We start from the raw sequence: 261,258 nt of genomic DNA, 5'->3' as shown, positions 1-261,258 counted from the left end.
TAAACGAAGAAGAAGAGATCCAGATTGAGATGATATCCAATTGCATTGCTGAAATCCAATCCTCGAATCAAAGACGCACAGAGCTTCTGGAATCTACGAACATTGACGTCGGGATTATTGAAAACCTCCTAATGTCCGCTGAGACTGTCAGACACCGCCGAGACTTGGACCGAGAAAACGACCAAAGAGATGATCTAACCGATAGTCTACGACGCATCTATCGCACTGTTGTATGCACTATCCCGGTTGGTCTGTCAGAAGACGACGCGGTCGTACAACCTAAACAAAGTTTTAAGATACAATACAAAGGCGGTCCCTTCAATCCCTACGTACTTCCAGACCCTCCAGAGATCTTCAGTCATGTCTCTACCGATACCAGAGTTACGACCCAAGGTTACACTGGAGTACCGCTCAGTGAGCAACGAGCATCGCTAAGCGACGAATATTTTCACGGAATGCATGAAGAGATGTTCCAAGTGATTGCCGCACAGAGTCAAGACTCTGCAGGGACAGCAAAGCTTGCGAAGAACGCGAATTGTATGGACCGGGATTGGAGAAGAGTCTACGATCCACTTTTTGGGGAGGGCATGCGCAGATATGAAGGAGCCGCAAGTCGAAGGATCGAGGAAGAGGAGCATGAGGCCAAGCGGCAGGACAGGAAGCGAGATGCTACAGAAGAGGTAAAGAAATCTAGTACAGGAGAAGAAATAACGACTGGGACAACATTTTTCCAGTCTTCCCCTGCGTTCAGCGACTACACGTGCTTCACGGACACTTCTGTCGAGATTACTCTGCCTTTCCAGGATGACAGCAAGCCTGCTAGCTCCAAGATGAAATTTTGTCTTGATATCAACAAACCGGGGGGGTGCGCCAACCGAGACGCATGCCCACATGATCACAGCAACAAAGGCGTTTTCTGCAATAAGAATCCATGTGCTTTTGCAAATGCAGGAACTTGCGCCTTTCTCCATACCGGTACCCGTACCGCTCGTCCGAGCCAGTCTTCACCCGAAGTTTGCGACCCGAATCTGATAGATCTGAGACCCATCTTGAGTCAAGTCTTGGCCACCCCCAGAAGATACAAGGCATGTACATTTGTCAACAAATCTCGAGGGTGCAAAACCGAGAACGAAGGCAAAGTGTGTGGATTCAATCACACTTTGAGAGGTGTATCGTGTCCGGATCTCGGACGGGACAGAAGCTGCCCACGAGGGGATCGTTACTGTCCATTGATGCATATCTCTAGCAACAATGAAAACACTGGTTCTACCGCTGCAGACCCTTCGTGGGCTGTATCGATTCCATCAAGAGTCCATGATCCTGTATTTCAACGAAACTCGAAAGCACTACCTTCCCCTGTCACATACCTTACACAATCGAATGATCAAGGCCTTGGGATAGCACTAGGAGAACAGCAGCAACCTTTCCAAACATCACATACAACTCTACCGTCATACCCTCTGATTCAACCACAGCAACAATTGAGCAACAACCCTATTCTGAAGCCTAGCGTTCCTACAGGTCCGCGAAACCAGCCACAGTCATTAGCTCTAACAACTTCCAGGACGGTGTCTCAAGCTCGACGACCCTCAAGCGACGTTATCTCCAACCAGTTAGAACGGGGCCTACGCATTCGTGGTGCAACCGGACGAGGCACAAGTCCACATTTTTCGGCACAATATCGGACAGAGGCCAATGTGATTGCGACATCGAGACAACCGCAGCAGTATGGCTTCCAGGATCTATCAGGCGAAAACCAGTCAAGCAACTATTATGATGCGTCAGGAACCCACAAGCGCAAGCACGGTGAACAGCAGAACCGGAATCAGGGCGCAGTGACTCGGGATAGGCTTAACAGCTCGTTTGGTCCTGGAAATCTGATTCGAAATCAAGACTACAAAGAGGCGATCTACGATGATGGATATGGCTATACTGACAGACATGAGCTTGACGAGGAGAAAGCAGATCTAGCTGAAGGTAGTCGCTCCTCCAAAAAGAGGCATAAGAACGACCAATATAATATCGGGTATCCGGGCATGGGTCGCAGATCTTGAGGACGTCTATATTGTAGAGCGAGTGCAATGATATTTTTTTAACTATGCAGCAGTGACCAACGATTTTTTTTGAACTCGCTTTTCACAGTAGCTCATTCCTTTACGTGACCGAGGTCTTGGAACGGACGACTTCCTGTTCGTAACGTTATTTCGCATCTCTCTCACTCGATACAGTAGCCGTAAGCGTCAACCCAGCTCCGCTGGCCTCTACACTACTAGTCCGTGAACGGCCAGCAGAAGTGGCCAAAGCTACTTCCACACAAGTTGGGGAAGAAAAATGCAGTTCTACTTTGAGACAGCCCGTCTAGTCTTTGGTATCACTGTTATCACTGTAACCATATGCTCGAAAACGCCATACTCATCCTTGAGAACGCCCTATCCATGCAACTACAGTCTGCTTACCTGCCCCCACCAGTCAATCCGCGCAAGGCACCTCGCCATCACAAGCCTCCGCTTCCCGTCGACGCCGCATATGCAACCTGAACACCGCCACCGCGAATACTAGTACCGCCACCCTGAACATTCCCGCGATCGCTGTTGTTGTGTTGGTTCAAGTTACGCTGGAAGGTGGTGTTGACTCACTGAATTCCCGCCTGACCCCCGCGCCCGCCACGATAGCCACCGCGGCTGCTGTTGATGCGGCCGTTGGTAAATCCATTGTGACCACCACGGCTGTATCCGTTCCCAGATCTCTGGTCGCCAGCATGCTGAATGCCGCTGGCGTTTCCACGGTTGCTCCCGCGAGCGTTGTTCCCACGGCCTGTATTCCCGCGCGTGCGATTGCTCGGCTGGTTGCTTTGCAGAGGCAGCGGGACATTGGGAGGCGCGCTGTTGAGCAGGAATTGTTCGAGTCGAGCTCGTGCGTCTGCTGGGGTCTGCGTTTGGGGGAGCTGCTGGAACGTCAGGGGCTGTTGCGGGTTGTATGCAAAGTCCTTCCCGTGGGGGCCGCCTCTTCCACGACCGCCCCTCCCACGGCTGGTGTTTAGTTGCGCGCGGTTTGAGAGTGGCTGCTGTGGCTGGCCCATTTCGTCGCCGGCTGCGTAGCCGTCGGTGTCTGCGTAGGCTGCGGATTCTGGGTTCACGTGCATGAACCAACAGGTTGGTTTGGAGCAGAGGCGCCCGTTCTTCTCGTTTCTGCATGGCATCTCGGATCGAGGCGGCCGGCTGGTTTTGATCGGGTTCGTATTGTCACCATTGGATGCTGCGGCTCCCATCGTAGCATCTCCGAGTGGTTGCTGTAGGGGTTGGGGTAATACCATGCCGTGACTCGCAAAAACCGCAGGATCGTGGCTATACTTGCACAAGTCGTCAGGGTACCTGCAAGAGCCCCTCGCAAGGTGTCGACATGGACTTTTTGTTTCTAGTACTTGTGGAATTGCAGACTGAGCCCCAAGCCTGCCATTTTGGAAATAGTTCTCAGCTGTGAAGTTGGACTGAGGATGAAGCGGTCCTACGGGCACCTGCGCGGCGTTCTGATAGAGGAGTCCATGTGGTGATATGTCATGCAGCCAGGAGCAGTGATCACCTTTTCGACAGTGGCCTTTCTGGTGAGCCCGACAATAGCTACCCTCCAGTGCAGGATCCCGTTGCTTACCGTTTGGAGCCGTTCCGCCAGGTATCGTCGTGTTGGCGAGTGCGACTGCTCCAACGTTGGCAAAAGGCTGAGCCTGAGGTTGTGGAATATTGACATGATTCCCATGAAGCCCGTTATGTCTGTATCGACACCCCTCGTCTCCAAATTGACATGGAGAACCTTGCATCAGGGTTGGGCAAAAGACTTCGTACTTCATACTCTCGGGATGGTCGTATTTACATGGTCGGCGTGCGTCGCCCACTTTCGTACAGCCTCTGTCCTGGAAGAACGGGCAGATTTGGGAGGTCTGGTCAATTTTCATCACTTCGTGTTCAGCAGTGTCTGCATAGTGTGGAAGGGGGTTTGTGGTAGGAGCTTGGTGATTGGTGTAGCCGACTGGAGGTTGCACACAGGGCACAGCAACGGGTACTTGCCGCGGATAGTATACTGGTTGAACGATAGATGGCTGTTGTACGACTTGACCAAGATGTTGCTCTATTTCAGCCAGTACCTCTGGCTCCTGAGATGACCCAATCGCTGCCGCGAAACGAGGCGGCTGTGAACCTGTCGACAGCGCTTGCTCGTTATATGCGGCCTGCAAAGCCGTACAGATTGCGTCCACGTCTGGCTTCGACCATATGAAAGGTTCTTCATGAGCAAAATCCACCAGTTCAGACTGCAAGCGGCGCATGCCAACCAGATCCCACCCAGTTTCGACCAACTGCGAGACGTCGTACCCATAATAGTGCAGCACTCGTAGGAGACAATGAGCCTCACGCATACAGATGGCGAAGGCGTAGAATAAGTCAATGTTGGCCCGCAGATGTTCAACACTACGGTCATTGATCGCTTGCAGTACTCTGTTCCACAGACTCTCAAGTCTGTAGTAGCAGGCTTCCGCATCTGGCATCTGGAGGTCTTCGACGAATGTGGGGGTGGGACCACCATTCTGTGCGTCTTTCAATTGGCCGATAACGATGCTATAAGCCTGACCATATGCCTGGAGCTTGGATAGAGTGGCTGTTTTCTGTTTCAGCTCTTCTGCAGCGCGAACATCAGCCATCTGTTGCGGTACAGATCGAGCTAATACCATGGCCGTGTTCTGGTTTGATCCCCACTGTGTCTCAGGGCCAGCAGTCTGGATGTTTGCAGGGAGAGCAGACTCTTGTCCTTGGTGCTCGACGAAACTTTCGATCGCATTGGGAAGTTCAGGGCATGTCTGATCAGCCTTTGTAGTGCTGGCTTTAGCATTGCCCGTCGACGAACTTTGTGCAAGTAAATCTTTGAAGTGAGCGTCACTGAGGGCGTACAGGACGATAGAGTTAGATACTGGCTGCTGCTGCTGCTGCTGTGCATGATCATTATGCAAACTCGATACCTGGCCCTTTGCACTTCGCAGGTTACCAGCTTGGTCACCATGCATTCGAAGCGTGGCGAGATCTGCTTTCCGTTGCGTCCTTTGCTCGTCGAGTTGAGTTTCCACAACGATCTTGTCGTTGTTTCGTGTCGAGGTGTTGCTGTAGCTGGTAGACGATGGGACAGAGGTATGAACCTCGCACGGAGTGAGCCATGCAAGAAGATCGGAAACCTCGGACTTTAGTTGCCGTTCGATGTCGTTCTTCTGAAATCTCAGGTTGGCGTCAAGGTTTCTGAGACCAGTGAGTGGCAGTGCAAGGCCACGCAGAAGCGCTTGCCACCGTCCATTGCCTTTGAGCAGTGCATGTAATCTGAGGAGACCATTGCGGTCGAAGAAGTTGAGGACTGCTTTTCGGACTTCTTGCTGAGCGGCGTCGAGTTCAGTTTGGCCGATTTTACTGTTGCTTGTGTGGTTTATCTTTCTAGCTTTCAAATCTGCCAATGAAACGCATGCAGCGTCGAGGTGCTGAATATGTGCAGTGTAGCCTTCTTCATTGACACTTTTGAGCTTGTAAAATATGTTCTTAAGATCATTTGTCATGATGTCGCGGGCTGATTTGGTTAGTTGAGCTCGGCTTTGTTCTGTCTGCTCAATCTTCTTCAGACAAATGTCGACCATCAGCTGCGAGGCGTTAGCTGACTCTTGAAAAAGGGTTCCCAGCGACAACTTACAGATTCGAGCTCGCTCTCTCTATCGATTCGAGCTTTCTTACGAGCACTTTCCTTCGAATCGACCTTGTGTCCTGAAGAAGACTTTGGAAGAGATGTCCCAGACTGATTACACGTGAGCGACATATAGAGTGGAGTGTGATCTGCTCACCGATTTTGGAGAGGGGTCATTTTCACGAGGCCTTTTCCTAGCTCCTGTATCATGAGTAGGCTGGCCTACTATTAGGGTTGTGTCCAGAGGAGCGGCAGAAGGAGCGTTTCCTCCAAGATCGTCTACCACCGTCGGAGCTAGAGGTTCAATCGGTCTAGTCAGAGTTGTAACTTTGTGTGTGGCGCTCATGATGGCTTTGGCCAAGGCAGGTAGGAAGCTCATCGGCTGCCGTGTCACAAATATTTTGCCTGGCTGATGATGGGATTGAAACGATATAAGCGTGTTGCGTGCGAAGTATGCTATCTAGCTAAGTTGGTGGAGCGGCTGTGTGACCGTCGAAACTGACCTCTTCTGGGCGCAGGTGTGCGATACGTATAGGAAATGGCCGGAATGTCAAAGAGAACTGGCGAAAGCGCAGGGGGTCATTGTGCCATTGTCCAAACTTGAAGACAATGGAGGTTTGCTCAATGTTTGGGTTACACGATGTCTTTGGAGGTAAAACGAGGCTAAGGATGAAATTGCGCGGGAAGTATCAAAGAAGTACTGTGAAGACGGTCATCGTTTCATTCCATAGCGTAAAGATAGAGAGTGAGGGGAGTACTAGCTGGTGGTCAGTAGACAGAAGCGAGAGTGGTACGGAGTAGTCGAGCAGACACAGAAATGAAGAACACCGTGGTCATCCGGGTAAACAAAAAAGAATCGCAACCAAGACAGTCGGTTCTGAAGAAGCGTGGAGATGGAGAGAAGGCCGAGGTACGATCGTGGTGATAAAAAACAAACGACAGCAGGTGTGCATCCAGTTCATCAGTCTGTTTTATCAGCGGCGCCATCTTCATCAAAAGTCCATCTCCCTCTCCCTCTCTTCCCACTTCTTGAGCCTTTCCAGTCCTCTCGTCTTCTGCCCCTCGTCCACAGGCAGCGGCAGCAGACTACGACCTGGATGCCACGGCTGCTCCTGGGTCGGATACTTGATGGACTGTCGGAGTTGCTGTCGAGGTTGTTGAACTCAAACATACTGAAGCCCGCTTTGAGATTGGAGGCCGAAGTCTCACGTGAGCTGCTCAGACCTCACACTTGTGCCAAGTGCCAATCAGACCTGTACAGCCCACGATGTAAGGCGGCCTGTTGGCAAGCTTCAGAGTGGGGCGTGCTCTACTCAGGCTGTGGCGTGGGTTGACGCACTGGATCGGGAGCGCTTGGACATGAGCGCCTGTCGCCACAGTCGTCGCACGCAGCTCCGAATCCAGCTCTTGTTTGTTGCATGGGCATGTGGTGGCCAAGGTGCGAGGCACAAGGCTCGGCGACGCGTTCAGGTGATGGGCGGATTCTGGCGGGGCGCGCGTTCAGCTAGCTGCTCAGCCACAGCATTCTGTCATCGCACGCACCTCGCGACTCCGCTGCTTAACAGTCGACGGCTGTCCGTTCTTCTTTCCCCGCAAACCCAGCTCCCACACAGTCCAGACGCACAAGATCCACGATGGGTTTCAGTCTCAACAACCCGCTGCCCTCGTCCATGAGGAGTGAGTCCTGTCTCTTATCGCGATTGGCTAGTCTGGCCGCACTGTGACGTCGCTGACAGCTTTGCTCCGCAGGCGAGTGCAGGAAAACGGGCAAGATTCTGGCGTCGTTTGTCGACCCGCGACAGTCGTTCGGACCGGACAAGATCATCCCGCCGTCTGTCCTTGCCAATGCAAAGGTGAGTTTGTGCTTTCCCTGCGCTTCCACGCTGCAACGCTTCCACGCTGCAATGCGCCCACGCTGCAATGCGCCCACGCCTGATGCACGACGTGTACTGACGTCCGCGCGCCTCAGGGCCTCGCCATCCTTACGGTTTTCAAAGCCGGCTTCCTCGGCACCGCGCGATTCGGCTCCGGTGTCGTCGTTGCACGCCTCGCGGACGGATCATGGTCGGCGCCCTCGGCCATCGGCACAATTGGCGGCGGCTTCGGCGGACAGATTGGCTTCGAGCTGACCGACTTTGTCTTTATCTTGAACGACGCCTCAGCAGTGCGCACGTTCGCCCAGGCCGGTTCGCTGACGCTGGGCGGCAACGTCTCCATTGCCGCAGGTCCCGTCGGTCGCAATGCGGAAGCCGCCGGAGTCGCGAGTCTGAAGGGCGTGGCAGGCGTCTTCAGCTACAGCAAGACGAAGGGGCTGTTCGCGGGTGTCAGTCTGGAAGGCAGTGGTCTGATCGAGAGGCGAGACGCAAATGAGAAGCTGTACGGGCGGAGATGGACCGCCCGAGAGCTTCTGAGCGGCCAGGTTCCCCCACCACCGGCCGCCGAACCGCTTCTGCGCGTGCTCAACTCGCGAATCTTCTCTGGCGTCGGCGGCGCGGCGGCAGCAGACGACAGAATGTACAATGACATTCCCGTCTACGACGACTCGCACGACAATGTCGTCTGGCAGGGCCGCCGCGGCTCCGCCATGGGCGAGGGCGTGCGACGGGACCGCACCGGCTCGCTTGGTCAGGGCAGCCAAGCTGGTGCCGACGAGTACGAATACCGCGACCGCCCTCAGCGCTCGTCGACGTGGGCGGATGATGTGTACGACCGGCAGCCCAACACCGGAGGCGGCCTCGACCGCTCCTTCTCCACGCGCGCGAATCCCACCGAGACGTTTGACACCATGCAGAGCCGCAGCCGTTCGTCGACGTTCGGCGATGACTATGCGTACAGCGACCGCGCGAAGCCTGGGAGACCGTCGGCACCGAAGCCCGTGTTTGGACAGAAGAAGGCCACCCTAGGCGCTGACCAGGCAATTGCAAAGTTCACATTCGACCCAGACCAGCCTGGTGATCTCGGCTTCAAGAAGGGCGAAGTCATCACGATCCTGAAAAGAACAGACAACGAGACAGATTGGTGGACTGGACGAGTGGGTGACAGGGAGGGCATTTTCCCAAGGTATGTTGCTTTCTTGAGATCAATGTCCAACACTGACCGGTGCAGCAACTACGTCGAGACGGTATAAGTCGATACATGCAGCACGTTTTTTTTTTCGCTTTCCGTTCGAAACGATACCTTCTCCTCTACTCACAGCCCGTGGCAACTTCACAGCCACAACAGAGCGTCTGGGACTGTAACACTCCAAGTCAGATACTATCAAGCCTCCAGATACCTATGTAGACCGCCAACAAATTCTCGTTCCTTCATCGCTGCAGCTGCTTTCGTATACACGGTTTTCGTTCGCTGACGCTGACGTCGGCGCTTCGGCATTTACGGCGCTACCCCACAGTTGCTGGCTCCGACGAGCCGGTCCGATCAGAGTGGCAGGTTGCAATGGCAAGTGCTCAAGCTACCCCACACCTCCACTGATAGCTGTCATAGCTGTCACAGCTGTCAACACCCCTGTTTATCTTCAAATTGGTTTCCAATCGCTCTTATCTCCATCCAGTATCTATCATTTTGCTTGTTGTTCTTCCTCTCATCCCAAGCTTTTCCTCTTCCATTCACCACAACCATGACGACATCCTGGGAAGATGCCGCGACGAAGAAGCGTGAAGCCGTTCTCGCGCTGATACCTGCCGAGTGGCGTGTCGACAACTTGCCGTCTGTGAAACAGCAGGTCGATGTCACGGAATACATCAACCAGTACTTGTCCGAGGAAGAGCTGGTGATCACTGAGAGCGATGCAGAGCAGATTGTCGAGAAAACCACATCAGGCTCGTGGACAGCCGAAAAAGTCACGAGAGCCTTCTGCCACAGAGCGGCATTGGCGCACCAGTTGGTACCTATCGACAAGCTGACGTGGTGGCTGACAGTACTGACAAACGTAGCTTCACTGCATCCACGAGATTTTCTTCGAGGCAGCTATTGCAGATGCGAAGAAGCTTGACGCCTATTTCGCAGAGCACAAGCAACCTGTTGGCGCGCTCCATGGTCTCCCCGTCTCGCTGAAGGATCAGTTCCATGTGAAGGATGTTGAGACAACCATGGGCTACGTAGGCTGGATCGACACGTTCGAAGGCAAAAAGGGGACTGGCAAAGAAAAGGTCTTCGAGAGTGAGATGGTGCGCGAGCTGAGGGCAAGTGGAGCGGTGCTGTACTGCAAGTCGAGCGTTCCGCACACGCTCATGTCTGGTGAAACGGTCAATAACATCATCGGATGGACGCAGAACCCCAAGAATCGCAACCTGAGCAGTGGAGGCAGCTCGGGTGGTGAAGGCGCACTGATCGGAATTCGAGGATGTACGTCAACAGGTACCACGATCGAAGCTTGAGTGCTGACCTTCCACAGCGCCAGTGGGACTTGGCACCGACATAGGCGGCTCGATCCGCATCCCCGCCGGCTTCAACGGGCTGTACGGCCTACGTCCCTCAAGTGGCCGTCTACCGTACGAAGGCATGGCCAACTCAATGGACGGGCAAAACACCGTACTCTCAGTCGTCGGCCCCATCGGCCCAACCGCCTCATCCCTCCGCCTCGTCACCAAAGCCCTGCTCTCCCAGCAACCATGGCTCCACGACCCCCTCGTCCACGAAATCCCCTGGCGCAGCGAGCACGAGCACTCGATCCAGAAACTCCTGCAGACCATCAGCTCCCCCGTCCCCGCGGAGCAAAGACTAACATTCGGCATCCTCGCCACCGACGGCGTCGTAACCCCAACAACCCCCGTCCGCCGCGCCCTCGGCCTAGTAACGCGCGCCCTCGAAGCCGCCGGGCACTCGACCATCCCATGGACGCCACCCTCGCACGAGACCCTCAACAATACAAGCTTCAAAACCTGGCTCTTCGACGGCGGCGCCGACGTCCGCGCCGCCTTCGCGCTATCCGGCGAACCCATGTCAGCCCAGGTCTCGCTCTACAGCGCCCCGCACCCAGAGTACACGGCTACATCCATCGCAGCGACCAACGTCGCTTTGCGGGGCCTGAGAAAGGAGCACCTGGACTACTGGCTCAGCACTGCGTCGCAGACGAGCACGGGGCGGCCCGTCGACGCGGTCATTAGTCCGCTGGCGCCGTGGCCCGCCGCGAGGGAGCAGAGATACAAGTACTACGGGTACACGACGTGGGTCAACGCGCTGGACTACACGGCCGTGGCGTTCCCAGTCACGAGGGTCGATGCAGCTGTGGACACCAAGACGCCGAAGGAAGGGTTCGAGGCGCTAAATGCGCAGGATCGGGAGGTGCAGGATGATTGTAAGTTTTGCGAGAGAGAATGTGCGTGTGTGTGTGTGCGAGGTGCGATGCTAATCAACAACAGATGATCCTGACATTTACCACGGCGCACATGTCGGTCTGCAGGTCGTGGGGCGCAGATTACAGGAGGAGAAGATGTTGGCTATAGCCGAATATATTGGGAAATTGATCGGGGCGTAGAGCTTCTGACTGTGAATACATGGTATACGCTCACCCTTGCTGCAATACTACCTTCTCCGCATTCCGTTTCATTCTCGTAGACTGGTCGTTGAGGAGTACGGAAGTAAGAGTGCTTTACTAGTACCAGCTACCTGAACGACGTCATCCCGCACGGCCAATCAGAATCGCTTACTTCGACTCATTGTGAGCGCGCTTGGCTCCACTCGACTCATGCGGACGATTCGGCTAGCTGCCGGACGTGCATGTGGCTGTGGTGTGCAGCGGGTATAGATATGTGAACAAGGCGATGTTGCTGTTGCAAGTAGTTAGTATATCGATCCAAGGTGTTAGAGATTCTGAAATGGTGCGCAAAGCAAAAGACAGCACGCCGGCAGTAAAAGAACATCCAGGCGATGGCCACATCACGGTGACGGCGCAACAGTCGCGATATGCACTGGACGCCGTCGATGCACCTGCGTCTAAAGAGGTCCGGCCACTTCCTTTCAGACCACAACAACTGCTGACGCCACTAGATCTTGATCAAAGACCTGTCCGTCTCCGTCGCCAATCGCGAGCTGCTCAATCGCACGACGCTGCATCTCGTCGAGTCGCGGCACTACGTCCTAGTCGGGCGCAACGGCACGGGGAAGTCGACGCTGCTCAAGGCCATTGGCGACGGGCTTGTGCCTGGTATTCCGTGGAGTACAAGGATTCTGCTGCTGGGTCAGACGCGGGAAGTAGATGTCGAAGAGGGGGTTGGAAGTTTGGGACTGCAGGAGGAGACGGTCTTGCAGCATGTCGTCAGGAGTGATCACGTGAGGGAGCGGTATGCGAGGGAGGCCAAGATCCTGAGCGACGCGGTTGAGAACTCCAAGGATGCAATGGCGCCCGTGCGGGCGTACCGACGGATTCAGACAGAGAGGCTGGCGCTGCGGCTGAAAGAAGCGCATCGAATTGCGGAGCGGAGGAGTGGCGCGAGAGGAAAGCAAGCGAGAAAGGAGCTGATTAGACTGGAAGAACGATATGTGGAGTCGAAGCACGCTGTTGAAGAGAAGGAGAATGATGTAGACCCCACACGATTGAGTGAGGATACGCAGGCCGCTGCAGACATGTTGTCCAGTGTCGAGGCCTCGCTCGAGCTCATGAACGCCGCAGCAGCAGAGGTGAAAGCTCGAAGAGTGTTGCTTGGACTCGGATTTAAAGAAGATGGCATCGACAGGCCAAAATCGCAACTCTCAGGAGGGTGGCAGACGCGCTGCGATCTCGCTTGCACGCTGACGCAGTATGCGGACGTACTCCTACTCGATGAGCCGACCAACTTTCTGGACCTACCGTCGATCATCTGGTTGCAAGACTACATCAACAGCATGACGAACACAACCGTTCTGATCACGACGCACGACCGCGACTTTGGCGACGCAGTGGCCGAGGAGCTCATCCTCCTGCGCAATCAAGTGCTGGAGACGTTTCGCGGCAACTTGAGCGTCTACGAGCGCGAGAAGTGGAAGAAGATCCAGCACCTGACCAAGATGAAAGACGCAAAGGACAGGCAGAAGAAGCATATTGAAAAGTCGATCGCCGGCAACATCAAGGCGGCGAAGGACAAGGGAGACGACAAAAAGCTGAAGCAGGCCGCATCGAGGCAGAAGAAGCTCGACGAGCGGTGGGGCGTGGAAGTGGGTCTGAAGGGTGGACGCTTCAAGCTTAACCGCGACCTCGGAGGCTACCATACGACCCAGCGAGCAGAGATTGAGATACCGGACTTGGATCCGCCCGTCCAACTGAGCTTCCCGCGACAGCCCCCTGAGCTGAGATTTCCGGGCGCTTTGGTGAGCATGGAGAAGGTGACGTTCGCGTATCCAGGCAGGAAGATGGCGCCCACGTTGGTGGATGTGTCCTTGACCCTACACCCTGGCACACGAACTGGGCTGGCAGGATTGAATGGCTCAGGCAAGACGACGCTTGCTTCGCTGATCATGGGGGGTGGCGATGCTGGCGGTCTGACACCAAGCTCAGGATCGATAACGCGGCATGCAAGAGCCAAGTTCGGTCGATTCTCTCAGCAGTCGGTTGAGGAGATTACGACGATTGCCTCAGACAGCCCGCAGTTGACGGCTCTGCGACACGTGATGGAGGCTGACGGTGCCGCGCTGGAGGAGAAGGAAGCACGGGAGGCACTGGGCAGTTTGGGGCTGCACGGCCAGAGCGTGTCTGATGTGCCTCTCGCTCTGCTGTCAGGCGGCCAGAAGGTCAGAGTGGCGCTGGCGAAGCTGTTGTGGGCGCCGCCCCAGCTGCTGATCTTGGACGAGGTAACGACGCATCTCGACGCTGACACGATCCTGAGCCTCGTGCTCGCGCTGAAGGCGTACGAGGGAGCGCTGCTGGTCGTCACGCACGACAGGTTCTTCATGAGGTTCGTCCCCCCCCCCCTCCTGCAGCGATTCGTGCCGCGACGCTCGAGCACGCGCAAGGCCGCCGTCGGAAAGGGGCCTAGTGCAGTTGGACTAACAGGCGGACAGAAGCGTGGTTGAGGGGGCGTCGCCCTACAAGCTAGCGCCAGGGGCTCGCGGCGAAGACGAGGGTGACGAGAGCGATGCAGAGGCTGAGGAGCCGGGGAGAGTGTACCGGCTATCGAGGGGGCAATTGAAGACGGTCGAGGGCGGTATGGAGCAGTACGCTGAGCTGGCAGCACGCGCGGCAGCAAGGCTGGCGAGGCGGAGGTAACAAATGATAGGCGACGCTGCGTTGGTGTGCGAGGGTCGTGCTGCAGCGTCGGCTTCTCTAGCGCTCCCGCGGGCTGCACAGACGGGGGGGCGGCGCGAGCGTGCACATCGCAGGGGAGGCAGCTCTGCACGGCGGGACAGCGAGAGAAGAAGTTAGGGGGCTGCAATTTCGAGCCAAGCGAGCGAACCAAGCGGTCCAACGCGTCGCTCCTTTCGCGCGGTGGACGGCCTGCCTGACTTGTTCTCTGCATACACGCACACGCAAACGCAAACGCACACGCACACGCACACGCACACGCACACGCACACAATTGTTGCTCCCCACGTCTGTCCTGGTTGTTTGTTTGCTTGTTTGCTTGTTTGCTTGTTTGCTTGTTTGCTTGTTTGCTTGTTTGCTTGTTTGCTTGTTTGCTTGTTTGCTTGTTTGCTTGTTTGCTTGTTTGCTTGTTTGCTTGTTTGCTTGTTTGCTTGTTTGCTTGTTTGCTTGTTTGTTTGTTTGTTTGTTTGTTTGTTTGTTTTCGCCGTCGAGGATGCGGTAGGGCTGTGAGCACAGCATATGCAGGGCGCGCTTGAAACGGAACCGGCAACGGCAACGGCAACGGCAACGGCAACGGCAACGGAGGCACAAGCTCCCACTGAAGCGTGGGACCCTGGATGCGTCTGGGGCTGGCATCATGGGCGAAGCTGACAGTGGCACCCCGCGCTCGACCACCGACCCGCCGCTGCTGAAGGCGCCCAAGGACAAAAACTGCCCCTTCTGCGGCCAGGCCTTCACCTCGAGCTCCCTGGGCCGCCACCTCGACCTGTACATCCGGCCCAAGAACCCAAAGGCCGCCGACGGCATCCACCTCGTCGACGAGATCCGCAAGCTGCGCGGCGGCATCACGAGGCGGCAGGCCAAGGGCAGCATCTCGAAGAAAGATGATGGCGCCGCCTGCACGCCGCTGCACGCAAAGCACGCAAAGCACACAAAGCACGCCAAGCACAGCGTCGCCAGCGAGGGCTCGTCGACGCTGGTGCAGAGCCCAGACGACGAAGACGATGACCACCACCACCACCACCAAGACCAAGACCACGACCACGACAACGACAACGATGGGGGGCTGGGCATCGACCTGGGCAAGACGCGCGGCCAGTTCAAGGACGTGAGCTGGGGCACCAGCAACCGCCAGCTGTCGCGCGCCCTGGGCACAAAGGCTCCCGAGATGCGGCGAGAGGCGTCGCGGCAGATGCGCAAGCAAGAGCTGGACCAGCGACAGCGCCACGGTAGCGATGTCGAGACGGCGAGAGCAGCCGAGATGGCGCTGAGGGAGCTGTTGAAGAGCGTGCGCGAGGCCAAGTACGTCCCTTGCTTCTTCTCTCCTTATTCATTCTCCCCTCTTGACATTCACTGCTTATTCTCTCCTTCCTCTTCCCTTCTCCCCTCCCTCCCTCCCTCCCTCCTCCTTAGTCGTTCTCCCCTCTCCTTATTCGTTCTCCCCTCCTCATCCGTCCTTGACTGCTTCTTTACTTTCTTTACTGACCCCCGCAGCGTCAAGGCTACCGGCTGCGGCCTCTTCGACCTCGACCCATACACGCTCAACTTCCCCTCGCTGTGCCTGCACATCCTGCCCGCCCCCTCGACCCTCTTCTCGCCCACCCCCTTCCCCACCCCCGACTCGTGGTCCATCACACCCCCCGCCCAGAAGCAGCTCGACGCCCTCAACCGCTGCGTCCGCGAGCGCCTGCTGGCCCTCCAGCGCCAGCGCCAGATCGACCAGGTCTACCCGCCCGCCGGCCACTCGAACCCCGCCTCGGCCGCCACCTCGCCCCTGCCCACGCCGCCGCTGTTCGATCCAGATCCCCAGAAGCTCTTCAGCCACATCGCAGACGCCTACAACCACTGGATGCACCAGTCGGAAAAGACGCGTCAGGAATACTGGCAGATCGAGATCCTCCGCTGCTATGCCCGCGCCAACGAGTCGCGCAGAGAGACCGAGGTGCAGCTGGACAACGCCCGCCGCGAGATCGAGTACCTCAAGGCCAACAGATGGACATCGGGCGCCCCTGATGTCTCGCCCGTGAGCATCACCCTGGGCGCAGAGACAGCGAAGGAGCTGGGCAAGCAAGGCATGGACTTCCGCAACTGGGACTTTGACCGCCTCATCGACAAGTGGAGAGCCGTGGTGCGCGAGGACCGGTCTGTATCCTCCGGCATGGCTGCCCAGAAGCAGCTCCCAGACTCGAGAAGCTGTTCCATGGCCAGTCTGCCTCCCCAGTCCTTCGCCGCCGTGAATAGACCCGCCCAAGGCAGCCCCACCAAGATGGACACAGCCATGCCCTTCTCTGCACCAGCAACGGTAAACGGCGAAAGCGACCAGGTCGACGCCGAGGGCGATGACGACGACGAGCACCTCGATCTCGACTCCAGCGCGCTTCCAGACGACGACTCGATGCACCAGCACCCTCCTCCCCACTCCATGCAACAGCACCACAGCCTGCCACTCCAGCCAACACCCATCCACCCTTCACAGCAACACCACCCACACATGCAGGCCCCCATGCATGTCACACAAGCCCAGGCCCAAGCTTCGATACAGGCCCACGCACACGCCCAAGTCCACGCCCAGGCCCAGGCCCAGGCTCAAGCATGGGCTGCAGCTCGCCAGCACATGAACCAGTCGCGCAACCAGAACTACAGCCCCCACCAGCACCAGCAGATATCGCCTCACCCCCAGCATACGCAGCACATGGGCTCCGCCGCCAACAGTCGACGTCCATCGGTGGTCATGATGGATCCGCACGTCATGAACTCCGGCGGCATGGCCGGTTCCATGGGCATCCCAGGCATGGAGGGGATCGAAGGCCACCAAGATCAGTATCTCCGAATGGACCTTGGATCCATGGCTGGCTTCGTCGGCTCCAATGACGGCGGCGTCTCGATGGGCACATAGCCCTTTCAACGGCCATCCCGAACGCGGCTCTGGCGCAGTTACCACCTCACGGCTTTCGTCTTATCGCACCAATCTACTTTCTTTGTATACCCATATACCCAGATCTGCTACCAGCATCACACCGCTTCGGCATACTACACCTAATTTTTATTATCTCCTAGTTGTTCCTCCACTTCTCCACTATACCCAAGCCACGTCGGCTGCTTTCGTAGACGTCTCGGACCTTCGTTGGACACTTGCATATGGGAGGCCTTTTGCTCGCTTTGTTGTTCGCCCACCGTTGGCATTGTGTGTTTCCTTTGTTATTGGCAGCGCATTACCATGCACCTTCATATTGTATCGAATTAGTACCAGCATCCCCATCTTACCGGTTTTATGCAGTGTAATATCAGCGCCTGATATGTGAAATTGACGTCATCGTGGGTTGGGAAATGATGTGGTTCTGGCAGGGTTACCGATGTCACCCTCTCCAGCTTTTCCAGCATTCCCCGTCTGGACACTTGCATGTATTACCGACCGTTCCTTTGCGTCATCGCATTCGACGTCGCCATGATATCCCTGCAGACAAAGTCTCGAACCGTGCGAGGCCATTCACTTGGCGCGACGAGGTGTACCGTCGCGCAGCTCCAAGACAGAATGCTGTAGTCGCGTGTACGCCCAAGCCACGCATGCACTGTCTCAAACGCAGCAAGAGCGGTCAGCAACTCAGTCGGCGTACCACAGTGTGTGTCTCATCGATTGTGTCGCACGCACCACATCTTACCTCGACTTCTCAGCATCTCTCGAGTGTTATTCGCGGTGTGGAGTGCGTTGCAGCTCAATTTCAGCATTCTTAGGGATTGCGTCCAGAATATCCTCTCAAATCTGTTGCATGAATTGATAGGTAGAAGACCATGCAATCACTCACTAGCGCCGAGTAAGACTGCCGGAACCTTACTTTACCACCACGACAATCGACGGTTCTCTCAACTTGCCGAATTGGGCATGTACGCATTCCATCTCGAATTGCGCTCGTTTATCGCAACAACAACAACAACAACAACAATAACAGAGTCCAGTGCATGGATCCTTCCCAGCCAGCGTGCAGGTGCTGTCGAGTGCGTGCTTCTCTCCCATTCCAACAACCGCTTGTTCCGCTACGAGTAGCGTCCTCGTAAAGGGTGCGTGTTGTGCTGTGCGCTGCGAAACCGGTACACACAATACAGCACAGCAGCATCCGCACCGAGTCTTGCACAACGCTGCTCTACTGTTGAACAGCACTGCCGATATCTACCATGCATACCAGCCCATCCATCCAATCCTGTCCTATCCTATCCAGTGCACCTCCCAGACAATCCCCGTACATCCATCCGTACCCGGCCACTGCCGACACCTGTGGAGAAGCGCTGGGATCCTTCTCACAGCGCAAACACCTCTTGCTTGCTATGCTCTTACCACGTACCCACTCGAAACCCGCCCACTCGAAACCCCCGCACAGGAGAGCGCAAAGGGTGCTGCGCGGTCTGGACACGTTCATCCAAGCAGGCAGTCAGGCAGGCAGGCAGGCAGTCACTCAGTCGGTCAGTCGGTTAGTCAGTCGGTTAGTCAGTCGGTCGGTCAGTTAGTTAGTTAGTCAGTCAGGCTAGTGGCCTTAGTCAACGCACTACATACGATTAATTAAGCTGTGGTCTGTGGTCTGCGGTTTGTGGTCTGTGAGGAGAAGAAAAGAAAAGGGAAGGGATTTGCGTGCGTGCGTGATTGCGCTTTGGGCGCGTGCTGAGCTCTGAGGAGGGCACATGGTGGATGACAGCCTTGCGGTGTGGGAAATGAGACGAGTGGATTAGGAAGGTGGGTTGGGGTGTGGGAACCATCGTGAGTTATATGTGGTTTATTGACTGGGGAACAGTTTTGAATTTTCTCTCCCGAAGCTAGATGGCCGTATACCAGGGGGGGATTGTCTCGCACGCTCATGTGGGTGTAGCAGCGTGACGGGTTGCAATTATCCATCTTCACTTCCATTCCACGCCTCTGTCCATTCTCCAAAGTGTCCACCGAAATGTCATCTCATTCAAAAAGAAGTACCAAGCGTAATCCAGATAGGCTGGAGAACATGAACAAGAATGCAAAAGGGGGAATTCCGTCCATCCGTCCAAGAAAAAGGGGGGGTATCACCAAACTCCAGCTCCATCAGAAAAAAAGGCGCGGTCACGGCCCAGTGCGTCGCCGACTGCGAAGTGAGGAACGACTGCCTGCATGCAGGCGCTTGTTTCGAGCCTCCTATTGTTCGAAAAAAGAGTGTGGGCGCCGCGTCTTGGATGCGTGCAAACAGTAAAAGGGGGCAGTGTTGTCAAAGGAAAGTATATATAGACGCAGACAAAAAAAAAACGCCGGCAATCGCATTCGTCAATCGTTTCAAACAATTAAGAGTGGGATTACAATGGCGGTAGAGCGTGTCGGTCCAAGTTGGAAGCGTATGCAGCGAGAAGGGAAGGTATTGAAGGAAGAAGCAGAAGGGGTATTGGTACTCGTAAATCGTGAAGCACACTCAGCATTGCCCGGGCCAGCACTTGGAGTGGAGACTGAGCCAAGTGACAGGTCTAGCAAGGCGGGAATGCGTCTCACAGCACAAGGTAGCCAACACCAGCGGCGAGCGCAGCGACAAGCGCGTTCGCATGGAAGCTGGATGCCGCGCCTGTGAACTCGGCTGAGGTGGGCTTGGTCGCGCTGCCGGTGGGCTTGATGCTGGTGCTGTTGGTGCCGTAGGAAACAATGGGTGCGACGTAGGTGGCAGTGGGTGCGACGTAGGTGGCAGTGGATGCGACGTAGGTGGCAGATGCAGACGGGGCGTAGATAGTGCTGGTCTGGTTGACGACTGCGCTCGAAGGTGAGCCAGACATGGTGACGGTGTTGACTCGGTAGACAGTCGACGTGAGGTACACAGTCGTGTCGTAGGACTCAGTGGTAGCGACGACACAGGCGACGAGCGCGAACAGGAAAACAATGACGTTCTGGAAGGAGCGCATGGTGATTGATGTTGTTGATGTTGGTTGTCGTAGTGACTGGAATATCTTGAGATGAAAGTGTTGTTGTTGTTGTTGTTGTTGTTGTTGTTGTTGTTGTTGTTGTGGTGGTGGTGGTGGTGGTGGTGGTGTTGTAGTGTTGAGGGTGAGGCGCGGTATATGTAGTCGTGAATGACAGTGGTGTTGCGAGCAAAGAGCGTGAGTGCACAGCACAGCCTGATGGCAAAGTGTAATACGTTTGAGAGAGTGGATGCGTTCGGGGTAAAACAAAGGTGCGAGGAAGCCAGGCGCAAGTTAAGGGAAATTGCGACCCGCCCGCGCCAAAATGCTCATTTCACACAGCGGCGTACGCTAACGCAGACCAGGTTGGTCAGAGCCGGCCAAGCAAACACCGGCTGTGCCTGACCAGAGACGAACATGACCCCGGCCTAGCCCCGATCTACGGCAAATCCTCTGCACGCTGCACGCTGCACGCTGCTCTTGCGTCGCTGTGCATACGGGAGTGTGACCTCATTCTCACTGTATCCAGGTCAACGTTAGAATGCACAATCATCTCCTCACCAACCCAACGAGCAACAACCCGGTTCAGTGCCAGTTCCAGTTCCAGTTCCATCCTATCCCCAGCTCTCACCCCAGCCGTTGCACCAGCACAGTTGTGCTCAGGCACTGAAACATGGATTCACGAATGGCAACCATACCGGCCTCAGACACGGCCGCGGCCACGGCGTCGTCAGAATCGTGGGACTGCGACTCAAGCCTGAGATTCTCGCTCGACGTGGCATCGTGGAACGCTGTCCGTCTGGACACCTTCGCAGGCGCAGGTACAGCCGCGGCCACGACAGGGTGTGTAGCCAATGAAACGGCGGTGCCTGAGGTCCAGCGGCAGCCAACGTGGTCTCGCGCTTGGTGTCGTGCTCTTTGTCTCAGCCACTCAGCGCGCATGGCTGGACTTCCAACGTTACGAGCACCCAGCGTTTAGCACAGAGAGTCTGTTTTCTCGGTCTTGCAGCAGCCACGGATCTCGCAGACAAAGAACGGTGAGGCAAGTCTTGCAGGCCTCGGTAGAGATGGCCATCGTCATCGAGACTCCGCACCAGGCTATGCTAGGCTCACGGTAAGCCTGCCGAGCCCACTCACCCACCCACTGTGCTTTTCGTCGGCTGGACGGCCAGACCCCGGATGCGCAGGGCAGCACTCCACGGCTATCGATTGAGCCCTGGTGACGCTGCTTTTCCAACCAGACGAAGGTGCTCTGACAGTTTCGCAGGTACACCAGGGTCTTCCATCTCAACGATTGCGTCTCAACATTGCGCAGCCGTCACCGAGATCAGATTGCTCAGCCAAAATCTGCAAAGACTCGGAGCGGCTAACCATGTGGAGGTGCAAAGGCCCTTGCCGTGTTGTCTCTGCAGTAGTGCACCCGTCCCGGCAACGTGCGCAGTCGTGGCAAGGCCTTACAGCAGTGAGTCGCCAGCAAGGAAGAGTTGGTTGCGCGAGACAGGATTTGCAAAGGCTTTGCGCTCGATCGCTGATTGGCCAGGCGCATTCAGGTGTGAAGGCCCTTGCTGGTACGCTTCCGAAGTTACTGTAGCTCGCCGACAACCACGCGCTGACGAGAACGCACAAGCAGTGGCAAGCAAGGTGCAAAGAACTGTCGCATGCGCAAGCAGAACTTGCAAAGAATTTGCGCTTGACTGTGGGTAAGTGTGGAAAGCCTCAACAGGCACTGCAGTAGGACTTGCCTGGAGGTGATCTTCTGTGCAGTAGCGTGTCCTTCAGGGCCGCCATTGGGCTTACATATCGTCTACCGAATCCGTCGGATGACAGCTCATGCGTTCAAGAAGGCATCTGAAGACACTTGCTGTAGGAGCCGTTTGGCCATGATTCTCCCTACACTTGGTCGCTAGCGTATGCTGTCGGCGACTCGACACCGGCAGTGAGCCTGTGCAGGGCGTGTCGAGGAACATGCTTCGAGCCGCTAATGTCTCAGTCGCGCCCGTCGAGACGAGCAATCGACTGGGAAGGCAGGACTGCCCGAGCACGTCGACGACGTGATTGGTGGCACTCGCCAAATTTCATCTCTGCTCTCATCTCCGTTATGGCTTCGAAGTTCACCCTGCTACCTTATTGTCCACTCTGAGTATCGTGAGGCTCGTATGCATGTATTGTTTAAGCTCGTAATGCTGCGAATGCTTGAGCTTGTTACATCATCGAAGCGCCGTTTCTTAACATTCCAGAAGGCTCTGCCCATATCGTCTGATGAGCCTGGCTTCGATGACAGAACGAGTTGAAGGACTGTGATTGGATGACCAAGCGAAAGCTGCATTAGCGGCTGCATGCCAGACCTCACTTCTGTCGTCTCCGAATCGATGTGTAGGAGCACCCATTGCACTACTTCTCGAGTAACTGCTCTCCATGGCATCTGATTGACTCGCTGTCCCTCCCCGTTGATGAGTTCCTACCGTGACTGCTACTGTATGAACGTCGAGGCTGCTCGATCGATGTACTCGAGAGAGTCGACTGCACGGCATGATGTGGGTATTCTGGATGCAGAATGAGACGAGGATGCTGCTGCTTGAGGGAGAAGTGATCTGTATGTCGATGCTGGTGACCAACGTGTGACTGACGAGCCGTGCTGGATGTAGACGACTAGATGTATCAGATCCCATGCTTCCATGGTAGCGCGTCGCAAGGCTCTGCAGAAAGGTCAGTGGTACTGAAGATGTGCAGCAATAGCGAAAACGAGGCTTTGGCTAGGTATAGCGGCGGCAGGCCAAGGTTTCGGCGGGGGTGACAAGGCAGTAGTTTGTGAGTTAGTCTGTGTAGATGGAAAGAGCGCTTTCCCAAGCAACAGGAGAAGGAGCACGTCACTGGTGATTTTCCACCGCTAGCACCCACACCCTACCCTTCACGTCCAACAAGCAACAAGCCGCCCCAGTTGATCCACGGCCATTGACTAAAGTACTGGAGGGGAAGATGTCGGCCATCGTTAACAGCCCTCCAATTGTTGTGTCGAAGTTCACAATCATGGGGACCAGGTCAGAGGGGAAGGCCGTCATTCACAGCTTCTGATCGCCTCTCGAGCATCGATATTACATTCGGGTGTTTGTAAGTGTCCGACCAGCGATTGTCTAGCTAGCGACCTACCACATTCCATCTACAAGCACCAGATGCACGCCCGCGTAGAAACCGACCGCCTACAAAAGCGGTTTTGGTCACTAGCGTACGGTCTTCTGCACGTGAAGTTGGCTCGTTGCGAATCTCTCACTTCACTATCCAGCCCGCCGCCGTATTCAAAGTCTTCTAGAAATGTTTCTCCAGCCCTGCAACACGAACAAATCCCACCAACAACGATGAGAAAATCACACGGACCTGACAAAGGAGATATTGACTCCGGACAGAAGACATCCCAGCCAGTAAGTCCAGCACTGCAGATCCTCGCGGGAATCCCGACGACAGTACTGGAGCACATGATCAACGGCACCCCGTTCCAGGCCGTCGGAGGCGGGGTAGACGAAGATCTTCACGAGCTTTACGCTCCCATCTCGGCTTGGATGAAGTGCGCCAAGCGAAAAAATTGTCCCGGCCTTTACATTCGAGCCATTGTAGACAAAGGTGGAAACGCACCAGCACCGGCGCAGTGGGAAGAGGAGATCAGGGTACTGCGAACGTACGTATCGAGCACCACTGGCCTGGCTGCCCGTCAGCTGGCTGCAGAAGTAGACAACATGCAGAACACGATCAAGGTCAGCGAATCGGATATGAAGACTGTCGCGACCAAAAAGAGCAGTTATACCAGTACAACAGTACTACAATCTAGTACGATAATATAGGCAATATCTGCTGCAACAAAGACTGGATCCTATCATTACCTCGATGGATCCCAGGATCGAGTGATGAAGGTCCTGACATTTTGCAAGGCCTTGGAAGACAGACTTGCAGACACACCCGAAGATGAGATGGCAAAGCCACTGTCCTGGGCGCATACGTGCGTGAGATACAACATCGAGGTAGCGCAACGCCAAAAGGCACACAGCGCCGGCAAGAGCAGCTGGCTATAACACCTGGTGCTCTCAGCGCTTCGCACGCAACACGACGTGTCCTTTAGGCTTGAATATCTTCCAGTGTGCTTCTTGTGGCACGAAGATCAGGCTAGGATTGCAGAGTTGCTGCTGACAGTCATCACTGACAGCATGTTTGTTACAGGAGGCGGGCTGTCAATCTGTCAAGCCGGGATCCAGACAAGCAGCTCTTTGATCCCAAACAAGACTGAGGCTGAGTGGAACCTGGTATGGGCAGAATTCCGGTCTTTCCGAGACAATCACACACCCTTCAGCCATAACAAAGATGCAGAATACCAGCTACTGCAGAAAGGGCCGGCGAGGGCCAGCGAGGAGTTTCTCTAGGCCGGACCTACACACGCGAGCAGAGCTCCTCAACGACAAGATAATCCGGGATGCCATGAAAGGGGGCGGCGTCCATGAACACCGATTCATCACTGGATGGCAGCCGGTCCAGAAGAGCAATCTCGCAATTGTAAGGCGAGACCCCGCTGATCACAAGCTGCCTGTGGGGATCCGGGGTGTTGTAGATCGGTTGCACGATACCAACAAGAGCGAAGGTCGGGCGTGGAACAGCGCAGTAAGAAGATAATGGGAGTGGAACCACTCACTGAAGATCAGCTTGCAGAAGGAAAGACGTTCGTGGAGGTACAAGCGAAAGATGCCAAGTATATCGCCGCGTGTGACCGGCTGAGAACGGTAGGGTTGGAAGCATATCACATTGTTGGCGTTCGTTTTCGACCTAGCAGGAAGCGCCCGCTACAGTCTTGTATAGCAGGCCCCATTCCGCAAGACAGTGGACGCAACAAAGAAGCAGTGGCTGACCAGGGCAACTACGAAGAAGAGGATAAGGGCGATAACGACGAAAAGGGCTCCGAGCCTGAGGACAACAACCGTTACTCGTCGAGGGTAAGCCGGCAGAAGAACGCCTGGGCGAAGCGCGAGTTCGATAGGATGTTCACAGGGCCGGAATAGCAGAATGCACGCCAATTCAGGAAGACATGCTCGAATGCCCAGTCGAAGCGCGAGTTCGACAAGATGTTCAAAGGGCTACATTAGCGGGATCTCTATAGCAGAATACACGCAAAGACATGCTTTATAGTTCAGTTTCAGCACGTGAGCATTATTCACACTTTCCCGGCTTCAAAAGAGAAAAACTAGTGAATACAAATAGACAGTCACGTACGCTGGTATTGAACCGGGCGTGGGCAAACGCTCACTGTCACCTGACGCTGCCACTTCGCCTTGCCATCTTGCGCGACCCATCCACTTGACTTCTCACAGCACACTCGCGCCAGACATTCACGATGTCAGACAGACAATTCCGCCGTGGTAGGTCTTGTTGCCGAAGTCTTTTGTTACTAGCTAACTTGTACAGACGCATTAAACGCTTAACTCAGAAAGCCGCAGAAGTGGTTAAGCTGGATGTCCGAACATCTTCCTGGTATCATGTCTGAGTGAGCTTCTCGGCTCTTGTATTTCGACGAGGTTCCGCTCACTGTGCGGGGGGATGGCCAAAAGGCTATAGCAACTACCGGCCTTATGTGAATCCAAAAAATACCACCTTAACCAACAGCACTTCAAGCCCCGACTATGCTCAACAGAGCTCTAGCGGCGATTCAACGCCAGGTCGAAGATTTTCCGTGTTGGCGGATGTAAAGGTAGGCTGTGTCTCCATCGCCACACGCCCCCAGATGCTCTGATTTCATGCAGTGATCAAGAAGCAGGAACAAGTGCATTGACCTAATAAGGCCGCCGAGAGACTATGTGCATCAGTCCTTGAAGCGATAAAACACTTAGGCAAATCGTAAGCCCCGTATAAATACAGGATGTATCTACGGCGTAACCGAAGGGTATCGAATCTTATACAGCCAGCTTGTATCATCTCTGACCCAACGTACCAGTCCTGCTTATCATCAAGATGTCTTTGTTCTCCACACTCGGTTTGTTGAGCATGTTATGGAAAGCATTGGTGTCGCTGTTTGAGACGTTGGACGAACTTGGAGCATAAGGGTGGACATTGGTCGAAGGACTGGAGCATGGTGCTGGATGCATAGAAAAGGAAGCATTCGACGGCGGCCTAAGCAAAGTAGGTTCAGTGTGTAGGATACACAACCTTATGTGAACGCTTATTGGAAAGGTCTATGGTGTGTTCAACGCTGAATGGGCTTCATACCTCGTTTACTTCTCAATGGCAATGTCTGTGTTGTGTCTGTCTACGCTGGTCAGGCTATCAGCGCCATCCAAGGTGCCAGAGCGTGACATGTGTCGCACAAGCGCTCTTCCGCGTGCTGTACTGAGTCAAGGAGCAAGAATATAACACATGCCATTTCTCTGTAAGCGAGGCAAACGCCTTCTGCATCCTTACTGCTATCATTCCTTGTATCAGGGGTATCGAGACTCAGTGAAGAAGAGGACGACGACGATTTGGATGCATTCTTGGAATTGATTGATTCCACGCTCGAAGATATGGACCGGCTCGACAACTAGGGAGTGTAGTAGGATATCCTCCTTAGACATGGCTAGCTAGAAGAATGACACGTGCAGAATTCGAGTCTCAATACACTGCTAAACTGCACCTCTCGAATACACGATCTTCAGTGCATACCAGATCCTTTGTTTCTAACGCTCTCATTCTGTTCACGAAATGAATTCCTATCCGCCATCTTATCTGTTGTTCGTACACCGACCCATTGTAGCCATCCTTTGCCGTCGCCTCGCCGTTTCTCCACTGCCGCTGAGTATACCCTTCTTACTGTCTGACCAGGTAGACAAGCTGATGGACTGTGATGAAAGAAATACATAAGCCGGCTGTTACAGTGGCTGCAAGTCAAATGCTGACCAAGCTATCGGAAGCTTTTATTGATTTGATATTCTCACCTTTACTCTTATAGAAGCATACGCCATGCTAGTTGCATCTATATATTCTGTGACGCCATGTGCATAGCACGATGGCAGCTACCTACGTGCGACTGGCGGCATGTGTTCACCAAAACCGAGAACCCAAGCGCAACGCCCTCAAGACATGGGTCGTGCGGAACGTGGTAGGAGTGCACGGCTCTCCCATCCCCAACACCAATGCAGATGTAGCTGGGCCCTTCGACGTGATACTGGCCATACTACTTGACCATACGAGAGTTCATGCACTTCCTGGCCAGGGACTCTGGCTATGGCGCCCACGGGCTAGTTGCTGAGCCTGTCGTGTGCGATTGTGCTGTCATGGACACATGGTGGCAAGAAGGTTCTCAGTTGAGGTGTTGATCACTGCCTACGATGAACAAGATCGGATTGAGTGTACTTTGGCCTCAAGTTTGATAGAACAATTGGAGAAGAGGATAGGTGTACACGACCGTCTCTTGCTCTCCCGCTATGTGGACGAATCCGTACACTCGATGGAACTGCACTGCAAATCATTCGGAAGAGAGTCTGCTATGCACGTACTCACTTGCCTTCTTATGCAGTTGAAGTACAGTCACTGGCAACCATGAATGGACGGCTGGAGAGCAGGAAACGAGTGTCTGACTCCTGGTCATTGCAAGTGCAGACAAGAGGAAATCCAGGCATGGGGCTCGGGTATGTATCCATGGGCCGGATGCGAAGCATTGACCCACTATTTTGCCTCCTTCACCGGAGTCTTCAATTAGTTCGAGAAGCTCAGATAGGCGTCACATGGCTGTAGAAGAAAAAGATGTGGTTTGCGAATCGCATACGAAGAAAGACAAGAGCGGAGAGCGGGTGCGAGCTCATAGGTTCCAGCGTATTGAGCTTATTCGTTGTGACAAAATCATATTGCACCAAGAGGAATAAAGGCTTACCTTAAACACAATGTACTTTGCCACCCTACTGCTCCAGGGCTCGAGTAACAGGTCTGTATCCCTGCCGAGCTGAGGGGACATCAAACTGCCTTGCTATTCTCTTCGTCCGATCGATTTGAAAGCGATAGCAATGGTGTGTTCTTGGGAAAATATGCGCACCTGTCTCTTCTACATCTTCTGGTCCATCGTCGATGCTTTCTACCGCAATACAACGTGACTCACAGCTCCAATTGTTCACCGCTGGTCATGAGTGGTCGAACATAATAATTCGTACAGAATCTTGACAACAGAGTAATACTCGAAAGCGATATAGGGACAATTTCTTCGGGGGAACCATACGTGCTGGCTGCTTCCATGCTACGACTTCACGGATACCAAGAAATGAAATAGTGCTCTCCTTCTTCTGACTTGGTAAGTCGAAGGCAGAGATGATTTTAAACGCAGAGAACGCATGCGTGTTTGTCGTTCGTAGCGTTCTGCCACTTGCAAGGGACAGTTGATGCAGAGACCTGACCACCCAGACAGATACCCTTGCTGTCCACAGCGTATGTCTGATGATTTGTAGGAGCCTGGCCCATGCCTTTCTCTTCACTAGGGTGCTCAGAAGAGCCGTCTTCAAACAGTCCACTAGTGAAACAAGAGGGGCGCTTGCAAAGGTGCTGTAACACATCCATTGGCCTTCTTCTGGTGAGAGCGGCAGCCTTCGCAGCGTTCTGCCTCAGTTGCTCATTCGACACAAAGACAGCAGTTCCAGGCCAAACTTGTGACGACTAAGATAGGGATGGCCAGCAATTGAATGTAGCGGGGATTCAGCACTCCTTACCACATCGAGGACTGCCTGCCTCTGTTCAGATGATGCGAAGTAAGGCGGTACCTGCAGACTTGTTAGTAACATTTGACGACAAGAGTGGGGCGGCGGACACGAGTCAACGTATGGCCAAACCGGGCACCCACTGAATCCCGCGTCGTGTGCGACAGCGTTGGAAGCTGTCTGTGTGACATTTAGCAGACAGGGTAGAAGCTGATCGTATGATTGAAGTCGAACTTGGTGACATTGTGTGGTGTAGGAAAGACCAGGGCGGGCGGCGAAAACTTCACGTACCTTTGCCGCTAGCTTGCTAGAGGTGAAGGTGGGTTCCAAAGTGGCATGCAGCAAAGCAGAGTAGCGTTATTATCGACCAAAACGCGTGCTTACTGCCTACAGCTTTATCTGCCGCGGTATTAAGTCAGTGTCTTCGAGCTGTGGAGGTGAAGGTGAGTGGACTGTGAAGTTATTCCACTATTTGGACAGCGGCAGCCACTGTGCTCTTCCACTCTCGCTTTGTAGAATCACCACCTACATCAAATCCACCTCCACAACCATGCCTTTCAACGAAGACTGCGCCATGTGTGTCGTCCAGCAGAGACCGAGGATGCAGAAGATACGTCGATGCCTGTGAACGTCTGGTACGTGCACCGCAGTGCAGTAGAATAACATATCTGTTTCTTTGTGACACCGCCCTTGTGATGCCTTTTGCACGTGGTACCTGCACTGTCATCTTACCTGCGCCTTGACACTCACCTATGGCATAGTGGTCGGCGAAGGCACCCAGGGAAAGAATATGCCATCAGTCCTCGAGAGTTTGAAGCAGAGCTGGGGCTGATAGTGACAGGCGACGCGACTGAAAGTCCCAAAGCCATATACACACTCGCCGGTCCCACGGTCGGCGTCGAGCGAGAGTAAAACAACCTGTATCGACAATCAGAGCGCGGAAACCATCGTGAGGGTCGAGGAGGCGGCTAGGAGAGCGACGCGGTAACGGAGACGTGAGCTCTCGACGCCTGCGAACACCAGCCGCGATGTAGCGCCGTACATGATGCGACTGACAGCGCTTTCTCTGCGTCCTGGGACGATACCAACACACACCCCGTTCAGACGTATTGTACGGTGTTGTCTCCAGGCGATACGGTATATACGTACAGCTCTTGCACATACATCTGTCAATGCGGGTTATCGACATTCCTGGCTGCGATCGTGGGACAAAAGCATGCATCCCCGTAACATCATGGTGACAAGCCTGGAGGTCCGTTCAACCGAGTTGACGTCTACGAGGTGGGCCGAAAGCCCCCTGGGGGTGGAACAGCTCTCCAGACTACCCGTCTCATCGATTTTTCCACATGCAGGCGTGCGGAGTGCTGCTCGATGGACCCACGTTTAACATCGGGAGCTAGCGCTTTACAAGGTCATGCACGTGATGTGTGAATAGTGGCAGCGAGTCAGCACGCTGGACTTGGCGGTGTTGTTGTCGTCTGAGCGCGAGATATGACGTAGGTGATGGATCATTCCGCATGCGGCCGTCTCCTGACAATACACATTCAGACGCATGACGATGTGCGCGATGGAATATACGTGCGTCAGATACGCGCGAGCCTCGCACTGCGACGCTTGTGGATACGGTGCGTTGGTATCAGACGCGTGTCTCGTCGAGGCGTTGAGAGAAGCGTGCTGCTGTTTTTAGCTCGTCGCAATGCCATCACAGCACGGCCGGCATCCCTCGCAGTCCAACCACCAAAAACATGTGATGGAAGCGCCGAAACAGCCGTCGCACAAGTCGGCCTGCGTTCAACTGTTGGGATCTGCATGCTGCAGGGAAGCACGGCATGCACGGCTTTGGCCCGGCTAGGCGGGTGACTGAATAAGCTTTGCCGGTTCCCAGGGTTTTCAGCCTCCTGTTCGCCACCAGGCGAACCACCACGGCTTCAATGCGGCTGTCATTAGCAAGGAATGATGGATGCGTGAGTCTGTCAGCCTACAAGACGCCCGACTTGCCGCTGCCCGCCGCGTATCGCTGCTGTCGAGCGACGCAGTCATGACAGAAGATGCGGCGCTGGAGGTTCTCGATCACGTCGTACCGCTCCACTGAGCTATCACGGCACCTCATTCCCACGATGGCCCTTGGTGTGCGACCATTGGAGGACGCGCATTGCGAGGCTTGCAGACCCAGTTATACCCACAGTGTCCTTATCGCAGTCTCTCTCAACCAGTGCACCAAGCGTTTGGCACAACCTGTCCACTTTTCCAACGCATCGGCTGCCATACTTGGAATGGGCGAATGCAAATCCTCACCAGTAACGGCAGTGAAGCTCCTGCGACCGTCGTCAGTCCAAGAGCTCCCTCGTAAGTCGACTGCCATGAGGTGATGGTGTGTTCTTTGACGTTGCTTGTCTCGCAACTGTGATTCTCCTCACTCTCTGCAGACATTTCAACGTTGGCCGGCTGCGGCAACCCTAAGCCCACGGAAGCTTCGGTACACTTGCGGTGTATCTACGTCAACACCGCATTCTGCGACAGAGATAGCTCTAAGAATACTCGGCGTCGGCGTCTGCAGCCACACCCGCAGCGTCCAGAAGTTCGGCGCGCACTTGGTGCGGCTGTCGTGATTTTGGCGTTCCCTCCCAACTACATTCCCTGCAACCGTACTCCACCGGGTCTCTCCTTTGAGCTGACCAAGTTCGCATCGAACCTTCTGGCCGTCCAGATTCGCAAACGAAAACTGGGTCTTCTAACGCCACGGCAAAACCAGTGAGGGTTCTGCTTGCTCGCTTGTCGCCCGGAAGCGCGTGCAGACACACCCGCCTCAGTAGGCCCTTATCAATACCACGCAACCCTGCGAAGAAAGTGCTACACTACCACCTCCTATTTCCAACAAAAGTCGACTCCGTCATCGCGTCCGAACAACCACAACGTCTTTGTGCCTCCTTGAAATTACAGTCGTTACTGCCACCCCATTCCCAAAACATCATCTTACTGGCGTACCGGAGATTCTCGACTGTATCGCGCCCAAAGGACCCATATATACCCGAACGTAGAGCACTGATTGCTCCTTGCATCTGACACCACCCACCGGAGATCTGCCGCTAGGTGCAGCAGACGGCTACGGTTCCAAACCTTCCTGAGACTATCAGCCGCTTTCGGTTGCGAACTATTACCCCCACGTGCAGTTTTCCATATCTTGATTCAAGGGGGTCAACGTTCTAGAGGCGCGTATTGAGGACGTACCGGGTTTCCGTGGCTGCCAAGAGGGCACTCTCCCACACTCATTGTCCCCCGGACATAATCCGGTAGTATAATATCATCATGGACCCCTTTCAGGATCCAGGGCCATCTCACTCTCACAACAACTCCCAAGACCACATGGCTTCAACCCCAGGGCGCAAGCGCGTCGTCTGGTGCTCTGATACTGCCGCCGAACGTCCTACGTCAACGGCTACGCCTGAGGAGGCCAACACAGGTTCAGCCGGTTACAACACGCCCCTCCAGAGGGCGGATCTCTCGCAGGATGATCTCAGAAAGATGCGAGAGTCTATCAAGATTGCTCTCTCAGAAGAGTATCCACAGGAAGCTAGTACAACACCCCCCACTCGTGAAGTGCAGCGACCACGCCCAGCCATACGAAAAGCTCCTCGCACACCACCAGAGTTCTACCTTAATGATGAGCCCAACCCCTTTGAGGATGAACTCGATCGCCAGAACCCAGTCAATAAGGCCAAAGAACGATCAGGACTGGAGGCCCACCGACGAGCCGCCAAGCTCTCTCAATCAATGGGCACTTACTCTGCTCCAGTTTCTCGTCGCAACTCGCAGGGCCAGATGACACCACCCTCGGTGGAACTCCAAAGCATGCCCGCCTCGTATGAACACACCGCTGAGAACAGCGAAGACGAAGATGGCGGTGAAGACCCTCAGTTCATGAAGCGAGCATCGATGTTGCTACGCAACCACACTATTCGAAACGGCAGCGTAGACCCCGCATTCAGCATAGAAGATCTCTATCATTCCGAGCCTCCCCTCCAGTCTGGGCAAGTCAGTCCCACAAACGCTGTCGAGATTGAGGACGAGCATGTTGCACGCCCACAAAAGTATCGAACTGGTGTTCTTGGAACGCTGCTGCAGGCCTCGACCGCTGCTGCACAAGCTCCTGTTACCGCGGGCCGCTCTGGCAAATCCTCTCATTTGAGAAACCTTAGCGCAGGCTACACTTTCAGTGGGGCTTCGACCGCAGCCAACTCCCCCAACTCATCCCCACCTCGGTCAGGGGCTACGACGCCTCGTAGCAAGCCCTGGTACAGCCGTCACCACAACCAATCCACGAACTCCATTTCTCAGCTTGTCGGCACATCTGCTCGGAGCTTTGCCGCGCCTTCTCAGCAGGACTTGGGCAATGAGTTCGACGAGCGAGTCAAGAAGACACGTCCTGGTATGGGCAAGCGTTCGAAGTCTGACGAATCAGTCAAGAGGTCCAACAAGCGTCGCGACCGTGACTTGAAGATCAAGATTCACATTGCTGGCACTCTAGCACGTCAAAGCTACCTTCGCAAGCTCTGCAAAGCCCTGATGATGTATGGTGCGCCCACTCATCGCTTGGAAGAGTACCTCAACATGTCAGCGCGTGTTCTGGAGATCGAAGCCCAGTTCTTGTACATGCCTGGTTGCATGATCTGCGCCTTCGACGACACATCGATCCACACCTCTGAAGTCAAGCTTGTGAGGACAACACAAGGTGTTGATCTCGGCAAGCTACGCGACGTTCACGAGATCTACAAGGATGTTGTTCACGATCGCATGGGTGTTGATGAAGCAACCCCTCGCCTGGAAGCCATCATGGGACGTAAGAACAAGTTTGGCCGCTGGCCCAGAGTGCCTGTGTACGGTCTGGCTTCCGCCACTGTCGCTCCCTATGCCTTTAACGCTCGACCCATCGATCTTCCGTTCTGCTTTGTATTGGGTTGCATAATTGGCTGGCTGCAGCTGATCGTCGCACCTGGCAACGAGCTCATCAGCAACGTCTTCGAGATTGGTGCTGCCGTCATCACGAGCTTCATTGCTCGCGCCCTTGGCTCCATTCGTGGCAGCGATGGCAAGGAAATCTTCTGCTTCAGTGCTATGGCACAATCTAGTATCGCCCTCATTCTGCCTGGTTTCATGGTTCTCTGCGCTTCTCTCGAACTCCAGAGTAAACATATCGTAGCGGGGTCCGTACGCATGGTGTACGCTATCATCTACTCCCTCTTTCTCGGTTTCGGCATCACCATCGGCACTGTTCTTTATGGAATGATGGACAAGAATGCTACCTCGGCGACAACCTGCCGCAACCCCATGTCCTCGCACTACTACTACCTCTTCGTTCTTGCTTTTGCGCTCTGCCTTATGGTTGTCAACCAGGCAAAGTACAAGCAAATGCCCTCTATGGCCATTATTGCGCTCATCGGCTACGTTGTCAACTTCCACAGCTCGCAGTACTTCAAGGCCAACGCACAAGTTTCCAACACCCTCGGCGCGCTGGCTATTGGTATCGCCGCCAATGTACACGCTCGTTTCGGACGCTACGTGGACAACTGGAGTCTGGATACCTGGGAGAACAAGCTACGTCCGCGTGTCATGGCGCTGCGCAAGAAGTATCTGCGCAACCGCCACGGCGCGATTCGATCCTTGCCCAAAATCGAGCGCTCAGAGTACAACGCCACCCACAACGACAGCACAACGCACTCCCGCGCGAGCTCTGTCAGCGACTTCGTGCCGCACACGCGCAAGATTGGATACGGCCTTGCTGCCGCTGCCATGTTGCCCGCCATCTTCGTGCAGGTCCCCTCTGGTCTGAGTGTGCAGGGCTCGCTTGTGTCTGGCCTCAACTCCGCGGATCAGATAACGAGGAACACGACCACTGCTGCGACTGTCAGTGCCGCGGATGTGACAGCTAGCAGCACGCTCAACAGTATTGCACTCAACGTTGGTTTCTCGGTCGTGCAGATTGCCATTGGTATTACAGTTGGTCTGTTCTTGGCAGCGCTCATTGTGTATCCGCTTGGCAAGAGGAGGTCTGGTCTTTTCAGTTTCTAGCTGCTTCTTTTATCTTCCTGCACATTTTCCTGTGTTTGCAGTCTCTCATTAGCCATCGATTGGGTTGGAGCGTAAGTAGTGATAGATTTGCATTAGCGGTGTTGGTATGGACATGCATTTCCCGGCGTTGGAGAGCTCATGTAGCTACGATTTGCTAGATTCAGTGCTGGTGTGTTAATGTCATTGCAGGCCCTGGGTGGCTGCGAGTGTCATTGTATGTTGTCTCAGATGCTCATAGATTGGTGAACAAATCGTGCGTTTATCTAACATGACTTCGTACAACCGCTGCTTGCAGATCGAACTGTATGAACAGAATGACCTTCAGTAGCGCTGCATCTTCTTCCATACAGCAGTCGCGTTAGCGCTGGGTGTGCTCGTGGGCGGTAACGCTACGTAAGGCTCTGTAGAACCGTTAGCTTCTCATCAACAGCAGAAACACATCACCCTACCTGTGTGCGTAGCCTTGGCGGTTCCGTTCGTGCTGTAATCGTCCGTCACGACCTTGCTGCCATCTGCAATGATAACGTGGTCCAGGACACGCTTGAAGTGCTCCAGGCTGGCGACAGGCTGGTAGTATGGCACTTCGTGACCCGCTTCGTAGATCCGAGTGAAGCTGAAGTTGCCGTACTCGCGCACCTCGCCGTACTCGACTCCATCGACCAAAAACGGCGTGTAGCCGGCGGCGTTGAAGGCGGCTTTGTCGGTATGGTTGACAGCGAGGGATATAGCTTCGCCTCCAAACCAGTTGCAAATGTAGTCCGCATCGCCGTACAGCAGTGCTACGCGTACGCCGTAGCCGATGATCTCAGAGAGGTCGTCGATGAAGGAGTAGACAAAGTCGCCGGTGGATGAAAAGCCCGAGAAGACCTGAGACGAGCTAGTGGAGGTATAGTTGATGTTGACACCGAGAGCTTCTTGAGTAGAGGCGAGATTCAGGAAGTCCGCGAAGTAGCCGGGTGGTGTTGGGTCGTCTATCGTGGTGTCAGTGAATGATCAAAACTTTTGGAATCTTGGGTCCCACAACGTACGGTAAGCATGGCGGATGTCGTAGACGCCGCGACCACCAAATTCGTAGAAGGGCTGTTCTACAAGGGAGCGGCACAAGTTCATGGCTTGAGAGCAAGTGAGTTGACCGTCTTCGGTGCTGCGATCGGACTGTTTGCAGTACTCGATCTGGTCGTTACAGCCTCCTGGGATGTAAAACGCCTGCTTCATGAAGGTACTGATGGTCGTTAGCGCCCCTGAGACGGTAAGAGGTAGGTTGACCTACTAGATCGTGTCGTTGATTGCCTTGATGCCTAATCTTTTGTTAGAAATCGTCTCACTCCCCAAATACGCCTTTCACATGCCATAGGTGTTGTTGACAGCGAACTCGGGATAGTACGGTGCCTGGACTGCATTGTGTTAGCACAAATATTCGTTGTTACGAACAGAAGTTCCTACTTTGTTCGTCGATGATACCGTTGATGATACCAAGAGTGTCCATGTGCAACTCAACGCCCTTGGTAGAGCCGTTTCGAATAGCCTCATTCTGCTTGTAGAAGTAGTTGTAGAAGCCTACAATAGATGGTCAACACACTGCCTAGCGAACCTTGGATACAGGCAAGGTTACCTGGGCCGTAGTGTCCTCCGTAACTGGTCAAGTTAGCGTTGAGTTGCTGGCAGATAGCATCGCATTACCTCTCAGTCCACAGGTTGAATGTCAAGTTCTTGATGTCGGCGTCGAGCTGGGGCGAGAGCTCCAAGAACGCCTGCAGGATGTGCCAGGCACCGATGGCTGCAGCTTCGGTGGTGTTGGCCTTGTCAGGATCAACGAGCGAGTATCTGCCCTTATCGTCCACCTCTGTAGTCTCGTAGGAGAAGCCTACGCCAACAGGCTGGCTTAGATATAGCATGTTGCTGTGCTCGTTCCAAGAGTACGGATTCAGCTGAGTCTTGAGGTCTTCAGTGACATTACAAGGTCCATGCTCTTGGAAAAGACCAATCAAGGAGTCAGATCCCGGTCCGCCGTTGAGCCATAACGTGAGCGGCTTCTCTGAGGGGTTCTCGCGGGCTTCAAAGAACCAGAAGAACATGTTTGTCTTTTCGTTCAAGCTAATGTATCCAGAATAGTCGTCGACACCCGGTGTGGTCTCGCAGATGCCATGCTTACCGGGCTGCTTGTACCGTATCTGTGCACCCTGCGGCGAGGTAATGGTCGTGACACCCGTAGCATTGGCGGGTACCTGTCGCTTAACAAAAGAGGCAGCGCGAGCATTTCTGAGCGAAGCTGCCGCCAAAAGGATGGCAAGCTGTGTAAAGCGTGCCATATTCGTGGACTGAAACAACAAACGTATTGACAGTCAGTCAACTCCCAAGGACCGGCGTTAACTTATACCTGGATTTTCAGTGTCACAAGGTCCAGTTCACATCATTGCTTCCCTGGTTGTCTCGTACTGTTGGGATAGCAAGTCCGTGGAGCAGATGCATAGTTCCCGTGTCTTACAATGATTAGACTCAAAGGGGAAACTACTCCTCGTGCAGATTGTCGCCATTGGATGGATGGCCACGGGTAGCTTTGAACGCAGTGAAGATCGCTGGGCAGCCCGGGACAGGTACTACGGTAGGTATTGTCCTTTGGATCAGTGCGGCTCTGCGCGGGTTTCCGGTTGGTCGCTTGGTGAAGGGGAACTGGGACACCGTAGTTTCATGTTGTGGTCATTGCTTTGGTGCTTGCTACCGGTTTCCATGTCCAAGGCTGGAGCAGAGCTTCACGAATCTCTAACATCGTTGACGGGCTGCTCTAGCCGGCTAAGCCTCGAAGCTACTTGCTGCAATAGGAAGGTAAGATATGTAGCAGCGAAATAAGACCCAATGCCAAGTAAAAGTGAGCTTATCATCTCGGCTTGAGCACGTCATGAACATCTACGACAGCCAAGCATTACCGGCGATATTAATAAAGCTTTCGATAATCTTCATGTATTAGCGATGGAGGAGAAAGAGGGGAACGGCATCGCCGGATCGCTATTAGACGCTAGCGCGGCATTAGGGCTAGCTCCTGACGGAAGGTCGTAAGCCTGATGCTCAAAATTACAACGATTGCGGCTCTTCTCTTGCAGCAACGTGTTGAAAACTCTGTCGAAAACGATGCAATAGAGCTAGGTACCATGTTGGCCGTGCCCGGCATGCAGTACCCTGGTGGTTTCACTCCCACAAAAACTTCCACTCGAACTTCTCCTCACCTCTTGGCGCGAATCTGACATCGATGTCCTGGTCAGGCTTAGGCATCGCATTCCACATATCCGCACGACGCTTTGTAGGCTGCCTCCACTCCCCATTCATGGGTACAACATCGAATCTGAGCAAGATGATTACCGCCAAACTCAGTGTGACATTGGTCGAGAAGTGTCGTCCAGGACACATTGTTGTACCAGCACCGAAAGGACGAAAAGCTGAAGTACTTGAGACATTCCTCCTCGAGTCGGGAGAGAGAAATCGGTGATGGTCGAACGCATCAGCGGAAGGACCCCAGATATCTTTGTTGTGGTGTACGCTTCTGCCCGGGATCATGACAATGCCATTCTTCTTGAGGAGATACTGCCCAGCCAGAGTGGTGTCATGCTGGACCTGTTTGATATTGATGACGGTGCTGTGATAACGAAGAGTCTCGTTCAGCATAGCAACGAGTGTGGGACAGCTGTCTTTGACACCTCCAAGGTTAACGGCCCTGACGAGATCGGGGGTGGAACTGCCAATGACTGATTCCAGCTCTTCGCGGATGCTTGCGGTCACTTTTTCATCTGATAGAATGTGATACATCAGCCAGAAGGAAGTGACCGCGCCACTGCTGAGCATTGCCAGTGATGTAGCCATCTCCATCTTGGCAGCCTCTTCTGTAGTGAGACCATGACTCTTGTTGAGTTCGTGCATTTCCGCAACCATGGGGAAAGCTTGAAGATGGCCGCTTGTCTCGAAATACTTCTTGAACGCACAAACAATCCGATCCCGAGCACGAAGAGCTTTGCGTGCCGTCAGGGCCGGGAACAGACTGTACAGCAGGTGATTGATGCCTGGAACAAAGTCTCTGGTGAACAAGTTAACTACAAATCCCTTGGATTCCAGTATCATATGGTGAACCTACCTCCAGCTGGCTTCGATCGCCGGGTCATCGTAAGGATTCTCCGGTCCGTAGATGGCGCCAGTCAATGCCAGTGTGAGCTCGTGACGAATCATCTCTTGCAATCCACCCCTATTGTTCCTAGTGAAACTGTTCGGTACACTGGCCGTCAACCTGTCAACTGCAGCCTTGGTCGCGGTCTTGAGTGAAGGGCCGGACAGAAGGTATTTGTGTACGCTCATTGTAAAGCCATTGCCCTTCAACCCAAAAGCGCTGCGAAGGATGTTCTGAGATTCGGTGTTAAGCCCACTGAAGAGCATACCAAAGTCCAGGAGGTTTGGCACGAACGTTTGAGCATTGGCTTTGCTTTGTATGACTTGAATCAAGTTCGGGGCGTGGACGACGTAGAGACGCTGGAAAGGCATTCGCAGAGTCAGGACTGGCAAGCGAAAACGCGTACTGTACACATGTCAGACTGTTCATCTCACAATTGCCTGTAAGCACGTACCCGAGGTTGGCCAGATAGTCCGCTCGTTGCCTTGCTATACCAATGACTGAGTCGAGAAATGGCAACCGGCTTTCCACGAGTCGAGGCTCCCGCACACTTTGTGTGGCGTGTAGAAGGAATCGTAAGGCAGTGTACGCAATAACAGCTATCGCAGCGCCTATTGCAAGAATGGCAGACATAGTTTGACTTGTTTGAATCGAAGGTTGATCCTAGCTATTACGACTTCCTCAAGGGTATCATGCATGCTTATATACGACATCAGCTCGAGCTTCTCGAGACGTTGTTGCATACAGTGCTCCGCGTCTTCATGGCTTAGGTTTGGTCGGCGACTGGCGACGGACGAGTTACCAAGAGCATCATACTGCGTCAAAGTTGTAAGCATCACAGGTGACGAACGTTGTTGGTGGTGCCGCATGCGTGAACATGAACGTTAAAGCGAGGCCAGAGCATGGTACATAGTACCCATGCTTCGCCTCGTTGGGTATTCCAACAACCAAAAATAGCCTGCATACAAAGATACACAACGATCAAAGGACGCATCGCTTAAACCTAGGGGGTTAGCCAGGTCCCGCTCGCCTGGTTCAACAGCATGGGAGTGGATCGCATAGGGAACGTGACGGTGTAGTTCTTGAGTCAGACAGCGTGACAGTGAAAAAGGTAAGTACATTAGACAACTGAACGTCGCCGACTTCCTTGCGCCAAGCTCTCGGTGGTTGGTAGATCCGAATGCCGGATTGGTGGTTTTGCGTTAGACCCGTGTCGGTAGCGCAGACAAAGGGATGCAACAGGTCGCCATCCCTAGAGAACGTTGAGAGAACAAGAAGAACAGCAACACATGCCAGAGTGTCGGCTCATTCTAAGTTAGACGTGTCTCATTGGGCCCGCTATGGAGTCCTCTTGCCGATATCAGTCACAGCTACGAATCTTCCTGACGTCAAACAGGGGCGACCGAACTTCGTTAATAGCGAAACACAAACGACGCGAGTTGGTATACGCGCATACCGTATAGATCTTGAACTAGGTCTCCCTTGCATGAAGGGTCGAAAAAATTGCCGTTGTTGGCAAGGAGGAAGAGGATTGGCTCGAAAGGGCAGGGCTGCTGTCGATGCTGCTGCCAATATTGCCACGGGATCATTTCGAGTCGACTGGGCCAGTGCTCGCGCAGCTCAAATTCCCAATCATGCAATACTGCAGCAGCAAAACAGCAGTGTCCCGTAAGAATGGCTTGAGGGCCAACGTGGGCCGTAATGCATCAAGAGCTGCTGGAAGGTCCAGTACGTCAAGATCCTATTCCTTTAGGCCTGAAATAGGCCCTGTTCAAGAAGGGAGAAACGGTTGGTAGGGGTACATTCTTATCTTCGCTCTCAAGCACCAACGTGTCGTCAACAAAGCTGTCATCGACAAACTCGCTTTCACTGTCTGTGTCGTGAACTATCCTCTCCTTGTTTTTGCGGTGTTGTATCGAACAATTCTTGCAAACATTGTGGGTAGCATCTGGTTCGTGGAGACTGGCATGATAGTCTTCCTTGACGGCGCTGCTTTCTTTAGTGGCGCTCCTTCTTTCGGTGGCATCGTTCTCGTCGATGGCGGGGCTGCCACTGACGTTTCTATGGCCCCAGAACGACCCAGTCGCACTGACGGCGGAGTATCGAGGCAAATCGACTGCACTGACGGTGGGGGGTCGAAACAACATAATTGGCCTGACGATGCTGATGCTGATGAATTCAGTATCGTCGTCAATGCGAAGGTTGCCTTTGCCACCATGCTATCTTGATCTAATCGGTTTGACGCCAGCGAGGCGATGGTGCCACCTCGAGCACCTCGAACCGGTTGGGTCGATGGCGCAGTCCAGGTCATTGACTGTGTATGACTGACCCTGTATGACTGACCGGCACGAGGAGCGGCAGCGTTCTTGACGTTCATGGTGTTGGTGATCTGAGGAGCAATTTCTAGAGCACGCGTCGAGACTTGCGTGGGACTCATCGTGGCTTTCGCCGTTGATCGTCGAGCTTCAAGAAGAGCAACTCCTCTTATCTCAAACTTCAGTCCTAGCAACGCATCTGTACTTGAGCTTTCTGCCCTCATCCTGCCTCCTATCAGCGACAGTCGCAGTGTTAATTCCGAAACGATAGCACACCTTCCAAAATCTCTCGACAAAGCCTTCAGGCGAAAAGTGGGCATTGTTGGGCGTGATGAGGTTGTTCAGCTCGCAGCGCCAGATCTGCTGTCCGTCAAGGAACCGTACATTCGAACCAGGATCAACGGCGACAGCTATTTCGTAGCCAGCTTGATGCAAACGTATCAGCGCCGGGAAAATAATATTCAGAACTTGAGTAAGGAAGCCAGCTTGTCGCTCTTGAAGGTTTTTCGACCCTGAGAACCACGGCAATGGTGACTCAAGTACGACGTAGATCTTGGCGCCATGCCGTAACGAGAACAACTTCTCCACGTTCTTCAGTAGCAGGCTCCGTGGCGAAGGGATACCGTTCGCATCTGCTGCGGGCCATACGTCCAAGTCACATTGTAGGATCTTGAAGCTCGCCTTTGCAATCAACTCCTGGCGTGTGCAGCACAGCGTGGCATCGACCTGGGCTAGCAAATGTGGCAGGAAGTCAAGGCTCCGGTCGAAATCGAAGCGAACCAAGCGATACCAGGATTCAGTCAGCTCACGGAGGGTTGCTTCTCCAGTGAACTCCTTGTTCCAGTAGTGCCTTGGGGCTTTCGGGTCGAGTGTGTTATAGTAGTGGAATAGTCGAGCGTGCACGCCATCTTCGAGCAACAAATACCCCAGTATCATATCCCTAATCTCCCTTGGAAGACGATGCTGAACAGCTTCGCAAACGCTCAGACATGCTCTCCTTGTCTCTTGCTCTTCATCTTTTTGGAGGAGAGTATTTTGGCAGACCATCGAAAAATAGAGGCTATATTGCACGAAAACAGGATGTCGTGAAAACTTGGAATTGTTATTGTCTTTACGCGACTCAAGCCAGGCATTGCCGGGTAAGCTCGGTTGTGCAAAGTTGCTCAAACGTTTCCGCCGATAGCGACAATCCCGAATGTAGCCTGTCATGATGTTGTAGAAGTCTCCAACGGCAAGTCGAGCGAGGCGGTGTAGCCGCAATTGAGCGCGATTGTTGTTCTTCAAAGCGGCGCGGGAGCAGAACCATCTTGAATCAGACGGAATGCTGTACTATGTATGCAACCAACAGGGCTAGGCATTAGTGACTTGCTGATTGTTTGTGTTGAGTTCGTGTCGAGGTCATGTCGATGCTTTGGTTGGCGGCATGTAGAAGCCTCCGCATTTCAGTGTCCATACCACACGAATAAAGAAAAGCACAACCAAACGCCGAAAACCTTCTCCTCATCTCATGCAGTCCATACTGGGGATATCTGGAGCCGGAAGCGTGTCCAACCAACCCATCTTGTGAAGACGAACCGAGGTTGTGGATACGAATACATCAACATGGCGCAACAGGCAGAACCGAGATGGCCAGATGCCTGAACAAGCTGAGGCAGCGTCGATACGATATGATGGATGACGGATGGTCGATTGAGGGGACGAGGAAAGTGGAGGTTCGCGTGAGGGGGTCTACTAGCGCGACTTCACGAAGAGGGCTTTCATGTTTCAGAATAAACCGGATGTAAGCCCGTGCGCCGCCCAGCATCAACACCACGCCGAATTATCACCAAATCACTCAATTTTGGAGCCAGATTGATCAGAAAAAATGCTAGAATTTCGTAGCACGTCCTTGAACAACATCTCGACATTCTATCAGCCTGCCAGGGTAGCCTGTGATGGTTTTGTTGATCTTTTTAGGGTTAAGACCCGCCCACACCTGGTAGAAACGTGAAATCCCTTCAGTTTTTGAGCGACAAGTACGCCTATAAAACCTCTCCTTTAGTGGAGATACCTAAGTCTCCATAATTAATAGATCTGGAGACTTTAAGCATCCCAAAATGTAGTCCTAGCCATGCTGGTACATGTAATTGAGTGTCTTTTTAGATGTGTGAGCACTATCTAAGTCCATGTACAATAACCACTCTCCACCATAGTGAAGTAACTTAGTGTGTAACGCTGGTAAAATCTTCTTAATAAACACCTTGCTTGTTATTTTGCTATTGCTGTGAGACGTCTTATATGGCATACACTATGCAAAGTTGTATCTAAGCATACAGAAGAGATGGAACTTTCTCTCCTTTGCTACCTCTTCTGGCTCTTGCTTCTGGTGCTTATCATACTGCACGTTCTCTGGCTTATTTCTTTCACCCTTGCCTCTTCTCCTCTTGATCTTACGCTTGTGTCGTGGGCCAGTTTTCTAATGTAACTCATCACACCATAAGACACTCTTCCAGTGTTTACCACGAGGACGCACTTGAAGCTGGGTATTACACCACTCACGACGCTCACGCTGACGATGAGGAGGATAATCATCCTCCTGAGCTGCAATATGCTTAGTAATAGGAGCAATCTCCTGCACTCTACGCTATATTGTAATGCGTGAATAGGCCTCTTTCCCACCTTGTGGAATAACCCCAGCCTCAACCTGTATGTCCTGCCAAGTCTCTGCTTTCTTTTCAAACTGGCAGTGATCTAGATAGTCGACTATTGCGTGTGCGTTGGCTCCGGTGAGCTGTCGTGGTGCACCCTGTGCATCTGAGTGGTTGCTGTGATGGAGTGTACGTGGCTCCTTAGACTGAGCAACCTCATAAGCAGTTAAGTGAGGGATATTAAGGGCAGCTTTAATATCTTTAAAAGAGCAAGGTATGTGGTGTACGTCGCAGAAGTGTAGAATACCCAGGATTGCACTGCGCTGAGGTGTGTGGAGGTGCTGTTGGGACGCCTCATCAGACACGTACACCGGCGGCGGGGTGTTAAAGTGCTGATGAAAACGTCTCCCAGCCCTCTTAACTATCTCAGGCATTTAGGGCAAGAAAATTAGGAACAAAACGCGTTGATTTAGGCCTGTAGAGGCCTTGTGGATTCATTAATTTCGTGGTGTTGATGCCGGGCGGCGCACGGGCTTACATCCGGTTTATTCGGAAACATGAAAGGAGGGGCACTTCTCCATTCTTCTGACCGCATCTTTATGGCTTGAACGACTTCCGTCAAGCTTTCCAATCCCCGCATCAACAACCTCCCGTTGCACTCCCACCGACACAGACCGGTCCCGTACACTCCCATCCCTTGTTACCCACTACGTTCCCGCAAAGATAGTTATCCAATGTGGTTCCGTTGCCAGCAAACCTCACATCGACATCGCTCAAAGCAATGTTCGTACACGGTGCTACAGCACTGCACTGCAGGCTTACGACTCTACGGTCTTTGGTTGTTCCCTTCAAGCCTTGGATGTTGACATCTCTCACCTGGAATTGACTGTTGGTGCAATTGCCGACTCCGGGTGCACCACTGAACCTTGTGCACTGACTGACCGTGAATAAGCCTCCGCGGGCGTTCTTCACGGTCAAGTTCCTCATTTGCATGTTTCGAGCGAAACCAAGCCCTCCACCACCGCCGTTGGGAGGATAACCGACTCGGTCGTCAGTCCAGGTCTTGATGTAGAACGCGTGCAGCGTGTCTTCAAAGTAGATGTTCTCGGCGTGGAAGCTTTCGACCGTCTCGAACTGGTCATTGTACTGTCCAATTGAGCCGATGGCGATACCAAGTCCATGATAGAAGTGCGAATCGAGTAGTGTGATGTTGGTACTGTTTGCTTTAGCGGAAAATGAGTCATCGCCATTGTAGACGGTCAAGTTCTTGAACACGAGGTTCGACGAGAAGAAGGTATCAGCGCCATCGGTGTTCGCTGCCAACATCGTAAGTCTGATGTCATGGGATATTTCATTACCCAGGCGACTTACAGCTTGACACTACATTGCCAGTGTTGTTGATGAAAATGTCCTCCCAGACGCTGTCGTAGCTATGGATGATGGACACTGTCCACATCTGGCTTCTCAAAAAATTCAGTCCCTTCACGACGGAGTTTGTAAGCCCGTTGAAAGTGAGCTGGTGTGGGCGACCAGGATAGTTTGATGTGTTAGGCTGCTTTTTGATCCACTGATACCAGTAGTCTCCGTTGCCATTCAGTGTACCAACGCCGTGGCCGTCGATTCGAACGTTGTTCCCACCAAGGACGAAGGCTGTGGACTGGTTTTGATAACCAACGGGAAGAGACGCATTCAGCCAGTACTGGATGTTGGTGCTCCACTGCACTCACTTCAGACATGGTCTTTGCAAGTACACATGATGATCCTACTCACAAGCAGATGGCCTTGCACATCTACGTCAACATCCTCGAGGTCGGTAATGTTGAGCACTGAGTTGACATAGTAAGTCGTGGGTCTGAAGACGATCTTGCCATGTCGGCCGCACTCCTGGAAAGCTGCTCTGATCGCAGGTGCATCGTCGGTTTGATTAGTGCCGCTGGCTTTGATGGTACACGTCTTGCGACTGCTTGTAGGTTTTGCGTAGCCTGGCAAGCACAATAGCGTGACTAAAAAGAGTATTTCAAGCTTCATTATGATGATGTGATGCAAGCTCTGGAGCATGATGCGACGTGATCAGCTTCCACATCAAGCTTATGTTTGAACCTGCATTGGAGAAGAAGGTGGCTGCAACAACGGCCTGTCCTGTTTTCAGTTTGATCCCATCGACCAGTCGGATGTTTTGCCCTTTGAAGCTGCGAACGACGATTGACATGCGCAAGAACGGGAAGGAAAGTGCGGGGAGGCGTTTTGTCCCACGAATCCTGAGATGTTGCACGAATTGGAAGCGTCTTTGTGGTTAGTCCAGCCGTTGGTCGTGCAGATCATGGAGTAAAGCTCGCATGGCTCGGTGCTCATTGTCCCGAGCATGCACCATTGAAGATATGAGGAACCCTGTTAAAGAAACAGGCCAACACTTTCCGCTTATACTGAGGAGAAGATATACCATAGTAAATAGGATGAGCAATGAGCATTTCTTCTGCATGGAAAGACACTTATGACATGGCAAAAGGGACGTTCACTGGAAAGGCCGACGAAGACGAATATGCAAATCCAGGAAAGAGCTCATCAGCAAGAAGTCAAAACGAGGAAAGAGCAGTTCAATACAGAACATGACATAATTTTACACCGACCCCAACCCCAACCCCAACATCATGCCCTTCTAATCTACGAATCAGTGCCGGGTCTACACACCTGGTCTACACCCATGGAGTAGACGTCTTGGCTGCCAATGCAGTAAGTCGCGTGAGCAGTAGATCGTGCCAAGACTTTGCAAAATGACCGAGTGAACATACTGTCGCGCCGTGTATTCTGACCTTTGGTATTTATGGCGTACGTCTAGTGTACATCCAAGGTATCGTGGGCTATGCCAAGTCGGTTTGGTGTTGATCACTTTCGCGCCAACCGGTGACGTCACCGCAATGACGAGCTTGGTAGACTCCCACCTCTGAGCTCGACTGGTTGCAAAGCTCTTCCCATCCACTCGAACTCTTCGAGAAACACATTACACCAGCTCAATTGTTCTCTCCAAACCCTTATCAATCTCCCACTACCTCTACAACACCACCACCATGGCACCCCGCGCGCTTGTCTCCGCTTTCCGGCCCATCATCTCCTTCTCTCCCATCACACGCCGCGCACTCTCCACAACACCGCGCATGCTGCTGAAGGAGGACGGGAACCGCTCACCCGAAGAGCTCGAGCAGAAAAAGCAGGAGCAGCTGAAGGAGCAGAAGGAGGGCAAGGGCCGATGGCGCGAGGACCTTGCCAGCTCAGGCGAGAGCAACATTGCTGCGGACAAGCAGAAGATCAACGACCACGACAGCCATATCAAGGAGCTGCAGCAGGAGGGTGCGAAGAAGGGCGCGAAGGGCGAGTTGTAGAACAGCACAGATTACGCAGAGGAAGAAGCGGTTGTTGGCGACGAGCATGCATCAATCAGCATTGTTGAATATCTTAGCGCGCTGTCAAAACCCAATCCAGTCTATCAACTTTTCAAACAGCGTTCTGACACCCTTCCTTGCTCCCCTGTTCGGTTGACCCTGCAGGCTACATGCAGCCGGAACCTCGGCCAAGCTCGTGTTGGTGATCTGCGACACCTGCATGGCAGCAAACCTCCCCAACTCCACCCAAAAGCCACCGTTCACGCCATCGCAGGTCTCGTGACAGCTTCTCCGTGTGTGAGCCTTGCATTCGACGGTTTCACAACCTGGTTAAAGTACTTCAGCCAGTTCTGGAGCAGTCGGGGCGTTGCCAGCAGACTATCCCCACCCCCGTTAGAGCGCGGCAGCTAGCGGGCGCTGTGATGACACCTGCATTCAACACCGTCGGCCCATCCGCGTCGCTGGAATTCCCTCTTTCATTCCTCGCTCCACCGTTTCCACGTGCAGTGACACATTGCCAACAACTCACTCATGCCCAAAGCTCAACGGAGCAGAGCGTGCACCCAATGCCGTGAGCGTCGTGTCAAGGTAACGCCACAAGCCCTGCGGAGATCGACCGGGAGCTAAAAGCAATACGATAGTGCGATGAGACGCCAGAGTTCTGTAACCAATGTCGACGCTTGGGGCTGCAATGCTCCGGTCCCATCATAGGCTCGGTCATCATTGACATGACCGATCGAGTCACCAAGCCAAGAGCAAAGAAGAAGAAAACCGTGACCAAACCCGCCCTTGTGGTACCCGTACGCGAAGACGATGCGCAGGCACAGACGCCGTCTACGAGGAGGCGCTCAGCCTTGACGACCAAACCAGAGCCTTCTGGTTCAGAAACATCGCTTCACAATTTCCCCTTGTCATCAGCGCCCAGAGAGGGCGACGCACTGCCCTCAGAAGCAGAGAAAGCCATTGCGACAATACGATACCAGTACAGAGCACCCCAACTATATCAGCCGTCTAAGATCCAAGGTGACGCGCTGGACATAGCCTTCCTTCTTCATTTTGTTGAAATGAACCAGAACACTCGGTCCCACACACCCGAGATACCATGGCTTACCCACCTGCCGGTAATACATAGCAAAGCAGCTAAGCCTGCTGTGAAGCTGTCCATACGCGCAGCTTCCATGGCCTTTTTCGCCAAGCTACACCATGATCCCACCATTCTGGTGGACTCGTACCGATGGTATACAGTCTCCCTCAACGCACAGAGGATGTCGCTGTCCCGACTGGGTGTTCAGAATCGAATGCCAGACGATGAGGAGATCTTAGTGCCTATCATACTAGGGCTGTACGAAGTGTATGCCGGTACAACCTCCGACAGTGTGCTGCATCACGTAGCTGCAGCTTGCGAGATCATCAAGATGCGAGGGCCTGAGAACTGCAAGTCTGGCGTCGTGTGGCCGATGTTCAAGGCTATGCGTGTTTCTGATGTGAGTCGACACCTGAACATGATAGTAAACCCACTTATATCGCCAGGCACAAAAGGCACTCATCTTGAACAAACCCTCTGTCTTCGCCTCCCCGGACTGGATGACAATCCCCTTTATCGATATGCCCCGCAATGCGCACCATGATCTGGCAGACATCATGCTTATGATCCCCGAGTGCATCAGCTTGTGTCAGATCAAAGGCAGTCTACAAACTTTCTTCAACTCGCCCTTCTCGCCAAACGTCGATCTGGACCCCTGCCGGAGACGAACTAGGGAGCTTATCAAAGACCTAGACGAGTGGGCTTCAGCATACCCCTACCTCACCACCCTGTCATCAGGTCTGCATACAGTCGCAACCGACATGGCAAGTCTTTCTGTGAGCGGCGTGAAACCTGCCTTCGAGGGAACATCGACGGATGTCGTGCTACCAGACAGCTTTGTCGCTCTCACAGTCGTAACCTTCGAAGCCGTCCAGTTGACGCTCACGCTCCTCCTCCACAAGCTCAATACCCAAGACCTCGATCGCAGCCCGTCGACACTACTAGCCTCTTCACCAGTATCGAGCGCTTCCCTTGCCAGTCTCCTCCATCAGGCGGAGCGGTCGGCAGATCTGATACTGCGGACAGCGGGGCATCTAGAGGGCACAAAGACTGTAGGGTTCGATTTCATCAGAAGTGTGACGCCGGTTGTGGTTGTCGCCATACTCGGACCGACGGAAGAATTGACGAGCAACGCGATGGCGATGCTGAAGAGATGGGGCGAGAAGAGGGGAATGAACGGATTGGTCAGAGCGTGGATGCATTTGTGAGCTCTGCAACGACCGAGCATTTTCACAGAGCCACGAGTAGTTGGAATTCCTGGCCTTGCCATCTTGGCTGGACCGGGATCGCATCGCGGCCTTGAGCGCAGCCCCGGCCTGGTCTGCTTGCTGTGGTGGGTGGCTGGGATAGACGTGTTCTGGCCCGTACCCAACGCAACAGAAAGAACAGCCAACGGGGTCCTGTAAGCACTTAATCAAGGCACACTACATCACCCAACAGATGACATCGCACTGCGGAACAAGCCAGCATTAATATATGAAACCCCTCACACAACAGCTCATCTAACACGCCTTCCTGAGACCAGTCGCGCAGTGCCACCTCCCCTCGCACCGTGAGAATCGCACATGCTACCCACCCCAAGCCCCAAGAGAATCGTGCAACACCGGGTACCCTACCCGCGACCCTTGCACACGAGGCTGACGGCGCACCCCCTTCGGGCAGGTCCTGCATTCCATCGATTGCAGCGCGGATACGGTACCCGCACGCATCCACGACCAGCGCAGCGCAGATGAGGGACGTGGAAGCCCGCATCATCGAATCCCGCATCATCGAATCCCGCACCATCTCTGTTCTTCAGAGCTAGCTAGCTAGCTAATCGAATGCGTCCGTTACGCACGCTCGCAGCACGCCCATCCACCCCCGTCTGTCGACTCACGAATATGCTATGCTACGTGCCCCCCCCCGGGGGAACCGCCTTCGATGCTGCACCTCTACGCGGATCTGACGAGGCGGCGCTCAAAGGCAAGGAAGCGGAAACCCGGTGATAGCGGGGCAGCGCTAGCGGGGCAGCCAAGGCAAGATACTCGCACGATACGCATTGGAAGAGGCAAGTTCGGAGCGGTGTTGAACATAGGCGTTCCCGCGTCTGTCGGCGTGTCCAATGGGCGAGTGAGAAAGGGAAGGGGTTCGAGTCAGAAAGGGTTGGGGAGAGACTGGGATGCACGCAGGGCTGGGGGGGTTGAGGTTGCAAGATAAGGGAGTGCGGAGCCGCTTGGGGCTGGCCGGACTTTGTTTGACGGTGGACCGAGGGAGAGACGCCATCTGTTTTGGTAAGGATTGCGGCGGGCGTTGGGTGCGGCCGAGACTGGCAAGCGAGCTTGGCGGGCTGTGGAAACCGACTTGTCGAGATTGTGCATGTGATGGAGGGAGACGGTGCTGCGTGGGAAGGATGGAGAGGATGAGGTGGGAGGAAGGAGTGTACGGGAATAATAACATTTCGATATCCAAAAACTCACACGACCCCCCATCTCGCTGCTCCACACATGGGGTATCAAGACAAGAAAGCACAAGAACGAACTACAGTACCACCCTCTGCTTAATCCATCCATCGCGACAGCAGTCGATCATGTCACTGAAGCAACGCTCAGTCTTTCGCTCGAAGCAACCGCGCACCCGCTGCTACCACGCCTCATCTACGATGCATGTTGCTGCTGCAGCTCACTCTTCTGCGCCAGATGCTGCGTCAGCACCTGTATGTTCTCTCTTGCCTCGGGAACCTGGTCGAAGATGTCTCTGAGACTGCTCATCTGCCTTTGCGCAACCTGTTCGTTCTGCGAGAAGCTGTTGAGCATCTGGATGACTACAGGAGAGTCAATGTACGGGCCTAGGAGCTCAAGCGCTTTAGGAATACGGTGGTGCGCTGGGGCGTTCGCGGCGGGCTGGGGCTGTGGAGGTGGAGCGGTAGCCATAGGCGGTGTAGCGTACGGGTTGCCGTAGGGTGCAGGCGGAAAGTTTCCGGCCATGGGTGAGTATTGGGGTGCGTGAGGGTTGGTCATGGTGACTGGCGACGGACTGGGGCCGTTTGGCACACCATTTTGGGCCACCATTGGTGGTGCAGGCTGAGCAATCTGATTGATGGCGACGTCCTGAGCCGGGTAGCGCTCGAAGTGTTCGGTGGAAGGAAGCTGGGGCTTGACTTCAGGGAGTTTGGCGATGAGGGTCAGCAGCAGCATGTGTTCTTTGCGCGGCGTCTCGATGGTGCAGTGCTCGAGCATGTCGATAAACGGTGGTAGGTTGCTGCCGCCTGCTTCAATCGGGATGATGTAGAGGTCTCGCATGATCTCGTTGCCTGCATCGATGGGTACAACGCCCCAGCGTTGTCTGGAGTGGAAGTACTCGTAAAGGTGGTCGAACACCGATCGTCCTTCCGAGGTGACAGGACTAACAGCGAGGATGGCCACCTCGTGACTCTCAGACCTCGCAATGCCGCGAATGTAGTCATCACCCTTGGCGTTTTCTATGCGGCCTTGAATGGAGACTTGCTTGGTGAGCAGCTTCTCCCAAGGCACGACTTGGCCGAAGTCGCCACCCGCCACAAATCGAGCAACGGCATCGAACGGCTCCATGGACTGCATGGTAACGGAGCCCTGCCAGCATACCGTGGGATCGGTCGAGTATCCAGACATGTCCACGTCGTTGTCTTCATCCTTGAGCAGTCGATCCACGTCTGCGTCGTCGACTGACTGTTGAGGCTTCTCCTGCATGGAACTCTGCCTGCGAGGGATGAATGCTTGCTGCTTGTTCTGTGGCGATCGGACCTTGTCGAAGACGGAGTTGATGTCGAAGTTGGTCGAGGGTCGTCGGGCACTGTCTGTGTCGACGGGAAGTGGATGGGCTGCATCGACTGGCGTTTGAGAGGGACCATCACGGCCAGAAGAACGTGGGCGCGTGCTTTGGTCCTCGTCCTCGGTTTCTCGCTCCCTCAGTTGCGGTGCGTGGAAATCGGTGTTGTCGTTTGCGTTCTCGTCATCTACCAGCTCGTCTCCCTTGTGTGTCTTGCGCATTCGGGGCGCAGTCTCGTCGGTCAAGATGAGCTGCTTCTCGGCAGCTTCCCTCATGGCAGCATACTCCCGCTGCTTGTCTTCGCTCGCCATCTCCTCCGTGGCCATGGTGGCTAGCTCGTCCGCTTTCAGACTGCCTGACAGGAGGCGATCGACGAGGAAGGCGTTCTTCTTGACGTTGAACATGATGGCGCGTAGGCGAAGGGCAAACGGCGAGTCTGGGCCGGACGGCTCGCCATGGTGGTCGACGGCAGCGCGGCAGATTTGCAGGACGAAGCGTGTAGCGAGCGACTGCGCCGTCTCGGCGTCGGGGATGCTGTAGCCTCTGGCGTTCGAGGCCTCGGTAATCAAAGGCACCATGGTCTCTTGCAGCTTCTCGGCAATGGCCCTTTGCTTATCCGGCAGAGAGGCGACGTCTGCGGACTTGGCGGCGGACTTGTCCTGGTGCTGGCTCGACTTGCGTCTTTTCTTAGTCTTGGAGTCCTTGTCCGCAATCGACTCGCGGCGGCGCTTCTCGCCCAGTGGAGACTGGGGCTGGCTCTTCGGCGTCTCTTCCGGCTGGTGGCGGTGGTGGTTAGCATGGAAGTGGATGGCAGGCAGGGCGAGGGGATGACATGCCTTTGGTGGAGCGGTGCCGTTGGAGCTCTCCTTGGGGGTGGGGGTGGGGGTGGGGGTGGCGTCGACAGCCGGCTTGGAGGCAGCTGGCTTGGGAGCGCTGCTGGGCTGTGGTGTGTGGGATTCGGGCTTGACGTCGCTGGCTCGCGGCTTGCTCTTGGCGCCCTTCTTGCGCGCCCACGGCTTCTCTCCACGCTCGATGGCGGCGAGAAGGTCGGAGTGGTCCTGGGGCTTGCACTGCTCGCAGTAGTACGGCTTGTCGCCCCAGATGTCACTTGGCGGCAGGTTCAGGCAGATGTTGTGCTGCCAGGCGTCGCAGTTGTCGCAGCAGATCATGTCGCGGCCGCCAATCTCGCGCTGGACGCCGCAGACGCAGCGGTAGATGGTCTCTTCCTCCTCCTCTTCCTCTCCCTCGTCCTCTGCTTCCTCTGCTTCGGGCTCGACGGACTGTGTCGGGGTCTCGGCCGGGGTCGCTGTCTTCCGGCCGGGCTTTGCCGCCTTGCCCTTTGGCTTCTGGGCGGTGGCAGGCTCGTCGAGCGCATCTCTTGTCCTGTGGTGGCCCTTGTTGGCACGGCCAGAGCGGCGCGTCTCGTCTGTGCAGGGCAGGTTAGCTTCCGGGTCAGGCGTGGGAGCTGCTGTGCGCGCTGGGAGGGCGTGAGGGGTGCGCAACCGCCTCCTCGGCGTGTCGCGTGTCGCTGCATCTTGCTTACCGGCCATGGTGTCTGACGCGGATGGAGCGGGCTTAATGGGGACGCGACGACAGGTGCAGCAGCGTAAAGAATGGGCTCAAGCAGGTTCACAATCTCTCTATGGAGGGCCCCGGGCCGTCGCGCAAGCAGATGCGCAGGCAAACGGAGCTCTGGGCTGAGCGTCTAGCTAGGGAGACGAGCGCAAACAAGTGCTCCCGCCCTTCTGGGGAAACTGGAGGCGCGACGGGGTGAGCGCCTGCCGGGCTCAAGGTCGTGCTGTCCGTGCTGTCCGTGCTGTCCGTGCTGTCCGTGCAGTCCGTGCAAGACCTCCACCAGGCTCGAAGCCGTCGTCGCGCGGTACCTGGACGCGTCGCGCCAAGTGAGGGGGCGCAGAGGGGGGGTCAGTGAGGGGGCGCTGCAGCGGGCGCGGAGGGGAGAGGCAATGGAGGGTGGTGGCGGGGGGAGGGGATGAGGGGATGAGGGGATGAGGGGATGAGGGTCGCGAGGGTCGCGCGGGTCGTGTGGTGGAGAGCGTGAGCCTGTGAGGAGATGCTTGAGCGTTGACTAACGTTAGCCCGAGCTTCGGCCGGCAGCGTCATTTCCGCGCATTGGCCTTGGACAGCGAGCACGCGCAATAGTCACGCAGACGACAAAGACATTCACCAAATCACGCAGACGACGACAGACAACAGACAACAGACAACAGACAACAGACAACAGACAACAGACAACAGACAACAAAGACAACAGACAACAACAAACCCATACCAGACAGCACCGAACAGCACGAAACAGGCCTGGACAATAGCAAACATCTGCGACGCGGCCAACCCAGGCTCATGGCGGACGCACGAACACTGCTGCGACAGCAGAGAGCTGCACGAGAACAGGCCAGGAAGCCCCCGAAGCAGGCGCCAGCACCCGCACCCGCGCCCGTCTCGAGAAAGAGAAAGGCTGCAGAGGACGGCTCAGAGGACGGCCCAGAGGACAAGAAGAGGTCTCGCACCGAGCAGGCTGCCGGTGTGCCTGCTGGCTTCTTCGATGCCCGCGCTGAGCCTGACGAGGTCACAGAAGCGCTCGAGCAGACCCCGCCAGCACCAGCAGCACAGCTGCAGGAATCCTCCCAATCCGCCCCTCCGCCACTCGACCCCTCGGCTGAGGCCGAGCTGGATGCCTTCCTTACCGAGATGAACAAGGAGCCAACACCACCACCACGACACACGTTCGCATCAGGCGCCGTGATAGAAGCCGCGCCAATGACCGCAGCCGAGCTCGCCGCACAAGCCCGAGAAGAGCAGATGGCACAGCGCGCAAGGACAGAGGAAGACATGGAAGCTGACAAGGAAGAGGCGGCCAGAGCACTCGAAGACGAGTTTGAAGAAATGGAAGGACTTGACGAGAGAGTCAAGAAGCTGCGCGATCAACGAGAGGCGCTGCGAAGTCAATCTGCACAGCTCCCAGCCCCAGCCGAAACATCACCGGTGCAAATGCAGGCCGACGACGACGACGACGACGACGACGACGACGACGACGACGACGACGACGACGAAGACTGGGACGACTGGCGGTTTCGTCCCGCGTGAATGACTTGTAGACGGCGCGATGATTGGTCTGTAACATGTATACTTGTACAACACAACCGTTAGGATAGGACAGGATAGGACAGGACAGGATAGGACAGGACAGGATAGGATAGGATAGGATAGGGCAGGATAGAATAGGATAGGATACCCAGGGTGGTCGTCGCAAGACCATGCCCTTGATTAGACGTCATGTAGATCCCTGCACCAACACGAAGCACACTCCCACCGGCCGACTTTTGCCTAGCATGATGAAGTGTTTGCGTATAGTGGAAGCTGCAAGCTGCCCCGTTGCACAAGTGTCAAGTGAACCACATCGAACATGGCCAATCATAGCGAGATGTCACCGACCACCTCGCCAAGGCCAGGAAACGTCAATGGTTTCGGGCACGAACAGGCAGATGCCAAGGTCCGCAACAGCATCCCTCTCACCACCTGTCCCTCGGCACAAACTCTTGCGCCAGCGGTACAGTTAGCTGCAAAGGCCAGCCAGTGGCAAGCCCACGCATCCAGACTCGGCACGCTCACCACGCACACCCACACCCACACCCACACGACCTCGACCCCCCGCCATGTCGCGGCGGCCCAATCCCGCCGCTGATCGCGCTGAGCAGAACCGCGCAACACTCAAGAACCTCGTCAAGCTCCAAGGCAACAAGACATGCTCCGACTGCAAGAGGAACAAGCGTATGCCCTCCGGCCTTGTGCAGCCTCCCGCCTCCCGCCTCCCGCCTCCCACACACAGACTGACGACTGCACAGACCCACGATGGGCCAGCTGGAACCTCGGTGTCTTCATATGCATCCGCTGCTCAGGCATTCACCGCGGCATGGGCACCCACATCTCCAAGGTCAAGTCGGTCGACCTCGACACCTGGACGGATGAGCAGCTGCAGAGCGTGCTGAGGTGGGGCAACGCCCGGGCGAACAAGTACTGGGAAGCCAAGCTGGCACCCGGCCATGTGCCTTCGGAGGCCAAGATCGAGAACTTCATCCGCACAAAGTACGAGTCCAAGCGCTGGGTCATGGACGGGCCCATGCCAGATCCATCGCAATTGGGCGACGACGACGACGACGACGATCTGGTCCGTACAGACCAAGTACAACAAAGCGCAACTACTGACGACCCTCTCTAGCCGCTGTCCAAGGTGCAGGAGAAGATCCAGGTTGAACGATCGGCCTCGCAACGTCTGGCTGGCAACGCCGCAGCCTCGCGACCACCGCCTCCTCCGCACGCGAAGCCGGCCCCGGCGATCGACCTCTTCGGCGACGCCACACCGGCCCCTCCACGATCGAGCACTGGGCCGCCAGCGGCAACAAGGGCACCACCACCAAAGGCAGAGGCCGCCCCTCCCAAACAAACCAAGGCTGGCGACTCGCTGCTGGGCTTGGACTTTCTGGGAGGCAGCTCGGCACCGCCAGCGAGGCCATCCAGCACCGGTCCAGCAGGTGCCTCCGCTGCCCCGTCGAGACCAGACCTCAAGCAGTCGATCCTGTCTCTGTACGCCTCGACACCCAAGCCCGCAGCACAGCCACAGCCACAGCCACATCAACAGCAACAGCCACATCAACAGCAACAGCAACAGCAACAGCAACAGCAACAGCCACATCAACAGCAACAGCAACAGCAACAGCAACACGCACGGCAAGAGTCGCTCGGTGGTCTTGCATCGCCTCCATCTCAGTCAGCCTTTGGCGGCATCAACGACGCTTTTGGCAGCCTGTCCTTCAACGCCGCGCCGGCGCCCAAGCCCTCGCCCTTCTCCGGACTCGACGCCTTCTCCAGCACAAGGCCGCCCGCGTCCACATCGTCCTCGAACATGTTTGGTGGCGGCGGCAACTTCTTCGACGCAAAGCCCACCTCCCCCCCTGTCCAGAAGCGCACCACAAGCCCCTCAAGCGGCCTCGCCAACTACTCGTCGTTCAACACGCCCGCACCCTCCAAGCCCGCAGCCTCGTCCTCTGGCATGGGCGACCTCGTCGACCTCTCGATGCCTTCCGCGCCTGCGCCCGCGCCCGCGTCCGCTCCGCAGCGAACGTTCTCGCCCGTCTCCTCACCACCGCCCGCATCTTCTGCCTTCCACCTGTCTCAGCCTGCTGCACCAGCAGCGCCGAAGCCCAGCCAGCCGGCTGTGAACTACGGCAACATGGATGCGTGGGGCAGCAACGACGTCTGGTCGTCCAACGCACCCGGCCAGCCCGCTGCACCCGCTGCACCCGCTGCCACCACATCGCACGTGCCGGCCAAGAGTCCTGGGTGGGGCGGCGACGACGACTTTGGCGGCTGGAGCAGCGCCGCGCCCACAACGACAACCACGACAAACACCGCGACGAGCTCGAGCAAGCCTGCAGGAGGATTTGGGGGCGGAAGCGATGACCTGTTCTCCAACGTCTGGGAGTAGAGCAGGCGTGGATCGGGGGCGGAAACGATGACCTGTTCTCCAACGTCTGGGAGTAGAGCAGGCGTGGATCGGGGGCGGAAGCGATGACCTGTTCTCCAACGTCTGGGAGTAGAGCAGGTGTGGATCGGGGGCGGAAACGATGACCTGTTCTCCAACGTCTGGGAGTAGAGCAGGTGTGGATCGGGGTCGGGTGGCATCTTGGAGTATTCGCATAGATTGACGAACGATTCAAAGTACATGAAAGGAGTAGCTGGGCCGCTGTATAGGTGCAGAGATGAAAATGAAAAGGATGAGAACCAAACCCCGCCGAAGCCCAAGATGCCCATGTGTCCAAGCTGGCGACCATGCGCAAAAACGCCGTATCTTCCAAGTGCCCAACGCCTACAATGCCGCTAAGCAGAGCCCCTCCTCCTCTTCCCCTCTCTGCAGTTCCGCCGCCCCTTCCCTGGCCCCCGTGGCTGGCACAGTCCCCCGTCCCCCCCCCAAAGCACCCCAGCGTCTAGAAAGCCAGGTGATACAGAAAGTACAGCACGAGCACGGCGCCGATGAGAAGCCCGCTCAGCTTCAGCACCGCGACCTTGTTGCCCGAGGCCGCCATGCGCGTCAGCCGCGACGCAGAGCCTTTGAGGGAAGACGAAAAGGCAGAGAAGGAATCGCTCTGTCCGTGTCATCAGGTGAGTGTCCAGCAAGAAACTCGCAGCACGGCATGTGTACAGGGGAGAAGCGATGCTAAGGACATCGAGTCCGGGAATGTGTAGGTGGGGGGCTGCTGGGTTCAAGGCGTGTGTATGTGTGTGTGTGTGTGTGTGTGTGTGTGTGCGGGGAGGAGAGGGAGGAGCTGCCGGTACCGTTGAGTCGAGGACGTCTTGGTCCCGCGCGTTATCGTAAATGTCAATGGTCACGCCGCGAAGCGCGGATACCTTCGCGGACAGCTCGTCCAGTCGCGAGTTGTTCTGCCGCTCGCGCTCGTACGCGTCCGACATGGCTGTCGTTGTTCGAGCGGCAGGTGGGTGAGCTCGCGGGTTGGAGGGGGGCTAGTGATGGAGCGCGATGTCGGTGGCGGTTGGGAGAGTGGCGGAAAGTGGAACGGGGGGTGGTCGTCGGGTGGGCGGCGAATGGAGGCGTGAGGCTCTGGGTGGATCCGTGTAGTGTATCGTGTGGAAGTGACGTTCGCGCCAAGAGACCTTGATTGTTTTGGGCTAGGTAGACCTGGGGAAGGGTGATCCACTTGTTCCTGCTTCACTTACTCACTGTGCATCATGTCTTGTGACTCGGAAGGCGATGATACAACTGATATACAACACTACTTGCATAAGGAGCTACTCGCACAATGGATCAAATCCACACGGTCGAATGTTTGGCAGTGCCGATATACCAGATATCCGTACCTCTACCGTGACAGTGCGTCTGAAATCATTCCGACCATGCTCGTCCTACAGACCCAATATTATCCTTCCCACTCCCCGACTGACGCACGCCAACATGCTCTTATCCTTTTCTTCGTCTAACAGACCTGTTCCCTTGTGTTCGATCCTCCCATCCAGCACGTCGACCCTGCACGTCCCACAGTTGCCCACTTCACATGAACTGTCGATAGCCATGCCAACCTCCTTCAGCACATCGAGCAGGGTCTGCGTAGCGCCAACCTCGATGGTCTTGTTGCTGCTTTGAAGCTCAGCAGTGAAAGGGTCTCCGGAGGTGGTCACTGTGAAAGCCTCCTTGTGCACCAGCGACTCTGGGATGGAGAGGTGATTGGCGGCGGCGGATACAGCGTCCATGAGCCGCTCCGGACCGCAAGTGTAGATGTGCGTGCGGTTGTCGGCCTGGGAGAGGAGGTCCGTCAGGTCCATGCGTGTACCTTCTGCGCTGTTGTAGACGGTCGCGTTGGGGCCGAAAGCCGTGAGAAGCTCTTTGAAGGGTACTTCGGTCGACACAGCGTAATGGAGTTGGAAGTCCTGCTTCGTGTTGTGGAGGTGCGCAAGAGCGGCAAGGAAGGCGGTGATGCCGATGCCGCCGGCTATGAGGATGTGCTTGTCTGCGTCGAGAGCTAGAGGGAAGGAGGGCGTGATACGTCCCGCCGTGATGACATCTCCAATCTGAACTTGCTCGTGCAAGTACTTTGAGCCACCTCGGCCGTTGGCATCAAGGGCAATGCCGAGTTCGAAGCGTTTCGTGGTGCCGCTGATGACCGAGTATGCTCGAACCAGCTTGCCGCCCAGCTTAAGTCGAACGTGGCTGCCAGGCTCAATCGGAGTCGGATCTTTGATGTCCTCGATGGTCTCGAGTATGATTGCTGTGATCTTGCTGGTCTCCCTGCGCTTCTCCGCGACGCGACATTCATTCCACGCATCCATCTTGTCATCGTCGCTTCCATACATCCGACCGTCCTGGTCCTCGCTGACACCCTTGGCCAATCGAGTGCGGAACTTGCCCTTGATGTCTTCGCCAAGTTGTGGAAGCTCAAGCATCTCCTTCATCTTGTCTTTGTTCCCGGTTTCGATGAATAGATAGTACATCACTCTGGCCACAGTCCACTCTGGGTGCGGTCGTTCGAGTAGATGTATCATGTCGCCGGCCTCGATAGTACCTGGCTTGACAACGCGGTACAGCCATCCAGTACGGAAAAGCGTCTGGGTACGCTGGGCCATGTCCTTGACCTCAAACCGGTGGTTCAACTTGTAGCAGGGGGCTCGGGGCTCGCTGACCTCGACGATGATGTCGCCAATGGCAATGCGGTCTCCGATACACACATTGCCCTCGTTCACTTGCGTGCTGAAAATGTTCTCCCCGAAAGCACCAGGCTTGAAGTGCGCCTCTGAAGTAGGGATCTCGCGTTTCCAATCATCGTAGTGGGAGGTGCAGTAGTGGAGAAGTGCCTTATCTGGGCTGCGGTGCGCTTCGTAAGCGTGCTCGTCACCCACAATGCCGTTCCCAGTGATCTCGACTGGACCAGAAATGGCTGACTTGAATATTGCGGTTTCGATGCGGCCATTCCCGAGAGACTTCTTGATCTTGCCATTGCGCACCTGAACAAGGGGGAACGGCTCAAATGGCGGAGGATTCTGAAGCGTGTTCGGATCTGGGGGCGGAGGTGGAACCCAACTGGAGATTGCCATAGCCGAGTGTCTTGGAGTTGATATTCGGGTCGATGTGGCTGTAAGGGTTGGAGCTGAGGGAGCTTCTCACCGGTCGGACCCGCCCGAAAGCCAGAAGCAAAGCGGTCTGTTGTGGGAAGCCTGGTAAAGCGAAGCGGTATGAGCACATCCACTTGAAACTGGATTGAAGTTTTCAGAGAAAGAAGTGGCTTACCATGGGGTCCCCTTGATAGGCCGGGTTCTGGCAGGCTTAGCCTACAACGCGAGGGTTGTCAAGACGTGCAAGGAGAACCGATTGTTGAAGACTGAAACAACTCGAGGGGGCCGCCACGGTGTACGAAGGGCTGTATGTACGAGCTGGCCAGAACCAGAACAACGCGATCCGGAAATATGCTCTGTGAGATCATCCCTTGGGAATCAGCTTCTTGTATTGTTAGATTTATAGTGCAGAAATTTGTGCTTTTCCATGTTCAGTTCGTCTGGACACGTGCACAGGAGGTTTGTTTGGCGACGGCGGTGGTGCCTGGAATTTGAGGGGTCTAACCTGGAGTAGCTCGATGCTCGAAGCCATGTCCGAGCTGGACTCGGAGACGAAGCTTCCTCCCCGAGAATTTGCACAAACCATAGATCACAGCGTCAAGACAGTGCAGCTTGTGCGAGACTTGTATGTTGTGGTCCCCGTAGCGCCTTAGAGGTATTGTCGTACAGGCTATCCAATTGATGTGTGTGCGGGTCACGTTCGTGCATGGGTGTTGTGACGTCACATGGTCGTGATAACATGGGCTTAGCTACACAAGCTTATAGACGTCAACTCTCGCTGCGACCAAGACCACAGTTGTTCTCACCAATCGACGAATTTTCAATCAAACGTGCGGCAATTCAACCCGTACACTTCCGGCCTACTGCTGACCTGTTCAGCTCTACCTACCTGCACAACACACGACGAGACATCTCCAGCATCATGTTCCGCCTCCAACCCACCCGCTCGCTGGCATGCGTCGCCCGCACCCAATTCACTGCGCCCCGCTTCATGAGCACCTCGCGCTCTCTGTTCGCGCAAAAGGAGACGCAGGACAAGGACTCGATAAAGACGACCTCCAACGAGTACTCCAAGTCCGGCTCGGACGATGCAGCAGCACACACCGATGCTGCTTTCAACCCCAACCAGACTACTCCCGAGGCGGCTGAGGCCTCTGCTGAGAAAGAGGCCGGAGGCCAGGACAACTCGCTCAACGTGAGCCCCGGAAACCCCGAAGTCAGCCAGCCCAACGACCCTGAGATTGGCGGTGCGAGCCAGGGAACAAATAATAAGGCGAGCGGCGCGGGAAGCCCAAACAAGCAGGGTGGTGGATCAAGTGGCTCAGGAAGTCACAACTAGGTCTGCAAGGAAAGAAGTGTGGCACAACGACCAGCCGGCGTACAGCAACAGGGTGCATGCATTTGGTGGGCGTGTTTTGATATTTGAATGAAACTCCACATACAAAGCGAACATTCTCTGCTAATGCTGGTGCTATCAATCTCGAACTCAATATGCTAACGCGAAAAGTGGTTTGTAAACAACGTCGAAGCCTCCAGAGCAAGTCATTTTGAGCATCATACTAAGCTACCTGCAATTCGACGACATGGAAGACACTAAACTGGACCATGTAATACGTCTTCCAACAAGACAAAGCTGGGCCAGTCCGCCATCTTCATCAGCTCTCAAATCAACTCACCCCTCTACCATGGGCCGATTCATCATCCACCAAAGAGCCGTTCAAAGCGAATCACCCAGCGAAGATATCAACAAGAACACCAACACCCAGCAAAAGCCGACAAAAAGGCAAAGGAAATAATATTGTCTGGTATCTACAGGAATCAAAACGCCGCCCAACGCCGTTCCATGCTATGCAGATGCAATGCAATGCAATGCCACGCAACTAATCATCCCATCTCATATTGAGTATCAGCTCCTTGACCTCCGCGGCATGCAAGTCGCGAATGACCTCTCTCTTCCTCTCAACAGGCACGGACCGCTCGCCCTCAGCGAGGAAAAGTCACATGCGCCCGTTGAAGGCCCACTCGGCGGCGACGGGCCAGCCGAGCACGGTTGCGTACCAGGGGAAGAAACTGTCCGAACGTTAGCACGTGTGTGGTGGGTGGAGGCGCAGAGGTGGTGCATCGTACACTGCAGATGTTCTCAGGAGCTTCCTGCCCATGACGCGGTACTGCGCTGGGTACGGCTTGGCCGTTACTGGGTTGCGGGCGAATGGGTGGGGCTCGGTCATCTGGCGGGCCCAGGAGCGGATCATGGTGCGGGCTGCTGTGGCTGAAGGCATAATGCTTGGTGTTTGGGAGAGTCGGAGGACGGGAATGTGAGACGAAAGTAGTCGAATGCTCGATGGTTGGTTGGCTGAGATGGATGGTGGAGTTGAAAAGAGCGATGTCGTTGACTTTTGTCTATTATCTGGAGGTGTAGATGTTGCTGTTGCTGTTGCTGTTGCTGTTGCTTGTATGACTGACTGATGATGATGCTCTCTATTCAACGGATGAAAGCGATGTATTTATCAATCCTACAACCCAACTCCCCCATGGCTTCGCATCCTGCTTCTCCCGCTGTGCGTCAACTGCTCGATGGCACCACCAGCATCAGCTGAGATCCTGTAGCTCCCACGGCCTGCGGCGTCGCGGGAATGCCTCGGGCTGCTGCCGAGCAAAACAGCCAGCCTTACAAGGCCGGCCTACGAGCTTAACCCCCTGGGGCGTGCCGACATCGATTTCCATTTCGGGAGGCTCGCACATCAAGCTCGGCGAATGTCAAGCAGAAATAGAGAGCTCTGACCAGTCACAGACGAGACAAATCAGCTTGTCTGGCATTTGTCGCGTGGCGTGGGCTTTGTGTCGCGAGACTGTGGTGTGATCATTGCACCAAAATCCTTCGGCTGAGCTGCGGCCTGGAGCGAGCGGCACCCACCGACGGCAGAGTCAGCACCTACGTTGTTACCTGTTTGAGCAGATCGCGTGAGATGGGTGGTGTGACGGGATGACGAGTGGAGGATTGGGGAGTAGAGTGCGAGTTTCGAGAGTCTGAAGGAGTTGGAACTGTGCGCAGCACGACATGGTAGAACTGATGGTGTTTGGCAAGGTGGTTGGTCGCGCGGCGCAAATGTACAGAGAGGAATGCGCTTCCATTGGCTCCCTTTGCAAGCAGTTTGAGAAGGACTGGCCTCATTGGCCGCGAGCCACGTGGTTTTCTGGTACGGGTACACAACAGCGCGCATCTGCCTTCCCAGGAACCTGGTGGCTGGACACTCGATCATTACACCCGGTACTAGTATATGAGAGATCGATTGAAGGGTATCGCACAGTACAAGACAGACACTACAGTCCACACACAGCCTCACAAGCACATTTGAAAGCGTTCCTTCATCGTGCAGCCATTGACGTTTCTTACGCCTTACCCAGGGCGTTGATCTCCGCTTGACCCAGCACCCACTCCCCCTCCTGCCTCTTGCCCTCGAGACACTGTACCCCGGCGTTGATCGCCGCCCTCGCGATAGTTGCCGCATCCTGCGCCCAGAAATCTGTTAGCTTAGGCGTCACGCTCCTGAAGAGCTTGGCCACGCTCTGTACCGCAAACTCTGCAGGCCGGCTGTCATCTCGTCCGCCCAGTATAAGCCCTGGGCGCACAATGACCGTGTGCTTGAACCCCAGCGCCTTGACATCATCCTCAAGCTGCCCCTTCATCTTCACGTACGCAAAGTTGCTCTGCGCGTTCGCCGACCCAGCGCTGATGAGCACGTATGTGTCTACGCCGGCCTCCTTGGCGGCTTTCGCAAGGTCGAGGTTCAGGTCGTAGTCGATCTTACGCTGCGCTTCAACGCTGCCTGCCTGTGCCTTTGTGGTACCCAGACCCGAGAAAAAGATCTTGGGCTTCGACTCGCGCGGGAAGAGGCTGACCCATGTCGAGGTGTCAGTCGATGTGAGGGGGTTGAGCTTGCTGGTGGCGGTCGGGTTGGGTAGGTCGCGGCGCGCGTATGCGTAGACGGAGGAGAAGGAGGAGTGAGCGAGGAGTTGGCTGAGGATGTTGGAACCCTGTCATCGTAAGTATGACGAACGTTCGTATGCATTTGTAGTGTCGCGACTTACCACCAGGCCGGTACTTCCTGCAAGTGCTGCTGTCGCCATTGTGGCTGCAGTGGGCGCTTGATAACAGGCTACAGGCTATCTGAGTCCAAGTGCGGTTGAGCGTGCGTTGGTCTGTTCTTACAAAACCTAAGTCGGTTCTTTGGTCAGTCTTTGTCTCGAGAGTCGATGATCTTTCGGCCGGTTGGCGATTCACGGATCCGTCCGTCACGGAGGATCCATCTTGGAACGTCATAACTCCGCGACCTTGCGACATTACGACCAATAGTAACAGACACGCCCCTATTACAACGCATTTCGAAAGATTGTCGATGTCTGCAAGCATGCTAAGCAACGAGTGTGCTTGCGCATGTCAACAGTCAGACAGAGGTTGACAATGCAGAGCCAATCAGCAGTCCGCACGGCCAGCATGCGTCCCAACTACTCACCAATCGACGGAATTCCCCAAGAGGTCTATCTCATGCTCTATGGCTGGAAGCCTACGCGTTCGTTCCATGTATAGGCAAGTTGCCGAGCATATCGGCTATCAAATCCCAGTGGGGAGGATAGAAGTCCAGCGGACACACCCCACCGCCGCACCCCGCAATGCGTCAGTCTAGTACCACCTTCAACCTCCACTTGCAACTACTTTGCAGACGTCGAATCACCATCGGCGGCTGCCACTCCCGCCTGAACGCAAGTGGTTCTCTCAATTCGACCATTTGTATTGACGGTTGACTCTGTTCCGTGCATGGCTTGAAATGGGGTCGACCATGAAAGTTCCATCGTCAAGAAATACATAGCCGACTTTTGATACGACCGTGATACTACCGCTTTTACTTGTTTTTGGCGCCAACACCAATCACGATCCATTGAGGAATCACATCGGGCTATCACAATGTCGGTACAAACACTGAGCATGAACGGTCGAGACGTCAAATTCAATGCAGGCCTTTTCGTTGGCGGCCAAATGTCGACAAAACGTTTCCTGTCGAAGATCGCTGGAGAACTACACGGAGACGGAGGCTGTCTTCTTCACTATGGATTACGATGTGATTGACGATGCGATGCGCCACAGTAGGGTCCTGTAACAAAACAAAAGATTGAGGTATTCTGATTGATGCGGTGCCGCCCACCAATAGCTGGTGCTGAAGGAGAATTTATGTGACCTCCTCGCATTGACGTCCCTCTGTTTGCGAAGTTGAAAGGCTCAGAGGTCTGAATGTCCCCTCGTGCTGTGACTGGTCAAAACAGGCTTTGCGAGCTGCAGATTAGATTCCTGGGTAGTGGAGATATGGGGCTGCTCTCGAGGACGTGCAAGGGCTACACAAATTGTGGGTAGAAAAAATGCATTGTTAGATTGACTCGGTGCACACTCGAGCTTTCCCAAAAGAATGTCAGTCGATCATCATCATCAGCACAGCCACACGAGAAAATCTAGTCAGAATTCGGAGGCACTCATGTTTGGTTTTCGGACGCTTTCAATTGAACGACGAAGGCAATCGCCAAATATGGGTATCCTTCAATCAAGACTGCTGTCTTCGTGCTCTTCGCTTGGATTCCTCCGGTCCTTGTCGCTGTAGAGAAAGCCAATTGCTGTGTCTATCAGACTTTTGGTTGGACGAATTGCTGGACTCGGAATCTCTTTTATACCGAGCTGGCTCTTGACACTCTTCTGCACGAGGCGCTTGCCGACTAACACGTGGTATCTTGTTGACATGGGGGTTGCCACTCCTACTGTTGGGACCCTTGATGAGGACGGTCCTGCCACAGAGGAGCCTGTTGCCGCCGTAGGGAAGTGCCTAATGGTGAAGTCCGACCGACCTGTAAAGGGCTGTACTGGAGGCAGTGGCTGGATGGGAAACGTGCGATCTTGTGTGCCCGGATGCGCATATCGCGCTGGCTGGCGTTCCGGTGATTCTGTTCTGAGCACTCCCCAAGGCGTGCCGCTCGTTGCCCGATCGCTGCGGTCTTGCAGTCGCTCTAGACTTGGCGTGCGCGAGCGAATGATTGCCGAAGCCTTGGACTGGTGTGCTTTTTGATCAGTCGACGAGTCTTCGATCGCGCAGTCGTCATCAGACGCAGGTCCGTCTGTCTGTGCCCCGACATTCTCTGGCGCATCCTCTGCCGATACGGCCTTGCCCTTGCCTTTGCCTTTGTGTGTTGGCTTGGCTATGATTGCTGGCGTGTCCTCAAAGACTGACGTCCATTGTGACTGGCTACCATCGGCGACCTCAGGCCCGCTAACTTTATTCTCGGTTTTGCTCTCTCCCTTGGAGACCGGCGTGCTCTTGGGTGCAGGCCCAACCCCAGGGCTCAATGGCCCTTGAGGTGGACTGCCATCCTGAATCTTAGGGCGAGGAATGGTTGCGACCTTGACTTCGCCTCCTACGTCAAAACTATCGTTGGAACTGTTGTTGGGTAAGACATGCTCATCAGGCACAGCTTTCTCTTTGCCCTTCAAGGCAGGTTTGAGTGGAAGTCCGCTTTTGAACGTAAGTTTGCGCACGAATGTAGAGTACATCTTTTGGAGAACGCCTTGCTCGTCTTCGAAACGAATTGATCTGGTAGAGGCACGCCTGATTCTCTCTTTCTCGCTCGCATTTTCGCTGGTCTGGGATAAGAAGGACGACGACTCGTCACTTCCCGGGCCAGATGTATCGACGGGGAAGTATTGGTGCACGTTTCTGTGGTTTGTTTTGGCCGTCAAAGGCCGTGACGGGAAGTATTCGTCTGGAGGTAGTCGCATGTCTGCCATTTGGGAAGCCAGGATGAAGCCGCTCACATTCTGCTTCTTCCGCCTAGGTACATCCTCGCTCTCATGAGCACGCTCAAGCTGTTCCTTGCAAGCATTTCCGCCTTGCTCTCCATACACAGACCCACCCTTACTCAACGCCGGCCCAATTCTGGTGGGAGAGATGTCCTCGGACCTACGTGATCGGTGCCGCTGAGTCTCGTTAGGCCTGGGAAATGAGATAGTATTGCCGAACAAGATCTCAGACGGGAAGTTCGAGTCTGTCCAAGGCTACTGGAGCGCCCAATCTGCTGGCATGACAAAGCCGCTGTCCTTGAAGTCACGCTGTATGTACTCGGTCAAGGCGTCGAGTCTCTTGCGTTGAATGTGCAGAATGCCAAGATTGATGTCTTTTTCTCGCTGGCTCATTGAGCTGAGTACCGAGGGAGCTTTGAGCTTACCAGCAGCATTCTGTGGGACTGTTGGCGTTTTGGGTCGCGTGTCAGATCCCTCCAGCGCGGGATACCGTGCATCACCATTGCCCTCGGCGGTAATCTTGAACTGCTGTGATTTATTTGGTGGCAGCTCACCGATCAAGACAAACAGAAGTTCCGGCTGTAGTGATCGAATGAGTATATTGCAGTATTCTGCCTCGATAGTGAGTGTCTCAAGGGCGGGCTTCAAGCCGCTCTGGTGTGCTGCCTCTGCATCGTCTCTTGCGGAGTCTTTGCGCGGATCTGGTGTAGAATGCGTTTGTCGACCAAGGCACTGCTCCTTCCACGCCGCTGAGATTAGTGCTGCTTGGTCGCGAAGTTCCTTGATGTTAACTGGGGTTGAGTAGGCGAGCAGGTTGCCATTGGGTGACATCAAGCTGCATCTATCAGTAAGAACCTTGGATCACAATATCATGGCACTTACAGTAACCGTGGGTAGAGCTTCTCGTTGACATTTTTGGTGAGCCACTCGCTCACCTTGATGATGTCTATCATCGGGCCGTCGCGCTGTGTCTGCATAGTTAGAAGCTGCAGACGCGCGGATACACGCATTCCAGAAATTTGCTGTTCGGACATTGCGAAAACGAATGAGAAATACGATACGAAATGTATAGCGATAGAAATGTCTCGGAGGCAGTGCGGCGCCCCTCGTGTGGTGCATGTAGCTTGGATGTTGTGGTAACAAATCAGGTCACGTACCTGATTAGAAAGTGCTGCCTCTCAACCACGGTTATCGACGCGCACGCGGCAACTTCTTTCGGGTGAGTCGAGACTGAAGGGAAACGCAGTAGCAAGCAGGTGAGTGAAAGCAACTGCGGCAGGAGTTCATATCACAACGAAAGGCATGATGTCCAAGATGCAGCGACCAGCCACAATCTTGGTTGGAAGGAGCTGGGGCCAAGCTGCTAATTTGCCAGGTCACGTGCAAGGGACATTGATTGGAACATCGCCTCGAGGCCTCGGCTACTTGCTCTGCACAGGGCGTTGCATATTGTCGATGATGCAGCGTGCAATTGCGATGCTTAGGCTTGATACCACACGCCTCGTTTAATGATATTACGATGAACGACTGTTCGGGCTAATGCGCAATGCGGTCATGGCAGGATCCGAGGGAAGGCCGACTTGGTGGGGTAGTCTGCACTTACTGATTGGATGAGGACGTCATAACTTTTCGGACATCTGAAGCGCATAACGCCCCTCCGCTTGCTACTCTGTGCAATTAATGCTGTTCTTACGACAAACACTTCTGAGATCGCATAAAGTATCTGTACCTTTTGCAGCACAGAGTTTTCGAATCAACAGCAAGCCGCACCATATTTTCCGAACCCTAGCAACCATGGCTACCGATCCAACAAGCTACAAGCTCAACCACTCGATGTGAGCACCTCCATGGCTGCCCTCTGCATCAGCCATTGGCTGCGGAGATATCGACTTACCCACTTTACAGGCTTCGCATCAAAGATCCTAAGCGTAGCGTCGAATTTTACGAGTTTCTGGGCATGAAGCTGATAAACAAGCTGCCAAATCCTGACAATAAGTTCGACCTTTACTTCCTCGCATACGACAGCCCGAAGGCTGTTTCTCACGGCAACCATTGGACCGACCGTGAGGGCATCGTCGAGCTTACACACAACTACGGTACCGAGGACGATCCGAACTACAAGATCACCAACGGCAACACAGATCCATACAAGGGTTTCGGTCATCTTTGTGTATCAGTCGACAATCTCCAGGCTGCCTGCCAGCGTCTCGAGGATGCCGGCTACAAGTTCCAGAAGAAGCTCACAGACGGGCGTATGAGGCACATCGCTTTCGTACTGGACCCTGATGGCTACTGGGTTGAGGTGATTGGACAGAAGCCCTTGGAGGAGACTGAGAACGTCAAGCACACCGACACTGCCACATACCGCATGGCATGTACACTTCCGTTTATTACAGGATGTTGCTAACAATTCCCAGAACCACACCATGCTGCGTGTCAAAGATAAGGATGTCTCGCTCAACTTCTACAAGGACATCATGGGTATGAAGCTGAAGCGTACCTCAGAAAGCCCCAACGCAGGCTTCAATCTGTACTTCCTCGGTTACGGTGCAGACGCTCCGGAACAGACCGCGAACGGTGTCAACCCGGTAGCAGACAGCGAGGGCTTGCTCGAGCTGACGTGGAACTATGGTACCGAGAAAGACGCCGACTTCAAGTATCACAATGGCAACGACGAGCCTCAGGGCTTCGGGCACATCTGCATTACAGTCGATGACCTCGATGCTGCATGCGCGCGCTTCGAGGAAAAGGGCGTGAACTGGAAGAAGAGGCTCACCGACGGCAGAATGAAGAACATTGCCTTCGTGTTAGGTGAGTAATTCCTCAGCTGTTTACACGGAGCGAAACTAATGTCGTGCACAGATCCCGACAACTACTGGATCGAGGTTGTGCAGAATGAGAAGCTGAAGACACGAAGCAATTGGTAAACAGCAATGTCACATATCCGCGCGTGCAGCACACAACAAGCGATCGACACTCAATTAGTGCAGGCCACATTGTGTACGGCCTGACGCTCTGGATGAGATGCGTGTATCGACAATACGGACAAGTCTGTCGAAGATAGACCCTTACGAACACATCGTTCTCCAAATATCAGCAATAACTCTTAAGACATTTGAGCCCCATTCAATGTGCTGCTTGTCGAACACTGACCCTCGTTGCTACCCCCCAACCCCCTGCATCTGGTTGTGGCGCATTCGTGCGGGGGCGGGGTAGGCTCGTTAGCTGCATTGGGCTACATCTTGTTTACAGCGCAGCTGATGCAGTGCACAACAAACTCGAACAGAAGCTGTCCGGTAGCGGTGCGTCAATCTTCCGTGTAGCTTGACGTGCAGCTAAAAAGACGAATGTCCCCTGGTACACTCCAGAGTTGACCCCTCTTCTTAACACCAACACTTTTCTACAAAAGCCCCACAATCACTATGGCAATCCTGGCCGTTCACACAAAGCCTAAAGTTCTCATACCAGAGAAAGTATCAGCTGACGGCCTAGCACTGTTGCAAGATCAGTTCGAGGTACATGAGAAGAAGGGCTTGAGTCCTGATGAGCTAAAGAATATCATTGGCGGCTATGAAGCTCTCATTGTCCGTTCTGAGACTCAAGTGACAGCCGATCTTCTCAATGCAGCCAAAAACCTCAAGGTTGTTGCTCGTGCCGGTGTCGGTGTGGACAATGTCGATGTCCAGAGCGCCACAACCCATGGCATCATTGTCGTGAACTCCCCATCCGGCAATATCAATGCCGCAGCCGAGCATACCATCGCGCGTGGGTTTTTATAAGAACCAAGTCTCTGCATCCACTGACTTGAATAGTACTCATGGCTGTGGCTCGCAACATTGGTGATGCATCGCAGAGTATCAAGAAGGGCAAATGGGAACGCAGTCGCTTGACCGGTGTCGAAGCAAAGGGCAAGACGCTCGCTATCGTCGGCTTGGGCAAAGGTAATATCGACACAACCTACGAACATATTCGAAACTAACTGAAAATAGTCGGTCTGACTGTAGCTCGAATCGCCAACGGTCTCGGCATGCGACTGATAGCCTACGATCCATACGTAAACCCAAATCTGGCAGCAGCGGCTTCAGTTACCTTAAGATCCAGCTTGGCTGAGCTGCTTCAAGAAGCTGATTTCCTGACATTGCATACTCCGCTCATTGCCTCTACTAAGGGCATGATCGGCAAAGCTGAACTAGCTACAATGAAGCCTACAGCTCGCATCTTGAACGTTGCTCGGGGCGGCATGATCGATGAAGACGCCCTCGTAGAAGCGTTGGACGGCGGGATCATTGCAGGCGCAGGCATCGACGTCTTCACCTCGGAGCCACCCAAACCTGACTCGTCAGCAAGCAAACTGATTGCGCACCCAAAGGTTGTTGCGACCCCCCACCTCGGCGCCTCAACCAAGGAAGCCCAGGAAAATGTCTCGATTGATGTTTGCGAACAAGTCGTACTCATTCTCAGCGGTGAACTACCCCGCTCAGCCGTCAATGCACCGTTGATCATGCCAGACGAATACCGCACGCTGCAACCTTTCGTCAGCCTAGTCGAGAAGATGGGCTCTTTGTACACCCAGCACTATTCTTCCACTAACATTAAATCTTTCCGTACGACCTTCGACCTAACATACGAAGGCAAACTCGCAAGCCTTAACACGACCAAGCCCCTCTTTGCCGCGCTGGTCAAAGGTCTCCTTACCCCAATCACCAGCAGTGATGGTCTGAACATCAACATCGTGAATGCCGAGCACCTCGCCAAAGAGAGAGGTATCCTTATCAACGAGCAGCGCAGCAGAGAAAATGTAGACGATAAACCATACTCGTCGTTCATCACCCTACGTGCCCGTGCAAGTCGGTCCACATCCGCTGCAAGATCCGGAAGTCGCGCTACGAGTCCATCAGCGAGCCGCACTCTGAATCTCACGAGGGTGGACACCCATCAGTCCACTTCCCAGCCTTTACTGGAGCAGGACCAAGTCATCCAGGGATTTGTGAGCGGTAATAAACCGTTCATCTCGCGCTTGGATAGGTTTAAAGGCGAGTTTGTGCCCAGAGGCACGCTGCTGATATGTCGCAATTTCGATAGTTGCGGGAAGATTGGGTTTGTGGGAAACTTGCTGGGGAAGGCGGGGGTGAATATCAACTTCATGAACGTCGCACCGCTAGATGATGAGTTTGACGAGGAAGGCGTAGAAGGGGCTGAGGGCGGGAAGAAGAGTAATGAGGCGCTTATGATTCTGGGTGTTGATAGGCCGGTGGGCGAGGATGTTGCGAGGGCGCTAATTGGGCCTGAAGGAGTGCTTGAAGCAAGTGTTGTTACTCTTTGAAGTCGTGGAGAGACGCATATTAGATGAAGAATTGAGATGCAGATATGCTGGTGTATAATTACGTTGGTGCGGAGTGATGACAGTTTACAAGCTTGAGTGGTGGAGCACTGACAATATTCCGAGACAACGACAGTATTCTCCAGTTATGACAAAACCCATTGCTCCAACAAACGAAATAGTACCCTCTGAAAAGAACAAAAGACTCCGTCTACGGAACGGTAGTCTTGTGGGTTACATTTTGGTTGTGGCTGGTATCGGAAGGAGTGCTTTTCTCCTCCTCAGGGACGTTTGCGTCGCCATCATTGGTGATCAAGCCAGTGGCGTCTCCATGATCAGGGGCGCGACTAGCATCGTTAAATCTGTGCATGTCTTTGTCCTCCTCATCCTCGTCAACAGGAAACGAGCCTGGGATGTCAGGTTCCTTGTAGGACAACCGGGGTACCTTAGTTGGTATGTCTTTGGGGTCCATTGGAACGATGCTGGCCAATAGTACCTGGAACGCAGCTCGTTCGACTTCTGCTGACAGGCGTACTCCGATAAAGAGTTCGTCGCGACTTTCGACACCGTTCCAATATACCTCTCGATACCCAATGGTCATCAGCAGACCCCCGATTCTCGCCTCTTTCAGGATCTGCCTTGTTCACAAACAACCTCATCGCAGTCCTTGAACGCTTTCATTCGGCTTGAATACTCTACAGGCCTTCGACAACTCTTATTTTGACGCATCCAGGCGACAGGCACATCCTCGAAGGCCGCCAGAAGGTTGTGAACCAGAACTAGATTGTTGTTGCTGGACGTTGCAGGTCATTGGCGGAGGCAAGGATGCGATTTTCTCCAGAGCTGACATGTGTGTCAGCTTCTTGTACGCAGATAAACCACATGATAATGCTGTTGCTGGATGGCGAGATGCGTACAGACGTCAAGCGTTTTGCGGCTCCACCATTCGTTATCAGATCTCCGAGACCCGTGCCTTCCCCGCAATTACCGAAGTCTTGGCGAAGGAGCGGCGGAGGCGTGCGAGCACGCCATATGCACTAAAGTATTTTTTGGTTGCGACAACGCGACAGGCCGCGCTTGAAGGTCTATCGCCCGAGAGACGCTCACAAAGCCGCCAATCATGCTGCCAGCAATCAATTACACGTTCATAGATCCCCTCGGTTGGACATCTGCCGATGTCGCTGGATGTCGGCGCGTTCGCGATATAGAGGCGTGGGTTCAGCATTCCTCCTTCACCCACATCTCGCCCCGTTGAAACGTCGAGGAGAGATTGCGCCGGCTTCTCTCATACCTTCAGAGGGAGTCTCACAGATCTTTTAATAGATCATTCCGTTGAGGCACACATACACCCTCACGATGCATTTCCAGCAGACACAGTCCGCTGGCCCTGGCGCCGAGCAGAAAGAGTCACCGAAGGTCTTCACCAAGAAGTCTTCCAGCTTGCCTTTTGGAGAGGAATTGTCCCTTGGATCGATCAGCGGGCCTACCTACTTGACTGCTCAGACACTCGTTCAGCAGGTTGCTTACGCCTTGTCTGACAAGATCTTCGCATACTCTGCTGAGTCGTTCGACCTGGATGTGGCGATCAAGAACTGGCAGAAGCAGGGCGAGAAGAATGCCTTTGGATACCAGACAGGCGTCTCCTCGCTGGAGACAAGAACCGGTGCTGGCGCAATCGCGCTTGGATACCTATTCTCCAAGGACTTCGACCTCGCGAAGCGCCACATCCCTCAATCGATAGTCGCCTCTTCCTCGACCTTGAACTATCTCCGCCCAGCACTCGACCAGCTGTCGCTCCTTTACTCGGTCGCTAACCCCGTCACTGCTCACATCGCCGCCGTCGACTACTCCGCCAACTCCAACGCCGGCCTTGTTACCGACTATGTCTCCTCTCTCACCCTTGCTGAGGATCTTGGCCTCGGTCTTGTCTGCAGCCCCTCCGTCTTCGAGACTCAGCATATGGCTCTCTTTGCCACCCTCCTCTCGAGCGTCATTCCTACTATCCACACATACGATGGAATCAGCGTTGGTCGCGAGACCGCCAGGCTGGTAGACACCCTAGACCAGAGCAGGCTGCACAACAGCTACCAGGCTGTTCTGAAGGCCGTTTCTGAAGTCGACAAGAAGCACTCGGATAACGCCGGTCGCCTTGTTCGCCTGCTCCAGGCTTTCAACGACGAGTTCGGTGAGGACTACAGGCTGTTCGACTACTACGGCCATGAGGAGCCCGAGAGTGTCCTTGTTGTCTTCGGTACCGTCGAGGCCTCTTTGTCTGCTCAGGTCGCCAACGCTCTGTCCAAGGATGGCGACAAGGTTGGTGTTATCAACGTCCGTGTCTACAGGCCCTTCGTTGAGGAGGCTTTCCTCGAGGTGCTCCCCAAGAGCGCCCAGCGCGTTGCCGTCCTCGGCCAGGTCAAGGACGAGGCTGCCGTCTTCGATGCTGCAGAATACTCTCGACTCTACTCAGATGTTCTGGCCGCCACCCAGTTTGCCTTCGACAGGAATGTTGAGGTTTCTGACATCAAGTACTCCCGCGAGCAGGTCTGGACACCCAGCAACGTTCTCGACGTTTTCCGCCAGATCTACAGTGAGAAGAGGGAAGGCGAGGAGTCGCGCTCGTATGTCGACATCCTCAACACTGCCGACGTCAAGCAGTACACCTTCTGGGATCTCGACGAGTCCCCTGCTGCCACCGCACCTGCTGTCGTTGGCAAGCTCCTGTCTTCTGACTCTTCCAAAAACGTCTTTGTCCGCGAGGGCCACGACAACCTCGTCTGCGGCGGCGTCACTCGTGTCGACATCCGCAACGCCGACTACACTATTGAGGCGCCCTACGCCGTCGAGCAAGCCGATGTTGCTGCCATCGGCGATGTTTCCATTCTCGGTGCATTCGATGTTCTTAACGGCGTCAAGGCTGACGGTTCCATCATCGTCCAGCTTCCTGGCGTCAAGGATGAAGATATTGAGAAGAAGCTTTCTCCCGCTTTCCGCAAGGCACTGGTTGAGAAGGACATTTCGCTGTTCATCATGGATCCTACACAATCGGAGGCTGTTGCCGAAGAGTCTACACTGACTACCTGCCTTTGCCAGTTGGGTTTCTTGAAGGTTGCTCGTCCAGATCTGCTCACATCGCATATCTCTAAGCTGGCGGCCATTAACGGCACCAACGAGATTTGCGAAAAGATCGTTCAGCAATTGGAGAGCGCTCTCCGGGAGGTGGAGGTTCCTGCTGCCTGGGCCACCGTCGAAGAGGATGTTCAGCCCATCCGCCTGCCCGCGGATATCAACATCAACAGCTTCGCGCCGTTTGACCGTACAGAGTCTGAGCCACCCACGCTACTCAAGAACTGGCAGATCGCCGCTAAGGGCCTTGCTTTTAAGGAAGCGTTTGGCACCCAGACTGTGCTCCGTCCTGAGCTGGGTGTCAAGACGTCTGTCGTCACCGTCAAGGAGAAGCGTCGTCTCACACCCCAGAACTACGACCGTAACATCTTCCACATCGAGTTCGACCTTGGTGACACTGGTGTCACTTACGCTATCGGTGAGGCTCTCGGCATTCACGCTGAGAACGACAAGGTTGAGGTCGAAGAGTTCATCAAGTGGTACGGTCTCGATCCTGATGAGGTTGTCGAGGTACCTTCCCGTGAGGATCCCAACGTCCTTGTCAACCGCACTGTATACCAGTCACTGCTCCAGAACGTTGACATCTTTGGTCGTCCTGGCAAGAAGTTTTACGAGGACCTCGGTGACTTTGCCAGCGATGAGCAGGAGAAGCTGGCTCTCCAGACTCTGTGCACTGGTGACGGTGCTTCCGAGTTCAAGCGCCGTGCTGAGGTCGACACCCTCACTTACGCGGATCTTCTGCTTGAATTCTCGTCTGCTCACCCATCTTTCCACGACATTGTTCGCATTGTCGCCCCTATGAAGCGTCGCGAGTACTCGATCGCCTCCTCGCAGCACGTCACTCCCAACTCCGTTACCCTGTGCATTGTCACCGTCAACTGGGTCGACCCCAAGGGCCGCGACCGCTTCGGTCAGGCTACCCGCTACCTCAACAACCTTCGTGTCGGTAGCCCTGTTACCGTCTCCGTCAAGCCTTCCGTCATGAAGCTCCCGCCCAAGACCACCGCGCCCATCATCATGGCTGGTCTCGGAACCGGTCTCGCGCCCTTCCGCGCCTTCGTCCAGGAGCGTGCCTACCAGAAGCAGCGTGGCGAGGAGATTGGCGAGGTTCTTCTGTACATGGGCTCTCGTCACCAGCGTGAAGAGTACCTGTACGGTGAGGAGTGGGAGGCGTACCAGGATGCCGGCATCATCACGCTGCTCGGTCGCGCTTTTTCGCGTGATCAGCCTCAGAAGATCTACATCCAGGACCGCATGAGGCAAACCCTCACTGACATCCGTCGCTCGTACCTTGAGAAGGAGGGTAGCTTCTACCTTTGCGGACCTACATGGCCTGTGCCCGACGTTACCGAGGTGCTTCAGGAGGCCGTCGAGGTGGACCACAAGATGAAGAACCCTGATGCTAAGAAGATTGATAGCAGGCGCGCGATTGAGACGCTCAAGGATGAGGGCCGTTACGTACTTGAGGTTTACTAGATGTCATATTAGCGTGCTATAGACCGTGTCATTTGAGCAGATAGCGACATAGATTTCTATTTCTTCACTTGAGGTCCTTTGCTTTGAGATGTGCGCTGAGTCGTGTTTGATCTTCTTGGGTGCTAGCCAGCCCGACCTGTTTTGGGTATTTTTGATCTTGACTCTTGGCAGCGTCTGCACGTCGCCGTTCTTATACTCAACAACCCCTACTTCGATCCTGAAACTAGACCGCTTCCGCTCGAAACTGACCCAGCATTGCATGTTCTGTACGTCTATGGAGACTATAACGTCAAGCCGTCATGGGCGTATCCTGCTTGTACTTTATAGACTACGAGACAGCTACGCGCACTGCAGTGAACGAAACATACTTGTGTTGAACGAATTCAGATCGTGTTCATTTCAGGAATATAGAAGTACGCGAATTTTTTGGTCGCTGATGGAAATTGGAGATATCTGACGATATGGAGTCCATTGAATAACCTGATCGATATAGGCCACGAAATCCTTGACTTCGCACTATCCAGGGGTCCCAGCCAATGTGCAGCGTAGCCAGTCTAAACGCACGTCAGGAACAAATCATATCGTGCCCAGTCGCGAAACCCACACTTATTTGGCCTTTGACTGCTGGTTCATGGCAGCTCGCCTGGCCTGAAGTCGAGCGACCTTCAGCTCAAGCTCGGTAGCCCGCAGCTCTGCCTCTACGGCGGCAGCGTTATCGTCTTCGCCAACATCGTCAGTAGGGTCTTCAATCTCGTCCGTAGACATCTCACGCCTCTCGAACTCGGTCGATTCTTGCTTGACCTCAGGCTCACTACCTTGAATGTTCTGCGGGTAGCGGTAGGGCATGAATCCAGGGCGACTCATGTTGAAAGAAGACTGCTCGATGCCTCCTTGCGTGCGTCTGTGGCCACTGAACGGGGAAGCTTCCACGCGCCTACCGTCGGCGCGGTCGTTGCCTGGCTGGCCAGGGGCAGGGGTGATCGCATGGCCGAAAGGTGGATACTGATTCATCTCAGGGAAGCCTGGCGGCTGAGAAGGATGGCGTGCATTATGTTCTTGGGGCGGTCCGTAGTCACCGTAGCCACCGTACATGCCGTAACCGCCATACCCACCATATCCAGCATATGGCATGGGTTGGCCCCACTGATTCACAGGCGGGCCATAAGGGTAAGGCTGACCATACCCCTGCTGGTTCCCCTTGTTGACAGAAGGCGGTTGTGGTCGTGACGGCAGTTCAGGCATACGGCCAGGGCTCTTATCTTGTTTGGTCTTTTGGTGTTTCGGTAGCGGTCCAGGTGCGAAGTAAGGGAGTGAGTTTTGCGGCCCGTTGGTGTAGCCGCTTGCGTGGAGATACCGACTTGTCAGACCGCCTCGGCCCTTCTCGTCGTCAGACTCATCCACATCTTCAACATCATCATCGTTATCGTCGTTGCTATGATCACTCTCGATGTCGTTTTCGTTATTGCTAACATCTTCCTGGCCAGAGTCTACTGCAAGGATGTGATCAATATCTTCGTCAGTCTCTTGCTGGCCCTGACGGTTTACGAGCAGATGCTTGTAACGAATCTCAAAGCTGTACGCAACATCCCAGTCCTTGACGAGCAAGTCCTCGATGACATCAAAATCAGTGGTCACCAGCTGAGGCTTTCGGTTGCCTATACGTCGACATCAGCAAGCATTCTGCGCATCGAAGTGGGCAAACCCCAACACCTACCTGTGTTTTTGATACGGTACCGAACGACATCATTCATCGCCTTCTTCAGCCAGGCCTTTTTGTTGGTAAGTCTGGCGATCATGAGAACGGCCTTCAGCACAGAAGGCAGCCACTTTTTCGGATCGCTCTCATGGTCACGGTACATGACGCGCTTACCGCGCTTACCACGCTTGACAAGCGGTCGATGGCATTTTGGGATGTATGCCTTGATGAAGCCCTTGCCCCAGTAGACCTCGATCTCACGGATCACCTCCTTCTTAGCCGCCATGTCATTTTTCATGATCGGCTTGCTTGCCCATGGACGCGGCCCGGGCTTCTTCAATACCTTACCGCATGACTTTGGCGCTGCCTTAGCGGGGCTGCGAAGTGTGGCTTTATGTTCCGCGCGCCGCTCTTCAAGCAGGGAGGTATTGTTCGAGTCGTGTACGTGGCTTTGGAGTCGGAGGTGGCCTTGGAGATCGGTGCTGTCTTTGCGCTCTCGCGTCGGTGCTCGACGAGGGCGCTGTTGGCGGAGTGGCACATCACTGCTGCTTGATTCACGATCTATTTGGTCTTCTTGGGACTGCACAACGGGTGTGCGCTCGTCGCTCTCAGTCTTAGGAGAACTGTACTCCTGAGTGGGTGAAGCTGGTCTGTTTTCCATGTTGGTCTGTTGCAGTCTGTCGGTGGGCAAGAGCAGATTGAAAGTCATAGGTGAACCTGTTGAGGATGATCACACTTAGTGAACCTCAGGCTGTAGCCGAAGAACGAATAGGTTTCGGCGGGGGTGTGCGATGGACTGAGCTAATGGTCTATGTGGTTTGATGCTGGCTCCGCCTTGCCGACAGTCAGAGTTGCGTATCTGGGTGCAGCTAAAAGAAATACGTCGTCCGAGTCACACAGGTCAGGACTACAGAAGCGCTCAAGGCGCTCTGGAGAGTGAGAGACGATGTCCAGAAGGCTATGTATGAACCTAACAGGCTCGCAGGATTGGTTGCTTACCGTCGCAGTACTTGTGGAGAGTAGAAAGTGACCCTGCATGGAGCGCAGGCCCACTCGCTGAAGTTGAGAAGATTGTTGTTAGTGATCAGGGAGTTGAGAAGACAGCGACCGCTGGTGCCATGTTTATATAGGCTACGGCACCACTCACATTCACTGCTTATTGGTTGCCGCCAGACGAGGGAAGCTTATCACAGGGTAAAGGCAGACAGCTAGCGCCTGGCGCGCCAATGGGGCATAGGTTCAGATATCAGGACTGAAACTATGACCGAGCAGCTACCAGGTGACACTGACCTTCACTGAGCGTTCTACGGTAGCGCTACAACCAGTCTCAAACGGGGCATCGCCCGCAAGGAGATCACTCGCCATGAGCAGCTTCACCTGTAGGTTGCTCAACATTCATCAATAGCTATTCCATGCTACTAGCAGCAAATTCGTTGAACATGTCGAGTCTAGAGCGTTGACAATGACAAGATGTCTATAGGGTGATATACTTAGGCAGCTACTAATATGGGTCACATAGCAGTGGTTGCTGTTTTGTATTGAAGAGGGGATGCGCTTTCATCCTTCACTCACACCGCTCAGACTAGCAATGCATGGAACAATCACCATGTCATGCCTCTCTATGTCAAGTCTCAGCCATTGTATAACATCACATGCAGAGTGTCATGATGCCTTTACGGCGTGGATGATTCGATTAGATTGGCAATTTAGAGCAACAAAGCCATAATTTGCAAAATTATGATCTGGTATTGAACATATCAACCATGCAGCTCAAACTCCTAGTGCTTCGTTGGCCACTGCGTCCTCGCCTTTAGGATACCAGTGTCGCACAATTCTAAGCAGCGCCCATGCATTAGCGCGGCAACTGTCTGACTCGTATCAATTGCCTAGGATCGATCCAAGCAGCATAAGCGTCTTCATGCGATCATACCGTGGTATAGCGTCATCGTCCAGAAGCTTATTAAACTTCTGCTTGGCACTCCACGAGCTGATTCTAGTTAAGCATTCTGTAGGCGTGGTTGAGACCATCGGTGAAAGTCTTGTCGACAGTGCTAGTGCTGTTTATTATGGGGTGTAAGTGGCTGGAGAACTGGGTGTGGTTGTAGACCCGAGATATGCGGGCAATGGAGATGATTTGCTTGATCGAAATTGTAGAGCCAAACAGTGGAAGGAAGGAGAACGAGCACAATGGCTTGCTGCAGAAATATAGCGAAGGCGCTGCGCTAGAACGCTTTGAGCACAGGAAAGAAACGCGCAACACATGTCTTCGTCGCTCTTCACTTCCATAGCTTTCAATCTCTCTATACTTGTGTGTGATCTATCCGCTTCACCAATTCACCTCTTTTCCGCTCGACTTCGCAGTCAGTCGACCACTGTTCAATATGACAGGCCCTGATGGGGCGGGCCTTCAAGCGCGAAGACGAAGAGCAAGCAAAGATAATTAAGGCTCGTAACGACGACTGCGATTATGCAGACGACAGCGAGCACGTAGATGATGGTGGAGAGACAGAGCATGGCTAGTCCGTCGAAAAATAGGAGATGCACGATATATACAAGGACGATACGGCTTCGGACTACAAGCAGGTAAAGGTAAAGCTCTAGCGAATTTCAAAGGTAAGAAATTTATCGGTTCTGAGATCATGAGCAGTCAATGAATTAAGCAAAAGACTGCCAGTGAAAACATCAGTTTGAAAATCTTACGATCCGCCAACCATGACACTCTCCACGGTTTCAGCCTGAGTGAGCCAGCCGTCAAATTCACCGATTCCTCAACTCCCATCTTAGACAACTCCATCCAGTCTGTTCAGGTCCACAACATCCACTGCGATATCACGCCCAGATACACCCCGGGCCTGGATGCGCTGCTACACATCCTCCACTTGCCTCATAATGACAATCGCCGGTGGAGGCTACTGGTGGGCAGAATATGATTTTACGATCACGAGCAGGCTGATGGTGTCGTGATTCGGGCATGGCGAGTACAGGCTGTCAACGATTCCAACCGCAGGCAGAGCCCGCCAATGCGTTCACTATGCATACGTACGTACAATCCAACGACTACAACCAGCCATGCAAGGAGACCGCCAAAAAGAAACGCGACGTGAAACCCGGTACACTTTGCACAGGATGTTGGTCCCAGGGAACCGCTGCAGAGTGCGTTCGGAGATACACCATTGCAATCATCACTCATGCTGTCTGCACATAGTCGGAAAACAACAAAGGTGATCAGCTCGGCCAGATCAAGGTTGTTATCATGAGTCGGGCAACTTTCGATATGAACACAGACGCCTGGAAGAAAGTTTACGTCACAGGCGGAGCACCTGGTGGTGCCAATGACAACCTCAGGTTCATCGATGTGGCTAGCCTTCTCCATCCAAAAGCAAGAGTTAACAACACGCTCCACCTTGGAACACTCGGCTCATTATAAAAAGACATGTGACTCAATTCTAGCTGTATATATACCACACGTTTGATGAGCTTCTTTCTACTGTATTAACAGTGCGCTTTACTTAGCTAGTGTTTATAGGTAGCGGCTCATTTCTATGCTTTTCTGTTCGTCCCACAAGAAGACCGTGTTGATTCCAAAAAGAAAAGTGGCCAATGGTACAGGATACTTGTCCTGAGCAGCTCGCTAATAGAGCAGACAACCACTGTGATGTAGAGATGTTGATTATCCGCTACCTTACTCGCATTACCTACAGTTCCTCGTATTGAAAGCTGCTAACAGGAAGCACGCATCTGACAGTCGACCATTCGCGCAAATGAGTTGGGGGACAGTTGCAACAAAGATCGACACCCTGGAACTTCCACATGTAGGCATATTGGCTACGAATACCCCACACGGACGGCCATGGCGTTTTGGTTCGGCGATACAGCCGAGCCACCTACCATCGCTCGGTCTTCCTTGCGCCGCTTCCCGACCACCTGTTGCCCCCGGCTTCCCGCTTGGGTAAGTCCTGATGACGTCGTGGCTTCGTTGCCGCTCTCCCGCCTCCACAGATTTTCCCCAGACGGGTTTATTTCCGCCGAACCAAGCAGCCAAGGCGTGTGGATTCTTTGGATGGGGTGCACTAGTGAGGTTTCGCGGCAAGGGGTGAAAGCGTGATCCTGGGGTGATGTCCAAAGCCCAGTTTGCTGTGCTGAATGTTTGGTGGGTGCGTATTTGGCCTGGTTGCATTGTATGGTCGACACGGGATGGTAGTTTGTGTAAACCGTCGCCTTGGATGACGGTTTCTTGGATTCTTCATATAGCCAATGTAGATCCCTGTTGAGATTGCTGTTTCTTACTTCTCTCTCTCTCTCTCTCTTCCGACCCTTGGTTTCTCCTTGTGGCCTCATCATCGTCCTACTGTGTTGGCTTTTCCACCGACTCTCCCGTGCGCGCTTTGAGTCGCGCCAATTACCACAACCGCCACAACCACCACCATCATGATCAGAACACCGTACCTCAAGTGGTACGGACGGGGCTTTCGCCTCCGCGCCGCCATTACGATTGCGTGCCAGATGGCGTTTGTCCTTTTTGGCTACGATCAGGGCGTGTTCAGTGGAATCGTGGGGAATGCGCATTTCTTGGAGACGTTCAACCACCCGAGTCCCGCGCTCGAAGGCATCATCGTGTCGATTTATAACTTGGGATGCTTTTCGGGGTGTATACTTACTTTTATGTTTGCGGAGCAGACGGGAAGGAAGCTGGCCATGTGGATTGCTATGGTGTGGATCATTGTGAGCAGCCGCTTTATCTCTCTCTACTTAATACAGTTGTTTGGGATACTAATGTGCGTGTGGATTTGTAGGTCGGCGCTGCCTTGCAAACATCGGCCTTCTCGGTTCCTCATATCATGGTCGCGCGCTTCCTCACGGGTATTGGAACCGGGATTGAAACTTCGACTGTGCCCATGTACCAATCCGAGCTGTGCGAAGCCAACAAGCGCGGCCGCCTCGTGGCGTCGGAGCCGCTGTTCGTTGGCGTAGGCATCGTGATCGCGTACTGGTTCGACTACGGCATGTCTTTCGTCCCCGGATCCATTGCCTGGCGGCTGCCAATCGCGTGTCAGGTGATCTTCGCAGTGGTTCGTATTCTCTCTTGATGCCGCTCCCAAGAAACACACCTCATACATGTTCAGGTCGTCATCATTCTCGTCTTCGGACTCCCCGAGTCCCCCCGCTACCTGTACAAGCACGGCAGCCACGCCGAAGCCCTGCAGATCCTGTGCGACGTGTACGACGGCTCGCCCGAGGATCCCAAGATCGCAAAGGAAAATCGCGAGGTCCTCGAGGCGCTGAAGGCTGAAGAAGAGACGGGTGAATACAAATGGTCCCAACTCCTCAAGAAAGACCGCGTACAGACCGGCCGCCGCGTACTGCTGGCCTACGGCGCGCAGTTCATGAATCAAATGGGGGGGATTAATTTATGTTGAACTGATGTGTTGATTCTTCTATCTAGGATTTGAGCAGGTATATATACCTGCTCAGAGAGATATGCTAAGAATAGCACAGATAGTCTAAAAGACTGCAAATAGGTTTAAAACCTAAGGCTTAAAACGCCAAGAGTGAGGTGTGAAAGAGACCTTTGTTAACACCCTCCCTAGCTCTAAACACCTTACTACTCCCCCTTAAGCTAAACTAGGACAGAGCTGCTTGTTAATAAGGTAGATAGAATTCCTTCCCCTAGCTAGGCTAGATTCTGATAGAATAGCGTCTTAGGCAGAGGCTTTGTAAATAGATTAGCTAGGTTGTCTTTACCTAATATCTAGCTAGGTGTAATATCTCTATTTTTAATATATTCTTAAATGTAGTAGTACCTAATATTAATATGTTTTATCTAACTGTAAAACTTAGGATTCTTAGTTAGCTTTAGAGCGGCTATATTATTAATTACTAAGGGTATTAATAGTTAAGTAGAGTAATTAATAACTAGTAATATCTTAGTATAGAATCCTTTTAACTATATAGCTTCTTTGCACGTATTAGATATAGCAATATATTTAGCTTTAGTTAATAAGCTTAAGATAGTCTTTTAGTGCTAAGAGTACTAAGATACAGGACAGCCTACTAGTATAAACACCTAGCCTGTTATAGATTTACTAGTATTAATATTACTTCCCTAATTACTGTCTACGTACCCTCTTAGTACAGGGTTACTATTCTTAGAGAAGAACAGTCCTTAGGAGGATTATCCTAAGAGGTATTAAAATAAGTTTAGTATTGCATCTATATAGTTCTAATTTAGATTTATTATATATTATAACACTAGTAAGACACAAAAGGTAAGGCTCTACACTATTTTAGATTAAAGGTAGTTAAGTAATCCTACTATAGACATGTACCTTGTCTTAAATATAGGGTCTGCTATAGTATCTGTTTCTTTAAGAAGCTTTTAGGTAGGATCTAGGGATATAGTTGCTGTCTTTACACCTAAGAGTCTATACTTACTAAGGGCTTATTAAGTAAAACCCTTCTAATAAATGTGTAGCCCTTCTAGCAGCTACTAAAGCTAAAGACTAAGATACTATAACGCCTAACCAGCGTCTGTTATTTTAAAAGCAGCAGTAATCTCTTACTTAAACAGCGCAATCTAAGTATTTATAGGACTAAAGATGTTAATATTATTAATATATACTGTTAGAATGAGTTATTATTTTAGATAAAAGAAGACACATTTATTATAGCTAGAAAGTGTTTAGTTATTTTTAAGTAGCTATATTTATAGCTTGCAGTACTATAATTAGGGGGATTGTTTAAGCCTATAGAGGGCTTTACGTAGGTAGAGGATATTACTAGGGTTAGTATACCTCTAGGGAGGATAAATGTAAATTTCCTTAGTAACGTCTCTATTAAGGAAGGCAGTAACTACGTCTATTTAATAGCAGGTCTATCCTATAATTATTATAAGTGTAAATAAGAGTTAGTAAGTAGCTGCCTTTATAACACTAGAATAGGTCTCTATAAAATTATACCTTTTAACTTATTAAAAACCCCTTATAACTATGCAGGCCTTATACTTTAGTACCTCTCCTACTAGCCCTAGCTTCTTTTTAAGCACCTACTTTGTAGTAAGGGCTTTTTATTCTAGTAGAAGTTTAGTAATCTCCTATGTCTTGTTCTCTAATAGACTGTTATATTTAGTTTTAATAGCGTACTTCTATTAACTTACGTCTAAACTTCTTATAGCTTTAGAGTAAGATTCTAGATTAGGTAGTAAGGCCTTATTTACTAGCTCTTATAGAGTAGAAAGCAATATAGCAGTTAAGAATGCTTCTAGTAAAGTTATATTTACTAATTTATACTGTGTACGTTCCTTAGCTTATTTAGAGTAGATATCCTTATCTTCTAAGTCTAAAGTAAGAAGTTCTTAGCCTTCTTAAAGGTTCCTGTTCTTTCTTTTCTGTTTGCTTAACTAAGCAATATTGTTAGTTTTAGTAAGATTGCAAACAATGTCTCTATTCTTACTAGCTTAAAACATGTAAGTTGCTACAGCCTTAATCTTACTAGGGGTAACCTAGTTTGTGCACTAGTTTGTATTTAGTACTATACTCTAAAAGTATATTTAATATAGTAGTCTGCCTTATTTAAAGTTATAGGTAATTCTTATGCTATATTTATAGTAGGACTAGCAGTAGAAGCAGCCTAGTCTTGTTTCTAGATCTAGATTATAGTAGTTAATGTTGGAGTTCTGTTTAGATGTTCTATCTGTCTCTAGTATAGGGTTAACTAGTACAGTTATCTATTAAGTGCTGTCTGCTAAGTTGTATATACACCTAGAGTGTACTATATTTATATAACATCTATAGGGTTAGTTTCTATTATAAATTGTATTTTAGCTCTAGCAATTAAGACAAGCTAGGTATGCTTTTATTTAGTTATACTCCTCCTAGGAACAGCAGTACAAATTTAGTAGGGCGCAGGAACTGCAGAGACGTACTAGGTTAATAGGCAGTTTTGTATTATAGTAGCAGTTCCTTAACTAATATATATAGCAGTAATTGCTATATATAAGTTCTTACTTATCTATAATAAGTATATTACTAAACTTATAAGAGTTAGGGAGCTTACTGCTTATACTAAGTTATAGAGGATAACAAACCCTCTCTACTCTTTTATATTAAGCGCATCTATCTCCTTTAATCTTCTAATAGTTTAAACTGTAGTTAAAACAGGACTAGCATCTTTTGTAGTTAGAGACCCTTACCTAGAGCTTTATTTCTTAATTTCCCTCCTTTCTTTTGTAAGAAAGAGGAACATCCTCTTCTAACGCTAAACCCTAGGTTATAGGTTTCTTTCTCTAACCTAAGACATACTATTTATTTAGATTCCTATTAAAATAATGTTTATAGTTCTTATAGAGTAATTTGCTATCTAGACCCTATGCGTTACTATATACTCCTATATATAGTGTATTACACTACTTATTACTACAGCGTTTTTCTTTAGCTGTAGCACCTGTAATAGGGTAACTACGCCTTTATAGAGGCAGAAAGCTATTAGGATCTAGGTTAGAGTTAGAGGCTAGTACCTTATTTGCTGTAACACAGCCTTAAAAACAGATTAGAACAGGTATGTTGTCTGTTTTATAGCATAATATAGTGTCTATTAGTAAGTTAGGCACTAATTTAGTAGATTCTATTTTACTAGATTCCTCTTTATTTAGGTTATCTCAATCTACTTAAGGAATTATATAGTCCCTCTTAAGATCTTATATTCTATTTAAGTTAAAATAGATTAAGCAGTCCTTTCTAAGTTACTTATCCTTATTATTAGAGTTGTAGTTTCCTAGATAGAAATTATAATCTAAGAGAGGTTAAGTTGTATATAGGCCTGTATAGTTATTATTACCTACCCTAACAAAGCTTTATAAAGATTTAGGTAAGCTTAAGGCTAACTTAGATACTACTATAGCTGCTAGTAGGGGGAAAAATCTTAAGGTAGCCCTAGGACCCCTACTTAGGGTAACTAGGCTTTCTTCTAACAGATAGTTATCTAAATTAGGCTTAGATCTTATATCCTTGTTATTAGCTAGGCTGTTAGAAACAGCAGTGTTTTCTTATAAAGAGGGTTAGGGTAGGATTAGACTTCTTATTACTAATAATTAATAGAGGTTATTAAGACCTTGCCTATTGTCTACAACTATGTATGCAACGCGCTTAACAGTCTTACTATTAGAATCCTAGACCCTGTAGATAGACTTGTTTTTACAGCTAATAAAGTGACCTAGCTATCTACAGGCATTATAGAGCTTTTATCTTTATTTCTTATTAGTGTAGCTTACGTAGACTCTGCTACCCTAAGTACACTTATAAGAAAGGTCTAGTTAATAACCCTCTTCTAGCTTCTATAGTGTTTTCTTATTATAATTTACTTATATTAGTGTCCTATTCTTTAGCTAGCTAGCATATTCTATAGCCTCTAGCTACAGAGAATCTAGCAGTATAGATGTTTAGAGAAATACGTTTCTGTGTTCTTCTAGAATTTTCCTTATCTAGCCCCTAATAGTATTATTGTAGATTATAGTGCTTGCACCTTCACACAGTATCTAGTTAACCTGCTTAGCTACCCTAACTTAATAGTAAGCGTAGGGAGCAATAGGTTTAATAGTAACCCTCTTCTTTACGCACTAGGTCTTAAACAGACCCTAGTTAAACTAGTTATTAATATAATAACGTTATATAGTTATATTATATTACGTCTCTTCCCTCTTATAAAGTGCGCAAAGGAGATCTAGAAAGCCTCCTAAATTTAGAATATAAATAATTTTAGTAGTATATGTTGTATTATTAGTGTAGAAACACATATACTAGGTTAAGTCCTAGCTAAGAACTAAATATAGCCCCTATATGTCTATATACACTGACTCCCTCTTCTAGTAATACCTAACTTATATAGGCTTACGTAGAATTCTTATAATAGCCCTTAAAGTAGTATAAACTAGGCAGATCTAGCTAAGTTTTACTTTAATCTGCTCCTTTGTTATATTTAAGCTAGTAGACTAAGCGCATAACTGTATTATACGCAAAAGGCTTAAGTGTCTAAGGTATTAATATTCCTTCTATACTGTATTAGTAAAATTAACGTTAGCTATAAATAGTGTTGCTACTTATATAGCCTTAGTGTTGTTAATAAGAAGCTGTAGATAGTACAGTCTATTCTTCTAGTAGGCACAGCTAATAATGTAACCTTTATTAGTATATAGTTCTATAACATTACTACCAGCTTTCTAGGATCCTAGTATTCTAGCTTAAGCAAGCTTAGAAACAGAGAGTAAGTTACAGTAACTTATAGGAGCATAGGCAACCTTATATAGGGTTAGAAGGAACATATTACTATTACTATCTTCTAGTATAAGCTCTACTGTGCCTCCTCCTATAATATGTATATTAGAACCCTAGCTTATAGTGCTAACCTTAGTATTAAAGGTATAAAGTGTTATAAACTTTATAGTATTATTACAGATATATATATTTACACTAGAGTCTAGGATCTATACATTAGGAGGAAGTGTAGAGGTAGCTACTGTAAGGCACAGTTTATTAACTGTAGTAGAACTACTAAGTAATTACATTAGATATTAGTCTAGAATAGCTAAAGGTAATACTTTTATATTTAGAGTAATTTATATAGTAAAGACAGTAGCTAGATATAATGTACTACTTAGGTAGATATATTCTAGGTAGCAACTATAAGGGTTATAAACGCCCTCCTTCCTAGTACGTTAGTACTCTCTCCCTTCCTCTCCCTTACTATAAAAGCCCCTCAGGCTACCCGTCTAAGGACTATTATTAGCAAGGGTTTAGGAGGGGGGATTAATAAGTTTATTACCTTTAATAGTAGTGTTCTTTACGCCTTATAAAGAGATAAGGAAGCCCTTTATATCTATTATTGTTATTACTACTATACTACTTAGCTTAGCCTTAGAGTTAGGGCTATAGTTAAACTAATTATTTAGACAGCGTTTATTCTAAGGACGTTGTTTAGGGTAAATCTTCTAGCAATTTGCCTTAATATAACCCTAGATTCTATAGCTAGTGTATTTATTATAGATTATTTATTATAGAGTAATCTAGCAGTTAATAAACTAATTATACTGCTACTAATTTAGGTATAAGAAGACATTACTATAATTACTATAGTTGTTACTATAATCTATATAGTTATTATAGCGTTAAAAGTAATTTAGTTTTATATTATAGGGATTAGAACGTTAAGTATTATAGTAGATGTCTTACTCTTACAACTAGCTAGACTTAAACGTTAGAAGTTAAGTAATAACATAGTTAAGCTGCTTAAATTTAGGGTCTATATTACGTAGAAGATAATACTATATTATAAACTCTTAGAATATAAAGTAATATATAAGACTACAAATAATCTTACTAATAATTATTAGATTATTGTAATAACTACTAGCCTTTTAAACATCTTAGGTAGTATTCTTAATGGCATTAATATAGTCCTAATGTCACGGGTGTTCTCCCTACAACAGGGGATACCTCGGACAGACCCCGGGCCAAGCCTAGAGACCTACCGACCAGTATATAATATCCACACACCTAAAGACTTATCTATTAAGGATTCGTCTTATCTCTTAATATCACCTATTATTTTATCCTATATCGCTCTGCTCTATTGCCTGCCTACAGTGCCCTTACAATTCAAATCCTTCATACTTCCTCTCAGAACAGGCAGCCAATTGGCAGCAGAGAGACAGGAAAAAACTCAGCCATCAGCAATGGCTGGAGGACGACGCAACCTCCGCTCAACCACTAGCGACGTGGAGGAGTTGCCCCCTCGCGACGACCTCGGTCAGGAGCCGGATGCGCAACGCCGCGACGACGCGCCCAGGGTATCGCCGGCACCCATGGAGCCACCGCTCAACCCTCACATCAGGGGCGGGTCAGCCACCACGGCGGCAGGCATCGCAACGCCAGACGTCCCAACGCCACGCGTCACACAAATAGAGTCGCTACAGGCTTCCATCCTGTTATTGCTAGAGGCACTCAACAAGGCAGAATTGTCCGGCGCCCCCAAACAAGAAATCGAAATCCGGCAGCAGCAATTTAACCGGGCAGTGGAGACCCTGCAGCGGACGCACGTCGGACCCACGCCGGGTAGCCACCGCCCAGCGTTCAACGAGGCAGGCAAGATAATGCGAGTCCTCAACAACGTCCAACCTAAGCCAAAACTTGGGACAGATAACAAGCCTCCATTAACCTAGCAGGTGGACTAGTAGATTAAGGACATAGACACGGCGTTCTAGTACACTTAAGTAGTTAAAGACTCTATAACCTGCACCTATTGGATTATGGGCACTATCCACTATAGTGTCTATTAAGAATTGATCCAACAACGTATTAACGAGGGATTAATCCGAGCCTGGGCCGACCTCTGCGCAGAGGAGGAGCAGCTTGTACAAGACCCAGTCTTCACTCGGTACGAGAACTACGATAAGTACTTCAACTTCATTAGGAAGGTGTTGACGGAATCGTCGGCCTTCCACTCATAGTTGAAGTACTTATCGTAGTTCTTGTACCGAGTAAAGACTGGGTCTTGTACAAGCTGCTCCTCCTCTGCGCGGAGGTTGGCCTAGGTTCGGATTGATCCCTCGTTGATACGTTGTTGGATCAATTCTTAATAGACACTATAGTAGATAGTGCCCATAATCTAATAGGTGCAGGTTACAGAGTCTTTAACTACTTAAGTGTACTAGAACGCCGTGTCTATGTCCTTAATCCACTGGTCCACCTGCTAGGTCGATGGAGGCTTGTTATCTGTCCCAAGTTTTGGCTTAGGTTGGACGTTGTTGAGGACTCGCATTATCTTGCCTGCCTCGTCGAACGCTGGGCGGTGGCTACCCGGCGTGGGTCCGACGTGCGTGCAGAGGAGGAGCAGCTTGTACAAGACCCAGTCTTCACTCGGTACAAGAACTACGATAAGTACTTCAACTATGAGTGGAAGGCCGACGATTCCGTCAACACCTTCCTAATGAAGTTGAACAAGCGGGAGTCTCTACTGCCCCGCAACTTCGCTAAGTTTAACGACGGCACAGATAACTATAAGTTCAAGATAGCGTTTGTATGGAGCCTTACTCCCCACAAACTCTGACGTAAGATCCAGCGCAATAGCAGCCTGGAACACATCACTAAGTGGATAGAGTTTGAACGGGCCCTCTGTAACGCAGAGACCGCAACAGTCCCCTTAAACTCAAGCCTCCAGGCTGAAGGCAGCGGTCAAAACAAAAGACCTTACTCTTCTCCTAATAGGGGAGGATTTAAAAGGCACCACAGCCAGGCCTCAACCCCCTCCGGGAGCGACGCCGGAAAGCAGCCGGGAGACTCCCGGCCAGCAACCAATAACGCTAATTTGTCAGGCGGCAAGGGGTCCCATAGGGGCAATTACCACCAACAATCCAATAGGGGTGGTTATCATCAGCAACAGGGCCATTAGAGAGGCCGCGGAGGTAGCAACCAACAGTCCAGTGGAAGCAACCAGGGAAATAGGAAGCCCTAGTCGCCAACCTTTCCCACCTACAACTGGGGCCAGAAACCAAAGGGAAGCAGACCCGCATAGCGGTCACTGTCCAGCTGATTAACTCTGAGGGCAACCCTAAAACTCTCCGGGCCCTGTACGACTCAGGCTTGGAACTGAACCTTATCGCCGCACAGGTAGCCATAGACCTAGGACTCAACCCGGCGGGGACTGACCAGCGACCGAACGCGGTAGTCCTAGACGATACAAAGCTGTCGTTGATTGAGCAGTACCAGTTAACGATGGTCTGCCACAACAGCAAGGGAACACCCAAAACAGTTAGGCCAACCAAATTCTGGTCCACACTATTCGTTGGGTACAACCTAGTATTGGGGTATCTATGGCTGGCTGAGGCAGACCCATGTATCCGTTTCTCCACAGGAACCTACAAGTGGTTCACTGACAACGTCGAGAGAGTCCAGCTGGTGACCGCCGAACAATTGTTCAGTGATCTGGAGCCAGGCGAGCAGCCATACCTGCTACAGCCCGAGAGTCTGGGCATAGGTGGTCCAGCAGACGTCCATCGGACGGACGCCGGACAGACGCCGGACGCGCCCCTCGCCGAATGGTTAAGGATTATGGCAGTAGGAATCAACGGCGGCCCTATCCCAGAAGATGACGCCCCAGATATAGAGGAGCTCAAGTATGTGCCAGAGCACCTCCATCACAAGTAGTTTGCCTTCAGCAAACGGCAGACAAGTGTGTTGGCACCACACTGGGAGTATAATCACTCTATAGATATCAAGGCTGGTGCCAAGGTTCCCAACCTCCCAATCTATAACCTGTCCCGCCGAGAGCTGGATATACTCCGGGAATACCTCAAGGCAGCACAGGAGAAGGGCTGGATCCGCCCAAGCAAGTCGCCGGCGGGAGCCCCCATCCTGTTCGTCCCCAAACCCGATAGTACTATGAGACTGTACGTCAATTACCTGGGATTGAATAAGATAACCATTAAGAACCGGTATCCTATCCCACTGGTGAGCGAAATGATGGATCAACTGTCGAAAGCGAAGGTCTTCACTAAGCTGGATCTACGTGACGCCTATCACAGGCTCCAGATCAAGGAGGGCGATGAGTGGAAGACCGCGTTCAAGACGCGATACGGTCATTTCAAATACCTGGTTATGCCGTTCGGGCTGGCTAACGCACCAGCCATGTTCCAATCCTATATCTACCGAGCCCTAGGAGGCTTACTAGATAGGATCTGCGTGGTGTACCTAGACAACATCCTTATCTATTCCCAGAACGAGGAGGACCACAACAAGCACGTTGAGGAGGTCCTAGATCGTCTGGTTGAGTAGGGGATGTTCGCGAAGGCAAGCAAATACGTCTTCTCCAGTAAATCAGTGGAGTTTCTGGGATTTGTTATCACCCCAGACAGTGTGGTAATGGACCCTGAGAGGGTCCGTACCATCACCAAATGGCCCAAACCATCTAGTTATAAGGATATTTAAGTGTTCTTAGGCTTTGCCAACTTTTATTAGCAATTTATATTCAACTATTTAGGAATCGTCTGGCCGCTCATCGACCATATGACGGCCGCCCAGCGCCCAGAGGAGGACTGGGGGGTCCCCGGTCAAGAAGAGGGGGGGGCGAAACCAAAGAAGAGTTAGAAGGGACCAACAAAATGGTATAAACTATAGCACTGGCCAGAGGAAGCTCGCACAGCGTTCCTCACGATCAGGGAGAAGTTCACAGGGGCCCCAGTGCTTCAGCACTTTGACCTGAACAAGCCTATTATTGTCCTTACTGACGCGTCAGATTTCGCTATAGCAGCCATCCTGTTGCAACCCCAAACGTCCAACCTGGCCACAGAGCTTTAGATGAAGCCTGTGGCGTATTGGAGCCGGAAGTTCACAGGCCCATCCATTAGATGGCACACCCACGATAAAGAACTGTCCGCGATCGTCAAAGCCTTTAGGCAATAGAGACACTATCTCAAACACGCCCCAGCAACAATCAGAGTACTCTCAGATCACAACAACCTGAGGTACTTCATAACAACAAAGGAGCTCTCTCCTAAACAAGCCCGATGGGCGGAGGAGCTAGCAAGATTCGACTTTGAAGTCGAATACAAGCCGGGACCTAAAAACGCGGCAGACGGCCCATTAAGGCGTCCAGATTACGCACAAGGTCTTAAGGTTAGAGAACAGCAGGCCCTGCGGGACGCCATGCTACCCACCTTACAACAGAAGCTTCAGATCTAGACAATTCGCGAGTCCAGGGCTTAACACGATGCACAGGCAACATCTGGGCTTGACGTGCCCGTGGCAGACCCAGCAGGGGTCCAGCAACCACCCGAAGTCGTCCCTGAGGAATTCCACCGGCATCAGGTCGGCCATAGAGATTCGTCTCCCACAGATCCCAATCCTCCATCCATTAACCAAAGTCAGGATCGGCCCGTTACCGAAGCCAGGGGACCGAACTTTGACGTCGCAGAAGCTCTCCTTCGTAGCCTAGACGGCAGAGTCGGTGCCCCTACAAACCTTGCGAACAAAGCCGCGCAAGGAGATTCCGCTTTTGCCCTAGATACACCAGCAATCCTAGCAGATTTTGTCAAGCAGGTCCAGCAACGGGACGTACTATACCCCGGAAAGCTGTCACTAACAACCAGGACGGATGGCGGAGCGAAGAAGGCACAACACCACTGGGAGGTTGACCCCAGTGGGACCTTACGCAGGAGTGGGAAAGTTTAGATTCCTGATAATATCACTCTGCGCCACACTATCCTATCAAGGAATCACAATGACCCTATGGGAGGTCACTACGGCGTAGATAAGACCGCCGAAGTACTTAAGAAGAAGTACTATTAGCCAGGGCTAATAAAGGACGTACATCACTACATCCGAAGGTGTCCCGCGTGCCAACTCCACAAAATCAGGAGGCACAAGCCGTGGGGCTTACTTACACCACTTCCAGTCCCTAATACTGCCTGGCGGCACTTCTCCCTTAACTTTGTAACAGACCTACCAAAGTCAATAGACGCTAAGGGGAACGAGTACAACGCTATACTGGTCCTTATAGACCGGTTTAGTAAGTACGTCCGGTACCTACCCTGTACCAAGACAATCACTGCCCAGCGCCTGGCCGAACTGTTAATAAAACAGAGCTTCTTGAAGCAAGGACCACCAGATACGCTGCTGTCAGATCGAGGTTCAGTGTTCACCAGCCAATTTTGGTCTGATATTTGCTACCACCTGACAATTGACCACCGGCTCAGTACAGCGTTCCATCCCCAGACAGACGGGCAAACAGAGCGTCAGAATTAGGAGTTAGAGACGTACTTACGCATATACATGAACTACTAACAGGATAACTAGGTAGACCTCCTGCCATATGCCGAGTACGCCTACAACTCCAAAGCTCACTCCGCACATAGAGAATCTCCCATCAAGGTCGCCTTTGGCACTAACCCTAAGGGATTTGACGGGATGCCCAATAAGCACTGGCTCCGAAAGCCCCCAGCTGTCTGGGACAAAGACGGAACCACGCCGGAGCTGCGTAGGCAGGTCGCCGGACGCTTAGAGCGCTGGCACAACATGTAGAGAACAGCAAAAGAGGCCTTAGAGTACACACAAAAGGGCAACGCCTGGTGGTATAATACAAAGAGGTCAGAACAACACTTCGCCAAGGGGGACTCAGTCCTCCTGCGGGCCAAGAACCTGATGACGAGCCGTCCTTCAAAGAAGTTTGACGCTCGCTACCTTGGACCATTTGTGGTACTTAGGAAGATAGGAAAGCTGGCGTACAGGCTGAAGCTCCCCCCATTAATAGACAGAGTGCACCCGGTGTTCAATGTATCATTACTTAAGCGCTGGAGGGAACCCCTAGAGAACAGCGGGTTTCAGCCAGGTCCTATCAGTATACCGGAAGACATTCTGCCTAGCAACAGGTATGAGGTCGAAGGTATACTGTCACACCGAGATTCACGTTGCAAACACAAACACGCTGGAGCCGGACCACGCTGCGCGAGAGTTCAGGCAAGGCGTCAGGCATGGCAAGGCTGACAGCTCACTGTCACAGGCCGGCATGCGGAGGAGATCCCCCGTGAATGAGCGAATCCCGCAGACCAGTTCGCGCAGGAACAGGCTGCAGGAGCCGCTGGCGATCCTCTCGCGGACGTCACCGGTTGGGGACTCACTCACTCACTCACTCACCACTCAGGCCCCAGGGATTTCGATCCCTGGCACAAGGCACCTGACCACCTAGGGGGTCGCGGAGAGTATAAACAAAAACGTCCACACGCAGGGCAGACCCCGGCCCAGTGCCGGTTGCCACTCGCGAGACGCAGGGAGCGGATAGCCCCTACACGTCTGACGAACGACAGTCACGCTCCCCACGGGTTTCAGAGCCAAGGAACGCTTCGGCGTTGACCTTCGTGACGTCTAACAGTCACGCTCCCCACGGGTTGAGCCAAAGGCCGCTTCGGCGTTGACCTTTGTGACGTCCAACAGTCACGCTCCCCACAGGTTTCAGAGCCAAGGAACGCTTCGGCGTTGACCTTCGTGACGTCTAACAGTCACGCTCCCCACAGGTTGAGCCAAAGGCCGCTTCGGCGATTAACCTTTGTGACGTCGGGTTCAAGCCACTACTCACCCATCAAGCCATAGAGCTAACAATTGCGGACTTAACCTGGGTTAAGACTCCAGCAAACAAGGAAGCGTTGCAACAACGGCGTAGCTGGCGTCTATAGGATTGCTCTTAACAGCTACCCAGCCTTACTTAATGCAGGAAAACCTGGTCGCCTGGCAACACAGCGGTGCCGCCCCAGTAGGGCACTAAGGAAGCGTTGTGACGACAGTGTAGCTGGCATCTGTAGGATTGCTCTTAAAACAGCTACCCGGCCTCACTTAATGCTGGATAGTCACCCCAGGCCACACTACATTTCTCCTGCCTAAGTTTTTCCCTCTACAGGAGGTTTTTCTAGAGCTTAATAATAGCGCTGGGGATTCCCTAAAACGGTTCGGGACGAACCTTCAGAAGGGGGGGGGCTATTGTCACAGGTGTTCTCCCTACAACAGGGGATACCTCGGACAGACCCCGGGCCAAGCCTGGAGACCCACCGACCAGTATATAATATCCACACACCTGAAGACTCATCCATCAAGGATTCGTCTTATCTCTCAATATCACCTATTATTTCATCCCATATCGCTCTGCTCTATTGCCTGCCTACAGTGCCCTTACACCTAAGCGGTGTAATAGTATATAATAGTAATAACACTAAACTAATTTTTAGCTATTTTATAGGCTTATGCGTTAGTAATACTGTACCTTAAGATAAGGTAATTATAGGCTTTCTTTAGGTTAGTAAATGCTTTAAGCTAACTATATAGTAATAGATAAACCTATATAAGAAGAAGAGCTATTACTATAGCTATAATCTTATAGCTCTTATTATATTCCTTAAGGTTAAACTTATAAAGGAATATGCAGCTACTAAAGTCTAGACCCTTTTATCCTTTATTAGCTGCTTCTTTAATAATTTTTAGGACATCTTCTAGTCTAAGCGTGCTATAACCCTGCTGTTTCTTTAACAGATTCTTATAATCCTTTTAGCTGTCTTATAGACTGTCTTCTAATTTAGACATAGTAATAGTAGCTCCTAATCTATAGAGGCTATAGTTAATAGGATCTAGTATCTTAAAGGTAAAGAACACACTAGTAAATATATCCTAGTAACCCTTACTAAGGGCAGCAACCTTAAATTATTGTTTCTAAGCGTAGGCATTGCGCTTACCTTAAAGTTAATTAAAAGAGGATAGCTCTATTTTGTTGTTATTTTTGTATATAAATTAATAGCAGTGTCTTACTAAAGGTATAAAATTAAAGTAAAACTAATATAAAATTTCTAAGTGTAAAGTAGAAGAAATAGGCTTATAACCTGTTAAACTAATATATTAATTCTTCTATCTAGGATTTAAGCAGGTATATATACCTGCTTAGAGAGATATGCTAAGAATAGCACAGATAGTCCTAAAGACTGCAAATAGGTTTGAAACCTGAGGCTTAAAACGCCAAGAGTGAGGTGTGAAAGAGACCTTTGTCAACAATTTAATTGTGTACTACATAACGTCCGTACTTCAGCTCAACGTTGGGCTGGATCGGAATCTAAGTCTGTTGATGGGGGGTGTGATCAACTGCATGTTTCCCATCGGATCACTGTACCCGACCTTCACGCTCGACAAGACGGGACGACGAAAGCCGATGATGTGGGGTTCTTTCGGATGCGGGTTCAGCATGCTGATGATTGCTGTGCTGCTGTCGTTCCAGCAGCGTGGTTCAGACGACCCAGTTGCGAAGGCGACCGCGAGCGCGAGCGTGGCGTTTTTCTTCACGGTAAGCTCCTTCACCACCATCACCATCACCGCTATAGCCACAGTCGTCTCATCTCGAGAGTATCGCTGACTCTAACGACAGTACATGCTCTCCTTTGGCGCAACCATGAACTGCATCCCGTGGGTCTACGTCCCGGAGATTCTGCCTCTCCACGTCCGCGCAAAAGGCACAGCTGTCGGGTGAGTCGAGTCTTTGCATACGTAATAACCTCATACTGACAAAGTCCAATTATCTCAGCGAATTGGTTGTGGAATTTCTTCGTCGTCATGATCACGCCGACGTTGCTCAACTCGCTGGCCTGGAAAGGTTACCTGATCTTCATGGCGCTGAATTTTAGCTTCATTCCCCTGGTTTTCTTCTGCTACCCTGAGACGGCGAACCTATCGCTCGAGGAGGTTGATTGGCTGTTCTACGAGGGCGGTGCTGTGGCGAAGAGTCGCCGGGTGAGGAAGTTTGGATGGGAGGCTGAGGACGGTGCTGTGTTGGAGCAGGGGAGCGGGGGAAGTGTGGGAAGCAACAAGGAGGAGGGTGAGGTTGGGACGGAAAAGAGGGAGCATGGATCCGCGTAGGCTTCTTCTTTCGACGTTGACTAAGACGAGGTCAAGCCAGGGTATCCACGTTGGGATTTGGCCAACCTTAATAGTCCTGGTACTCTGATTCAGCACCCCTGCACTGAATGAAAACATTCAATAAAAGACAACACTTTTCACACACCAACGTAAGAGCCTCTAGAGCCTATATCAAAGCCACACAACCTACTTTCAAATCCTAATTGTGTACCAATTGTCAGACGTCAGTACGTACACGCATCCACCATCAACGCGACATGCAGCACTTAGATATTCACGAAGAAGTGTCCGTCCTGATAGCCGTCACCTCAGGGGTTGAAAGCCCCACGGCAATTCACCCAGCAAGCAGTGGCCGCCTCTCCGTACGATAGATTGATTCATTGATCTGAACGACGTCTACGAGGATCTATGGAGTAAACCTCCCAGACGTCATTGCAAGACAAGTGAAGATGTAATTTTCACCTCACACCACCATTCCTAGTAGTAACGCGCCCTTTTACAGCGATGCAACCTAGAATCCCTTCCTCCGATACTCAAGGAAACCCTAGAAATCCTTGTCCCTCTGATAGAAGTGTCGTTCTATAGCCTGGTCTTCTACCTCGAAGAGGAAAATCACGAGACTCAAACAAGCAAGGCAGAAGCTTAAACCCTACCCATGTCCACCCCATCGACGCAGGATCTACAGGCATGGCACACACAGAGTGCGACTTAGCAGCAGCACGATTCAACGCACCGAACCTTCTACCATCCAACAGCGCCTTCAGGCACCAGCATCTCGCAGTCCGCAACCAGCTCTGCAGCCGCCCTCGAGCGACGACAGCGCCCGCATCCCGCAGTCCGCAACCGGGCAGTGCTCAACCCCCAACACAGCACCGCCGCCCAAACAAACGGCCGACCTTTGATTCAGCAAGCAGCGGCGCTAATTGGGGTTCGCGCGAACCCAACAGCTCGGCTAGCTGCTGTCTGTGCCTACCTGGCTGATCTTGCCTCTGTCGCTTGAAGGAAGGCGTGGTTCTGTCAGGGGAGGACACGCTCGAAAGGGCATAAGTACATCTGCATCTGATCTACGTCGCAACAAAAGGATGTCGTAACGCGTCTACATGTTTACACCAGTACTCTCCAAGACACGACGTAATGACCGCACTCTTTGATGCAGCAGGCGTGTAGCAAGCGGGTATGCAAGGCCAGACCAATCCTCAAGATAGAGAACCAGGGAAATGGGAAGACGTGGAAGATGAGTATCAGGACCCGACTCCGGCGCGTCTGGCGAGGACAATTTAAAAAAAAAGGGAAAAAAAAAAAAAGGAAAAGGAAAAGGCTATCGATGCCCACTCAGATAGATGGGGAGGGCCATTGGTCAGGAAAAGCGAACTTGTAGCCGTGTCGTGCTGTGCTATGCTTGGTTGGAAGTGGACGCTGCTACGTGCCGGCTGCCTCCTGGAGGCTTGGCGATGAGATGCTAGGTAAGATGCAACGGGCTTGGAGATGAGGGTGGAGGTAGTCAAGGCAGGGCTATAGAGAGTATGGTATTGCAATGATGACTGGATGTATCCATGTAACTACTCTTCGGCAGTGAAAACGTTCAAGTATGTTTGTGTAAAGTAGTCCGTTCAAGGCGCGCTGCCAAGTTTCGTGATAGGTGTGCTATGTTAGGGTATGAGAAGGCTGGGTATATCTAGAAGGAGGAACAGGAAGCTCAGACGCCGGGTGAAATGCAGTTGGTGTTGGACAGAATGCTGGAATGGGGATGCATGGACGGACCACCGTGGTGATCCACGGCGATGTCGCGCGATTGAATGGGAAAGAAACGAAAGAAAGGGGTGTGCATGCCACCACACGCTACAGATTCCCAATAACGACCATGAAGCGCAGCTTGCCGTCGCCCTTCTTTGATGGCACAGACCCCGACGCTGGTGGGGAGTCGCCGGCAGCGCCGTTGATGGCGACCTCGTCCAGCATCAGGGTGCTGCTCTTCCAGCCCCAGCTTTGGCTGAAATTGAACTCGTCGGGGGCGCTCTCGTAGATGCTCAGCATGCGGCCGCCCTTGGAGGGACTGTAGATCTTGAAGTAGGTTTTGATGGTGGGGCGACTGTCTACGTAAGGCGGTAGCGTTGGCATGCTGAGTCGTGTTCGCCGGGCGAGAGGCGTGAGTGAGGGATTCATGTATGCCGAGTCCATCTCGTCTTCGTCGGAGTCCTCGGAATCGTGATAGGAGTAAGTGAAAGCCGAGGAAATAGGGGTAGCGTCGTGACCTTGTGTGTCGGACGGCGACGTCGCGAGCGTGTGGATACCGCGACTGGAGAGTCGAGCCGTAGGCACACTTCGACGCCGACCCAGATTGCTGCTAGAGAGCTGCGGGTTTCGCGAGCCAGTCGAGACAAGCGTTGAGTCAGGGTCGCCGCCGCTGCCGCTTGTGTCGTCTTCGACAGTGTTGTCCTGCATGGTGACGCGAGTGCTGCGTCGACGCTCCCTTTGTTCACTACGCAGGAGCATCTCACGCTCGAGCTGACCGATTCGAGCGTCGACAGTGCCGTTGCTCTGTGGATTCATGCCGCCATCTTGCGCGGTCTCGTCTATCTCGCGCTCCTTGGCCCGATGCAGGTAGACACCGAGCTGAACGCTCTTGGCAGAGCGGACCTTTTGAATGTAGATGTTCCACAAAGACCCAGCGTACGAGACTGTTCTCGAATAGACTCGCTTCTTCTCCTTGAGAAAGCGGGGGTTGGGGAACTCGGCTGCGAAGCGGAAGGGTGGAAACTCGCTGAAAGCAAGGGACTTTGGCTGACCAGCGTTGCTCCCCCCTGCTGACAGAGGCCTCTGTGGGTAGTTGCGGGTGTTGGGATTGGCCAAAGTGGATGGGGTGGAAGCAAAGTCGGTCGCCCACTGTGCGTCTTCTGGCTGGATCGTAGCAGACAGGCGCGTGGCATGGCGTTGGAACGTGTTGGATGTCGTCACGACAGGATCAGCGCCGTTGCCTAGCACGATGTTGCAGTCGGAGCTTGGTATCCAAAACTTGCGTGGCTTGCCGTTTCCGTCCCAGCTCTCCGACTCGATCTCTGGCTCCTCGGCGGGTTCGATAGCCTTCTGCTTGCCCTTTGTGGCAGCGCCGCCTTCGTCTGGCTGAGCAACATCAGCTGTTTCCAGCCCTGGTGGTGCCTGACACAGGCCAAGCACCTGTGCGGTTTCGTCGGCATTGAGCACCGTCTGGCGCAGGGCGAGCTGTTGCCATAGAGCATTTGAGATGACCCTCTCAGGCATTACGGGCAAACCAAAGACGTCGCGAGCGTTGCGGATGAACTCGAGCTGTTCGTATTCCATGTGAATGTAGTGTATACCCTCGTCGAGCAGGACGAGCAGGCGCTCAATGTCAGGGTTTGTGTATACTGTGATCCACTCTGCCTGGGCATCGGAGGCAAAGTGCGTCGCCGTCAGGGCATTTTGGCGATAGACGCCATCGAAGCGCACGGCCATGAAGCGCATCGACTGCGGGGCCTTGGGGACAGGCTTCTGACCGCGCTGCATCAGGCCAGCGTCGACGGCGACCTGTCTCAGGCGGCGGTCGAGTAAACGCTTGGCGAGCACCCAGCGGTCCCACTCGCTGTCGACGAAGAAGCCATCGGAACCTACGAGCTCGCGGATAATGTCGCCTGGCATATCGTCCCAGTTCCGCAGAGCCATTTCCCAGCCGTTCCTGCTGAGCATGGCCTTTGCAGATTCGAGGATGCGCTCTCCAGAGCGGCCATAGTAGTTGAGCGTGACCAACCGGATCAGGGGGGCCAGCGTCTCGGGCACCATCTGGCGGAGGATGGAGTCGATGGCAGAGTCGATGAGGTCCTGCATCTCCAACCAGCAGGCTGTGGCGAACAGGCCGACAGCCTCGGCGTCAATGGCCTTGGAGATGTCGACGCCGTAGATGCTCTGGATGGCCAGCTCGAAGGCCGGTTGGGTGATGCTGTGGTCGATCTCTTCTGGGTGCAGCGTGACTTCCGTCGACTGGCTTTCGATCCAGGGCTCCGAGAGCGCGGTGGTGAAGAAGGGGGCGCGGTCCAGCAGCAGGCGATGCAGGTTGTAGCGCTTGCCGAATGCGATGACGCAGATGTCTGAGTGGCGTCCCTGGAGGAGGCCTCGGGTGTACAGGTGGTCCGGCAAGGGGACTGCATCGTTGGAAGCTGCTCAGTGTTAGCCGTGTTGGTGCAGCGCAGCATTGGCCGCGTGGGGGCGGCGGCATGCTCGTAGGCAAGCAGACGTACCTCGCAGGTACAGCGGCCCTGTAGCTTGGTTGTACGAGGGGGCGCGGCTGTGGGCCATGCTGGAGCCATCGGTGAAGAGGCGACTGAGGGTATTTATGGCAGCGTGTTCGTAGCCAACGAGGTCGATGGTAGTGCGCTTCCGGCCAGGCGTGTCGAGGGGCGTGGTGGGGTCGTCGGCGCTCTTCTGGACGTCGTCTGCGAGTTTGAGACGCGACGTGCGTTTTGTCATGCTGGCCACGGCTGCGAGCGACGACAGTGGACGGGAGGGACTGCCCTCATGAGGCCGGGCGTGGCCGAGGGCAGCGTCTGGCGAGGCGGTGGGCGAGGGCGAGGGCGAGGGCGACACGACAGGTACGCCCGGTGAGAACAGACTCACGTGGGGTGAGCGAGCCATGGCCGCACTGCCAGCGGCGTGTCCTGGCGTGCGCGGCCATGTCTCGCTGCGGCTCTGCTCGCTGGCCGAGCGTGGGTGTGGGTGTGGGTGTGGGTGTGGGTGTGGGTGTGGGTGCTGGTGTTGGTGTTGGTGTTGGTGTTGGTGTTGGTGCTGGTGCTGGTGCGGGTGCGGGTGCGGGTGCTGGTGCTGGCGGCGCTCGTGATGGTCGTCATGGCCTTCGTGACCGGCGGCGGTGTCGTCGTCGGGAACGTTCATGCTCGCGGTACGACTCTGCGCACCGAGGTGGTGAGGCCCGCAGTGGGGTTATCTAGGGCCGTGGCTGCGATGACGGGGTCACGCATGACGCACGCACTCGCGCAAAACCGAACAAACGTCGCGAACGAGGGAGAGTGAAAAGCAGGACGGTTGGGGCAGCACGAGCGCGTCATGCAGCGTCAACCTGCTGACACGCCGACACGCCAACACGCCAACACGCCAACACGCCAACACGGTGAGATCCACCGAGGTGCCTCAGAGGCTGATCGCCGGTGGCCTCGTGAGCTTGGTTCCGCCGCCTGTCACAACGTCGCACTGGCGCCACTAAGATGGATTGGTATTGGCGCGTGTCCTTCACGTTGTATATGCTACCTATGCAGTCACGTGGGCGCGACCATGGCACTTTGATTTCGCCGTTGTCAAAGTCGCGAGGAAGCTGCTGCTCCCAATCCCCATTGTCTTCCTGAACGATATCCAAAGCACCCACCCATACCTCTTGCCTGTTGGAGGTGTGCTGGTGAGCATGCCCTATCGAAACACGTGCGCGCATGGCAGTCTACCATCGCCACCATGCACCATGTGGGACCATCACTACGAGCCAGGGTCTTACTCCCTGCGCACGCCCTCCCTGCGAACCGTGCGTGCCACTGTCGAACCACTAATCGCTGATGCAAGTGTCATATATCGACTCCAACCTCTGGATTTCGCCGGCCGCTGAGCCCTCGCTCTTCACCCACTGCCGCCCTCGATGGCCTCCGTCTTCCACGCTTTCCCGCAGCTGCCCACCGCGGCCCCGCGCCTGTCCAGACGGCTTTTCGTCGCCAAACCGTGCATCCACTCGCCCATCCGTGCCGCCGTGTCCATCTCGCCATGCGCTGCACCCCGCCCCGCCGTGCTGCGGTCGATACGCTGGAAGTCGACCCTGCCATTGCGCAGCAGCGCGACCATCGAGGCAGCCGGCCGTGCTGCCATTGTCCAAGCTGCGGCTAAGAGCGAGACCCACGACGACACCCAATCGAGCAGCTTCCCCAAGACCACCTCCAAGAGCGTCGCATACTGGTTGCTCGGCAGCGCAGCCAGCGTCTTCGGCATCGTCATCTTCGGAGGCCTCACCCGACTCACCGAATCGGGCCTCAGCATCACCGAATGGAAGCCCGTCACCGGCTCGCTCTGGCCTGGCAGCCCCGAGGCGTGGCAGGAGGAATACACAAAGTACAAGTCGTCGCCCGAGTTCGCAATGCTCAACTCCAGCATGACCCTCGCAGAGTTCAAGCACATCTATTTCATGGAATGGGCTCATCGCCTGTGGGGCCGTGTCATCGGCGTCACCTTCCTCCTGCCCACCGTCTACTTCATCGCCCGCAAACGCGTCACGCCCTCGACCGCCGCCAAGCTCGTCGGCATCTGCGGCATGATCGGCTTCCAAGGTGTCATCGGCTGGTGGATGGTCAAGAGCGGGCTCAAGGACGACCTCTTCGAGCCCGGCAGCCACCCGCGCGTCAGCCAGTACCGCCTGACTGCCCACCTCGGCACCGCTTTCCTCGTCTACTGCTCCATGGTCCTCACCGGTCTCAACATCCTCAAGGAGCACCGCATGCTGGCCAATCCTGCGGCCGCTGCCGAGTCCATCAAGGCTCTGCAGTCTCCCGTCCTGAAAACTTTCCGCCGCTCCGTCGTTGGCCTGACCCTCCTTGTCTTCACCACCGCCATGTCCGGCGCCCTCGTTGCCGGTCTCGACGCTGGCCTGATCTACAACGAGTTTCCCTGGATGGGTCTTGCTCTCACCCCACCCAAGAAAGAGCTCTTCGATCCATGGTACAGCCACGTCCCAGACCAGTCCGATCTCTACTGGCGCAACGCTCTCGAGAACCCCTCGCTCGTCCAGCTCGACCACCGCATCTTGGCCACCACCACCTTCACCGCCATCATGGCTCTCTTCGCCTACACTCGCTTTGCCAAGCGTGTGCGCACCACCATCCCCACAGATGCGAACAAGGGCGTCTTTGGCATGGTCCACCTCGTCACGCTGCAGGTCACGCTGGGCATCACCACGCTCATCTACATGGTCCCAACATGGCTCGCTTCTGCACACCAGGCAGGTGCCTTGGCTCTGCTCACCGGCGCAGTGGTTCTGTACAGCAGGATCTCAATGCCCCGCCGCGCCATCCTGAACCAGGTCATGAAGCAGGGCGCCTCTCGGACCCATGCCGTGCCGCATATCAATGCGCGTGTTGAAGCCGCCAAGGCCGCACAGAAGAAGATGTAAAAGTGTATTCCATCACCCCTAACGATCTCCTATCATTTGTACCACTACCAGCATTGGGCGGCGAATCCAGTGTATACCATATAGAGCTTTCTAGAGCTCTCGTCAATAGACCAGCATTTTCCGGACAGCGAGCTTCCTCCGCCAGAATTTTTCTTTTTTTTGGTCGTTGACTGATGGTCTTTGTTCATTGCCTGACTCGTCCTCTTTTCGATCATGTGTCCTGTGCTAACCCCTGGGGCAGCATGCTTCAACAATTGCGGTCCTTTGCACGCCTAGATAATACCCACAAATGAGTGCTTGGCGTCCATCAGGGTGCTCAGCAAAATCGATTACTCACTTGTATGCACACATTTACTGACAATAAATCATTTGGCCGCAGAAGACCCTCCAAGATGAAATTGCTGATCCCTTCCTGCCTGCTTCTTCTAGCAGGGTTCAGCACCCTTGCTGGTGCGACCGACGTGTCGAGCACAGCTGTCCCAACACCACTCACAGCTGAGAAAACCATCACCAAAAATGAAGCAGCATATGCGAGTATTGACAACGATGCCGCACAAGATCCACTGCAAGTGGGCTCGATGGCACCGAGCGAGTCGCCCAGACATCGGCAAGAGAAGGCACACTTGATGAAGCGGATGGACCGCAAGTCTGGAAAATGGGGATCCACACATCCACGGTATCGAACACTCGAGGCTCTCTATGGATTCACGAAATACCGAGAGCGCAACATGGCAGAGCTGAATAGGTGGCGTACCATGTACAGTAACGTTGGGAAGAAGCAGAAGAAAGCATGCCTCAAAACCGCAACTCACCTTCCAACGCTGACACTGACATAGATGCTGGAAAAGGCCGTCAACTATAAGAAGAAACTTGACGATATTGAGGAGCTCATATACACCAACGAGGTTCTCTGCAAAGCCATCATTGCCAACGCCATGGCCTTCTACGGTATCGAGCAGAAAGAACTGGACGAGCACATCAAGGACGCCGTAAAGGCAAAGCGCGTCGCAGACCGCATCTCCACGTCACAAACCCTCAAGCACTTTGTCCGCGACTGGGCCGACGAAGGCTCCAAAGAGCGCAACGACGCCTTCCCCTGCCTGCTCAGCACTCTCAACGCCCTAAAAGCAAACCCCCCCACCAACACACCGCTCAAAATTCTGCTTCCCGGCTCCGGCGTCGGACGCCTGGGCACCGAAATCGCCAACCTGGGCGGCTACTCGGTAACACTGAACGAATGGTCCATGTACATGAACATCGGGTACCGCTTCCTCTCGACCCTCTCCGCTCGCACCCCAGCAACCATGCACCCCTTCATCGACACGTTAAGCCACCATGCCACAACCGCCTCCCTCCTGCGCCCCATCGCCTTCCCCAACGCCCCGCCCAACCCGGCCGTTTTGCTCGTAGAAGGCGACTTCACCACCGCGTTCCGCGGCCACGAATCCACATTCGATGTTGTGCTCACACACTTCTTCATCGACACGGCGCGGAACCTAATGGCCTACTTCGACACCATCCACGCCCTCCTCGCGCCGGGCGGGCGCTGGATCAACCTCGGCCCACTGCTGTACGGCACGGGTCCATTTGTGCAGCTCAGCCTCGACGAGATCGTCGCTGTGGTGGAGGGCATGGGGTTTGAGTTTGAGGATCTGGGGGAGGAGTGCGGGGTGTCTACGTTTCCGGATGCATTAGAAGGGGGACTGGGGCGGGTTCGGTGGAGCGAAGCCGAGTACGGATTCGACAGCGAGGCGTTGACGCGGCACGCGTACCGAGCGCAGGCGTGGAGCGTGCGGAAACCATGATTCGTGCTGGCCGCTGCACGTGTGAGCCTGTCTGTTGCCACGCTCGCTCGCTGTGAGCAGGCCCCCGCACCTCAGCAGTCCCAGACACCGTCCACCTGCCTCCTCTCGCTCCCCTGCACTCTCCCACCACCGACCCACACAGTGACACAACCTCCACGGCCCACTACGCCTACACCGCATCCGCATCTCTATTGCTCGCTTACACTACACACCTAGATATACGACGTAAAAGCACACATACTACACACGCCTTCCTTCCTTCCTTCCTTCCTTCCTTCCTTCCCTGACACACAGCACTAGCTAGCCAGCTAATCCAACATCGTCTCGCTATCTCTAAGCTCAGCCGTAGAGAAGCAGCTTCTAGCTACCCTAAGAGGGAGAAAAACACCAGCTTATAGACAAGAGTAGCTACTGCAAAGACTACAGGCAGACTCTTCTTCTCTTCTGCAGGGGAGGACTTTGTAAAACGCGAGGCTGCTTTGCTCCCTTGCTGGTAGGTGGTTGGGCGAGGAGTGGGACGGGGGCTTGAGTGTTCAAGCAGTGCACTTGGAAATAGTAGGCTTCGATGTTGTACAGGCGATGGTTAGTTGCATTGTGTTGATTGAAATGTAGTGAGTGCTAAAACTGCACAACACTCCATCTGGAGACAGACATGGGCTAATGCTAACGAGCAAAGACATATCACATGTCCACTTTTGATGACGACTCAACAGGGACGAGGGTTTCTCTATCCAAAGCATATATTCGTTTTCGTATTCATATCGTAACTATCGTAAGATGCTAGAAAAGGCGGTGGTGGGAGAGCAAGCGGAAAACTATGCTAACAATATACCGAAATGGGAGGCCCAAGCAAGAAGCACGAGTGTACATTCGTGCCGAACAAAGCAAAAACACCACCCACCCTGTTCTCCAGTCCAATTTCTATCTCAGGCCTCGGTCTCTTCTTCGTCTTCCTCTTCCTCGACTTCCATTCTCAATCCATCCACCACCGTGTTTGTACTGCATGCAAACCCTTACTTCTTTGCGGCATCAGCAACCACGCTGACAGGTCCGACCTCAAGGACCATGTAACCATCCGCATCAGCGCCGACGGGCGCTCCAAAGAAGCCTGCGCAGCTTCCTACAATCTGCAGGTCGACGCTCGCGCCTTCGGGTCCGGCACCCGCAGTAAAGCGCTCCGTCTCGCTGATCCAGGACGTCTGTGGCGTGGCTGTGAAGACAACATCGTTGCCAACCCTGAACTGAGCGGTGCATCGGCTGGAACTGCTCGCCTGCCTTGTCAGAGCACTAAGCTCGTACTGCGTGCCTGGGCAGAGCGTCAGGGGCTGAATGAGCGAGATGGTACGGCCGGGGAAAGCAGAGCGGAACTGTGCGATGGTGCCGTTGTCCGTGGTGACGGAAGTGACGGTGATGGTGTTCTCGCTAGGGCCGACAAACCAGCCCTCCGTGGAATTGTCGGGCTGGATGTTGAGCGCCGGTGAAAGAACGAGGTTGGACTTGTCGGCGCAGGCGGCTGCGATTTGTTCCTCCGTTGCGAGCGTACCGGTGCGGCGGAAACGGGAGAGTGGCGCGGCTGTAGCTCCACTATCCACGTCCGAAGTGGCTGACGCTGTGACCTCAGAGACGACGGGAGGCAGATCGGACGAGGTAGGTGCAGCTTCGGTCGCAGTCAGGCTCTCAATCGCCGAGGCGAGGCTCTCTACCACAGAGGGGAGTGCGACGGCATCTGTAGGGAGTGTTGCGTTGCCGCCGGTGGGGAAGCTTCCGTTGACAGCTGTTGGGAACGCGTCAGAGGAGATGCAGGTAGCTGCGACGACTGGAACAGTCTCGATGGTGTATGTGGTGATGATCACCTCCCTTGTGATGAAGGAGAACTCGGTCGGACTAGGGCATGCCTCGGTTGTGCTGGTGACTGGCGCTGTTGGTCCTACAGGGACCGTCGAGTTGCCAGTAGGGAACGGTGGTGGAGTCGTTGTCGCATTCGAGGAGCTTGACACGCCTGTGGAGATCGACATGGAGCGACTAAACGATCCAGTGCGGTCTCCTTCACTGGGGTTGTATGGAACGGTGGAGTTCTGGGTCTGCACTGGCACGGTCGAGTTCAGAGACACCGGAGGGAGGGTCACAGAAGGTGGCACAGTCGTCGAATTCGATGGCACGCTAGGAGTCTCGACCACGATGGTGATGTTCGTAGTTGGTGTCGAAGGCGGGAGAATGGTGGAGAGGTTGCCTGTGGAGAAGGATGGCACAGTGGAGTAGTTGATCGACACCAGCGACTCAATGGTGATGTTGCCGGTGGGTGTGGGCAATGGCGCTGTCGTGTTGTCAAAGGGTCGCGTCGTCGGAGGGATCAGCGTGACAAGTGTAACGCTTCCGGTAGGGACAGAAAGCGTGATGTTGGTCGTCGCAGTGACAACTAGAGTAGACTCAGACTGAGACTCGGATGGGGGCGACGGGGTGATCTCGGGTACTGGAATGGTCGAGTTTACCACGGGGATCTCAACGGTGATAGATCCGGTGCTCAGAGGAAGTGTAAGCGTGAATGTAGTGTTCACTGGAATAGAGCGTGAGAAGCTGCCCGAGCGGTCTGCCTCGCTGGACGGGATGGAAGAACTGGTGTTGAATGTGGGCGCAGCCGTGGAGCTGGGTGCGGACGTTATGGGCAGGCTGGAGTTCAACGATGGGATCTCGACCGTTACCGTGACTCCGGTGGAGAGCGGCACGGTAAGCACCAGAGTGGTGTTTGCGCTAGGTGTCTCGACGGGAACAGTCACGTTCGACGAGGGCGTAATGAAGCCGCTGGCACTTGTCGAGCTGGCTGTGCGTGTGTAGCTGCCAGTTCGATCTCCTTCATCGGGATTGAATGGAGGACCAGTCGAAGATGCCGCTGTCGTTGAGTTGGTAGATGCCGGCGGGATAACACCCGAACCTCCGGTGCCGCTTGTGAACGCTGTTTCAGCCGAAGCGGTGAAGTTGTCCGAGCCTCCCAACGAGATGACCGGTGCTGTGGGCGTGGGAAGCGGCAGAGTAAGGTTCGCAGTCTCAGTGACCACAAGAGTTCCCTCAGGAGGAATGATGCCCTCAAGACCAGTGCTGTTCGCTGTGGCTGTAGCTAGAGTGACGGTGAAATTCGCAGTTCCTGCAGCAGTCGTGATGACTTCAGTGACAACGGTCGGAGTAATGATGCCGTTGCTGCCTGTGGAGTTGAAGGTGGCGATCGAAGTGGACGTGGCAGTGGAAGCATTGCCAGAGAGCGTGGTGTTCGAAACAATGACTACAACAGTCTCAGACGAAACTGCAGTGATCACAGTCGGTGTCTCGACGCCGCTGAGTCCTGTCGAAGTGACGGTAAGGACATCGCTCGAGACAACGACCAACGTGCTGGTTCTTGGCCCATAGAACCCCGGGGTCTCCCACTCTTCCTCGTCCGTAGTGGAACTCAAGCTACTCACCACGGGCGAGCTCTCCGATGCGGATGCGGACGGCGGTGGGGGGATGACGCCCTCGTCCGCAGTCGACGTGGCAGTCGCATCGGACCCGCTGAGAGTGAGTGTGACGGCGCCAGAAGACACAATGGTCTCCAAAATCGGTGTCACGGAAGGAGTGATGACGCCGTCGGCTCCTGTGGAGAGCATGGTAGAGTTTGAACCAGAAATGGTCAATGTCGTAGCGGTAGAAGAGACGACTGTCTCAACAACCTCCGAGCCACTGACGCTGCCCCCCAAAGACACGGATACGCTTGGTGCGATGACTCCCGCGGTTCCGGTTGAGAAGAAGGTTGAGAACACTTCGATGACCGTCACGTTACCTTCGCCTCCAACAGTCGGTGTGGGCGTGACAAGGCCATCCGAACCAGTTGATGTTTGGGTAGCGGTGGAGAAGAAGGTTGTGACGCCTGCCTCGCCGTCCGTGGTAGAAGCAGGTACGAATGTAGGACCGGCCGAGCCGCCACCCCCCCTGATGGTGGTGGTGGTGTCTCCAGAGATGATTGTTGTGTAGCCGTTGCCGATGATGGTGGTAACGGCAACGGCGGTGATTGTGGTGCCCTCGATTACGGTGGTGGCCTGCTGCTCAATAGTACGGGTGATGGTAGCAGAGCATGCCCACGATGTCTCGTAAACAGCATACCAACTCGCGGAGGACGCGTACAGTTCGAACCAGCTCCAGTGAACATATCCGGACGCGTCTGTGGAGTTTGCTGAGACATAGGTGCGCGATACGCCGCCTCCGGAGCTTTGGGTAACAAGGCCGGGGGTGGAGATGACTACGCCGGCAGAGGTGATGGATGCAATAAGGGCGGATGTGTCGATGGAGACGGAGCTGGCATTTAGAGCAGCGCACTCGTCACCGTTGGCAAAGGTGCCGGTGTGGATGATGGTAACCGATCCAGGCGCCGGCGCGGTCTCGACGTTGTTTGACTCTGCCGCCGAAAGAAGGTCGCAGGTACCGCCTCGGCGACCATCGGTGTAAGCTGTGAAGACAGCAGACTGGCACGTGTCTTGCCCACTTTTTGCGTTGAGAAGCGAACACTGAGCGGCGCAAGAAGTAGGGCTCTCGACGTTGATGGGTCTGCCGATACGGTCGGCAGACACAAGCTCGGTGTTACAGTAGACGGAGTAGCCCAAGCGGATTCCACCAACGACTTGGTCCACGTCCTTGGTGATGTCGTCCTCGTCGCAGGAGAAAGGGATAGCAGTGACGACTGGGACACCCTCGGTGGCAGTGGAAGTAGAGTTTTCAGAGACAACTGCCGAGACTATGGGTGCGGCTGTAACCACAGGAGAGCTGGACGGCTCCGCGGCATTGCTCGAGACGGCGGACGAGCTGCTTGCTACATCTGCGCTGGACTCGGCGGCAACGCTTGCGCTAGAGCTGTCCTGTGCAACTGCGCTGGAGCTGGCGGCATCCGCAGCAGAGCTCGCAGCGGAAGCACTGGTGGAAGTTGTGTCAGCAGTAGACGCACGGACGCTGGTGGTCGAAGTGTAGGTCTTGGTCTCGGTTTGCTGGATGACACGAATGACCCTAACACCGACCGTCGACGTCTGTTCTGTCAGCACGGCATAGAACACGTTCGGCACGGGGAAAGACTTACAACAGCAGGTACTGTGTAGAGTTGCGTCACCGTAGAAGTGGGCTGCACCATCTTGCAGGAGCAGGCGGTGGCCAGACCCTGTTCAGCGAGAAGACGGTTGGCGGCCTTTGAAGAGGCTGGTAGCTCCGAGGTGGGTGTTCCGCTGGCGATGACGGATTCAACAATGGAGGAGGCAATCGACTCGACCTGGGCAGCTGCAGCGGCCATCATCCTACGGCGGACCGAGGGCATTGCGGAGATTGTGGCTGTCTCGACCAGGGTTGTGGTTGTGAGGATCCTTTCGATGTTTGTCTGTGTGGTGGTTGTGGATGCGCTGGTGGTGACGGTGCTGTCACTGTCAATGGTGGGCTTGGTAGTTGGGCTTGGATACAACTTACACCGTGGGCGTGACTTCGGAAATGACGGTCGTCGGGGGGATGTTGAGCCAGTCGTTGCAAAAGGTTTCGACGGTGCTGTCCGGGTTGTTGCTGAGCAAGGTCGCGAATTGGTCGTCCGGGCAGTCCAAGGTGACATCGCCCTGCCTCTTGGGAAAGAAGCTGTTCCATGACCAGGCGGGTTGGGTGTCGGGCGCAGGGGGCGTCTTCACCTCGGCGTGTTGGTCTGGGTTGCGATGCAGAACCCAAGCTTCGGAGAGGGCAGACAAGGACAGAAGGGTGGCCGAAGCCTGGAGCGAGCGAGTGAAGAACATGATCGAGCACTCGAGTGAGTGAGAGTGGCTCTGACGCGATGTTCAAGTGGTTCCGAGAAGGGATCGGTGGACTTGTAGCCAAAGGCTGCCGCCATGTGGACTTATAAGAGAGCATGGTGGAGCTCGCAGCGGGTAGGTGTTCGGCCAGCCATGCAAGATTACAGCCATGTTGAGAAATGTGCCTTGCAGGGAGCACTGGAGTACTGATCCGGATCAGCGCTGGTGGGCTGGATCGGTTTCGCGTGAAGTATGATGGGTCAGGGTGACCTTGTGTGGAACGTCCGGTTAAGAATGTTGGCTCGAAGGGAAGCGAAGCTGGTAGCTTGGGCCCGTTGAGCGTGGATCAGAGGGGCTTGGCGGCCACCATGCTCCTTCGAGAGGGATCGGAATGGAAGGGAGAGGAGGCCGTCGAGGGCTTGGGGCGTGTTGACGCATTTCGCAGGCCACCATGGACCAGGCTTGGAGGCATCGAGAGCGTGTGAAGGGAGAAGACGCGTTTCAGATACCGGCAGCGCGTCTTTGGCGTTGCACGGTAGTGAGAACAAGCGACAGAAGAAGCGACGACAAGAGGAACAGCACGACGAGAGGAGTATTGGTGCGATGGACGGCAAAGGGCAGGCAAGGTGTGAAGAAGATGGGTAGTGGTGGTGGTGGTAGTGGTGGTGGTGGTGTTCATCGAGCGATTGCTTGCCATTCGTGCTTGCCATTCGTGCTTGCCATTTCGTGCTTGCCATTCGTGCTTGCCATTTCGTGCTTGTCATTTCGTGCTTGTCATTTCATGCCTACCATTTCGTGCTTACCGTTTGCTGCTTCGAGTACTGAACACGAACACTGACTGAACATGAACACTGCTTCGAGTACTGCTTATCGTGCAGATCGTGTATGGCTGACTGTGTGTTTCTCACCGTTTGCTCCTCACTGACGATGCGTGGAATGAGGAGCGCAGAACAGGTCTCAGATGTAGTGGGGCAGAGAGAGAGCTCAAGGCAGAGGCAGCGGAGGTGGGGCGCGGCGGGGTCAAAGTGTCCGCCCCGCCAAGGCCAACCAACCAAACGCAGCCAGCCAGCTCGGAGATTGGCAGCTCCCAGCCCCGACCTGGCCGTGACGACGGACGACAGACGTGAAGTTGCTGACAACTCCCTGTCCAGCTCCAGCAGCGACAGCAGCGACAGCCTCTCTCTCCCCCCCACCCAGCCCGAGTGAGCGCTGCGGTATGTCTCCGTAAACGCGCGCGCATCCACTCCTCCCACCGCATAGCCGTAGCCCGTGGCCCGTGAAGCGTCCGCATTGCCGGCGCCTTTCCCCCCCGCTCCACAGTGACTCTCGCACCCACAAGCTCTCGTCGCATTCCATGGGCATCTGCTCGTCGTGCCTGGGCGGGCGCTCCGACGAAGACGTGAGTGCCACCCCAATCCGCTTGTCGCCTGTCATCTGTCTCTTCTCTCTCTCTCTCTGCTAACGCGCCCTTGCAGCCGTCGGACGCATCGCAGCTCCTTGGGGACGGCTACCAGCCGCAGTACGGCACCCTCGACGCCCGCCCCCAACACGCCCCACTGCCCGATCCAGAGGAGATTCGCCGCGAGCGTGAGGCGCTCGAGCAGATCTGTGCCGACACGTCCAGGTAAGCTGTCCAGCGTCCCACCACCACCGCCCCCCGTTGCCTGCGCTGCCCCTCCTGCCTCGCCCGCATCGCTCATCCCTTGCAGCCAGCTCATCACCGTCGTGCAACCCACTGCCCAGCCCGATGCAGACCAGCCGCACGTCTCAGAGACCACCGACTATGCCCAGCACTTCAGCAAACGCTTCCCCTCGCTGCGCGGCCTGAACAAGCGCCCGGCCCCCACCGAGGATGCCGACGTGGACGAGGCCGCCTGGCTCGACAGCGCGCTGGGCGGCGACGACGACAACGCCGACGACCCCGTCAAGCCTGTCCAGGGAGGCCTGACGCGCCAGTTTGGCAAGTGACCCTGATGAGCCCACCGTGGCGCAACGGTTTCGCGCCCTTCAGGCAAAGCCTGGTTGCCCCCGTTTCATTGCCTGTCTTGCATCTTCTCAGATACCCATAATACGTCTTTCTACTTTGGCGCTTCCATGTCACAGCATTGCATGGCCACGCGTTACACAATCAGGTACAATGCTACATCAATAATTCTCTGTTTGCTTCTCTGTCTCGCTTCGCACACTCGCCGGCTTACCGCAACCGCAATGGTGAACACTGCTAAAGCTTGATGTGTCTGATCGATCATCACAAGCTACAGTCGCTCGAGACCAGATGACCGTTGAGCCGTGTAGTACACGCTTGCCACCGAAATGCTCACCGCGCCAGAACAAGACATGACCATTGAAAACGCCAAATATGCAACAAGACCTACATGATGCAATACCTACATGATGCAATACCTACATTGTGCAAAACCTACATTATGCAAAACCTTCATTATGCAAAACCTACATTATGCAATACCTTCATTATGCAAAACCTACATTATGCAATACCTACATCATGCAATACCTACAGTATGCAATCATCAACCACACGCCCTTTCCTCCTTGACTGCCTCTCACCCATCACCGTCCACACCCATCGCCATTCTCGTCGCCATTCTCATCGCCATCCTCATCGCCATCCTCATCGCCATCCTCACGCGTCGCCGTCCTTTGCCTCGGCCGCCGCAGCCAGACCCATCTTCTCCCTCACCCGCTTCTGGATTCTCTTCTGAATCTCCCCGGCGCTCGGTCGCGGTTTGAATCCTCGCTTCACGATCTCTGGGATCTCGATGGTGGGATTGGTCACCACCGGCTCGTGGCGGCTTAGTAGATGAGCTTTGTATGGGTTCGTCCAAGTGTTCACGTCGTAGTGCGCCAGAAGCTCATCTGTGCTCATCTCGTGGAAAGGTCTTCCAGCTGACACAGAATCGCCAACCCTGGGTTTCGCCGCGACCTCGACCTCGTCGATAAAGCTGGGCAGAGAGCTGGGCCTGTCGCTCGTCAAAGAAATATCGCCATTGGCGCCAGGACTCGACAAGGTGAGTGCAGTGCGGCGCCGCTTGTGAGCAGTAGGCGAAGCAGGATCCAGTGCGAAATCATCGTCGGACGAGTCGTCGGACGGCGTCAATGCCCTCATCCTAGCTTTCGATTTTGATTTCGGCTTCGCTGCTGGATTCGGCGCACACCTCTTGCCTCTGACGCCCTCGATCTCACTCCTTCCTTCTGCCTCCTGTCCAACAGCACTCCCCTCCCTCTGTTCTCCAAAACTTTTCATCACACCAACCGGCCTCCTTCTCACTACGCTGCCCCCTCCTACCCCTGGTGTCGCACCGTGCGGACTCACCATGTTGCCATGCGCTAGGCTCCTCCCACTCTTCTCCCGCTTCTCCTGGCACGGCTTGCACACTTGGAATGTGCACCCAGGACACCGCCGCATGACATCGCGGTTACGCTGATCGCACTCGGAGCACTTGGCCGTGTGCACCTTGACGACTGCAAAGGCGCTGGCCGAGGACGAGCATGCCGTTAGCGGGCTGGTGCCTGGCGTGTGCGGGAGCGAGCACACGCGGCGGTGTCCGGGGGTGCTCGGGTCCGGTGTTTTGCGCTGCACCGGCATGTGCGCGCTGGGTGTGCTGGGTGTGCGATTGGCGACGCTGAGGCTGCCCGTAGCTGTGGGTGTAGTAGCGCGCGCCATCGCGGAGCTCTCTGTATTCTGTTCGTGCCTGTAAGGGCGAGAGTCTGTTGGCGCAGAGCAAGCGAGTAACCAAGTCTGGAGGTGATGTGAAGTGAACTGAAGTGAACTGAAGTGAACTGAAGTGAACTGAAGTGAACTGAATTGAACTGAATGGAACTGAATGGAACTGAATGGAACTGAATTGAACTGAAGTGAAGTGAACTGAAGTGAAGTGAATTGAACTGAATTCAATTAAATCGAACAAACATCGCAATCCCTCTCCACAGTGTCCACACACACAACACCACCTACCCCCAATCGCCAAGCCACGAGTGAAGTGAATGAAGGCAGGGCTCCTCCACGCTATTCAAACGTAAACGAATCAACAGCAACAGCAACAGCAGCAGCAAACAGCAAACAACAAACAGCCGGGCCCCGAAATAGTCGCGTCGCGAATTTGTATGCGAATGTGAATGTGAATGTGAATGTGAATGCAACGTCTAAAACAATCTAGTCGAGTCTGATTAAGGGGATTCTCGTCACGCTTTATGCACACCTCCCTCTCCCTCTCCATCTCCCTACCCTTGTTTGCTCACTTGGTCGACGTGGTGGAGGTCTTGCCGTGGATTCTGGTGTGGATTCTGGTGTGGTGGAAGGTTCTCTACTGCTGGTGGGATGGGGACGTAGGTTGATCTTTCTTCTTCTTGCTCTTCTTCTTCTTCTTGCTTTCGCGTTCTATTTTTGGAAGAATGTGTATGGAGATACCAAGAGTTCTTCGTAGATAATGTCGGTGTCGATATCCCGTCAGATGCCATGTGGTTCTGGTCAAATCTCTCGACTCACAATATTTAGACCTGCTACTGCGCTGTGTGATCGTCGTACTTGGGTGGCACGTGACGATGCAGCTGGACCCAGGTACCGCCGAGGCGCTGACAATCGATAACCTTTGGATCTCGTAAGCGCTGTTGCTCACGCTATACCTTGTCTTCACCGGTGCTTTCGAAAACCTGGTTCGCGCGTTTGAACTCCTCCTGTGGTTGCCTGGCACGAGGGGAGTCATGACGTCGTCGCTGTGCTTGCTTCTGTAAGTGACTTCAACGTATCGCAGCACTCAAGGCTGGAGGTGAGCGGTGGTGCGCAGCGGGCAGTCTATCATGGATGAAGAGGGCTGAAAAGCGGTGTAGTCTCCGCAAGGCTGCAGCACTAGCACGCGGGTATGCAGCGCAGCATCCTTCAGCTAGTGATGCTTTGCAGATTCTTCAGCGGAGAAGCGCGCCCGTAGCGCCGTCTCATCGAGGTGCTCGCTATCCCCGACCACTGCAGGCGTTGCGTTTCATCGATTGCAACAGGCGCGTTCGCTTGCGACCCTGTTTCCGCAACCAGATCCTTCAGCTGGCAAACGCCACGCCCAAGCAACAACATACGTAGTCGGCAATTTTCTCTCTTTGGTGGAATATCGATCCCAGACGCCAGCTCCGTGATTACGCCGCGCTCTGCCTTTCTCTTTCGCGCCCTGTCGCATTCGGATCTATTTGCCGAGTTTTTTCTTGCAGACATCGCGAAACGCTGTGGCGGTGCTGAACATCAACCCAGAATAGACGTCCTCACCGCGATTTGACAGTCCAGGCACCAACCCTCGCGAAAAGCCCGACAAATCATCGACTAAGCTTTGCACAAGCCTGGTCCCACTATAAAGATCGACCTGTCCCCGGTCTGCAGTCGACGCCTTAGGCTGTAGGCTTGACGTCTGTCTTACACGCTGCAGTAGCTCCAGCAACACATCTCCTTTCACCCCACCCACATGACGACAAGGGACATGGCCATGATGGATGCTCCGCCAGCATCCCTGTATCCAGCTATGGCGCTTCTCGACTACGTACATGCTCCATTTGTTGGGTTTTTCTTTCTGGGCGCAACGGCATTCAGCCTGTGCATACTGCAAAAGCCAATAGCAGTGTCTTACAAGCGAAGAAGAGGCGTGCTCGCCATCGTTTTCCTCATACTTGTTTCGTATATAACGGAAGTGCTCTACTACTTCAGCCGATCACTTGCAGACGCACAATACACACCTCCAGAGCCAGCGGCCATCTGTTGTCTAGGTTCCATCCTAGTATGGGGGCCTATATCCTATTTCATATGGACGTCCAAGTCTCTCAGATGGCATCCCTACTTCGGCGCCTTTGTCCTGCATTTCGCCTTCGAAACTACGACTTGTCTCATGAGCGCGGCCTCCATACCCGAGAAGGATAGATCAGGTAACTTACCATTTGTGCTCGGGTGCATCAGGGGCCTTGTTTCTCTGTTCCTCTTGCTTGATAGCTTCGTCATCACGCTCACAAGGCACGCGGACAAGAGCATCGACGAGGAGAGCCAACCACTGCTACCGGAAACAGCTGATAGCGCCGCGGCCCAAAATGGTAGTGCGGGATATGGTACCGTTGAGCAGATTCCGTCGGATGATGAGGAGGAGACACCGAAAGACAAGGACAAGGAACTCAAAGAGCAGCAGGCGAAGCGTCTGGAGGAGGAGGGTGGCTGGTTTGGCTATCTCAAGTCATTTGCTGTATTCTTACCGTACTTGTTCCCCAAAAATGACTGGAAGGTCATGGGGGCTTTGGGCGTTCGTCTCGTTCACATGCTTGCAGAACGCGCCCTCAACTTACTCACGCCTCGCCAGCTTGGTATCATCACAGACCAGCTAACCCAAGACACGGGCGTGATGCCCTGGAAAGACATCGGTTTGTGGATTTTGTTCCAGTGGATAGGCAGCTACGCTGGTCTTGGCTTCATTGATGGCATCGCCAGCATGGTCATATCGAATTCGGCTTACCGACGGATCACTCTTCTGGCGTACGAGCATGTACTCGGCCTTTCCATGGACTTCCACACTTCCAAGGACTCGGGAGAGGTTCTGAAGGCAGTCGAGCAAGCATCATCGCTTAACTCACTGGTGGAGATGGTCCTCTTCGATATTTCGCCCATTCTCCTGGATCTCGTCGTCGCCATGTACTACGTCACGCATTTGTTCGATGCTTACATGGCATTCATAATCTTGTTTATGGGGGCTGCTTATACCTGCATTGGATGGTACTTCACGACTCTCTCGCAACCGAAGCGAAGAGACTATGTTGAGAAACAACGAACCGAAAGCTCGACGGTCAACGAGACTGTGCACAACTGGCAGACAGTCGCGTACTTCAATCGTCTCGACTACGAGCACTCGCGCTACGCATCCAACATCATGAACACTATTAACGCTCAGTATGCGTATTACTTCCGCTCCATGGGCGGCCATGCTGCGCAAGATATGCTCACAACTTTCGGTTTTGCAGCCTGCTGTGTCTTCGGTATGTCGCAGATTGTGAATGGGCAGAAGAAGGTGGGAGCACTCGTTACACTGATCATGTACTGGCACACTATGACCAGTCCTCTGTATGTTTTGTCGTACAGCTACAGGCATATCTCAAGCTCTCTTATTGATGCTGAGCGGCTATTGCAGATGCTGAAGACCAAACCTTCTGTTGCCGATCAGGACGGCGCGAAGGACTTGGTTGTCAAAGCAGGCGTTGTTGAGTTCACGGATGTCGAGTTCGCATATGACGAGCGCAAAACAATCATCAGAGGCGTCGATCTGCGAGCTGAGGGCGGGCAGACCATTGCTTTTGTTGGCGAAACGGGTGGCGGCAAGTCGACTATGCTCAAGCTGCTCTTCCGCTTCTACGACGTGACCGGCGGGTCTATCATGATTGATGGCCAGGATCTGCGTTCTGTCACCCAGTCCAGTCTCAGAGATGCGCTTGGCCTTGTTCCTCAAGATCCAGTTCTCTTCAACCAGACTATTCGCCAGAACGTACGCTACGCGCGCCTCGAAGCCACCGATGGCGAAATCGAAGACGCATGCCGCGCTGCCGCCATTCACGATGACATCGTTGGCTTCCCAGACGGCTACAACTCCAAAGTGGGCGAGCGCGGCGTCCGCCTCTCAGGCGGTCAACTGCAACGCATCGCCATCGCACGTGTGCTGCTCAAGAACCCCAAAATCGTACTTCTCGACGAAGCAACGTCGGCAATCGACTCCGGCATTGAAGCGCTCATCCAAAGAGCTTTCCGGAAGCTCAGCAAAGGCCGCACCACCTTCGTCATCGCCCACCGTCTCAGCACCATCGTCGACGCGGACCAGATCCTCGTCATCGAGAAGGGCGAGATTGTCGAGCGCGGAAGCCATCAGGAGCTCGTCGGTATTGTCGGTGGGAAGTATAACGAGCTCTGGACTAAGCAGACTGCGGGACACATGTCGAATGCGAATTCAAAGGTTCCGTCCAAGGCGAATTCGATCGACGAGGGCGGGGATGCCGGTGCGTCGTTGATTGATATCACGCCCGCGGAAGAGGATACGGCGACTACGACGGGGCGGAGCGAGGCTGGGGATGGGGAAGCGGTTGGAAGGCGGAAGTAGGATGTAATGGCAGAGAAAGCTATTTCCAGAATGGTGTGTGGATACCTCAATCATCTTTTTTTATCTTTTGTCGATCGTTCGATCCTGCGAGTATATGTCCGTCACCGTGATTGGACAGCGCTGGATTTCCATATGCCCCGGCAGGTATCACAGCTCCGCGTGTATCGAATTGAGGATGCTCAAATATTCGAATCCAACATCAGTTCTGGTGTGAGCATTCACTCATGCATTTATGTCTCCTTCTGGGAACAAGACTCGGAGACGTGACTGGATCACAGGGAAGTCCCAGATGCCCTGAAGGAAGAAAGGCAGCCAGCCATTTCAAGACCTTAATCTATCACATTTCAATACAGTCAACACACACAATTGCCAGCCCACACCTGGCATCACAAGATCCTCGCTCGGTTCAAAGCTCGGCTGACGCCATGTTATCAAGGCGTTCAACGCAATGGAGACGCCGACCGTTGATGCTTCGCTACATGTATCTCCGGTGTAGATTATCACAAGTCTCCGATCTTGAAAGGGCGATTCGTCGACGCAATTAGATGCAACACATCACCTCTTCGTTCGACCACGTGGTGGCTAGTCAGGCTGCCATCAAACGCTCGACGACATGCAATACTGCAAAAATCTTCGTTTCGCGCACGAAACCTCGCCCGCGCATCGTGTGTCGTCTCAAGACAGCAACTCCGTCCGCGGCCTTGGAGGTGCGCTGAAAGACCGTCATGAGGTTGAAGGCAGCGGGGCAACCATGCCACCGACCGGTCCGACCGTCCGACCGTCCGTGCACGGACTACGCGGACTGGCTTGCTCCCGGGACGCACGTCGCCTCATGGCAGAAACGAGAGGCGTCTGGTGTTGGGAAGCGCTGGAGCGGGATTGGTACTTGAGGCTTAATTTTTCCCACTTCTCCTCTTACTCACACACACATACAGCTCTACACATCCTACATGCCTTTTGCTTAGCTGCCTGTTCACTGTTGTTCGGTGTTGTAGCCTTGCTCTGCCCGTCTTTGTGTGCCATCGAGCCAATCCCGCGTCACGGTTTTGTCACCGCAGAAAAAACGATGACGATTCCAAAGCGCTTCCTCGCGCTCTCCGCATGCGCGCTCACCTTCTTCAGCGCGCGATATGCGCCTGAGTTACTCCTGGGAAACAGAAGCTACGTGAAGAGTATATCGGCGCTGTTCGCGCTGCAGTACTTTGCCCAGGCGTTCTACAATGTGCTCATATATCCGTTCTTCCTGAGTCCGCTTCGCCATCTGCCGCAGCCGAGTGTATGTAATAACCCACATCTCCAGGAACACTGAGCCCACGGCGTTTATACGATGCTAACACGGCTGTTGCTGTAGGGCGGCCATGTCATCTTTGGCCACTTCCCGCGCATGTTCCGTGACCCCACGGGCGAGCCGCACCGGGAGTGGATCGATACTGTGCCGAATGAGGGCGTGATCTATTACCGCAACTTGTTCAACAGTTCGCGTATTTTAGTCACGAATCCCAAGGCGTTGGGCGAAGTGTTGGTGCAGAGGAACTATGAGTTTGTGAAGCCGGAGCGGCTAAGGAAGGGTTTGGGACGGTTGTTGGGGGTGGGGATTTTGTTGGCTGAGGGGGATGAGCACAAGGTAAGTGTCTCCGCCAATCACGTTTAAAAGGGGGCGTTGAGAAAGTTGTATGTAAATCGACACTGACGTGATACAGCGCCAGAGAAAACTACTCATGCCGGCCTTTGCGTTTAGGCATGTCAAGGACCTCTATCCGATTTTCTGGGGAAAGAGCCAAGAGATGACGGACCGCATTGTCAGGACTGTTGAAGCAGCTACCGATGGCTCAGTCGTTATCGAAATCCGAGAATGGGCTTCTCGTGCAACCCTCGACATTATCGGTTCCGCAGGAATGGGCAAGGACTTTGACTCGTTGAGGGACCCGGAGAATGAGCTTTTCACGACTTATCAGCAGATCTTTGCCAACAATCGGGGCGCTCAGATCGTTCAGGTCCTCATGGGCATGCTACCCCACTGGCTGGCTGTCAACTTACCATTGAAACGCAATGACGAGATCGGCAACGCGATTGGTACCATCAAGAAGGTTTCCCGTGATCTCATCGCCGCAAAACGCGCCGAGATCCAGAAAGGAGAGAAGCTTTCCCACGACATCTTGTCTGTGGCCATGGAATCAGGCGGCTTCAGCGACGAGGACCTCGTGAATCAGCTAATGACCTTCCTCGCAGCCGGGCACGAAACTACCGCCTCAGCCATGTGCTGGGCCATCTACTGCCTATGCAAGCACCCAGAAACGCAGCAACGTCTGCGCGAGGAACTCCGCTCCCAGCTCCCCGTCCTGTCAGACCCAAACGATTCCATCTCAAGCACTGACATCGACCGGCTTCCGTACCTCAACGCAGTCCTGCAGGAAACCATGCGCATCTTCCCCCCCGTACCCCTCACGATGCGCGAAACCGCGCTCGACACAACTATCTGCGGCGCCTTCGTCCCACGCGGCACCACCGTCGTCATCTGCCCCTGGGCCGTCAACACATCGACGCACCTCTGGGGCGCCGATGCGCGCGAGTTCAAGCCTGAGCGCTGGCTCGGCAATCACGCCAACACGGGGGGCGCGGAAAGCAACTACGCCATCACCACGTTTTTGCACGGCCCGCGCAGCTGCATCGGCAAAGACTTCGCGAAGGCGGAGTTTGCATGTCTTGTTGCCAGTTTGGTCGGTAGGTTTGAGATTGAATTTGAGGATGGCGATTGGGAATTGAAGATCCAGGGGGGTATCACCGCAAAGCCTAAGGGGGGGTTGAGGGTTAGGTTGAGGGAGGTGGAGAAGATGTGATGTGTGTCGCAGATGTGGTGTTGGTTATATTTCATGAAGGTGTAGCGTTACGGTGTGTGCGATAAGCAATTGACTGATTTATTTTAGAAGGCTTTCCACATTGTTCAGTCTGCTGAGACACGCATATAGCCTGCTGGCACTTTGTCGTGATTCATCAAACCAGTATCCCAGAGCCAGAGACCGGAGAACCAGGTGGCCTATCGACTCAAAGAAAGTGAAGCTCTCCGTAACTTCGGTCGTTCTTATTTCCTTTCCCCCCGAGTCAGCTTGTCAAGAATTCTAAATCGGTGTTGTAGTTTCCCATCAAAGCCACTCGCATGTTTATTTTATGACATTTCACCAGAATCACTTTCCTCATGTTCGTGCGTCACCAAAGCATTGCACTCTTGCATTTCTGGCTCGAACAACATCTCCCTGTCGTTCTCCCTTTTTTCTGACGTAGGCACTACACGACTACAGCGTATCTGCATTTCCGCCGATTGAAAGCAGGGCGCCCGCCGTTGAACGTGTGCATATCGCTATTCGGGCGTGCTCCTGTATTCTACGCGATACCGATAACCGTGATCCACATTTACCGTTTGCGATTGACGACGTTAGCGGCTAGGGCCTGGACCTGTCAGTAAGAAGCACGGTGGACACTTACGGGTTTCAAAGAGCAGGCATTGAAATATATGCATTGTACCTTCTTGTTCCTCGATTCCGTGTCACGCGATAGGAAACATGGCTACAGGATGGCAGAGCAGATGAGCACCGCGATGGGAAACATCGTCGAAAAACGTAGTAGAGATAATTTGGGGGAGGCTGAGCAAATGGGCGGAGTTAGAAACTGATACTGCATGTCACGGTCAAAATTGTGTTGAATGTCTTGTGAAGATGCTGGAGTAAAGTGTATTAAGAACAGAAGTAATTGAGCATCATGTGCAGATATAGTGCGATGAGAACGCAGCTAGTCGACAACTGAAAGCGGAGACTGTTTTGCTCTTTCCCACTGTACAGTAGTCCAGCAACTCTGAAGTACCTTTTTGACATCATTGTAGCAGTCCAGTGGGAAGATCGATTCCTTCTCAATGACATTTGTAAAGAAGGAGCATCGGGGGTGAAACTCCGCCGTCTCGTTCCGCACCACATGAGTGGTCGTCTCAAAACTCACAGCAATCAATTTCTCCAGGCTACGACTGTGATTGAATGGAAGATAAATAAATCCCGGCCTTGAGTTGGTTAACAACGTAATTCAGCGAGGTACCTGCAGATTTTCTGGATCTGTAGCTTAGAGACTGGCTGATATAGGACAGCTATAGAGTTGTTTTTGCCGGCCTGCACTTTTTGACCTGTATAAATTCCAGTATGTCAGCTTTTTGTTGTCTGCTGCACCGGGCTTCCAATCAGACCAGACCAGGCCGTGAGCTCGGATGATCACTCAGTTGCCAGTAGGCTGAGTTTGTGGCATTGGTGAGAACGATAGCTGCAAGACTTTATCTCCGTAATGAATCTGATCCCCGGAATGGCATATACGCTGCAAATCGGCCATAGCATCACTAGCAGACATCAGTCTTTTCTTGATGGACTGTAGGCTTTCGATCTTGAACAAGACCATCTCTGAAATCGTATTGGCCATGATGTGGTAGGGAGTCTACTCTTGACCAACAAATATGGTACAACACGTCCAAATCAAAGTTGCGCTGGTTGTCAGGCTCCAAATGTACTGGCAGCTCTGTTTTGGGCCGCACGGCGATAATTAAGGTCCTAGATACTAGAGCTCGGACACGTCGCGACAGAGCTTCTCACGTGATCTTCTCGCGAGAAATAATCCCCAAATCGGTTCCAACCAGAGTTGGGTTTGGGATAGAGAATCTTCTGATATGATAATGATCAGTCGGTTAGAGCTTCGACAGACAGTCAATGCACGTGTATGTGGTGTGAGTAGTTGTTGGACAACGAGCCGTGACAAAAGCTGTGAATCATAAAAACTGCTTGTTCATCTTCTTCAAGCGTTCCTGTTTCGTAAGCTTTTTGTCCAAAGGCTTAAAGCGACTGCTTAAAGAAGTTGCCTGAAGGAAGGGTTGAACGCAGCTCAAAGCATACTCACGAAAAAAGATTAGTCATCGGAGCTTGGACGTGAACTACACGTTGCTGTGTTGGACGCTTGCGTAACGTTCCATTGTGACGCGTCAATTTGAATCTGACTGAAATACGATCTGTCAAAAGATGCTATATCGTTCAGCTTGCATCGAAGCAGAGGTGTGGATGCTCTTCATCTGCCACGGTCCTTGGTGCGTCTAAATCACGAGCAGTCCCAAGTCCCCAACTCATCCCCAGTGCCCAAGGCAACATCACTTGTACCGAATATGTCGAGACGAGCCGAGGGGCGCTTTTTAGAGCTGACAGAACCAAGCTACCCACAATCTTGCATCACGGGCTTATGCAGCTATACAATGTCCCGCTGACTCCCAGTATCCTGTTGAAATCACACGCCGGTTACGCCGAGTCTCTCCTAAGCGGTTCGAACAAACCGATTTATTTCGGTATGAAGACGGAGCTCTGATTGTTTCTTCTGGCTTTGTGCATCGCGGATATGCCGCGGAATCCGCACAGCTGCACGCTACACAATCACACGGACCTTGTAGCTCCAGCAGCAAAGCATTGCTTCTAAGGGTATTTCTGAGTCGTCGCTCACTGCTCACTGCTTACTGCTCGCAGGAAGGTTTTTCGGAATAAAGATACGCCTGAATCAACGCTTTCGGCATGCATCGATCTCCAAGGGCCCAGGAATAATTGCCATCCTCTCTTAAAAGGGAAGACACTAAGTACGCATGCTGCTGCACGTCTAGACAACCTAAGGCGGGCTCGCTTCGGACCTAAATGCCCAACGGCTTCGGGAAAAACGTCGCAGATGCACAGCGCAAAGTGTAACCGACTGGGACAGGTGATGGTCTGTGCAAGCGACATGTTAAGCGCTCACTTTCGCGCCGACCAACTTTGCGGACGTTTCGTATGGCACGAGCGTCTACACAACGTCATTTCCTATAGTTTTCCGTCGAACGCCTACCCCACAATTGGCCCTAAGATCGGAAATTGATCTAGTATTGCGTGTCGGTCCTATTGTAACTGAGCCGATTGACACCGCTCATTGATACACAGTACTTTGTGGCGCGCCCTTCCGAGACGCTGCAAGCAAGCTCGGCATCCCACTCATCATCTCGCCGCACACATGTTTCCTTCGAAAACAGCTTGTTCTATGGCATTTGCTCGGTTCTAAACTCCTGAATCAAAAACAGCTGACGCAGTCGCTGGTTTCGTCATAGGGATAGCGTAGCAAGCCCATGGAAGACCGGTTATTTCCAGTATGAGTTCCTCTCGGCGCCTCGATGAGTTTTCTACCTCCGTATCGACATTTCGCATCTTTGCCCCTCAGTTTGCGTCATAGGGCGGAACAGCGGACTGGATGTGTTCTTGCTGTTGCTTTTCTCCATACGGAGTTGTCACGTGCAGATCCGGCCTCCTACATGTTAAGCACGATTAACAATGTCAGCCATGCTGCTGTATAGGTGCAAAGAGTCAACACATCGTTTTCAAAATAAATCAGATGCTTCCTTACAGGTAGAGCAGAGCATCTCTTTTATGATTAGCCCCACTATCCACAACTAGGCAAGTTCCTTGGTCCGTATGTCAGCCCGACATTAATCGTAGTGACAACAAATTTGAGTTGGTTCACTCGACTAATGCCTTGCATATGCAGCTAGATGATAGGTGCATACTCGCAGCCTTCCAACTTCGAGCCTAAGTCCTCACTTCCTTGCACATGCTGAAAAAGAGCATAGCCAGGCAGAAACTTCAGCCTGAGACCCCGCCTCCTTACCCGCCTCGTCCTTATAGTTGAAGCGATGAGTAGGATAGTCAGTACCCAATACTGCTCCACGAGACCACAATGAGGAGCATCTGAGTGTTACTGTTGACAGGTTCTTGCATTCGCTTATGGACACCTGTATTCCTCGATCTATTGCCTGCGTTCTTCCCTGAACCTCAGGTTTCGGCATACATGGCATATACGTCAACCTCTCTAGCCAACCAACTCGGCTCTCACCGCGGGGACATGCACACAGCCAGGCCAGGCCGACATCGACCCACCTCACAAGCCGTAGCCCACCAATCCAGCAGCTCCTCCAAACCCACCACTCACAGTGCTAGGTCCGGCGACCGCGTTTCCGACCCACACACGCACAGCTTGTGCTCGTCCACTGATCAAAATTGCGTGCGACCATGTTCCTTTCCCCTCCACAATCTATGCGCGAGCACCGCACCCAGCGCAAACTTCTCGTCATGTGAGTCGATAGCGATGCGGACTGCCTTGTAGCAAATTCCAACGTCAAGTCGTAGGGTGAATCGTAGCTGGTGTCACAAAAACAGCTTCGAGGCCATTTTAGGGACCAACTTCGTGGTTAACATGACGACAGAGAGCGCCAAAAGGTCATCAAGATGCAATAAGGCAAAATCAGCGTCAAATCGATTGGTTGATGTGCTACTCGCAAGGTTGGTGACGGCCGCAGCGAGGCCGCAGTTCTGGTGTTTGTTATGATGGCTGGTGTGGCTCTGTGCACGACGCGAGACCGCTTTCAGACGAAGCAACAACACCTCAATTCCAGCACGTTATGCTGCAGATTTTCGAGCCAACAACTACACTGCTTATCATGCACTGTGTCAGACAGACGAGCAAAGCTGTACCTCAATGTCCTTGCGAGGAGATTCATTGGCCCGGTAGTATGGAGATATATCTCGTTCGGTGATTGTGGCGGTCTTTATAACAGGGAGATGCTGCACCACATTGCCACCATATTGACAACTTTGGGAGCTATTGGCACACCTTCCACCCAGATTCGAGTCCTGACATGATTACCGGTGGAAGTGGCCCAACAGTAGACGATTCTTGCCTAAGTGTGACGCGTTTCCTGCGGGCTGTGGATATGCGTGCTTTGCAAAAGCTAGAGTACCAAGTGCAGGAGCCAATGCCGTTCGATTCATAACACCCATGACCGATGGCAAGATGAAGTTTCGGGATATGCTCCCCTCATCAATCAACCAAACCGTGCTCGCCACGTCAGAGGATCTCCGATGGGGCATGATTTGGCCGGTTCTAGTGTCTGTCCGGGGTCCAGATGATTGAGTCGACATGCAATGACGGGCTAGGTTCCGCATAAACTTCACGCCATCCCGTTATCTAGGAGAGACATGCCTGTCAGCGTGCATGGCCTAGCAAGTCAACAATAGGCCGGGCGTGGGAAGACCGAGCTGTTGAGTGGAGAGACTGATCAGCTGAACGAGAGGGTGCTGACGGTGTAATGCAACATGCATGCGGCCTTTGCTAGCGTGCCATGCATGTGGAGGTATGAAATGACCGGATGTGATACCCAGGACTGGCCGTTGCAGCATGGATAGATAAGGTGACTGGCCGACAATGCCTTAAGCTCGTGCTAGAAGGGTTGGCAAATTTGGGACAGCCAAGAAGAACGGCTTGACTGTTCAGTGGAGGTCAGGGTCCATCGAGAACCCATCGGTGATGGATATGGTACTACACATGACGATTAGCGGGACTTGGTGTGAGAGACTAGGGTCGACCTAAAGAGGCCACAAATTGGGAAGTGCCGAAACATGGAATGCAATGGGAAGTCTGGGAAGTGAGTGAGGGGAAGAATGTCAGCAAAAAGGCTGAAAGCAGTGTGCGTAAAGATTTCGACCAATGGTCTAAGGACATGCCTGCTTAAAATTCAGACCTGGAGGGCGTGGGTAAGACCATAGCTTGAGCTTGGCCCGTGGACCCCGTTCGCTTCCTGGACGTTGATTTTGCCAGCAGAAGAATTGCCATTGACCAACGAATCGTTCGTTTGTTAGAGCCCTTGGACCGGTCCATCGCTCGGCATGGTTTTCGCAGCACGTGACCGTTTCTCGCTTCACGCAAACCCGCCTTATTACACATTCGATGGTTCGAACCGTACGTCTAGGGACCGTTGCAATTTCAATAAGGACGCCGTCTGGTACACAAAGACAGGGAAGTTGAGGGATTTTTGCATTCACTGGACGAGATCGCGCGATTCCTGGAGCCACAATGCGGTGATCCTTTAGCAAATGTGATATCTTTCTGCAGCTGGAAACGCCAGCACGGTCTAGGGTATCATTGCAGCCCGTCTCCGCAGTGCTCTAGCGGCAGAATGAGCGGTATCCGTTGATCGTGGCGATATCGTTGGACGCGGCCAGGTGGGGTGCCACCATGTTCGACGGAAGGATAGGCCATGGTGTCATTCTCTGGTTCGACAGCGGCAAAGGGCCGTAACGAAGTGCGGTCGACGAGTGGGCGAGAACTCTCTGTCTGAGAGCATAAATAGCGACAACATCTCCCTGGGAATGGAGACACCAAGCTCATAGTCGACCAGTCTTCCAGTCAAAGACCAACATCTCTGAGCAGCTTCCATCTCTTGATACACCAAACTCCTTTGTGCCTACTCTTTTCTCTACCCCAAGACCTGGGCTTCCATAACAGGCCGTCTCTCATCCAACCATATTGTATGTGTTGTCGATAGTCGAGTCTACTATGACCCCTGAACTGACCACATTCAGAGTCCCTACCACAATCCGACCAGCAGTTTGAACGACGAGGCACTAGGTAACCCAGCGGACCTTATCAGCCAAACAATCGTAGGACAAGGCTAACAACGGTCAAGCCCCAAACAGACCAGCTCTTGAGACTTGAAACATGTGCTTCTACGACCAACATCGATTCGGATGCGGTGACTGGAAATGGGGTCACTTTCGCCAGCACTGTGCCAAGGAGTACCGCATCGGTGAAACTTGTGGCATGAAACTCATCATGCAGACGATTCCCACGGGCACCAAGTGCAAGCTCTGTGAGAAGATCGACACCAAGATGCGCCGCCGGGCCGCCGAGGTCGAACGCATCAGTCGCTGGCAGCGCGATGGCAGCAAGTTCCGGGCTTCAATCGACAAATCCATGGAGATAATTCGGGGACTAGACTACGAGATCTACGAGCTCGGCTGTGAGCGCAGTCGGAGGTTGCAGCAAGTTGGACACTGAGCTGGTGACGATCGCGACGAGGCGTCTAAGAGCGTTTCATGTGCAACTGGAGTTGTTTCTTTTTCGGATCGAGTCCATTCATTTTCGGCGTCTGGGTTTGGTATGACACAGTGAACATTGACACTGGCTGGTCGATAGTGAGAAGGAGCTTGCCGGGCGGTACCTCTTACAATCGCTTCTTTCAATATCTCCACTTTATAATTTCGACAATGGACATATTGTTTCGAAACTGCATGATAGGCTGCATCCTTGCAGTTGGCGATGATAGCCGCTGTGCCATTGATGGGCGCTGAAGCTGTCCAATCCGTGAACGTCGCGTAGCCGCAAATAGAGGTAAAGAGTGGTCGTGCACGGCCCAGCGGGTAAGGCACGGCGTCCCGCTTTCAAGCTCGAAGGCTCAGTTGCCGACCGTACGTGAGAGTGCTCCTGCAAACATCCGGAGCAGCAACGGCTGCAATGTGTTGGCGGCTTTGGAAGATCGATGAAGTGTTGTCGTGACACGCGAGGGGTAATTTTTTGGGCTCGCAGCTGCACGTAATGACACTAGTCCTGTTTCAGCAACCCTTGCAAACATCAAGGCCCGTGCTGAGGTATCAGCCTTCTCGATTGCTGAACATAGTAGACGGCACCCCTCCCGACACCACGTATACTCCTCCATCTGCGTTTTCTTATGGGCTCCACTCGTTTGCTCGAGACCCAATCTCTCATGCTCTTTTGATATGTATCGTGGTTGCTCGTCTGTTAGCGCAATCTCCGAGGATATACGCAAGCGTCTTCAGCAATTATTCTTGGAGGTTTGCGTTCGCGCAAAGAAAGCCAAGGAAGGTATCCGCAGGAGACGAAGCTGTATCACCTGTCAAGAAGACCATGTCAAGGTAGGGTACCATTCTTGTTCTTCGAGTATAGCAGCGCGCGTTTTCATTGCAGAACCTCATGTCGTTTTGTCGCACTCCGCGTTCTGTAGAAACTGCAATTTCGTTTTCTCGGTCGACAAAGAGGCGAGTGGGCCTGGCAGCTTGTTCTAGTACTGAGTAAATAGTCGTGTCAGTTTTCTGGGCCAACACAAATATCGAACAACAACTACCCCACGTGGCGGTCTCTGAGTGGCCTGAAATGCGGCCGATCACCCACGATGAAGCTTTCTGCTTGCGCCCTACTCCAACACCATACCATTTGGACGTTGAGCTGTTCAGGGATGCTAGGTGTGTTGTGAGTTTCATGTATCACCTGAGAGGATGCTGCCATGATGGAAAGGATATTGATACTTGCAAGAGATAGGAGTCATGGATGAGGGCGAGCTTGAGAACTTGAGGCTTTCAGAACGGTTTCCGGGCGACTAAGCTGGCGCTTATCATCATCAGCTTCTTGGAACTTGTACCACCGCTTTCTAGAACGAACGATCCGTTCCTGAGGCTCGCGAGGATGCTGGGGGTCGTGATCCAATGAAGGGCGTGTACGCATCATCAGCATGACAGGGCTTCTGGCAGAGCAGTTCACGACTTATCCTTCGTAATGCTCCCAAGTGGATGCATTGGGTTGCAGCTAGCAGTTGTGTACATATCTGGTACGCACTTCAAGCAGGCCGTAGACCAATCAACGCCGCAGACTCCATGTCTCAGATTGCTTGGTTTATCTTTCGAAGTCGCCCAGTTACACGTTAAATTGATTGCGGCAATGTGGTGGTTTCGGCAACCGCAGGCTACGCGATACATACCACGCTTCGTTGCCAATCATGCTAGTGGTTGTTGTTCGAATTTCTTCCGCATAACAAACTTTACCCATTTAGGATTGTTATGCTTTCCATGGCGCTCCTGCATTTTGTTCGTTCATCGGGCCTTACCCCGCCCTACCAATGAGGTGGCTAGAGATGGAATCTTGCAGTGACCCTATTACTTGGCTTTTACTGCTCATGGCTGTTCAAGTTTTGTCAAACGCAATAAGAGATCAATGGCTCTAACGACGTGATAATACCATCAGTCAACCATCATACCTCAAGCTCAAGACTCAGCTTAACCGCGTATGTATCGCAGTCTAACTGTTGCCAAATAACGATTGATGTTGTGAGACGTCAATCGTGGTGCAGACTTGACAGGGTGCTTGGCCAATGAGAGTGCAGAAGTCTACAATCCACTTGCTAGTAAAGCCGCCCACATCACCCAACGAAACATCGCGAGACGTCCAGACTGCCAACCAATACTTCAAGCGCTAAATTTCTCTGGGATGTCTTCGCCAGTACAGAAAGTTACGATTATCGACACAACCCGAGATTGAAAGACACCGGGACCGCATGTGCATCATGCGATGACCGACTGCACATTCGTGGTTTTAGAACGTCAACAACATGCCCAATACAAACTAGATCATCACTCTCATTTCTATACTGAGCTGCCAATGTTTTTAAATTTGGCTCTTTCATATGTTGTCTCATTCACACCCGAACCATTTGTGCTTTTGAGTCGATTTCTCCTGAGCACCGTTTTGTGTGCATTGACATGTTTCGCTTCTGCCCTAGAGAGCATCGCACTGTGAGACATCGTAGCTTCCCTGAATGAACCAGGAAGCTCATCACTGCATAGTCTGATATCTCCGTTAACATACAGCAAGATTGAAGGTATTGATCCGCTCGAGCTAGTGGTACTCGCGTTCAAAAGGACCGTGTTCACAGTTGCTTGTTGCCAGTACCCAGCTAGCAAGCACTGGTATCAAGAGAACAAACAGCACGATTTTGCAAAGAGTTAGTCTGGTACCTTTTCTCGACATTTGTTGGCATAGAGTGGTCCGTTCTTACTAGCTACGACCACAAAACTTCGCGGAGGTCTAAGGCATCTGATCACGCGCGCACGTCCTGTTCCATCTGAACGAGAAACAAGTCCTTGAGTTGCGGTTGGGTCGAGTCTCCTGTTACCTGATCCAGCATTTGAGCCGAGAAAACCAGACAACAGCTAAAACAGGGTTCCACAATCGCTAGTGGCATGTTTTAATCGTACTACTTGATGAGGTCTACTTCAGTTCCATCAATGTTATATCCAAATCCAGAGGTTGGCTATATGCTCACATCCGGTCTACAGACACCTTTTCGCTGGTATATGATGCACGATAATTCGGTTCTAATTCGTCCTTGCTATCTATACGGCCACCATGGTACCAGCACAATAATGTTTCCATTGATAGAAATACATGCTCCAGCATTCCAGCACATCACCAAACGTCAAGATCGATCGTTTTACTAAACTCGATGGATCTCAGTTTATAATCGAAATATTGCGCCCAACATCATTCATTAAGCAGCATACCAGAACTGCCGAATCCTCTTATAACCTAGTATTGACCGAGGACAACTTGCAAACCTAATCAATTCATGTTTTCTTGTGGGCTCGTGCTCGACCAGATGAAAGTATGTTGAGCTTCATTGATCGACTTCGATATTGAGACTGCACAACGGCGCCTTGCCAACAATGTTCACGACGCCTTTGTTTTCTACTAGCACTGCGGTTGAGGAATTCTGCGCCTTTGAAAATCTATATGCCCCTCTTTTCCACTCTTATATACTACAACACACAGACACATCACAGGCTTTGGCTACTTCGATTTAGGGACTCTTGTCAAGCAGATCGACACCCAAGACCTGGCGCGTTCGACTGGCTACTGGTCTGGTCAACCAGTCGGCCTGGAGAACCTAGTGAAGAACATACTGCGCTTTCAGTACCGCGAGAAACACACTGCATGCAACGATATTGGCATGACAGTTATTACTGCAGTACAGATGGTACTCTCCGCTCAGTTTGAGATCGATCAGCACAAGTCACTCCACGACGTCGTAGACCACATTGAGCAGATTAGCAAGAACACCGAGTGGTCCTACGGCTCAGCGACGTATTTTCTCCGCTTCAATAAACGTGGGCATATTAAGAAGCACTGCCGTGCGTCGATAAAGCCATGTAAGCACTGTACTAACTCGGGAGTGAAGTCTCGCCAGTCTGCAGCGCGGGGACATGAGTCGCACAAGTGCCTTTCGCATGCAAAATACATAGCCAAAGCAGCAGGCAAAGCTATGAAGACAGCAAACTCCTGTGCTAGCTAGAATCAGATTTAGGACGCCTTCTGCTGCAACTTGACAGTGCGGTTCAGCATTTGGTTAAGGTTTCTCATTCTTCCCATTTCAGCGTATAGCGCTCCTAGAAATTACGGTTTTCCTTTTTCATGGGGACGGAACACTGAAAACATCATCAACCATCTATGGAATCCATCTTCGCCCACTCGGACCATCTAGCACCTTAGGGAGTAACTATAAACACCCAAATCTTATATCATCCACAAACCAAACATCAGGAAACATCTGGAAACCAGCTAACTTTCCCCCAATAAGCAATGTTCTCATGCCCAAAGCGTTGAAACACATCCATTTCGAGTCTGCTTTTCCTGCTTTGACACGCAGGTTCAAAATGTTGCAGAAGAGAGAGGGTTCAATTTGCAATGCAGATGATCGAAAACATTTATGCTCACTCGATGGGCAACGGGAAACCTTTGAAAAAAGTTTTAATCAAACAAAGAATGTGCATATGTTCCTTTCGACATACTGTTTGAAAATATCTTCCAATGTGCATAAATATTGTGTGATCATCTCCAAACACGATGACCTTGAATCTTTGGCTTTTCGAACGTATGACTGAGGACTCAAAACCCAATCTCCATTCTTAGAAGACAGCCTCTTATAATGGACGTGAAGGATCATTTTGTCCGCGATTCGGTTAATAGAGCTTTGTAGCACAACGTTAACGAGAAGACTTCCCAGGAGATAGGCAATTCTTAGAAAGAGCTATCCATTCTTAATGTCCTGATTGATGTTTGAGCTTCATTTATTTATTCTTGAATCATGCAAGAACGACAAGTGGTGAGCCTCGAACGTGCAGCGGGCACAGACCAGCACCCAAACTTTCGTCAGACGGCAGTTGTAGCCGAGCGCTTATCGATTGCACCTTCCGTATCCCAAAAATTTCCCTCCTTCAAAACATCACCATTCCAAAAGCCTAAACCGTGCAAGATGGCCAAACGCAAGCGTTCCGAAGCCTCGCCAGCGCTCTCTGACACTCAAACGGCCTCCGACCGACTCTTCAAACGCCAGCAGAAGCAAATCCTCGCCCGCCTTACCGCCGCGCAAAAGTCTCTTGTAGCAGCCCTCCGCCTCGGCGCAGGATTCGAGCGCCAAAAGCACAGTCGCCGCAAGAAGACAGCATCTCAAAAGAGAGACACAAAAGCGCTGTCGCGTATCGACGATGAATACAGGGTGCTGAAGGCGCTGGATCTGGAAAAAGTTGCCGAGCAGCATGTGAGGAGGACGATTGCCAAAGTGAAGAGCTTGAAGGATCATGAGGCACTGCCGGAGAGCGTGAAAGAGATTGAAAAAGGAGATAACAATGCTGCGCGGCTGAATGTGCTGGCGAGGTTGTATAAGGTGGTTGCGGTGAAGAAGGAGGTAGATGCTCTGATCGACGACCTGAAGGAAATCGTTGGTAGTGAAGCGAGTGCCATGAAGACTGAAGGTGTTGGGAAAGCGCAAGTTAGAGAGAAGGAGAAGAAGCGGAAGGTTGGGGAGAAGGCGGATGTCGATATGTTGGATATCAGCGACGAGGACGGTGTTGCAGCCAAACTATTCAGCGCGCGGATAGCAGCGCCATCTTCTGGAGACGAGAGCGACGGAGACTTGTCTGATGACGAGCGGCCACCCAGTATAGGCGACAGTGACAGCGAGCACGATCCAGACGCTGACCTCGAAGTTGCGAGCGACTCTTCTGAAGCTGAATCTTTCGATGGCTTCAGCAACTCAAACTCAGACATACCCGCAAACCGTTCGATAGCACCTCCCTCCGACCTCTCGGGCTCCGAATCTGCCCCCGAATCTGAAACGTCCGTCTCCATAACCACCGAAAGAAACCCCAAAATCCCCAAAATCGCATCCAAACCTACAGCCTCCGAGTTTCTTCCTGCTCTTAATCACGCCGCCTACTTTTCGGGCGACGAGTCCGCTTCCTCGCTCGACGAAAAACCGCGCAAGAATCGTCGCGGTCAGCGCGCGCGTCAGAAAATCGCCGAGGCAAAATACGGCAAAGCAGCCAAACATGTGGAGAAGAACGAGCGCAAGCAAGGCTGGGATGCCAAGCGGGGCGCTGTCAGCAACGAAGCAGCACGAGGTAGCAACAGGAAGGACAGGAGGGCGGCGGAGAAGGGTCTTAAGGCCAAGGGCGGTAGGGGACCGATAATCAGTGGAGAGAATGCGGCGCCACTGGGCCAGAAGCGAACGGCAGCTGCACCGAAGAAGGACGATCTGGGGACGCTGCACCCGTCGTGGGCGGCGGCGAAGGCGGCAAAGGAGAGCAAGAAATTGAAGATTGATCTCGGGGGTGTGAAGGGCGCGAGTAAGAAGATCACGTTTGACTGATTCGACGAGGTGCGATATACCCACTCTAAACGCAGCACTTGGTGCAATAAGAACAAAGTGTGAGTTCTCGGACCGCTACACGTCTACCTCTCAAGGTGCACAAATTGGTCTCACGAAACCCCCCTCACAGCTTCCCCTTAGTATCAGACTCAACAACAGCCGCCAACCACCCCACATCCACCTCCCCACCCTCCTCAACCTCCAGAATCCACCCCACCCTGCCGCTCCTCGCACTCCTCACCTCCAACTCCATCTTCATCTGCTGCACCACGCAGACCACATCGCCCTCCCTTACCACATCCCCCTCGTCAACCAGCACCTCGACCAGCTTCCCTGGGAACGGAATCATAACATGCCTTGCATCCGACGGGTCGGCGCGTCGGTGCTGCGACGTTGTTGCTGAGGCGGATGCGGATGTCGAGGCGAGGGTGAGTGTGTATGCAGTGCTGGACGATGGGGTGGTGAAGAGTATCTCTGCCGCAAGGGAAGCCGGGAAGTCGTTACGGAGAACTTTGGTCAGCTCGAGGTGGTGTGCTGGTGGCGCTTGGGTAGCGGTGGTGGTGGTATTGTGCGCGGGTGTGAGAGTCAAGGACCAAGCATCGCCTTTACGGAAGAGCGTATTTGCTGTGCCGACTGCTGGGGTTGACAATGTAGTCTGAGAAGAGTCCAGGAGTGGGTTTGTAGGAGTTACGAAGTTATGGCGCGCTGCTATAAGGGAGCTTTGCGTGCGCTCTAGCCATTGCGTGTCGCAATTGCCGTGCATAAAGTCAGGATGTAGGACGATGGCGCGGAGTATGGTAATGTTGGTCTTCACGCCGCTGATTTGCGTGTCTTCCAGTGCGCGTTGGGCTTTTCGAACAGCGCCCTCCCACGAAGATGCAGTGATGACGAGCTTGGCGATCAGGCTGTCGAAGTCTGCGGAAACTATAGCTGGGCGACCGCTGATCATGTGCGTATCGACCCTGATGCCGTTGCCCGCAGGGAACTGGAAGCCAGTGATCTTGCCAATAGATAATGACCAGTCACTCTCGACGTTTTCGGCAGTGATGCGGAGTTGAATTGAATGTGATGGTGGAGGCTCCTCAGGATTACGGACCGTAGTGGGTAATCCGCAAGTTTCCAGCGATGCGCCTTGTGCAAGTAGGAGCTGAGCTTTTACTAAGTCGGTCATGGAGATGCTCTCTGTGATTGTGTGTTCGACCTGTAGCCGTGGATTCACTTCCAAGAAGTAGTGTTCTTTTGTGTCTGGGTTGACGAGAAACTCGAAGGTGCCGAGCGAGAAGTAGTGGACCTATGGGGATTGTCAACACAAGCAAACTCTTCCAAAGATCTTGCTACTTACGCTTCTAGCCAATTTCAGTGCGTCTTCAATCACTCTCGCAATCAGCTTCCGATCTGAAACAATGCTCGGTGCCAACTCCACCACCTTCTGATAACGCCGCTGGATACTGCACTCCCTTTCCCACAAATGCGTTACGTTGCCGCTCCCATCACCGATGATTTGGACCTCGACATGTCTAAAGCCGTCGACTGCTGCCTTCTCAGCAAACAATTGCTTCGATGGACTCTCCTCGACTGCTCTCTTGACTGAAGAAGCCAATTGTTCTTCAGTGCGAATCAGTCTAATTCCTCGGCCGCCACCGCCATCTACGGCCTTGACCATGATTGGATAGCCGATCTCTGCAGCAAACTGCCTCACATCTTCAACGTTATTGGTGGGTGTTTGCAGTGCCGGTGATACAGGAACATTAGCTGTGGTCGAGGTTAGCATCCTAACAGCATCTCTTTTGAAAATACCTACATCGCTCAGCAAGCTGTCTCGCCTTCAGTTTGTCACCAGTATTGGCCAAGATGTCCCATCCGGGTCCAACAACTACAGCGCCAGCTTCTCTCCACATTCTCTCCGAGAATACTTCAGATTCGGAAAGAAATCCGTAACCTGGGTGGACTGCGTCAATTTGATGTTTCCTTACAATCTCGATCAGGGTATCAATTTCCATGAATGCTGCCGCAGAGGGTAGTTCGAGTGCATGAGTGGCTTTTGCGGCATGTGATGAATCGCCCGAAATGTAAACGCTGTAAGTCTCGATATCGAGTTCTCGAGCTGACGAGATGATTCGAGCTGCTATTTCGCCTCTGTTCGATTGTGATCAGCTTAGAGCGAAGGATTCAGGCGCTCTTACGAACCTGTTTGCAATGAGCAAACGCTTGATGGATCTCTGTGGTGGCCTCGACATCTTGACTTCTTCTCCAATATTTGTAAAATGATAAAAGATTGGAGCCTAATTGGGACAATGGTTTTAAGTTATTCCTATTGTGTGAATCGCGTAGGAGAGTCGTAAATGACTTCGTGAGGCAGCAAATAATCCAATATGTAGACTAGACTTCAACAAAGCCGAAGAAAGGCACTGCTTTCAAAGAGATGCACCGATATCAACGGAGTCTGAAGGTGTTCATGGTTCGAAGACATGCTAATCATGAGTGCCCTGATCGTGGAGCGGGAGTGCGATGAACGAGGTTAGACGCGCGGGGAGCTTTGCTGTGCCTCGGTTCCCCAGCTTTCCTTCCCCAGACTTCAACCTGTCGCTCCCGTCACCATCGTTCGTTCCAATGTGAGCCGTAGAACTGCTCCGTCGCAGGAGCTCTCACTTCTATTCACTTCAAGTTGTACGTCCGCTGTTTCTCGCATAAATGGCCGGTGACAAACAACCCCCGTCTACGCCCAAGGACGCGTCAACGCCCTCCACAACAGCAACCGACCGTCTCGCGCAAGTCAGCGCGCACATCACACCCAACACACCCAAGCGCAGACGTCGGAAAGGAGCAGACTCAGACCTACCTGCCGACTACTCAGATATCCTGGGTCAAATCACCGCTCTACGCAAGATCGCTGCAACACCGGACCCGAAGAACAGGGGTTATGTACGGCAAAAGCAGGCAGGCAAGCTGTGGGTCCGGGAGAGAGTTGAGCAGTTGCTCGATGCAGGAAGCTTTCAGGAGGTGGGCAGCGTAAGTGGGACAGTCAAGTGGAGGCAGACGGGACCGAGTAAGGAAGAGCCGGTTGAGTATGTGCCCTCGAACAACGTCCAGGGGTTTGGAAAATTGAGAGGGAGAAAGGTAGTTTTCACGGCAGACGATTTTTCAATCAGAGCTGGACATGCTGATGGAGCGTTGATGGAGAAGACGGTGAGTACAGCGACACCCACTCTTTCACAGTGTGCTGATACAACTTCAGATATACATGGAGAAGCTCGCAATAGCTCTCAAGTTGCCGATTGTCAAGCTTGTCGATGGATCTTCCGGCGGTGGCTCTGTGACTACGATTCGCTCGACTGGCTTTTCCTACGTGCCTCCACTGCCTTCCTTCTCCCAAGTTGTGCAGCAGTTGAATCTGGGAATCTCCAACCTGGGCGCCGTTGTAGGTCCAGCTATCGGTCTCGGAGCCGCAAGAGTGGTCGCCTGTCACTTCTCAGTCATGGCTGCAGACATCGGCTCTCTTTTCAACGCAGGACCCAGCGTCGTGGCCAACGCAACATTCGAAGAAGGATTATCATTCACCGATCTAGGCGGGCCAGCCATGCACTGCACCAACGGTACCATCGATAATCTCGCCCCAGATGAAGCAGGATGTTTTGAACAGCTGCGTACCGTACTCAGCTACCTACCCAACATTGGCACTCAACTACCGCCAACCATCAAATGCTCAGACCCCATCGATCGCGTCTGCGAGAACCTCCGTACCGTCATACCGCGGGCAAAAAACAGGATGTACAACCCCCGCACCATCATAATCTCTGTTGTCGACAGCTCCTCGTTCTTCGAAATCGGTGCACTATGGGGCACGACCGCCATCGTCGGGCTGGCCCGGTTCGACGGGAGACCAGTCGGTATCGTATCTCTAAACTGCGAAGTCAATGCCGGAGCGCTCGATGCCCTCGGGAGCCAAAAGAGAACGCGCATGCTGAAGTTCCTGGACGTGTTCAACATTCCCCTGATTCAATTTGTCGATATACCGGGGTACGCCATCGGGACCGTAGCAGAGCGCACGGCGACCATGCGCCACGGTATTTCGCTCGCAACGACGTACTACGCTACCACGATGCCCATCTTCAGCGTCGTTGTGCGCCGCGTGTACGGCGTAGCGGGCGGCATCATGCTGGACTGTCGTGATCCGAGGATGCGCGTTGCGTGGCCGTCTGGTCTCTGGGGGTCGTTGCCACTCGAGGGCGGTATTGAGGTCGGACACTCATTTGAGCTCAAGGAGATTGAGCGGAGAGAGGGGAAAGAGAAGAGAGACGAGAGGTACAAGGAGTTGGAGGACGAGTACAAACGGCTAATGAACCCTGTAAGAACGGCGAATGCTTTTGGCATTGAAGAGATTATCGATCCAGCGTACACAAGGAGGGCGTGCTGTGAGTGGGTGGACCATGTGTATGAGAGTCTGTTGCCGCAGAGGGTCATGGAGAGAGTTGCTGGGAAGCTAAATCCGTTGTTCACATAGGTGCAAAATGACAATCGAGAACTCCGTTGAAGAGCGAAAATAGACGTACCAAAAACCCAGCTCCAAAAACAAAGTCCTGCCCAATCGACACGAGTCATTTGACTCTACCACCGCTACTAGTCGTCGGTGGGCGATGCACCGTCCCCCAGCCACAGGGAGCTGCAAAAAAAGAGGTCTTGCCCGGAATCGAACCGGGGTTGCCGGAAGATACTGAGGTGATCAGAATCCGGAGTGATAACCGCTACCTGTTAGGGATTAGTGGTTGATCGGATTGAATTGATCAGGGAAGAACGTACACTACAAAACCATGTTCGTTGGTGCTATGATAAGTGTCAAAAAACAAAAACTTATATCGTAATTCGCAAAACCATCTGCCGAGTTTTATCGTCTTCGTGGATGTGAGAGCTTGTTGGAGTCGGTGATGCTGCAAATATTCTGTCAAGTGCGGGGCAAGGAGGGGCTCGAAGCACAATAGCACGGTGGAAGACGAATTTCTGCGCCGACACGAACGCCATAAGCCAAGTTGCGAAGTCTGGTTGGATCATCGTTCTCAAATATTGGTTTCTATTGAATAGCTCACAGAAACCTGCCTGTCTACAGGACCTCTTGCAACACACATTCTTTCTACTAGCCTGTCCTATCACGCCTTTCCACTGCTTCCACAAATGTCCATCCATCGCTCTGTCTCCGCTTGTACGGCTTCCATTTGTTGGTCAATCAGCTTTACTAGTGGCGTGCTGGCTGCGTTTTTCCTGAGCACCTCATTCCCCACTTCTAGCAAGAGCTTATTGACATTCAGCTTTATCGCACCGGCGCGTATACACCTCTTCATGACTTCAGCCGGGAAGTCGTTTGTTCCATGCAGCGCGACTAGCACGCGGTTGTTGACTTGCTTGTTGATAGCTTCGAGGCGGTCGAAGTGGATCTGTCCTTCTGCAGGGCCCGAAGGCCCGTAGTCGCCGTGGATGTTGCCGATAGAAGGCGCGAGGATGTCGATCCCGACAGAGATGAATTTATCGACATCTTCAGGGGATGTAAACAGTGCTGCTGAAATGTCAGTGGTGTGCTTCCAAGTTCATTCAATCGAGTCCTTGCCTTCTAGATCCCCCGTGTCTGCGATCCCGTCTTCGCCGCCATTTATCCTTCCACTCTCAGCCTCCACAGCGATGCCCTTTGCATGGCATTCTTTTGTCAAGCGCTCTGTTTTCTCCAGGTTTTCGGCCTCCTCATAATGTGACATGTCGACCATGACTGAGTCGACTGGCAGTGTCGCGATGATCTCTCGGATCTGCTCTTCGTTCTGTGCGTGATCGATATGTAATGACAGCGGCACAGTCGCGGTCTTCACTGCCTGTGCGGCTGCGTGCGCAAGTAGTGGAAGTTGCGTGAGTGTTGACGGGAAGAGTTGGATGATTAGAGGCGAACGTCGTGCTTCAGCGGCATGGACAAGCGCGGTGAGGTGTTCGACATTGTAGCTGTATTCGCGTAAGCACTGCTGTCGTATGACTGCTACGAACCGACTTACGCAATTGCTGAAAGAACGCCATATTTGCCTGCGGCTGCAGCATTGAGGATGCGCAGCGTACGATTCTCTTGAAGACCTGCCATGTTGTTCTTGAAAGAATTGTGCGGATGGTGTTATCGGTGTGTAGGCTTGAGAAGTCCGAGGGCTCACAGGTAAAAGGCGCGCCAAAACACAACAGCTGTAGACTTGTGTCGAAGCGCGGCCTTCTGGCCAGAAGGTAGACGTGAACGGAGGTCTTGCGGCATGCAAGCGTTATGATTGGTGCTCGAGTCGAGTTCCACAGAAATGCATAGCCGACGCGCATACCCTGCTCTCTGTCTGCTGCCGAGGATAGGCTTAAAGCTAGGCCGAACCTGCGCCGTCTCGAGGCAAGACGGTCAAAGGTGTGGATCGTTGCCACCACCTACCCCGCGTTGGCGATCCCCACATCGCCGTGCAGAAACCGAAACGATGGAACGACGAGACCACTTGGTCATGCTCCTCGTATCGCGGCTGAAGCTTTTGACGAGGTCGGCTCCCAACGTTGCTAGTCATGCATGTCTTGTACGAAACTCTTGCACACTCGGTACATTTACACGACAGTCTTGGAATGGTCAATCGAGCTCCGTGGACACACGAGCCTGTAATCGAAGCGACATTTCCTGGTCTCTAGGTAGTCGAGGCGACTGTGTATAGCCGCATAGCAGTTTAGCAAATAAGCTCGAATCTATTGTTCTGTTTGCCAATATCGTGCCAGATCTTGTAGAAGGCTCTTTGGGGGAACTTGGTGATTTCGAGTGTTTGATCCAGGAGACGAACAACGGCTGCTCGTTTGACAGGGTCTCGCACAGCAAGACCAGCTGCAGAAATGTCAGCCAAGCGTAAGAGCCGAGTCCACAAGACTGCCTCTCACCTGCGTATAAAGCCTTCACGTTGATCATAGCGCTTGGGATCTCTTTGCCTTGATGCGTACTGGCAATCCCACAGATGGTTTCCACGCTATTGTCTAAGAGACGTTGGCGGTGATGCATGTCTTCCATACCGCCTGGGGAAGGCTCATTGATAGTAACAATGATACGGGAGAAGTGGAACGTCTGTATCGCAGCCGCGTGCGATGGAGGATGGATCCATATTGGCGAGAAGAAGGTGTCTGGTGCCGGTAATGCGGGTTTGTATATTGGCTGAAACGAAGATCCAAGCATACTGTACCAGTCGTTCAAGGCCTGAGTGAGCTTCTTGCCCTGATCTACTCGAGTACCCACGTCGTACTTCTTCACTGACTCGGCGGAAGCAAAGTCGACGCATCTTCCGCAAATGTAGATGATCCTAAGACAGAGCTCATCAGGCGTAAGATCATCTAGCCGTTGAAGCGGCCTCCAAATAGTCAAAACTCGGCGGCCCTCGCGAAATGCGACCCAAGAGTCCTGACGGATCCAGCTCCACCACGCTGCTCTCCGGAGTGGATCCTTGCATTCACTGCGCTTGTATCAGCCATGCTTGGTCTGCACTCTTCGCGCCTTCATGTTGAGTGCAGGTGCCCAGATAACGTGTACATGAGTAATACCAGACTCCGTACCACAGTTGTCAATGCATAGGTAGGGTGGTACTGACCCATTGTTGTTCTGTGACCGCTGGATCCAGAAGATTCCACGCAGATGGCGCTCCCATGCACCGTTGTTATACTGCCCTTCAGCGTCGAACATCTCATAAGTGCTGATCAAAAGGGCTGTTGCAATTATTTCTCTAGACTTTGAGTAACTACCATGATTCAGGTTCTGAGAGAGGTAATGAAGAGTCTCGTAGTAGTATTGTGTGGCCACATTGATAAGTGGATTCCCTATATTAGAATTGCTAGTGGGCTGCGGGAACGAGGATCGATTCAACGCAACAAGATGACGCGCTGCTACTGCGAGCAAGGATTTCAGCAAGCCTAAGTTGTGTACAGCGAGGCGAGGCACAGCGGTTGAGAATTGTTGCGTAGGGTCGCAAAGATCCAGTATTGGACCTACTACTGCGACGTAGTGTTGGAAAAGTACCAACTCATCTTCAGTCAGGGGTATGCTCTCAACAGAGTTCCACTGTTCTTGTACAGTTGAGGGCGGCCTTTGGTTCTGATTCGGCGATGGCAATCGTGTGTCGTTGTCTTGGTCTGGCGATCGCAATTGAGGATCCAGAGCTGGCGGCTCTGGTTCAGGACTTTGTCGTTGCGAAATGCAAGGCTTATCGACGTCCAGATTAAGATTATATTTGGCAACGTTTTGAATTGCATCTTCAGCAAGTAGGTCGTACCACTCATAGGGAGCTGAGTTTGGCGATGGCATCGAAGCTATGCTTGCAGTCGTCAAGGGTGAATCGAAGTGCAGCTCCGGCGAGTTGGTAAACTGAGCATCACTGATAATCGACTTCCTGGCCAGTGCCGGCGATGAACTTGCTTGCGCCGGTGGCATCGATCCATCTGTTGTTGCGCTCGCTGAAGCATCGGTGAGTGACGCATACCGACATTCTCTGCTTGACTTGATGCATGTTGCGCAACGTGGTCTCTGTTCGTCACATTTAATCCGACGCGATCTGCATGTTAAGCTGAATTTTCGATTAGCTCTAGGTCCAACATGGCTGGTTTCGTAATCATCTTGACGGGCGTCCTATTTTCCGGCGTACGAATTTGGCGTAACCCAGCCGACGTAGGCCAGGGTTCACTTACCAACCTGAAGTTGTTCTCAATCCCTTTGCTCTTGAAGGACGCGGCTTTCGCGGTTTCGGAACGCATGCTGATGTAACCGGCATTACGGAATGGGGCTGCGCATGCTGAGTTGGCTTCGCTTCGAGGTCGAGAGTACCAGCAAAAGATGCGTCAGTCGAACGGGCTGATTTGCTGGAGCTCGTGTTGTGTGGGGACACAAACCAGTTTTGACGCCGGCAGTTCAGTTCTGCAGGAGCGGAGTTGAGCCACGTGATGTAAACTAGAATTCAGTACATGAGCTTTCGGTTTCAGAGATGATCACACAGACTCGTTGTTCGAGTACCTGAGCAGTTCGCAGAAATTCAGGCGGAATGGCGGCTCGCTTGGCTTTGGTAGCGGACCCAGCATTTCCCAACTGCGGGTAACCTTGAAGCCGCTACCATCCTGAACCCGCATACCTGGTAGCTGTTGTCACACTGTGATAGTTAGAGCTGCCATAGGAGAAATAGGAGAGTTTCTGTTTGATGCTGAGAGACATGCATCGGGCGCTGCTTTCATGTACTGCGTCTCTTCGACACGTGGCTTGATCAGGGCCACTTTCCTGCCCATGTGGGCTGCTGCTCTCGCAATCGAAAGACGCACCACCATGGCACCAACATGCATTGCGAACCTTGTCACTTGGCAAACGGTTTTCGCATTGAACAAAATCATCCATGAATTTCATACTATGGGAATCGAAATCATCAACCTGTACCGTAACTCCTTCCGATGCAACGACCTTCAACCAGCCAGCCTTCTTCTACCACGCGCCCACAATACCCGCAATTGGGATGTCGATGCCCGTTGTGTAGGAGGCGCTGTCACTGAGCAGGTACACGTATCCGCCTCCCAATTCCCTGGGGTCGGCCAACCTGGGCATGCCCCCGTAGTAATGCATCTTCTCGGCGAAATCCGGAGCGCGCTCGATCTTGTACGTCATCTGCGTCCTGACGAACCCTGGCGAAATGCTGTTCACGCGGATACCGTGCTTTGCCCATTCCATAGAGAGAGTGTGTGCCATGTTGCGAACGGCCGCCTTGGACCCGCCGTATGGTGCAGACGGTCCAGCTCGGTTGGGTCGGTACGAAGTCATTGAGGCGGTGAAGACAATGCTGCCCTTGATGCCAAGCTCGATGAACTTCTTTGCAGTCGCAGTCGCACAGTAGTACGCGCCAAAGACATTGAGGTTGAACATCTGTTCGAGCTGAGCCTGGTCGAAGTCGAGGGCCGACTGGTGCTTTGTCATGCCGGCATTGGCAACCATTCCGTCGATGCGACCAGTTTGAGCAACAATCTGATCAATTGCCTTGGTAACGCTCTCTTCTGAGGTCACGTTACAGCTCAGGTAGTGGACGCGTTTTGGGTTTGCCTTCTGGAGCGCTGCAAATTCCTCTCCGGGTTCGAACAGATCCAGCGAGTACACATGGGCGGCCTCATTTGCCAGAAAGACTGTGGCAAGACCAAGGCCAATACCGCGATTCGCTCCAGTGACAGCAATGACTTTGTTCTTCAGCGAGACTTTCCAGTCAAACTCCTCGCTTGGCATGGTCGACAGGTAAGGTGGAATGCCGGTTTGCTCGACAATCTCCGGCGCATTTCCGTTAGTCTGGCCATTGGTAGACAAAGGCGCGGCTTCAGGAGCGATGGCTGAAGGAGACATGTTGCGGGTGTGTGATTGAGAAACTCTGGCGAGTGAAAAGTACAACGGAAGGTGTAGCGAAAGGAAGGGAAGCTGAAGGTGTTTGGTGGTCCGACATTGTACTTGCCAGGCAGTGGAACGTTTAAGTATCGGTCAACTTCCAACTCCACATGCTCTGTGGCGACCGAATACGGAGAGATGTTGCCGAATTCAACCCGTCACAAAACTCAACATGCTCCGGTTTCTGCACGGCGCTGTGTCAAGCTGCGCGTCGAGGCTCCTCGCAACGAGCTGGTGGATCGTCCTGGTCTAGCGCCTCTAATCCGTAGCACTTCTCCGCATCTCAGAGGCACGCTAGTCATCGTCTCGAGACGTGGCTTTGCTGGAAAGATGCTCCAGGCAAGTGGACGTCCACTACGCCCTAACCAAGCGACTCGTCAGCCAATAGACGAGGCTCGCTAGTTCGAAACTCTGGGCCCCTGCCCAGCGAGCCGGTCAACATCTCCCCGCCTCTGGGGAAGTTCTGGGGTCGAGCAAGACACCATGAATCCGGGGTGGTCTAAGCTTGTTCAGAACATCGAGGAGAGCTGAATGCGTCCCCAGCTCCTTTCCTATAAAGATCTTGCGGAACCTCTCCATCGGGACGATCATCTCGACTGCATCTGTCAGTAGCACTGTAGATACCAGAGATCTCTTGACTACTGCTACGACCTCTTTTTCTCCCTGCCACCTCTTCATCCCAACGGTTCGCCACATAACTGGATAACGTACCATGTCGGAAACACCAAAGTCATACGACGCCGCCGACCTCAAAGTGATGGATCCTTCAAAGGATCACTTCGAGGTCTCGGAGGAGCTGACATGGACGCCCGAGGAGGAGAAGAAGCTGGTCAGAAAGATCGACCTGTATCTTCTGCCAACCATCTGGCTCATGTATCTCCTGAGTTACATGGATCGCACAAAGTGATTCTCATCCCTCTCTGGTCCATCGCCGTATACTGACTCAGCACCACCAGCATTGGAAACGCGAAGATTGCCGGAATGGCAGACGACCTCAAGCTGACCTCGAACGAATACTCCATCGCACTGGTCGTCTTCTTTGTGACCTACGTGGCGTTTGAGCCCGGTTCCAACATGATCCTTGTCCGATGGAAGCCGTCCCTGTATCTCCCAGCCATCATGGCCATCTGGGGTGCATTGACATGCGTCATGGCCGCGATCAACCACTTCCACCATCTCGTAGTGCTCCGCATCTTTGTGGGTGTGTTCGAGGCTGGATTCTGTACGATTGGTCTACCGTCTCTCCAACGAGCACAACAGCTAACAAACATGCAGCTCCGGGTATCCTGCTTATCATCTCGTCCTGGTACAAGCGCGACGAGCAGTCGAAGCGCTTCGGTATTTACATGAGTGCAGCAATCTTGTCCGGATGCTTTGGCGGCTTGTTGGCAGGCGCCATCACCGGTGGTATGGAGGGCACCGGAGGTCTGCGCGGATGGCGATGGTAAGTTCATCCACATCAAGACTTTGCGTCGCAGAAACTGATCAAAGGCTAGGCTCTTCATCGTCGAAGGCGTTGCTACCATCATCTGGGCTGGTGTCGCATCCTTCATCCTCCTCGACTTCCCAGCTACAAGCTCGCGCCTCACCGAACGTGAGCGTGCCATCGCAGTTGCGCGTCTGCGGGAGGGTGGCGTCAAGTCCCGCGGATTGGGCGAGGAACGCATGGGCAAGGGGAAGTCTTTCAGACTCGCCATCTGCGACTGGAGGACCATTGGATTCATCTTTGGCTACATGGTGAGTTCTGTGCAGGACCCTCAACCCCCGACTTTTCACTGACGGACGACAGGTCATTGTGGGCTCCAGCACCCTCAGCTACTTTTACCCAACCCTCGTCTCGGGTCTCGGCTACACCGATCGCATCCAAGCACAGTACATGACCGCTCCCATCTACGCCGTAGCCTTCATCTGCACGGCCGTCACGACCTTCTTCGCCGATCGAGTATCGAATCACCGCGGTCTGCTGATCGCATCGTGGCTAGCCTTTGCTCTCGTGACAGCCATCTGCGTCTGCACCATCTTCGACTTCACAGCGCGCTACGCTCTCCTCGTGCTCATGGCCGCCGGCCTGTGGGCAAGTAACGCGCTAGCGCTCTCCTTCGCATCCTCGACGTTTGGAGATATGGAACCGGAAGTCAGGGCGATTGCGCTCGCGCTTGTGAACGCCATGGGCAACCTTGCGCAGATCTACGGAGCGTACCTTTTCCCTGCCGAGGACAAGCCAAAGTACCTCATGGGGTTCGGTGTCATTTCGGGAATGCTGGGCTTTGGCATGTGCGTGTACGTCTTCATGCACGTGGCGGTGCGCAGGAAGGAGGGCATGGGCTGGTTCTAGGCTTTGCCTGCGCCCTGCTGGGCCGGCAGTGGAGACGAATAGCTAGACACCCCGTTGATCAAATTTGCCTCGTCGTCCCTTTCTAGAATGTACAGCTTTGCTACGTAGCACTCTTCTTCCTAACCCGGTTTCTCACTCCTACGCAACCCAAGTGACCTTTGTCTCAATCAATACTCCCCCGAACCACTCATCCACACCAGCCCTTCGAAACTCTCTCGCGTGTGCTCCAGCAGCACGTCCTTTTGCCCAGCCAGATCGTGCTCTTCTCGAACAGCGCACCGCTTCCTTGGCAGTTCGTCGGCGAGCGGGCTGGGGCCTGTGTGTGCGCGGACGCAACGAGAGATAGTTTTGTGGAGGGCGAGGGATTCTTGTTGCTGGGTTTGTAGGGTTTGGGTTATGGATTGGGTGGCTTCGGACTGGTGGTCTTGGAGGTTTTGGATGGTGATGTTGAGGGCTGAGAGGGTTTGGTAGAGGGGTTTCTGGTCTTTGCTGTGTTGTTTGATCATGTCGTTGAGGGTTAGCGCGAGGACCTGGGAGAGGTCGTTGGTGGTGTGGGGAGTGGGTGGTGGTTGGTTTTCCGTGGCAGTGTGGGTGCTGTCTGTAGTATGCTTCAGTAACTCCAACCACGTATCTTTGTGTTGTTGAGGTGTTGAAGTGGTATGCCCCTCGTTTGTGACAAGTGCTTCCCTCACCTCTTCCTTCGCTGTGAATTCCTCTAACCGCCGGGAAAGCTCAGTGATGCGCTGTTGCTGCGAAGTGTACCTCGCTTCATCGTCGTCCTTCGTAACGAACAACTTCACACGCTCCTCTATTATGGCAAACCTGCCATTTACCAGCCGCGCAAGTTTTGCGTAAAAAGCTTGACGAAGACAGCGACACAGCAGCGTCAAACTGCTGTACGTGAAAACAGCAGCAACGAACACAGCAGTAGCCCGCACCTCCGGACCCAGAGTTCTGTACTGCGATGCCGCTTGGTTGAAATGGTATTTGATGGCAAAGTAGAGGTAGTCGCCCAGGCCGCTGAATAAATGCACTGCGAAGCTGAAGAATAAGACGCTGGCCATGGACCAGAGTGTCTTGATTGAAGGTACGTTGACGAAATTGTTGTTCATTGGGAAAGGCGAGTGGTGGTAAGTTGGAATTTGGGACTGGCGGAAGGTGGGAGCTGTGGGGAATGCTTGATTAAATAACCCTGGTTGTTTGCCTTGAAAGCGGAGGTGTTTGCTGCGTGACTTGGATGAAACATACATCTTCACAAAAGGATGTCTCTTTAGCGGTTGTTGCAGTTTTAGAAAACTCGGATAAGAACATCATGATTATACGAATAGTTTCGTCTGGTGGGGTTCAGAATTGATTTTCTTGTTGGGTTGTCGACAGGCTTACCACATGCTTTGAAGCGCCGAGCTGTTCAACCCTCAATGCGTTGAACAATCCGCAATCATCCAGCCTCTTACATTGTCTCGCAAGTTACCGTCGTGTATACATTGTCCTTTGTAGCCCTTGAGTAAGGACACACCTGCCTCGCCTTGTAAACGACCTTCTCGAGATCCTCCTTCGACAGACCCTTGACCCTGACGTTCATCTCCACGCGAAGGCCCATGTCGAGGGCCTTCATGTCGCCGACCAGATGTACTTTTGTCTCGACAATGGAGTCCTCTGGCGTGGTGGGCATCTTGATGTTTAAGCTGGGTGCTACAGCGTTCATAGCGGACTGGAAACAAGCACCTAAAATGTGTTAGAGTCTTCAGGTGATAGGATAACATCAGAGCGCCTACCGTAACCAGCAGCGAAAAGCTCCTCGGGGTTGGTCTTGCCCGCATCACCTTTGCCGCCAAGTGCCTTGGCCATGGTCAGATCGACCTTGAGGTTCTCGCCTTCAACGTGACTGTTCTTGGTCAATCCTACAATCCAGCTGGTAATAAGAATTTAGAACATACCCAACGCGCGCTCCTACGACTTTCGCATGCGTGGTATAGAGACTGGACGCCGTCTCGGTGTTCAAGAAGCGGCGAGGAACCGAGGATACAGTCCTGGGGCAGATGCGCATAGCGCCGCGCATCATGGGTGTGAAGGTTCGTGAAGCCATTTGTGTGACGTGGATGATCAACGAGAAGTTTGAAATGTATGACAGCTGCGGGAATGTTTGCTACTCAAGTAATTTCGATGAGCTGTAGATGTCTAAAGCTTCAAGCTGTTTTCCAGAAATGTACGCCGCGTCTTTAGCACAGCTTGTGACGTTGTTACATCCATGACGTGTGTACCTTTCCTTAGACTGCATCGGGTTGGCGTGGACCGATCTCCCGTGCATCTTGATCGGATTGAGCCGAGATCTGGGGTACACGCGCGTGGTGTTCGTCTGAATCAGGGTTGTGCGAGTCTAGTGATAGTTGATAGTTAAGATACAACGGCTGAAGGCAAGAGGAATACATTCTTTCCCAGCAAAGTCTATTAACAAATTGGGCGCTAAATAATTTTCGAAATTAATCCCAGACGCATAAACCTCCTTCCTATCCCAGGTCCTGTATGAAAGCACGCTCACATATATAACCTTGTAGTCTCTACGAACATACTTGATGTGAGGGTACGTAGGAGCGGTGGAGCCTTCTCATCTTGATACGAGGCTTTGGATTATCATGATAGATTTTCCGGACTGGATCAGCAATGTATACGTCTGGACGCACTTCCTCTCGTCCTTTTGCATTCTTCATACCCTTCTTTCTCGGTCTACACTCCCCCGCCCCAGCTCAAGGCACCATAGACTACCACACCCAATGCAGCATCCCACCCCATTGTCTTGACCGCTTGGTTTTTGTACACCAGTGCGGTCAAGACATCTTGCACAGAAGTGTCCTTCCTCAACATTGCCCAGTTTGCCACGACGAAGCCACCGGAAATTGCAATACTTTTCTTGATGTCGGCGTCGTTCAGTTTCAGCAACCCTGTGTGCGGCAGGAGAAGAAGCAGACGCTCGCCGAGCACGAGGTAGCTGAAGCCTGAGTGTTCTCGCAGGCTCGGCTGTGCCAGAAGTATAGCATTTAGTATGATAGTCGGAAGCATAAGCGAAGCAACTGGGCTTTGCTTGGGCTGAGCATGCGTCTGTGTTCGCTCCTTGTTGTTTCCGGTCACATCTGGAGCTGCAAGGTGTAGCTGAATGATGAACAGCGCGGCTGTGAGGCTAATAGGTAGGTTTTGGCCTAAAATTATGAAGGGGATCATTGTCTTTGCTGTGAAGCCGTATTGGCGACCTGTGGTCTCGTTAGTAGCAGTTTAATGCAGAATATGGATGTAGATCCATCAGCACACCTTTACCAGCCATCCACAGATTCCAAAACCAAGTCGCTAGAATAGCCAGTTGCGCCCACACTGCACTCTCGCCATCGCCCACTAGTTGAACAGCAAAGTCGTTGAATAGGCCTGTCTCTAGCATCCACCTCCTCAGCTTGTCGAACGCGTTGTTACCCAGCACAGCAACAATACTGCGCGTCGAGCTGTTGTTCCAGTCTAAGAATGAGGTTATGAGGAATCCGAGCATATGCCATGATATACTGGCAAAGCTGACAAGTGCAAGAATGGTGTAGATTTTGATGTGCCGAGCGCGCGCACTGCGTGTTTCAACCTTTCCAGCGCCGTTTTGTCTGAATTTGCTGGGGGGTGAGGAAGGGTGCGAGTGGAAGACATTCGTATATTGTGTGTAGAGGGAGTAGCCAATGGTTGACGTGAGGCATAGAGCAGCGATGATGTAGGACAGAAAGAGCGCTGAGCCAATGTAGTTATTCGGTGGTGTGGTGTATCGTATCAATGAGTTGTGCGCAAAGATCGACATCTTGATGTCAGCATGAGAGGGTCCGCCGTTTCTTGTGGCTGGACACAATTATTCGTTTATCTATAAAAGGTCTGCATGTAGCTCTCCGGCGTTGGAGTTTGACGATATGTGACGTCATGAAACTAGCATAGTCGCGGCTTCCGCGTAGCAGATCGAACGTCAGGGTTGCTTTTACGTTTCAGGTGTACATCGCAGGCGTGCCAGAGTTCTTCTGTCAACGTGTTGTGTTGTGTTCATGGGGATATGACGCTGGTTGTGAAGTTGTCCTTTTGGAACGTTGACACGTTCAAGATTTGCACCCCTAAGCCCATAGCATAGCGCGTCCATAGTACCCCATGGGAGGTCAGGGGGCAGAACCTAGGATCTGCCTCCGCAGGACGTTAAATAAAATCAATCGATCAATCGATCAATCAATTAATCACATTCAAGATTGTTTGAAGACTTTACGTGATCACTGACAAAATCTTAGCTTCAGTTGCAGCAGGGGATTGCATGTGTTTTTTGATCTGTCGGTTCTATGGACGCCTAGTAGTCTATCGTTTTCTTGATCGCGTCGTAAACTCCTACGCACAGCTATTAGCACACGCTCAGAAACAGCAAAGGATGGTCCTGACTCACTTGTGACATCCGGAATGATGATCTTCTCAAAAACGAGACCTGTATGTGTCGCCCATCCAGCAATTCTCTTGACAGGCGCTTCTAACCTCAAAAACGCTTGCTCCTGAATTGTCGCCGCGACTTCTGCGCCAACACCAGCATTCATCATACTCTCGTGGACTACAATGGCTCTGCCAGTCTTCCTCACGCTGTTGAGCACGGTCTCTCTGTCCCACGGGTAGATTGTGCGAAGATCGATTAATTCCACGCTGCATCCAAAGTCCTTCTCGGCGGCTGCTATCGCAGCTGAACACGTGTAGAGGGGTGTGCCGTAGGAGACGATGGTTACATCCTTGCCCGTCTTCAGGACTTCGGCTTTGTCGAGGGGTAGATGGTATGCGTCTACAGGAACTTGCTCGACGGCGGCACGGTAGAGGATCTTGGGCTCCATGAAGATCACGGGGTCTGCGGTACGGATGGAGGAAAGGAGAAGACCTTTTGCTTGGATGGGGGAGCGGGGGACGACGACACGGAGGCCGGGAGTGTGTGTGAAGAGAGCCTCTGGGGATTGTGTGTGGTATCTGATTTTGGGTCAGTATAGATGTTGAGAATATCTGGGCGTAGGGAGGAGACGTACAGTGCACCGTGGCCTACACTCCCGCTGGGCATGCGAATTGTCAATCCACCACAGTGCACGCCGGTGCTTCCAGATCGGTATCTGTACTTGGCTGCTTCGTTGTGGATCTGGTCGAATGCCGGGAAGACATAGTCGGCAAATTGGACCTCTGCAACCGGCCTCATGCCCTCAGCGGCTGCTCCTATCGCAAAGCCGACCAATCCTTGCTCGCTGAGTGGCGTGTTGAACACTCGGTCTGTGCCAAAGTCGGCAGCAAGATTCATGGTGCAGCGAAAGACGCCTCCGAACTGGATATCCTCGCCAAAGACCAGCACTCGCTCATCTGTTTGCAAGGCATGGCGGAGAGCTTCATTGACGGCGGTGTAGAGGTTGATGCGCTTGGTCTGGCCTTTGCGTATGTGTTCTGGTAATTCGGGGTTGGCGAGGGCTGATTTGGAGGTGTGATTGAGAAGAGGGGTCGAGTCGTACTCCAGCGGCACGTTCAGTCGTGCTCCCGCAGCGGCGGCAGAATAGTGTTTGGTGTGGGGCTTGAAATGGCAGCGGGGGTGAAGTGATGGTTGAGGCCTGAGCAGATAGCGCGACAAGGCGCGTATTGAGGGTGTCTTGGAGGGCATGGCTCGGTGTGCGATCAGGTGGCTGTGCAGCTGTAGCAGTGCTCTGCATCAGGGCGCAGAGATATTCATTCACCCCATGCGCGGCGGAAGGAGTGGGTGCGGACGTTTCGGTTCATGTTCCTCGGCGGGAGCGCTTGATGTCGGCTTTACCCCAGATTCCCTGCCCAGACAAACACTCGAGGGACAAGGAGTCAAGGACAATGCACGTCTGACATAAGCTCTGATTAAGCAGCGCTCACGTGCATCGACTCGGCCAATGCAAAATGACGTCCTTGGTCGACGAAGCTTCCGTTCGGCTAGTGAAAGCGTTCGCGAACGGTGGGGCGCCATCAGCGCTTTCTCCTGCAGCGGCAGCGAAAGGGCTTGGCGCGAAATGTCTGAAGGCTGTCAGATGCTGTGATGACGGGCGTGGAGCACAGCAATCTCGTTTGGATGCTGCGCAACTGGCAGAACGCGGCACGGCGTCTCAACAGCGCTGCGGAGAGTCTCTTGCGAGATTGGTCCAGGCGTTCGAGCTGGGTTGCATCGCCGTGACCCGCTTTGAGCGACAGCGAGCACAGTGCACACACCAACCGAACCGCCCGTTGGATCCGCGCATCATTGCATTATTTGCGCGCAGCCCTCGACCTGCCCTGCCCTGCCCTGCACCGCACCGCACCTCGCACCTTATCCCCACAGCACTCAGCGGCTGCATCTCGCCATGGCCTCTGCCGTCAGCGCCTCTCGCGCCGCCATGAGCAGCGTCAATGGCTCACGGGCCGGGCGCGTGCACATGCTGCTCGTCTGCGTCTTCCACGCCTTTGCACCCGTCATCACGGCCCTGCCGCTCGGCGGCATCGTGAACGCGCTCGCCGACGAAGACCTGCCCAAGTCACCTGACGACGCGAGTCTCTGGCTGTACCTGGGCATCGCCGTTGGCCTGGTGCTTGCCGGCGGTGTCTTTGCTGGCTTGACCATTGCGTGCGCCCCCCCTCTCTCTCTCCTCCCCCCCTCTCTCCCCCCCCCACGGTGCAACCACAAGCTAACGCTGCGTGCACAGGTTGATGGGCCAGGACGAAATCTACCTGCAAGTCCTCGCTACCTCTGGCGAGCCCAACGAGCGCAAGACGTCCAAGAAGGTCCTGCGCCTGCTCAAGTACGGCAAGCACTGGGTCCTCGTCACGCTGCTCCTGAGCAACGTCATCACCAACGAAACACTGCCCATAGTGCTCGACAGGTCCCTTGGTGGAGGCTGGCCCGCTGTCCTCAGCTCCACGGTTCTCATTGGTACATTTGGTCCGCGCTTGCCCTGCATGCACGATACTGACCCTTCCAGTCATCTTCGGTGAAGTCGTGCCCCAGTCCATCTGCGTCCGCTATGGACTCCCCATCGGTGCCTGGTGCGCGCCCATGGTCCTCGGCCTCATGTGGATCATGTCGCCTGTGGCCTGGCCCACCGCGAAGCTCCTCGACTACCTCCTCGGCGAAGACCACGGCACCACGTACAAGAAGGCCGGACTGAAGAGCTTGGTCACCCTGCACCAGTCCCTTGGCCACGCCGACGAGCGCCTCAACGAAGACGAGGTCACCATCATCTCCGCCGTCCTCGACCTCAAGGCCAAGCCGGTTGGCAACATCATGACGCCCATGAAGGACGTCTTCACCATGCCATCTGACACCGTCTTGGACGAGAAGATGATGGAGAACATTCTCTCTGCCGGTTATTCTCGCATTCCCATCCACACCCCCGAGAACAAGAACGACTTTGTCGGCATGCTGCTCGTCAAGATGCTCATCACCTACGACCCGGAAGACGCCGTGCGCGTACGCGAGTTTGCTCTGGCTACCCTTCCCGAGACACGGCCCGAGACTAGCTGCTTGGACATCATCAACTTCTTCCAGGAGGGCAAGTCCCACATGGTCCTCGTCTCGGACTTCCCCGGCGACTCGCATGGTGCTGTCGGTGTGGTCACGCTCGAGGATGTCATCGAGGAACTTATCGGAGAGTGAGTATCCCCAAAGACGCGCCCCGCCTGCTTTACTAACCCTTGGTAGGGAAATCATTGACGAGTCTGATGTCTTTGTCGACGTTCACAAGGCCATTCGTCGCATGGCCCCTGCCCCACGAACCCGCATACCGAAGGGCGCCGTGGTCGTGGATGGACCCCGCAAGCCGTGTGAAGCACAGGCCATCGATAGCGAGACGGACACAGAGCAGAAAGGTGGACCACGCAAAATGTCCATGCCCGAGCAGGGCGACAGTCTCAGGCCCGCCACGTTTATGCTCCGTCGCCGCAGCACAGGCAACAAGGGCACCGCGGATCCTCTTCGCAGCGACGATCCTGAAGTGATCAAGCACTTGAAGCACCTCGGCCCCTCGAATGCCGCCAACAGACCCAAATCCACCCGTATCAATACTGTCAAGATCAAGCCCGGCCACACCAGCTCCCCACAACCCGAAATCCCCGCCACTATTCCCGAGTATTCTCGACCCCCGTCGCAGGGTGTCCTTGCTCAAACATCGCACGCCCCCGAAGGAGGTATCGGTGAGGGCCTCTTGTCGTCTGCCGCTGGCGAAGCTAGTGATGGTGTGCACAGTCTAGCTGTTGGATATGGGACAATGGCTGCTCCTAGTGGCGACCGTGCGACCTGGACCTCTGGCCAAAACGGTGCTGAAAACGCAGGTGATGACGCCATCTCTCCAGGAGCTCAACCGACATACGCCGAGGTTGTGAACGAAGGCACGAATGGCAGACACGACGACGGCCATTCCAGGGAACGTCGCAATTCGCACAGCACCGTCGGATCTCTGCATTCCAGGAAATCTCGCTCTCGCAGCCCGCCGAAGAAGCGTCACACAGCCCGCAGCGGTAGCATCTCTGAAAACATCATCGACGTGAACGGAGTGAAGAAGATTGTCTTGGAGACTACAAGTTCTAGTGACTCTGAGGACAAGCTCGCAGGCCACCATGCTGACGGTGCCGAAGACTCGAGACAACAGTCTGAAGACGAATCACAGGCCGCAAACAAGGGCGAGAGCAAGAAGAAGAGGAAGAAGCGAGGTAAGAAGAAGAACAAGGGCGGTAGCAGCAGCGAGTCGCAACCTCTGCTGGGGAACCGGTAACCCTACGTTCTTCTTCGAAACAAGTGATTGACTTGCGATTTTCTCCTAGCACGCAGCGAGTCTTTTGCCACAATCGCGAGCAGATACGAGAACACAAAGCGCGGCGAAAGTCCATCTGTTCTGAACAAGATCAAAAACGAGATTCTGCGCCAAAGGACATGGAAGGGCGACGAGGGGCTCGCGCGTAGGGAGGAGGAGATTGCGGAGTGCACTGTGTAATGGACATACAAACGGGTTGGCCTACTCGGGGCTCTGTTCGTTTTTCTTCCTCTTCTTCTTCTTCTTCTTCTTCTTTTTTTCTCTTTTCTTGTTTTCCCTCTCTCTGTATCATACGAAAAGCAAAACACCGCATCGGAGTGGTGGTGTATTCTTCCCTTCCCTTCCAGACACTTGTCCCACGACTCACACTGCGTTACTACCTACCTGTCTACTGCGATCCAGCACTTGTTTCAAGCTGACGCCTCCCTCCTCCCTATCCCATCTGTGCAGCTGTTGTCGTAGCATGGGGCGCTTTGCACTCACCCCCACTCACTCCCACTCACCCGCTCGCTGTCTTTGAATCAAGTGTGCAGGATTCTCGGCATGCTCATCCCAAGCTGCAGCTCGGTGGATCGGAGTAGGAGACCCGCGAGGCGTGAGAGGGTGAAATGGTTGGACAAGGGTTTCTGGGTTCGAGGTAGAGTGTTTGCCAAGGGTTGTGTCGAGTCTAGCGTTGGAAGGTACGGGGTGTTCTGGATGTGTGGGGTGTGTATCTGATGAGTATGAGGAGTGTGTCTTTGCTGGAATATGGATCCATCTCGGTCAGCCATGTTACTGACCGGTGCTGCAGGTTTTTACTAGGTAGATGCAGTCCAATGAAGAGATGAAAATGCAATCATGTACTATTTCATCGTCACCGACGAACTTTGCTGGTACCACAAATATCTAGCAATCGAGCAGTGAAATGAAGTGATGCTATCCATGGCTTCAGAAGTTGCATGCTGCGATCAGCACTGGACCCGTGTAAAGTCAACAGCGACTAGAGTTTAGTCCCATAAGCGGTGAGTAGAGCATGAACGCTTATCAGAATGGGCGCAAGATTGGCGGTGAGATCAATATCTAGCGAATTATGCACTCAGCGGTCAAGAACTCACCAAAAGGCAGCCCGGTGTTTTCGTCGAGAGGACTTGCGGTCAGCACACAGTACGTGGTGTTCTTCCTTGTTGCGTTCGAGCGGTGACGTGTAGCGCATTGGTACCGCTAGATAGCTAGCGCCTGGAGAGTTGATGTTAAGCCGTGCGAGTGGTAGAGAGTATGCTGTCGTCCAATGACCACCTGTCTTGGTTGTGTTAGGATTTCGTTCGTACCTGCGTCAGCCTTCTCCGAGCATGGTCTGCGGGCCGATTGCACACTGGACCCCACCAGCACACCAACCTCCAAAATCGGGTCGCTCGCCGAAATGACCTCTCCCCTCTCACCAGGCTAGCGGCGGGGTTCCTTGTCTCAATTTCTCACAAACTTTGTCCAGACTCAAAGATCAGCGGTTTTGTGCTCGAGGGCCCCACTCTTTCCGTTTCTGTTGTTGATCAGCAGTCCCGGCACGTTGGCCATGACGCTCGCCGGAGCGTTTGGTGTGCGCTGGTAGCGTGCGGCGGAGGAGCCGCTGCCGCGACGGAAGGTTGATGCTTGGAGTCAACGTTAATGTGCTCGGGCGCCAGCGCGCATTGGGAAAACCAGTGTCTGTACGTGTACAACGTGCTTTGTCGCGTACGAGGCCGTTGATGCCGTGTTCTGCATTTCGGAGGAAGCTGGCGCGCTTGGTGATGGCTCTGTGGGTGCGTGGTTGACAGATGACCTGATGTCTTGACTGCAGAGTTCGAGGGTCGGCAGATGGGGAGGTTGTGCTACCGAAAGCTGCGGTGGCGAGTCGCGGGTGTGTGCATGGCGCGTTTCATGAGCTCAGAAGGTTGAGTTGTGGTTGCTTTTTACGCTGTGCCTTGCGGCAGGCGAGGCAGGGCCAAGTGAGGTGCCTCGGGCACGATTGAGGTTGATGAGCGTGAGACAAGGGCTGGCTCTAGTGGTTTGTGGTGCGGCTCGCTGGTAATGTGTAGCGCTAGGCTGAGGCACGTGTCGAGCGCTGGCAGTGGTGGAGGGCTGGGCGCAAAGGCGCTCGAAGGTGTGTCTCGACATGTCGAGGCGTGAGATTTGACAGATGGGCGGCAGTGCTAGTGTGACGCAAGGCGAGACGGGAGTGACGATGCGTGTGTGCAGCGTCGTTATGGCAGCGGTCGTGGCACAGTGGTGGTGAGTCGCGGCATGTGAAGTTCGGCGGGGAAAAGGCGGCAGGCTTCCAGAAGGGCAGCAGCTGGCATGGCTGGTGGGGGGCTAGCCGGCCTAAGAGGGCAGGCGCGCAGGCAAGGCCAGCTCAGGTCGCCCTGCTCTGCTTGCACCACTGCCGTGCTTTGTTGGAACGAGGGGGGAAGCATGGCATGACGACACGCACTGCACCGCTGCATCAGTCTATCATGCTATAGCAGGAAGGTGCAGCGTGGATGCCCAAACGCAGGCGGTGCACGAGGTGTCTCTGGTCGTGAAGCCGTACGTAGGCGGTAACTATGGACAGTGGGCGGTGGGCGGTGGGCGGTGGGTGGTCATGGACGGCACCCTCGCATAGAGATACGCCGTTTAGCCGGCGCATGGGTTGCGATGTTGGAAATGAGATGGAGGGGGGGGGGCTACGGTGTGAAACTCATTTTGACGTTGTGTGGAGATGAGAAGCATTAGCAAGACCCATTCGGCGCGTGGGCACGGTGGGCACTTGCGGGCACTTGCACGGTGGGCACTTGCACGGTGGACCGTGGCAGTGGGCGGTGGGCGGGCGGTGGGCAGTGGGCAGTTTGCAGTTTGCAGTTTGCAGTTTGCAGTTGGCAGTGGGCAGTGGGCAGTGGGCAGTGGGCAGTTTGCACTATGCAGTGGGCACGGTGGACTAGCAGGCGCCGGCAGCGATGGGGAACCAGGATGCCACCAAGGCGCGAGGCGTGAGGCGCGAGGTGCTGTCTGTCCGTGTCTGTGCAGCAAAGGTTGAAATCTGCGCCGGCGGTTCTTCGACCGGAGGATCTGATCAAGCCAGCGCTCCCCTCGACTGCGACTGCCGTTGACAGACCCCTCTATTCGCTGGCCGCCCTTGCACCTCTCTGCACCTGCACCCGTACTGGCACTGGACCTGAACTGGACCTGCACCTGCACCCGTACTGGCACTGCACTGGCACTGCACTGGACCTGAACTGGACCTGCACTGGCACTGCACTGGACCTGCACTGGACCTGCACTGCACCCGTACTGGCACTGCACTGGCACTGCACTGGACCTGCACTGGACCTGCACTGCACCCGTACTGGCACTGCACTGGCACTGCACTGGCACTGCACTGGCACTGCACTGGCACTGCACTGCACTGCACCTGCACTGCACACTGACTGGACCACCGCTGCACTACTGGACTGACTGGACGGGCATTGGTACTGGCAGTCGTAATTGCTGGACCGGACCGGACTGGCAGTGGCCATCACTGGACTGGCACTGCATTCGGCACCGCTGTACCACGTACCCAAGGCCCCGGGGCCAGCCGTCAGCCGTCAGCAGTGCCCGCCATGGACGAGCGAGACAGCAGCAAGGCGGCACAGGCCCACCGCCGCCTGTCCAAGAAGACACGAGAGCGCGCACCGCCGCCCGTCGCGTACAATAACAAGTACAGCACCGCCAGCAGCCTGAAGCGTGCCCCGTCTGCCGCCTCGTACTTTGAGCGCTCCGGCAGCTACACCTCCGGCCTTGGCATCTCTCCAGCCGCCGGCAGCAGCAGCCATCCTGCCTCGTCGTCGTCCAGCAGCCTCCGCCGCTCGCCCTCGCTGCTCACGCCGCTGACCGAGAGCCGCACGGTGGATGCGAGCGGCGCATACCCCTTCCACGACGCCGCCAACACTACCACCGCCTCCGCCAGCCCCACCGCCACCGCCAGCGCCAGCACCACCACCACCACCTCCAGACTCCCCTCGGCCCACCAACTCACCGGCGACTCCTTCACCCACATCGTCGCCGCCGCCCACAACTCCAAGCAGCCCCGCCCCCCCGGCCCCGTCCACGCCCACACGCTCGACGCCCACTCGCAGCCCTCACGCTTCAAGAAGCCCCCGCGCCTGCGCCAGTCCACGTCCTTCCAGCAGCTCGCCCGCAGGATGGACACGCCGCCCTCGGGCTCCAAGAGCCCGCGCAACCGCTACAGCGACGAAGGCGATGGCGCAAAGAGCCGCAGGCCCGACAGCAGCAAGAAAAAGGGCACCTTCTCCACCTTCATGAGCAACATGCTGGGCTCGCCGCGCCGCCCTACCATCTCCACCCCCACCAACCCCATGCACGTCACCCACGTCAGCATCGACAACGAGACGGGCGAGTTCACCGTACGTCCACTGCCGCCGCCGTAGCTCCTCGCTAACTTGCTCCAGGGTCTCCCCAAGGAATGGCAGCGCATGCTGCAGCAGAATGGCATCACAGAGCAGGAGCAGAAGCAGCACCCCCAGGCCGCCATGGACGTCGTCAACTTCTACAAGAACAACGCCGAGAAGAACGGCGACGACGACGTCTGGGAGAAGATGGGCGCTGCCCACCCCCACCACCAGTCCTTCAACCCCGCCTACGGATCCGCCCAGCCCCTCAGTCCCCCGCAAAGTCCACGATTTCCACGCAACGAGCACGACAGCTTCGAAAACCCCAGAGCTCCGCCCCCCGTACCGCTACCCCGCAGCTTGACCTCGCCCGTCGCCAACACGCCTCAGCTCAATGGCTCCATCGTCTCTCACCGACCCGCTCCTCGCCCGCCCGGCGCTGCTTCGACTTCAGCGAACCTCGTCCCGGCCCGAGCTGCCCCTGCCGCCCCTGCCCAGATCGTCACCCAGCAACCTCCTCGCCAGGAGAACGACACGCCCCAGCTCGTCTATGCTTCTCCCCAGGCTACAGACAGCGCATATGGCACCTCTGCTTCCTCGGCACCGCGCAGCCGCGCCAACACCACAGGCGGGACACCTCCGCAATACGAGTCTCCCTCCAACAGCCAGACTGCCATCTCGTCTGCTCAGCAATACCAGCAACAGCAAGCCCAAGCCATGGCTGCTGTTCAGCATTCCATGAGTGTACACAAGCAGCAGCAGCAGCAGCCGCCGCAGCAGCCGCCACATCTCGGTCGAAGTGTCAGCCAGAAAGTACCGCAATCGCAGCCCTTCAACCATGGGCCTCCAGCACACGTACAGCCCTCGCCGCAGCAACAGCTTGCTCAGCAAATGGACCCACAGAACATCCCTCTACCCTCGCAGCAGGCACGCGTTGGCCCAGCGCCTCGTCCTAGGCAACGGCCAAGGCAGAGCCAAGGTCCTGATATCGTCGCCAAGCTCAATGCAATCTGCACAAACGCCGACCCTACCCTCCGATACCGTCAGCTGAACAAGATCGGCCAGGGCGCTTCTGGTGGCGTGTACCAGGCCTATGAAATCGGCACCAACAAGTGTGTCGCTATCAAGCAGATGAACCTCGAACAGCAGCCCAAGAAAGACTTGATCATCAACGAGATTCTGGTCATGAAGGACAGCAGGCACAAGAACATTGTCAACTTCATGGACAGCTTCCTCGTACGAGGTGATCTCTGGGTTGTCATGGAGTACATGGAGGGTGGCAGCTTGACTGATGTAGTCACCTTCAACATCATGTCAGAGGGTCAGATCGCCGCGGTCTGCAGGGAAGTCCTGCACGGTCTTCAGCATCTGCACTCCAAGGGCGTCATCCACCGAGACATCAAATCGGACAACATCCTTCTGTCCCTCGAAGGCAACATCAAGCTCAGTAAGTAGACTACACCGCAAGAAGTAGCAAAGTGCTGACCACATGACAGCCGATTTCGGTTTCTGCGCGCAGATCAACGAGCACCACAACAAGCGCACGACAATGGTCGGAACTCCATACTGGATGGCACCCGAGGTGGTCACACGCAAGGAGTACGGCCGCAAAGTTGATATCTGGTCGCTGGGCATCATGGCCATCGAGATGATCGAAGGAGAACCGCCCTACTTGAACGAGAGCCCTCTCCGTGCGCTCTGGCTGATTGCGACAAACGGCACGCCTACCATCAAGGAAGAACACGCCTTGTCTCCAGTCTTCCGTGACTTTCTCGGATTCTCACTGAAGGTCGATCCTGACAAGCGTGCGAGTGCCCATGATCTTCTCGTGGTACGTTTGCACATGCTGCCTGTGCTTGTGGAGTCGTCTGCTAACCTGTTTGTAGCACCCCTTTATCCAGACTTCAGAACCGCTCAACACACTGTCGCCCTTGGTCTTGTCTGCGCGGAAAGCAAGAGCTGACGAGAGGAAGAAGAAGGGCGGTATGTGATTTGTTTCCTTCCAGGCTCTGGGTGCATCTCATCCAGGAACCTAGGAGAACTTGGGGCGCACACGCAGAACAGCCACTCTTCGCACACCAAGACGGAGTCGTATGCCGAGTGGTACGGCAAAACGGAGGCGTTCTAGTACGGTCGGACTGCGCTCGTTGAGTCGGCCGTTGAGGGTCGGCCATTGGGCATGGCATGCGTTGTGCAGGACTGACACAGGTTGACGTACAAGCTTTTGGATTCGAGCTTCTCCCGCGTTCAAGCGACCCTACATCTAGCGTACCGCACACGAGACGTGTCGACGGGTACGGAGCGACGACGTGCAAATTTCGATGTACATGTCTAGACAGCATTGCGGAGCGACCGAACGAGCCCGTGGCCTGTTGTCTTTACGTTACACGTTCGGATTTCCTCGAGATGCTTTGGCATTGACCGCCCTTTTTTTGTTTTTTTTGTTTTTCTCCCTGGCTTTCTGGCAGGGGATTGGCGTCGAAGAGAGCGAGTGTGCTGTGGTTCCAGCACGCTCTTCACGAATCATCATGTCCAGAAATGTTTGTGCCTTATACACCACTCTTCCATCTATAGTGTCTATACTACCTAGGCGGGCGTCATGGGTACAAGGCTTGGCTACATGGTCGGCACGGAAAGCAAATCTTAGTCCTACCAGACACTTTAGCTGCGTTTGCATGTCAGTGTGCTGTGACTGTTATACACGGTGTGCTGCCTGGATCAGCTGCGAATGAAAGCAAATGAAGAGGAGTGAATGACTCCGGAGAGAAGCAGGCCAAGGCCAAACGACGACGTGTGGCGCAGCGGGCAGGTGTTCGCATGTTCGCCCGCCCGCGTCACCCTCGGCGCCACTAGGCTAGGCTGTACAGTTCGGCGGGAGCTCTCCAAGCCTCGTCACCACGACACCTCGAGCTCTCGCCCTTGACCTGTAAGACGCCGACCGAGCTTGAACCGCGAACGACAGACCGCGAACGACAGACCGCGAACCGCATACAGCACCCTTGTGCTGCTGTCCCCCATCGCCCGCATCCACACGGCGCATCCCCGACAGATCCCCGCCCGGGCGCATCAGAACAGGCAGCAGACCGACATCATGTTTCGCGCGCAGTCGAACCTCTTTGACGATGTTGTCGTCAAGGCTACGGATGAGAATCTGACGAGCGAGAACTGGGAATACATACTGGTACGACCTGGTCCTCTTGCGCGGACTGCACACGACCATGTGACCACGCCTACTGACAGCGTTCGGCAGGATGTATGCGACAAGGTTGGATCTGCAGACACTGGCGCCCAGCAAGCCGTTGCGGCCATGATCAAGCGCCTGGCGCACCGCAACGCCAACGTGCAGCTCTACACCCTCGAGCTCGCCAACGCCCTCAGCCAGAACTGCGGGGTGCCGATGCACAAGGAGTTGGCCTCTCGCAGCTTCACAGACGCGCTACTGAGGCTCGCCAACGACCGAAACACACACCAGCAAGTCAAGGCCAAGATCCTCGAACGTATGGGAGAGTGGTCGGACATGTTCTCCCGTGATCCAGACCTCGGCATCATGCAGGGCGCCTACAACAAGCTGAAGTCGCAGAGTGAGTTGCCTTGGCATGCGCACGATACCATGACGCTGACACATCCAGATCCCAATCTGCGAGCACCTTCGAAACCACAAAAGACGCAGATCTCCGATACCGACCGCCAGAAGGAGGAGGAGGAGTTGCAGATGGCGCTGGCCATGTCGATACGAGAGTCCAAGGGCTCCGCCCCTGCCACCGCCAAGTCGAATGCTCCTCAAGACGCAAGCGCAGGCGCCAGCTCCAGCGCACAGCCTGCACAGGCCCCGGCGCCAGCACCACAAGGAACCACCGCAGCAACTGTCTCGCGAGTACGCGCCTTGTACGACTTCCAGCCTTCGGAACCCGGCGAGCTGCAGTTCAAAAAGGGCGACATCATTGCGGTACTCGAGTCGGTGTACAAGGACTGGTGGAAGGGCTCGCTGCGTGGACAGACCGGCATTTTCCCTCTCAACTACGTCGAGAAGCTGCAGGACCCCACACGAGAGGAGTTGGAGAGGGAGGCACAGATGGAGGCAGAGGTCTTTGCGCAGATTCGAAACGTGGAGAAGCTGCTCGCGCTGCTCAGCACAAGCTCACAAGGCGGAGGCGACGTTCGGGACAACGAGGAGATCACAGAGCTCTACCACTCGACGCTAGCCATCAGGCCGAAGCTGATCGAGCTGATTGGCAAGTACTCGCAGAAGAAGGGTAGGTTTGTCCGCGCGCTTACCACAGACTACCACTGACCAGCATCAGACGACTTCACACAACTGAATGAGAAGTTCATCAAGGGCCGCCGTGACTACGAATCGCTACTTGAGGCTTCGATGACACAGGCAGCACAGCCGGCATACGGCGGCCGTCCAGCCTATGGCGCTTACAGCGCACCGTCTCCATCTCAATACGCTGGTTATCCACCCAGCGCCGCAACACCTCAGCAGGATCCAAGCCGCTTCTACGGCGCTGGAGCACCACCTTCACAAGGCCCGTCTGGCCAATACCCTCCAGCAGGCTCAACCCCTGCCTTCTTCATGGTTCCTCCCGGCGAACAGCGTCAGCAACCAACCCCAGCACCTCAGGCCGGCCCCCCATCCAACGCCTACAACGACCCATCTCTCAGTAGGGTGCCTGTCGGCCGGCCCCAAAGCTTTGCACCTCAAGAGCTGTCAACAGGGCACTACGACTCGCCCGTCGACAACCGCCAGTCCTTCCACGGCGCCCCGCAAGGCGCTCCTCCAGCAGGGCAGGAGTATCCCTATCCGCCCGCCCAGCAGCAAAGCCAACCCCCAGGCTACCCTCCCCAATCCTCCGCACCCCCTCAGAACCCTTACGACCACATCACCTCTCCGCCGCCGCAGCCGCAGCCGCAGCCGCATGATCAGCAACCCTCATCCGACCCCTATGCCCCCGGCCCGCAGCAAAACCAGTACGGATACCCACCACAGCAACAGCCGTCACAGCCCGGCTACGCACCCCCCGCGCCCCCGGGCGCTACGGGCAGTCCCGCACCGCAGAGCCAGGCGTATCTTCCGTACCGGCCTGGCGGGCAGGCGCCAAGTGCACCTGTGGGAGGTGATGGTGGGGAGGAGGGGTTTTACAGGTGAAGATGAATGTGGTTAGGGTTGCGATTACCAGGGGGGGGGGTTTAGATACCAACGCAATGAATGAATAGTGATGAAGTAGATAAACACAAGCATAAGCACAAGCATAAGCATAATCACATACACTTCCTCTTCCCCTCCTTCTCCTTCTCCTTCTCCTTCTCCTTCTCCTTCTCCTTCTCCTTCTCCTTCTCCTTCTCCTTCTCCTTCTCCTACTTCTACGCTAGCTGCTATACAGTCGCGCGTCAAAAGTTAGTTCCGCGCTAGCGTCCCTCCGACGCGTCAACCCAGCCACCCATACTTTTTGACCACCTACAACTTCACCACTACCACTCCGTTTTCCTTACTTTCTTAACTATTAGATGCAGAAACGCCGTCGCTTAAATTCTGTAGAGCGGGATCAGGCAATTGGGTGGCTACACGCAGGTGCAGGTACCTATAAAGTTGCTAGTTACTTTGGCTGTTGCGAGCGTACTATCCGAAATCTTTACAAACGTTTTAACACTACAGGAACTACACGCAATAGACCTTGCTTAGGCAGACCTAAGATACTATCTGATACGCAGAAGAAGCTCCTACACCACGCAACACAAAGGAATCCCTAGATTACCTACTCTAAGCTTGCTAAAGTTGCCTAGATTACCCTACCTGACAACACTACTACCTACAAGCCTAGTAAGTTAACTATCTATTGCGCACTTAAGTAATACTATATAACCTGTTAGAGGAGTAAAAAGAGGCCTAAACTTACTTGTAGGCATGCTCTCTAGCGTCTCTAGTTTGCTTAAGAGCATTAGACGTTCAATTAGCGTTAGCACACAGTTAAGTTCAGCAATAAGTGCTCTGTTCAGAAGGGCTCTAGCCATGAACAGCAGTGGGTGTTTTGCTATCCTGATAAGAGATAGAAGCTAAGGATAATTACTAGGATCTCTACTAGTTGTTTACCTGCTTAGATAGTGTAGGGAGCCATATGGCTAGATGCACGGGGTAGACCACAGCAGAGTCCACTCATTATTATAGAGAGGGACCCTGATGCTCTACGTGGTGGCTATACCAGCAAAAGTTACATTAAAACACTTAAGTAAGGTCTCTTACCTTACTATTATAAGTCTTAGCTTTTTATGCAGGATAACGTGTGTATATACACCTCCTACGCTGTATAGATGTTTATAGCAGATTATAACATTATAACTCTCCTATAGCTGGCTTACTTACCTAATCTTAACCTAATTAAGTACCTCTAGTGGCGCCTTAAACGGATAATGCATAAGCTCTACCTACAGTTTAACAACTATAGCAAGGCAGAAGAGTATTAGGATAAGTTTTATAAGGCGTTAAAGGAGTGCTAGCGTTGCATCCTAAACTTACTTATTAAGAAACTTATTAGTAGTATGCCAGCACGCCTAAGTGCCTGCAGGAAGGCAAAAGGCTGGTAAACAAAATACTAGTATAGAACAGTACAACCTTAAAATTTAGAGCGTTTTGACTATGTGTAGCTATCTCAATTGCCTCACAAAGTGGGGTAGTGGGCGTGGTGATGATGCGGGGATTCGCTTAGTGGAACTAACTTTTGACGTAGTACTGTAAGTACCCCTGCACCCTAGGCCTATGCGTGTCTAGTACCTACTATACCACACTAGCCTAGCAGATAGACGCCAAGTGCACCTATAGGAGGTAGTAGTAGTAGTAGTAGTAGTAGTAGTAGTAGTAGTAGTAGTAGTAGTAGTAGTAGTAGTAGTAGTAGTAGTAGTAGTAGTAGTGATAGAAACAAGAGATTTATAGATAGAAATTATTAACGTACTCTACAAGCGAGCTGCCCACCCAAGCGAGCTGCCCACTTTTGCCAAGACCACACCAAACTTTACTCAACTTATAATGCCTTAACGCAGCAACCTACTAAAGCCTTTTAATAAAACTGATATACAGCTTGCTCTTTAGGCAATTAAGTAAGACGCAACGCTAAGCGTGTAACGCGCAGCAGCAATCTACAAAGTTCCTAGAAGAACACTAGACACTTAACACGCAGGAACGCTCTCTTAACGCAATTGCAAGCCTAACATAATAAGGATAACTAGCACTAAAGAGGAGGTGATTGTCCAGCATGTACTGAAGCTAGACAAGCAAGGATACTTGCCCTAGCTTGCTAATGTGGAGGATATAGCCAATTCTCTGCTTGCTAAGCGCTATTAGACCCCTGTTAGTAAGAACTAGGCTGCCAACTTTGTTAAACGTTGGCTAGAGCTTAAAGTTAAGTTTAATTGCAAGTACGACTATAAGAGAGCGCTTTGTAAGGATCCTAAGGTGATTAGTAACTAGTTCTAGCTTGTAGAGAATACTAAAGCTAAGTATAGTATTCTAGATAAAGACACCTATAACTTTAATAAATCTGGCTTTATAATAGGCACTATATTAACAGGAGCTGTTATTACAGGCTCTAAGCGTTAAGGGAGACCAAAGACAGTGCAGTAGGGCGACTGTGAGTGGACAAGTATCATCTAGGGTATTAATGCAAAGGGCTGGTCTATCCCACCCTTTATTATCTTCTCTAGCAAGCACTACCTCTTAGCCTGGTACAAGGAGCCTAGTATACCTAACAACTAGGTTCTTAATGTCTCTAATAATAGCTAGACTAATAATAAGCTTAGAGTTAAGTAGTTAAAGCACTTTAATAAGCACATAAAGGCGCGCACTGTTAGTAGCTACTAGCTGCTTATTCTGGACGGCTACAAGAGCCACAACTTGGTTGAATTCCACTAGTACTATAAGGAGCACAAGATTATTACTCTGTGCATGCCTCCACACTTGTTGTACCTGCTGCAGCCACTTAACGTGGGTTGTTTCTCCCCATTAAAGAAGGCCTATAGCCGCCAAGCCGAGCAGCTAATGCGCAGCAAGATCACGCGTATCACTAAACTTAAGTTCTTGCTGTGCTTTAAAGCTGCTTTTAATGCTTTAATTACTAATAGCAATATACAGGGAGGATTTAGAGGCGCTGGTCTAGTCCTATTTAACCTAGAGGCTGTAATATTAAAGCTTGAAGTACGCCTGCGCACACTAACACTACCTACTATAGACAACAGCACATAGGAGTCTAAAACACCAAGCAACACCCTAGAATTTAGGTCTTAATTAAATCTGATTCAAGAGAGGATTTAGAGACACGCTAATAGCTCACTAACGCCCATAGTTGACGCCCTTAATCAGCTTACCAAAGGCGCAGAGCTAATAGCGCATTTACTGGTTTTAGTGCGCAACCAGGTTACTAACCTACAGGCAGCTAACAAGGCTGCTACACGTCGTAAATCACACAAAAGAAAGCAAATCTAGCGTGAAGGGACACTAACGTTTAGTAAGGGAGTGCGGCTAACTACTCTGAAGGAGTTTGAGGCCTGTAGTAATAGGAAGAAGGCAAAGAAGAGGTTACGCGTTAATGGGAGCACTTAGTCTTTAAGGCGCTGTAGCACATGTAGCAAGATAGGGCATAACGCGCAAACATGCAGTAAAGATGCGCAGAGTACTATAGACTAGTACAGCTTACTATTTAGTACAGTATATTACTGCTGTGTACTGTAGTATTGCGAAGTAGTTGTGGTGTTGGTGTGGTCTTGGCAAAAGTGGGCAGCTCGCTTGGGTGGGCAGCTCGCTTGTGGAGTACGTTATTCTACAGATATTTTCTTGTTCTCTTGTTCTCTTGTTCTTGTTCTTGTTCTTCTTCTTCTTCTTCTTCTTCTTCCTGTTCTCTTGTTCTTGTTCTTGTTCTTCTTCTTCTTCTTCTTCTTCTTGTTCTTCTTCTTCTACACTAGCTGCTATAAGTACCTCTGCACCCTAGGCCTATGCATGTCTAGTACCCACTTTGCCACACTAGTCTAGCAGATAGACGCCAAGTGCACCTATAGGAGGTAGTAGTAGTAGTGATAGAAACAAGAGATTTATAGATAGAAATTATTGTTCTATAGATATTTTCCTGTTCTCTTGTTCTTGTTCTTGTTCTTGTTCTTGTTCTTGTTCTTCCTGTTCTCTTGTTCTTGTTCTTCTTCTTGTTCTTCTTCTTCTTCTTCTTGTTCTTCTTCTTGTTCTTCTTCTTGTTCTTCTTCTTCTTCTTGTTCTTCTTCTTCTCTCTTCTTCTCTCTTCTCTTATCTTTCTGTTGCTGTTTGCGATACAGGTACATCATACATTACACAGCATACAGCGTACAGCCTACCTACAGCACAGCACAAAGACCAGCAACAGCACAACACCACACAACCAAAAAGAAACAGCACATGGCGCGCAGAGATTTGCAGCCCAGAATCTACAAACGGCAGACCTCCCAACCATGCCAACCATGCCACATCACTGACCACTCCACCTTACGGACGCATATCCGTGTTTCTAGCACACATCCCAAACATTGCAGCGGCGCTGCGTGAGCGCTAGGAGAGGATGGGGGAGGGGGGTAGGATCTAGTGAGGATTACTGGGTATGATTGCTGGGTAGGGGGTTTACTTACTCACTCACTCACTCATTCACTCACTCACTCACTCATTCACTCACTCACTCACTCACTCACTCACTCACTCACTCACTCACTCACTCACTCACTCACTTACTCACTCGGAGGACAACAACAACAACAACAACAACAACAACAACAACAACAACAACAACAACGATAATGACCGTGGAGATGATGAAGAAGACAAAAGACGTCTGAAATAGAACAGGCCAAACTTTTGGTGATTCCGTAGTTGTATTAAAAACCAAGACGTCCGTAACGTCTCCATGTCTCGCTTCTTTGTAAAATCCCTGCCTTGGATAGCCATCCATATCTGGAAGCAAAATGATAACGAAAGGAAGCTAATCATCAAATTGGTGCTCAAAATCGCTCCTCCCATGCTACTGAAATCAACACGAAAAGGACAGCTCTACTCGTCACGACGGCCGCGGCCGCCATTGCCGCCCTTGGAGATGATGTCCAGAATCAGCTGGCGTGCCTGCTCGCACCCTTCCCTCGTGCCGGTGATCTCAATGGCCTCGTCCTTGGCCTGGTCGCGGGGCACCTGGATCTTGGTCCCTGTCTCCTTGCGGAGGTTGTTGATTGTGCTGCCGCCGGAGCCGACGACGAGCCTGTAGCTGCGCGGGTCGGGCAGGATCAGAAAGCCGGTGGACGAAGGCTTGGACGCGGCCTTGATGGCATCCTCAAGCTGCTGACGCGCCTTGGGGATGTTCTCAGATGGACCGCGGAGGATCCAGGGGATGGTGGCAGAGGTGTCGGTGCCCTCCTCGACGGCGTTGTTGTCGACAATTTCCCACGAGTGCTCGTCTGCGCCAGAGGTGGCGTCGTCAGTGATCAAGGGAAGAGCGCCGTTCGCGCCCTTCCTTGCCTTACCAGCCTCAGTCTGAGCGGGCTTAGGAGGAGGCTGCTGGTTGCCGTGGTCGACGGTGATCTTCTGGTTGTTGCGCAGGCGGCGGAAGAACTGGCCGTTGTCGGAGATGATGTGGTGGAGGTGGCGAGGGACCTCGACCGTCTCACCCTCCTGGCCCTTGACAAGCTCAAGGATGTGCGCCTTGGCCTTCTCAACGGCCGAGGGCTCGCCAGCGATCTTGACCTGGCTGCGCGCAGCACCTTGCGTGGTCTGCTTGGGGATGTCAAGCTGGACACTGAACTGCGACTCGAGCGAGCGGCGAGTCTCGCCACCACGACCGATCAACAGGCGGTGCTTGTCAGGGGAGACCTCGAGGATCTCGGTCGTTTGGTTCTCAAGGGACGAAACCTGAGCCTTGATGGCGGCAACGATCTTCTCGACCACGCTCTTAGGACCCTCGATCTTGATGGTGCTGGAGTCGCCATCAGTGTCCTGCTTGGGGAAGCGGACCATGCGAGCGAGATCGCGGGAGTTGTCTGGTCCACCAGCGGATATGACAATCTGGCGGATGTTCGAACCCTGGCCACCAATAAGGTTACGGTGAAGCTTGCGGTCAACATCGAGGGTCTCAGTGACAGTGTCGTCGAAGACCTTGACGCGCTCCTGGAGGATCTTCTTGGCCTCCTGGACCTGCTGCTTGGTACCCTTGATCTTGATCTCAGCACGGCCGGAAGGATCAGCGCCCTCACGAGCACCGGGAACATCGATTTGAGCACCAGTGGCGAGGCGGAGGTTCTCCATCTCGCGACCGCCCGAGCCGATCAGCTGAGGGATCTGGCTCTGAGCGACAGAGATGGTGTCCACGTTGGAGTTGTCAACGATGTACTGAAGAAGACTGAGGATCTCGTCACGAGCCTCATCCGCACCCTTCTTGGGTCCTCGGACGATGACCTCGTCAGGGTTCTGGCTACCCTTGGTGTTGCGCTGTGATGTTGCATCGGCGTCATCGTCGTTCTTCGCCCTCCTGGGGAAGTTGACACGAACGCCATAGCGGGTCTGCAGACGCTCGACCTGCTTGCCGCCGGCACCAATGAGCTCGCGGTGGTACTGCGGCTTGATCTTGAGGACGTGAGAAGCCTCATCCTCGAGCTTCTTGGCCATGCCGAGAATCTCCTTCTTGCAAGCCTCGGCCTTTTGCGAAGGACCCTTGAGTGTGACCTTGCCGTCATCGATCTGGACATCGACATCGAACTTCTGGCGCAGCTTCTGGATGTTCTCGCCGCCCTTGCCAACGAGGTGGCTAGCGTACTTCTGGGGGTAGTCGAAGGTGGTGATGTGGCCACGCTCGAGCTCGTCCTTCTCGGCCTGCTCGATGAAAGCCAAGATCTTAGCGTTCAAGTCGTCCACAGCGTTCGAAGGTCCGCGGATGGCGAAGCTGTCCTTGGAGCGGTCGGCAGCCTCGGGTCGTCGTCCACCAAACAGGACCTGGACGGGAACCTGGTCGTGTGCAAGACCTTGCTGCTCCTCGCTGACGAACTGCTCAATCTTGCGGTGGAACTTCTGGCTAGCCTCAAGGTCACGAGATGCGATCTGAGGCTGGTTCTTGGTGAGACGGTGGATCAGCTCCGAAGCCTCCTGGAGAGCCTTCTTGTAGACGTTGATCTCTTCGTTCTGGGGCTTGCCGCGGGGAATGGAGTAGTCCTCGTAGGGGTCACGGCTCTCGTAGACAAGGACGAGCTCGGGCGAGTCCTCCTCTTCGTCGGGGAAGACGATGTGTACACCAGTGTCCTGGCGAATCTGCGGAGCTGGGCGCTGACGCAGGAAGGAGTGGTAGAAGGGGTCCACGTTGACGGTGGAGAACCTGCTGGGAGGGTGAGCACCAAAGACGCTCATGACATCGCCACGAGCCTTCATGCTGTTCTTGCCGTCCCGCGCGTAGATCTCGTAGCCGGTCGGGCCGTCGCGGTCTGTGGGGGCGACGATGCTGGCCTCGTGCAGGCGCTCCAGCTCGGCGAGTGCCTTGCGCTGGCGCAGGTAGCGAGTCAGGTTGTGGGCGTGCGCCTGTGCGTTGGGTCCGCGGTGCTCACGGGCGGCGTCAGCGGTGGCCATGGTCATGCTGGCGGCAAGGTCTTCGAGCTTGTTGACACCCTGCTCGATCTTGTCCGGTGGTCCCACAATGTACACGGTCTCGCTGTCGTCCGAGTTGGGAGGCAGGACAAGACTGCAGCCAGTCTCCTCGAGGAAGTCGTGGAGAGAGCCACCGCGATCGCCGACCAGGAACTGATGTCGGCCACGCTCGATGGAGCGCTGGTCGACGGCCAATCGCTGGCGAAGCTGCTGCACACGGCGCTCGAGCTCGGCCTGGACCTGCTGGGCAGCCACGCGCTCTCCAGAGATACGGATGGGGAAGTCGGCCTGAGGAACGAAGTTGCCCGGCTGGTTGCGAGCATTCTGGGGAGGTGCCTGCGACTGCCAGGTGTAGTACTCGGGAATCTTGACGTCGACATCCTTGCCCTGTGTAAGCCTGTGGGTGTGGATGTTCTGAGGCCCAGCGAGGAAGGGGTAGAACTCGGCGGGGATGTCCTTGAGGCGCAAGTTGACGGTCGAGGTGCGCTCGTTGACAATAGCGTCGATCTCGCGCCGAGCCATCTCGGCGGTCAAGGCATTGCCCTCGATGTGAACGTTGACGACGGTGTCCTCGTCCTCGCCCGCCTCGGCCTTGGGGACCTGGATGCGGGCGCCCGTGCGCTTGCTGATTTCCTGGATCTTGGAACCTTGACGACCGATGATGTGGGCGCGGACGGATGCAGGGACGGGGACATCGACGGATTGCTGGCGCTTGTTAGTGGAGTTCCAAACGGTCGTTGGGTGGCGAACACACCTTGCTTCCCACCTCGTTGGCAATCTCCTTGAGCGACTCCCTTACAGCGTCGACGGGACCGGTGGACTCGAAGATGATCTGGCCGTGGGGACCGGTCTTCTGCTCGAGCCTGGCCTTGGAGCGCCTGTTGATGTCGCGGATGATCTCGCCGACGGGCTTCTTGAGCTGTTGGCGCGGCGTCAACTGGGCGGTCGAGAAGGAGATGCGCTCCGTGTGCTTGCCGGGCAGGTTCATCGAGGCGACTGCGGGACCGCGGATCGCAGGGCCGGAGGGAGCCGAGGCGCCGTTGCTGCCATTGGGGCCGTTGGAGGCGACGGCGGCGGGCTTCTTGCCCCAGGTGGGGACGGGAGCCTGCCCACGCGGCTTGACGGGGCCGAGGGCTGGGAAGGCCTCCTCGGACTGGGTGTTGAGGGCGGGCTTCTTGGGGGCAGGGGCCGGCTCCTCAGCCTTCTGCTTGCCGGCGGCCTTGTCGCTCAGCGGGGCGTCGGCAGCGGCGGGCTTGGAGGCAGCCGAGGGCACCGGGTGGGCGACGTCCTCCTCATCGGGCACGTCCTCGACGGTGACGTGGTGGTCGTTGTTCTCGTGCTGTTCCATCAGCTGCTGCGCAGGGGTCAGGCCCTCGGTGGCAGAGCTGCGAACTGCTTCGGATGCCATGTTTCAGAATAAACCGTTTCGAGTTGACCAAAGGGTGTATTGCGTGGACGGTGGGTGGAGTAGCTTAGCTGAGCGAAGCCACTTTGAGGGTTGGGGGTATTGTAGGTTGGGGGTGTTGTAGGTTGGGGGGTATTGTAGGTTGGGGGTATTGTAGGTTGGGGGGTATTGTAGGTTGGGGGTATTGTAGGTTGGGGGTATTGTAGGTTGGGGGTATTGTAGGTTGGGGGGTATTGTAGGTTGGGGGGTATTGTAGGTTGGGGGTATTGTAGGTTGGGGGTATTGTAGGTTGGGGGTATTGTAGGTTGTGGGGGGTATTGTAGGTTGGAGGGGGGTGGAGTCTGTTGATGGGGTGTCAGAGAGACAGAGAGAGAGAGAGAGAGAGAGAGAGATGGGGGCGGCAAGGGTGAGGACAGATATCGGCGTGAGCTCCAAAAAGTGGTGAACGAGCGATGCGAACCAAGGATCCAGAAGGCTACGGCTGCGGACAGCCAACGGACAGCCCACAGACGCAGCTGTGCGAGTGCGAGTGCGAGTGCGAGTGCGCAGCCGAGGCTGTCAAGAAAAAGAGAAGAAGCAGCGGGAGAGGCACTTACCTGGGGACACGGAGCAAATGCAAGCGAAAAGCCTCCTTCAGTCGCAAAGTCGGTTGACAGCTGATGTTCTGCGGTGAGGCTTGAGCTGCGGTAAAGGTGGCCGCCGTCCCTTGGGGGAAGACATGTGGGGCGCTGATGTCGGCCTAGAGCTGGAAAGGTTGGCGCACCCGCAGGCATGGAACCTTCTACCGCCACAACCTTCGTTGGCTCTCGAGATGCTTCCGTGTACTTCTACCGACTCTTTCAGGTGATGCAGCCAGTTGCTTGGATCGTCGGTGCCCGTCTTCGCAGCACTTTCCAGGTGTTGTGTACATATCAAGCAGACAACGACTGTCCTCACATCCAGCAAATGTCGACTAGCTTTGTACGAACAGAAACATCGTTGCATTCCCACCGCCGACGAACAGACCCAAGAAGCGCACGGTTGATTCCTTCTCCTTACTCAGGCCAATCCTAACATAATCGTACCAATGCCCGAGTCGCAGATAGTCCTCCAAATCCCGCATTCGTGCACCCCACAGCGTAGATGGCCATCGACGCAAAGATGGCTATAGCTAGACCGATCAGCAAGCCACAGCACAGGGTCTGGTGTTGGGTGTTGGTCTGTCTGTCTTCTCTGTGAGGGTTGGTGGTTCTGTTGTGAATCAAAGAGCTCAGGCTATGAATAGATTGTGAACGAGGGCAACCTTGCATGGGACTACAGCGTCGTGGTGAGGCAAACGGCGACCATCGATGATGGCAGGTGCTCGAGAGTGACGACAAGCTTCGATGAAAGCTTGAAAGCTTGAAAGCAGAGGCAGGGGATCGGAGCCACCCTCCTGCGGGCGTCCACGGGTGGCTGCATGCACTGTACTTCCAGCCGCGTGCAGCTTCGTCGTAATCTCCACGATTCACGGTCTGACAAATAGATTCGTGCAGTCACCTCATGCTCATCGCCTCGCACCACCACCGATATCTTGCCCCAATCTGTACCCGCTGATCTTCTCCCACTCAATCTTCTGCCTCGTGATTGGCAGCTGTCTCCTAAGGCTCTTGAACGCGCCCTCGCTCAAACTGCCAAAAGCCTTGTTCAGGTCCTCCTGGTACTTCTTCTCGACTGTTGCAATCTGCCTTACCACCTCACTCGCGCTCGCGCCAGGGCTCACACTCAGGCTGACGTCCTTGTTGGTGAGCAGACGTACGTTGCCGTCTTCGTAGTAGTGGACATCGACCTTGATTGCGCCGGTCAAGCTGCCGCTCGAGGGGTTGTACAAGTAGCACGAGCGCCACCGGCCGTTCCAGTAGTTCGAGGGCGAGTACTTGTTTGCGACCGTCACGAGGGCGAGCTGCGAGTCGTCTTCGATGGGAAAGACGCCGTGCGAGGACCTGGGGTAGTGTTCAGAGGTGTGGGTTCCAAGGCTCTTGACAAGACTCTTGCTGTTGGGTGTCAGCGTCCCGCATGTCCATCTTTGGGTTTGCTTCTCATGCTTACACCAGATCCTCGTGCTGGCTCTCCACTACGTAGCTCTGCACGGCGCTGGCCTTCTGTGCTGCATGGTCGAAGTCGAAGGAGCTCTGTGTCTCGACATCGTAGTAGCGTCCTTCGCCGAGGGAGTTGTAGGGGCTGACGAGCATCTCGGTGCTGCCGCCGGGGAGCTTCGTGGTGGTGAATTGCTCCTCGTTGTACTTCTCGTAAGCGGGCGCAAGCTCCGTCTCGACGTTGCCGTCGCCGAGAATGGACTTGATTGCCTTGCTGACGTCCGCAAGCTGCGCCGTGTTAGCATCGCCGTGCACAGGGGGGGGGCGGAGGAGAGCACACCTCGCCAGGAGGCGCAGACTCGACGAAAGAGCCGAGGGCCGACGATCGTGACATTTTGGTGTTTCGACGAGCCAGGAGAGTCGGTGGCTGTGTTGTTGGGGTGCAATGGGTGCAGTGGGTGCAGTGGGTGCAGTGGGTGAGGCGGGGGCTCGGGGGTGGTGCGGAGTGCAAGTGCTGCTGCTCCGGGCCAAGTTGGCGATCGAGGGGTCCAAAACATTGCGCCGCAAGAGCACTAACTGAGCACATCATTCACTACGCACACTCATCACATCAAGATAATGCAATGCCAGTTGATTCAAGAGCCCTGGGTATATCTGTTGTGTGACAAGCGCGCAGACGTGCAGCTCTCCAAAATGTAAACACGAAAATCCCAACCTGAACGCCGCGCTGAACCACAGTGCCTAAAGGGAGTAACGCTATGACGGTAACCAGTGACACGGCAGCCTACTCGATGCTCATTTTCATCAACCCGTCGCTGGTGTCCGTCATGCCCTGCAGGCCGACACGCTTGGGGCCCAGCGTGGGCGTCATGCTCATGCTGCCTCCACTGTTCGACCGCTCGCCATTGGATTGTCCGCTGGTTGATGTCTCGCGACTCGCTTTAGTCGTTGTGCCCCACAAACTGCCATCACGCTGGCTTGGTGACTGGGAGATGACAGGGCTGTTGTGTACACTCAGGCCAGGCGACACGGCACGTCGCTTCAGCGAATGCTCATCGAAGTCGTCGTCGCGCCGACGCTTATTCGACTTCTTGAGCCCCTCGGCAGCGGTCGGTGGACACATCGACTGCGGTGTCGACGCCCGAGATGTCCAGCCAAGGTTGACGCTCTGGTCTGGCGCTGGCATGCCGTTGCCGCTGTTCGAAGAGATAATGGGCGAGTCCATGTTCATATCCTCGCTCATGGCCGATGACTCTGCGCGGTTGAACGAGGATGGTGGTGGTGGGGTCTGCGCCAGGCGTTGGTTCCAAAACTCCGTGCCGACAGAGTTGCGGCCGGTATTCAAGGAGCCAAATGCACCAAACAATCCCTTGGTGGTCGAACCGTCCAGGCTCATGCTGCCTTCACTCTCTTCCTCGGGCACTCCCTCCAAAGGGCCATCTAAGCCAGGTACCGTGGGCAGGAGGCTGGGAGACGACTGTGCTGTAACAGACGGCCGTTCCAGGTCTGTATCGCTTTCTCTCACCTGTCGAATGATCTCAGCTTCGCGCCGCGTCTCGCTGTCGACAGGAGCCGACTCGTCGAACAGCTCGGCCTTGATACGACCAAACTGCCTAGACTTCGGCTGGGGCCTGTCAGCATGCTATCTACACTACCAATCTGAGCGACTTACCAGCAGATTGCCCCTACGTGTTACTGCGCGTCGTATAACGCCGGGTGTTTGAGGCATTGCGATAGCCTCGTCGCCGCTGTCGTTACCGGAAGAGATGTGGAGGTCATTTGTGAAGAGTGAAAGGCTCTCCCGTCGAGACCCTTCCCTGCGCAGCACAGCTTCCCTGGAGAAGTAGCCTTCACCTTTGCTATTCGGCGGCGATGCAGCGCCGCCAGGGCTTGCCATCGAGCTGTGACCACTAGCGGAGCTCGAGCTTTTCCGACTTCGGCCTTTGCGCAGCCTTGCTCTCTGTATGCTCATGAAGTTGGGCACGCCACTGGGCGAGAACGTGCTCGCGAAAGGACTGTTGTTGATGGCTGCACCTCCATGATAGGCATTGCTTGTCTTTGCAGCCTGCGGGGTCATGATCATGGGATCATCGGTGTCGTCAGGGTCCAAGGGGTCGAGCTCGTCCGAGGAACTACTCGAGTCCTCGGACCCCAGCATGTTGATGCTGCCCACTGAGCTCGAGGGAGCAGTTCTACCGCCCATGCTCCAAGCACCGTGCAGGTTGATGTTGGGCGAGTCCATTATGATCGAGTTGGCGCGGGGCTTGCGCGAGGGGATCTTGATTCCCTTCTGCGTGATCGTTGGCGACGAGTCCGGCGATGACTGGTCAGGCAGCGTCGAGTGGTGGAGGTGGGTGCAGGCCCTCGAGAACTCGGCGCCTCGTGAACGTCGAGGCAGCAGCGACGCCGGGGAAGCGTAGGTGTTGTGGGCGTCCAGTTGCGGCGACAGGGGCACACGTGCGGCGAAGTGTGCAGGACTGGGCATGGGCGACTCCCGAAGGGGCATCTGCAGTGAAAGGCCTCGCGAGAGAAAGTCGGGGCGCCGTGGAGTACTGGGGCTGGCGATAATCGTGTGGTCATCCTTGGACGTCCTGGTTGGCTCGCGAAACTTGGGCGAGGGTTCCAGTTGCGGCGTGCTGTCAGAGAGAGACCGTGTTTTGGGCTTTGGTGGTGTTTGCATTGGCTGCGGCTCACGCATCGCGCCTTCTTCGCGTCGGATGCTATCGGTCAGCATGGCGTCGACTGCTGAGATGGAGCAAGTGGCCGTTGGGTGTCAACATATCCGCCGGGGACTTCGAAGAGGCTGCAGGTTTCGCAATCTTGTCTTTCATGATGAACCACGGGCTTTGAGGGAACGTTGGGGTGCATGAAGCGGGGCGGGAGCTCAATCTCACGTGGCAAGCGCGATTATGTCACGGTCACAGCTCCTAACTATCACGGATGAGCGGAACTCCATGTGCTCCATCAATGCGATCTCGCTGAATCCTCTGCGTCGAGGAAGCTATACCCTGATATCGGTTCTTGAAACGAATTGTTGCCTCTTTCTCGAGCTACGGTACACAGTTCTAACACTTCGAGCTTCGATAGATGCCGTTGCTCAGATTGCTTACAGATTGTGTGACATGCCATCTACATCACATCGACCCCTGACAACCTTGTCGATATCATCATCTTTACAAACTAACGATGCCTCTCACCCACTGGACGTCGTCCCAAGTCGCCTCCCACACATTCAACACGGTCATGATCCAGTTCTTTCCATCGCGCTTCAACATACCCATGCATCGGCAGATCCTGCCTTGTTGCAACAGACGTGCGCTGTCGTACTCAAATAATTGAACAGACTTCCATATCGCAGCAGCATAGACGCCTTGAATGTATGGCGGTTTGGCGTGGAATAGGTCGCAGAAGGTGAACCGTTGCTGTAAATCATCTCGTTCAGAATGGAGCACCCTTGTATACAGTTCGATGAGGATGTTGTTGCCATTCTTGTTTGCTTGACAGCTTTGGTTGATGGCTTCGCCGACACGGAAACATGTCTTTAGCACAGTTTCCGACGACAACCCGATGATAGGCGAGCGATCACGAACTGCAGCAGGGAAAGCTGGCCTGACCATCGGCTTGCGAGCACCATTGCTCGCTGCTGCAAGCAGTCGAGTTGTCAGGGTGACCGGTGATACAAACTTTCTCTGTGAGCTAACAACTTCTTCGTGGAGAACAGCAGTATCATCTGCAGACGTGCCAGAGGTCTGTGTCTCCAAGACACGTTCATTCACGATGTCAATCTTGGTAGATGAATCCGACTGCAACTCTAGGCTGCTCGAATCGACGACAGCATTCATCGTAAAGTCGATAAGGTCGTCGTCCATGAGATCATCATCATCGAAGTCGTTGTCGTTATTGAGTCGTAGGTTCGCACGCTGAGTTGGTTTTGACTTGGACAGTGGGTGTGCTGAGTTGTCGGTAGGGTGATGACTGGTTTCGAAATCGAAGCATAGCTGATCAAACTCAACATCCTCGTCTGTCGAGACAATAGGAAGCACACATGATGTTTCGTCTGGTGGAGCATGGCTAGTATTCACGGTGATGCTGTCAAAGAGTTGCCCTTGACGAGCTGTCTGGGATGGCTCAATTGCTGGGGTGGTTGCTTCAAGAATGGCTATGGAACCAGGCGTAGACAGGTTGTTTTCAGTAGATCCGTCCAGCTTGTAAGTAATGGACTGCGTTGAGTGTTCGATCACGCAAAGGCTCTCAGAAACACGCTTCTGTCTTGGCGCTTTTCTGCCGTCTGTGTTTGTCCTCTTTCTTGCATGAGTCTTTTCACCGTCTTGCTGCGCTCGACGCTTTCGTAAGGGCTGTGGAAGGTGACCACTCGAGTTTAGGGCGTATGCTGCCAGATGCGTGGGCTCTGCCAAATCACCTAAACCGAGGTATGATGCTACCGTCGGGTTCCTACGTTGATTTGACCCGCTTGTAGTGCGCACTTCCTGATCCTGCTGTGGTTGAGCAATTGTCGCTGATTGTGGAATTGACACGCGTTGCAGGTGACCCTGGTTGATAGCAGTGAAGCCTATAGACGACGAGATTTGTGCACAGCTTCTGTACGTTAGGTGTCAGTGCATAGTCAAGGCAGGAGCAATTGGCGTTGGAGATTGATGAGCGGACGCGTGGTTTGGGCTTCTCACGCGACATCACCAGCGTCTCTCATCACCTCTAGGTCCCAGCCATGGTACAACACATCCGTCGCATCTGTGACTTCCATCGTCGACTAGCGGAGGGTGAAATGCTGATCAATGTTGGGCGAGAGGAATGTATACCCGACGCGTGAGGCTGTGTCGCCTGAACAAAACAACCCCCACCACTAGCGCGGGGTATCTCGGAGCTTCAGATCAAGGCAGCTCCACTCACTGCATCACTGGACAGGCTGCATGCGATCACACATTCACCTTTGCTCTACACCACCTGTACACCGTCCAGAAGCTGTGCAGTTCCTGTTGATACAGCCGAACGCCTTCGGTATCGAGCGTGGCGCTATTTTTGCCTTCTGTAACACCGGTGCCCAGCGGCCATCCCTCAGCGTTGGCCCTGAATCAGACATCTGAAATCAGCCCGTCTTCTTTCCTACGGCAGAACCCCCTTTGGTCAAACGAAACAGCACTGCTCGTTTTAGACGATTCACATACAGCTTCGGCATCCAAATATAGCTGGTGTTGGTGGGTAGAGCCTCGAGCCAACGTCCCTTCGATATGCCGGTAAGTCAACTCTCAAATGCGCGGCTGTATAAAGTGTCTCTTTGGACCCTGTGTTGCAACCACACACGAACCAAAACTCGCACTCCGTATTTCCTACCCAGCTTTCATCAGTATCGATTTCTTTGTTATGGACTCTGGGTTCCTTAGCCTTGGTTGCGAGCCACTTCTGGAGGGCAAAGCACTCTGTCGCGTGACCTCGGTGGATTCAAAATCAACTTGCGACTTTCGGGTGTCGCCTTCATATTGTCAGAGCGTTGCTATTTGGGATCTACCTGGGTCCAAACCTGCTCGCAAACCATTCCATCATCACAAGACGCCCGATACCTATGCAGACCTACCCATCTTCGAGAATCCTTGTCCGCTCTGTTTCTTCAAACACTGTCGCAAAGTACTAAAGTCGTGGATCGATGATAGGCGAAACCTTTCTCGGCTGTCACGGTCCAGGTAGATCGGTTGACAAGTGAACAATACGAAGAGAATGTAAGCCAGTCAACTCAAAAATACCCCGGTTGAGGAACTGACGATTGCAGGGCATCGGTGGCGTCGTCGACCTCATCGAAGTCATCCGTATCCAGTCAACCGGTCCTACAGAGGCAGCTCGAGCTTTACGGAAGAAGCTGTACGTCAACAAGATTCTGTACGCAACATAAACTAACAACATACCAGAAAGTATGGAGATGCGCATCGTCAGATTCGTGCGTTGGTCATACTCGACGCTTTGATTCAAAACGCAGGTTCCAGGTTCCAGAAAGCTTTCGCCGACGAGCCCCTTTTGGAACGTTTACGCATCTTAGCGCGTGACGAGGCGGTCGATGTTGACGTTCGCAAGCGAGTGAACGTTCTCTTCCGGCAGTGGGCAGTCGCATACAAAGGAACACCTGGTCTAGAGCGCATTGCAGCCCTGCACAAGGAACTTCCTCGCAAAAGCCGACCTCAGCCGCAGCAATCACGAATTATCCGCGAGCAAGATGCAGAAGCAGCTCGCGAACGTGAAGAACACTCGCCGCAACCTGCCCCTCAGCCTCGGAGACCTGATCCTCCACACACATCTTCGTCATCAAGTAGACCCGTGGCACTAGGTTCCACCACATCCTCCGGCGGCTCTTCGTTGTTCAGTAGAAGCAAGAAGGATAAGAAGACTCCGAAAGGGCAGAAGTTCAATCTCGAGAGAGAAAAGGGTCAGATGCTCGAAACAATGGCATCGGCCAATGTCGCTAGCGCAAATCTGTTGAACGGATTGCAGCTCATCAACCGAGAACAGCAGCGAGTCAGCGAAAATCCAGAGGTCATGAGGCGTTTCGAGACCTGCAAGCAGCTCCGCCGCCAGATTTTGCGCTACATCCATCTTGTTGAGTCTGAGCAGTACATCGGTGGTCTGCTGAATGCGAACGATGAGCTTGTGAAAGGGCTCATGGCTTTTGAAATCATGGACAAGAGCATAGACGATGATGACAGTGACAGTGAGGAAGAGTCCGACATTACTCAGGCTAAACTGGCCAGCTTGGAGATGCAGGAAGAGGCTCCTCCTGCGAAGCCACCCAGGCCAATGAGCATCCCTATGCCTCCTGCTGCTCCTGCTCCTCCAGCAAGCAAGCGACGAGCTGAACCGGATAGTGAACCAGAAGATGATGACGATCCGTTTGGGGATAGCAACGGTAAGTTCCCTTGAGCGTCTCTTACACATCGTACTGATAATGCGTGTAGCTGTTACAACGCCATGGGCTGAAAAAAAGGAGCCGAACTGGCGAGATGTATGATTCTTGCAGAATTGCAGGAACAGTCAACATTGTTCACTTTACCTATGTCAGAGGCATCCTCAAAGCTACGGACCTTCAGTACTGCACGATTAGGGTGGATCAGAGCAACTTCAACACTAAGTACTAATTCCTCTATGCAAAATTTTGGTGGTTGTAAAATAACATGATGCCTTTTCTCGCTCCAGATGCGAAAGTGCTGCCGAAGTTGCGGCGTTTGCGCCACAGGCGCTTGCACCGCCCTGAAATGAGACGTCATTTGCAATTCACCCAAGCTATCCCAGGTTAGCGCTGTCGGGCATAAGCAGGGCTCGAGAACGGTCCCTACGCAATCATAAATCACTCTCCCCTTGCGGCAACCTTTGCTTTCTTTCCCATAACCTACGTCTTATCTACACTTTGCGCAAAGCTGGTATTGTTACCTCTAGAACGTGGCGTTGTGAGAGGCGACTGACATTGTTGCAGCAGTACTTCAATTCGCGTACCTACCTCCATCACCCCTTGGAATCGCCTCACCCTACTCTTCGCATACACTCATAAGTTGCTTCACGATCAAATTCGAAACTTTCTCTGCACATTTTGCAAAAATGCCTGCTTCCACCATCTCCTCGACTGCCGGCTCTGTCGTCAAGCCTCAGCCCGGCAAGTGCAGCTGCCTCTCGACCGACGACTGCTCGTGCTGCTGCATCCCGTGCACCGTCATGTGAATCTGCAATAGGCTGCCGGAACAACCAACACTGACGGTATAACGACGACGACGCGACATGTCTCTTTGAGAAATTGCGAAGTTTCGAACAAAAACATGCTACTTTGGCTGGAGTTTCGGAGGATATCATACTGGGGCGCACAACTGCAAATACCATAGCCTACCAGGGCTGGACTAAATCATAGCTACGGCGTGGATTATCAGCGTGAATTAAGCATTTGTTGATCTTTTATCATATTCCAACGGTCATTCATACTCAAAGTCTTGCCGCTGTCAAACCTCGCAAGCGCGCTCTAACAGCAATCTGCGTTGTGTGTATTGGTGTGCATGCTGTTATTGCATTCTTGAGGGTGGACGTATGCAAGCGCATGCTGATTGTGGCGGCGACAAAACCACCTGAGGCTCCTGATACGCGCGCATCTAAGCGCTTACGGCCAGCAACTTTATGCAGGATGCGGCGCAGCGTTACACCATGGACGCCTACGAAAATCATGGAAATATATATCGGCAGAATGCGCAGAATGTTCGCCTTCGGTGTTGAAGATTGCCATCTTTTCGGTAACCTCGTTTCCCAGCATGTACCTCCTCCCACCATCTCAATCTCCGCCCCACGCCCTCGCCCACATCGCCACCATTTCCCCACGCTCTGCTGATGAAACTCAATGTGGATTCACGGGCAACAACGATATCTATGGCATTGGGATCCGGATTGGTATCTACGCGCAGATTCTTGCTGTTTGGTTCGCGAACTACTTCCTCTTCTCCGAAGCGCAAGTCTTGCGCGACTCCGTCAGCATTTTCAGCGTCGCGCTGCTGATCGTTGCGCTTATATACGCCACAAGCCCGCAAGATGTTTATGCAGTGGAAGGCTTTGTAATTTTGCAGATCTTGGCTTGGAGTTGTATCATGGGTGTCAGGGCCAAATCGAGTTACAGCAAGGGGATTTTCAGTAGAGGAAGTCTGCTGAGGAGAGGTGTTTGCGAGATTGTCAACTTAGCGAATGTTGTATTGCATGTATGGTTCTGGTGGGTTGGGATCGGAAGGATGAAAGAGACACCCTGTGGGACGTATGTTATGATGTATGTGGTCAGGACAGGTATGTTTGGGTGGGCGCGGAAGGTCATGATGGCGATGAGCTTGTTTGTGCTGTGCTGTACGGTGTACTGGGCAAGCGTAGAGTTTCTGAGGCCCTGGACGATGTGGAAGATCAGCAATTCAAGGGAGAAGTTCGTTGAAGCTGTTAAGCGGTATGAGCAGTCAGCATTCCAAGAGGCCGTGGATGCAGTCGTTATGGAAGAAAAAGAAGACAGGGAGGTCGAGCAAATCTGCTTATGCACAGACGTAGATACCGGTAACGCATGCTCCAGGTCTTCCTGTCTGCATTGCTCACCCACGAAGTCTCATTTCGGCTTCGATCGCGAAGCTACTTTGGTTATTCGACGAGAGGGCTCCTCGGGCGGGAACTCGACGAACGACTACGCATCGTCACCACGCAACTCAGCGGATGAGAGCGGCTCTGCGAAATCCACACGTTCGTATGCGGAAAATCATTTCAACAGAAATCTGACGGAGCCGTCCATATTACAAGAAGTATACGAGAGCGAGTTGTACATCAAGCACTGCATATCAGCAAGTCCATACCACAAAAGCGAGGACGGCAAGCCTCCTCCGCTCTTAGTCGTCTTACGTTCGATCTTCTCTCCGTCGAAGCATCGTATTTCAGGCGGCATCAACAACCCACCATCATGGTTCCGCTGTCATCTACACACTTGGGCGCTCTTTCTCACGCTTCGCTTCCCACCACAAGCCTTCATCATCTACTCGCACCTCCGCCAATCTCGACTACTCGATCCACTAAACAGACCATTCCAACTGTACGCCGCAGTGACATACAAATGTGCCAGCCACGCGGATTTGCCACACTGGGCGTCAGTGTCAATAGCTTCGTCTCTAATGCTTGCGGCGCCCGAGACACCGAAGAAAGTCTGGCTTGGGTGGTACTATACAGTCTTGGATCTGGCCATACATGTCATTGTCATCGTCCAACTCGAGCTCACATTGCGATGGAACAGAGTGAATGGATTGAGTGGTTTGTGGACGGGTGTCGGGCAGCTGGTGCCGTTTATCATCGGAGTCGGCGGGTTGGTGCTTGTGAGCGGCAGATGGGTCATCAGAGTCTGGGTGAAGTGGAAGAAAGGTGTGGGTAGGATTAGTGGCTGGGGGAAAGACGGTTTACTTGAGGGAGAGGAAGGAGGAAAAGAGCAGTGCGGTGAGACTTTTGGTTTGGCGAGAGATGTCAGGGAAGGGTATGGGAAATGGCGAGAATTGCGAAAGTCTCGAGTGATTTAATACGTTGTGTAAAACTTTGAAGCCGCCGATTTATTACACAGCTCCTCCACGGTTTCGATGTTCTGCTGTGATTGGGTCTCTTGTGACAAGGGAAATGGTAGACCAGCATGGACACAAAGCGACAACGACCTCACGCAATGTTGTTGCTTTCTTGCATCCACTAAGGTACTTAGTTGTTTGACTCTGAACGTCGAGAGCGTGAACATGGTTCTCTCGTCCCAAATGGGCAACTTTGGTTTCAGCTACTACAGTCTCGACAACTATAGTCTCGGAAACCGCTCCAATGCCGAACTAAAAATCCAGTCTTGTTCTCTCCCAGGTTTCATTTGATCAAGTGTTGTTGTGGTCGGTGAGCACATCCCGGCCGCGGGCGGGTACACTCCCTCTTATCGCGTGGCAGACATCGACCGCGCATCAGCATCGACACCGCCTCAACGTGCGCATTATCCCGATTGATCCTTTGAATATGTTCGTGAAGCCCCGGCGAATGAGGGTTGAGGACGACATGCACGTCATTCAGGAACAACCTCGTGTGGCCGACGGAGACGCAATCATCGTGGCCGAAGCGTGGATGAAATTGCAATGAGATCAGTGCACCTTGAGCCGAGGTACATTGTCGATTAAACGTTATGTTGTTAATGCTCGATGATGAGATGTAGAGCAGTAGATCTGCGGCTGGCCAACAAAGATCGTGAGAATGACTGGGGTCATAATCAACAACGATGTGCGCACTTCTGGACTCTTGTCCAATCTCACGTAAGAGTGAAGATAACTGTCAGATTCTCGGATGAGAATATTGGCATATTCTGTCATGGTGATGAGACCTTGGCTTCACTGGTGTTGAGCATCAAGCCGACCTGATCAGGCGGGCATACGTCACTCTTGCTGAACCTCACTGGCTAAACCGCATCCGCATGCACCACAGCCAACAGCCAGGTTAGTCATGTGCCTGACAATCACACGAATATTCAGCTCCATGTTACCGAACAGTCCCAATGTCCGATTCCAAGCAAAGGGCTGCCTTTGAGAGGTCGAGATGCCCAGTGACACACGACAGCACATCCTGTCACAAGCCAGGAGTCCATCACGTTTCGGCAACTGGATTGACAGGATAGTCAGCAAAAGATTCAGCAAACTTCGTCCGATTGGGTAACGGCCGCCAATCCACGGTCAAGCTCAAGCTCAAGCTCAAGCTCAAGCTCTACTGGTTGTACCGCGCTGATTGCGTTGCGTACCTCCTGGTACCTCAGCGCGCCAGCTTTCCCCGCATTTCAAGAGCAGCAAGACCCCTCATCGAGGCATCGCTTGGTTGGATCATACAACGCGTGTCAGGACGAACATTCCGTTTCTCCTGACATCTCTTTCGTGACAGCTCCATCCGTTACTTTTCTCGCGTTCATCATTGTTGATTGACTGCTTCTTCGTCCAAGACGTTGGAGTGCATACATTCATCCAGTCTAACCGCTTGTTATCGCGCCCCACACCTCCATTCCTAGCGCGGCTCCAGCTCTCCGCACAGCGAACTGCATAGGTACGCAACTTCTCTCAACACCTGCTGTGCTGCGCATTGCGATGTTTCGCGGGTAGTATCGGACAAGAGATGGGACGTGCCGCACGTGGAAGCGCGTACACGCACTTTGCAGTCCGGCACCTAGATTCTGCGCTCCGCCGTATGATGTAGCCGGTTAGCTTCCACGGCCGCGGCCGTTACATTACGACCGCGACGACCGCAACACTGCCTCGTCAGGCGCCGTGAGGCTCTGCATGAGACTATGGAGTAGCGGAAACTGATCCGGGACATGTTGTGCAAGATTCGAGATCTCCGGTGATGGTGGATATAACCTACTGGCATTTTCCGGTGTTGAATATCCTGCATCTCTTCGTTGGACTCTGGCGATTCACATCTGCCCAGCACATACTCTTGCATCTGCTTATCTGTCATCCTTTTGTCAATTGCCTGCCATTTGTCACTCGCACATTCACGACTGGGTGTTGGTGACCGACACTAACATGTCCACCACAGCCTCTACTCAAACCCTCAAAATGCCCGCCTCCCGCGCCCTCGAGAATGCAAAGCAAGGCTCCGAAACTATCCTCAAGGACGCATCTGAGACAATGTCGAAAGCGGCAGAGAACCCAAAGAAGGCGACAGCCGACCTTCTCCACACACCTTTGATGCGCGCAGCCCTGCCCTTCATAAATGGCGGTCTTGCAGGCATGACAGCAACGAGTGTTATACAGCCCGTCGACATGGTCAAAGTACGGCTGCAGCTTGCAGGCGAGGGTGTAAAGACAGGTCCTAAGCCTACACCTATTGGTGTACTCAAGGACATCGTCGCTTCAGGGAAGGTTTTGGATTTGTATACTGGCCTCAGTGCAGGCCTGCTCAGACAAGCTGTCTACACCACCGCTCGCCTCGGCTTCTTCGACACATTCATGAAGCGTCTATCCGTGCGAGCAAAGGAGAACGGCACAACAGTCGGCTTTAAGGAACGCGCTGGCGCTGGACTGACAGCTGGTGGCCTCGCTGCTGTTGTTGGAAACCCAGCAGATCTTGCGCTCATCCGTATGCAGTCCGACGGCATGAAACCCGCGGCGCAGAGGGCAAACTACACCTCAGTCATCGACGCGCTGACCAGGATCTCCAAGAACGAAGGCGTTCTGCGTCTGTGGGCGGGCTGCTACCCAACAGTTGTCCGCGCCATGGCACTTAACTTCGGACAACTCGCCTTCTTCTCAGAAGCCAAACAGCAACTCAAGAGCACCAGCCTCTCGTCTCGCAGCCAAACGCTGACCGCCTCTGCCGTTGCCGGGTTCTTCGCATCCTTCCTTTCATTGCCATTCGACTTCATGAAGACAAGACTTCAGAAGCAGACCCGCGCACCCGACGGCACACTACCTTACAAGGGCATGTTCGACTGCTTCCGCAAGGTTGCAAAGGAAGAAGGCCTTCTGCGATTCTACCGCGGGTTCGGAACATACTACGTCCGCATCGCGCCGCACGCGTAAGTTTAGCCTTTTCCTGAAGACCTCATAGACCGAGCAGTGGCTAACAGTGAACAGCATGGTAACACTCATCGTCGCCGACTATCTTGGCTTCATCACCAAGTAAACGAAGACGTGGAACTGATCAAACAAGACGAAACAAAGCAATGTGAAGGGCAACGACGAGTCGAGAGAAGAGGTGATGAGGTCCAGACCTATACCTTTCCACATCTGCAAACGCAGAAGGATCTTACCCAGGCGTTTGGTGTCGTATACAAGGGCGAGATATTCGGGATCCCACTCGCAGGCATGCATGCGCATGTACGTAATGAAACACACTTCAACGAGCCATCTTCCCCCTCGTGTCTGTGATTGTGTGACGCCGACGCGGTACAAAGGATCTTCGCGGATTTCAACAGTATGCAGGGCTTCTCATCGGCCTAACGGAGCCGGTGCCGGGTTCCTTCCGATCGTGTGCACGTGAGGCGCTGCGTGGTGTCAAGGGGAGCCAGATGGTTTCGTGGAGGCCCATGACCGCTGACTTGAATAGTAGCGTAAGAGTTAACGCTAGGCTAGGTGTCTTTCGAGCTCTGATGGAAAGTCGGCCTCGGGCTATTCGCTGAAGGCGAAATGTTTGTGCGTCAGTCTCGCTTTCAAGATCACACAGGCAACTCAGAGATATGCTGGGAACCTTGAAACGCCATGTCATAGTCCTGGGTATCTCTATTCGTATGCTCCTGCCGTACCTTTGCACCATCTCGGTCTTCCGCTTCCTACTCGTCGTCTTCCTCGTCGCTAGGATCCCCTAGATCTTCAATGATAGAGCTCTGAGGCGGCCGTTGTGAGGAAGGGACCTGCATTCTCGAGTTGCCGTGCCCGCTCATCTGCGAGCTCGCTGGAGCTTGCACTTCATCGTCATCCTCGGCATCTGAGTCCAGCTGACTCTCCTCCAGCTCGGCGCGCTGCATGCGCCTGATCTTCCTGACGAGGATGGGGTCGGAGCGTAGGTCTTCGGCGGAGAGATGCTGTGCGGCAGAGTTAGCAGCGCTCTTGTATGGCACAATTGGGTGTATTTTGGAGGTGTCAAAAACAACATACCTGATCGCACCCGGGTATGGGGCAGGCTACAGATCTAGCCCCTCCCCTTCCGAAGTTCGAGCCGCTACGGCGGATCATGTCGAGTATAGCGTTCTTCTCGAACGTGTGCGGGCACTTGTTACTTGTGTATGGCTCCTTGAACTGCTGGAATGTGATCGGACACTTGGTACTGATAGTCGCCTTGTCCATGACGATATCGTCGTCATCGTCGTCAAAGGCACCTCCACGAGTCTGTGTAACGCCCAACTGTGGCTCCCCAGACTCCGTGAACCACGTGTCTTCATGCCCGAGCACTGGCCCATCATCTCCGTATCGAGCATCATGTACGACTCGCTTGAAGTCACGGTACTCGTTGTGCTTGGCGTACCGTGCGGTAAGGGAAAGAGAAGTGTAATCGTTCTTCTTGCGCTCCATACGGTCTGTGAACATCTCCACCGAGCCGGTGAGCACCACGCGAGAGCCGTCAAGAGGTGTTGGGCCAGGCGTTGGGCCCTCGGTCATCTGAATTTCTGCATCGGAGTCTGCATCGCTGCCCTCTTCTGTCCTCTGCGTCTGTCTTCGTTGGGTCTGGCGCTGTGTCGTCTGTGTTTCGTACTCTTCCTCGAGCTGCTTAGGCGCGTTCTGCCGGAGCCATTCGAGTGCGTCCTCGATCCGCTGTGCTGCGACGCTGGAGTCGATCACAGCACGCATACTCTCCTCCAATTCCGCTGTGACCTTGTCGACTTTCAGCTGAAGATCTGCCATGGTGGCCTCCTCGTCTGCCCTCTCGTCCAGTTTCTTGCCAGCATCCCACTTCTTGCTGCGTGCCTCGAAGTACCGTTGATGCTCGCTCAGCATGTCGTTGACGTTCTCTGCCGTGCTTCTGATCGTGGTCACAGCAGCAGTATTGTGCTTCTTGACCTCTCCGAGGGTACGGCCGTTCAACTCTCGTAATGCGCGTTGGGCCTCGCTGTCCAGAGGGTGCGACGGCTTTTTGTAAGGTGGCAGCGCATCTTGAGTAGCTCGAATAGGCGTTGCGGCGATCGAATGCCGGCTGTTGCTTGGAGCGGTTCCAGCACGCGGATTACGACTACGTGACGACATTTTTTTTTTAATTGTGCTGTTTGTGGTTGTATGTGCGGAGAGGTTCCGGAGGGAAACGGCGTGAAGTGAGACGCGTCGAATCCTTAGCGCGTCATCGCCAGATCACATGTCTGTGTCAACAAAGTCGGTCCTGACAGAGCACTCATCGTGTGTACCTGCGCAAGGTGTCGAGCGGGGTTTTTTTTTTGGAATTGACATTCTCAAACTGGTAAGGTTATAGGTGTGGTCTATGTAGGAACTTCGGTGGTATATTGCGGAAACGCCACAATGATCTTGGCAAGGCGTGGATATCATAACTGCTAAAGGATAAAGGACCCAAAAAAACAAACATAGATCTCAGCGGCACTCGAGAGCAACCCTCGTGCACTCCGGCTCTCCCTCCTTATCGTACACCCGTTTTCTTCGCGTGGCCCGCACTCAGGAAACGCGATGCCTCGAAATGAGCCGACAGATAGTCTTTTTTTGAGACGTGTGGATGGAGCGTGGCTCGACATCCGTACTGGCTGACCTTGTGTTTCTGGCTTGAAAGGCAGTGCCGTGTACCGCCAGCGTATTGCTTGTAAAGCACAGCCTTCTCTTATCTGATGGTGCTCGATATCGTCGTAACCGTTCGGCCTTCCTTCGTCGACATGGGCAGCCCCTTCTCAAGATCGCGCTCCTGCCTAGCCCTTGCGTTCTTACCAGGTGGCGGCGACGCAAGGCGGATACTGGCACGGCGGTTCTGACGATTCTGCTTGCTGACATTGACTGTCGAGCGCCCGGTGATACGACGAGAGGCACGGCGAATAGATTGTCGGACGTCCCACTGGCGCTTCTTTGCAAGCCACCATAGTGTTGCTGAGCCAACTGCACGAGAATCAGTATGATGCCATCAGGCTACGTCTTCAAAGGAACGTACTGCCACCGATGACCACAATCACGGCCACCACGATGATAGCTATCAGTCCGCCAGACGACAGCTCAAAAGCACCCCTTGATGAACCTGCTGCGCCAGCATCGTCTGCATCCTGAGGGTTGTCTGAACCGCCGTTGTATCCTGCGGGAGGCAGATCGCTCCCTGAGCTCGAGTCCTGAGCAAGGGCAACGAGAGGAAGCAGCAGCGAGAGGAAGAGAGTCTGGACCATGTTGACTGAAGTGCGGTGGTTCAAGGAAGGATCGGGACGCAGACGGGCGTTGAACAGGTGGTGCGAGGGTCGCGTGAAGATTGCGAGATCAACTCAATCAGGACGGGACACTGCCCAACAGGTCAGGCAGGGTGTCCATCTCTATATTCGCGCCCTCGTTGGCAGAAGCTATTTCCAGGCTAACACGCCGCTGTGAGAGCATTGCAGGCGCCTAACATGGTGCGATTTCCAAGGTACCAAGGTCGTAGCCGGCGATTTTCTTATGCGGTAAACTTATTATAGGGCCATCGGCGTCGAAATGCCATGTCTTGGGGGAAGAGGCGAAGCGGATTGGTGAAAGCGTTGTACATGTCGGCGCGTACCATGTTGATGGGAGATCACCTTGCAGCTCGACAGGGGGGTTGCAAGATGTGATTGGCTTGGTGCCTTGTGCAAGCGCCGGTGCTTGTGCATGCCGTGCACAGTTCGTGTTTCAGTTGCCTTCGAAGAGACAACACCGCAACATCAACCGCTATGGGCATGTGACAGCAGGTAAGAAGCGGGCGACCGTATTGAAGGCCTTCGTAGGCGGTAATTCAAGTCGAGGATGAGATGTCGGTAATTGCAACATGCAGCAACAAACGCAGGAACGCCCCAGGAGCAGTAGAGCCCACGAGGAGCTCGCAGACGTTACTTGGAGCATCAGAGACTCAGATGGGAAGCTTGCTGCCAGGCAAGGTGTTAGCAGAGGTTGGCAAGAAGGGGTAAGAGATGCCAGAAATACATCTCGTCAGGTCTCCGAGTGTGGCAAGACCTCATAGCCTCTCCCGCACGTCGATGATGATTGAGAGGATTGATAGATTTACACGAATGTCAACGCGTTGGATTCGTGGAGAAGAGATGGAAGATCGACTTTTACAAGCATATTCACTCATAAATGCTGCGGTTGACACAAAATTACTGGCCTTGCTGTAATCTTCCTGAGCACTTCATGGTCGAATAACGTTGATGTTATTTATCTTCCAGTGCATTTGCAGCAGGCAACAGGAAAAAGTTTGCGGTTGGGTATGTCTTGAAGTCAATGTCGATGTCGATGTCAATGTCAATGGTCTGCGACTTGCTCACCTTCAAGCAGGAAAGAGCATAGTTGCAAATTTCCTCGCCACGCTTTACCTCTCTCACCACTCACCCCTCACCCTACTCACCTGTGACCGCACATCCTTCGTTGTCTCTGGTCGTGCGTTTTGTCCGTAAATTACCGTTTCTGGGCTGCCTTGTCCACGTTGCTTTTGTTGTTGATAACTATACAATCGCCGAACCTTGCCTTCGCAATGGCTGAGCTCTCAAAGGGGAAGCAGTATGCGACGAACCACAGGCCATCAGGACTCAGACATGTACAGCAAGTCCCCGACAGCGATTTTGAAGTTCCCGAAACGCAACTGGAGGCCTCCCAACCTGACTCGATTGACATCTTGCCTGATGATGCCGACTTCTTGGCGTGCAATCAGGTTAAGCGGTCTTCACATCATATTCTCCTTCCACAGACTTTCGGTGTGGACAAGCCCAGCTCAGCAACCATCGTAGAACCTGCGTTTAGCTTTGAACCCATCAAGCGAGCTCTGAACAAGACGCCTCCACAGCAGAACGCACCGGCCTTGCAGCCCTCTACCCACCCTGACGCCGCTGTGCTCTCTATCGAACACGATAACAGTGGACCACACAAGCCAGGTACGAACATGCATAGATTTGTTGCGCTTGTATTGATAAATTTACAGGTTTCAATGTTACTTGTACAGTATCTACTTCCCCACCGCCTGCAATTGAAGAGGATGCTGCTATCGTAGCTTCCGAGAAGGAAGAGGCCCCGCTCGTTCAAGACCAAATCCCGAAACCATCACACACAATCCCAACTCTCGTTGAAATCGGAGATACCGGGCATACCAGGCATGTGACTTTGCGATCACCCGAACTGCAGCACTAATATTCAATACAGCGGATTCAAGCCTTGGGTAACGGACAGTATTTCGCAGCCTCCCTCAAAGCCTGTCTCCATTGCGAAGGCTACCCGTAATGGAAGAAAAGCGAGAAAAGGCAGGAAGACGCTCGTCTCTGGGTTGCTTGTGTCATACCCAAATCCCATCGCCGAATCGTCCAAAAACCCCACGTCACTCGAACACAAAGTAGAGGCCGGCGGCCCCATCCAAGATGTTGGAGACTGGGCTGTCAAGCCTCAGGATAGTGGCGTGCGTGTGCCGACAGATGGGCCAAGTGATACTAAGGCGCAGTCATTGCTCATAGCTGAAAAGAGGTTGCGGCGCTTTACTATGGACAACGCCTCTACTTCCGTCCAGCACCAAGTAAAAGACTCCGCACATACCAGCTCAATTGGAGCAACTCAGCAGAGTGTCTTCTCCGGACCGAAATTACCGGAGCCGACCAATATTGCAGGCCGCTCCACCTTTTCAGAAGTCCCATCGTCTAACGCCTTATACGAGGGCCATGCCTTTTCTTTAAAGATGCAACAGAATCAAGATGGTGATGCAGGTATTCAAGGTGGTTTATCCTTTGTAGGCAAACCCATGACGCAGCATCCAGGAACAAATTCGACACTGCGTCAGGTCCTAGGACCTACATCAAGCGGAAAACCCAGCGGTGCGAATCAACAGATCTCGCCATACAGCTTGACGACTGAACTGGACCAAGCACAAGCATCATTCTCGTGTTTGCAAGACGTGCATACTGGCTTACACGAGCCCTCGAGCCGCATGGGGCCAATTCGGGTGACCAAGCCTCATAAGAAGGTTCGACCTTTACACAACTCTTACTCGAGGCCGTCCTTAGCTGGTAGTAATTCCCAAACAACTGCCAAGACCACGGCTTTAGAAATTGCACTGGACAGTTTCCGAACGGCTTGCCTTGTCGACCAGAGCCGAATGGAGGATCAGATGTCGTTTACATTGAACACTTTGAAGCAAGAGAAGAGGCAGCTTGAAAAGGAACTATGGGAGCAGCAGACTGCTAATAATGAGCTGAGCTTGCAACAGAAGATACAGAAGGAAAGCCTTGCTCGTTTGACTGAAAAGGCGAAGACGCTCCAGAAATATGTTTCAGGCCTTCAAGACGACCACGAAAGATGTCAAAGACTGGTGGTGGTCTCTCAAAAACGAAACAGCCAGGCTTTGCAAGATACAATTGCTGAAACAGTGAGAGAAAAGGCTGACCTGCAACGTGCATTCGACCAAGCGGTCGACTCGTTCAGAAAAAGTCAGACTAAGATGACAAAGACTCTCAACGAGACTTATGTGCAGCATGAAGCCGCAATATCGAGGATCACCGATCTTGAGGAGCACCTCACCGAGCTCACAAGCACGTACGAGGCCGAGAAGGCCAGGAGCACCGAAATCGAAAAACAGCTTGTGCCGTCTCTTCAGAGTATACAGCGTCAGCTGAGCGAAAGCACCGTTGCCTTCACTGATAAGCTGAGCAGCATGGATGCGAAATTGGCTTGTCTTGCGTCCGAGGATCGCAACCAAAGCGGCGTCATGGATTGCTTGCATATCCTGCAGAAACTCAAGTCAATTTCCTTTCTGACTGTTGACGAGGCACGGAAGGCTGAAGGCATGTTGCGTTTCATTTACGAGCGGTGAGTGCTAAAACCTGCCATTTTGACATCATACTGACATCCCAATAGGACAGATGCAGGATTTGAACAGCTGGCTGAGACTTTTGCGAGCGAACCGCGTTTTGTAGAAAGCATCCGACAATGCGTGCGCGACCAGGTCCAGGGATTACTAGCAGAAATCTTGCGGCGTGGGCAGGCGATAGTGGAATGCCATCCGGCTCCTCATGCAACTGGGTTGATCAAGTCAGAACTTGATACCTTGAAACAGACTCATCAACAGACGGAGGCGCAGGTCAACTTACTTACACAATCAGAGGCGGCCCTCAAGTCACACAGTGTGCAATTGGAGACGCAAAGGAATGAATTGCAAGCTACTCTCCAAGAGCATCAAGCGCAGGCACGGCTTGAAATAGAACAGCTTCAGGGCGAATGCAACCGGACTAAGAGCGATTTGCTACTTGCGAACGACACAATCAAGCAGGCTGAACGCCTATACCTGGGGCGCGAGCGGGAGTTTTTCGAGTACAGATCACAAGCCTTGGCCCATTGCAATAGCCATGAGAAACAGATACAACAGATGAAGACCCAGCTTCAAGCCGGAAACCGCGCAAACGACACTCTCCAAGAAGACCTCACTAGCTCGAAAGCCATGCTGGAGTCTGTACAGTCTGATTACGATCAGCTGAGCATCGATGTCTCTCACTACAAGTCTATAGCTGACACACTCCGCCAGGAGGGGGATCACCTGGAGAAAGAGCATGAAACAACTCAGGCCTCACTTCGCTCTACAGAAGAGAGGTTCCGGGTTCTTGAAGCAGACAGAGAGGTACTTACCGGTACACTCAGGGAGGTTCGCACGAGTTTGCGCAAGTCAATCGATGCTGGGGCTGGCTCGAATACAAAATGTTCCGACTTGCGGCAACAACTTGGCGACCTGCAGGATGCTAAAAATGCCAGTGACGAGCAACTGCAAAAAGCACAGCGCAACCACGCGATGGAACTACAACAGATCAAGCAGGATTGTGTTACGCGAATCGAAGACTTACGATCTCGCCTTGCTGCGTCCGAAGATGATCGCAAAGACTCTCATGCGAAGGTGCGACTTATGGAAGCTGCCCATAAGCAACAGCTCGAATGTCATAAGCAAGAGACCAGTGCAAGGTTCGAACAACTGGGGTCTGAATCAGAACGAACCCGGAAAGAGCTTGAGGTTCAGCAGCAGAAAGCCAATGCAGAGATTGATGAGCTACAGCGTCAAGTCAACGAGTGGAAGGCTAAAACAGCAATCAAAGTCCTCGTTCCGAACTCACAACCATCCCTTGCACACAATGCAACATCGAACGCATTACAGCAGCCCCAATCCGGAAAAACTCGAAAGAAGGTCGATCGACAGACCAACTCGGTGACAGTGGTACCATCAAGTAGCCGGCGGCCTGACACTGACGAACGTCGGCCTATCATTGATAGATACAATCTCCTCCACAACCGTCGCGAAGGCTCGCAGCACCAAACGGGCTTCTTTGAAGAAGAGTATGATAATCGATTCGGGCCTCAAATCACATTTCACGAGCAGGAAAACAATCTGCCGCTGACGGATGCTGGTGCCCAGATGGTTCCCGAGACCCAAGAGATTGAGCTCGCGCAAGGATCTACTGCACAATTCGCAGTGATTGAATCACAGGTTTCTGTTAGTGGTGGTAAAAACCGCGAGAAGACTGGGTCAGACCTGTCAACGATGCCTTCAGAAGACTTGTCTGAAATGCTTCTGGATCTCCGATCCGATCCTGGAAGACGGCGTGACTCATCTGGTTACTTGCCATCTCCAAAGAATACTATATGTACACCGGAACGTTCGGGACAAGAAATTACTTCAGACCCTCCGTCGTCAACATCGCAAGACCGGCCCAAGTCTCGAGCGAATACAGCATCTCGTATGGCGCCTTTGCCCGTGCACGACGCACCGCGACAGCGTGTGCACGCTGACGATCTTGCTCAAAATCTGGCGTATGTGCATCCCCACCGAAGTCTGAACAATGTAGGTCCCAAACGTGATCACGCCCAGCTTGTTTCAGTGTATGCTGGCACACAGCCCAGCGGAGCCGATGCTGGCCAGAAACGAAAATCTGCCAGCGACATTGAGCAGGGTGCTCCCTCCAAGAGAACCCGCGTTTTCGCTCAGCCCATCGGCCATCGTCCTTCACCGATATCGAAAAGTGATGCGCCCTTCACGCCAGCACCAACCAGTACAACCTCTCACCCTGATGTCAACCCCAGTCCGTCTAATGCCACAGGCCGCCACTCGAGTAACCGATCGTCGTCCAATGCCGGTTCTCAGTCTAGTGCTCCTCGGCTCTCGTCCACTCGCAACACGCGAAGTAAGAGTATGTTGATTCTTTTAATTGATCATCTTGTATGTACTGATATTGCAACAGCCAACAAGTATGCGGATCGTTTCGGACAGGAGCTCGATCGACATTAAGAACTTCTGTAGATCGCAGCAGTCGAATAGGACGGTACTAGACGTCGCGAATAACAATAGTACCTTTTTCCACAAACGCCGTTAGGTACACTTACTGACAGTCCACAGTCAGCATTTGTCATGAAGTACGAAGCTACCTTACGAAACATGTTTTCAGATACTTTTCATTGACAGTCGTTGAGGGAAATTAAAGCCCAAGTATAGGTAGGTGGGTTCGATTGTAGGGGTCACGTGCTCGAGCGGTCGCTCCTTACCACCACCAGTGGTGATGTTAACGATTTATCAGCGACATGCGCATTCGGTATATATATGTACACGACGATTTATATTTAAGGATATTAGAAATGATACTTCTCAAGGTAGCCTTTACACTGACTTTTCGTGTCGTTTCGGTCAAGTAAGTACCAGCAGGTACTAATACGCGCGCTCATGCGCAAACATCAACACACAGCTGCTTACTACCGGCTCAAATACCCCTTTGAACGAATGTGAAGTAGATGCAACCTACCATGAATAAGCTCCAAGGCTTCAGGTCGTGTTGCGAATGCTGATAAGCATCAAAAGCGTGTGTTGCCTTGCCGCTACTTAAAGATTGTCGTCGCCAGGTTCTTGCTGGAAACCGACTGTCTTCACGGCCAAAACCACAAGAGTTTGGGTGGCACTGCAACCGCTCTTGCCGTTGCGTAGACCTGCCCTGCAGTACCCATGAGCATAGCTTGATCTGCGTGTGTTTATTGCTGTTGAGATTGATGATGTCGGGGCCGTTCTAGCATATTCGCGACATCGAAACACTCCAAGGTACCTAGTATTCCATCAACAGAATGACCTGTTGTCTTACAAGCCCATAGAAGTTTGCCAAGGCTATGGCTCATAGCACCTGTTTTGCCTTGGTCGCTCTGGCAGCGTTGCCGCGCTAAGGTGGTTTTCATTTAGTTTCTTTGAGTGTTAGACGGCTAAGCCAATACAGCTGTGTAATATACAGATAGAGGGCATCGTGGGAAGGGACTGGAGGTCTGTAGCGATATGCGAGTCTCTAATATCGATACCAAGACATACTTGGTCCTCGTGATCTTCATTGGCTCATGCTGCAGCGCTTCCAAAAACACAATGAACGATAGATGGAACTCAAACACGCCAGCCAACAGATGCAAACGCTCAAGGCGATGCAGAAAGGATGACGGTGGTGATGCGGTTAACGATGCGGAAGTGCATCTCCTCAACGACGCTTGATTGGTCAAGGGCTGCTGCCGAAGATCTGCCGCCACGCCCTGAGATGCGGAAACCTCACGATTCAACAGCACGACTGCCATCGCCAGTAACACAAACCGCTGCTCGTCGCCATGGCCAAGAAAGGTAAGGGGGCACTTCCTGCGGATACATAACTCATCTCAGCAAGCAATAAAAACGAGAGATGCACGGAAACGTGGCCGCACATATGCTTGCTTTCCAACAACGCAACACCATAGAACACCTCACTGACGACATGCTCCTACAGCGAAGTCCCGTACCATCATGGTACGTCTCATCTCGATGGCCATGACGGGCTACTACCGAACAATGCAACGACCACGTGCGCATCAACCGCTGAGCATGCTCAAATACGATCCCATTGGTACGCCAACCCTACAAAGCTGTACATGGAGGCGAGACTATGTTGCGCTTGTTCATTGCTACAACATATAGCCGCATAAAAGACGCAAACGCGCAAATGAAGAGCATGACTGCTTGGCGGCATCCAGATGCGTTGGAATATAAGGACATGGGCTGACAGGACGGCAGTGCGAAAACAAGTTCTCTTCCTTGAGGCGAAACGTGGAAAGAAATAGAACGGTTTTACAACAGCACAACTTATCGTGGTATAGCGACAGGGAGGCAAAGGGGAATCGAACGCGATATACAGCAGGCGAGGAGGAAGCTGCACGCGCAAAGCGTGAGAGTCGGCGACGCAATACACGCAAGACGATACATCATGGAGTGAAAGATATGTACAAATAATTTATGTACACTGTACCATATTCAGCATGGCCTGGCGTTATAGATGGATTCGGCAGATACCGGGCAAGAGCCCTCCAATCCACAACATTGACATCTCACATGAGCGCAGCTCCGTCCTGGCCTCCCTTGTGTGTCGAATTCAGCATAGATCTTCTTATCCTCTCTTTTGCTTTTCCCCCATCTTTCATGCAGCTCCTGTTTTCGGGACTCGGCATTGGCACGCATCGTCAAGAGCGCGCGCTGGCTGCCAAGCAGAGCGGATTCCTACGGCGTTCGTCATTTCTCTTGGCTGTACTCCTTCGACACCAATCTTGTATCGACGCACGGCAGCCTCCAAGACAGTGCAGCCTCAGGGCCCAGAGTTGGATGGCCCTAAGCGCAGCGAGTCTTGACCGGCGGGCGTCAGCGGCGGTTCTCCTGCAGTGATTATGATTATTACACGAGAACGGCTCTACGTACTGTCAGTTTTGGAGAAAGTGAAGAGATCTCGTAGCTCGTAGTTCACGCAGAAGGGCATGCACTTAGTGTTGACTCTTACTGGATTGCAATAACTCCCTCCTACAGGTTGTGCAGTTGTGACAAGAGCACACACATCAAGGCCGGCTCCACCTAGGTACAGGGATACTAGAGCCAGATTGACCTCTTACATAGTGAGCATTCTCCAGCTTTGTTACTCCACAGCCGCGCCGGTTTACCCGAAATGGCACTCCGGACACGCGACGTCCTCATCTCTTGGGGGTGGAAACCTTTGATTGAGCTAAGAATCCTGTCTCAAGGACAAGAGTATAGTGCGACATCTCTTGGCTGGTAGCGGACCACATCCGACATCATCGTCGCTTTCGTTCAAGTTGCCGGAGCCACGACCGAGACTATAAGATGGCGCTGACAACTGAGTCTATACACAGTGTCTTACGCGCAGCCCAAGGTCTTACAATCGCATCTTACCACGCGACGATGGCCTCGACTACATCACAGACGTCGGAAAAGTCCGACAAACTCCAAGATGAACGCCATGAAAATACCCTGGTCTTACGCAACGACGCCCTTTACAACTCTACAGCAGCATACCATGAGCAGCACATCGTGCAAGAGAAGTCTGCTAATCGCAAGGGTGGCATGTTGGGTAAATTCCAAAGACTCGGCAACCTCCCAGAGTGGGACGTACCCAGACATGGCCAGCTGCGCGGCAAGGCTCTCAATAACACCATTGCATGGGCCTCTTGCCTGGCATTTTTGATGTTTGGCTATGATCAAGGGGTCATGTCGAGCCTTCTTACACTCGATGACTTTCAGCGACACTTTCCGCTCATGACGCCCCTGTCTCGTGCAAACGGCATTTGCTGGCTTGACGCGCCAGACAACACCATCAGAAACGAACAGATGTGCACGGGTGATGCAAACACCCAAGCTGCGGCTGTCGCTGTGTACCAAATCGGTTGCTTTCTTGGCGCAGTACTTATCCTCTTCTACGGAGAAGTCTGGGGTCGCAAGTCCTCCACATTCTGGGGCAGTTTCATCATGATCGTTGGTACAATCTTCCAGGTTGCAGCAGGTGGTTCCAATGGAGGAGATATCGGCGCTTATGCAATCTTGGTTGTCGGCCGAGTTGTGGGTGGTATTGGAAACGGCATGGTGACCTCCAGTAAGCATCGCTTTCCCATTCTGTCTTACCCACCCATGCTAATCATCGCAGCTATTCCGACGTGGCAATCCGAATGCGCAAATCCAGAAAAGCGTGGGAGACTCATCATAACCTCAGGTGCTATCATCGTGGCTGGAGTCATGATCTCGTACTGGGTCGGCTATGGCTTCTACTTCCTTCCTGCAGGTATGAGCTACAGCTCGGTTCGCTGGAGGTTTCCGGTCGCGTTCCAATCGTTCTTCACTGTCGTCGTGATGTGAGCTTCCCAGGGCATCTAAGGTGACCAACTGATACTGATGCTCTGATAGGTACATGCTCCTGTACCTTCCAGATAGCCCACGCTGGCTACTCATGCGCGGCCGCGAGGAAGAAGCCAAAGGCCTCCTCGCACGCTTGGCCGATGCCGACGTCGACTCTGAAGTTGTCAACATCGAGCTCACTAACATCAAAGAAGCCCTCGCAGCCCAAAGCTCCCTTGGAACTTTCAAGATGCGCGAACTTCTTACCAACGGTCCATCACAGAATCTGCGCCGCACACTCTTGGGTATCGCAGCGCAATTCTTCCAGCAAATCTGCGGTATCAACCTCATTGTACGTCACTGTATTCCTTCATATCTCGCACTTCGTACTGACATGAACAGACGTACTACGCCACCTTCGTCTTCGAGAACTCACTCGGCTTCGGCCCGGACATGTCGCGCCTCCTCGCCGCCTGCAACGGCACTGAATACTTCTTGGCAGGCCTGATCGCCATCCCATTGATCGAACGTATCGGGCGACGCAAGCTAATGCTCTTCGGCGCTTTTGGGCAGATGAGCAGCATGATCATCCTTGCTGGTTCATCCTCTACCGCCGCGGTCGACGAGCTTGGTGCTCCGAGACTGAATACGCTCTACGGCGTACTCGCCACAGTGTTCTTGTTCGGTTTCAACACCTTCTTCGCCATCGGATGGCTGGGCATGACATGGCTGTATCCTGCCGAGATTACAAACCTGAGGATCAGGATCCAAGCCAACGCCTTGTCTACTTGCAGTAACTGGTTGAGCAACTTCCTCATCGTTATGATCACGCCGCCTGCCTTTGAAAACTTGCAGTACAATACGTACACGATGTTTGCAGTCTTCAATGCCGCGCTGATCCCAGTAGTTTACTTTTTCTTCCCAGAGCCGAAAGGACGGAGCCTGGAGGAGTTGGACGTCATCTTCGCTGCGGCGAATGCCGAGGGCATCAGTCCGGTCAAGATGGCGAACAAGATGCCGAAACTTGAAGGGAGGGAATTGGACATCGAAATTGCTAGATACTGGGGAGGAGATGTGGAGGGTACAAGGAGGAGGAGCATCGCGAGCACGCAAGAGCGTGAGCGTAGGAGGAGCTCTGTTGGCGTGCAATCGTAATACACATCGATGTATATTCCTGAAGCTCTGGCACCAGTATTTGCTAGATTGGGTGCTTCAAACAATAATGTCTAGCCTTAGTTACCCGAATGAGCTTTTTACAACTACTTTTGAGGATGCAAACTCACTCCAACGAGACAGAAGTACTACACGATTACTATCGTCTTCTCTTCGATACCCACGTCCTTGTGGTACTGTTTCAACCCTGGCAGCGCATCCGACTCGAAGTCATGCACGTGTCTGCCCCCATTCGCTCTCTTGTAAAGTTCCAGATCATCCCACTTCATCCACCAACTCAAGGTTTTGAAGAAGCCTCGGTCAACCTCCCATCCGTTCTCTCTTGTCCATCTTCCCGGCCTCTCCACACCCGAATCAGATTGCTTCGTTTGCTCACAGTTATACCCATACCACGCACAGTCCCTCCATACTGCATACCCGACACGTCTGTATTTGTTAGTGTTATCTCCGTACTCGCCTGTAGGGACTATTGCAACAGTGTACGTCTCTAATGGATCGTCTGGCTTGTGTGTGTGTAGCAGTGAAGGAGGATTTTGACCAGCGTGCTGTTGTGCGATTGCAAGGAACGTGATTTCCTGTCTTGCGGAGATGATTTCGTCAGGACGAAATGTTCCATGGACGAGCCGCCAGTTCCCAGACCTGGTGAGGTACGAGGTAGGGCGCAGGTCACTACCCCACACTCTTGGCATCTTGGGCTGTTCTTTGGAGAAGAGGAAGTAGCTGTTTGGTGGAAAGGCTCGACCCTTGAAGTTGACAAAGTCTTTTTGTCCCTCGGGTTTCTGCATCATCATATGCGAGCGGTGCCTGGTGGCTGCCTCTTGTAGCGCGAAAGGATACACGGCATTTATGTAGCCTTTGCGTACATGACCGCGGATCTCGATGCGACCAGTCTGAAAGGCTGCGTCGCCTGTTGTGTGGGCGCTGATAATAGTGCAGATAGGGTCAAGAGTTGTGAGGGTGGGACTTGCGTATACGACAGGCGCAGTGACTGATGCCCAGGACCAGCTGGGGGCGATCGGGCTGGTATGGCGGATGCGTTTGTTGTCTTCCAGACTGAAAGCGTCCTGAGTTGTAGAGTTGTACTCTCGTGTATGAGGAATGCTCCACAACATACCAGCCCAGAGAAAACGAGAGAATAAGCCCGCAAAGTAATCGCTCTCAGTTTGTCGCTCTAATGCTTGTGCTATCCCGGCCAAGGCGACCAGGCGATCCTTGGGTTGTGTCATGCCTCGATGTGTATAGTCCATAACAGCAGAGCACCAATACAGATGCTGCGAACGCGCGCCGAACTCACGATCAGGAAAATCTGTATTGCTGAAAAAGTTCTCCTTGCTCATGATAGCTTTTCGGATTGCTTTCTGATGTCCTGCATGTCTTGACATACCGCCCGAATGAGAGCGTTCCGAGGCGTGAGTAGTGAGACATTCCCAACGAAGCTGAGATCCGTCAAAAACCAACATCCTAGGAGACAGAAGCTGCTCTTGCAAGACCCAGGCTCTTCCGTAGAGAGGCGGTTCTGGGCCACCAAGGCCTTCACTGCGGCCGTAAGACGTGAAGACCACGTGAGCAGGCTTTGTTGAGACACTTGCGCTTGGAATATCAACAATGAATGGCATCTGTAACAGCCCATCCCGCTCCTTGAAACACCCCACGTCGCCACCCTCTGCATGTGCAGCAGCGATTGTTAAGATGGCATATTGGTAAACATCACACATAGTCGCAGCTTCCGCTGTCCAGTCGTCCTTGTCATCCTGCACAATGCATAGCGAATCAATCCAGATGTATCGGAAGCCGAGCTTGCGTGTTGCATGCACTGCATCCTGGAACGTCTGGGAAAGGTCTCCAAAGTCGATGTGGGATAAGTGTTGGCTGTAGTTCTCCTTCAGCGTACGGATGATGTGGACTTTACCCCAGCAGTGACTCAAGGCAACATATCCTTGGTCCATGGCACTTAAAGAGACCGCTTTAGTCTCAACAAGACGCACTTCATCGTTGCTTGTGTCAAGTAGTCGGGTTGGAACGAAGCTGAGATTATTTTGTGTTGCCGAAGCCCTGCAGCTTGGATGGTTCAGGATGCAATTCTCGACCCAGGAAGACGCTAAATGGAGCGCACCGTCCGAGCCAGTGCTGTTATTCGTCAACTCGACGCTGCGGTGTAGAGTAACGACAGAATTCTCTACTAAACATCAGCCTGTTCTCTTCTTCAGTGCATGAACACACCATCAGCTAACAAGCCACCACAAGCAGCTATAATACGCCTGGGCACCCTGATGCTCTGGCCCAAGGTTTCGCGGAAGGTTACCGAGAGCACTGGATGGGGGCCCTTAGTGGGATCAATGTCGAGTACAACGTCGAGTAATTCGGTGTCATCTTGAAGCAATTGATTGTGCTCGTACACAGTTGGTGTGTGATGGACGATGCGACACAAGATGCACCGTGAGGCTGAAGCAAGTTTTAGCTCTCTCAGATTCGAATGGAGAACGACTTCATATTTCGACCACTGGACATCTCCACAAGTCGTGATGAGTTCAGGCACTTGCGCTTGAGCGAGGGCGCCGCTCCAGAAAAGCTGGCATTTGTTGCAAAACATGATGAAAGCAATGGTGGATGGAGGGTTCTGGCAGGTGGAGCCTTCTTTAGCGTCGTTGGTCTAACCACATGTGTGATTCAACGTAAACATACTTAATTATCTTTCTACCGCTACTCCTCACTCACAATATGCCGTCGACTTTATGGGTTATTCTTATACGGAGGGTTTCTTCTTCGAAAGAAGACTTATTTAGCCTGTCGTTGCAGGAGGTCTATGGCAGGCGGCTACTGTAAGTCAACCTTGCGCTGCTAAGCTCAGCTTTAAGGCCCCCTGCATCCCTTGAGCATCAAATAGTCCGGAATTGACCGGACCATATTTTTCAAGTATAGGGCTACTTCATTTGAGTGTCAAAATATGGGCGTTGTCTAATCGACTTCATGAGCCGGCGCGACTCTCCTGCGCCAAGAACTCAGATGCAGCTGCTGAACTGTTTCATAGATCAGATGCTCCGCTGATCTCTACGCTAGAACTATAGTGGAGTCTTGCAGGTTCTCGCAGCTAAGTACGTGTCAGTGCACTTAGAGCCAATTAAATCAACCTGGTTGATCGGGGGGCGCAGTGTTAGCGGAACCCTGCAGAGCGCCTGAAGATGAGATAAACATGGGAGGCCTTGAACATCAGTACTGTTGCCTGACGGCATATATAACTATTCGGGTAAGAAAGACTGCTACTACGTAACGTTACCGCATCAGCCAGTACCGTGTCCGTGCGCGCAACAACCAGAGTCGCGCAACGACCGAATTATCACAACTACACCATACTTTAATGCGTTGTAACTTAATAACTATAACGTACTCCACGGGTGAGCGGATCAAACAGGTGAGCGGATCACTCTGCCAAGACCACACCAAACCTCCACCTTACCACGCAATGCCTCAACAACAACATCAATCTACGCCCTTAAGAGAAGCTGCGATACAGCTTGCGCTCCAGGCAATTAAACAAGACGCAACGCTTACCCTGTAACGCGCTGCAGCTATATATAACGCGCCTTACAGCACACTACACGCTTAATACACAGGACGACCTATACAAGCTAATTATACGCCAGTTTAACAGATTATAGACCAGACTAAGGAGGACGTGATTGCTAAGTACATCCTTGAGCTAGATGCACAAGGATTTGCCTCTTAGCTAGCTGCTGTAGCTAATATAGCTAATTCTTTGCGTGCTAAGCATAATATAGGCCATGTTGGCATAAACTGGCCTAACACGTTTGTTAAGCGCCGCCCTGACCTTAAAGTAAGGTTTAATCGCAAGTACAACTACAAGAGAGCCCTCTGTAAGGATCTAGAGATTATTAGGGGCTAGTTTAGGCTTGTAGCGAATGTTAAAGCTAAGTATAGTATCTAGGACAATAACACGTACAACTTTAATATAACAGGCTTTATAATAGGCCAGATATTAACAGGAGCAGTTGTTATAGGCTTAGAGCGTTAAGGACAGCTAAAGGTAGTGCAGCAGGGCAATTAAGAGTGGACAATGGTTATACAGGGCATTAATGGCACAGGGTAGGCTATTCTACCCTTTATTATCTTTAAAGGCCGCAACCACCTCTCTGCCTGGTACAAAGAGGACAATCTGCCCTATAACTGGGTTATTAGAGTCTCTAAGAACAGATAGACTACTAACAAGCTTAGTCTAGACTAGTTAAAGCACTTTAATGCCTATACAAAGACGCGCACCTAAGGAGTGCACCAGCTGCTCCTTATTAACAGCCACAAGAGCCACAACTCCCTTAACTTCTAACAATACTGTAAGGAAGCAAAGATTGTTATACTGTGTATGCCTCTACACTTATCTTACCTCTTACAACTACTAGATATAGGTTGTTTTGCCCCTCTAAAGAAGGTATATAGGCGCTAAGCTAAGAATCTTATATATAACTATATTACTTATATTACTAAAACTAAGTTCCTACTATGCTTTATAGACGCCTATAAGGAGACATTTACTTCTAGCAATATCTAAGAAGGCTTCTAAGGCGCTGGAATAGTCCCCCTTAACCCAGAACAGGTCATAATGGGTCTTGATGTCCGCCTACGTACCCTACCGCTACCTACTGTAGAAGATAAGCCCTAGCAGTCCTAAACCCCAAGCACTACCCTGCAATTAGGGTCGCAATTAACGCTAGTTTAAGAGAGGATTTAAAGGCATGCAAGCAGCTTACTAACTTTAATAGTTAAGGCCTTTAAAAAGCTTGCTAAAGGCGCAGCTATAGTAGCATATAAGCTAGTGTTGGCTTAAAGGGAGATTACTAGGCTTTAAGCAGCAAATAAGGCTGCTATGCGACGTAAATTGCATAAAAGAAAGCAATTACAGCAGGAGGGAGTCCTAACAGCTAAGGAAGGCCTTTAATTAACTACTCTAACTAAGTTTAGGGCGTGTGGTAATAGTAAGAAGGTAAAGAAGCGAGTGCGCGCTAAAGGAGGGGAAGTAACCTAAAGACGCTGTACAAAGTGCTACAACGTTAGACATAACTTACGTATATGTAAGAAGGCTGTAGAAGATATTTCTAAATAATATTATGTACTGCACTACTGTATATAAGGCTAAAGTAGGCTAATGCGAGCTATAATAGGGTAGAAATTTGGTGTGGTCTTGGCAGAGTGATCTGCTCACCTGTTTGATCCGCTCACCCGTGGAGTACGTTAGCAGCTATTAACAAAGTGCTTGCAGTAATTAATGTGCTAAAACTAAGTAAAAAACTTATATATTAGTATTTTGCTACTAGGTTTAGCGTTAACTGCGTAACTCTAGCTTAGAGACACAAGCACATTTAGGACTCCTAGGAGACTAAGGATATTAACTAGCAACGTTTAATGCTATAATAGGAGATAGAGCTTATAAAGTATATAGAGTTACTTAGTACTTATTACTTACTACCTACTAGAGAGATAATCTAGAATTTTGCGTTGCTAGTGGCTTAAAATCTAGTTAGTAAGAGCTAGGTTACCTACTTTATTAATAAGTACTCTATCTATCTTATCTTATGTTACTCTACTAGGATAGATTAACTATATTATAATACTAATTCCTATAATAAATATATACTCTACTTTAACCTACTATAGTATAAAATCTCTAAATACTCTATTAAGGGTTACTATATATATAATATAGATAAAAAGGGCTTTATAATTAGTATTGTAGGTAGAATAAAATATATGTTTAGTAAGCGTATATAGATAAAGAGAGAGATTAAAGCATCTATCTAGAATAGTAACTAAGCTTAGTAGACACTTATAGCGTGTGTATATAGTAATAGAATAGTACTACTACTAGGCATTATCTATAAGTTAGCTAACGCTAGTATTAAATTAGACTAGGTAGCTAAAATTAAGCTAGGAAAATACTCTATAATAGTTATATTATTTCTTTTAGGGTAGACAAATAGGGATATAGGCCTTGCCTAGCTTAAGTAGGTGTTTAATTACTACACTAAGGAGAAAGTATAAAGAAAGTAGAGGCTTTTAATACTAGATAGCTACAGATCCTATATAATAATAGACTTTATTAAGTACTATAATAACTATAAGATCCTTCTAGCTATCCTTCCCTCTTACTTAACCTAAACGCTCTAGCTACTTAATATAGTACTGTTTAAGCCTCTATTAATAGTATACTTAAAAGTAGTTATAATATATATTTATAAGGCTTAAAATAACACACCTATTACTAGAGCAGACTTCTTCTACCTATTCTAGCTAGCGTAGATGAGTAGCTTTACTAAAAAGCTAATACTTAAGTCCTTTAAGGCAATAGGTATCTATCTACTTAATCCTAATATTATCCTCTACTACTTTATTAAAATACTAGAGAGCTTGGATTTAGATAGGTCCTTATTATCTATTTATAGTAATAAGGATAAGCTTAAAATAGAGACGTTGTTACAGTATATAGTTAAAAACTAGAGTAAAAGTAATATTAAAAAGATAAGATAATTAATCTAATATATCTTAGTTAAAACCTTACTCTTCTAGTATAAGATAGATAGCCTTAAAAAGACTCTAAAGACGTAGAAGAAGCATAAAAAGAAGAGTAAAACCTTAGACTTGTAGTAACAGTAGAAGTACTATAGTAGTGCAGTGTTCTAGTTACCTAGAAAGGTTAATAAAGCATACTTCTATAAGTAAGTTAGATAATATAAGGAGAAGGAGGAGAGGCTTAGAAAAGCTACTAGTAAGGAAGTAGTAGCTACTAAGAAGCTAGTTAAAGAGAAGAAGAAGAAGGAAAGGTGTATAGTATAAGAGGCAGCTAAAGTAGTATATAAGAAGAAGAAGGCTAATATAGTAAATCAGAAGGCTAAATAGAAGGCTAAAAAGTAGTATTAATAATAAGAGCTTAATACTGCAAAAGCTATATAATTACCTTAAAATAGTAAAAAAAAAGCTTTATAAGTAACCTAGCTAAAAAAGTGTTAAAAATATAGTCCTAGAGATAATATTAACGTACCCCACGGGCGAGTCGGACAACGGGCGAGTCGGACACTTTTGCCAAGCCCCCACCAAACACCTCCTCCTACACCAATGTCTTCTTAACAACACTATTTAAATGCGTTAAAGGAAGCGCAGATATAGCTTACGCTCTAGGCTCTTAAACAAGACGCGACTCTATCTCTGTAACGCGCTGCTGCTATCTACAAGGTCCCTTAAAGCACACTAAGCAACCAGCGCACTAGATGACCTTTACGCGCTAATTCTATAGCTAACTTACAGAAGCTAGACAATAATAAGAAGAAGGTAATTATTAAACATGTTCTTAAGCTAGATGCGTAAGAATTTTCCTCTTAGCTTTTAGATGTAGCTACTATAGCTAATTCTTTGTGCGCTAAGCGTAATCTAGGCCCTATTAGCGTAAACTGGCCTAGTACGTTTGTTAAGCAACACCTAGAACTTAAAGTTAAGTTTAATTATAAGTACGACTATAAGAGATCTCTCTATAAGGATCCTAAGGTTCTATAGGGCTGGTTTAGCCTAGTAGCTAACACTAAAGCTAAGTATAGCATCTAGGATAAAGACATATACAACTTTAATAAGACAGGCTTTATAATAGGCTAGATCTCCCTAGGAGCAGTTATTACAGCTTTAGAACGACAAGGTCAGCTAAAAGCTATCCAGCCAGGCGACTAAGAGTGGGCTACGGCTATAGTGAGCATTAATGCTAAAGGATAGGCCATTCCAGCCTTCCTTATCTTTAAGGCCTACTACCACCTCTCTGCCTGGTACAAGGAGGAAGAACTGCCTTAAGACTAGGTTATTAGAGTCTCTAATAACTGCTAGACTACTAACAAGCTTAGTATAGACTAGATAAACCACTTTAACAGGCATATAAAGGAGCGTACTATTAGCACCTACCATTTGCTTATTATTAATAGTTATAAGAGCCACAACTCTCTTAAATTCTAGCAATACTGTAAGGATAACAAGATTATTACTCTCTGTTTACCTTCTTACTTATTACACCTTACACAGCCTCTTAATATAGGTTGTTTTACTACTTTAAAGAAGGCGTATAGGCGCTAAGCTAAAATACTTATATATAACTAGATTAACTATATTATAAAGATAGAGTTCCTACTATGCTTTATACGCGCCTATAATGCTGTAATTACTTCTAAGAATATCTAGAGAGGGTTCTAAGGTGCTAGATTAGTCCTATTTAACCTAGACCAGGTTATAATAGCCCTTAATATGAAGTTGCGCACTCTATCACCACTACTACCTGTTAACAACAAGCTCTGGCAGTCGCAAACCCTAAGCAACACTCTTAAACTTAGGTTGCAATTAATACTTATAAAGACAAGGATTTAGAGGTATATAGATAGTTCGCCTACCTCTATAGTTAAGGCGTTTAAGAAGGTAGTAAAAGGGGCAGCAATAATTGCGTATAAGCTAGTGTTGGCACAACAGGAGATTACTTAGCTTTAAGCTGCTAATAAGGCAGCTATATAACAAAAATTACACAAAAGAAAGCAAGTTTAGGTAGAAGGGACCCTAACAGTTAAAGAGGGCTAGCAATTAATAGCTCTTAAGGAGTTTAGGGCGCGTAGTGATAGGAAGAAGGTAAAGAAGCAGGTGCGCGCTAAAGGAGGTAAGCCCTCCTAAAGGCGCTGTGGATGGTGTAATTAGACAGGATATAACGCGCAAACGTGTAAGAAAGAGGTAGAAGTAGTTTCTAAATAGTATTACAGACTATACTGCACGTTACAGCACTAAACTAGGTTGTTTTAGGCCATAATAGGGTGGAGTTTGGTGGGGGCTTGGCAAAAGTGTCCGACTCGCCCGTTGTCCGACTCGCCTGTGGGGTACGTTAGTAGTTGTAGTCCGCTATTACTGTCCCTAGCTTTCCTACTTAAAACTACATCACGTAGCTATAACGTTAAGTTACTAGCTAAATTTAAATAGTATATCTTTTTTATAAGTAATTAATTAGTACTAACGTACCCCACGGGCGAGCCGCTCAACGGGCGAGCCGCTCACTTTTGCCAAGCCCCCACCAAACTACACCCTATTATGGCCCAAAACAACCTAGTTTAGTGCTGCAAAGTGCAGTATGGCCTGTAATACTATTTAGAAACTACTTCTACCTCTTTCTAACACGTTCGCGCGTTATGTCCTGTCTGATTGCACTGTCTACAGCGTCTTTAGGAAGGCTTACCTCCTTTAGCGCGCACCTGCTTCTTTACCTTCTTCCTATTACTACGCGCCCTAAACTCCTTTAGAGTTATTAATTACAGGCTATCCTTAACTGTTAGGGTCTCTTCTGCCTAAACTTACTTTCTTTTATATAATTTTTATTATATAGCTGCCTTATTAGCAGCTTAAAGCTAAGTAATCTCCTGTTACGCCAACACTAGCTTATACGCAATTATTGCTGCCCCTTTTACTACCTTCTTAAACGCCTTAACTATAGAGGTAGGCGAACTATCTATATACCTCTAAATCCTTGTCTTTATAAGTATTAATTGCAACCTAAGTTTAAGAGTGTTGCTTAGGGTTTGCGACTGCCAGAGCTTGTTGTTAACAGGTAGTAGTGGTGATAGAGTGCGCAACTTCATATTAAGGGCTATTATAACCTGGTCTAGGTTAAATAGGACTAATCTAGCACCTTAGAACCCTCTCTAGATGTTCTTAGAAGTAATTACAGCATTATAGGCGCGTATAAAGCATAGTAGGAACTCTATCTTTATAATATAGTTAATCTAGTTATATATAAGTATTTTAGCTTAGCGCCTATACGCCTTCTTTAAAGTAGTAAAACAACCTATATTAAGAGGCTGTGTAAGGTGTAATAAGTACAAAGGTAAACAGAGAGTAATAATCTTGTTATCCTTACAGTATTGCTGAAATTTAAGAGAGTTGTGGCTCTTATAACTATTAATAATAAGCAAATAGTAGGTGCTAATAGTACGCTCCTTTGTATGCCTGTTAAAGTGCTTTAACTAGTTAAGACCAAGCTTGTTAGTAGTCTAGCTGTTATTAGAGACTCTAATAACCTAGTTGTAAGGCAGATCCTCTTCTTTGTACCAGGCAGAGAGGTAGTAGTAGGCTTTAAAGATAAGAAAGGCCAGAATAGCCTATCCTTTGGCATTAATGCTCACTATAGCCGTAGCCCACTCTTAGTTGCCTGGCTAGATAGCCTTTGGCTGACCCTGTTGTTCTAAAGCTGTAACAACTGCTCCTAGGGAGATCTGGCCTATTATAAAGCCTGTCTTGTTAAAGTTGTATGTGTCTTTATCCTAGATACTATACTTAGCTTTAATATTAGCTACTAGGCTAAACCAGCCCTGTAGAACCTTAGAATCCTTACAGAGAGCTCTCTTATAGTCGTACTTGCAATTAAACTTAACTTTAAGCTCTAGGTGTTGCTTAACAAACGTACTAGGCCAGTTTACGCTAATAGGGCCTAGATTGCACTTAGCGCGCAAAGAATTAGCTATAGTAGCTATATCTAAGAGCTAAGAGGAAAATCCTTACGTATCTAGCTTAAGAACATGCTTAATAATTACTTCCTCCTTATTGTTGTCCAGCTTCTGTAAGTTGGCTATAGAATCTGCGCGTGAAGGTCGTCCTGTGTGTCAGTTGCTTAGTGTCTTTTAAGGGACCCTGTAGATAGCTGCAGCGCGTCACTAAGAGAGATTCGCGTCTTGTTTAAGAGCCTGGAGCGCAAGCTGTATCTAAGCTTCCTTTAACGCGTCTAAATGGTGTTGTTAAGAAGACATTGGTGTAGGAGGAGAAGTTTGGTGGGGGCTTGGCAAAAGTGAGCGGCTCGCCCGTTGAGCGGCTCGCCTGTGGGGTACGTTACACTATAAAATTATAAAATAATAGCTATTATAGGTAGCTCTATAGCCTTATCTAATTTTAAGCGTTAAGGTGGTTTTTGGTTGTTGCGCGACTCAGGTCGTTGCGCGCACGGACACGGTAAGATTACCTTCAATCCACCATGCTCAACATCACAATCTTCTCCAAATCCACGCCTCACACCCTCCGTGCGATATCTCTTGCTACATTCCCACCAGCTTTCATCATACTCCTCACCCAAGGCATCATCTCTCAGCAGGCAAACCCGGCTATTGGGCTCGTGCCGCTCTTCTTCTCTTCAGCGTATGCTGCCCTTTTGCTGTCTAACGAGAAACGATGCGGGTGTCGAGCAGGTGGCCTCACTGGTACGCCCTTCCACTTTATCCTTGACTTCCTGATCGGAACAGCGTTGCTGGTCTGTCTGATTCTTTCTTGGGTCTTCATGGGAATGGGCCGCAGACGTCTCCGGGGCGTAGTGCTGGGAACGTACGGGACAAACTTCTTTATCTGCAATTTGTGAGTGTCTAACGGCCTTTCTACTTGCTACGTAAGCGCTGATGACGAAAGCCTGATTCACCTCTACTTTGTATACAGTCAGCTCAGGGAAGCCATCCAGGGTGGTCAGGCTTTTCCGACGAGCTGCCCGCAGTGTCAGAGTGGTTCGATCTCGTTTTCGATTGGAGGGTTCCAATTTGGGCGGAACTACCAGTTCGGCTCTGGGTCGAAGACGGGTAAAAGCAGCGGGTACGCACCACTCCTGGATGGAGAGGGAGCGCCAAACAACAGTGCTGGTGAGACGGCAACCAGCGGGGAAAGCATGGTGTAGATCTTGCACGACAGTTGGTCTTAGCATTGCACGGAGTCTGGCCAGAAAGACGGTGGTGTTATAGCATTCTCAGACCAGTATGTAAAGGCTGTCTGCACATTTTGAACTGTATGCGCCTTAGCAGACACGTGCTAGATCGTATTTGTGGAAAACATGCAAGACATATCGTCTAGACATTATTTTGCTCGCAACGGCTCGCTACTGGACTGTGCAACTACACACTCTGACCAGATTCACCCCAGATCAAAGTAACCGCTCCTTTTAAGCGGCGTCTAGATACATCCGACTCCAGACGTTCCAGAAATGATACACAGACAACGCCGGCAACTACGGACCACTCGCACAGTATAGTCAACAGCTCTCCAAAACACGTACATGCGACCTCCGGGCTCAATCCACATCTGGCAGAAAACCCAATCCTTATTCGCTAACAGCCTTTTCCTCGGAACCAACTCCTGCGACGCAGCAACGAACACCTCGCAAACCTCTCCTGAGCTATTTTGAGGTTGCACGTGATCTTGGCCCCCAACCTCCATCTCCTGCCAGCTCTTCAGTACCAACGAACGCCGGTTCGGAGTCTCGACGGCCAGACCCTTCTACTGGCCCCCAAACTCGTCATATAACGATACGATGGACATGAGCCACCACCAATCTCCACGCTCACGTGCATTTTGCGAAGTGGCTGAACGGGCGTTCACTCAGCCCTGCTGCGCCCCGGTGTTCCCGTCGCAACTCAGATTGCGACTTCAAACATGTTCATTACCGGCTTATCCAATGACAAGCAGTCTTTCTGCCAATCGCAAAGCGAGCATAGCCCTGTGTCTGACAGCTACTTGGATGTTGATGAAGCAGCGTTCTTCCGTCCTCGGATAGAGGGTGTGTTTGCTGCGATAGTAAGGTGCTGGGGTGGAGCTCGGAGAGAGATGCAACACGTCGGCGTAGGTACGTCTCCTTCTAGAATCGCGCAATGTGGAGAACCCGGCGCCGTCGAGCAGGGCAGTGTACGCACCAGTGCGCTGCGTTTCAGCAGTTCTGCGTCAGTGGGTTGGCTGCGGGCGTGGCTGCGGGCGAGCCCGGTGGTCCACATCTTCCAGCTTCATAAACCCCTTTTGAGACACGTCGTTCATACAACGAAAACAGACAGAGTGGGTCACCGGTGAGGCTGGTGTGCATGCGTGCTTTAGTGTGCAGATAGGCAAGTGATAACGAGTCGGTGAAGATGGAGAAAGAGATCCACAGGTGCGTTGGCACCCTTGCAATTATCGCGGCTAGCAGTGGATGACCGGAGTCAACGGCGTGATGCGAGGATGTACCTGAGTTAACGATTTGACACGACCTGACGGCGGACCTTTGAGGTTAGACTTTGGGTTTGGTGCGTTTGAGATGCAAGTGAAGGGCGTTGCTCCACTGCTGCCGCTGTCAAGTCGACGTGACGTGGTAGGCATGTTCTTGACTCGACGATACAATTGCACAGCGAGTTGCCAATCACGCGACTGTGCAACTTCCAGTGCTTGTTATCGAAACAGACGACAAGGTGCAATAATTGCGCAATGGTTTCCCACACCAAACCTGTCTCGCCTCACTACAATTGACGCGCGCCGAGATACCTCCATCTGTAGTTCACCACGCGTTCCCACGCAATTCTTGGTCTGACGCCGACTGCCACTTCACTACAATCTCTTCATCGAGTAAAGATGCGCAAACACGATCAACGCAAACCTACTTTGTTCGTCTTTCCCGCGCGGCATGTTGGGCATCGTGAGGCTTCAAAAGTGGATTCCGGTCTCTCGAAAATTCTGCCAGCAACGGTATCCTGGGCTGGCGAGCGACGTGTCCACCCTCGAATTCGATGTTTTGGGTACCGATCAGACGCGTGATTGACGCGACGGATTATGCACAGCGAATCCTGGGGATTGCTTGGGAGCTGTGCATCTGACATGGAGTGTTGGAAACAAACGTCTTGAGAGAAGAGGAATGTCAGGTGTGTTGCGTGGACCCTGACGTGTGCCCCGCCTTTTGCACTGCACACCTTCATGATCTTATTTCCAAATCAAGCCGTTAACAGCACTCTTTCCTACAATGACAGCACGGTGTATGCCTATGCGGTCAGCTGTACCTTGCCAGAGGTTTGCCGTTCTTGACTTGAGCGTCGCACAAAGAGTGCAGCTCAGATTGCAGCTCTCTCGCAAAGCCACAGTCATGACCATAAAGGTGCAGGGTAGCGGAACGGCCCACGATATACTGGGTGGGTGTGCAAGCGCAGGGTGATGATGCTCGTATCCAAAGGCTCAAGCCGGTCGCCTGTTTGGTGACTGGCTTGGACAGGTTCGGAGACGGCATGTGTCTGGCACATGAGCGTTGCGGGCGTGGCTGCGGACTCGCTTTGTGTTGCACGACAGCCAAGGACTCGGCTAGAGTCAGAGGGTGTGTGACTGTTTCAGAGTAACACCACCTCAACGTGCAAGTGTCGGAGAGCGAGTCCTGCCTTGCGATATTTCATGTTGATTTCCACTTCTCTGAGACTGCAGGTTGGTCGTATGTTCTCTGCTATTTCGTCCACAAACCGTTAGCGTGCCATTCCAGGCGTGACAACGGACGTCACTGGTCACAGACCATGGAGGAAGATGAAGCAATGCATGATGGCACAGTGATGCGAAGTTCAGGTCATTGAAATGGTAGAGCGTAATCTTCGTCATTTCTTCAAGCTAATTTGTCTTCTCGCGATCTCTTACATCATCATGCCCCTCGTCACTCGTCCTCCACTCAACACCTCACGGGTGGAGTCTCTCATGTGCCCAACAAAGCCTTTGTTATCCGTTTTCAGGGTAAACCTTATCCTCGCGCCGAACCATGTGTCCCAAATAGCAGTAAAGCTGACTGTGGAATGCAAAACAAAACTGTAATCGCAGTGTGCATGTGCAGCGGTCGTACTGAGAGGCGCGGAGCGTTCACAGAGGGCGTTGCCATGCAAATCGCCGTTGCTGTGGAAGGTGGTCGTGTATGATTGGCGTACCAAACTTTCGTCGGGGTTAAATTTGTAGCGTAAATCGTACGGTCATGTAGTCCTTCAGCGGTAGTAGCCAGACAGTCGGTGCTCACGCAAGTCGCGAGCAGAGGGCTCCCGGACTTCGACATTGTATTTTGCGTAGCATCGCTTCTTGGCGAGATCCTCCTCGTACAAAGAGCCGCGCCTCGAGCTGGTGGTATTGCTGATCTCGACCTTGTCTGGCCATTCAACAACCTCGCCAGATCGCGGTCGAGAGTAGTTAGTCCTTGGCTTCTGGTCATGCTCAACTTTGACAGACTTTTGTCGCTGAGGCAGGGTGGGTGTGCGAGGAGCGACGTGGTAGCTGCGGTCCATTGATACAAATGGCGGGCGTGACCTGTGGCGCAAGCTGCGTTCGACAGCCCTCAATAGGCCGCTGACCTCGACATAACTGGAGGGGATCTCGACCTGAACAGTCTTGCTGTCCTCTTCCTTGGTGGAAAAGGACTTGCCTTCCTTGTTGTAGATGTAGGCAGCCACTTCTTGGGCCAGGCGGTGTCCGTGTTCACAGAGCTGTTCGTGGCTGCGGTGGACTTCGTACGGGTCGTGGCAGTATGCACACTTGCGAGCGTGCATCTCGAAGTTGTACAGTGCCCAGCTCTCGGTAGTGTTGACTGGGCGTGAGACAGATTGAACAGGGTCCTTCCTGAATCCAACTACCCGCTCTTTCTTGGAGGAGACGGGCTTGGAGTGAATGACCGTCGGCATGGTGTGGGTTCGAGATACCGAAGGCATCGTCGTGGTGGTGGTTGTGTTCTTCAAGATGGAGTGCAGCCGGGGAGCCGTGGTGACGTTGTTGCCAAGTGGAAACAGAGAGGCTTTAATGGAGGCACCCGGATGAGTGGGTAGTGACTTTGTCGATTCGTGGTGTACTTGGATGGTGAAGTGATGGTGATGGTTGATCTGTGAGGATTCATAGTGGGCGCGGACTTGAATCAATATAAGTTTCTCGAGTCTTGCTGGCCGCAGCTGCTCTGGCGTGGATGGGAGCCTGCGCTAAAGACGCATCCTCAGGCGGCAGGGGTGCACGCCCACTAACGCCCTTGTCTGGCGCGCCCATCAGCAGGGGTTAGTAGGGCTAAGCCAGCGGGTCTTGCTAGCGAGGGCGGTCAACCATCTTTCCTATGACGACAGGGACTTGGGAAGCGCTGCTGCGCTGAGGGCGTGTTTGGCGTGCTCGCAAGTCAGAAGGCCGCCCAACGGCTGCCGCCAAAGTGCGCTATTGTTGGCGACGGAGATGCTGAGGTCTGGCTCCATGAAACAGGCGAGCGCATCTCAGTCTTGGAGTGCGCCAGCAGCCGCCTGGTTCGACTCCTGAAAGCCATCCGCAGACGTGTTCGGAGTGCGGGCATGGGCGTGTCCGTTGCGCGGCCAGAGAGGCCAGTTGTCGTGAAGAGCGCATCGTGATTCGATACTCCGCCCCAACATGGCACATCGTTCACGCACGTCGATGGTGTTGGCGCGGTTTGTTGCCTTGTCCGTCGTGCAACAAGCGCAAGGCATCAGCCACAGAGCCACCTGCTAGCGCCGAACCAACCCCACCTTTCCCATCGCTCACCCTTCTCTTTGCGCAGCCTCTTCACCGTCACGCACTGCCACACCACATGCAGGCATCTCTTCTTCATTGCGCAAATCTGCATACGTGACGCCAGTGTCAAGCGCGAACGCATCCATTTTTTGCACTACAGGGTGCATTTCTTGCCCTTCACCCAGCACCGGCCAGTCTGCCCCATTGGTCAAACCCGATGCCCTACCTTGCGCCCTTTCAACACATTTCTTGGCTGTACTGCTCGAGTCGTGGGCCTCTTCAGACTCATCACTCGGTGCTCGAGCCTAGGCCTGTCGGCGGCCGCTACGTGCCCATATTTGCACTGTGCAGACGCCCTGCAGGCCATTGCTTGACGCACAAAACGCAGCGTTGCTGCTCTTGTCTGACCGGAAAATCGGAAATGCGTCATTTTGATTCGTCAATTGATTCCAACCCGTTGAGTCTCTACATAACCGGGCTTCAACAACAGTTCGCAAGCTCTTACTTAGTTGATCGATGCTCAACTGGCCATACTCTAGGTTTATGCATGCATGATCGCGGGATTACTGTTGCTCAATCAAGCCGAAAAAAGAGAACTTCCCTAAACGATGCATTGATACGTTTGGCTCGCTCGTCTCGGTGAACTTGTTGCGCCGCCGGTGAGTCAATGGCCATAACGTATTAAGATATCGGAAGTATGACTCTTTACCCTCTTCGACCGGCCCGCCCCGTGTGTTACACGAACATTCTACAAGCGAGACGTTCTGCTACCGAGGCTAGGTACCCTTCAAGCAGCTGACCCATCCGTTGTGAGTGCTTGGCCAGAGGTGGACGGCTTCTAGCGCGGCTCTGCAGACGTTACTAAGGGCTGAAACGCAGCGAACCAGCTGGTTACCGGAAAGCCTGACACCTTTGCCTTTATGCGGCTAGCAAACCATCCAGTGTACATCTGCTTGCAACCCCGTCAGACTCTGGCTTATGTGTGCCGAAGGGTCTTGGAGGAGCTCGAGCTGACGACGTTCACTCCGTTCTCCCACCCTCCATGACGCCAAGATGTGGCAGAAAGGAACAACGCCACAGGACGGATTCGCTGGACTATGCTACGCTAGATTCCTGCGTAATAGAGCATGTATGCTTTTATTCGGTGCATGCCACAGTTGCTTGGTATGTCGTGCCGAGCGTTGCGGTTGTGGTCGATGCCAATGTGCTTGATGCCACGTCGTGAAAGTACTACGAGCTCGGCAGGGACGCTGCGCCTTTGTAGTACGATACTCTTGTGGCTCAAGCATCCTATTATTTGTCTATTATATGCCAATGACTATGGTGTCTCGAGGCTATCATTCTCGCTTGCCTTGCTACGTTGTCGCATCATTCAGGTTGTCTTTTTGGTCAGCAAGAGGGTAACGGACGTCATTGCTGGTCACTATGAGCTTGATCAGCTGACACAGGGCCTCTCGCAGCATGACAAAGGAGTTCTTCATGACAACGACTTACAACCGCTGCTTGTTCGTGGAGCTGGATTCTCATCTGTCCAAACGCGGTTCACCGGATGACTATACATAGTCGGTGTCCGTCATTGTCCGTACTAAGTGACCGATCTCTCAGCGACATGGCTGACTGTGGGCTCACTGGGACTCTTGTATTTGTACGCGGATGTGTGCTGATCTAAAGACAGCTGAAATGGACCACGGCCGTGCATCATCTACTCAAAAGAGTACAATTACGGTTACACGATCCGGTGGACAACTAAGACTACGCCAGCACAGGTCGGCCCACACTGAGTTTCCAAACGCGAGACGTCCATCAAACGTTCACGTGCAACCTGCGTATGTTCTGCAATGAAGGCTTGCCCGTTTGGCATGTTACCGCTGTCCTTGGCTGCATAGACTTGTTGAACCGGCCAAACAGCTGTCTGCCCTTGGCTCGTTTGCTGACACGCGCGTAATGCATGCTCACGATGCCATCAGCTGCACCCCGCAATCTGCCGTCTGTCAAAGTGTTTGAACCGTCAATGTCGGTCAAGGAGTTGCGCTACTTGTTTTGCTTCGGCAGCGCAGACGGCCCTAGTCCTACGACAGGCGATCGGAAACCTGCATTGCTATTCTCCGACCTGGCGCTTGGTCGCGCTTGCGGTGTAGACTAACGAATAGCTTCACGCAACGTTCTCCTACAGACTCCACAGTAGATTCACTAGAATCATCGAATCCTACATCTTCGCAAGAATTGTCTCGTCTTCCAGTCTTTACCGCACAATTGTCTGAGACACATGACCGCGCGTTCTGCGCTTTGGTCAGCCATTAACCCCTTTCCCCGCTAGCGTGTGCTGGCTTCACCGCAACTTCAGGAATCTTATTTTGCGACCTGCAGACCACAAACGTCCTTTTAAACTCTTGTCTCCCCTTCAAATCGTACTCAAACTCAGCAACTCTGAACCAGCAAGAGCGAAAAAATCATACCAGAAAGAGATAGGAAATGCCGCCCCGAAGTGTTTGTCTGAATGTTTTCACCACAAGTCTTGGCGAAGCCGGCGCGGCGGTGAGGGAAGGAAGAGATGTCAATCCACACGAACTCACCTTCGGGAGGAGAGACTCTGCGCAAAGCTTCCCTGATGATGGTGTGTTCCCATTCTGCTCTTCTGAACTCTGGAAATTGTTGTTCTCTTGTCGCAGTGGCTGACATGAAACGCAGACACCGCCCGTCGGTCATCCTCAGGGTCAATCGCCCCTTCCTCAGCCTCAACATCGCCACCCCCTGCATTCAACCGGGCGGACTTCTTCACATCTCTGCGTCCCGTGGCTTCTACCGAGAGCCTGAACTCGGCTTTTGCTTTCGCTTCCAAACGTACGTTATGCATTATTTTGCAGGAACCCGATTCATTACTCCTTTTGGCGCTAGCGTGTTGGAGTTGCAAGGCAACCAACCTCCCATACCTGCAACCACGCTGCAGCTCGTTTCGAATACAAGGAAGCTAACAGTTCTTCGCAGCTTGCTCAACATGTTCCGGTCAACCGGCCAAGCTTCGCTGCTCTCGCTGCAAATCAGTATACTATTGCGACAAGGCATGTCAGAAGTCATCCTGGAAGGCGCACCGAACTGTCTGCGAGCCGGCCTCGCACACCCAGGGCTACTCTGCACCCGCAACACCCAACTTTTCCAACCCAACTAGTCCTACTCACGCCTAATTTCTGTCTACCTATTCGAAGCCGGAGTGTCGCATGCTGTTGTACAAAACAAACGGTCCGAAGAGCATGCGGACCGACAATGGATGAGCGGTGAAGATAAGCACGGGCTTTTACGACAACCTGCATAGCATGATGTGGCATATTTGCATCCAAGCGTTTCTACACGGTGTTCTGGAGTTTACTAGACCGATCAAGCATTCAATTGCTGACAATGAACCTCATGACCATACTGCATCCACTCCCCCATTCTGCATTTATCAATCATCTGAGGTGCTCAGTGTCAACTGACACAAAGGCATAGGGGACACCTGAACGTATTTATAAGCTCATCGGGCTGGCAGGGTGGATTTGCATGAGGGAATTGCGAAAATCACGTGACATTTGTGCTCAGCTCGCTCTGCTGATGTTCTGACATGAGAAGACGCAACATCCGTTTCTACAACGGTGTTCATCCCAAGCTCAGCTTAGTAAGCAGCCTTACAATTCGTCCTTCCCGTCATTCCACCCATCACCAACACCCCTCATCCACTGCACGCCCACCAACTCCAGCCCATGCTTCTCAACAAACTCCTTTGCCCCAAAGCTCCTGCGATCCACAAATTCCTCACCACCGACGTCGCTCTTCTCAATACTGAGCCCCTGCGGCTCCTTGAACAGCAGAAACAGATACCGATGCGGTCCACTCTCATCCTTTGGCCCGGGCGCAAGGTACTGCGTCAGCGTCTTGCCCTCCTTGACATCCCCTGATCCCGAGGAGAGCGGGATGTTGGTCACGACCCAGTGGCGCCAGTAAGCGAATTTGGGGTCGTCTGGCGTCGGCGCGTCCGGGTCGATGAGGAAGAATGTGAAGGATTGAGCGGAGGATGAGTCCGAGGTGGCTGAGAAGGTGACTTTGGGCGTGTCTTTTACGTCGCTGACGCGGACTAGGGAGCCATGGGAGGGCGATTTGGATGGGTAGGATACGCTGAGGTCGTAGGCGGGGGTGAAGTCATGTGGGATGATGGGGGAGGGGAGGAGGGAGGCGGACTTGAGGGAGTCGAGGAGAGTTGTGGATGCCATGTTGATTTTTTGTATCGTGTGAGAATCTTTCGAAGACCTTGGTTTTGGGACCTTGCGTGTTCAAGTACTGAAGGAGTTCGGACTGGTTTGTTGCGTCGTTGGGTTTGTTTGGCTCTGATTGGTGGATAATCTAGGGCTGTGATCTTGGAGACCCATCTTTGACTTGGCTTGCTCCATAGTTTGGTGGTTGCATTTCTACATAGAGCTGGTGCTGTGGATCGGCGATAGTCAGCCAGTAGAACTGTCTCAGGTCTGCCTTGATGCGAGTTTGCGAAGTGGATCAATGGAACCTGACAAACCACATCACAGATATGTCTGTAGAGAGTCTGTTATGCACGGGCTGTAAATCAATTGATGACATTTGGTGTTTTCAGTATCGCGACAACAACCCTATTGTCCCAGCATGCGTGGGCGGCACATGCTTGACCCCCGGTCGAGGGTCGCTGCCCCCCCTTCTCTGACATCCTTCTCGCTTCTTGGTAGACTGGTTCGACTCCGTCGGCATGTAATTTGCGCTCCTGTATCAGCATACAGCTATTGAAGAACAAACAAGCAAGCATTGTATTGAGGCATGGGAAGTCAAAGTTGGTCTCGGTACCAGGTGTCGAAGTTTTAGTCAGAGCCGCTAGAGAAAGGTGCCACTCTGCGATATCCTCTTAAACGAGACACGCTTGATCATCAGGTTCAGCCAATATCGGCTTACGGGTATTACATCGCTGCGTGACCTTGCTTGTTTTATGCTGGAGATGGAAATGAGAGGCTTCCACCCCAGCTATCTTCAAGCGAAGCTACTTCTTCAAGCTTTAGAACTTGGTTTAGCGTTGCTTGGTGGCTTTGCAATCAATCACTCTTTCTTCTTCCTCATCGTGCGCGTACTCTTCTACCGCGTAGACAAAGACACTTCACTCGCATGAGATATCATCCTCGTGTCTTGAAGTATTGGTACAGTTCCCACTTGGCAGTAAATTCTGCTGCGCGACTGAGCGTAGCTGCATAGCTGTCATGGCTTACTAGTGCGAGATCTCTTGGGGGTTTGAAGTCGCAGAGCTGTCCCAGCAGTTATTTACCCTAGTCGTCAGCTGGGGTAGACAGCTTGTTCCCTAAAGAGACTCATTGACGATCAGCTCTAAACTGGGTGTCAGCGACGGCGGAACTGGTTCTTTCATGAATATTGTTTCAAAGTCTCTCCAGATAACAGCACGAATGAGTTGTGCGTTGCTTGCCAGTACGGTCACGCTAGGCACCAAGTCGGATTGCTTAAAGCCAGGATCGAAAGGAAAGTGCCAAGCGTTTGTTGAACTTGTCATCAATGTCAGCATGATAGGCAGTCGGTAACATTACCGCGCATAGGAGCGAGGGTAGCAATCAATCCTGCCGTGCCCGTCAACCGGATTGCAAATCGCGGGGTAGTAAAGTCTCGGCCGAGCCTATGACGTCTAATTCCCCACATTGCGAATCTCCGGGGATCATCACTATACTATTTCGGAATGCGGGTCGCGGGAGCAACAACTCAACAACGTTGAAAGCTCTCTTAAAGGTGCGCTTGCCCAAGGCAGACTTGGTGGCTACGCCAATATGAACAGCCTCATCCCCATTCTTGTCGCGCTGGGTGCCGTCGCCCTCGCATACACCTTCTTCACGGACCCTCTTCGCAAGATCCCCGGCCCTCTTTCTGCCCGATTCTCACGATTATGGATGGTCCAACGTGCACGCAGCGGCGATATGCACACGACCATGATCGCTTTGCATGCGGAGCATGGCAAGCTTGTGCGCACAGCCCACAACGAAGTCAGCATCTCAGACCCAGCAGCCATCAAGACCATCTACGGCGCAGGCTCTAAGTTCCGGAAGAGTGATTGGTATTCAGTCTGGCAAGGGCACCGTGCGTTCGATCTTTTCGGGGAGAGAGATGAGAAAGTCCACGGCAAGCAGAGGAGGCTTGTTAGCAATATTTACAGTCTGGACCAGTTGAAGAAGATGGAGCCGTACGTTGACAGTACGTTGAATTTATTTCTTGAGAGGTTGAGTGAGGTTGGGAGAAAGGGCGCGGTCGATATGGGGACGTGGGCACAGATGTTCGCTTTCGGTGAGTCCCAGCTTACTTCCACACTGCGCATGCAACTAACAAGACCCAGACGTCATTGGCGAAGTCACATTTTCTCGACGATTCGGCTTCTTAGCCGCTGGCAAAGACGATGGCTCCTTCTCTGCCATCGACTCGGCTTTGGTCTCAGCCGCTTGGATCGGCCAGACTCCTTGGCTTTACTGGCTCCACGACTTCTTCATGCCCTACATCGGTAACTACCTTGGTGTCAACAACCGTAACGGCTCACTACGTCAGTTCGCTGCGCGAGAGTGCGATGCACGCAAAGGTCGAGGGAGCGATCACCGCGACATATTGCACGCACTCATGGATGTCAAGGAACAGAAGCCGCAAGAGTTCGATGACAATGGCGTGCTGAGTATGGCAGCGAGCAACATTTTTGCCGGCAGTGATACCACAGGAATAAGCATCGGTGCGATACTCTACAATCTTTGCAAGAACCCCGGCTGCAAAGAGAGGTTGTTGGAAGAGATCCGAGAAGTAGTACAGAGAGAGGGGCTGGACACCATGGAGAACATGCCGTTCAAGGTAGGACATGCGATGCCTTACCTGCAAGCATGCATTTATGAGGCGTTGCGGATACACCCAGCAGTCGGCATGTCGTTACCGAGGATCGTTCCCCAGGAAGGCTTCGAAATCGATGGAACATTCATACCCGCTGGTGTAAGTTGACACGAGGTCGAATAACTTACCTCAGAACCTAACCACCCTTTAGACGATTATTGGTGCGAACCCTTGGGTCATACATCGACAGAAGGAGGTCTTTGGCAACGACTGTGACATCTTCCGACCAGAGAGATGGTTGGAGGGAGATCGGAGCCAGATGGGTGCGTATCGTCCTCGTGAGTAAAGACGTTGCTAATCGCAATTTGCAGACCGCAACTTCTTCGCTTTCGGAAGCGGTTCTCGTACATGTATCGGAAGAAGTAAGTTGCTGTTCATATCACCCTGCATACGCTAACATGGCTGCAGACTTGAGCTGGATTGAGATGACAAAGTTCGTGCCTTCGCTCCTCATGCACTTCGATATCGAGTTAGCACACCCAGACAAGAAGCCAGAGCAGCACTGTTGGTATGTCTGCCCTACATCTGCCACTCGATATTGCGAGGAAACTTTCTAACGCAATCTAGGTGGTTTGTAAAGCAGGAAGGCCTCAATATGCGGCTTATACCCCGCGTGCAGAGAATCGACAGTCCTACGGCATAGATTGCTTATCAGCTGGAGAGTATGGTGCCACAGGGTAGACCAAGAATGCAGAACTGCGCATCTTGGTTGTTCAGGGCATTGAGCAGTCTTAGAGAATGAAGTGGTTAATCCACTGAAAAAGCCGGTTAAATCAGCGGTCATGCTACAGCTGAGCATGATTTCAGGATTGATGAGCTTCTACCGACGGAAGGGATGATATGATAGTAAATCCGAGGTCGACAACGTTCAGCCTAATGCGCTTAAAAAAGTCTTATTGATCTTACTTTGTCGCTGTGAACAACACCTCGATCAGCTATTCGATTACGCAGAAATTATATTTGACGTGTCCAAACCACGTTCGACTTCACCTTTGCCGTTCTGCTGCCTTTCCTTTAGCACTTCCGTTCGTGACCTGCTATTAGGATCAAGGAACGGCGTCTCTCCAATGCCAACCGCACGATTGCCAAATCGCTCACCCAGCCCATCATAGTCGTATGTAGCAGAATGAAATGTGCTGCGATTATCCCAGATCGCTGTTGATGTCAGTGCCAGGCTTTCGCAGTATCGGATTTTTGATGATAAGACCTACCAAGATCGTTCTGGTTCTTCCACTTAAACCTCACCTGGAGGTCATGGTTCTCGTATATCACGTTCAAGAACATCGATAGAAGCTCGCTTGATTCTTTGTCGTTGAGCTCGTTGATGTACTTTGGGAATGGGCCAAGTGCGTAGATGCTCTTCCAGCCAGTCACCGGGTTCGTGCGTACAACCGGGTGGACAGCTGTCAAGTCTTTGCCGATGTTCTTCGGGCTGCCGCGCTGCTGGTCGTAGATCTTGATCTTATCAGGGGCTGCAACGGCGGCCTTTATAAAGCTTTCGGCGATGAAAGTCGCAGTCAGACTCTCAAAGAAGGTTTGGTAAGCCTTGGAGAAGCGGTCGAAGACCTCGTAGCCAGAAGCCCAGAGTGTGTCGCCTCCCGTCTCTGGAAGCTGGGTCAATCGTAACGATGTGTAGTCTGCTGGGACCGGCTCAAACTGGACGTCGGAGTGCCATTGTGCAGCATCGTAGCGACGGTTGCCGGTCTGCCTCTGACTTTTCTGACGGCCGGAAATCTTCTTTCGTTGCAGTGAACTGATAATACTGATCTCAGCATCATTTACGCCAAACTCGCTGGTGTTGTTAAGGATGGGATGGATGTGTAAGGTTGAGTCAGATGGCTTGTTGGTTAGTTGTCCAAGCCGGTGCACAAGTTCCTTTTGGAGAGCATTTGTAAGGTTGTCTTGTGATCGAAAGAAGACGACGCCACGTTCGGAGACTGCTGTTGTTAAACACTTTTTTTCTTCTTTTAACAGTAGTGAGATACTGACTGGTGATGGCGAGATCACGGATGAGCTCGTCCGCATTTGAAGCATTGAGGATATCGTCAACAATGTTAATCTTCGGGTACTCGCGTCCGATAACCGGTGTGGCTTCTTCAAACTCGAACTTATTATCCAATGCGCCTGACTTCTGCAGTGGTGAAGGGTAGGCCTTCGCTTCTGATGCCATGGTGACAAGGTCCGTTCGCAAATCCTAAAATCCGTAGTTCAAAACGAAGATGGGAGATGAGTGTATGTTTATAGACAACATGCAGAGACCGGCTAAAGTTATATCTCACCAGTTGTGAGTCCCTAATTGTGTCCGACACGTGAATTTGGTGGGGAAAGCACGCAATTTGGCTCTTTCGAGCACGTTAATCACTAGATGCTTATATAACGTTACGCGAGATGCCTGCCTTAGCAGAGAGGCGGGGTAACAAGAGGCCGCGCGTTATCTACTCTAATTTGAATTTACTATGGGAAGCCATGCAATTGACGTTTTAACTATATGCCCTCTCTAGGATCTTTCAAAAGATTTATGAAATAGCTAAAACCAATATCAAGCTACAGTAATTATCTTTTCGTGTTGTTATTAACTACTACGCATACTAAAAAAGATAACTCTAATGTCAGGACTCCTACCCACTAGGAGCCTCCACGCCTTGGGTTGATCCTTTATGGTCCGTTCTCGGCCATAAATTGGTACTAGTGCTTACCAGTCTATCCTTACCTGCAATACATCCTATTCCCTCTGATGTTCTTGTCTCTTAGTCCTGTGACAACCCCACATCCTGACATCTAGCTACTACCTCTTACTTACGTTTACTTAGTAGATTTGCTACTATAGAGTTAAAGACTTTTCTATTCAGGCATAGCTATTACCTAAAAAGTTATCTCAAGATTAAAAGCGTCTTTATACCTATATTTTGTCTATTTATCCATACACTTCTATTAGGTATAGTTTTCATTACTATACGTTTAGTATCTTATTGGTATAAGGCTTTAGTAGACATATTATTAATTCAGCATTACTGCATTACAGACCTCCCTCGCACGCTAACTTGGTCAAGGCATGTGTTTCGCACAACACCCATGTCGCAACAACACCATCGAATAGGATCAGCCGGATAGCACATCAGCCCACACAATCCACTTATCTCCTCGACACCGCATCGCGACATGTCTGGAAAGTTCGGGGTTGGGCTACTTACAGAACGGGTATGGTCATTGAGCTGCGATCTTCAGCCCTCAATCATCACACCAGGTTCCCATGTCGGAGGATATGAAGGTTGTGGTTCCTCTTTCCGGTCTGTTTCTGCGATCTTTATACGTCAATAGCCAGCAGTATTCCCATGCTCGCTGATTCTATTGACGTGCCGTGCTGTGACGCGCTGCAGGGCCCGCCTCTTTGTTTTGAGGCAGTCGCAAACAGTACTCGCATACGTATCGGTTTGATCAAGAAAGATGCGACTTGCATAGCTTTGTGAGATATAGTGACTATCGAGTATCGCCTCTCCTATCTACCTAAGCTCAACCATCCATCAAAGACTTTCCTGCTTGCTTCCATAACCCGCGACAAAATAACCTCCTACTCCACTCACTCCTTTTCCGGTGCGGTTCGCCGGTGGCTGCGGCCAGTTCTCCAGCACTCTCTGCTCTCCCGTCAATGTGAAGTTGGCCATGGCTAGGGGACCATTTTCGATCAACAGGCTGTAGTCGCCCGGATAAAGCACCTTGTTGCCCATCTCATCGACCCTCGCAAGACTTGCAAGCGTAAGGTTTAGGATCGCAGTACCAGTAGCTCCACCAGCAATGTTAAACAAGCGTTGGTAGGATACAAGGGATTTTTTGGGTTGGGGCGAGGGACCGAAATCGCCCGCTACATAGCCGAGCGTAACATAGTCAGAGGCTGTTGTGCCGGTGTTGGTGATGTCGACCTGTACAGATGCAAATGCGCAACGGTCGAGAGACGTCGCATTGATGCTTGGGCATGCTGATATGAGGTCTGAAACAGCGTAGCTCTGGTTTACAGGAGAGGCGATCTTTGCAGAGAAGTTGGTGTAATGCATGCCGAAGCCAAATTCGAAAACAGGCGTATTGCTGTACCACTTGTATGTACGTCCAGGATTGTTCTCGCCTGGGCGAAGAGCCATGTCGGTCATGGGTACCTCACTGATGTACGAGGATGGGTATTGTGTTTGTGGAAGTCGACCAGCGGGAGCGGCCTTGCCGGTCAGAATGTCCACGATTGCGGAGCCACCGTCCTGGCCCGGGTAGCCAGCCCACAGTAGTGCTGAGATTTTGGGATTGTTTGCGATGGGCGATGAATCGATCTGGCCACCGCCCATGCTAACAACGATGGTGGGCTTGCCAGTGTCTGCGAGCTGTCCGATGACGTCGAGTTGTGCACCAGTCCACTGCAGTGACGTGCGATCATGGCCTTCCTCCTCGACGCTGTTGTCGATCCCTCCTACATAGATGAGAACATCGCTTGCATCCATGGCGGGCTTCAGGTTCGTCCAGCGGTTTGTGGTCGGGTCACCTTGGCCTCCAGGGTTGTCGCCTGCATAGTTGATAGTGATGTTTTGCTGTTGCAAGGCATAAAGTGGGCCGTGCAAGTACGTGGGCTCACCAGCATAGTTACCTGCAACTGTTATTAGCCAGATTGAGGAGCTTCATAAGAATTTTAACGTACCAAGCAGCTGGGTAGTCGCATTTGCCCAGTCGCCAAAGAGTCCGACCGACTTTGACGAATCAAGCGACAGAGGCAGTACACCATCGTTCTTCAGCAGAACAATGCCCTCTGTAGCAGCCCTTCTTGCTAGTTGCTGCGAAGCATTAGTTGCAACTGAATCCCAGCCAAGTTGCCTGTATGGTTGACTGTCTGCTGAGTCGAACCATCCAAGACGGACCAGCGATGAGTATTGTCGGATCAGCGCCTGATCAAGGACCGTTTCATTGACCAAATTCTGCGCAAAGGCACCAGGCAGGTGATTCTGCATGTATGTACCGCAGTCAAGGTCTGTTCCAGCGATGAGCGAGTCAGCTACTGCTTGCTCACGTGTAGCGGACCACTCGTGTGGAAGATAGACGTTTTGTATCGCATCACAGTCTGAAGTCACCCACTGCTCCTCATTTGTCCAACCCCAGTGCTCCCGCAGGATGGTCTGAAGCAGGTACGGATCGGCACATGTTGGCACGCCATTGACCGCATCTATCAAATGGTCAGCCATGTGTGAGCCGCATGGATGCTACTGCATTTATTTCATGGCGTAGCTTGAGTGACGAGTTGGACTTACTGTACGAGCACATAAAAGCACCCACGTTAGCCCCGACGCAGGCCTGGAAAGGGGCAAGATAGTACTCCACGAGGTCTTGCTGAGAGATCTGCGCGTCAACCTGATATCTCAAATTGCCATTCCAATCTTCAATGTCGTAACCAGCGTAATGCTTGCACGTAGCCACGACACGCTTGTACGGATCCGTCGTGTCGCCTTGGAGCCCATAGATCAGAGCTTTGACATACGATGAAAGATGGTAGGCGTCTTCGCCAGGTGTTTCTTGGCCACGTCCCCACCTGGGGTCTCGGAATGGGTTTATGTTCTTGTAAATCGTTAGTCACCATCATCAATCGAACAAACGAACAAGCTAGCGGTCAGAAACGAAAGAATGAGAAAGCTCACTGGTGTCCAGAAATCTAGGCCGGTGCGGTTCGCATTGTTGAATGCTCTGGCTTCTGTCGATATTACTTTGGCAACCTCGGTCAGCGTGTCCAACCGTAAGTAAACGGCTACGGCAAAGGTCGATTGCCGTAAGTAACAGTAATTATCGTCGGCCGTTACGTCCCAAAATTACAGCGTAGGCCTACTTTACAGCGTAGAGACGTAGCTACAGGTGTACAGTTGCCATTTTTAGTCTAGCGTAGTTAATAACTATAAAGGAGGCCTATCCTGTAACGCCTGTAAGCACTTAGGGGTTGCTGTTTCTATTAAATCTACCTGCTTTTTCTCCTATAGTATTATTAACGCCTCTATCTTAGTATAACGTACCCCACAGGCAAGTCAGACAACAGGCGAGTCAGACACTTTTGCCAAGCCCCCACCAAACACCTCCTCCTACACTAATGTCTTCTTAACAACACTATTTAAACGCGTTAAAGGAAGCGCAGATATAGCTTACGCTCCAGGCTCTTAAATAAGACGTAACTCTATCTCTGCGACGCGCTGCTGCTATCTACAAGGTCCCTTAAAGCACACTAAGCAACTAGCGCACTAGACAACCTTTACGCGCTAATTCTATAGCTAACTTACAGAAGCTAGATAACAATAAGGAGGAGGTAATTATTAAACATGTTCTTAAGCTAGATATGTAAGGATTTTCCCCTTAGCTCTTAGATGTAGCTACTATAGCTAATTCTTTGCGCGCTAAGCGTAATCTAGGCCCTATTAGCATAAACTGGCCTAGTACGTTTGTTAAGCAACACCTAGAACTTAAAGTCAAGTTTAATTGCAAGTACAACTACAAGAGATCTCTCTATAAGGATCCTGAGGTTCTACAGGGCTAATTTAGCCTGGTAGCTAACACTAAAGCTAAGTATAGCATCTAGAATAAAGACATATACAACTTTAACAAGACAGGCTTTATAATAGGCTAGATCTCCCTAGGAGCAGTTGTTACAGCTTTAGAACAACAAGGTCGGCTAAAAGCTATCTAGCCAGGCGACCAGGAGTAGGCTACGGCTATAGTAAGCATTAATGCTAAAGGATAGGCCATTCTAGCCTTCCTTATCTTTAAGGCCTACTACTACCTCTCTACCTGGTATAAGGAGGAAGAACTGCCTTAAGACTAGGTTATTAGAGTCTCTAATAACGGCTGGACTACTAACAAGCTTGGTATAGACTAGATAAACCACTTTAACAGGCATATAAAGGAGCGTACTGTTAGCACCTACTATTTACTTATTATTAATAGTTATAAGAGCTACAACTCTCTTAAATTCCAGTAATACTACAAGGATAACAAGATTATTGCTCTCTGTTTGCCTTCTTACTTATTACACCTTATACAGCCTCTTAATATAGGTTGTTTTACTGCTTTAAAGAAGGCGTATAGGCGCTAAGCTAAAGTACTTATACAGAACTAGATTAACTATATTATAAAGATAGAGTTCCTACTATACTTTGTACGCGCCTATAACACTATAATTACTTCTAAGAATATCTAGGGGGGGTTCTAAGGTGCTAGATTAGTCCTATTTAACCTAGACTAGGTTATAATAGCCCTTAATGTAAAGTTGCGCACTCTATTACCACTACTACCTGTTAACAACAAGCTCTGGCAGTCGCAAACCCTAAGCAACAGCCTTAAACTTAGGTTGCAATCAATGCTTATAAAGATAAGGATTTAGAAGTATATAGATAGTTTGCCTACCTCTATAGTTAAGGCGTTTAAGAAGGTAGTAAAGGGGGCAGCAATAATTGCGCATAAGCTAGTGTTAGCGCAACAGGAGATTACTTAGCTTTAAGCTGCTAATAAGGCAGCTATATAACAAAAATTACATAAAAGAAAGCAAGTTTAGGCAGAAGGGACCCTAACAGTTAAAGAGGGCTAGCAATTAACAGCTCTTAAGGAGTTTAGGGTGTGTAGTAATAGGAAGAAGGTAAAGAAGCAGGTGCGCGCTAAAGGAGGTAAGCCCTCCTAAAGGCGCTGTGGATGGTGTAATTAGACAGGATATAACGCGCGAACATGTAAGAAAGAGGTAGAAGTAGTTTCTAAATAGTATTACAGACTATACTGCACGTTACAGCACTAAACTAGGTTGTTTTAGGCCATAATAGGGTGGTGTTTAGTAGGGGCTTAGCAAAAGTGTCTGACTTGCCTGTTGTCTAACTTACCCGTAGGGTACGTTATAGGCTTTTAATAAGCCTATAATATAGCTAATTCTTCTATAATTAAATAGCCTCTATTATACTTAGCTGTAATTACTTCTAATTATTAGTTATTATACGCCTAGTAACGCTAAAACAGCGCTTACACTTACAGCTAGTACTTAGAATAGAGAGGAAATTGCAAGCTATTTTAAATAGCATAGGATATTTATGCTGCCTCTAATATACCTACTATTACTATAGATTATAGAGGAGTTATTAATACTTAGGATTATTATTACAGAGGTTAATTATAATAGCTTTAAAATACTCCTGTAGCTTATTGTGCTGTTTCTGCTACTTAGAGCCCTTAAAACTAGTAAGTAGATAGAGGTCTACTGCTATTATATTATTAAAATAAGTCCTTGTAGCATCTCTAGGGACCTTGCAGCAGCTTAGCTAAGAGTATAGATTATTAAGTTAATCTAAATTATTGTCTAATTAACTACTCTGCTTATAAGCCTTATAAATAATCTAGATTAACTTATTAGCCTTCCTGTTGTATATTAGAAAATAACCCTACTTATCCTTAAACTAGTACTAGCAAAGTATAGGGTGCAGCATTATAGCAATATAATAGTAGCTAACATCTAGGTTGTTAATAAGCCTCTTCTAGTACCTATTAAGCTTTGTAAGGCTAAGTTAGACGCCCTGTTTAAGGAAACTAGCAGGCTTTTTATCTAGCTTAATTAATTTCTTATTATATAACGCCTATAAAGTCTATAAATTAGAGATAGTCTGCTATAATAAGCTATATCCTAATTAGCTGTTATTACCTTTAAAACGCTTTGTAAGCTAGTACAGCTCTTAGAGGAAATTAATAAGCCTATTAACCTTATCCTAATTATCCTTAGTAATGTAATTGTTAAGTGCTTTAGTAGTAGCTTTGTTAATTTTAGAGGTTATATAGGTATTAAGGCTGTGTAGTTAACGTTAATAAGCTTGTATAACACCTTAGAGCTTCTAGCAATAGAGTAATATAAGGTATGTTAAGTGCTAGTAGACCCCTTTAGCCTGTATAAGGTTAAGCGTAAAATACTCCTATAGAGGATTATTATTAGATAATAATTATTAGTAATATTTATATGCCTTATAACGCTTATATAAGGCATAAACAGCGTTAATAAAGTTATATAGCTTACTAACAACGCTATATTACTTATATAACTTAAATTAATCTAGGGGACCTACACTAGCAAGCTCTTCTTTAAACTAACTAACGCCGTCTCTATATAGTATTGCCTTAATAATAAGGTTAATTATATAGCTAGCGCAGCAGGGGCAGTAACAGGAGTCTAATTTAATTAATTTAGACAGGTTAGAAAGCCTGTTGTGTAGCGATTAAATGTTACTAGTAATATTATTACTAATAGAGCAGTTAAATTAAGTCTTAAAGTTATACTTGTAGATAACGTTAATAATAACTAAGGCTTATGCACTACCTAAGTAATTACTAATAAGGTTATAGAAGGTAAGAAGTATGTCTTATTACTTATATAAAGTATTAACAAAGTAAGCTATAATAGTAAGAAAGCTGTAGTAGTTATATAACGTCTATATGTTAACACTTACGCTAATCTTACTCTAAGCTGTCTTAATAAGTGCTGCTACCTCTAATTAATGTTGTTAAAGTTAATTAGTAACGTATAATAATATTGTTAAGCAGGAATTAGGTAAGGCATAAAGTAGATCTTGTTAATTCTAAGTAATTAGGCCTTATATAGTAGGTGCTGTTATTATAGTAAACAATATATTATTAGCAATAGTCTAATTAATAAAGGCTAACGTACCCCACGGGCGAGTTGGACAACGGGCAAGTCGGACACTTTTGCTAAGCCCCTACCAAACACCACCCTATTATAGCCTAAAACAACCTAGTTTAGTGCTGTAACGTGCAGTATAGTCTGTAATACTATTTAGAAACTACTTCTACCTCTTTCTTACACGTTTGCGCGTTATGTCCTGTCTAATTACACCGTCCACAGCGCCTTTAGGAGGGCTCACCTCCTTTAGCACGCACCTGCTTCTTTGCCTTCTTCCTATTACCACACGCCCTAAACTCCTTAAGAGCTATTAATCGCTAGCCCTCTTTAACTGTTAGGGTCCCTTCTGCCTAAACTTACTTTCTTTTATGTAATTTTTGTTATATAGCTGCCTTATTAGCAGCTTAAAGCTAAGTAATCTCCTATTGCGCTAACACTAGCTTATGTGCAATTATTACTGCCCCTTTTGCTACCTTCTTAAACGCCTTAACTATAGAGGTAGGCAAACTATCTATATACTTCTAAATCCTTATCTTTACAAGCGTTAATTACAACCTAAGTTTAAGGCTGTTACTTGGGGTTTGCGACTGCCAGAGCTTGTTGTTAACAGGTAGTGGTGGTGATAGAGTGCGTAACTTCACATTAAGGGCTATTATAACCTGGTCTAGGTTAAATAGGACTAATCTAGCACCTTAGAACCCTCCCTAGATATTCTTAGAAGTAATTACAGCGTTATAGGCGCGTATAAAGCATAGTAGGAACTCTGTCTTTATAATATAGTTAATCTAGTTCTATATAAGTACTTTAGCTTAGCGCCTATACGCCTTCTTTAAAGCATTAAAACAACCTATATTAAGGGGCTGTGTAAGGTGTAATAAGTAAGGAGGTAAATAGAGAGCAATAATCTTGTTATCCTTACAGTATTGCTAGAATTTAAGAGAGTTGTGGCTCTTATAACTATTAATAATAAGTAAATAGTAGGTGCTAACAGTACGCTCCTTTGTATGCCTGTTAAAGTGGTTTATCTAGTCTATACTAAGCTTGTTAGTAGTCTAGCAGTTATTAGAGACTCTAATAACCTAGTCTTAAGGCAGTTCTTCCTCCTTGTACCAGGCAGAGAGGTGGTAGTAGGCCTTAAAGATAAGGAAGGCTGGAATGGCCTATCCTTTAGCATTAATGCTCACTATAGCCGTAGCCCACTCTTAGTCGCCTGGCTGGATAGCTTTTAGCTGACCTTGTCGTTCTAAAGCTGTAATAACTGCTCCTAGGGAGATCTAGCCTATTATAAAGCCTGTCTTATTAAAGTTGTATATGTCTTTATCCTAGATGCTATACTTAGCTTTAGTGTTAGCTACTAGGCTAAACCAGCCCTATAGAACCTTAGGATCCTTATAGAGAGATCTCTTGTAGTTGTACTTATAATTAAACTTAACTTTAAGTTCTAGGAGTTACTTAATAAACGTACTAGGCCAGTTTACGCTAATAGGGCCTAGATTACGCTTAGCGCGCAAAGAATTAGCTATAGTAGCTATATCTAAGAGCTAAGGAGAAAATCCTTATGTATCTAGCTTAAGAACATGTTTAATAATTACCTTCTTCTTATTATTGTCTAGCTTCTGTAAGTTAGCTATAGAATTAGCGTATAAAGGTTGTCTAGTGTGCTAGTTACTTAGTGTGCTTTAAGGGACCTTGTAGATAGCAGCAGCGCGTTACAGAGATAGAGTTACGTCTTATTTAAGAGCCTAGAGCGCAAGCTGTATCTGCGCTTCCTTTAACGCGTTTAAATAGTATTGTTAAGAAGACATTGGTATAGGAGGAGGTGTTTGGTAGGGGCTTGGCAAAAGTGTCCGACTTGCCTGTTGTCCGACTCGCCTGTGGGGTACGTTAACTAAAGCTTATTCTCCTCCTAAGGGGTGTGTGTAGTAAAGGTAGATAAGCTAGTAACGCGTGCAGCTGCCTATAGGTTCTTAGAGGTAGCTTAAGTGTCTAGAATAAGGCCTGTTTTAGGGTTAATTTAATGCTTATTACGCATATATGTGTTAACATAAGCTATCCTATTAATACAGAGGGTATTAGGGGTAACACCTAATTTATAATACCTTTAGCAAAGCTAGTACTTTATAGTAGAGCTGTTAACCTCTAAGTACTGTAGTGTAACTCTATATAACTATATAGCAGCTAAGTCTTTTCTGCTAGCTAGCTAGGCCTTATAGCGTACCTAATAATCTAGCTAACTAGTGTTAAGGCGTGTGTTTCTATAGTATACTTAGTTAAAATTAATAGAAAAGTTAATGCTAGTAGCGTTAGGGTGTTATATGTAAGCTAGGCTTGCCTTAATTAATAGATAGGGCAATAGTAATTGTAAAGAGTGTACAAAGCGATTATAAGGGAGGATAGGGTTAAAGAGGATAGCAGGTGTATTAAGGTACGTAGTGTGTAGTAACAAGACTAATTGCTGGAGTATTAGTAATAACCTCTAACACCTTTATATAGTCTGGGCTAACTAGCCCTATAGTAGCTCGCTAAGACAGGTAGAGGTACCTCTAGGCCCAGCGCCTAATAATGCCTCCCTTCTTTAGATTGTTTGGCTTAAACAATAGTATAGTTAGCAATACTATATTACTTTAGCCTAGCTTTAGACGTGTTTACTCTGTCTGTCCTGTTATAGCTAATTCTAACTAGGTTTAGGCGTTTTAGACGCCTTGTAAGGCTAGATAGGGCTTAATACTAATTCTGCCTTTACCTAGTAAAAGTTAAACAGAAATCCTCTCTTACCTCTTACTTTACCTCTAGGGTCTAGGCAGCTATTTGCGCAGGCTAAAGCTCTAACTAGGTAGCTAGCAGCATATAAGCTATCTATACCCCTAGTTTTATTAGTTACTACTATATCCTACTTTATTTTAGTAAGTACTAACCTATTCTGTCTAGCACTTTTGTAAGGATAGCTAAGGGATTTTCTAGGTCCCTCTAGCACGTTCTAACACGTTTTAGCAGATAGTATCGCACAATACGCCTTAGTAACTTTTTTAGACTACTCCTAACTACTACTGCCCACTACTAACTGTTACTAACTGTTACTAACTACTATTTACTATAGCTGTTATATTAATGCCTGCTTACTGTAAGATTAATATTACTAAGAATAGCAGGACTACTAAGCAGTACTGTATACTCTGTCTCTACTACATTACTAATAGTAATGTCTATAGGGACTGTTGTTTCTCTACTAACCTAGCTTTGTAGGGTAGCCTGCGTTATAGGGACGCCTAGGCCTACTGCTACAGAGAGTGTTATAATAGTAACAAGAATTACCTATTAGTAAGTGTTTTGTCTCCTTTTAGCTTATTTTAGCATCTTTTAACATATTTAGGGGCCTAATAAGTACGCTAACAGCTATTTAAGGCTTTCTAGTATTATAGCGCGCCTTTACTCTAGTTGCTGCCTAGTAACTACTACTTATGCTGCTATTATTAATACAGCTAGTGTTAAGACTACCCCTGTAACATCCGCTACTACCGCGCCTATATCTATTAACAAGAAGACCACAATAGGCAAGTCTATTATTAACTAGGCTAGCTTATTACTAGGTATAATTTAAGAGTACATTCTGTCTCTTTTTAGCTTATTATAGCATAATCTAACCTTTATAGGAACTATTTACTATAGGAAAAGCTACTTATACTCTATAATAGCAACATTTACGCATATAAGTTAACCTTGTCTAGTATCTACATTAAGAAGTAAGATTAATCTAAGGCTAGCGCTGTTAAGCCTAAGATAAAGTAAAAGAAGATATTAGAGGAGAGCAGTAGTAAGTCTAATCTAGACGCGCCTATTACCCTCTGTAAGAAGGCATTATAGCACGTTTTAACCTATTTTAGTAATGTCTAACTTCTTTTATAGTTAAAGTACCAGATTACAGGTACTAGAAAGACCCTTAGCTAACTCTAGGAGGAGTAAGAGGAACAGGAGGCTGCTGAGCAGGCTGCTGCTAACGCTGCCACTGCTGCTGCTGCTGCTAAGAAGCCTTATAGTGGTTGTAAGGCTGCTACCTATGCCTATAGTAGTAGTTATAGTTAATAGATATTCCCTATAATAGAAGGTTTAGATTAATAATACCTAAGTTTGTAGTTAGTAGGTAGTTTTAGGCTAATATAGCAATTAGGTGTATTACACTCTTAGATAGTCTAAATAATACTAGAAAGGTGTTCTTCTATACTAATTCTCCTATATTTACTTATAATTATAACTATATAACATAGCGTGTAACTTTCTTTATCTCCTTATATTAGAAATAGCTATAATAGGCTAAAAGATATCTGCTTTAGCTAGTTTGTATTTCTTATGGTAAGGTAGGGTTATATTTTCCCTTAGCGTAAACTATTAAATACTTATTAATTAAAAAACCCCTATAGGGAAAAATCATAATTAAGTAAAGGTATTTAGCCTTTTTAGTCCCCCCCTTTTTTAGACTTTAACCTTAACGTCTTATTACGCAGTCTAAGCAGTTACTTTATTATTTTCTAGTATTGTTTTAGCGCTTCTTTAGAAAGATTTGTGCTAATTTCCTAGGAATTCTCTAAGTTAGGGAATCTATCCCACTTAATAAGGTATTCCTACTGTCTGTTGTCTAGTTGCCTTCTGTTAAGGACTTTTTCTATATCCTACACCTTCTCTTTCCCTTTAACTATAGGTTCTTATATTTGTTTCTATATAATTAGGAGTTAGCTTCTTAGTATATATAGGTCTAGCAGTAACGCATAGAATACTAGATAGATCTCTTTTATTCCTAGCAGGTCTACTCTGTATACACTAGGGCTAATCTAGGCTATAATAGTCCTAGGTCCTATGTATTTCTAGTCTAGCTTCTTTTTTAGGCGTACTGTCCTAATATTCTTACTAGAGACTAGTACTTTATTGCCTACTTTAAAGGGTAATAGTAGTTATTTCTTATCTAAGTGTTTCTTTTAATACTTGTTTAACTTTTCTATATTTACTTTATAGGTAGCCTATAAGGTAATAACTCTGGCAGCTAATTCCTTTATAAGGGGAGATTCTCTACCTTTTAATACTAAAGTAGGCTAATCTGTGCTCCTTAGATCTATACTATAACAGGCTTAGAAAGGTGTTATATTTATAGATGCGTAAATGCTATTCTTATACACAAATTCTGTAATTAAAATCTATAGGGCCTAATTGTCTTATTCTAGAGTATAGTAGCAACGTAGGTACTGTTTAAGAGTCTAATTTTGCCTTTCTGTTTAGCTATCTGTCTAGGGGTAATAGGCTAACGTTAAGACTTGTCTTAAGTTTAAATAGTAGACAAAGGTTTCCTATATCTTTAAGTTTATTAGTAGCCCCTAATCTAAGATAACTTATGCTAGCGCGCTGTGTAAACAGATAATTTCTCTAATCTAGGCGTGTGCTAGATCTTTTCTATCCTAATTAGCCCTAGCTAGTATGTAGTGTAACATTTTAGTTAATTTGCATACTACTACTAGTATAAAGTTATACACCAGCCTAGCTACCTTACTAGGAGGTAATTTTGTAATAAAATCTATTATTACGTCCTCCTATAGTTAGCTTAGCACTAGTAAAGGTTGTAATAACCTATATAGTTTGTGTTAGGCAGCAGTTAATCTCCTACATACTAAGCAGTTGTGGCAGTAGTTAGATACATCCTTAGTAATGCCCTTCTAGGTATATCTGTACTTAATCTTCTCTAAGGTCCTTTGTGCTCTAAAGTGTCCTAACATTAGGTTATTATAACATTCTTTTATTACTTGCACTTTATCTTTTAGCCTTATAAGCAAGATACGCTTCTCCTTAGCTATATTATCTTTTTCTAGGTTATTTTATCCTATTTTAACGTTGCTTAACTCTTTTTTAGTGCTAGAGAGTTTGTCTGTGTTATCTAAGTCTGTTATTAGCTCTGTGTAACTGTTCTCTCTTAAGTCTTCTCTTTTAAGGTCCCTTATGTCCTTTCTTCCTTTTGCCGACAAACAAAGGGTTATAGCCGCTACTAGGGAAGCATTAGAGTTCCTTCTAGGTAGGATCTCCTAAAGCAGTTATATAAAAGCCTTATTATACTTTTATAAGGGGTCTTACACCTCTCTTATATAATTAGAACGCTGTAAGGGTCTATCTATAGGGTTTGTAGACCCTAGGTAATAAGTAATTATAAAGTTAAACTTAGATAATACTAAGTATACCCTTACTTACTAATAGCTAAGAACCTTTGTCTCTATAAACTACTTTAGGTTTTAGTAATCTGTTAAGATCTTAAAGAAGGTACTGTCTAAGTACCTTTGCTAATACTGTAGGCTCTAGATAATTATAAGAAGTTCCTAGTTATAATTATTATAGTTATACTCTGCTTAGATTAACTTCTTTAAATAGAAGTCTACAGGCCTCTATTAGGCCAGCTTCCCCTCCCTAGGGACTAGTTAACTAAGGATTCCTAAGATAGCGCCTCTAGAGGCATCTACTTCTATCCTAGTCTGTCTCCTAGGTACAAAATAAACTAAGATAGGTATGTTAATAAATAAATCCTTTATATTCTAGAAAGCTTATAGGGATTCTTTACTTAGCTTAAGAGGCTTACTCTCCTTCTTCCTTATTGCTTAACTAGATTTGGCCAAATTTAGCCCTTTCTAGGTCTATTAGGTTAATAGCAAGGCTAATTTAGAAAACCCTATAATAAACCTCTAATAGTAGTTTATAAAGCCTAAAAATACTTAGATATTACAAACTATGCGCAGGATTAGCTATTCTTAGATTGTTTTAACCCTGTCTAGGTTAATGCTTACCCCTTTAGGTAAGACTATGTACTTAAGGTACTCTATGCGTTAATAGTGCTATTTACACTTATCTAAGCGTATATAGAAGTTTGCTTTACAAAGCCTCTCTAAGACCTTCTTAACGTGTCTAATGTGGTCTTCCTCTGTCTTAGAGTATACTAATATGTTGTCTAGATACACAACATAAGTTATATTAACTAATCCTATTAGTACCTTATTTATATAGGCCTAAAATTAGGTAGAAGTATTTATAAGTCTAAACAGTATTACTGTATACTTAAAATGTCTATACCTAGTTTAAAAAGTAGTCTTCTACTTATCCCCTTTCTTAATTTAGATATAGTAATATGCCTTACGTACATCTAGTTTAGTATAGAACTTAGCTTACGCTAGTTGTTCTAGTAACTCTGTAATTAGTAGTAATAGATAGTAGTTTTTAACTGTTATCTTATTTAGACCTCTATAGTCTACACACAGTTAAAGGTTACTGTCTTTCTTCTTTAAAAAGAGAATAGGCGCCTCTACTAGCAACCTTAAGTGTTATATCTAGCCACGTTGTAGATATTCTACTAGATACTTCCTAAGTATCTCTAATTCTGTTGCAGATAGCCTGTACAACAGTTAGTAGAGGGGAGTAGCTCCTTCTGCAATATTAATCGCCAGGTTATGCTCTCTATGCTCTAGTAGGACCTAAGTATTATCCTCTAATCCTAAGTGCGCATATTTGTAATACACTTCTAGAATTAGGCCCTTTTTAGTAGATATTAGGTTGTATATACCTACTAAGTTTACTATACATATATAAACGTCTACTAAGGGACTTCTTATAGTGCGTTTAAACTCCTTAGCATCTTCTAACACTATTTTCTCTAGTTTAGGAGAGTCCCTATACTTCTTCCCTTAGAAGAGCATACACTAGCTTAAATAGCTTAGCTTAAGGTTTGTCTAGTTAATCTAGGGTAATCTAAGGTATATCTTGTACCTTTATAGGTCTATAACTATAAAAGGTATCTGTTAGACCTCCTGTCTTCCACAGGAGTTAATAATAGATACTTCTGCTGTAGTTACTCTGTAGATAGGCAATTCTGCTCTGCCTACACCTTTAGCCACTATTTTATTTAATAGTGTAACCTCTAGATCCTGCTCCTTTGCTAGGAGAACTAAAATTAAATTTAGTTGTAACCCTCTATCTATTAAGGCTTCTATATTCTCTGCGTTGCCTATAGATGCTTTAACTGTAAGTAGGTATATATATTCTAGGTACACTGCCTTATAAAGAGAGATATTCTCCTTCTTTTCCTTAGATAATTTAATATAGGCTATAAGAGAGGAGATTAGCTCTTAGGTACCTTGTCTTTTCCTAACTTATCTAGAGCAGGGTCTTTCTAGTTTAACTTTAGCTTTAGGCAGTTAGGGCAGTAGTAACTAGTTTCTCTGCACTTAAGGTATGCGTTTTAGGCCTTATGTAGCCTATCTCAGCCCTTTTTACCCTTTACTAGCTCCTTGCAGAACTTCTTAGACTTAAATAACTTTTTTAAGGTTTTTGTGTTCTTCTCTAACTTAGATTTACTAAATTAGCGCTTCTGTAGTCCTTTATTAGTTATCTTGCCCTTAGCTAGAGTCTTCTTAGGTAGCTGTTAGCTATAATAACCTAGTCTCTAGTTAATAATGTTAGCTTGTTCCTCTACCTTTAGGATTGTGTCCCTTTAATTATAGGGGATAAGGAACAAGTCCTTTTATATACTAGGAAGCAGTACAGTAACATATTCTAGGACTTAACGCTCTAGCGTATATAAGTTGCCTAGTTCCTCCTATAGTAGACGTATAAAGTCTAGCAGATCTATAGGGGACTAAGATTTCTGCTGCTTATATTACTTTAAGGATTTATACACTACTTACTTATATTTAGCAGGCGTTCCTAGAGTATCTAGTATAATTCTTTTTAGCTCTTACTATGTTAGTTTCTAGGTTAGCTAATTATAGTAGTTAGTTGTGCAGTAGGCCTACTATAACGTCTTTAGGTTCTCTAAGAGGTACCTTACGCTAAAGTTAATCTTTTGTTCCTCTGTAAGGAAATTAACTAGGAATTAGAGGAAGTATCTGTTACGATCTACAGAACACGGGAAGGATGTAAGCCAATTACAGTGCATAGGGCACAGTAAGTACAACAAGTTATTAGGCTCAGCGTAAGCAAATATAACAGCGATACCACTTAGTAAGAAGCTAAGAATTATATAATATAATTAGGCTTAGTATAATTAGTACAATTAGTAATTAGTATAATTAGAGATTAGTGTAATTAGTAATTAGTGTAATTAGTAAATAGTGCAATTAGAGGATCCTTAACACTAATTAGCCTATATTACTACTACTATTATTCAAGTATATAGTTAAGTAGGAACATAACCCTTATAGTGTGTGTTTAACCTTATTAATTAAGTTTATTTTTAGAATCTTAACCTGTGCTTAAACTAGACAGTCTACTCTGTACTATTTAGTGCACCCTATCTTTACAAGCTTTGCTTAGTTAATAACCCTAACTAATCTACTAGTACTTATCTCTAAGAACTAATAGAATTAGTGCTTATAGTCTTTAACTAAAGTACAACTTTAACATTTCAAACACCCCTAAGATAAGTACTATTAGATCCTGTGCTACCCCTAGCAAATCTACGTCTAGTAACATTAATATAGATATAACTGTTACTACCCGCACTATAAATATTAATAAGCCTAACCTTTACTATAGAGATTGTAGTAAGCTAAATAACTAGCTTATATAGTAGGACCTCTTCTTTACCTTCTAAGGCAAGAAGGTTCCTAAGGCTATATAAGTAGTCCTTGCATCTAGCTATATGCGTAGTAATGTATTTACCTAGATTAAGCCCTTTATACAGCAGTACTAAGCTAGTAAGGCCCTAGACAATATAGATAAATAGATAAAAGACTTTAACCTATTTAAAGAAAAGATTAAGCTAATCTTTAGAGTCTCTAACAAACTACATATTGCTTAATATAATATTTAGAAGATTAGACAGGATACGTTAGCTGCTAACTATGCTATAGAGTTTTAGTAGCTTACTACTAACACTAACTAGGACAACACTGCCCTAATTACTATATTTTAATAAGGATTAAAGCCTAAGGTTAAGGAAGAACTTATGCGCACTAGCGCGAGCACAGAAACCCTTAATAAGCTTATTAATACTATAATTAATATTAACGTATAACTCTACAAACTTTAGTAAGAACTTTAAGATAACCCTAGAGCCTGTACTACTATTATTGCTACTAGTAGGCTGCTACTAAGGAACTAGTAGCGCAATAACTTAAATTAAGGACAGTAAGGAGGTTATAATTAGCTAAATACTAGTTATTACACCTATAGCAACACTTAGAGTAGATACTACAGACCTAAAGTAATAGACCTCTTAAACCTTAACAAGGGACTACTAAAGTAATAGAATAAGAAGCCTAAGGGGGGTAACTAACACAGAGGCAGCAGGGACTGCTATAACTGTAGCAAACTAGGCTACTTTATTAGAGACTGCTAGATAAACAAGGTTTACTGCTAGTTAAATATACTTACCTGTAATTATAATAATATAGATGCTAGTAAATAGGAAATTCTTACTAATAATTTAGGATAACTGCTAGAAGACCTAGAGTCTAGTCTAGCGGACAATAATAACTATATTGTACCTGTAATTTATGTAGCAACACCCTACTAGAACACCTAGAGAGGCAAAGAAACAGAATACTACTCTAATAATAACCAGCAAAAGATAGACAACCTACTAGACACCTTAGGGTAAGAGTTTAACTAAATTAGCGCTCTACTAACACGTAAACAAGAATGTATAGCTTAATAACACTAAAAGTGTAATAACAAAGAAGCCTATTACTAAATATGTTAAGAACTTATTAGTCCTATAGAAGCACCTAAAATTATAGAAATAATACTAGAACTCTAACAGCTTGTTTACTAGTTTAGAAAAGGAAGTAATAACATACCCTACAGGCGAGCCGCTTAACAGGCAAGCCGCTCACTTTTGCCAAGCCCCTACCAAACTTCTCCTCCTACACCAATGTCTTCTTAACAACACCATTTAGACGCGTTAAAGGAAGCTTAGATATAGCTTGCGCTCTAGGCTCTTAAACAAGACGCAAATCTCTCTTAGCAACGCGCTGCAGCTATCTACAGGGTCCCTTAAAAGACACTAAGCAACTAACACACAGGACAACCTTTACACGCAGATTCTATAGCCAACTTATAGAAGCTGGACAACAATAAGAAGGAGGTAATTATTAAGCATGTTCTTAAGCTAGATGCGCGAGGATTTTCCCCTCAGCTCTCAGATATAGCTACTATGGCCAATTCTTTACGCGCTAAGCGCAATCTAGGCCCTATTAGCGTAAACTGGCCTAGTACGTTTGTTAAGTAACACCTAGAGCTTAAAGTCAAGTTTAATCGCAAGTACGACTATAAGAGAGCCCTCTGTAAGGATTCTAAGGTTCTATAGGGCTGGTTTAGCCTAGTAGCTAATATCAAAGCTAAGTATAGCATCTAGGATAAAGACATATACAACTTTAACAAGACAGGCTTTATAATAGGCTAGATCTCCCTAGGAGCAGTTGTTACAGCTTCAGAACAACAGGGTCGGCCAAAGGCTATCTAGCCAGGCAACTAAGAGTAGGCTACGGCTATAGTAAGCATTAATGCTAAAGGATAGGCTATTCCGGCCTTCCTTATCTTTAAAGCCTACCACTACCTCTCTGCCTGGTACAAAGAAGAGGATCTGCCTTACAACTGGGTTATTAGAGTCTCTAATAACAGCTGGACTACTAACAAGCTTGGTCTTAACTGGTTAAAGCACTTTAACAGGCATACAAAGGAGCGTACTATTAGCACCTACTGTTTACTTATTATTAATAGTTATAAGAGCCATAACTCTCTTAAATTCCAGCAATACTGCAAGGATAACAAGATTATTGCTCTCTGTTTGCCTCCTTACTTATCACACCTTACACAGCCCCTTAATGTAGGTTGTTTTGCTGCTTTAAAGAAGGCGTATAGGCGCTAAGCCAAAATACTTATATATAACCAGATTAACTATATTATAAAGATAGAGTTCCTGCCATGCTTTATACGCGCCTACAATGCTGCAATTACTTCTAAGAATATCTAGGGAGGGTTCTAAGGTGCTAGATTAGTCCTATTTGACCTAGACCGGGTTATAATGGCCCTTAATGTAAAGTTGCGCACTCTATTACCACCACTACCTGTTAACAACAAGCTCTGGCAGTTACAAACCCCAAGCAACACCCTTAAACTTAGGTTGTAATTAACGCTTGTAAAGACAAGGATTCAGAGGCATATAGATAGTTCGCCTACCTCTATAGTTAAGGCGTTTAAGAAGGTAGCAAAAGGGGCAGCAATAATTGCGCATAAGCTAGTGTTAGCGCAACAGGAGATTACTTAGCTTTAAGCTACTAATAAGGCAGCCACACAACAAAAATCACACAAAAGAAAGCAAGTTTAGGCAGAAGGAACCCTAACAGTTAAGGATGGCCTGCAATTAATAACTCTGAAGGAGTTTGGGGCGCGTAGTAATAGGAAGAAGGCAAAGAAGCAGGTGCGCGCTAAAGGAGGTGAGCCCTCCTAAAGACGCTGTGGACAGTGCAATCAGACAGGACACAACGCGCGAACGTGTTAGAAAGAGGTAGAAGTAGTTTCTAAATAGTATTATAGGCCATACTATACTTTACAGCACCAAACTAGGTTATTTTAGGCCATAATAGGGTGGAGTTTGGTAGGGACTTGGCAAAAGTGAGCGGCTTGCCTGTTAAGCGGCTCGCCTGTGGGGTACGTTAATAGTAAACAGTTTACTAATAACCTAGAAGAAGCTAAAGACTAGCTTTAGTGTAAGTAAGAAATATAGCTTAGCCTAGAACGTATGCAGAAGCAGAAAGAAGTACTACTAATAATTAGCCTAAAACTACAGTATATTATAGACTACTAAAACCTAAAATATAGAAACCTTACGTAGACAGTATACACTAAGGATAAATATATAATCTACTATAATAAGAAGCTTAGTATAGGATAGTTCCTAGCACAATAAAGCCTCTGTTATAGTTAATAGTACTAGTGTTATAATAACCTGTGTAAACTTTATCTTATTAACAAACACTAGAAAGTATATTTTTCTAGAATAGATAACCTATAGGCTATAATACAAATATAGCTAGTAGTTAATATAAGTTGCTATTATATATGCTGGCAGAACTACGTTAATATAGATTGTAAGAAGCATTGCAGTATAAAGGAATTTAAAGGGTTTAGTAAAGAGGGGACTTTTTTAGGCTAGCGCCTACAAGCCCTAGGGATTAATCTATTAATAGTATTAGGAACAATTACCTTATTAAGCTACCTATTAAACTAAATAGAGTAGCCTTTATAGCACTCTTAGACTTAGGAGTATAAGTAAGTTATATATCTAGAACAGTAATATAGTAAGCTAGACTTAGATTATATTATAAGGAAAACCCTTACTTACTCTAAGTAGCTAATAGAGAATAAATACTAGATAAACTGCTAATTATGCTTAAAGTAATAGCAGCACCTCTACAGATACAGGGGCACTATAAGGAAATAAACCTAGACGTCTTTGCAAAGGCTACACACAATATTATATTAGGACTTTCCTAGTTATAAAAGCATAACCTAAAGATAGACTAGGCATAAGAAAGACTTTTATTAGAAGGATATAAATATAGTACTAATATATCTACACCTACGCAGCGCATGTAGTAGCTAGTAGATAAGATAAAGATTAATAATGTCTCTTTAATATATAAGACGCGCTAAGATAGAGTAGTTAACTCTACAGATACTAAACGCCCTACAGATTATAAAGTAAGAGTTAAGGAGGAAAGGAGTACACCTTCTGCTATCTCTAACGTGTATAGACAGTATGCAGAGATATTTAGAAAAGAGCTTATAGTAAAAGCTCTGCCTAAGCATAAACCCTAGGATTATAAGATTAAGCTCTAGAAAGGAAAGATACTAACTTTTAGGCTATTATACTAGTTATTAGAAAAGGAACTTAAAGTACTTTATAAGTATATTAAGGAGAACCTTAAGAAGGAATTTATTAGAAGATTAGAATAACCTGCAGGGTACCTAATTATATTTGTTCCTAAGAAGGATAGCAAGCTATAACCATATATTAACTTTAGAAAGCTTAATAAAATTACTATTAAAAACTACTACCTGCTTCTAAACATTACAGAGTTATAGGACTAGCTAGTAGGAGCTTAGTACTTTATAGTATTAGACCTATAAGGCGTGTACAACCTTATACGCATAAAGAAGAAAGAAGAATAGAAAATAGTATTTAGGACGCAATATAGACTCTATAAGTACCTAGTTATACTATTTAGTCTAATAAACATACTAGCAACGTGCTAGAAGTTAATTAATAACATCCTAAGAGTATACCTTAACAGAACTGTAGTAGTATACCTAGATAATATCCTAGTGTACTTAAAGACACTAGAAGAGTATAAATAACACGTTATAGAAGTGCTAGAATGCCTAAGGCAGGCAGACCTATAACTTAAACCTAAGAAGTGCGAATAGTATAAGAAGGAAGTTAAATTCCTAGGGTATATTGTAGGATAATATAGAGTTAAGATTAGTCTAATAAGGGTAGAAGTAGTTAAGACTTAGTAAACGCTAAAAACAGTTAAACAGATCTAGGAATTCTTAGAATTTGTTAACTTTAACTAACGCTTTATTAAGAACTACTCTAAGATTGCAATCCTACTAATAAAGCTTACGCAGAAGGATACACTATTTAAGTAGAAATAAGAATAGAAAAATGTGTTTAAGGCACTTAAATAAGCTTGTATTACACCTCCTATATTAATTATATTTTATAGTAGCAAACTAATACGTATAGAGACTAATACCTTAGATCTTATATTAGGCGTATGTATTATATAAGAAAAGGATAGACTATAGCACCCTATTACTTACTACTTATATAAGTTCTTAGGACCTAAAGAACGCTATAATATGCATAATAAAGAATTACTTATAATTATATTAGCTTTAGAACATTAGCAACTACATATAGAAAGCTGCTTAGAACTTACTATCTATACTAACTATAAGAACCTAGTATACTTTACTACTACTAAGGTCTTAAATTAATAATAAGTTTATTAGTCTAAGATACTTAGATAATATAAATTTAAAATATTGTATACACTAGGCAAAGACAATAGTAGAGCTAACACGCTTAGCAGACAACATAACCTTACTAGAGAAAAGACAATAAACTAGTTTATAGTACTAGGAATTAATAATAATAGGTTACTTAGACTATTATAATAACTAAATAATATAATATAAATTAAAAATAAACAGCGCATTATATTAGACGTAGTAGAGGAACTTTAGAATACAATTATAGCTAATTACTATAACAACCTACTATATAGACAACCTAGAATTATATAAATAATAGAACTTATTAAGTAATACTATAAGTTTAGTAATATAAAGGACAAGGTTACTAATTATATTAAGAACTGTGTTAACTGTTAGTAAAATAAATATAGTACAAACGCAAAATACAGAGAAATATAGGTAATAGAGCTACTAACAGCGCTATAGATAAACATTATAATAGACTTTGTTACATAGCTACCTGTCTTAAGAGACCCTATAACTAGATACAACAACAACCTAATTTTTGTTATAGTTAATAGATTTACTAAGTATGCTAAAATAATACTGTTTTAATATAGCTATACTGTAGAGCAGCTTATATAAGTGTTTCTAGATTAACATATAAGGTATTATAGCATACTAGAATTAATTATTAGTAATTAAGATAAACTCTTTATATTAAATTATTAGACTACGCTCTTAGCAGCTATTAGTAGTAAGAAGAAGCTCTTAACAGCCTATTATCTGTAGATAGATAGACAGACTAAAAGAACAAATTAGACTATAGAAACATACCTATAGATATACAGTAACTAGTAATAAGATAACTAGGTTTTACTATTACCTAACGTACTCTACAGTTGAGCGGATTACACAATTAAGCAGATTACTTAAAACCCCACCAAAATTGCCTAAATCTACAACCCTTTATCTTAACAACCACGCAATAAAATCTTCTAAAATTTTTAGGACAGGGCTGCACTAATATAAATAAGAGTATTTAAAAGTCTTAGAGTGCTAGAATCTATAACACAGACGTTATTAAGCAATTACTGTTTTACAGGGGTGTTTAGCACTATTTGCAGGCTATTTCTTTAACTATTATAGCTATAAAGCTAAAATCTAGATATGTACTTACTAATAACTATACAATACTATTCTGAAATTTTAAGAAGATTTTATTGCGTGGTTGTTGAAATAAAGGGTTGTAGTTTTAGACAATTTTGGTAGGGTTTTAAGTAATCCGCTCGATTGTGTGATCTGCTCAACTGTTGAGTATGTTATAGTATAAATTACATATAATAATAAATTATTAGAAGTAATAAGAAAATTACTATTCTTCTTAAACTATAGGATGTACCTAAATCTCTTTACTAGAAGTCTAGACACACTAATTAGTCTAAATTAGTAATATCCTTAGTAGCAAGACTAAAAAAAGTGCATAAGAAAGTATTAGAAAATATTAGTAGGGCTTAAGAACGAGCAATCTTATATATTAACTAGAAACAAAAACAGCACCTTAGCTAAAAGAGGGAGATAAAGTCTATCTCCTTATAAAAAACCTTTGCATATAAAGACTAATAAAAAAACTAGACTATATTAAAGTTAGACCCTTTTTTATTTTAAAGCAGATAAGCCTAGTTAACTATAGACTTAATCTGCTAAAGGATATAAAGATCTATCTAGTGTTCTATATATTACTATTAGAACTAACTAACTCTAGAACGCCTATCTAGAAGAACTTCTATTACTAAGCTAATAGTAAAGACTAATAGGAAGTTAAAAAAATAATATAATACTAAAAGGAAGGTAGCTAGGATAAATATCTAGTTAAGTAGTTAGGATACCCTAACTTAGAAAATATATAGGAACTAACTGCACACCTTACAAACTGCTAGCAGTTATTAAAGTAATTTAAAGAGACTAATTAGGCAGTGCTATGTTGCTCTCCTAGTACTCTAAGGGATAGCCTTTAAAGGCGCCCTAGGTACTAGGCAGCAACAAGAACTTATTAGGCAGATTAGTTAACTTAATAGTCCCTGCCTCTAACTGTTTCTACTCTTCTATACTATGCTTCTCTACTATAATAGCCTCCTTAGCATAACAGTCTAATAAATCTATTTATTATTATAACTGCTCCTTACGCGTATAAGCTACACGCAAGTCCTCTATAGCTTTTTCTAATATTTAAAGCGCTTTAGTTTATGCTTTATAAGTTTCCTTTATACATATATATAATTTCTCTTTCTTAGATATTAGCTAGGTAAACTTAGATTAAGTTACCTTTATATTATAATATTGCCTAAGGCAAACATACTTACTACACTTTCTAGATTAAATATAAACCTTATATACGCAGTTATACTTTATATAAGTTTTATATTTTTATACTATAATCTCTCTAAAGGACTTAACAAATTTATATTAATAATAACAGCAAGCTAAACGTAAGATAGTTAGTTGTTTTAGTATTATCTAAACTACCTACTAATTAAGGACAGGCCCTGCATTATAGAAATAAGCTTAAGAGACTAAGCTAAGACAGAAGGGGGATAGTGTTATAATCTACAGAATATAGGAAGGATATAAGCTAATTATAGTATATAGGGTAACGTACCCTACAGACGAGCCGGTCACCGGACGAGTCGGTCACTTTTGCCAAGCCCCCACTAAACTCCACCCTATTATGGCCCAAAACAACCCAGTTTAGTGCTGCAAAGTGCAGTATGGCCTGTAATATTATTCAGAAACTACTTCTACCTCTTTCTTACACGTTCGCGCGTTATGTCCAGTCTTACTGCACCGTCCACAGCGCCTTTAGGAAGGCTCACCCACTTCAGCGCGCACCTGCTTCTTTGCCTTCTTACCATTATAACGCGCCCCAAACTCTTTTAGGGCTGTTAATCGCTAGCCCTCTTTAACTACTAGAGTACCTTCTTTCTTAACCTGCTTTCTTTTGTGTAATTTTTGTTGTGTGGCTGCCTTATTAGCAGCTTAAAGCTCAGCAATCTCCTGTTGCGCCAACACTAGCTTGTGCGCAATTATAGCTGCCCCCTTTAAGACCTTCTTAAACGCTTCAACTATAGAGGTAGGCAAGCTATCTATATACCTCTAAATCCTTATCTTTATAAGCATTAATTGCAACCCTAGTTTAAGGGTGTTGCTTAGGGTTTGCGACTGCCAGAGCTTGTCGTTGACGGATAGTGGTGGTAATAGCGTGCGCAGCTTTACATCAAGGCTGCTTATAACCCGTTGTAGGTCAAACAGGACCAGTCCAGCGCCTCAGAACCCTCCCTAGATATTCCTAGAAGTAATTGCAGCGTTGTAGGCGCGTATAAAGCATGGTAGGAACTCTGTCTTTATAATGTAGTTAATCTAGTTGCGTATAAGTATTTTGGCTTAGCGCCTATACGCCTTCTTTAAAGCAGCAAAATAAGCTATATTAAGAGGCTGTGTAAGGTGTAATAAGTAGAGAGGCAAGCAAAGAGTAATTATCTTGCTATCCTTACAGTACTGCTAGAATTTAAGAGAGTTATGGCTCTTATAACCATTAATAATAAGCAAATGGTAGGTGCTAACAGTACGCTCCTTTGTATGCCTGTCAAAGTGGCTTATCTAGTCCAGACCAAGCTTGTTAGTAGTCCAGCCGTTATCAGAGACTCTAATAACCCAGTCTTAAGGCAGATCCTCTTCTTTGTACCAGGCAGAGAGGTAGTAGTAGGCCTTAAAGATAAGGAAGGCAGGAATGGCCTATCCTTTGGCATTAATGCCTACTATAGCCGTAGCCCACTCCCAGTTGCCTGGTTGGACAGCCTTTGGCTGACCTCGTCGTTCTGAAGCTATAACAACTACTCCTAGGGAGATCTAGCCTATTATAAAGCCTGTCTTGTTAAAGTTATACATGTCTTTATCCTAGATGCCATACTTAGCTTTAGTGTTAGCTACTAGGCTAAACCAGCTCTGTAGAACCTTAGGATCCTTACAGAGGGCTCTCTTGTAGTTATACTTGCGATTAAACTTGACTATAAGCTCTAGGTGCCGCTTAACAAACGTACTAGGCCAGTTTGCGCTAACAGGACCTAGATTACGCTTAGCGCGCAAAGAATTGGCTATAGTAGCCACATCTAAGAGCTAAGAGGAAAACTCTCACACGTCTAGCTCAAGAACATGTTTAATAATCACCTTCTCCTTGTTATTGTCCAGCTTCTGCAAGTTAGCTATAGAATTAGCGCGTAAAGGTTGTCCTGCGTGTCAGTTGCTTAGTGTTGTTTAAGAGACTCTGTAGATAGCTGCAGCGCGTTGCTAAGAGAGTGTCGCGTCTTGTTTAAGAGCCTGAAGCGCAAGCTGTATCTGAGCTTCTTTTAACGCGTCTGAATGGTGTTGTTAAGAAGGCATTAGTATGTGAAGGGTAGTTTGGTAGGGGCTTGGCAAAAGTGACCGACTTGTCCGGTGACTGGCTCGTCTGTGGGGTACGTTATAGTAAGTATAATAAGTTATTAGGCTTAGTATAAGCAAATATAACAGCGTTAATACTTAGTAAGAAGCTAAGAATTATATAATATAATTAGGCTTAGTATAATTAGTATAATTAGTAATTAGTATAATTAGAGGTTAGTGTGATTATTAATTAGTGTAGTTAGTAATTAGTGCAATTAGAGGATCCTTAACACTAATCAGCCTATATTACTATTACTATTATTAAAGTATATAGTTAAGTAGAAACATAACCCTTATAGTGTGTGTTTAACCTTATTAATTAGGTTTGTCTTTAGAATCTTAACCTGTGCTTAAACTAGACAGTCTACTCCGTACTATTCAGTGCACCCTATCTTCACAAGCTTTGCTTAGTTAATAACCCTAACTAATCCACCAGTACTTATCCCTAAGAACTAATAGAATTAGCGCTTACGGTTTTTAACTAAAGTACAACTTTAACAGATGAGTACTAGTAGATTAGTTAGGGTTATTAACTAAGCAAAGCTTGTGAAGATAGGGTGCACTAAATACTACAGAGTAGACTGTCTAGTTTAAGCACAGGTTAAGATTCTAAAAATAAACTTAATTAATAAGGTTAAACACACACTATAAGGGTTATGTTTCTACTTAACTATATACTTTAATAATAGTAGTAGTAATATAGGCTGATTAGTGTTAAGAATCCTCTAATTGCACTAATTACTAACTACACTAATTAATA

The 261,258-nt window shown here is 51.1% G+C and overlaps 90 protein-coding genes across 94 annotated transcripts in view, besides 176 other annotated features; 47 read left to right on the top strand and 43 right to left on the bottom strand.

Moving 5' to 3' along the window:
* The window catches only part of EKO05_0010668 (uncharacterized protein), a gene marked incomplete at both ends in the record, with an annotated part of 3,363 nt that extends 1,309 nt beyond the window's left edge, over positions 1-2,054 (top strand). The window contains one exon of the mRNA XM_038947281.1: positions 1-2,054. This exon is cut by the window's left edge and continues 1,309 nt beyond it. Within this exon, the coding sequence (XP_038793611.1) occupies positions 1-2,054 (2,054 nt within the window).
* A 440-nt stretch (positions 2,055-2,494) lies between these two features.
* On the bottom strand, positions 2,495-5,838 carry EKO05_0010667 (uncharacterized protein; the record flags this gene model as incomplete). Its single annotated transcript, XM_038943535.2, has 3 exons — positions 2,495-2,588; positions 2,637-5,665; positions 5,716-5,838. 3 exons carry the CDS (start codon positions 5,836-5,838, stop codon positions 2,495-2,497), a joined length of 3,246 nt encoding a protein of 1,081 aa, XP_038793610.2.
* Positions 3,979-4,016: a tandem repeat.
* Positions 4,960-4,981: a tandem repeat.
* Positions 5,839-6,599: 761 nt separating the features above from the next.
* EKO05_0010666 (uncharacterized protein) lies at positions 6,600-7,040 on the top strand (the record flags this gene model as incomplete). The annotated part of the gene is made up of 1 exon (XM_059637824.1): positions 6,600-7,040. One exon carries the CDS (start codon positions 6,600-6,602, stop codon positions 7,038-7,040), a length of 441 nt encoding a protein of 146 aa, XP_059493807.1.
* Positions 7,041-7,340: 300 nt separating this feature from the next.
* EKO05_0010665 (uncharacterized protein) lies at positions 7,341-8,833 on the top strand (the record flags this gene model as incomplete). The annotated part of the gene is made up of 4 exons (XM_038943666.1): positions 7,341-7,383; positions 7,456-7,559; positions 7,676-8,766; positions 8,812-8,833. The coding sequence occupies 4 exons, from the start codon at positions 7,341-7,343 to the stop codon at positions 8,831-8,833; spliced, it is 1,260 nt and encodes a 419-aa protein (XP_038793609.1).
* Positions 8,834-9,322: 489 nt separating this feature from the next.
* Positions 9,323-11,182, top strand: EKO05_0010664 (Amidase; the record flags this gene model as incomplete). Its single annotated transcript, XM_038943514.1, has 4 exons — positions 9,323-9,589; positions 9,639-10,050; positions 10,100-11,002; positions 11,067-11,182. The coding sequence occupies 4 exons, from the start codon at positions 9,323-9,325 to the stop codon at positions 11,180-11,182; spliced, it is 1,698 nt and encodes a 565-aa protein (XP_038793608.1).
* Positions 11,183-11,522: 340 nt separating this feature from the next.
* Positions 11,523-13,885, top strand: EKO05_0010663 (uncharacterized protein; the record flags this gene model as incomplete). The annotated part of the gene is made up of 3 exons (XM_038943463.1): positions 11,523-11,648; positions 11,695-13,574; positions 13,681-13,885. The coding sequence occupies 3 exons, from the start codon at positions 11,523-11,525 to the stop codon at positions 13,883-13,885; spliced, it is 2,211 nt and encodes a 736-aa protein (XP_038793607.1).
* Positions 13,886-14,135: 250 nt separating this feature from the next.
* Positions 14,136-14,193: a tandem repeat.
* Positions 14,194-14,224: 31 nt separating this feature from the next.
* Positions 14,225-14,399: a tandem repeat.
* Positions 14,400-14,465: 66 nt separating this feature from the next.
* Positions 14,466-14,504: a tandem repeat.
* Positions 14,505-14,558: 54 nt separating this feature from the next.
* Positions 14,559-16,817, top strand: EKO05_0010662 (uncharacterized protein; the record flags this gene model as incomplete). The annotated part of the gene is made up of 2 exons (XM_059637823.1): positions 14,559-15,223; positions 15,416-16,817. 2 exons carry the CDS (start codon positions 14,559-14,561, stop codon positions 16,815-16,817), a joined length of 2,067 nt encoding a protein of 688 aa, XP_059493806.1.
* Positions 14,831-14,870: a tandem repeat.
* Positions 14,910-14,980: a tandem repeat.
* Positions 15,600-15,635: a tandem repeat.
* Positions 15,651-15,711: a tandem repeat.
* Positions 16,238-16,273: a tandem repeat.
* Positions 16,437-16,513: a tandem repeat.
* Positions 16,529-16,582: a tandem repeat.
* A 1,021-nt stretch (positions 16,818-17,838) lies between the features above and the next one.
* Positions 17,839-17,867: a tandem repeat.
* A 224-nt stretch (positions 17,868-18,091) lies between these two features.
* EKO05_0010661 (uncharacterized protein) lies at positions 18,092-18,421 on the top strand (the record flags this gene model as incomplete). The annotated part of the gene is made up of 1 exon (XM_059637822.1): positions 18,092-18,421. The coding sequence occupies one exon, from the start codon at positions 18,092-18,094 to the stop codon at positions 18,419-18,421; it is 330 nt and encodes a 109-aa protein (XP_059493805.1).
* Positions 18,095-18,102: a tandem repeat.
* Positions 18,103-18,133: a tandem repeat.
* Positions 18,134-18,168: a tandem repeat.
* Positions 18,339-18,437: a tandem repeat.
* Positions 18,438-19,414: 977 nt separating this feature from the next.
* On the bottom strand, positions 19,415-19,819 carry EKO05_0010660 (uncharacterized protein; the record flags this gene model as incomplete). The annotated part of the gene is made up of 1 exon (XM_038947279.1): positions 19,415-19,819. The coding sequence occupies one exon, from the start codon at positions 19,817-19,819 to the stop codon at positions 19,415-19,417; it is 405 nt and encodes a 134-aa protein (XP_038793605.1).
* Positions 19,820-19,877: 58 nt separating this feature from the next.
* Positions 19,878-19,922: a tandem repeat.
* Positions 19,923-19,964: a tandem repeat.
* Positions 19,965-20,396: 432 nt separating this feature from the next.
* Positions 20,397-20,428: a tandem repeat.
* A 4,040-nt stretch (positions 20,429-24,468) lies between these two features.
* Positions 24,469-24,852, top strand: EKO05_0010659 (uncharacterized protein; the record flags this gene model as incomplete). The annotated part of the gene is made up of 1 exon (XM_038943536.2): positions 24,469-24,852. One exon carries the CDS (start codon positions 24,469-24,471, stop codon positions 24,850-24,852), a length of 384 nt encoding a protein of 127 aa, XP_038793604.2.
* Positions 24,853-29,299: 4,447 nt separating this feature from the next.
* On the bottom strand, positions 29,300-29,725 carry EKO05_0010658 (uncharacterized protein; the record flags this gene model as incomplete). Its single annotated transcript, XM_059637821.1, has 1 exon — positions 29,300-29,725. The coding sequence occupies one exon, from the start codon at positions 29,723-29,725 to the stop codon at positions 29,300-29,302; it is 426 nt and encodes a 141-aa protein (XP_059493804.1).
* A 2,084-nt stretch (positions 29,726-31,809) lies between these two features.
* On the top strand, positions 31,810-34,569 carry EKO05_0010657 (uncharacterized protein; the record flags this gene model as incomplete). The annotated part of the gene is made up of 1 exon (XM_038947278.1): positions 31,810-34,569. One exon carries the CDS (start codon positions 31,810-31,812, stop codon positions 34,567-34,569), a length of 2,760 nt encoding a protein of 919 aa, XP_038793603.1.
* A 321-nt stretch (positions 34,570-34,890) lies between these two features.
* EKO05_0010656 (uncharacterized protein) lies at positions 34,891-36,878 on the bottom strand (the record flags this gene model as incomplete). Its single annotated transcript, XM_059637820.1, has 8 exons — positions 34,891-34,970; positions 35,019-35,540; positions 35,598-35,791; positions 35,840-35,867; positions 35,919-35,963; positions 36,013-36,126; positions 36,182-36,204; positions 36,250-36,878. The coding sequence occupies 8 exons, from the start codon at positions 36,876-36,878 to the stop codon at positions 34,891-34,893; spliced, it is 1,635 nt and encodes a 544-aa protein (XP_059493803.1).
* Positions 36,879-37,752: 874 nt separating this feature from the next.
* Positions 37,753-39,352, bottom strand: EKO05_0010655 (Cholesterol 7-alpha-monooxygenase; the record flags this gene model as incomplete). Its single annotated transcript, XM_038943495.1, has 3 exons — positions 37,753-38,632; positions 38,690-39,124; positions 39,174-39,352. 3 exons carry the CDS (start codon positions 39,350-39,352, stop codon positions 37,753-37,755), a joined length of 1,494 nt encoding a protein of 497 aa, XP_038793601.1.
* Positions 39,353-40,452: 1,100 nt separating this feature from the next.
* Positions 40,453-40,866, bottom strand: EKO05_0010654 (uncharacterized protein; the record flags this gene model as incomplete). The annotated part of the gene is made up of 1 exon (XM_059637819.1): positions 40,453-40,866. One exon carries the CDS (start codon positions 40,864-40,866, stop codon positions 40,453-40,455), a length of 414 nt encoding a protein of 137 aa, XP_059493802.1.
* A 342-nt stretch (positions 40,867-41,208) lies between these two features.
* EKO05_0010653 (uncharacterized protein) lies at positions 41,209-41,970 on the bottom strand (the record flags this gene model as incomplete). Of its 2 annotated transcripts, XM_059637818.1 has the most annotated exons (2): positions 41,209-41,259; positions 41,311-41,970. In XM_059637818.1, the coding sequence occupies 2 exons, from the start codon at positions 41,968-41,970 to the stop codon at positions 41,209-41,211; spliced, it is 711 nt and encodes a 236-aa protein (XP_059493801.1). The 2 variants fall into 2 exon arrangements, with proteins under 2 accessions (XP_059493801.1, XP_059493800.1); XM_059637817.1 differs by having other exon boundaries at positions 41,209-41,970.
* A 399-nt stretch (positions 41,971-42,369) lies between these two features.
* Positions 42,370-42,675, top strand: EKO05_0010652 (uncharacterized protein; the record flags this gene model as incomplete). The annotated part of the gene is made up of 1 exon (XM_059637816.1): positions 42,370-42,675. The coding sequence occupies one exon, from the start codon at positions 42,370-42,372 to the stop codon at positions 42,673-42,675; it is 306 nt and encodes a 101-aa protein (XP_059493799.1).
* Positions 42,676-43,657: 982 nt separating this feature from the next.
* Positions 43,658-44,095, bottom strand: EKO05_0010651 (uncharacterized protein; the record flags this gene model as incomplete). The annotated part of the gene is made up of 1 exon (XM_059637815.1): positions 43,658-44,095. The coding sequence occupies one exon, from the start codon at positions 44,093-44,095 to the stop codon at positions 43,658-43,660; it is 438 nt and encodes a 145-aa protein (XP_059493798.1).
* Positions 44,096-44,300: 205 nt separating this feature from the next.
* Positions 44,301-45,689, bottom strand: EKO05_0010650 (uncharacterized protein; the record flags this gene model as incomplete). Its single annotated transcript, XM_038943481.1, has 3 exons — positions 44,301-44,977; positions 45,033-45,378; positions 45,432-45,689. The coding sequence occupies 3 exons, from the start codon at positions 45,687-45,689 to the stop codon at positions 44,301-44,303; spliced, it is 1,281 nt and encodes a 426-aa protein (XP_038793599.1).
* A 1,037-nt stretch (positions 45,690-46,726) lies between these two features.
* Positions 46,727-47,038, top strand: EKO05_0010649 (uncharacterized protein; the record flags this gene model as incomplete). Its single annotated transcript, XM_038947277.1, has 1 exon — positions 46,727-47,038. The coding sequence occupies one exon, from the start codon at positions 46,727-46,729 to the stop codon at positions 47,036-47,038; it is 312 nt and encodes a 103-aa protein (XP_038793598.1).
* Positions 47,039-47,569: 531 nt separating this feature from the next.
* Positions 47,570-49,330, top strand: EKO05_0010648 (uncharacterized protein; the record flags this gene model as incomplete). The annotated part of the gene is made up of 3 exons (XM_038943660.1): positions 47,570-47,626; positions 47,680-48,522; positions 48,569-49,330. 3 exons carry the CDS (start codon positions 47,570-47,572, stop codon positions 49,328-49,330), a joined length of 1,662 nt encoding a protein of 553 aa, XP_038793597.1.
* A 1,425-nt stretch (positions 49,331-50,755) lies between these two features.
* EKO05_0010647 (Transcription factor bye1) lies at positions 50,756-53,455 on the bottom strand (the record flags this gene model as incomplete). Its single annotated transcript, XM_038947276.1, has 1 exon — positions 50,756-53,455. One exon carries the CDS (start codon positions 53,453-53,455, stop codon positions 50,756-50,758), a length of 2,700 nt encoding a protein of 899 aa, XP_038793596.1.
* Positions 52,774-52,800: a tandem repeat.
* Positions 52,973-53,136: a mobile genetic element.
* Positions 53,456-53,699: 244 nt separating the features above from the next.
* Positions 53,700-53,749: a tandem repeat.
* A 140-nt stretch (positions 53,750-53,889) lies between these two features.
* Positions 53,890-53,926: a tandem repeat.
* A 182-nt stretch (positions 53,927-54,108) lies between these two features.
* Positions 54,109-54,187: a tandem repeat.
* Positions 54,188-54,266: 79 nt separating this feature from the next.
* EKO05_0010646 (uncharacterized protein) lies at positions 54,267-55,010 on the top strand (the record flags this gene model as incomplete). The annotated part of the gene is made up of 1 exon (XM_038943663.2): positions 54,267-55,010. The coding sequence occupies one exon, from the start codon at positions 54,267-54,269 to the stop codon at positions 55,008-55,010; it is 744 nt and encodes a 247-aa protein (XP_038793595.2).
* Positions 54,923-54,976: a tandem repeat.
* Positions 55,011-55,070: 60 nt separating the features above from the next.
* Positions 55,071-55,157: a tandem repeat.
* Positions 55,158-55,526: 369 nt separating this feature from the next.
* Positions 55,527-55,562: a tandem repeat.
* A 17-nt stretch (positions 55,563-55,579) lies between these two features.
* On the top strand, positions 55,580-57,408 carry EKO05_0010645 (ARF GAP with effector function(s); the record flags this gene model as incomplete). Its single annotated transcript, XM_038943589.1, has 3 exons — positions 55,580-55,694; positions 55,769-56,091; positions 56,143-57,408. The coding sequence occupies 3 exons, from the start codon at positions 55,580-55,582 to the stop codon at positions 57,406-57,408; spliced, it is 1,704 nt and encodes a 567-aa protein (XP_038793594.1).
* Positions 56,067-56,087: a tandem repeat.
* Positions 56,531-56,645: a tandem repeat.
* Positions 57,409-57,907: 499 nt separating the features above from the next.
* On the bottom strand, positions 57,908-58,391 carry EKO05_0010644 (uncharacterized protein; the record flags this gene model as incomplete). The annotated part of the gene is made up of 2 exons (XM_038943683.1): positions 57,908-58,066; positions 58,257-58,391. 2 exons carry the CDS (start codon positions 58,389-58,391, stop codon positions 57,908-57,910), a joined length of 294 nt encoding a protein of 97 aa, XP_038793593.1.
* Positions 58,191-58,227: a tandem repeat.
* A 450-nt stretch (positions 58,392-58,841) lies between the features above and the next one.
* Positions 58,842-60,524, bottom strand: EKO05_0010643 (uncharacterized protein; the record flags this gene model as incomplete). The annotated part of the gene is made up of 1 exon (XM_038947275.1): positions 58,842-60,524. The coding sequence occupies one exon, from the start codon at positions 60,522-60,524 to the stop codon at positions 58,842-58,844; it is 1,683 nt and encodes a 560-aa protein (XP_038793592.1).
* A 940-nt stretch (positions 60,525-61,464) lies between these two features.
* On the top strand, positions 61,465-61,881 carry EKO05_0010642 (uncharacterized protein; the record flags this gene model as incomplete). The annotated part of the gene is made up of 1 exon (XM_038947274.2): positions 61,465-61,881. The coding sequence occupies one exon, from the start codon at positions 61,465-61,467 to the stop codon at positions 61,879-61,881; it is 417 nt and encodes a 138-aa protein (XP_038793591.2).
* A 504-nt stretch (positions 61,882-62,385) lies between these two features.
* Positions 62,386-62,422: a tandem repeat.
* Positions 62,423-62,539: 117 nt separating this feature from the next.
* EKO05_0010641 (uncharacterized protein) lies at positions 62,540-62,794 on the bottom strand (the record flags this gene model as incomplete). The annotated part of the gene is made up of 2 exons (XM_038943623.2): positions 62,540-62,612; positions 62,670-62,794. 2 exons carry the CDS (start codon positions 62,792-62,794, stop codon positions 62,540-62,542), a joined length of 198 nt encoding a protein of 65 aa, XP_038793590.2.
* A 168-nt stretch (positions 62,795-62,962) lies between these two features.
* Positions 62,963-62,993: a tandem repeat.
* Positions 62,994-63,932: 939 nt separating this feature from the next.
* On the bottom strand, positions 63,933-64,670 carry EKO05_0010640 (Protein fmp52, mitochondrial; the record flags this gene model as incomplete). The annotated part of the gene is made up of 2 exons (XM_038943471.1): positions 63,933-64,577; positions 64,632-64,670. 2 exons carry the CDS (start codon positions 64,668-64,670, stop codon positions 63,933-63,935), a joined length of 684 nt encoding a protein of 227 aa, XP_038793589.1.
* Positions 64,530-64,567: a tandem repeat.
* A 1,459-nt stretch (positions 64,671-66,129) lies between the features above and the next one.
* Positions 66,130-67,356, bottom strand: EKO05_0010639 (uncharacterized protein; the record flags this gene model as incomplete). The annotated part of the gene is made up of 1 exon (XM_059637814.1): positions 66,130-67,356. The coding sequence occupies one exon, from the start codon at positions 67,354-67,356 to the stop codon at positions 66,130-66,132; it is 1,227 nt and encodes a 408-aa protein (XP_059493797.1).
* Positions 67,357-67,632: 276 nt separating this feature from the next.
* EKO05_0010638 (uncharacterized protein) lies at positions 67,633-68,354 on the bottom strand (the record flags this gene model as incomplete). Its single annotated transcript, XM_038943672.2, has 2 exons — positions 67,633-68,212; positions 68,260-68,354. The coding sequence occupies 2 exons, from the start codon at positions 68,352-68,354 to the stop codon at positions 67,633-67,635; spliced, it is 675 nt and encodes a 224-aa protein (XP_038793588.2).
* Positions 68,355-69,057: 703 nt separating this feature from the next.
* Positions 69,058-70,304, top strand: EKO05_0010637 (Lactoylglutathione lyase; the record flags this gene model as incomplete). The annotated part of the gene is made up of 4 exons (XM_038943572.2): positions 69,058-69,212; positions 69,283-69,752; positions 69,820-70,188; positions 70,240-70,304. The coding sequence occupies 4 exons, from the start codon at positions 69,058-69,060 to the stop codon at positions 70,302-70,304; spliced, it is 1,059 nt and encodes a 352-aa protein (XP_038793587.2).
* A 495-nt stretch (positions 70,305-70,799) lies between these two features.
* Positions 70,800-72,700, top strand: EKO05_0010636 (uncharacterized protein; the record flags this gene model as incomplete). The annotated part of the gene is made up of 3 exons (XM_038943533.1): positions 70,800-71,142; positions 71,190-71,318; positions 71,367-72,700. The coding sequence occupies 3 exons, from the start codon at positions 70,800-70,802 to the stop codon at positions 72,698-72,700; spliced, it is 1,806 nt and encodes a 601-aa protein (XP_038793586.1).
* A 208-nt stretch (positions 72,701-72,908) lies between these two features.
* EKO05_0010635 (uncharacterized protein) lies at positions 72,909-73,298 on the bottom strand (the record flags this gene model as incomplete). Its single annotated transcript, XM_038947273.2, has 1 exon — positions 72,909-73,298. The coding sequence occupies one exon, from the start codon at positions 73,296-73,298 to the stop codon at positions 72,909-72,911; it is 390 nt and encodes a 129-aa protein (XP_038793585.2).
* A 755-nt stretch (positions 73,299-74,053) lies between these two features.
* EKO05_0010634 (Assimilatory sulfite reductase (NADPH)) lies at positions 74,054-77,296 on the top strand (the record flags this gene model as incomplete). The annotated part of the gene is made up of 1 exon (XM_038947272.1): positions 74,054-77,296. The coding sequence occupies one exon, from the start codon at positions 74,054-74,056 to the stop codon at positions 77,294-77,296; it is 3,243 nt and encodes a 1,080-aa protein (XP_038793584.1).
* Positions 77,297-77,902: 606 nt separating this feature from the next.
* On the bottom strand, positions 77,903-79,653 carry EKO05_0010633 (uncharacterized protein; the record flags this gene model as incomplete). The annotated part of the gene is made up of 2 exons (XM_038943584.1): positions 77,903-78,951; positions 79,011-79,653. 2 exons carry the CDS (start codon positions 79,651-79,653, stop codon positions 77,903-77,905), a joined length of 1,692 nt encoding a protein of 563 aa, XP_038793583.1.
* Positions 78,690-78,724: a tandem repeat.
* A 3,627-nt stretch (positions 79,654-83,280) lies between the features above and the next one.
* Positions 83,281-83,299: a tandem repeat.
* Positions 83,300-83,393: 94 nt separating this feature from the next.
* Positions 83,394-83,421: a tandem repeat.
* Positions 83,421-84,409, top strand: EKO05_0010632 (uncharacterized protein; the record flags this gene model as incomplete). Its single annotated transcript, XM_038943485.1, has 3 exons — positions 83,421-83,714; positions 83,786-84,061; positions 84,116-84,409. 3 exons carry the CDS (start codon positions 83,421-83,423, stop codon positions 84,407-84,409), a joined length of 864 nt encoding a protein of 287 aa, XP_038793581.1.
* A 449-nt stretch (positions 84,410-84,858) lies between these two features.
* Positions 84,859-84,913: a tandem repeat.
* A 5,082-nt stretch (positions 84,914-89,995) lies between these two features.
* Positions 89,996-90,043: a tandem repeat.
* A 394-nt stretch (positions 90,044-90,437) lies between these two features.
* Positions 90,438-90,441: a direct repeat.
* Positions 90,442-90,635: a long terminal repeat.
* Positions 90,442-97,698: a mobile genetic element.
* Positions 90,443-91,493: a mobile genetic element.
* EKO05_0010631 (uncharacterized protein) lies at positions 90,715-91,200 on the top strand (the record flags this gene model as incomplete). Its single annotated transcript, XM_038947271.1, has 1 exon — positions 90,715-91,200. One exon carries the CDS (start codon positions 90,715-90,717, stop codon positions 91,198-91,200), a length of 486 nt encoding a protein of 161 aa, XP_038793580.1.
* Positions 91,438-91,859: a mobile genetic element.
* Positions 91,844-96,435: a mobile genetic element.
* Positions 92,753-93,184, top strand: EKO05_0010630 (uncharacterized protein; the record flags this gene model as incomplete). Its single annotated transcript, XM_059637813.1, has 1 exon — positions 92,753-93,184. One exon carries the CDS (start codon positions 92,753-92,755, stop codon positions 93,182-93,184), a length of 432 nt encoding a protein of 143 aa, XP_059493796.1.
* Positions 93,215-93,801: a mobile genetic element.
* Positions 93,239-93,801: a mobile genetic element.
* Positions 93,281-93,795: a mobile genetic element.
* Positions 93,317-93,807: a mobile genetic element.
* Positions 93,344-93,807: a mobile genetic element.
* Positions 93,350-93,801: a mobile genetic element.
* Positions 93,350-93,807: a mobile genetic element.
* Positions 93,356-93,762: a mobile genetic element.
* Positions 93,365-93,699: a mobile genetic element.
* Positions 93,497-93,811, top strand: EKO05_0010629 (uncharacterized protein; the record flags this gene model as incomplete). Its single annotated transcript, XM_038943658.2, has 1 exon — positions 93,497-93,811. One exon carries the CDS (start codon positions 93,497-93,499, stop codon positions 93,809-93,811), a length of 315 nt encoding a protein of 104 aa, XP_038793579.2.
* Positions 94,157-94,299: a mobile genetic element.
* Positions 94,439-94,635: a mobile genetic element.
* Positions 95,324-95,775: a mobile genetic element.
* Positions 95,351-95,775: a mobile genetic element.
* Positions 96,405-96,719, top strand: EKO05_0010628 (uncharacterized protein; the record flags this gene model as incomplete). The annotated part of the gene is made up of 1 exon (XM_059637812.1): positions 96,405-96,719. One exon carries the CDS (start codon positions 96,405-96,407, stop codon positions 96,717-96,719), a length of 315 nt encoding a protein of 104 aa, XP_059493795.1.
* Positions 96,433-97,886: a mobile genetic element.
* Positions 96,646-96,673: a tandem repeat.
* Positions 97,502-97,698: a long terminal repeat.
* Positions 97,699-97,702: a direct repeat.
* An 864-nt stretch (positions 97,887-98,750) lies between the features above and the next one.
* EKO05_0010627 (uncharacterized protein) lies at positions 98,751-99,418 on the top strand (the record flags this gene model as incomplete). The annotated part of the gene is made up of 3 exons (XM_038943465.2): positions 98,751-98,849; positions 98,931-99,028; positions 99,073-99,418. 3 exons carry the CDS (start codon positions 98,751-98,753, stop codon positions 99,416-99,418), a joined length of 543 nt encoding a protein of 180 aa, XP_038793577.2.
* Positions 99,419-100,697: 1,279 nt separating this feature from the next.
* Positions 100,698-100,736: a tandem repeat.
* Positions 100,737-101,257: 521 nt separating this feature from the next.
* Positions 101,258-104,317, bottom strand: EKO05_0010626 (uncharacterized protein; the record flags this gene model as incomplete). The annotated part of the gene is made up of 2 exons (XM_038943555.1): positions 101,258-103,587; positions 103,669-104,317. 2 exons carry the CDS (start codon positions 104,315-104,317, stop codon positions 101,258-101,260), a joined length of 2,979 nt encoding a protein of 992 aa, XP_038793576.1.
* Positions 103,954-104,011: a tandem repeat.
* Positions 104,134-104,252: a tandem repeat.
* Positions 104,318-104,507: 190 nt separating the features above from the next.
* Positions 104,508-104,552: a tandem repeat.
* Positions 104,553-105,065: 513 nt separating this feature from the next.
* On the top strand, positions 105,066-106,583 carry EKO05_0010625 (Cytochrome c oxidase assembly protein cox15; the record flags this gene model as incomplete). The annotated part of the gene is made up of 1 exon (XM_038947270.1): positions 105,066-106,583. One exon carries the CDS (start codon positions 105,066-105,068, stop codon positions 106,581-106,583), a length of 1,518 nt encoding a protein of 505 aa, XP_038793575.1.
* A 392-nt stretch (positions 106,584-106,975) lies between these two features.
* EKO05_0010624 (Carnosine N-methyltransferase) lies at positions 106,976-108,388 on the top strand (the record flags this gene model as incomplete). Its single annotated transcript, XM_059637811.1, has 2 exons — positions 106,976-107,371; positions 107,420-108,388. The coding sequence occupies 2 exons, from the start codon at positions 106,976-106,978 to the stop codon at positions 108,386-108,388; spliced, it is 1,365 nt and encodes a 454-aa protein (XP_059493794.1).
* A 249-nt stretch (positions 108,389-108,637) lies between these two features.
* Positions 108,638-108,671: a tandem repeat.
* Positions 108,672-109,401: 730 nt separating this feature from the next.
* EKO05_0010623 (uncharacterized protein) lies at positions 109,402-114,168 on the bottom strand (the record flags this gene model as incomplete). Its single annotated transcript, XM_038943599.1, has 3 exons — positions 109,402-113,430; positions 113,481-113,808; positions 113,858-114,168. 3 exons carry the CDS (start codon positions 114,166-114,168, stop codon positions 109,402-109,404), a joined length of 4,668 nt encoding a protein of 1,555 aa, XP_038793573.1.
* Positions 111,587-111,627: a tandem repeat.
* A 641-nt stretch (positions 114,169-114,809) lies between the features above and the next one.
* Positions 114,810-114,839: a tandem repeat.
* Positions 114,840-115,519: 680 nt separating this feature from the next.
* On the top strand, positions 115,520-116,133 carry EKO05_0010622 (uncharacterized protein; the record flags this gene model as incomplete). Of its 2 annotated transcripts, none has more annotated exons than XM_059637810.1 (3): positions 115,520-115,564; positions 115,641-115,789; positions 115,879-116,133. In XM_059637810.1, 3 exons carry the CDS (start codon positions 115,520-115,522, stop codon positions 115,991-115,993), a joined length of 309 nt encoding a protein of 102 aa, XP_059493793.1. The 2 variants fall into 2 exon arrangements, with proteins under 2 accessions (XP_059493793.1, XP_038793572.1); XM_038943668.1 differs by having other exon boundaries at positions 115,875-116,133.
* Positions 115,599-115,622: a tandem repeat.
* Positions 116,061-116,085: a tandem repeat.
* A 600-nt stretch (positions 116,134-116,733) lies between the features above and the next one.
* Positions 116,734-116,824: a tandem repeat.
* Positions 116,810-117,850, bottom strand: EKO05_0010621 (uncharacterized protein; the record flags this gene model as incomplete). Its single annotated transcript, XM_038947269.1, has 1 exon — positions 116,810-117,850. One exon carries the CDS (start codon positions 117,848-117,850, stop codon positions 116,810-116,812), a length of 1,041 nt encoding a protein of 346 aa, XP_038793571.1.
* Positions 117,851-117,937: 87 nt separating this feature from the next.
* Positions 117,938-118,076: a tandem repeat.
* A 137-nt stretch (positions 118,077-118,213) lies between these two features.
* Positions 118,214-118,258: a tandem repeat.
* Positions 118,259-118,294: 36 nt separating this feature from the next.
* Positions 118,295-118,323: a tandem repeat.
* Positions 118,324-118,490: 167 nt separating this feature from the next.
* EKO05_0010620 (uncharacterized protein) lies at positions 118,491-118,889 on the bottom strand (the record flags this gene model as incomplete). The annotated part of the gene is made up of 1 exon (XM_059637809.1): positions 118,491-118,889. One exon carries the CDS (start codon positions 118,887-118,889, stop codon positions 118,491-118,493), a length of 399 nt encoding a protein of 132 aa, XP_059493792.1.
* Positions 118,525-118,557: a tandem repeat.
* A 741-nt stretch (positions 118,890-119,630) lies between the features above and the next one.
* EKO05_0010619 (uncharacterized protein) lies at positions 119,631-122,285 on the top strand (the record flags this gene model as incomplete). The annotated part of the gene is made up of 1 exon (XM_038947268.1): positions 119,631-122,285. The coding sequence occupies one exon, from the start codon at positions 119,631-119,633 to the stop codon at positions 122,283-122,285; it is 2,655 nt and encodes an 884-aa protein (XP_038793570.1).
* A 756-nt stretch (positions 122,286-123,041) lies between these two features.
* Positions 123,042-123,070: a tandem repeat.
* Positions 123,071-123,351: 281 nt separating this feature from the next.
* On the top strand, positions 123,352-125,122 carry EKO05_0010618 (uncharacterized protein; the record flags this gene model as incomplete). The annotated part of the gene is made up of 3 exons (XM_038943537.1): positions 123,352-123,561; positions 123,637-123,909; positions 123,986-125,122. The coding sequence occupies 3 exons, from the start codon at positions 123,352-123,354 to the stop codon at positions 125,120-125,122; spliced, it is 1,620 nt and encodes a 539-aa protein (XP_038793569.1).
* Positions 125,085-125,113: a tandem repeat.
* Positions 125,123-131,864: 6,742 nt separating the features above from the next.
* Positions 131,865-132,203, top strand: EKO05_0010617 (uncharacterized protein; the record flags this gene model as incomplete). The annotated part of the gene is made up of 1 exon (XM_038943687.2): positions 131,865-132,203. The coding sequence occupies one exon, from the start codon at positions 131,865-131,867 to the stop codon at positions 132,201-132,203; it is 339 nt and encodes a 112-aa protein (XP_038793568.2).
* A 537-nt stretch (positions 132,204-132,740) lies between these two features.
* On the top strand, positions 132,741-133,494 carry EKO05_0010616 (uncharacterized protein; the record flags this gene model as incomplete). The annotated part of the gene is made up of 3 exons (XM_059637808.1): positions 132,741-133,078; positions 133,253-133,405; positions 133,476-133,494. 3 exons carry the CDS (start codon positions 132,741-132,743, stop codon positions 133,492-133,494), a joined length of 510 nt encoding a protein of 169 aa, XP_059493791.1.
* A 3,750-nt stretch (positions 133,495-137,244) lies between these two features.
* EKO05_0010615 (uncharacterized protein) lies at positions 137,245-138,639 on the top strand (the record flags this gene model as incomplete). Its single annotated transcript, XM_038947267.2, has 1 exon — positions 137,245-138,639. One exon carries the CDS (start codon positions 137,245-137,247, stop codon positions 138,637-138,639), a length of 1,395 nt encoding a protein of 464 aa, XP_038793567.2.
* Positions 138,640-138,763: 124 nt separating this feature from the next.
* EKO05_0010614 (Pyruvate carboxylase) lies at positions 138,764-140,876 on the bottom strand (the record flags this gene model as incomplete). Its single annotated transcript, XM_038943625.1, has 4 exons — positions 138,764-139,930; positions 139,982-140,391; positions 140,441-140,775; positions 140,827-140,876. 4 exons carry the CDS (start codon positions 140,874-140,876, stop codon positions 138,764-138,766), a joined length of 1,962 nt encoding a protein of 653 aa, XP_038793566.1.
* Positions 139,165-139,204: a tandem repeat.
* Positions 140,877-141,330: 454 nt separating the features above from the next.
* Positions 141,331-143,140, top strand: EKO05_0010613 (uncharacterized protein; the record flags this gene model as incomplete). Its single annotated transcript, XM_038943598.1, has 2 exons — positions 141,331-141,825; positions 141,875-143,140. 2 exons carry the CDS (start codon positions 141,331-141,333, stop codon positions 143,138-143,140), a joined length of 1,761 nt encoding a protein of 586 aa, XP_038793565.1.
* Positions 142,901-142,941: a tandem repeat.
* Positions 143,141-143,780: 640 nt separating the features above from the next.
* EKO05_0010612 (Fructose-bisphosphate aldolase) lies at positions 143,781-144,748 on the bottom strand (the record flags this gene model as incomplete). The annotated part of the gene is made up of 3 exons (XM_059637807.1): positions 143,781-144,184; positions 144,236-144,615; positions 144,666-144,748. 3 exons carry the CDS (start codon positions 144,746-144,748, stop codon positions 143,781-143,783), a joined length of 867 nt encoding a protein of 288 aa, XP_059493790.1.
* Positions 144,749-145,352: 604 nt separating this feature from the next.
* Positions 145,353-146,347, bottom strand: EKO05_0010611 (uncharacterized protein; the record flags this gene model as incomplete). The annotated part of the gene is made up of 3 exons (XM_038943554.2): positions 145,353-145,504; positions 145,558-146,120; positions 146,256-146,347. 3 exons carry the CDS (start codon positions 146,345-146,347, stop codon positions 145,353-145,355), a joined length of 807 nt encoding a protein of 268 aa, XP_038793563.2.
* Positions 146,348-147,197: 850 nt separating this feature from the next.
* EKO05_0010610 (uncharacterized protein) lies at positions 147,198-147,780 on the bottom strand (the record flags this gene model as incomplete). 2 transcript variants are annotated; one of them, XM_059637806.1, is made up of 4 exons in its annotated part: positions 147,198-147,224; positions 147,346-147,486; positions 147,550-147,604; positions 147,668-147,780. In XM_059637806.1, the coding sequence occupies 4 exons, from the start codon at positions 147,778-147,780 to the stop codon at positions 147,198-147,200; spliced, it is 336 nt and encodes a 111-aa protein (XP_059493789.1). The 2 variants fall into 2 exon arrangements, with proteins under 2 accessions (XP_059493789.1, XP_059493788.1); XM_059637805.1 differs by having other exon boundaries at positions 147,198-147,486.
* Positions 147,781-148,123: 343 nt separating this feature from the next.
* On the bottom strand, positions 148,124-149,023 carry EKO05_0010609 (uncharacterized protein; the record flags this gene model as incomplete). The annotated part of the gene is made up of 1 exon (XM_038947266.1): positions 148,124-149,023. One exon carries the CDS (start codon positions 149,021-149,023, stop codon positions 148,124-148,126), a length of 900 nt encoding a protein of 299 aa, XP_038793562.1.
* A 43-nt stretch (positions 149,024-149,066) lies between these two features.
* Positions 149,067-149,102: a tandem repeat.
* A 672-nt stretch (positions 149,103-149,774) lies between these two features.
* Positions 149,775-151,397, top strand: EKO05_0010608 (uncharacterized protein; the record flags this gene model as incomplete). The annotated part of the gene is made up of 5 exons (XM_038943500.1): positions 149,775-149,965; positions 150,019-150,284; positions 150,338-150,506; positions 150,559-150,799; positions 150,852-151,397. The coding sequence occupies 5 exons, from the start codon at positions 149,775-149,777 to the stop codon at positions 151,395-151,397; spliced, it is 1,413 nt and encodes a 470-aa protein (XP_038793561.1).
* A 167-nt stretch (positions 151,398-151,564) lies between these two features.
* EKO05_0010607 (uncharacterized protein) lies at positions 151,565-152,647 on the bottom strand (the record flags this gene model as incomplete). Its single annotated transcript, XM_059637804.1, has 1 exon — positions 151,565-152,647. One exon carries the CDS (start codon positions 152,645-152,647, stop codon positions 151,565-151,567), a length of 1,083 nt encoding a protein of 360 aa, XP_059493787.1.
* Positions 152,648-152,847: 200 nt separating this feature from the next.
* Positions 152,848-153,483, bottom strand: EKO05_0010606 (uncharacterized protein; the record flags this gene model as incomplete). The annotated part of the gene is made up of 3 exons (XM_038943586.2): positions 152,848-153,122; positions 153,173-153,282; positions 153,335-153,483. The coding sequence occupies 3 exons, from the start codon at positions 153,481-153,483 to the stop codon at positions 152,848-152,850; spliced, it is 534 nt and encodes a 177-aa protein (XP_038793560.2).
* Positions 153,484-154,121: 638 nt separating this feature from the next.
* EKO05_0010605 (uncharacterized protein) lies at positions 154,122-155,220 on the bottom strand (the record flags this gene model as incomplete). Its single annotated transcript, XM_038943645.1, has 2 exons — positions 154,122-154,642; positions 154,701-155,220. The coding sequence occupies 2 exons, from the start codon at positions 155,218-155,220 to the stop codon at positions 154,122-154,124; spliced, it is 1,041 nt and encodes a 346-aa protein (XP_038793559.1).
* A 388-nt stretch (positions 155,221-155,608) lies between these two features.
* Positions 155,609-155,641: a tandem repeat.
* A 104-nt stretch (positions 155,642-155,745) lies between these two features.
* On the bottom strand, positions 155,746-157,068 carry EKO05_0010604 (3-methyl-2-oxobutanoate dehydrogenase (2-methylpropanoyl-transferring); the record flags this gene model as incomplete). Its single annotated transcript, XM_038943591.1, has 3 exons — positions 155,746-155,783; positions 155,839-156,398; positions 156,455-157,068. The coding sequence occupies 3 exons, from the start codon at positions 157,066-157,068 to the stop codon at positions 155,746-155,748; spliced, it is 1,212 nt and encodes a 403-aa protein (XP_038793558.1).
* Positions 157,069-157,693: 625 nt separating this feature from the next.
* Positions 157,694-157,749: a tandem repeat.
* A 19-nt stretch (positions 157,750-157,768) lies between these two features.
* Positions 157,769-160,171, top strand: EKO05_0010603 (cell agglutination protein Mam3; the record flags this gene model as incomplete). Its single annotated transcript, XM_038943596.2, has 4 exons — positions 157,769-158,028; positions 158,108-158,334; positions 158,384-159,053; positions 159,103-160,171. The coding sequence occupies 4 exons, from the start codon at positions 157,769-157,771 to the stop codon at positions 160,169-160,171; spliced, it is 2,226 nt and encodes a 741-aa protein (XP_038793557.2).
* Positions 160,073-160,087: a tandem repeat.
* Positions 160,088-160,126: a tandem repeat.
* A 262-nt stretch (positions 160,172-160,433) lies between the features above and the next one.
* Positions 160,434-160,465: a tandem repeat.
* A 773-nt stretch (positions 160,466-161,238) lies between these two features.
* EKO05_0010602 (uncharacterized protein) lies at positions 161,239-161,397 on the top strand (the record flags this gene model as incomplete). The annotated part of the gene is made up of 1 exon (XM_059637803.1): positions 161,239-161,397. The coding sequence occupies one exon, from the start codon at positions 161,239-161,241 to the stop codon at positions 161,395-161,397; it is 159 nt and encodes a 52-aa protein (XP_059493786.1).
* Positions 161,398-161,832: 435 nt separating this feature from the next.
* Positions 161,833-161,997, top strand: EKO05_0010601 (uncharacterized protein; the record flags this gene model as incomplete). Its single annotated transcript, XM_059637802.1, has 1 exon — positions 161,833-161,997. One exon carries the CDS (start codon positions 161,833-161,835, stop codon positions 161,995-161,997), a length of 165 nt encoding a protein of 54 aa, XP_059493785.1.
* Positions 161,998-162,766: 769 nt separating this feature from the next.
* Positions 162,767-162,802: a tandem repeat.
* A 149-nt stretch (positions 162,803-162,951) lies between these two features.
* Positions 162,952-163,129: a tandem repeat.
* A 671-nt stretch (positions 163,130-163,800) lies between these two features.
* On the top strand, positions 163,801-166,580 carry EKO05_0010600 (Non-specific serine/threonine protein kinase; the record flags this gene model as incomplete). The annotated part of the gene is made up of 4 exons (XM_038943602.2): positions 163,801-164,604; positions 164,650-166,036; positions 166,086-166,420; positions 166,476-166,580. The coding sequence occupies 4 exons, from the start codon at positions 163,801-163,803 to the stop codon at positions 166,578-166,580; spliced, it is 2,631 nt and encodes an 876-aa protein (XP_038793556.2).
* Positions 164,112-164,191: a tandem repeat.
* Positions 164,265-164,293: a tandem repeat.
* Positions 164,667-164,717: a tandem repeat.
* Positions 165,341-165,373: a tandem repeat.
* A 436-nt stretch (positions 166,581-167,016) lies between the features above and the next one.
* Positions 167,017-167,038: a tandem repeat.
* A 497-nt stretch (positions 167,039-167,535) lies between these two features.
* Positions 167,536-167,577: a tandem repeat.
* A 103-nt stretch (positions 167,578-167,680) lies between these two features.
* Positions 167,681-169,738, top strand: EKO05_0010599 (ESCRT-0 subunit protein hse1; the record flags this gene model as incomplete). Its single annotated transcript, XM_059637801.1, has 4 exons — positions 167,681-167,770; positions 167,840-168,170; positions 168,219-168,842; positions 168,891-169,738. 4 exons carry the CDS (start codon positions 167,681-167,683, stop codon positions 169,736-169,738), a joined length of 1,893 nt encoding a protein of 630 aa, XP_059493784.1.
* Positions 168,371-168,407: a tandem repeat.
* Positions 169,739-169,817: 79 nt separating the features above from the next.
* Positions 169,818-169,854: a tandem repeat.
* Positions 169,855-169,872: 18 nt separating this feature from the next.
* Positions 169,873-169,949: a tandem repeat.
* A 23-nt stretch (positions 169,950-169,972) lies between these two features.
* Positions 169,973-171,314: a mobile genetic element.
* Positions 170,098-170,336: a mobile genetic element.
* A 95-nt stretch (positions 171,315-171,409) lies between the features above and the next one.
* Positions 171,410-171,495: a tandem repeat.
* Positions 171,496-171,511: 16 nt separating this feature from the next.
* Positions 171,512-171,645: a dispersed repeat.
* Positions 171,529-173,394: a mobile genetic element.
* Positions 172,493-172,788: a mobile genetic element.
* Positions 172,499-172,749: a mobile genetic element.
* Positions 172,499-172,818: a mobile genetic element.
* Positions 172,508-172,734: a mobile genetic element.
* Positions 172,529-172,734: a mobile genetic element.
* A 13-nt stretch (positions 173,395-173,407) lies between the features above and the next one.
* Positions 173,408-173,531: a tandem repeat.
* Positions 173,532-173,889: 358 nt separating this feature from the next.
* Positions 173,890-173,937: a tandem repeat.
* Positions 173,936-173,982: a tandem repeat.
* A 241-nt stretch (positions 173,983-174,223) lies between these two features.
* Positions 174,224-174,331: a tandem repeat.
* A 5-nt stretch (positions 174,332-174,336) lies between these two features.
* Positions 174,337-174,386: a tandem repeat.
* A 254-nt stretch (positions 174,387-174,640) lies between these two features.
* EKO05_0010598 (uncharacterized protein) lies at positions 174,641-178,616 on the bottom strand (the record flags this gene model as incomplete). The annotated part of the gene is made up of 2 exons (XM_038943496.1): positions 174,641-177,913; positions 177,963-178,616. 2 exons carry the CDS (start codon positions 178,614-178,616, stop codon positions 174,641-174,643), a joined length of 3,927 nt encoding a protein of 1,308 aa, XP_038793553.1.
* A 354-nt stretch (positions 178,617-178,970) lies between these two features.
* Positions 178,971-179,005: a tandem repeat.
* A 125-nt stretch (positions 179,006-179,130) lies between these two features.
* Positions 179,131-179,159: a tandem repeat.
* A 979-nt stretch (positions 179,160-180,138) lies between these two features.
* On the bottom strand, positions 180,139-181,061 carry EKO05_0010597 (F-actin-capping protein subunit alpha; the record flags this gene model as incomplete). Its single annotated transcript, XM_038943515.1, has 3 exons — positions 180,139-180,625; positions 180,681-180,955; positions 181,008-181,061. The coding sequence occupies 3 exons, from the start codon at positions 181,059-181,061 to the stop codon at positions 180,139-180,141; spliced, it is 816 nt and encodes a 271-aa protein (XP_038793552.1).
* Positions 181,062-181,105: 44 nt separating this feature from the next.
* Positions 181,106-181,146: a tandem repeat.
* A 305-nt stretch (positions 181,147-181,451) lies between these two features.
* Positions 181,452-183,401, bottom strand: EKO05_0010596 (uncharacterized protein; the record flags this gene model as incomplete). Its single annotated transcript, XM_038943610.1, has 2 exons — positions 181,452-182,291; positions 182,340-183,401. 2 exons carry the CDS (start codon positions 183,399-183,401, stop codon positions 181,452-181,454), a joined length of 1,902 nt encoding a protein of 633 aa, XP_038793551.1.
* Positions 183,402-183,840: 439 nt separating this feature from the next.
* Positions 183,841-185,429, bottom strand: EKO05_0010595 (uncharacterized protein; the record flags this gene model as incomplete). Its single annotated transcript, XM_038943492.1, has 2 exons — positions 183,841-185,266; positions 185,353-185,429. The coding sequence occupies 2 exons, from the start codon at positions 185,427-185,429 to the stop codon at positions 183,841-183,843; spliced, it is 1,503 nt and encodes a 500-aa protein (XP_038793550.1).
* Positions 184,930-184,975: a tandem repeat.
* Positions 185,430-185,913: 484 nt separating the features above from the next.
* On the top strand, positions 185,914-187,676 carry EKO05_0010594 (uncharacterized protein; the record flags this gene model as incomplete). Its single annotated transcript, XM_038943499.1, has 5 exons — positions 185,914-185,919; positions 186,334-186,399; positions 186,450-186,538; positions 186,586-187,574; positions 187,624-187,676. 5 exons carry the CDS (start codon positions 185,914-185,916, stop codon positions 187,674-187,676), a joined length of 1,203 nt encoding a protein of 400 aa, XP_038793549.1.
* A 509-nt stretch (positions 187,677-188,185) lies between these two features.
* EKO05_0010593 (uncharacterized protein) lies at positions 188,186-188,536 on the bottom strand (the record flags this gene model as incomplete). Its single annotated transcript, XM_059637800.1, has 1 exon — positions 188,186-188,536. The coding sequence occupies one exon, from the start codon at positions 188,534-188,536 to the stop codon at positions 188,186-188,188; it is 351 nt and encodes a 116-aa protein (XP_059493783.1).
* A 419-nt stretch (positions 188,537-188,955) lies between these two features.
* On the top strand, positions 188,956-190,728 carry EKO05_0010592 (uncharacterized protein; the record flags this gene model as incomplete). Its single annotated transcript, XM_038947264.1, has 1 exon — positions 188,956-190,728. One exon carries the CDS (start codon positions 188,956-188,958, stop codon positions 190,726-190,728), a length of 1,773 nt encoding a protein of 590 aa, XP_038793548.1.
* Positions 190,729-191,898: 1,170 nt separating this feature from the next.
* Positions 191,899-191,930: a tandem repeat.
* Positions 191,931-192,771: 841 nt separating this feature from the next.
* On the top strand, positions 192,772-193,840 carry EKO05_0010591 (Putative mitochondrial 2-oxoglutarate/malate carrier protein; the record flags this gene model as incomplete). Its single annotated transcript, XM_038943564.2, has 2 exons — positions 192,772-193,733; positions 193,792-193,840. 2 exons carry the CDS (start codon positions 192,772-192,774, stop codon positions 193,838-193,840), a joined length of 1,011 nt encoding a protein of 336 aa, XP_038793547.2.
* A 646-nt stretch (positions 193,841-194,486) lies between these two features.
* On the bottom strand, positions 194,487-195,894 carry EKO05_0010590 (uncharacterized protein; the record flags this gene model as incomplete). Its single annotated transcript, XM_038943529.1, has 2 exons — positions 194,487-194,738; positions 194,812-195,894. 2 exons carry the CDS (start codon positions 195,892-195,894, stop codon positions 194,487-194,489), a joined length of 1,335 nt encoding a protein of 444 aa, XP_038793546.1.
* A 577-nt stretch (positions 195,895-196,471) lies between these two features.
* Positions 196,472-197,018, bottom strand: EKO05_0010589 (uncharacterized protein; the record flags this gene model as incomplete). The annotated part of the gene is made up of 2 exons (XM_038943570.1): positions 196,472-196,740; positions 196,793-197,018. The coding sequence occupies 2 exons, from the start codon at positions 197,016-197,018 to the stop codon at positions 196,472-196,474; spliced, it is 495 nt and encodes a 164-aa protein (XP_038793545.1).
* A 1,056-nt stretch (positions 197,019-198,074) lies between these two features.
* Positions 198,075-198,105: a tandem repeat.
* A 55-nt stretch (positions 198,106-198,160) lies between these two features.
* Positions 198,161-198,221: a tandem repeat.
* A 107-nt stretch (positions 198,222-198,328) lies between these two features.
* On the top strand, positions 198,329-203,098 carry EKO05_0010588 (uncharacterized protein; the record flags this gene model as incomplete). Its single annotated transcript, XM_059637799.1, has 5 exons — positions 198,329-198,725; positions 198,773-198,945; positions 199,028-200,640; positions 200,689-203,000; positions 203,052-203,098. 5 exons carry the CDS (start codon positions 198,329-198,331, stop codon positions 203,096-203,098), a joined length of 4,542 nt encoding a protein of 1,513 aa, XP_059493782.1.
* Positions 203,099-204,438: 1,340 nt separating this feature from the next.
* On the top strand, positions 204,439-204,924 carry EKO05_0010587 (uncharacterized protein; the record flags this gene model as incomplete). The annotated part of the gene is made up of 3 exons (XM_059637798.1): positions 204,439-204,451; positions 204,594-204,710; positions 204,878-204,924. 3 exons carry the CDS (start codon positions 204,439-204,441, stop codon positions 204,922-204,924), a joined length of 177 nt encoding a protein of 58 aa, XP_059493781.1.
* Positions 204,925-206,047: 1,123 nt separating this feature from the next.
* Positions 206,048-208,129, top strand: EKO05_0010586 (uncharacterized protein; the record flags this gene model as incomplete). Its single annotated transcript, XM_038943627.1, has 4 exons — positions 206,048-206,735; positions 206,787-206,991; positions 207,044-207,326; positions 207,377-208,129. The coding sequence occupies 4 exons, from the start codon at positions 206,048-206,050 to the stop codon at positions 208,127-208,129; spliced, it is 1,929 nt and encodes a 642-aa protein (XP_038793543.1).
* Positions 208,130-208,275: 146 nt separating this feature from the next.
* EKO05_0010585 (uncharacterized protein) lies at positions 208,276-210,737 on the bottom strand (the record flags this gene model as incomplete). Its single annotated transcript, XM_038947263.2, has 2 exons — positions 208,276-210,323; positions 210,368-210,737. The coding sequence occupies 2 exons, from the start codon at positions 210,735-210,737 to the stop codon at positions 208,276-208,278; spliced, it is 2,418 nt and encodes an 805-aa protein (XP_038793542.2).
* Positions 210,738-211,433: 696 nt separating this feature from the next.
* Positions 211,434-211,524: a mobile genetic element.
* Positions 211,525-213,394: a mobile genetic element.
* Positions 212,487-212,599: a mobile genetic element.
* Positions 213,324-213,440: a dispersed repeat.
* Positions 213,390-215,186: a mobile genetic element.
* Positions 213,599-213,628: a tandem repeat.
* Positions 213,992-214,022: a tandem repeat.
* Positions 214,660-214,694: a tandem repeat.
* Positions 214,953-215,020: a tandem repeat.
* Positions 215,162-215,258: a dispersed repeat.
* Positions 215,185-217,055: a mobile genetic element.
* Positions 216,146-216,258: a mobile genetic element.
* Positions 217,047-217,177: a mobile genetic element.
* Positions 217,173-219,043: a mobile genetic element.
* Positions 217,969-218,177: a mobile genetic element.
* Positions 217,969-218,180: a mobile genetic element.
* Positions 217,975-218,171: a mobile genetic element.
* Positions 219,042-219,163: a mobile genetic element.
* Positions 219,044-219,075: a mobile genetic element.
* Positions 219,164-219,182: 19 nt separating the features above from the next.
* EKO05_0010584 (uncharacterized protein) lies at positions 219,183-219,866 on the top strand (the record flags this gene model as incomplete). Its single annotated transcript, XM_038943578.1, has 2 exons — positions 219,183-219,556; positions 219,608-219,866. 2 exons carry the CDS (start codon positions 219,183-219,185, stop codon positions 219,864-219,866), a joined length of 633 nt encoding a protein of 210 aa, XP_038793541.1.
* A 3,067-nt stretch (positions 219,867-222,933) lies between these two features.
* Positions 222,934-223,620, bottom strand: EKO05_0010583 (uncharacterized protein; the record flags this gene model as incomplete). The annotated part of the gene is made up of 1 exon (XM_038947262.1): positions 222,934-223,620. The coding sequence occupies one exon, from the start codon at positions 223,618-223,620 to the stop codon at positions 222,934-222,936; it is 687 nt and encodes a 228-aa protein (XP_038793540.1).
* A 4,479-nt stretch (positions 223,621-228,099) lies between these two features.
* Positions 228,100-228,681, bottom strand: EKO05_0010582 (uncharacterized protein; the record flags this gene model as incomplete). Its single annotated transcript, XM_038947261.1, has 1 exon — positions 228,100-228,681. One exon carries the CDS (start codon positions 228,679-228,681, stop codon positions 228,100-228,102), a length of 582 nt encoding a protein of 193 aa, XP_038793538.1.
* A 1,575-nt stretch (positions 228,682-230,256) lies between these two features.
* On the top strand, positions 230,257-231,992 carry EKO05_0010581 (uncharacterized protein; the record flags this gene model as incomplete). Of its 2 annotated transcripts, XM_038943490.1 has the most annotated exons (6): positions 230,257-230,767; positions 230,817-231,448; positions 231,501-231,612; positions 231,661-231,711; positions 231,758-231,857; positions 231,917-231,992. In XM_038943490.1, the coding sequence occupies 6 exons, from the start codon at positions 230,257-230,259 to the stop codon at positions 231,990-231,992; spliced, it is 1,482 nt and encodes a 493-aa protein (XP_038793537.1). The 2 variants fall into 2 exon arrangements, with proteins under 2 accessions (XP_038793537.1, XP_059493780.1); XM_059637797.1 differs by having other exon boundaries at positions 231,501-231,992.
* Positions 231,993-232,292: 300 nt separating this feature from the next.
* On the bottom strand, positions 232,293-233,519 carry EKO05_0010580 (uncharacterized protein; the record flags this gene model as incomplete). Its single annotated transcript, XM_038943630.1, has 3 exons — positions 232,293-232,504; positions 232,561-233,286; positions 233,339-233,519. The coding sequence occupies 3 exons, from the start codon at positions 233,517-233,519 to the stop codon at positions 232,293-232,295; spliced, it is 1,119 nt and encodes a 372-aa protein (XP_038793536.1).
* Positions 233,520-234,870: 1,351 nt separating this feature from the next.
* On the bottom strand, positions 234,871-236,641 carry EKO05_0010579 (Xylan 1,4-beta-xylosidase; the record flags this gene model as incomplete). The annotated part of the gene is made up of 3 exons (XM_038943649.2): positions 234,871-235,973; positions 236,025-236,543; positions 236,629-236,641. The coding sequence occupies 3 exons, from the start codon at positions 236,639-236,641 to the stop codon at positions 234,871-234,873; spliced, it is 1,635 nt and encodes a 544-aa protein (XP_038793535.2).
* Positions 236,642-237,370: 729 nt separating this feature from the next.
* Positions 237,371-239,238: a mobile genetic element.
* Positions 237,823-237,854: a tandem repeat.
* Positions 239,239-240,306: 1,068 nt separating the features above from the next.
* Positions 240,307-240,338: a tandem repeat.
* A 699-nt stretch (positions 240,339-241,037) lies between these two features.
* Positions 241,038-242,906: a mobile genetic element.
* Positions 241,832-241,944: a mobile genetic element.
* Positions 241,838-241,941: a mobile genetic element.
* Positions 242,907-243,330: 424 nt separating the features above from the next.
* Positions 243,331-249,931: a mobile genetic element.
* Positions 244,992-245,039: a tandem repeat.
* Positions 247,883-248,037: a mobile genetic element.
* Positions 247,883-248,040: a mobile genetic element.
* Positions 249,921-251,825: a mobile genetic element.
* Positions 249,975-249,978: a direct repeat.
* Positions 249,979-250,435: a long terminal repeat.
* Positions 249,979-260,995: a mobile genetic element.
* Positions 251,826-253,696: a mobile genetic element.
* Positions 252,553-252,899: a mobile genetic element.
* Positions 252,556-252,893: a mobile genetic element.
* Positions 252,556-252,899: a mobile genetic element.
* Positions 252,601-252,899: a mobile genetic element.
* Positions 252,637-252,899: a mobile genetic element.
* Positions 253,620-253,721: a mobile genetic element.
* Positions 253,692-256,908: a mobile genetic element.
* Positions 256,196-256,204: an inverted repeat.
* Positions 256,196-256,326: a mobile genetic element.
* Positions 256,217-256,253: a tandem repeat.
* Positions 256,318-256,326: an inverted repeat.
* Positions 256,906-257,358: a dispersed repeat.
* Positions 257,343-258,672: a mobile genetic element.
* Positions 258,655-258,744: a mobile genetic element.
* Positions 258,671-260,538: a dispersed repeat.
* Positions 259,977-260,170: a mobile genetic element.
* Positions 260,467-260,550: a mobile genetic element.
* Positions 260,538-260,631: a mobile genetic element.
* Positions 260,540-260,995: a long terminal repeat.
* Positions 260,632-260,669: a tandem repeat.
* Positions 260,670-260,998: a mobile genetic element.
* Positions 260,996-260,999: a direct repeat.
* Positions 260,999-261,258: part of a mobile genetic element that runs on past the window's edge.

Source organism: Ascochyta rabiei, chromosome 20, assembly GCF_004011695.2.
Source record: "Ascochyta rabiei chromosome 20, complete sequence".
NCBI classification, from domain to species: domain Eukaryota; kingdom Fungi; phylum Ascomycota; class Dothideomycetes; order Pleosporales; family Didymellaceae; genus Ascochyta; species Ascochyta rabiei.
Note: the sequence above shows the minus strand (reverse complement) of the source record. Positions and strands in the feature narration are given on the sequence as shown.